General features: G+C 39.7%; 2 long non-coding RNA genes and 1 pseudogene across 3 annotated transcripts; 2 read left to right on the top strand and 1 right to left on the bottom strand.

Moving 5' to 3' along the window:
• The first annotated feature begins 42,016 nt into the window (after positions 1-42,016).
• On the top strand, positions 42,017-236,065 carry LOC311604939. The gene is made up of 5 exons (XR_014781757.1): positions 42,017-42,717; positions 54,302-54,405; positions 171,415-171,528; positions 222,505-222,612; positions 235,645-236,065. It is a non-coding gene; the product is annotated as an uncharacterized lncRNA (long non-coding RNA).
• LOC311605037 (large ribosomal subunit protein eL29-like) lies at positions 117,621-118,757 on the top strand (annotated as a pseudogene). The gene is made up of 2 exons: positions 117,621-117,711; positions 118,286-118,757. The product of its transcript is annotated as a large ribosomal subunit protein eL29-like (transcript).
• On the bottom strand, positions 225,110-234,575 carry LOC311604510. The gene is made up of 5 exons (XR_014781527.1): positions 234,340-234,575; positions 228,693-228,772; positions 228,127-228,193; positions 226,977-227,088; positions 225,110-225,207 (listed from the first exon to the last, which is right to left on the bottom strand). It is a non-coding gene; the product is annotated as an uncharacterized lncRNA (long non-coding RNA).
• Positions 236,066-242,365: the final 6,300 nt, after the last annotated feature.

The raw sequence follows: 242,365 nt of genomic DNA, 5'->3' as shown, positions 1-242,365 counted from the left end.
ACAGTTTGTATAGGAAGGTCACCCGTTTCCCTGTGCCTTTGTAAGCACCGGCTTCAGGCTGCGTTGTGAAGTAAACAATTGCTTTTGTGATATTCCTTGAGGCTAGTTATGACCTGTCAGGACCCTGATTTTTATGTCTGTTATCATGTACACAGATATTAACAAGAATTTTTACTCATGAAAACTCAAGATCATAAAACAATTGGAAAATTCTGTTCGATTTTCTAGGTCAACAGAGAGTTTGAAGTTTACCAATTCTCGGCGAGACACTGGCAAACTTAAAAGTCTGAAAAGTAGCTAGATAGATATACGTAGATATAGATAATATATAAATATGTAGGTAGATAGGAGATAGATAGATGATAGATAAATAGATAAATAGATAGATATGGAGGGGTAAGGAATCCTGATTTGGTCTACTGTATAGGCAAATAAGTGTAATATGAACACAACCATATAGATAATAGTTTGACCAACATTAGAGACCCTGGCCTAAGGCTAGAACCTAGTTTTATTGTCAGTTAATCAATTTTGTCTCTCTAATACAAGCGTTTCAATAGCTTCAAAAAAGTTGTTAGGCCTCTCCAAATTTTGACCCAGTCACACGCTTTCCCTTATTCCTCACTTGTGGTGAGGAGACAAGATGAGCAGCACACCAACTGTGACCTAAGGACTTGGGTACCCACAGGAAAGTCCTTGCTGCAACCCATGGGACTCATTGTGCCTAACTGATGCAGGAAGACCCAAGACGTAGCCTACTGGCATCACTTAGACAGTGCTGCCCCTGACCGAGATGGAGACAGGAGAATCTTAAGGCCAATTAGAGGTTTGATAAATCAGCAAATTGACACCAGGGATATTGTCTCCAAAATACTGTTGCCTGGCACAATTTGGAGCCCCCAAATATATACTCTGAATCGCTTAGTCTCTCTCCACAGCCCATGCCTTCTCTGCTTGGGTCTTCCTGCCCTTCTCTAGGCAGTTCTAAATGGAGCTGAAGTCAGTGTGCCTGGGCGGCAGTACAGTAAACTTCCTTTTTTAAACCACAATTCCTTTTTATCTGTGATTTCAGTTATCAGCTGCCAACAGTGATTTGGAAAATACTACCTGGGAAATTCTGGGGCGCAGGGAGGGGGCAGCGGGGGAAACTGGTATGTTTTTAATTGCACCTCATCCTAAGTCTTGAGCTGGATGACAGGACCCCCTGTTGGCTGGGTCCCGCCCCAGTTGGGAGCCAGTCCTTCATCCTCGGGCTCCTGTGGCTACTCACATGACTGCCTTAGTTCATGGGCAGACTGTGGCTGCCTCTCAGGGCCCACGAATTTGGAACCCCTCTTACCTCTTCAAGTGCGAACAAGACAGTGGATGTGGACGCTGTGTGTTGTTCAGGGAGGCAGGCATGACGGGTACTTAGCAAATGCTCTCCGTGCCATTTGTGCCCTCCTACTTATTCCCGCGTCTGTTTAGCCTGAGCGGTATGCCAGTGGGATAAAAACAACTATCCTACCAGAATACTATCCTCTAACCCAATCCCTGAATATATCTGCCCATGAAAATAGTACAAAAGGGAGTGGGGACTAGGATATCTTTAGCTTGGACTTATTTCCATGGCTAAGTTTAGAGAAGTGTTTTAATGAGTCTTGTTAGCAGGCTATAGCTTTAATGCCATTTGGCTCTACTTAAAGACTTTTCTATTCCTGGTCTTGAGACTTGTTTCGCTTTAAAGTAATCTGGCATTCTCTGAGGCTTTAGCTGGTTCATTAGTCTCTGGTGAGGGGTTAGTTATGTTACAAAACTCACTAATGTCCATTAACAAAATCTTTTCCTATTAGGGACATTTTCAAAACCATATCCAGAACTTTCTGGCCTCAGAACACGGACCTCCATGTGAACAATCACTTTCCCCAGGGACCCTGGGTTAATCTCATGCCCAGCAGGAGAGTCCCCCTTGATTGCAGGGTGAGAGCTGCTCTCCTCATTTTCTGTCTACCTCATCCCCGTCATTTTGCCGTGGCCTTCCCTCAATTATCTTTAATTCCACATCTATGAAAATAAAAATGTAAAGTGTAATCCGACATATGCTCGTTAAGTTCTCTTGGATGGCGAGCAGTAGTTATTATGGGTGAGAAAGAATGACTGCTGCTTCATTTTGTAGGGCAAACACGACATAAATTAATTTTCAGCATTGGCAGGTATTTGTACTTACACTTCCCTGTGCTTAAAAAGTATCTCTTGCCAATTGAAAGGGGAATTTAACATGATGGTTGGTAAATATTGCTTCTGAGGATTACACCCTCTCCTGATAGATGTAGGTTCACTGTGACTACAGAATGAGTCCTGGACCCTCTTAAGGATGCTCATGTCCTTGAGCCATCTCTCTGGTCTTTATCTTCAGATGTAAATAATAAGGTGAGTTTCAGCTGAACCATTTTACTGGCTCACGAATGTGGAGCTGTTTAGGTACTCAGTTTAAAATGGAAACACTTGCCAATCTCCTTGATATGTCCCCAAATAAGATAGTTAAGGCATGGGCTTCAAAGGACATTGCTGAATTTGCTGACGTATCTTTCTTGCCTTTCCTTCTCCTGTCTTCCTTTGCCCTCTAAACAGGCTCCTAGGGATTGTGTTTCCTTACGTGATCAGGCCTAGTGGCAATCACACTGAAAGCCAGGCAGATCTTCAAACCTCCTTTCTTTTCCTTGAGGGAAGTACCAGGACCCATCTTGACAGAACTGCAGCAGAGGGAAGGTTTTCATTTTCTTCCTTAGCCTGGTTGCTCATCACTAGCAGTTACATATTCAAATGAATCTGTCAGGGACAAGAGGCTGGTGCTGGAGTTCCTGCTCAGCTTGATGACATTGATTTGTGAGCATAATGCTCGGCTGCGGGATGTGTGACAGATAAATTTTATCAAAATTAAGGCACAATTAAACATTTCATCTTCCTAATTACTGGCTGTAGATTCAGCCTGATGACCATGTGCTGTAAGAAATCAGCAACCATTACACATTTTAATGGAGCACAGCTGTCTTACAGCTTGGTAATATTTGCACAGTGCCACAGAACTGTAATTTATGATAAAAAGAAAAAAATGTCTATTGGTGCTTTTTTGCCAAAATAGATTAAGGATTCATATACTTTAATGAGATTTGGACTTAGTCTTGGATTATCGTTATAAATGATTTATGTGCATGTTGGTGGAGTCCTGTAGTTCCGAGTTGATTTGTGTTTTGGTCTACTGATATGTAACTCAATATTTGTTCTTCAGCCAGTACCTATCACTGCCCCCTTGATGTCTTGTAGAGGTTAGATGTGAAAGTGAACAAGACACAGAGGCAGAGGGAGTGGCGGCTCTGTTGAAAACAAATGTGTCCTCTTCACAACTGCTTGGGCAACGAGTTGAGGGAGAGATAGAAGCATCCCTGGTAGCAAGAGCAGGCAGAAGCAGTCTTGGTCTTAGATGGGAGCATGGTCGTTCAGCCCACCAGAACTGAGCCACAGGTGGCCACACAGTGAACAAGCATCTTTGCCGAATGCCCTCCGCTCTTCAGAGAGGAAGGTGATGGCAATTAAACTCTCTTCCCATTTCTGTGGTTTTTAAAATGGAGGCCCACTCATTTCACCTTTCTTCCTGGCATCCCTGAGATATACATAAGATGGTCATGAGTGGTACACTTATGCTCAAAGGCAATGTGTACACACATCTTTTCACTGAAGGCCTCCAGGCTGTGAGTGGGGTACTGCTGGCTGTTAACTGCCATTGGTTCCTGTCTCTCTTTATCATCATTACTGCTAGAAAAATACTTAAATGTGTCTAACTTTGTCAATGGATTGTTTTCAATGGATTGGTCCCCAACAGGGCCAAGAACACTAAAAAGAAAACAGAAAAGGAAAATGCCTGGAAAAAGTAAGTGGACTACATGTGTGTGGCAGAGCGGTTGTTAATAAATTAGAAAGTGAATGTAAATTGTGATAGCTCACTAATTGCTATGAGCATTAAATTACGCCTAGACAGGTTGATGTCATCCTCTCCAGGCCTTCTATGAAAAAGAGGCATCTCTCTTCAGAAATACTTTACAGGATGCACACTGGATGAGAGAAACAAGTAAGATACCAGAACCTACAGGAATCTGCTCAATGTAGGTGTCAGCTTGCCTCCTGCAAACAGGGAGCATATCCTAATGAATTCAGCAAGCCTAAATATATATGTGTAACAGAGAAAGAAGAGCTCATCACTTCACCGTCCCAATCTTCTCCAGGCTTGATTTATTTCGGCACTCATATGCTGGAATGCTTCATACTGTACCAGGTTGCATATGCTTGCACACTAATTCTCAATTGCCGTATGCAGTTTGTGACAACCATCTGCTTCAACCTCCCTTTGAGTTCTTTCTCCCACTCAGCCCAGCTGAAGTAAAAATATGGACAGAAACAACTTCTGCAGGGAGATGGAAAAGTTAACAGGGGAATCAGAGTTAGAGTGTGAATCTGCCTTTCTCTCATGAATGTGCCCCTGCCCCTGGAGCCCCATGGATCAATATTTCTCAAGTGCAAAGCCATGTGCTTAGCAGAGATGTGGAAAGAAATGGCATGCTTCCCTTGCCAGCCTTGGCTGTGGGAACTAGGTGATCATAACATGTGCACGTGCCACACACTTGAGGGTGCAAGAGCCCCCAGTACTCCTCCAGCCACGGTGGTTTACAACAGCTTGCACCTTGTCAAATACCAGAGGGAGTTGGGGAGGGAAAGAAGGAAGGGAGAACTGAGCATATTTGAAAATGTATAAAAAACAAAAACAATATATCTTGAAGTCTGACTTGAAAGGGGAAGTTGTTATGAATTGCCTAAAAAAAACGTATTCAAAAACAGGAGAAAAAGCCTCTATAACAACCAAACTCACATCTCATATTCTGTACAGAATATGAAAAGAGAAAACAGACAAAGGTGTTTGAGAATTTTAAAGGGACTTCTGCTTGTGTGGGTGTGTTTGAAATTTATGAGAGGGAGTGTTTGGTTACTGGACTGCTTGTGCCACTGTTGTCTCTGTGATGTACCTCATCAAATCAAAGGGGCCTTGGACTGCATTGGCCCTGTGTCTGCTCTAATGAAGTGGGGAAAACTACACCTTCAAATTAGTGACAAGTTTGATTGGTATCTTATCTGCAAGTTGATCAAAATCAAGATCTAGATCTTTTATATATACATGGTCATGTATCTTATCATAAGAATAAAAAAGTTACCTTGGGACCATGACAGGAGTGACTGGCATGAGAGAGGTACGGGAGGAGAGGAAGGAGAGCAGTAAGAGAAGATGGGAAAGGAGAAAAGGAAATTACATATGTATAGAGATGAATAGCAAGGTGGTCTGAAATAGCTCTGCTGTGTCACTATTCTGAGGGCCAACCATAGTCTCTGGCCTTCCACATCATTAGAACGTCTTCAGGAAAAGGAGAGTGAGAACAACAAGTGAAACCAGCAGATAAGGAAGAGTGAAACTTCCTGGATTGAGAGAGCACTGATGAACTTCAGATGGAATCAGGCACAAGCCGGGCAAATAATTACTAAAATGGGCAATGTACAAGATCAGTGTGTTCTCTCAGCGTCTGAACTGCCAGATTCTGTCTAATTATAATTGATAATTCTAAAAGCCACAGTTACATAGTGACTGTTTTTTTTTGCCCTTGTCTTTGTGTTCATGAATTGTGTGTGTGTGTGTGTGTGTGTGTGCATGTGAGTGCATATGTGTTGAGGCCAGAATATCTTATAGGTGTCTTCCTCAATGTGTTTCTAAGTTAATTTTTGAGACAGGATCTCTCACTGAACATAGAGTTCACTGACTAGACTGCTTGGCTAGCAAGTTGCAGAGAGCCTCTTATTTCTGCCTCCCTAGCACTGAGATTATACGAGTAGGACACAGATCCAGGATCGGAACTCAGGTCCTTATCTTTGCATGGTGAGCACTTTACCAAGCAAGCTATCTCCCTATCTTCTTTCCTTCTTTTAAAAACTTTATCGCAAATTAATCAGAAGTTTCTCATTATGCATTGGTACCAAACTGTATAGCTACTATAGTGGTTTGAATAGGTATGGCCCCCATAGATGTATGTGTTTGAATGCTTAGCCACAAAGAGTGGCACTATTAGGAGATGTGGCCTTATTGGAGGAGGTGTGGCCTTGTTAGAGGAGGTGTGGCCTTGTTAGAGGAGGTGTGGCCTTATTGGAGGAGGTGTGGCCTTGTTAGAGGAGGTGTGGCCTTGTTAGAGGAGGTGTGGCCTTGTTAGAGGAGGTGTGTTGCTGTAAAGGCAGAACTTTGAGGTCTTAAATGCTCAAGCTATGCCCTTGTGAAACACACCCAGTCCCCTCCTGCTGCCTGGGGATCAAACAGTAGAACTCTCCTCCAGCACCACGTCTGCCTGCTCGCCGCCATGCTTCCCACCATGATAATGGACGGAAACTCTGAAACTGTAAGACAGTCCCAGTGAAGCATTTTCCTTCATAATACTTGCTTTGGTCATGGTATCTCTTTGCAGTGACAAAACACAAACTAAGACAACTGCTTTGGCACTATTTTTATTATTGTTGTTTCTGACATGGGGCTCCTGTAGCCCAGGTTGGCCTCAAACTCAACTCAAAGCCTCATGGTTGGCTTTTGATTCCTGATTCCCCTGTCTTGTAAGTGATGAGATTACGGATATGTGCCACCAAACCTGGCTTCCTTGTCCCTACTGAAAACATTTTAAATTCTCTTATAAAGCCCAAGTTTTCTTTTTTAAGGTTATGTAGTCATTTAGATCATAAAATTTGGAAGCCTACAGGCTGGGTTAAAATTCGAGTGTTATTTATCTATTAGCTTCTGACGTCGGGCCTCAGTTTCTTTATGTGTCAAAGGGCTAAAAGGAGCATGCATCTTGTTAAGACAAGGAGAAGATGCATGGAAATCAGTCAGCACACTGCTTGGTGCTTACTAACTGTGTGCTAAATGACAGTTACTCCCAGGAGAAGGAGAGCCATGGAGAGTGGGCAGGGGGATGCTGAAATGGCCTAAGATTGTCATGGTGGTCAAGGGCTCTTCCATGGGCAGGTTGGTGTGTAATATGTTAAACTTGGTCACCTGAGCATCCACCCTGGATAGAGCATAAGGTATTGTACACACTGCTGATGCTTCTGCAGGTATTTTATGGACCCAGTACGCCTTCCTCCACTCCGGAAAATATTATTGCTTCCCTCCGACTGAACTGCTTTGTATTGTAAAGGCTACACTCCTAATACCTTTTGCTGATTCATGTTGCTCTCCATTTGAAACATATATGACTAAGGATGTTGGAGATGTACCTATTCCATGGACCAAAAACAAGCATATTTTTTTTCCATTTCCTTTCTCAAAAGAAACCTTCTGTAATTTCAATATTCAGGGGTATCTCCATATTTTTTCCCTCACTTAATCTTTTTCAGAAATTGAGTCAATGCCCTCTTTTTGTTCTCAGCCAACTGGTTTCATCTACAGTGATCTATTTTGTGCGGCAGCATTTTTAGGTGCCAGATGCCTAAAACACATAGGTTAGAAGCAGGTCAATTTCAATACAAGGCTATCATTTTACAGCTTAATGAATATAGTTACAAGCTCCATAGTAACAGGCTTGTTGACAGAGGCACAGTACAATTTTTCTCCAGCATATACTCCAGTATAAAAATGCTTGCTTCAGACTCTAGCCACCCACAGTCGCTTATGCCCAGCGCCTGACTGTACGGTTTGTGGAAGTTTCGAGTGGAAGCAAAGGAGATGTAGCTTGGGGCTCTTGTTAATGGTCACAGCCTCCTCATCACCCACAGCCATGGCTGGCAAAGTCAACAAGAAGCAGCAGGGCTTAAATAGCTCACTGCTAATCCTAGCAGGGCTCTTGTCAGTCAAATATATTCACTGCGTACCTATTGTGTGCAGAGAACATCTTCTCACTTGCCAGTTCCACACTGAGAGGTTGGTTAGCTCTTTTTATCTTTATGACCTGCAGACTGGTAACAGCCTTTCTAACAGTGTGTTCATTTTAGCAATAATTTATTCCAATAAAAAAAGGTGGATGTTCCCTAGATATAACCACCATATGCCCTAATTTTTTGTGTGTGATAAACTTAATTTCATGGAATTTTATTTTCCTCCCAATAAAGGCAATTAGTGAAAGAAAATGAAATGTGATTTCAGTGAATTACGTTGTTCTGATATTTTATACAATAAGTTGATGAGGGGAAAAAGAAGCTAGGTTAGGTCCATGGATGTCTAGTTTGGTAATTGTGGTAACTGGGTACCATGGTGTTCTCTACAAAGTGTTGTCTTTTACATTTTGCACAAAAATATCCTGTTTCCAGAGAAGAGCCAGAATCCAGACAGCTTTGCTCCACTAACGTCTTTTTTACTCTCCCCTGTCCTCCAGAACAGACCACTCTGAGATGGGCAAAGGCCTCACATGTCAGGAAGCTTTAGATTCTAAGACTCAACTTACTGTACTACAAAGAACAGACCATGTACAAGGTCACAGATTTGGACCAACCAGTCAAAGTCGGCGGCAATTCACTGAAATCCAAGCTGGTTTTGCCTCAGTTTCTCCGTCTTCTGTCGGCCTTTTCTTCTTACACTCTACAGAGCCTTCACGCCGTCTCTCAGGTGCCAGAGGTGTCTCCATGTGACCCCAGGAGCTCTAGATCTTGCGTCTTCATAACACCCTGATGGAACGTTCTTCTTGTGCCTTCCGTGGAAGACAGGAGCTTTTCATTCCCAGCTGCTCGACAAGCATCTACTCTATGTTACTCCTTCCACTGAGTTACATCCTTTCTTGACCAGTTCCTTGGCCAGAGGCATGAGATACACCAGCAGGCTTAAGCCAAGGACACCCACTTTAGCATTAGGGCGTGAAGGAAGTCTTGTGCACAGCATGACAGCTGACTGAAAGTGATTCTTCTAAAGCAAACTTTAGTTCTGTTACCAGGAGGTATGAGAGCTCCTCAGCAGGATAAATTTACAAAACCTTTCTGCAAATCATGGTGAATATCACTAAGTCACAATCTCCCGAGACAAAAGTGTGCCATGTAAAAATAGTGACATGTGTTGACTTGTACAACAGGAGTGGTCAACTAGACTCACATGCTATAGAAAGTTTCAGACTTCAGGTTAACAGCTCACTAGCCAACATTTTATGCTTCAGCAAAGTTGTCCTCACAGATCCTGTGTTCACTTATAAGTTGTAAATATTATAAGCCTTAAATCAGGAAGTTCCAAACGGCCAGAACACAGAATTATAATACTAATATTTCCTTTTAGACGTATGGGGCATATGAAGATTATGTAGGTCCTTCTGTTTGCTGAAAGAGAGACACATTCTAGAATTAGAGATCTAAGATGGACTCAGTATAATTAGTGCCTCTTAGACTTGTTCATCATAATGACCACCCAGGGAACCTGCGAAGGGAGAACAAGGGACAAAGAAGAGTTGACAAGGGACAAACAACATCAAGATTGTTTGATAAAGCCTTAAGGAGTCATCATTTAATATTTATCTAAAATAATATACAATATACATAAATGTATTTGCACATGCCCACACATGAGGGAAGAAGGGAGGGAGGGGGGTTTTATATATATATATATATATATATATATATATATATATATAAAACAAGAAATGAATATTTTGGTTTTATATCCTGGACACTGGAAATTCTACATTGTTGTACTGTTTCATTGTTTGGGACAGTTTCTTTTATTATTTTGTATCAGGATCCAGGTATAGAAAGAGCCTTTTCCTAAGAAATGAACCTATTGTTCTAACAAGAATTCAGAGTTTTGTTTGATGGTGATTATGGGTGTTGTTTGCCTAAAGGAAGGAGATCAATGAGAAAAATGAAGACTTACTTATGAAATAAATGAGAGGACAGATACTTGATAATATCACCTGAATTCCCAGGTCCAGCTATGTTGTATATAGTTTTAGGTATTGTAAATTCATGAGCCAATAAATCTCTTTTTAATTATGCAGTTAATTTATTACATACATAGTTATACATATTAGGTACCTAGCTTTAAAATAATCAATATTTTATTACCTATAACATAAAACAATAAGTGAAAGATAATACAAGTGAAATGACCAGAATGACTGTGTGTAAGTGACACATTCACAGTTATCAAACTGATCTTTTATAATCTACTTAGATGAAATTATAGAGTTGATAGACAATAAATGTTATAAATATATTAGCTGAGGGCCTTGTAACACAATTTTATTGATGATATTTATATATGAAGAGGGAAAAATCCTGCCCTGTATGAAACTATTAGATCCTAGGAGCCATGGCAGAGAACACATCAAATGGAAGAACTGCTTGTTTTAGAAACCTTACCTCATGTAGAAAAACATCCTAATATAGTTTATGAACTATCAAATGAAATCATGGAAATTAAATTAACATTTACATAGTTAGCTTACAAAAGAAACTTAGACTTAGATTTAGAATGTTGACTATTTACTAATTCTGACAGCTCTTTGTTCTTAAATTATATTCTCTTACCAATGGTACTTGGTTATAATTCGGAGACTTCACTTATAATAGAATAACAGAGGCTAAAGGCCACCATGGCAACTTCATCACCACTTGAAGGAGTGGCAGTAAAGGAACACAGCAGCCCAGAAAGCACGAGTTTGTGGAAAAAGCGAGCTGGAGCTTAGAAGGCTTGCTCTATGAAGGGTGTCTCCCTACACATGACAGTTTAACCTTTTTATACTTAGTGTTTTGGTGCAGCAAATTAGACCTGCTGCCTAGAACTTCCCCATTGACAAACTTAATTTGCGGTTTCTGTCACTTGTTGCCTAAACTCCTAACGTATACATCAGACGTTGAAAAGCTCAGCAGAAACGTGTAACACCCTTGGTGGTTATAAGTGCATCTGAATATCATAGCATACTGCATGTGGCTGTTATGGAGTAGCAGTATCACAAAACTTAAAATCAAGGTATTACCTATAAAGTTAAGTAAATTAGTAAAGGATTGACCAGGGCTTTGTTAAAGGCAAAACAATGAACTAATACAACATCTAAATTATTTAACAATTATGTTTGTTATGTCTTGGCATAAGAGGCTCCTCAACAGCATATTGTGTGAAGAAAGGGAAATCAACTGCATTCCCCCCTTAGAATAACTGTGGGTGCTTACCGCTGTTTATTAAAGAGCTAACTTGATTTTGTAAACCATCTGCCCAAATAACACTGCTGACTCTAGGTTCAGAAAGTTCTGTGTACCAACACATGGAACTGTGTAATACACGTTTGAGAGATTTTGGTATAAAACCAGGAAATTTCAAACTTAGGACAATGAAACTACCTGTGCTATTACTTACTGACTAACCCTAAGTAACTGAGACTTAGAGGAACGATGTCTTAATTTAGTGATTCCTCAACAAGAAGACAAATTGATATGTACTAAAGACAATAGAGTCCTCAGGACTTGGACAGCTAAATTTACTTTTTGTTTGGAATTTACTGTACTTGGGCAAATTCCTTCAGCACTGAACAGAAGTGTATGATTGTACCTTACTTATATACTCAGAAGAAAATTGATGGTCAATGCTCTGTAGTTTTGTTCTTAGTGCCAAGCTTTATTTCTATCTGTCAACACCATAGGGAAGCTATCTGGTTTGTCTTCAGTGTTGAAACAAGATATGATGTGCTCAGATGCAGGGGGGCAGGGGATAGGATCCAAAATCCTCCATGGTCCCCATGTTCTAGCCTTTGGACAGACTGTTCCTCACTGACAAACCCTGTATGTCCTTCTGGGTGATTGTGTTCTCCTTGGCTTTACAACTTGATCTTTTGTCTTCCTAGGGATACCTCCATGTTCACAGCTACACATGATTTCTTTTACTTTTCTTTTAGCTGATAATACTCCTGGTCATAGTGAATAACAACTTTCATCAAGCTTTATTTATCAGTTCCTTTGCTTATGAATCTTCTGACAGTCATGAGTTTTATGACCATTAGTATTAACTTGCCTCTCTCTATATGTAATTCTCAATGGATTCAAAAGTTATCTAGAGAATGAATGCAAGAGAGTGTTCTGAGTTGATGGTTTCCACTAAAATATCCCCAAATATCCTACATTTAAAATCTAACCTCCAGTTCCTCAGAATATTATTTGGAAAGCAGGGTCACTGGAGATGTAAGTAGTTAAAGTGTATTGTGGTCTGATAAAACATTTCCTAGGGAAGTGCAACATACCTGTCGACTTACTCCAGATAGAGAGACCCCAAGAGACCAATGTACAAATACCACCAAGGCACTACTCAGTCAACCATGAGTTTTATTGGGGTGACTTACAGGAAGAGAAATGACTTAACCATAGCTGTGTCATCAAGGCCCACCCCCATGGGTGACAGGTCAGAAAACCAGGGAACCAGGTACACAGTGCACAGGCAGCTCCCGGGTTAAAAAGCGTCTTTTCTAAATGACTCATTTCCAGGCAGCTCAGCTGGTTTCTGCTTCTTTCACACCACCCTCCCCTCTTAGAGTCTTCTTTGCAGCTTTTGCTCTGCTCTTCTGAGAGGGACTCTCTGCTTTTATTGCTTACTCTGGCAGGGAGGGACCTGGTAAATCTGGTCAGTTTCAGGGACTTCCTTAATCTGTTTTGAGTTATTTACCTTCCTGCATAAGGAGCATCCCTGCAGGATGGAATGTTTTCATTTTGGAGGAGACTGTTTTATAATGGGTGGTCTTACTGCAAGAGAGTGGACCTAATTAAAACATGGGGAAAGTTGGGTCAACACACATACTGTAAGAATTCTGTGGGATGGGCATACGTGGGATCGTGTTGGCTATAATTCAAGAGCCACCAGAAGCAAGGGAGAAGATCCTTTCCTGAGAAGCGCAGGTATACAGATACCCTTGGCTGGTAACAATCAGTTTTTGTTGTTTAAAGTTTTCCGTATGTGGTGTGTTTCTGTGACAGCCCCCAGAACTGTCTGCCTTGACTCTGCCTCATGCAGTTGGAGACCTCCATGCTCTGGGCAGCAGTGCACCTCTGCTGGGATCTGGTCTGCCTCTACACATTCATTTGGCCTTGTACTATTTCAACAAACTAGGAAGCAGAGATAGTTGCTGACTCAGTAGTAAAAAATGGAATTCAAAGACAAAATAAAATACTTATGTACTTCAGATATAGACCTGATCTTGGGTTGCATGGACCACCATATTCCATATATTTCTGTTTGCAGTTTCAGGATTCTAGACTGTATCTTTTTGCATATACTACCCACAATGCATTAACAATGCCCCCCCCCAAGACAAAGCTAAGATGTTTAAAGTTTAACATGCCCAGTGGTCTGGTTGACTAGGGATAAGCCATTTGAAAGAAGAGCTCAGAATACTTTCTCAAGTCATTAAATACTAAAATACTAAAATATTTTAAATGATTCTTCATTTAAACAGACAAATCTAACATTTCAGACATGTGGTAATGGTCTTTAAGATATATTAATAAAAGAACTTTCCTAATTTTTCATAAGAATGCACTGATAGAAATGTATTTCCGAGTTGCTTGATTTAATTCTAGGTTTTATCCAGGCTTGAGCAGAATGTGTTTTTCAGACTTTTCCTTTCTGCTAGTCCACAAGCTGGCATCAGGCGGTTTTCATTCATCTTTCAACTTCGAGCACAAGGATCTGTTTGCATAATTGTACAACTAAGAAAAGAATTAACAATTGGAACATTAACCTAATGCTTTTTAGGATTATAGCGGTTCAGTTCCCGTTTCAATTTAATTGTGTTAGGCAACATCACTGAGTGGATCTCTGGGGCCATTTTCCAAAGAAGATTAGTGAGGACCTGCCACAGAGCGTCACTCCTAGGAGCCACCAGACTGGACAAAAAGGGAAAATACAAAGCAAGGCCAAACACCAGCATGCACTGCTTGCTGTTTCTTGACTGCAGATGCAGTGTGACCAGCTGCCTTATTCTAGTGCGACAGCTTCCAAGCATGGCAGATAAACTATGTCCTGTCAGACTATGAAATACCACATAGAGACACTCAGACACCCCCACCCTGCCACACACTTAGTCAGGTTAATAAGAAAACAAAGCAATGTAAATAAGCCAAGTGTACTTTACAGAACGAAGCTCCCCTAAACTACTTTTAGCTGCACAGATTACCGGGAAAAGAACTTTTTACTTTTTCTCTGGAAGACAGGTTGTTACAAGGCCACTTGTAGAAAACGGTACCTCTTAGCCTTGTGTTCACCTCTGCATGAAGTTTTACAAACGTATTCATTTGTGAAAGTGTCTAAGGAAGGGATTCTGCCTTGTCACTGCATAATTTAAAGACACATCACATAACCCACCAACCTAGGCATGGTAAAGAAAAATATTAGTGCCTGGGAAACCTAATGCCAATACGTCAGAAGAGTAAGAAGGGCAGAAGGACATGACAAAAGTCACATTTGAACTGGTTTACTGGCAAATTACATGAAAGGAAGGCACATATCAGTAATGAAAATATATAGTATGTTTTCCAAATATCTTTAAGTTATCATCTTAAGTCACAAACTAGGAATAACAGGCTATACAAATTCATGAGTAAAAAGTAAACCTGCATCTGTCAGTGAGGCAATTTAAGGTGGGCAGAGTAATGTTCTCCAACTGACATCATGCTATGTCGCCAAAGGTACCTCACAGTTGTGACTGAGCTAAGGGCCTTGAGATAGGAAGAATATTCTTGATTATTTTTTTAAACCTAGTTATCGCATGAGCCCTTGCAAGAAAGACAAGTTAGTCAATGACAGAGATAATAACTCTTTTATTTCTCCAAGCGCTGAGGTGAAAATATGCATTGGCTTTTATAGGCAGGAATCTTCCACAAAGAACCAACCTCTACACCCAAGAGGGGCTGGCAGGGCACAGATTGAGTCTTGGCTCCTTGTCCAGAACAATAAATAATATTTTATAATACAGAACTCCCAATCATCACCAGTAGTGAGCGCTCACGTGCACACATGCACACACACACACACACACACACACACACACACACACACACACACACTCACATACACACACACCATCACATTTTAAAAACATTTAAGCAGGATTTACATGGATTCAATGGATTATAAAGTTGTTTCTTATCTCCTCTTATGGCTATGAATACATTGCAAAATCTAGGGCAGTTAAATACTGTATTTAAATTCAGATGTGATATACACATATGTTACTTACTCTTTTTATAAAGATCTGCCCTAGTGAAATTTAATTAGCCTTGGCAAGCTTAAGTACTGTGTGTATTGGAAGAGTGGTTGAAACTAAGTTCATTGCTTTAACCTGAGCATATTTTCCAACCTTACCAGCAGAGAGGCATATCTAAATTATATATTAGCAAAAGCCATAGTAAATCCAAGTAGCAATGTCTGGGAGAGATCAGATTATCTCCTGGCTTAATGCGTGGATAATTCACAGAACTGGCAACTGGTGGAGAGGGTTTCCAAAAGTCACTGTCTTGTGAGAACCAAGTTCCTTGTAGCCCACTGCTTTGCTACCTCACCTCATCATACAAGATGGGGCCTAGATGTCCAAATGTTGTTCTCTTAGGTGGGAATATGAAAGCAAGGCAATGCAAAATTCTTAGAATTCACACTAGTCCTTTATACAATGACACAGGACACACTTATGTGGCAGGAGCAGATGAGGAATGGAGAATTCTTTGCCTGGCATTCTGAGCATTTATTGGGGGACCCCATAACTGAGGAAGACGATAACTGAGTTAAGTGCACTAGAAGGAGAGGAGTGAATGAGGACATTATTTATGGCTTTGAAGGAATCAAGCACCGTCCAGTGGCTAGTCACACAATTTAAAAAGTCCCTGGAAATTTGAGTATAGGCGGCTCAAGCACTGGAACACACACACATACAAAAACATAGCAAAGATAGTTTGGCTACTCCAAGTTTTCTCATGTCGTGACCCACTCGCCTTCATTCGTGATGGGAATGTAAGATTCCAGGTGGCCTGACCTCAGCAGTGACATTATTAGCTAAGGTAATGGTGTTTTCATTATTAGCTAAGGACATGGTGTTTTATTATTAGCTAAAGAGATATAAGATTCCGGATGGCTTGGATTTAGCCGTCATGACAATAGCATTGTTAGCCGAGCAAGCAGGTTAAGAATTGCAGGCCGATAACAAGAGCAAACAAAGTAACAGCGAACTGAGAGGAACAAGTTAAAGATTCTCCACTAGCCTCCATCTCGACCCTGCCCCCGGAATTTACTGGCCCTATCTCACCCCACTTAGGATTTACTACCTTAAACTCCTTATTGTTAGCCTAGCACTCTCTAACTAGCCATTGTCACTAAGTTCTGCTTCTGTATACGGTATCTTAATGCCCAACTCTTGCAGAACGGGGTCTTCCATCTCCTCAGAGCTTGGTGGACCCTAGCGCATTGGCTCAATAAAATTCCTTTGCGTTTGCAAAGGACTCTGGCTCTCAAATGGGCTTCCAGGAATAGACTCTGCAGATCTGAGTCTAGCAGGAAGAGTTGTTATCATTTGGAAGGAAGTCACTACCATTTTGGAACAAAACTGAGACACAATGTTTTTGTGGGACCCATACAAGAAATATGTACCTTTGTTGTCCATAAATCCCCAATGTCTCAGCAACGTATACACTCAATAGTTAGGTATGACATGTCAAGGGAACACAGATGCCAATATGATTTTCCTTCTCCAAGTGTTTGCTTTAACGTGATAATTCTTGGTCTTGCATAGGAAGGAAATCTGCAATGCTATTCTGGGATTCCTTTTCCTGTTAATATCTCCCTTTGGAAATGTCTTCTTGAAAGTTCAATGAATTTGGCTTCTTATCACTTGGATGTTTCATTAGTTGAGGTTCAGTTTCGTTGTAATGACTTTGTAATTTTCCAGATCATTTTAAATCCTTCAGTGACATATTTCCTCCCATTTATCTTCTTTTGCATTTTCCTTTAATCCACATTTTCTACTGTCTACCTATGAAAATCCTTAGGAACTTAAAACGTGTTATCTTTGTCACAATATTGCCGATCAAGACTTCAGAAAAGCCTTGGCTGAGTGGTTCGGCTTGATGTACATGGCCTGGCAGGCAGTGGCCAGGCATACGCCCGGGTCTCAGTGTGCATGTGGCCTAGGAAAGAGCAGGGCCGAGCAGCAGAGTGCCTCCACCAGGAGCTCAGAGGCAGCTTTCCTGGAGAGAGCTGCCTTCCTTTTCTTTAAAATGGTTCGGGTTTCTAAATTTCCTGAGAATGAGGTCTTCTTATATTATACCATGGGATGTGTGTGTGTGTGTGTGTGTGTGTGTGTGTGTGTGTGTTTAGGGGTTTTCTCAGCAGCAGAGTAGAACTCAGCCATGGGTAATCTATAGTGTTAGTCTGTTTCTTGCAACCATCTTGTGCGGAGCAGCCTAATTTGTTGGAAACATTTCTCCCTGACCTTTCCCTCTCTACTCAACAAATGCATACCTTGAGTCCCTTTATCTGTGGCATTTTGGTGAAGATAGACTAATGGTTGACAAGAACAACAACAACAACAAAACCCTTAATCACACCAATTAAGAGGTGTGAATGTCACCTGTTTCTCAGCTAGCAGCTTTGCTAGTATGCTAATGAGGAGTGGTGCAGGTGCAGGCTTCTGTGTTCCGGAGGTTAATGCTGAAGCAGAGCTTTGTCCTGGCAGTCTGGCTCTTTAAATCCAGGGCAATCAGGCTGCAGCGCTGGCCCCGCTGTGGCTGCATGTAATAGGAAAGAAACTCTTTAGACCAATTTAAAGTAATAAAGACTGAGCTTCCAAGCAGTGATCTTTTGCCACTAGTCTGTCAAGGAGTGGGCGGTGGTTCTCTTGCTCGAAGTGCAGAAGTGTACAACATCCTTTATGCCGCAGGGATGGAAGACATCCACAGGATCGCCATTTGAGGACGTCATGCTAGAAGTGTCTGAAGTCCATTAATAGGAAAATGCTTGACTGGTATCTGTAAACTCAAAGTTTCTGTGTGAATCTCCTGAAAGCTTTAAGTGCTTTAAGGTTACAGGTGTGTCCTTTGGATGCCCTCCTTGACCCTGCCCCATGAAGTTTTGCTCAGTAAAACACTGGGATGCGACCACATGTTCCTGAGTCGCCTTCACTTAACTTGCTGGGAACTTCTCTCACCCTGTAGGCTGTAATCAGGGAAGATAAGAAAGATTCACTTTACAGAAGGAACCAGAGAGGCCTGGATCTTAAATGATTTGGACAATACCATTAAGCCAAAACTAACCTCAGCTGACAACATGTGACAGATTTTGCAAAACAGTGCCCTTTAATTGTTCTTCAGCAGAATGAATAATTTGTGTGAGGAATTAGTAAGTTTTTAGCTTATCTTCAGAACTAATACCTTCCTAAGTGTCATTTTTAGTCATTCAAGGGAAAAGTGTTTGGTAAGCATCTTTTCTATTTTGTAGCAGACTCTACAAACAAATAATAAATATCTGAGAAGCAATAGGGTGGCTCCTTGGCCAGCAAACTGCAAGGTGGAAGACCTGCCATGCAATAACTAGTTGATGGATTTGAGACCAGCGCCCACCTCTCTCCCTGTAGCTCAAAGCCTCTGTGGTAGACTGCTAGGAACACATGGTGCTCTCTAGATGGAGGTTAGAATCTATGTGACATAGTTTTGCAATCACATGGGCCCTATGCCTTTTGCTATATCTGTTCTATTGACTAGACACAGCCGTAGTCAGTCAGTCCCATAATAATATAAGAGAGGGCATGACAAAGCGGTGTGAGACTGGGATTCCGGGTTATGAAGGGCAGCCTTTAATGTGTATACTTCAGCACATTTCTAAAACTTTTTATCAATAGCTAAATTGCATATCAGGCTCTGTTAGCACAGCATTATTATACCTTCTTCTACCCTTGAACACACTGAAGTGTGTGTCATTATTTTCTTTAATTTGATTTGGAAGACAGTATTTAATTTGAATGTATTTGTTTATTAACGAAATTAAATGCACCTTCTGTTCTTTGATCATGTAAATGCTTTTAGAAATTTCCTTTCCTGTCTTTTGCATAGGTTATTGACTCCTTTGGTGGTTACGTTTGCAGATATCTCCAACCTGTCTGCTCTCTTGGTGTTCCTGGGCAATGTTCATGTGTGTGTGGCACTCTTTCATTTGACAGTAGTCAAGCTAGGGATTCTTCACCTGGTCTATATTCTCTTAACTACATGTATAATGATAGTTTTCTTGTTCTAAGGCTGTGTAAGTAAACTCTCCAGTATTAATTTTAAAAACTGTACATGTGCATTTAATTAGAGTGATATTTGTTTGCTCTGGGAAGTAAAACAAAATTCTTTTTAGATTTATTTATTTATTCATTTATTTATCTTTAGGCTGCATAGGGTTAGTAAGTTCCTTGGAACTAACTAAGACTGAAAAGCCTATAGGACCAGAAACAATGAGTTGAGATGTATACTATTTTGACACTGTGAATATAGCTGATATTTATTTAGGAAATGTGAACTTCAGTAATTCTTTGTGGCAGTTGTTGGTTGTGTTGAGCCCTGCTTTCATCCCTACCCCCTGCCTTTATGGTGACTTTATTGTTCTTGTGCTCATGAAGCAGAAAGGCACTGTATTAAGTGTCAGGCGAGTCACCATGAGACCAAGTGCAGAGGGCTTTTCTATTGAACCCTGATTTGCTCATGTGGTAGAACCTGCTAACTCTTTGACAAACTGCAATTTCCTCTCCTTAGCGACTAACCACTCTGCGATCACAAGCATCTACTTAGTGGCTAACTCCACTCCTTCTTTACAAGACACAGCTCTCTATGATCAAGCAGGTGGGGGTGTTTCCAATGTCTTGATCTTAAAAGATGTTTCCTTGGGACCCTTTTCCCTTTGCCTTTCTTCTGTGCTGGAACAAGGGTGGACAAGAGACACAGCTGTGACCATAATATGAAAGCAACATGAAAGGGCACAGCCTTCAAGCTTGGCGTTTGAACTGTCCATATCAACATCACATCAGAACTTAATAGAAATGCAAGTTCTTGGATAATGCTGCAGATATATGGAATCACAGATCCTGGGGTGGCATTAAATGACCTCTGCCCCCCAAATAGAGGCCAGACGACACTATAGTCCATGGGTCCAAAACACAGGATGGCCCAATCTTGTGCAACCAGTATGCTTTTCACGTTTTTTTTTTAGAAGAGTTACAACTATTTTAAAATTACAAAACTGAAGACGAATGTGCAGTTATCACTTTGGGTCTCTGAACACTAAAACTTTTAAGAGCAAAAGTTTGCTGGCCTCAGGGTGTTAAAGTTTGAATCTCCTTCCCACTGAAGCTACCACACTGAGGCAGCCTGGAAGTAAATAAATCCCCGAGTAACTTTGTGGAGCAGGCCTATTTGACCAGCCTTGCTTGCTTACCCTAGAACTGCGTGAGCAAGAGGAATAAAATGCATCCTCAAATACATTTATTAGGTAACCTTTCATACCACAATGCTGAGATACTGAATCAGGCTTAGTGTGTGCGCATCAGACAAATCAGGATTTCTCTCGTTCTGTCAATACTGATAGAGTCATCTTTGGTTGGCAAAGGCACATCAAGTGCCATGGCCCCATAATTTTGTAAATATTCTCTTTTATAGTTAAATGGCAAGTTTCCCCAAACAACAATCATTAGCATTCCCAGAATTAAAGTAAAATTTTAGCCAAATTCCCACTGGACACCTTGGGGCTCCCTTCCCACCCCCTGTCCCCTCACCCCCAGCTGGTCATCAGCATATTAAAATCTCATGTGATGATATTTTACTCACCACTCTGGTCACTCTGGCAAGAAGGGAAGCTCTTCACCACATCCCTTCCTCCTACCCCCCACCCCATCACTATCCATAGTGTGCAAACCAACAGTGACCTTTCTGGTTTCCCAGTCTAGAGACCGCTCCCCCACCCCTTATGCAGGTTTTTTGCCAATGATCAGTTCTGTTGTAGAAGCTGTTCCCTGTAAGTCTTCCCTTCCACTGGCCTTTGTACAGGAGCTCTTAACACTTAGGTCTTTATGGGAATATTTGCAGCTGTCTCACTGTGGAATTTCTTTTTAAGAGGGCAGCCATGATTTAGGCTAGAGTCTGCAATCAAGGAAGAGTTTAAGAAGGTTGTTAACCTTCTAAAAACTGGAATCTGTATTCCAACCTATCTGTGTGCTCTATCAAACCCAAGGGAGCCAGCCTGCGTATATCAGGAGATGCTGCAAAGCGGAAAACTCCCAGGACACTCAGGGCACGAAGGACTAGAACCCTGTGAGCTGGCAAATACAGCCCTTTCCCGGCTCTTCCGGAAATGTCTAAGTCAAACAGCAGCAAATAAAATGGTGAAGAGTCCTGTTTTCCCACTGAGGCAGCGCGCAACAATTAGACCCAGACTATCACAAAGCTGAGTGGGTCCGTCACTCAGAGGAGAGAAGGAAGGTGTGGTGGGCTGGCAGGAGGAGGCACTGTTTGGATGCCCTCCACAAGCCAAGCTGGGGACCACAGGCTCGCTCTTGTCATTTTGTGTGTAGCAATGAAGCCTGATGAGATGTCTCCTGCTTGCTCCTAGCCGGCTGTTGTCCTAAAAATGCAAACCACCGCCTCAGGCCATGAAATCGGGAGCAAGCTGAGGAGAGAGGCTCTGGCTGCGCGCCCCACTGCTTGTCCTCGCTTCGGTGCTGGCAACTTGCTCCGGAAAAGCTGGGCTTTACCCTTGTACTTAAGGACACAGGAAAAAAAAAAGCATTAAAAAAATGTCCCAGGGGCCGGTGTTTTCAGTCCTGAGGTTTTGTGGAGGAGATATCAAAGATGGAGAGGAACTTGGTTCTCAAGTTCTCTGTGCCTGCTAATGCAAAATAAACCCTCTGAACCTCAAAGCAGCAGTTTGGAGTTCTCCCCCATGCCCCGCCCCTCTCTCTCAGTAGCGTAGAGATGTCCGGCTGTGTCACCCTTGGCAAGTCTTTTTGTAATGAAAGATCCATTGATTTTCCATGGGTCAGATGTGCTAGGGATCCAGGGTTTCTTGGCTGCAAACCTTGCCTCACTTTGGAAGTTTCAGGCTAGGAGGAAACCTCCTTTGGTCAGGGCTTGGTGAGCTTCCAACTTCTGTAAAGGCTCCAGGGAGCCAGGCCTGGGCAGCTGTTTGCTGTGCTTGAAGGAGTTCTCTTTCTTTGTAGTGTTCATTTTAAACGATTGCCTGTATTGTTCCCAAGCAGCTTGCTGGTTCTAAGTCTGAGAAGACTTCCTGGATGCCTAAGGAGTTTTGAATTATAATTTGCTCCCCTGTTCCTCTTGAGAGGCTCTGTTACCCATTGCACACATTTTAGAAACTTTTTTTTCTCCCTAAGTTAATTTCCTTGGAGGCAAACCCCAGAAGTGGGGGGCGGGGGCAGGGGAGGGGGCGGGAAATGCACATTTCCTTGTGTTTTTATGCATCTATTATTTCTGTGAGATTCTTGACAGACAACAAAGATTTTTTTTTTAAACTGTGGACTTTCTGCTGTCAAGGAAACAAGCTGTTCTCTCCAATCAAGGCTCCTGGGATAAGCCTGGGAGAAACTTTATTAAAAATTGATGAATCTATTCAGTCCCTTACAGAACTCACCTGGAGCTATTTCCTGAAGCACCACAATGGGGCATTAAGGCTGTGACTGAATCCGTGGTGTGCGTGCTCCTGGCTGGAAGGAAGGCCTGGGAGAGGGCAGGGCGCTGTGGCCATTGCCCACCACGGGGAGAACAAGAGAAACATCTTTGCAGCAGTGAGACACAAACATGTGGGTCACCCATTTCCAGACCCACACTGAAAATCCTCACTGTTAGGATTCTGCCTGGCTGTGATGTCACTGCCTACTTGGCACGGGAGCGTGGCCCTGACCAGCCTATAAAAAGACAGACCCACCCATGCCTGTGGGGATCAGGGAGTTTTCCCCTGGAACAGGCAGGTGATCTGGTTTCCACTCCTGTAGATTTTGCTCTACATCTTAGGCTCTGGACTGAGTCAGCAGAAGTAGGTTTCTGTCTGGACCCTTTCACTTTATTGCTGTAATTCAGATCAGCTGTTTTGGGACCCAGAACAAGGTCAGCACGCAAGAGAAGCAGAAAGACTCAAATGGTATATACTCACTTATATCTAGACACTAGCCCAAGGGGCATGTCCCACGAAAGTCTTCACTTACCAGGAAAGTGGGACAGAGGGGAGGACATCCTATTGGGACTTTAGGTGAGAGAAGCATGGGAGAATGGGGAGATAGAAGGATCCAGAAGGTCCTAGAAACCTACAAGAACATTATGATGGGAGGATCTGGGCCCAGGGGTCCTGCTCAAACTATGGCACCAGCCAAGGACTATATGTGCCGTAAACATTGAACCCCTACCCAGATCTAGCCAACAGACAGGACATTCTTCACAGTTGAGTGGAGAGTGGGGTCTGACTTTTACACGAACTCTGGTGCCCCATATTTGACCATGTCCCCTTGGTGGGGAGACCTGGTGGCACTCAGAGGAAGGATAGCAGGCTACTAAGAAAAGATTTGATACCCTATGGGTATATACAGGGGGAGGAGGTTCCCCTGAGTTACAGTCATAGGAGAGGGAAGTAAGGGAAAGCGGGAGGGAGGGAGGAATGGGAGGATACAAGGGATGGGCTAACAATTGAGATGTAATATGAATAAGTTAATAAAATATTTTTAAAAAGAACAGACCCACCCAGCCTCTCTCTTACTTCTTACCCCCTTTCTCTCTCATCTCTTTCTCAGCTCTCTCCCTCCCCCTCTCTCTTCCTCCGTCTCTGTCTCTCTCTGGGGCACCCCCTCCACCCTCCCCTTCTCCTCCCATGTTCATTTAACACATTTCTCCATCTAATTTCCATTGCCTGGCATCTTATTTTCCTGGGTTTCACTGTTAAACCCACCCATACCCAATGACATACTCAGGGGGAAAATACTCTAAGACCCAGGGAAAATTACTTCAGTGCTTGGGTCTGATGCAGGGATGGACAGCGTTTGTACCTGTGTGACTGGGCTCGAGAGGGCTGGTGAACACTCATTAACTGGAGAAGATTGGCAAGGCCTGTTGGCTCTGGTTCCGCTCCACCTCTCTATGTGAAGCCCGCCCTCTTCTCCTATACGCCATAACACGGGATCTTTCTGGTGCAAGTCTTGTAACCTACTTTCAGGGAGGTAGGTCAGAGAGATGCTTCTAGGTTTTATGGCTTGCTGTGAGGGAATGGAGTTCCAGCTTCCATGACCTGCCTTGGGAAATGAAGGAGAGAGAAAGGAGGGCAGGATGATGTTAGGGAAGACATCTTGCTCCCCGGCCCTGCTAAGCTCCTTCAGTTCCAAGTCTCTTGCATGTCAAATGACAACACTTGGGGTATCATTCTGTGTCCCTGCAGCTTGACCCTCGTCGTAGGCTCTAACCCTCCTACACAGCAGCCAGTGGGATGAGCAGGCAGGCAAGTGGGGAAGAGGGAAGGTTTGGTGGAGCCATAAGGGAGTCACCAGCAGCTGATCTGCTGCCCAGTTAGTGTTTCAAGCTTGTAACCTCTCTGTGTGCTTCTACGGCTGTCTTGTGTGCCTTTCCCTATTCGTGGCGTGTAACTGCAAATCCTCTTCCTTAAAAGCCCATTGTCCAGGTAGTCGAGCCTTCCTCACGACTCAACGCTGCCTTTGGCTTGTCTATCCAGGCCCCTCTTTGACCTCGGCCTGGCTTGTCAAACGGGAACTGTGATGAGGTGGAAAGAGCTGTTGTGATTTTTCAGGGAGCTTTCCGAGGCGCTCGCCTGATGGAGCCTTCACACTCATCTGATGTAGCGGCTTCTGTCTTTGTTCAGCAGGGAAACAAAGCACTCCAGCAAGTGGACTGTTTATTCTTTCTTCTTGGTCACTTTACTCCTCCGCACTCCCAGACACTTGGCCAGCATCCTGGGAATGCACACAGATGCACAGGCCTCTGCTCTATTTTTGGGAAGCAAGAGTACCAGAAGATAAGCTGTGACAAGGACCAAAAATGGAAATTCAAGCCCCCCCCAAAAAAAACCGCACTGTATTCCTCCAGAGGATAAAAGTAAAGCAAGCTATTGTTCAGAGAAGGGGGAAGAGTAGGAAACAGGATAAAATGATTGTTAGAGACCTGATCTTGGGCATCCCACCCACCTGGGTAGACTCAGCCTCACTCTGTGCTGGTTAAGGACATAGGGAAAATCACGTAGCCTGTCTGACTCTAGGTTCTCCTCTCAAACACAGGTTTGTTTAGAATATTTCTGTGGAAATCCAGAGAGGACATGTGACTCAAAGAGCCAAGCGTACTGAAGACTGTGTGTGCCCAAGATTTTACTGCTAGAGATCGGACAGATGATAATTGACTCTTGACTTTTCATTCCCAAAATCACACTATGGGATATATGTGCTCTTGCATAGAAGGGAATTACCAAGATCCATCATAATTTGACTGACACTTTACAAAGCACAGTTTCCTCTCCACTGAGTCTCTGTAAGTGATTGGAGAGATACTGTTGTCTGTACTCACAGGGGAGAAAATAGCAGCCCTAGGAGGTGAAAGAACTCCTTCCTAGACACGCTTCGGTAGCTAGACTGATTTCCTGATTCCTGTTTGAGACTTCCTTCCTTGAGACCATTCTGTCTCTTACATTTGTCTCGCACTTACAGTGCACTTACTAGGCGCTGCTCCAGAAACCTTAAACATGTTAATTCACTTCATCCTCACATCATCTCCTTGAAGTAGATAACTGCATCACCCCCAGAAGAAGGGGAATGAGGCACAGAGAAGGTAAGGAGCTTGATTCCACTTCCACAGCAGAGCTGGCTTTCATCCTTGGTGGGCTCTTGGGGGAGTCCATTGGGTGGACCACTGATGATGGCACTGCACCAGTGGACTCATGTGTCTCCTGGTGTGTGTTCTGTGTCTACTGTCTTCTTCCAAACTGAATAATAATCAGCCTGCTACGGAGAGGCTCCATCTCACAGGCATTTACAGGCTGAATGCTTGGCTGCCCTGTGGTCATAAGCGTCCACGCTCTTGGCTGACGGCTGGTGTGGTGGAGAGGCTGTGGGATGTAGGTGCTGATGCAGATCATGGGCTTTGGACTAAGCTGACTTGGGGTGGAGACCTGCTCCTCTGAACTCTCTAGTGAGTCTCTGAAACCCATTTGGATGCTAGCTACATTTGAAAAAACAGCCACCTAATATGAATACTTCTGCCACCTGCCCCTAACAATGGTTAAAAACAAGGTAAAGCAGTTAGAAAATATGGGATTGTACAAACCAAAATCATTAAAGAACTTCAAGTCCTTTTATCTGAAGCAGAATCCTAGTTTGCTTTGTGGGCTAGAGTAGCTTGTGGAAATATTTTCTTTTTGTAGCTAAACAGATTGCATCTCTAAAGGCCAACCTTCTAACTCGCCTTGGCTTTTAAGTCCACAGAACAGCTGCATCTACATGTAAGCTGTGCTTTTAAGTGATTGTCACACCATCCAAGTCTCAAAGGAGGACTTGAGCTTGTGGGTCTCGTGAGCGTAGTACCTCTATCTAAAGAACAAAGGCAGAGCTTTCTTCCATGCTTCTGGCATTCACTTGAGTTTATGTAGCTTGTGCCACGCTTTTCGAGTCAGGGGAAAGACTGTTTATGTTCAAATTATGATGACCGCTTCTCCATCTAATGTTTTCCCACCTTCAGGCACTCGTTCAATCTTAAGTTATATATCCCTTTACAGAAGGAAAAAACTAGAATGTTTGACCAAATATAGCAGCAACCCCTGCTCTGCTGCTCTCACTGCTGTAAGCGGGCAAGTACAGAGCTAAACCCCCCGGGAAGATCATGGCCCCAGTCACAGTTCCTCAGCAGAGAGGAAGAAAGGGGGCCAAGCTACCTAGTGTCCTCCAGGCCTCAGGCAGCCAAGCCCCGCAGAATCGGAGCCCTAAGCAAGCATCTTTCTCAATTCGTGAACTTGTACCCTTACTTTTGCACACAGTAGGTCTGCAGTAGCTGTAAGAAGGGAAGAGACCTTTCAGTTTCCTAGCCCATGGCCCGTCTTTCTCTGCATCATCTCAGATGCCCAGTTGGGAGGAGTGTCCAGCTTTGAGCTGTTTCCTTCTAGTGACAGTCCTTCTAGTAGGCTTTACCTCTTTATCACAAGCCTTTTTTCTTGGATGTAACTCAGTCCAGGCTCAAGCTATGGCCCACTATAGCAGCCAATCACTACTTTTGTAAACAAATTATTTTTTTTGGATCAAAGTCATCCTCATTGGCTTATCCCTGTGGCTGAGATCCCATGGCCTGCTAAGTCTAAAATATTATATCATAAGAAAGGAGCTCCTCCAGATATCTGTGACTCTGTAAAATGCCACAGTGACAGTCAGTGGTAATCAAACAGAATAGCTGTAAACCATTTTTTTTTCTTCTTGAAGTCTCTATAAGAGTCCAGGTAAGTGGTGGATAAACATCAATGCATGAGAGAACAGCGAACCCTCATGAAAATAAGCTACACTCCAGCTTCTTGACAAAACAGAAAAAACAATTCTTTTGTATTTTTTTTCCTTGCAATAATTTTTCCCTTAGAACAAAGAAGATGTGCGCTAAGTTGGCTTGGTATCTTCAGTTCCAGAAATAAAAATAGGTAGCCAGTTTTAAACGGAAAAAGATTCTGACTCAGTAGTTCCCCCCAGCCCCCCAGCCACCATGTGCTCCCCAGGATAGGAGGTGCATCATAGGGCACACATTGAAGGGTTCTCAGAGTGAACAATTAGTACTACCAACACTGGCCAGTAACCTGCAGCCCTTCGGAAAACTGGGGAGCATAAAATTAGTGTTTTTCAAAGATTCTGTGAACAATAACCTTTAGCTTGAAAACCATTAAAAAAATAAGGCCAGGCTTTAAAGAGTGTTACAGTTGGGTTGACCCAGCTGATTAAAAATGAGAATATTCACAGTATAACTCGGCTTTTCCCTCTCCCCCTGCAAGAGCCTTGTTGTACAACAGCCTGAGCTAAACATGCTGTGTCAATCTCATCTTTTACATTTCCCGGGTGTTTTCTTCTTAGATCATGCAACAACCCTGTCATTATTTTAAATATTTTTGCCTGTAAATTGCAGAATACTTGATCTGATTTTAATAGGGCCCATGTGTGAAATCCTTTACGGTTTTTTTTTTTTAAATCCATCGTTCTGATTCTTTCTGCTCTTCAGCACAGCACAGCTTGGTAGCACTAGGTACGTCTTGTTGAAAGTATGTCCATAAATATGTCCCTTGCAGCATGGAACAGCTTGTTAAATTGGCAGTCCTCAGCAGTTTGCCTAGAAAAGTTTGCCTCACTTGTGATAGTCCAAATGTAGGGCAGAACACAGCGTAACTTTTTATCTAATTTTACCAATTGACATATTCTTCAAATTTTTAACTACCTCATGCCTTTTTCTTACAGTGCCACCAATTGACTTTAAAAAAACAGATGAATATTCTTACAATGGCTGCATACGGATAGGGAAATTACCTGATTTCTTATCCGATCTCACTTTGGGGAGAATACAGTGACTTAAACAGGGTGTCCAAGCTGTTGTGAAAACACTGGTTCTTACAGAACTGATACCACTGATTTCTGTCCTTGAGGTGGACTGGTGCTGTTCCCATTCAATTGAACCCATTCAAATTTTATGGGTTTGTTTATTGACTATGGACTCTGTCCTTCATGATGCCCTATTGCTAACCCTGATATCTCTATATACTCTGATTCTCATACACAAGAATGACAGGTCTAGAAAGCCACTTGGTGCCAAATTTAATGTCACAGGGTGAGATTTCAATGTCATAGATGTTTTTCCTCAGCTCTAAGAGGAAACATTATTTTCTCTCACTCAGGACTACAACCTCCGTCTTCACCTTGGGAGACCATGGAGGCCTCCCTGTCATCCTGTCCTGTCATCACACTGCTCAACGGTTGCCAAGATTCATTCTCAAGGCAAACCATACAATGAAACAAAAGGAACCAGCACAACCTGCCCATGGCCTCTCTGAAGGGCCCAGCTATGGGGGCAGAGCACAACACAAAGACTATTCTAAGTTCCTATCTTGGTGTCCATGCCTTCCAGATGGTTCTGTGTGCCTCAGGGTAAGTGGCCTGAAGAAAACGAATTCATTTTCCATGCCTAGTTCCTGTCTACAAATTTTGCCACCCAGTAGGGAATTTGCCAGCCTCTGAAGAATCTGTTAAAAAATACTATTTTAGGAGCAATTTGTGAAAAAAAAGTTTCTTAGAAATATTGAAATGCAAAGTGGACTGTCTAGAAATGACACCCAAACTTCTAATCCTTTGTTGACCATATGTACTATTCTAACTCCAGGTGAGTGAAGACCATCACAATAAAATCATTTTAGCTCAGCTTAAATTAGGTGGGCGAGACATACTGTAACCTCTAACCTTTAAGGGGACATTATTCCACACCTCTTTTCAGAATGATAGAATCTGGTTTAGCAGGATTGTCTTGGATGAGCTATTACAAGTGTGCTTTTGGGATCTACTTTTAATTTACAGAAGCAGTCATGAAACATGGATCATTCGAATCCATATGAAAATTTGAGATTGCTCTATCAAACCTATGTTAACGTAAGTTTTTGTGGAATTAATACAAACAACACAGGATAATAAAATGAAAATTTAAACTCAAGTGTGACCAAAGACATGCTAAATCCTGGAACTATCATTGTCAATTGAAACAGAAAAATCTCTTGACTGGCCACTTAAAGGACATTTTTGTACAAGTTTAGAGGAGTTCTAAAAGCACATTTGAAATAGCCCTCCTGGATCATTTTTATCTTCTGATTTTTTAAAAATAAAAATGTAATTATTGCCATAGCTGGAATGCTATGAAAATGTTTACAGATGTCTTAGGGAAAAAGGCAGCAAGATGTAGAACTAATTGTGTTGATTCAAGATAATTATGAAACACAAATGACCATTACTTACAACAAGTCTCTTGACAGTTAAGATTTGACTGGGGATCAAGCTCAAATCAAGTTTAGAAAAAGTGAAGAAAAGGAAAGAACAGTGTAGTGAGGTGATAGGTGAAAAAACGTGCCCCCACCCCAACCAAGTTGATTCACATTATGTGGATGTATCAGAATTCTGTTCCCTAAATTTTGACTAATTTTTCCAGTAGAAAATGATGCACTGATGTGTGAATAGTTTTCATTTCTTTGCCATACTGGTTGTGAGATTTTTTTCTGCAAGGGTTGGAAGTAGATCCCCCACGAGGCTTCTGAATGCTATAGATGTTTTGATACCACAGACACAAGCAACCCTAATGCCATTCCAATCACTGCTGGGGTATTTGCAGACTGCCCCAAACTTACCTGGATTATGTATTATGATTTGGTAGCATTCTATTTACCCCAAAAGTGAAAATAAAAACACAAACTTCTTGGTAGCCTGCTATCCTTCCTCTGAGTGCCACCAGGCCTCCCCATCAAGAGGACGTGGTCAAATATGGGGCACCAGAGTTCATATGAAAGTCAGACCCCACTCTCCACTCAACTGTGAAGAATCTCCTGTCCATTGGCTAGATCTGGGTAGGGGTTCAAAGTTTACTGCATGTATTGTCCCCTCTTACACAGTCATAGGGGAGGGGAGTAAGGGGAAAATGAGAGGGAGGGAGGAATGGGAGGATACAAGGGATGGGATAACAATTGAGATGTAATAGGAATAAATTAATAAAATATATTTAAAAAAACCACATAAACTTCAGAAAGGCTAGAAAGCCAAATGTGAGTTTGAGTGTTCTGTACAATGACTACATCAAGAAGAATCTTCTACCTCTGTAGAAAAATAATCAGGTATCATTTCATATTAATAATGAACTGAAATCAGTTATGAATTAGTATGTAAGTCACAGACCAGCACCGACCAAGAGAAATAGAACAAGCCAATAATCTAATTGGATACTTCAAAAAAGTAAAAGAAAAGAACTGGTAACTAATGTTGTACTTTTCTTTTATTCAACATTTTCAGCATGCCATCTGAACACATAACAAACATAAAATTGTTGATGAAGATTCCAGCATTCTTCTTATTATACTAGGTATGAATATTTAATTTTGAGGTAGTCACGTTTCTTACACTCTTATACCTATGGCTAGTGCCTGCCATCTTGGTTAACATACACTATTTCTCGCGTCCACATGAAAGGATCTCCTAAAGGTTGAACATTTCTCAAAGGCAATGAAATGTTGTCATGTCTGTTGTGATCTCAGATCTTGCAGCTGCCTGCGCATGTGGGTGAAAGGCTAGAAGTGGGGGGTGAGAGGGAAGCCTGCACCCCACTACGCATGTGAGCGCTGCCTCAGGATGTGCTCAGGCTGTGGAATCTAGGATTGTCCGAAGCAGGCTTTATTTGTTCACTTGCTATATATGTCATATTGTCAAGTCAGACACTCAAGTTTTTGTAAGGATTCAGCCACTGCAGCACTGGTACTGCTGCAGTGGTACTGCAGCAGTGGTACGTTGTTAAGGTGTCTTTATTCACCTATGCTTGAGGCTGCCTCACCTTAGTAGAGGCTTATGCCTCCTTTGCCAAAGATGGTGGTTCAGTGTCTTAGTACTATTGCTTGGCCAAGTGAAGACATGTGAAGGAGCAAGAAGGCTTGCCAAGGAATGACATGATAAGTCTTAGGTTCACAGGCAAAAGTTTAGTAATTAACTTGGCTTTAATTTTAATTTTTACTTTAGCTTCAAGACTATCATATTAACTCTCAATTTTTAAAAAAAAAATCTCAGCTTTCTTATATAGTTTTATGTTATTTCTTGATTTCAAATAAGAAAATTATTAATCATACTTCTTGATTAAATGTTTGGTTTGCTTGTATATCATATCGTATATTATCTATCTGTCTGTCTATCTATCTGTCTATCTATCTATCTATCTGTCTATGATCTATCTATTTACCTATCTATCTAATTTAACACCACCAACTATCATTCAAATTTGTCCATTTATTCATCTATATTTATATCCATCTTTCTCATTTTATCCCCTTTCCTTAATTTCTCACTATTATTTTCATTTGGGCCTCAGAGCACGGCAGTAGCAAATCACAAAGATCTAAATTAGTGTAGGTACTTACCTGGTGGAAGTATGATAGAAATTTCTGGTGGTGAATATTTCAGAAGTGATGTAAAGGGAAATCTTATGAATATTTCTTCCTTGAAAAAAGACATTATCGTTGACTAAAGGACAGAATGGAAGGTCCAGGACCAGCACAATAGGGGCCAGCCAAGCTAGTTGTCTCAGAGCATGTGAACCCTGGAATTTAGGTCAGGCCTGGGGCTTGAATCTGATTAAATATGATGGTTTTAAGGCGCATATTAGAGTCAAAGACTTTGAGATGGTTCTGAACCATCAAAGACTTGGTCCAGTTAGATATCACTGTTTGTGGAGCAAGGTCTAGTAACATGTATCCTTCCTTGGCACAGTATCTTAGAGTCTGAGTATGCCTGAATATGGTGGCCCCTTATTGTCTTGCTTAAAGTGCCTACACTTTAAGGCTGAAACCACCCCCCCCAAAAAAAACTGGTTGAGAACTGAATCCAGTATCACAGCTGCCTCTAATATTCCATGGTCAATATTCCCAGATCACTGGGAATAGATTTCAGAGTCTTATGATTTCTCAACCATCAGTCACTCAGTTTTGTCCTAGTAAAGAACTTCATTTTCAGCCCTCAGGGGCTCTGGATTACTATTTGCCAGAATTTGTGGGCCCTTCTTAGAGACAGCAGACACTAAAAACTCTCCTGAAAGTAAGAGGTGAACCTGAAGACCGGTGGTTACTTCCACAGAAAACTGTGGGGAGTGTAGCATCAGCCACAGCATACTGTCCTCAGCCAGGTAAACTTTGATAAAGGTTTTTGCATTTCGAGCAATGAGTCGAGCAGAGATGAAGATTGAACGACTTCACCTTGCTCTTTGGTCAAGCTTCAGTGTATACAGTCAGCTCACAATACACACAGATTCAAATCAATCACAAATTGAAAATATTTTGTGTGTGTGAGGATACTATGTCAACATTGATCATGTGCAGTGCTTTTCCTTGTGATTATTTCCTAAACAATATAATGTTTCTCTAGCAATTCTTAGTGTTACGTATCAGAAGTAATCTGGAGATTTAAAGTATAGACAAGGATATGTATATATACATGTATACATATATATACATATAGGCACTATGAAAATATTTTTAATACATGCTTAGTGTAGAGGAGGCATAAGCATCTGCAGATTTTGGTGCATGACGAGGGTCCTGGAACCAGCCCTTGAGGACACTGAGGAACAACTTTATTATGTTCACGATTGTGCTAGGGTTCTGCAGACCATGCCAAGAGGACACACATACCATTTTAAATAACAGCATTATTGTGTCCATGGCCTCAGCAAACTTACTGTAAGTGTTTGCTGCCTGAATGAATAAAACAAAGGGATGTTGACTTTTATGCCATATAAGGGCTGTAGATTCCAGCTGCTGTTCTGCAATATAAGGAACAGTGTTTAAGAGAAAGTAGGAATATAAAATCCAAAGAACAGAGTGTAAAGACACATGAGAGGCTAACTACACCCAGAGAAAATACATATGGCAAAAAAAAAAAAAAATGCACATGCATTACTTTGGATATTTATTTGTAATTAGGTTCATTTGAATACCATCAGAAGTGATTTTATACAGGTGATAAACACTGCTCCTGGGGCTTTAATATCAGCCCTAATCCTTCCTAATTTGCTATCAATCTTGGGACTTGTCCCCACACACTCTGTACTCTGACTGACAGCTCACTCATGGAGGAGGCTGCAGACTATCCTCTTTTCCTGCTCTTGTTCTGAAAGCTGCGGGAAACCCACCTGCTCCTGCCTTCTGGCTCCGTTATTCTCAGTCTCAAGCCTGTGGCAAGGTTTGTGGTCCTCAGAGCTCAGGCACTGGTCCTGCCTTTCAAACTCACTGCCAGTGGATTCCCAGTGAAGGATTCTGGTGGGGAGGAGGGGGGGGGCAAAGTTCACTGTCAGGGGTGGATGGGGTTAAACATAGTATGAATCTAAGCATCCACAGGGATAACAGATCATGTAGCAAGTAATAATTAGCTGAGCTATTAGCACTGTGTAGATGGGAAGAAAGCGCCCGTTACGCAAGCCAGCAACGGGAGACATTTGCCAACCTGATTAAAAATGAAGGACCTAAAACACTGGAGTGTGCCAAATGTGTGAATATCAGAGGAAGGCCGTCAAGTTAGCACTTCTGAAAGCTCTGCTCCTATAGGCTGGGGTTGGGGCTAAGCAGGCTGAGGGTGTGCCTAGTTGTTGCTGGACCAGAAGGCCCTCTTTTTCCTCTACATGTCTATGCGCCAGGAAGCTATTGTAGCGCAGCGCGTCTATGCTGGGAGAGCAGCTTCCCTGGTCTCCATGGCTGTGCCAGCTGAAGTGTGGTTTCTTCAGGCTTCTCTGGAGGGTAAAAAGTGAACAAGTACATCTAGGAACGGAGCTTCTTACAGCCGCCTGCGCCACTGCCTTGACGGCCGCACTGAGGCCAGGTTCCACATGAGGCCATGGGGAACTTAGGAGTTGTGTCTAAAGACTTCGCCTTATTTTCTCATGCCCCAGCAAGTTAAGAAATAATAAATAGTGCTTCTAATGCTCAGGAAACTGCCCAGGTGCTTCTGACTCAGGGCATACACAGAAAGGAAAAGAGGTTTGTGACAAATTGTTTCTGGTAGTTTTTTCTTTGTTGGTTTCTTACTTGTATTAATGAAATGTTTTAGGAGAAAGGAATTATTTAAAAAATAATAGGTTTTGTTCTTTGAAAGTTTCATACTATTTATACAATATATTTTGATTGTATCCAGGGGGATACTTTTCTTAACAACCACCACAGAGGACATTTCAGGGAAATAGATTTAGAGAATATGTGTGTGTGTGTGTGTGTGTGTGTGTGTGTGTGTGTGTGTGTAATATATATATTTCACAGAGTGAGGTGAGAGGCCTGTATTTCATCTAGGTACTCGAGTGATCCAATAAGAAAGCCAATTGGCTTAAAGGACTTCTTCCTAAATTTCCTCCCATTCCCACCCTGACTGGTCCCCTTGCTGTCACTCAAGTTTGGGGAGATGACCTAAGGAATCACACATTCTGTTGAGTCACCTTGCCTTAGATTTCAACGGAAGGATGTTCATTTGTTGCTTGTATGATTGTGTGTGTACATTTTTTTTTTGCACACTTCTAAACATTTGACGGTTTCCAGTTTACCAAATGAGTAGTATCTGTTTTAAGCCTTGTGGGTTTAAATGGAAAGGAGCAGCAAAAGTCAGGATCCATTCATTGCAGAATTCAACCTGTTGGAAGAAGCACACAGGCAGGTTGTCCTCCGTGAGGCACGGCCCTGCCACAGAGCCACCACACGGGCAGGTTGTCCTCCGTGAGGCACGGCCCCTGCCACAGAGCCACCACACGGGCAGGTTGTCCTCCGTGAGGCACGGCCCTGCCACAGAGCCACCACACGGGCAGGTTGTCCTCCGTGAGGCACGGCCCCTGCCACAGAGCCACCACACGGGCAGGTTGTCCTCCGTGAGGCACGGCCCTGCCACAGAGCCACCACACGGGCAGGTTGTCCTCCGTGAGGCACGGCCCCTGCCACAGAGCCACCACACGGGCAGGTTGTCCTCCGTGAGGCACGGCCCTGCCACAGAGCCACCACACGGGCAGGTTGTGCTCCGTGAGGCACAGGCCCTGCCACAGAGCCACCACACGGGCAGGTTGTCCTCCGTGAGGCACGGCCCCTGCCACAGAGCCACCACACGGGCAGGTTGTCCTCCGTGAGGCACGGCCCCTGCCACAGAGCCACCACACGGGCAGGTTGTCCTCCGTGAGGCATGGACCTGCCACAGAGCCACCACCAAAGGGCAATTCATTATGTTTTCTCTGTCACTTCACTTTCCTGTCCTATCATACAAGGTCACCCACAAAAAACCAGTTCTTGGAAAGAGATGACACAAGGTCGACTTTGGGTGGCTGTCCTTCCCCTCCTTTCACTTAGATCTCAGTGTTCACTTCTCCTCAGCGCACATGAAGTGGACTCTTGAGAGGATTAAGGGATTACTCACTCAGCAGCCTAATCACATTAATCATAGATTTTGAACAAGATATCTAGTGCCATTTACAGGATGAGATGTAGGATCCTTCCCTGCTAGTTAAATTCAGTTTGAGGACATACTGATGTATACATGTGCACACAGAAACACCTATGCGTGCACACACATACACACACACACGCACACGCACACACACATATGTATGCATATGATGACAGGCACAAATTGATGGTTTTGCAGGTTTTATCATCATTCAATGCAACAATTATAATATTATAATCACGATCAGTTAGTTTCTGTTGTCTGCTTTACCTAAGGACAGAAAGAAAGAGATTCCATGCCTGTATGTTGTCTAAGGCTATGTAGACTTGTTGTAGGTTATTTAAAGTTACTTTTGGAGATGCCCTTCCATGGCAAGCCATTTAAAAGCAATTTTAAAAAGAACATTTAAGGAGACATAATTATTTCCACTTCACATTCCTATGATGTGGACTTTAAAAGTTGAATACTACTAATTGAAATTATAGTACAAAAAGAAATATCCAGAAAAGTGATTATTATTTCAATTATTGCCCTTTCATTCCTATTAGGCGCTTAAATCCTAGTCTACATTTATTTAATAAGCTCCTTTCCTCTTCCTGCCGAAATAGGAGGCAGCAAAGACCCTTTGTCCTGCAGCGGAATTAAATGAGGATTGGGACCAACTGGCCCATTGTATGAACTCTTATTTTAAAGCAGCCCAAGTTAAGCAGATTTTGTTGGATTTACTTTTATTTGGGTCTTATGTTATTTGCGAGATAAACATTGTAATATTGGAAATATTCTCAAAGATAGGAAGGAGCAAAATTAAAGTACAAGCCCTATTTGTCTACACCATTAATCAGAAACACTGTAGCCAAGAGCTCCAGAGGTCCCCAGGAGCAGAATTTAGATCCGTCTCCATATTGGCTGCATGGCTCAGCATTCTGCAGATTTTTATGGCTTGCTTTCCAGCTGGAATCAAACTTGTTTCTGGCATTACATGTTTATTATACAATCTTTACTAATCTGTTTATAATGCTCATTAATGTTTGTCTGGTGTTAATTTTTTAAAATTTAATCTCTCTGTGCATGTGTGCATGCGTGTGTGTGTGTGTGTATGTGTGTGCACGTGTGTGTATGTGTGTATGTATGTGTGTGACGTATATGTGTATGTGCTCACATGTCTGAGTGCTGGGCAGCCTTGGGTATTGGATGGTCCTCACTGCCCATCACTGTCTCCTCATGTGTGTGCCAGGCTAGCTTGCCCATGAGTGTCTCAGATTCTCCTGCTTCTGCTTCCCATTGACCATAGAGACACTGGGATTACAGACGCATGTTACCATATGTGCAGGGGCCCTGAACTCGGGTTCTTACACTTGAGTGGCCAGAGCTTTTGTACACTGAACCATATATGCATAGATACGTGTAATATAATATATGTAATTTATATTACATATCAATATATATGTAATGTTAAGCTGGATACGATTAATAATGTTAATGTTTAAGCTAGATAGCTCTCTAGTTTTTCCAGTACTTTTGCAAACCTATAAATGTCAGCGGTATTCTAATATCCATTGTAGCTATGAGAAAAGAGGCACAAAGAATTATCCTTTACCCAAAATCAGTGGTAGGGTTAGGGCCAATAAGCAAATCTACTATGATGCCATTTTGTTTTTGAAGTGATTTATACTAATTGTTAACATGTAGAGAACCAGCTATACTCACTCTGCATGAGGAATGGTACATGTGGGGAGGCTGTGTGTGCATATGTGTGTGTGTGTGTGTGTGTGTGTGAGAGAGAGAGAGAGAGAGAGAGAGAGAGAGAGAGAGACAGAGAGAGAGAGAGAGACAGAGAGAGACAGAGAGAGACAGAGAGAGACAGAGAGAGACAGAGACACAGAGACAGAGACAGAGAGACAGAGAGACGGAGAGACAGAGACATAAAAGAACGAATGAAAGAGATGCAGAAGTGTTTACTAAGTTTCTATGTTAGGGTTTTATCAGTGAAATAAAATAAACAACAGTTCTTTCCTCATGAAGACTGAAAACTAAAACCAGCAAGCGAAAGTGGGCAATAGCTGGTCAGTAAAGGATGAAACTATGGACTCTTTTGCACAGCCTTCGGCTGCCCTGACTTCTGGCTTAGCTTCTAAGGTGCTTATAAGTTTTGAGACACTCTGTACTCTCTAGTCCTGACTGTTAGCCTTTGTTGCAGGGTCCTTATGGTGGCCCCATTTTTTTTTCAGGTGAGAAAAGCAAAAACACAAAGAAGTAACAAGCACAGGGCTCATCAGGTGAACTCAGGGTCTCTGCGTTTCATCACCATGCCCATCGTAGTGTACGTGTTTAACATCCTGAGTCCTTTACAGCGGATAACTTCCACACCGAAATCTAATGCACTTAATGGTCATGCTCTCTGTGCATTTTCAGCATTATCTTTGAACAGAAATAGTGAATAGTGAATTGGTTTAACTAAATTTTCTAGCATGCTTCCAGAACACAGGAGATGCTTCCCATTTGCTGAAGTTGACCTTCTTGTAAGAGATTGGTATTGTTTTGCTTATTGGCAGACAGAGAATATGAGGCCCAGACAAAACAGCTGGGCTACCCAAGTCCAAGGGGAAAGCTGCAGCTCCACGACAGCCGACTTCCACGCCTCTGGCCTTTCTGTGCGCCTTGACACATAGATTGTAGGCATAAGGCACTGCACGGCATGGTGGGTTATGGTTTTACTGAAATGGAGGAAAAATCAGAGAAAAAGGTGCTCAGCGTTTCAGAGTTCAGAATTATCTTATTGTTGTGTAGGGCCTCGGAAACCGTCATCCATATTTGAGCAGTTCATTAATACTTAGAAATCAAATACAGTCTCTCTTTCCTCTCCTGCAATCTTGGTCACGTTTTCCCTCTATAATGTCATTTTTTTGTTTTTCCTCAAATGTACTACTACATGATGTCTGGTGACCTTTCATCCTTTTGAGAGTGTGGACTGGATCTGATGACTTTGTTTTCAAATATACATCTCTTTAGCTGACAGGTTAGTGTTGCACCGGCCTGGGTTACCTGTTTTACCAGGGAAAACTAATTTCCAACTGATTTGTATCTCTGCTCAGGAGGAAAATGATCTGCATAGGGAGAGAGTTGATACTTTAAAGAAATCTGTGTGCTTAGGAAAAATTCCTTGAAAGGCCAATATTCATGGGTCAGAAGACATTTTGAGAAGCGTAGTACTTTTTCTTGTTTATGCCTGTAAAGAGCATCCTTAAGGCCATGTGCCTAAGCCTATTATTTAGTAACATCTCCTTCCCACAGGGCATCCCTGGGTAGGGCTTTTACTCCTTATACACAATTAGTTTTTTTAAAAATATTAGGCATCAAGTCCATGCTTTACGCATATCAGATAAGTACTCTACCACTGAACTACATCTCTAGGTATTGACTTTGAAGTTCTGGCTCAACTTAAACTTCCATATAGCCCAGGCTAGCCTGAAACTCAAGGTTGTTCTGTTTCCTCTACCTGAATAGTAGAATTATATGTTCCGCTATGCCCAGATAATACGCACTCATAGTGAAGTTTAATTTATACTTTTTAAGAATTAACAGCAATTCCACCACACCACATCACACTACTCAAAACAGTGAGCATATGAAAACTTATGAGCTACTTCTGGAACTTTCCATTTAATGTTTCAGATCTTGATTGAAACTGAAGAAAGGAAAGCTTCAGTCAAAGAAAAACGGGGGAAGCACTCTCTGTCCATACTCACACCTTCATACAGTGTTATCATCTGCATACACAGGCCCCAGTGCCCCAGTGAGGAGGAGGAGAAAGGGGCAGAGTTCAAGGACAGGCATTACCACTAGTCTTTTGTTTGACAAGGCATTTATGGTGGGGCTGCTCACACTGGATTTCTTCCTTCACCAGAATTTGGTTCACTTTCACTCTGTTAATTGTTTCATTTCACAGAAACAGAGCACAAGACCTTTTATCATAGAATCTCATGAAGTAAATGAGCTGGTATTTTTGATTTTCTTTCTTTTTTCTTTTTTAAATTGAATCTGCTGAAAATAGTATTGACCTTTATTCCAGTACCCACTGGCAAGATCTCTAACATAAAAGCAAAATATGAAATAACTTTTGACCTACGTGTAAGAGATGATTTGTAACTGGTTACTTGCTGAACAAATGTGGGTACGAAAGGAAAGACACTTGTTTGCAGATGTGTGTGTGTGTGTGTGTGTGTGTGTGTGTGTGTGTGTGTGTGTGCCAGTGCATGTGCATGTTTTCTATTATTTCTCAAAGTTGTTTTTCTCACAACTTCTTTCTTGTGTCCTGTCCTCTACAGAGGCTGGTACACTGAAAGATGTGTGATGTGGCCTAGATGTCTCACAAACAGAGACTCCCATGTCATTGCAATCTAAGTCAGCCATGATTGGGTGACTGTCCCCAGACTGATTCAGATTTAGTGTCTGAGTAAAGCTATTGAATTCATGTAATAGCAGGCATTGGGTTATATGGCAGTTATTCTTAATGAATGGCCCAAATAGGCAAGATTTCAAGGTCATGGGTCACTGGAAACCGTTCCCTGGTTTTTGTGGACAGCTGCTCACTTGGGGAGGGGAGGAGCTGCTTCTCACATAGATAGGACCTGTGTGCAAGGGAGGGAGGGAGGGAGGGAGAGAGAGAGAGAGAGAGAGACTCTGTGCAGGCAAAGGAGGGGAGCTTGTCTGCTTATGAGTCAGCTGCAGACCAAGACAAGTCTTATACCTTTATCTTCATGGAGAGATTGTATGTAAAAGAAAGAAACAGATTTTAATGCGTGCACTGTAAGCCCGCGTTGATTTTTGTTTTTTTTTTTTTGTTTTTTGTTTGTTGATAACATTTTATTAACATGAAAGTAAAGTTGTTTAACAGAATAAATTAATAAAAAAAGGAAAAAAAAAGAGAAATAGTACATGGCCATAACTGCTTAAATTTACTCTTGCCCATATACTCTATGTCCCTCCAATAGATCAATAGACTTCTCAGTTGATGTTGGATTAAAACTGAATTATGATTTGTTAGAATGAAAATAAGGATATATTCTGTTTCAACAGCTGTAATCGCTTTTGTTTAACTTCTCCATTATTTCGGTGTTGATTTTTGAACGTACTAAACTTCTCCGGCAGATTCTTTGAGATGGGTTCCTGGATCTCTCATTTGAGTGGCAGCCAGCAGGGAGTAACAGAGAGAATCTGCAATGGGCCTCCGTGGGCCCCTGTCTGTCCCCTACCCTCCACCTAGAGCCTCTTTCCAATACTGACCCAAGGAGTTTCTCGCTCCCTATCACTTCCAAATCCCTCCTAAGTCCCTGTTGCTTTGAAATAAATGTGGGTAATCCTTCTCCTGAGAGTACTTCAGAAAAATAGCCCAGAATTAAAAAACGTATAATACGAACAACAACAAAAAACCAAAACAACAAACAAACAAACAAACAAACAAACCCTCTTTAAATGGCAGTGCATGGCACAATGGCATAGAAGTGATGACATCCCGCTCACACTAGAAAGCTCGAGTTCTGAGGCTTCATTTCCAATCCGTGGGGCCCCTCCCGATTTCTCAAAAAACCAACACATTAATGATGCATTCACAAGCAAAAGTCTTTGTACCTAGCGCTGACAGGCAGGCAGGCAGTGGGGGTGGGGTGGAGCCTGCAAGAAGAGAGCAAGGCCAGGGGATCGCTCTGCTGGAGCAGCTTGGGTTCCCAGGCCGGGGTGATGGAATTATTGTTTATTTTTTTAATTTTCCAAGGTAGGTCGGTGACAGCTGAAGAAGACTGTATTTGCGGAGGAGCAGCATGAGGGTAGAGAGGAGCAGAGCTCCTGAGGGAAACCTAATAGTTCCTCTCCTTCCTGCACAGAGATAAAGACTTATAATCAGCCTCTATGTTCACCATCTGGCTCTGCGCATGTGGTCCGTATGGAGGAGAAAGCCGCACAATCTGTAAGTGATCAGGAGCCATGGCGCTCTCTCCAGAGAATCCACGATGCAATCAAGGTGACAGATGGCACGGCCACTGCTGCGGCCTCATGGAGAAGATCAAAATCACCTTCAATAAACTCTGACTGAAATGGGCACGGGCACCTCGGAAAAAGTCAGTTTGTCAGTCAAACTGCGACAGTGCGCTGCACTGGGGAACCACAGCGGCCAGCTCTCTGTTTTCAATCCTTTCCGTCTGACTGGGCCTGAACTATGATCCTTCTCAAATTGTCCTTTCCGTTCAGCGAAAGCAGGCCAACAAATTGCCAGATTCATTGCTTTATTGAGGAAAATTGAAAACACGATGTCCTCAATTCCGAGGACGCACAGCTGGCAGGTGCCTGGGACACCCAAACGCACAGTGTGGACCTGGTGGGTTTCTGCAGCCGGAGTTTGCAAAACTTTAGGCAGATTTTTAAAAACACAGTTATAAAATGCGAATGTGTGCCCCACAGTGGTTATGTAAAGGGTATTTAGTAACCAGTAAGTATTGCTTGAATAGGTAAATAGTTACAAAGGGGGGGGGGGGGGAAGGGAGGGAAGGAGGGAGGAAGGCAACTTTAGTTGCGTTGCCGCTGCGTTTTCATAGCAGGCTTCTTTCTTGAGAGAACTAGTGCGTTCTCTCTCTATACCTGTTTATCATGTGTGGGCTCCTGTGGGTTTGGGCACAATGTTGATGAACTACAGACATAGTATTTTGTTCTGAACAAATCACAGGGAATTTGCAGGGGTCAGCATGTTTAGGCAAATTTCTGTTTCTCTCAGCCATAAAGCGAAAAAAAAATTTTAGAAGCTACAAGCGCTTATAAATAGAGGGAAATGAGGAAGAGCTACCTGCAGTGGGACTGAAATCCACTGCCATCTTTTGAGAGGCAAGAACACTGATTTCAGGTCAGGGAGGGCGGGTCCTGATGAGAGCAAGCGCCCCTCTTCCTCCCTCCTGCTCCCTTGGCACGGTTCCACTGTTGTTCTTCTTCCCAGGCGCCAGGAGCTGGAGATTGAAAGCCACTCGACTTTTACAATCTTCTTTCCCTAAAGTTCCCAGGATCCTCTTCCGGTCCTGGAGTTTTCTATTATAAGCTGGTTGAGGAAGCTCACCCCTCCCTTCTACCTTTTCATCCAGGCGCCCCTCCCTTTTAAAAATTGTAGCCTGCTAGTTAATGGTGCCTCATTGTTTCATTTAAGATCCAAATCTTACCCCTGCTCAGTCTTTATCCTCCTTGTAAATTTCTTGACATTTGGGAAACACTGCCCAGGCCCTGGGTTCTTCTGGAAGTCTCCATTCTTCTTATAGGTACAATTTGAATGCTAAGATTCTGGTGGAGTGATATAGACACGTAGCTAATGGGGTTCATCTCTAATCTGTGTATATGAGATTCAAGAAAACATGGGAAAGGGGTTCTGTTTTTAGTGACAGGAATGTCACGTGGGAAAGACTATCTTTCCACAGGGTATACAAGTGGCGTTAACTTACTGTATAGCAACGTGGAGCATAGTCTGTTAAGAATGGAAGGTCCTTTGTATTTTTTTCTTTTTTTAGGAGGTAATATCCACTGAGTGCTGAATACCTACCATGTGCTGTCTTTGTAGAGTTAAGAAGATTCCCAGTGAGAAAATGTAGGTTTAAAAGTGTGCTCTCCCTGACCTTCCTCCCTTGACCTGACTTCCTACTGCTGGGTGGTCTTGCATGACAACAAGGCCAGTGTTAGGCTGGTGGCAGACTGCTGCTTTCACACAGGGGGTGCTGTGAGCTTTCTTTTTCTTGACCTTTGGCTTCTTGGAATAGCAAACTGTGTAACATTTTGAGCTGTAGTGATGCCACCCAGGAGCGCTGGTAGGATGAGTCACCTCTCTGAGGCAACTCAGTGAGCGGGCTGCAGTTGCTAAGGGAGAAATCACTTCCTGACAGTGATGCTTCCAAGTCTTTCCTTAAGAGATGACTTATTGGACCATGAAAGAGTGGAGACACACTTCTAATACGAGGTTTAGTGATCAGAGCTTGGCCCAAATCCACATAATTATGTTGCAGTCATCTCTAGCACCGAATGTCATCTGACCTGTGCCAGTTACACAACCACACACCACTACTGTCCTTAACCTCTAGTTTCCAAATTAAAATTTTGCTTAGAGAAATTTCATTGAGACAGTTTAAAAACTCATATCACTGAGCAGAGATTTCCTTAAAACGCTGCCCGTACATTTGCTATCTCCATCCATCCATCCATCCATCCATCCATCCATCCATGTCTCATTTGTCTTCCATAAAGGAGAATGGCAGGGAAAGGGGTGTGAAGATATGTAGACTGTCAACACTATCTGTTACTGGAATTCACAAAGCAGCAATCATGAAGGGTTTGTTTCCATCACATAGGAGGGATGTGGGTATTTTTGTTGTTTTTCTGGCTGCTTTAACAAAATACCTTTCTTTCTTTCTTTCTTTCTTTCTTTCTTTCTTTCACTTTACATCCTGGTCACAGCCTCCATCTGTCCTCTCCTCCCAGTCCCACCCTCTCTCCTTCTCCCCCCTCCTCATCCTGGTCTTAGCCCCATCCCTCCTCTCCCCCAGGCCCACTCTCCCGCTCTTTCCCAACCCTTCCATTTCTCAGATAAAGGGAGTCTCCCTTTCCACCCAGCCTAGCTCATCAAATTGCATCAGGACTGAGCTAGTCCTCTTCCCATGTGTGGCCTGACAAGGCAGTGCTATCAGGGAGAAGTGATCCAAAAGTGATCTGGCAACAGAGTCCACGTCAGGGACAGCTTCCCCCCACCCTACCCCCTCTATCTTACCTTACTACAGGACCCACACGAGTCCTGAGCTGCCCATTGACTTCATCTGTGTAGGGGGCCTAGGTCCAGTCCATACACCGGCCTTGGTAGGTGCTTCAGTCTCAGCAGGCCCCTCTGGGCACTGGTTGGATGGCGCCTGTTGGTTTTCTTGTGAAGCTCCTGTCACCTCCTGGTCCTTTTCTCCTTCCCTCCACTTTCCCATGAAACTCCCTAGCACCTGACTTCATGGATTCTGGGCTTGTGGTGAGGCAAACGTCGTAGTGGCATGATTGTAGTAGAGGCTACTACTTACTACACGACAGACAGGAGACAAAAGAGGACAGGAAGAATCCAGAGACAAGACAGTTCCATAAACATGTACCCAGTGACCTATTTCGTCTCATAAACTCTTACCCTTGGCTCTAGAACTTTTCAAAACAGTACCATAAACTTCTGATCAAGCCCTAAAAGTGAGCCTTTTCCAGGAAGACAATTCATATCTAAATTGTGACAATATATGCATTCAAAAGAATATCCATTAAAACAAAGTTAAAGCATAAGTAGATAATGACATTAATAAATTGATATCTTGTATGTCACAAATTTTATATGCTTAAAAGATTCTCCTTTTCTTGCATATAGTAATGAAGTACATATAAATAAAGACAGGTAAGAGTGAGGCATCATACAAATACAGTATTATTTCCATTTGTTGTTTCACTTACTTCAGATTATTAGACTGCAAAATACCAGTGTGAATGCCACGTGCACAGAATCTCACCATATCATCAAAGAACTACGGGTTCAGAGAATTTTTAAAAGGCAGAATATTGGTGAAGAATAAACCCGTTTGTTCTTGAATAAAATGAAGACTCCAAAGGGTAGAGTTGTATTTTTACATGCTTTCCTTTTACTTTGTTTATAACGTCAAAAAGATGCCTCTTTTCTGCTGTTCCTCATTAAAAGCAAAGGGAATGGAATAGAAAACTGATTTTAGCTAATGCTAGAGACACAGAATAAGTGTTCCAAACTGTAGGCTGGGCTCTAGAAGGGACTGTGTGTTTGTGAGTCACCTTCTTTCTTGTCAGTTAAGATGATGGCATGGGGATAGAAAGAATGTGGCCTTGATGAATATATACACCAGGATTGGAATCCACATTTTAGCCCATTCTTATTGATTTGGAGCAGGACTCAATCTGGCTGAAGCTATTCATTCACTGAGCAGATAGCATTAACTGTTCTTGTTTAGCTGTTTTCTCTGAACTGAAATAATCTCTTCTGGAAGGAGAGAGGAGGTGCACGAGACCCAGGAAGCTCAGAAAATTACAAGGGATTTTATGAACAGCAAAGAGTTGCTCGGGGAGGGGAGAATCTTTGGTAGAGCTGCCTGGAAGGTGTGCAGGGAGCGATAGGGGTGCATTCAGGAGTCCTCACTAGGGTTGCGGTGAGATTTCTGGTCGTGCGTCTGACTTTGGGTCATCCATGCTTCTGCAACTAGTTCCTCATTGCTGCTTTTATAAGTTGCCCCAATAAAACTGATGAGCTCACTAGGCCAGACTTGGGCGAATCATTTCTTTGGTTTGCTGTTGGTGGCTTATTTGAGGGTAAACAGGTGCATGTACACATTTTCCAAAAGGGAGAAAATTACACAACTGGCAATGGAAAAGGGAAAAACATAACCCAAAGATGAGGCAGAGAGGAGAAGTTGTGTTGGCCCTAAGATGAGTGAGAATATATTTAACCAGGCAGGGCTGTCTGAGGCTAGGGTTTCCTTCGGGAGACTGCTACAGTAGTTATCATCCTGTATGCTGTATAAAGGATGCTTCTCTGACATATATGTCTTTTGTGAGAGTATGGGATGACCACCCCAGATGGCTGATAGACTAGAGAATATATTGCAGCCTCTAAAAATAGGACATATGGAAGAGGGTTGTATGCAGGCTCTTGCCACTGTTGTCTTTTCAGTAGATAATAATACGTACAACTAAGCCTCAGCTACATCCTTAGAAACAACTTGCCCACGGAAGGGAGGAATTACACTGGGAAAAGACATGTGGCTCTCACCTTTGCATCCATCTCTTACAGCTCTTTCTTATAGCTGGTGGGGCATAGGGGAAAGAGTAAAGCTTCTATATGGAATAAATAGCTTCTGAAATACAAAACCTTGGCACTCAGGGGAAGAACCAACCATGAAAAGAGAGAAGAGGCAGAAGTGATGGAAGCTATGCCTCAGATAAAGAAAGAGAAAGGAAGAAGAGAGTTGACAGCTTAGCATGCAGACAGGGGGCCTTAGGAAAGAAAGATCCAGGGCATGCTAGCCAGGAAACGCTCTGCAGCTGAACTGCTTGTATTTGGTGAGGATCTTAAAACAAGAAATCCCCTTGCAGTCTGGCTTGAGAAGCTGGAGGACATGGGAGCAGATGGGATGAGCCTAAGTGCAGTAAAAGCAGAGAAACTAAACGGCACAACTCCCCGCCCCTCCGCAAGTTGCATAATATGAATCAACACGAGGAAAGCAGTCCCCGGTAGACTGGCTTACGCAGCTGCTGCTCATCATGGGTCCACACGACCGCTCTTCTCTGGATGGTCTTTGGTTGTATTTGTCCCTACTCAGTTCCCAGTGGTGTGATTCTCCCCCACCCCACCCTCCCACTCCTTGGGAAAATGTATGTGACGTTAAAATTCTTGAAAAATAACAAGAAGGTGAGCTCCAGGTTTGCAAGCTTCAGGGAAGGTAACCCTTCACCGAAAGCGTGGAATAAGTGGGAGGGAAGGGTTGCAGAGAAAGAAAACTGGGCTTGCCACGGGAGCAGATTTTTACCCTTCCAGAGTACCCTTGCCGTGCTGTGGATATTGTTTGCTTTCCCCAGTGTCCTTTTAACAGCTACATGTGGCTGACGGGAAGGCAGCAGTCATAGCAGTAGCCCAATGCCTGCCAAAATTTGAAAAGCCAGCTCAAGCCGTGGACACAGTGGGCAGGAGCCTGCTCCATTCCGCCCTGCCCTTGGGTAGGTGAAAGGATACAAGCCAGACCCACTTGGGCCAACAGCTGCAGCCACAGAGCAGTGTCCAAGAGGCTAGAAATGCCATGATGAGGAACGGCTGAGGGCCGTCGCTTTCAGAGCTTCCATCATGCAGCACTGTGGTGACATTTCCTTTTCTTCTCCTTCTCTCTTGCTCTTTTGGATGACTGCCAAAGCCTGGGCATGCTCTGGGTTTTTCCTTATCTCTGAAGTATTCTTTCACCATGTGGCTTGTCACAGACAGCATGGCTTTCTCTCTTTCTTTCTCCTTCCTCCTGGTAGATGCCACTACTTACAGCTTGCCTTGTTTTTCTCTTACACCATAATAAAATTATCGTGATCTCCTCTAAAACAGAGACATGATTTAGATTGTTCTTCTGTGCAAGCAACCAACTAAGGGACGGTGTACTTTCACTGTGTATTTGGCCTTTCTACTGTTTTGCATCCTCTTGCTGTTGAAAGCTAAGGGCATCTGCCCATGCGGCTGGGGGTCCTCCACAGAGGGGAACAAAAAACTGAATGGCCAGAGACAAAGAGAACAAGAATTCGGAAGTAAAAACAGGTGTTTACTAAAATAGAAACAAGGAACAAAAAGTAGCCTGTTGGGAAGGGTGGGCTCTCTGGAGCAGGAAGACTGCCTAGTGGTCTTTGGGATGGTCCTTTATAGGGTAAGGGTCCTGGACTCTCTCCTCATTTGTGTCCCTTTGTTCTTTATGACACATGAGAATGACATCATCAGAACCTATTGTTGAGGACACCATGTACTTTGGCTGCAGAATAAGGAGAAACCAAGCTGGGACTGAGCTAGAAGGCCCTTCCTGCTTGCCTGTGTTTTATGTTGTAGCATAAGAGATGCTTTTCTGGATGCTGGGAAGGCTTGTCACCAACAGTCCTGATCATGTATGGATTCCGTGTGCTACACTGCCAATGTGTCAGGCAGGATGCATACAGGGTGCACAGTGGCATGGATATTCCATGTGTAACCAACTGATTTCTGGTTGGATTTAAGGCAGCTCCACAGGAGTAGGTTTGATACTGTTGTGATATTTTGTTAAATTACCCTGCTCTAGCAAAGACTTCACTATGTGCACACACACACACACACACACACACACACACACACACACACACACACGACATGCCTATTCTCCTCTCTCTATCTGTAGACCAGCTGGGCCTTGAATTCAGAGATTCATTTGTCTCTGTGTTCTAAGTGCTGGAATTAAAGGGTTGTGCCAGACATCTCACTCAGAAATTTAAAACAGGAAGAAACTTTATTGAATTTGGCCTTTTATTGAATTTGAAGATGCCAAGGCCCTGAGAAGCAAGCAAAGAGTACAGGAGCAGAATTTAGCATTCCTTGTCTTTGACTATGTTAGAAATAAGGCTCTCATAAGGTAAAAGAATAGTTTTAATACGTTAGGTGTATGCCAAAGTTGATAAAGATATAGCATATGATTTCCCTCATATCACTATAAGCTAGGTTGAACACCTGTGGTGGCATACCACAGACACAGGCTATTGCTATTATTTTATTAAATGGCTATGATGTGCCTGTCAAATAATTACCTTTTGAAAATTTGTTTATGTTCACAGAATACCTACTTTTGTTGTGCATTTATAAATGAAGGAAATAATCAAATATTAGTATCACCTGTTCCATGACTCAGGAAACACAGCAAAAGACAGGGCTAAAAGAATTTTAGTGTTAGAAGTAGGATTGGACGGGTATGTAGCTATTTTGTCTGAATGGAAACATTCCTTCCTAGAGGAAGGTGGAATGCTTGTAAAATTCAGCAAGCTTATGACTCTTACAAATCCCAGATCACTGAAGGAGAGATAAACATGTTTTTTTTTTGTTTAGATCACAAGTGGGGGATGAGAAAAGACTTGTGAGAGAGCAGGTGATATTTATCCCTTGGAAGTCAAACCACCATGTGGGGGAAATTGGTTATTAACCAGCTGAAAACCATCCTTGAACAAATTCTGAGAGGAGGTATAAATGTGAACCAAAAACAAGAGGTGGGGCTTTTGGAGATTTGGGATAGTTTTGGCTGTTCATCGCTCCACTTCGAGACGCTCCTAGAGAGAACCACTCTGGGGAAGGCTTCGGAGATCCAGGCTCCAGCAGAGATTCCAGATTCTGGTTGCTCCAGGTTCCAGAAGAAGAAATTCTGCTGATTACACCAGGAGAATCATTCCATGGAACTGATATCCTTACGGTTTCATTACTGTATTCTTTAATTCTCTTTTCCTATTGTTTCGGTTAGTTGGGTTATAAGTGAGGTACTCTCGGTCAATAAGTTTGTACAAAAATATATTTGTTAAGAAAAGTAAGCCGACAAATCACAGTATTCTGCGGTAACATATTTTATTGGGGGGCAAAAAGGCTTTGTGGTGGTCGCAAGTTAGGCAGGGAGCTTAGTGTTTATTTTCATGATTGTTGTCCACACTGAAGTAGGCTTTTCAGTGATGTAGCTGTCCAAATGTCACCTATACTCCTACAGGTAACACTAGTCATTCATTGGCTCTCAAAGCCAGAATCATTTCTTTGGTCTGTTGTTAGTTTCCTATTTGTATTGCATATATGTGTGTGTATATATATACATATAGTTATATATATACATATATATATATATAGTTCCCAAGGTCCCAGGAAGAGTAACACAGCAGATACTTTCCAAGGCTATCATGTGAATCTGAGAAGATTACGTTGGCCAATCATTTAATACAGTGTTTGGTACGAGCATAGCTAACTTAAGTATGGATTATTATTTCCTTCAAAACAAATGAGAATAAGTCCCTTTGAGCTATGGGTTTCTCTGACACAGGGATTGGTTGACATTGATTTAGAAGCAGGTTTCTGACATCCTAATCCGATGCTGTCACCATCATATATGCAGGAGCCAGAACACTAGAGATTTTCTAGCAACACAGAATGTGTTGTGTTCTAGGCATAGTCATTGGCATGAATTAATTTTGTGCCCAGCATGGAATCAGAGCACCTTAAGACTTCTCAGATCTTTGGTTGCTTCAGCCTTTTTTAGTTACCTACCATGACTGAATGACCCATTTTTTTTCTTTCAAGGCTGTTATAAAATCAGAGATGGAAGTAAGCACTGAATCCAAGCACTGGTTCTCTGTCATATATATTTTCTTGGTTTCTATCCAATCTTATTTTAAATATCCCCAGGGATGGGCTTTCATCACTTTTCTTGGAAGATTTTTCTTGTATAATAATTTCTACTGTCAGAAAAATTCCTCTCTCATTTGGGGTGAAATTCTCTTTTCTTTCCCCCTTTAATACTCTTCAAGTTATTCTGTGCTAAGCCTAATCAAATAATTCTTCCTGCCTATTTAGTATTTATCCTATCAGATTTTTGCCATTACTTATTAGTCCCCCCTCAGTCATTACTTATCAACAACAGACATCCTGTTTGTCTTTAATCACCTCTCCTAACTTCTCCATCACCATAATCATCATCTCTCTGAATTAACACATCTGCTTTTTGGAAGGTAACTTGAGTGTCTTATGTTTAATTCTCATTTGAAAGTAAAACACATTAGCCCAATTATTTGTTTTAGATTTTACTGAAATGTTACATTACAATCTTGGAAGTAAAGGAAAAATATAACCTCTTATTTTGCCATAATGGATATTGTTAGTTTGATCTTTTCCGTTTTCATTTTTGAGGCACTTGAAGTACTGCTGTTTTTGACACCTCAGTGGCAGTTTGTAGCCAGTGCAGTGTTAAGTACTTCCTGTGCACTATTCGAGAGGCCATGTGTGTGAGCTTTCTGACTCCCACTTCATATCCAGGGAAACTAAGCTTCAGAGACGTTACGTGCGTTTGTCTAACCTCTGGCTCTGGGCACTACTCACTTCTCTGCAGCCACTTTTGTAAGTTACGGACTTCAGGAGTCCCTCCTCATGAATGCACGAGACCTTGTTCTGTGGCCGTGCAGAGCCACCCTCCTGCCGTCCAAATGGGAGTACTTCACAGTTGGCTCTGAAAATAGGAGCTGCTAAGTCTGTCACATTTACAGGGAGATTTCACAGTCCTCTTGAGTTCAAGGTAATTTTTTTCAGCTTTTACCCATCAACGTTCAAAATCCTGTATAGCTGGGGTTGGCGGAACTCCGTACTTTTCACTCTGGTTGCTTCCCCTCCTCTCTAACCCTGATCCACTTGCCTGTCTTCTCTTGCCCTGTGGGCCACACGCTGAGGTTATCCTGAAGATGGGTGATACTTTCCCAGAGAGCGCAGTGCTGGCCCTTGAATGCTTGAACATCCTCCATGTCTCCTGTTGCCTTCGTGTGTGTGTGTGTATGTGTGTGCGTGTGTGTGTGTGTGTGTGTGTGTGTGTGTGTGTGTGTGCGCGTGTGTGTGTGGTGTTCTCCTAGGCACACATTCATGGACGTCATCGACATCGCTCTGCTTCTCTTTACAAGCCAAAGCATTTCTCTTGCCGCTTTGTTTTCTCTTCACAGTCTTTTCCTTGTCACTTTCTCCTTATTGAACATTAATTCAGGTGTCATGTGTCACCTGATGCTGGGGCCAATTTCCAGCAGTGTGTTCTTTTCATGGTCTATCCTATTCACTGACTAGGAACAGAGAAGCAAATATCTGGACTGACCTACGGCTCAGGACCTATGGCCTGTGACTCAGCTTAAGTCTCAAGAAATTTAAGGGCCTATCCCTCAACAGAGCTGTTTGTGGAAGAACAACATGTCCACCTCATTTCCAAGGCACTAGGTGGCAGTTCTTAGAAGCACTATTTGTGGAGAAACAGAGAGATTCCAGTTTACTAAATGTTACAATCTCTTTAATTTTTCAATTTTACAATATGGCATGGTTTTAAAAAACTCTGCTACAATGTTCTGCTACAGTGATTAACCAGGCTGAACCCATCTTAGACTAGAAAACTACCTTATAGTAAAGACAAACTTGGCTCATTGCTGTTTGTGACTAAACTTCTGTCTCTCAAGGATTGGACTAGGCCCCATCTGTGACCTTAACTACAAATGGCTCTGTACTGCCTGTTCCAGAAAACTGCTACAACATTTTTGTTTTTAAAAGTTGTGATGACCATCTTGCAACTCTCCCTTTATTTCAAAAATTTATTATGACTGCCTGCTCTTATGACTACCTCGTCACAACCACCTTGCAGCCATGTCTTTGTTTCATAGGTTGTTATGATCAAAGCATTATGTTTCTGTTTTGCTTCTGCAGCCCTATCTTCCCCCATTTCAAAACCTCCTACTGCTGAGCTGTAAAAACTTTATCATGTCCCGTGTTGACTTCCTGAACTCTGCCTTAGGCAGCCCATATACACAATTAAATATGTTTGCTTTAATTAATTGCTTGCTTTAATTAATTTGGCTATGACAATTTGGGTCAGTGGTCTTTCTCCTCTTATCTTTGGGATTAAAAATAGATCTCTTTTGCTGTACCTGTCATTTATTATTGTTTACTGGTTACGTGTTCATATTATTAATTTGTATATTTTTCTAATTTTTTAAAAATATAGAATAGGTTTTGACCAAGTAAGTAGAATTCTTGGGTATAGACTTTTTTTTTCAGAACCTGATCTTGAGTTTTACTACTACTACTACTATTATTTTGCAATTTAAGATTACTTATTTCATTTTTACTTAACTTTCAGAATAGTAGGTTTCATTATGACATTTTCATACACAATTTGTTTTCTAATAAATACTCATGAAATGAATTTTAATACATTAAATATTATACTTAAGAAATATACTGCAAAGATTAAATTAAAGGAACTATTTTTTTTCTAGTCAGTGCTCACTTTGTAGACCAGGCTGGCCTCAAACTTAGAGATTCACCTGCCTCTGCCTCCCTGAGTGCTGGTATTACAGGTGTGTGCCACTACTTCTGGCTTAAAGCAACTTTTATTAAGCTTTTCATTAAATGATATATCTTTAGATATTCCTTTATATACATATATTATATGTGTATGTATGTATGTATGTATATATGTATGCATGTATTTATGTATGATATTGGATTCTGTATATAATGATTTGAATATTGAGAATAAGATAGATTTATTACCTCAACAAAGATATAGTTCAGTATAAGATTCAACATTAAGAGACTTATTGCCGGGACCTGTATTTAGTAACTGTGGGCTCTGGTTAGGTGAGTGCACGGTCTGTGGGCATACCATGTCAGGAACCGGCTTGAGCTCGCAGGCATGGCCTATAGCTGAGGTTCACAGGTGTCAATCCTCTTTTCTGTCTTACTTCAGGCCTTGTGAACCAGAAGACTTCAGTTTCTCTTTGTTCACGCCCCCTGCTTGTGATGGCTGGCAGAAGAGCCTTCCCCATAACACATGGCACCCCCAGATCATGGGTAGGTGTCGCCTCAGCTCGGGCTGGTCAGTTCCAATCCTTCGTCAGTGCTCTGCGGCAGGAGTAGGAGCTCCAGCTGTTATGTGCTCTGGTCAGCACTTGGTTGTCACCGGCTCCTCGGTGGCTGTAGGGTTAGGACATGTGATGGCTGTATAACACAGGCTAAGTGGTTTTCATTTTTGTCTCAAATACTGGGGGCCAGGAGTACAGGATGGCAGACTCTTATTTTTTTAAGTTTAGAGTCTTTACACACGTGTACTGAGATGTCTTGGTAATATCTAATCAAAACAAAAAATGTTTCCTATGCACCTTATACCTGTATCCTGAAGATAATCTTCTGAGATACTTCTCTGTGCATCTGTGTCCTGAGGTCAGGATTATAGTTTTCCTATGGTGGTAAGTTGGGGCTCAGATTTTAGAGTATTTAGATATTTTAGATTAGTGGTTTTAGATATTTTAGATTTGTTTATATATCATATGTTTAGCTCATCTGTTTTTCCTTCATTTCTTTATGATTAATACATTATTATGATTATTTAGCTATTTTGTAAAATATCATTTAAATTTTATTTTGATGATTTTTATCAACTATGAAGAATTCTCTTTATGTTTGATATAAGCCACTTGTCGTTGCCTATGAAGTAAACTTTCATTGGTAGAGGATGTTTTTGATAAATGACTTGAGGCTGTGGGTATTTATTAATTTTCTTGCCTTTGATTGAGAAGCCACTTGTCCATCTTGCCTTTGTTTATTAAGAGCTATCTGTCCTTATCTTTTATATACTTCTTAGCTGCTTTGGGATCTAATGCAATGTGTTCAAGCACCCTGTTCTTATATGGCTTATGTGGCTTCACATCTGGTGGATCTCTGAATTCATAACTGTTGAAGTCTTGGCTGCTAGGTTTCTCTCCTCTTCTGGAAGGCAAGCACACAGTGCTGTGCTCCTGTCTGTATTCTGCTTGGTGTCTCCTCTGTATTCTGTATTTTCATATCTTTGCCTGTGTTCTCAATAATGTTTTCTTTTATATGCCTCTAGTGGTATTTTGTTTGTTTGTTTTATATGTAAGCACGTTTTAAAATAGTTTATTCAGATTAAATCCCGATTGTTATCCTCTCACTTGTATCTTTTCTGTTCCCCTCCCTCTTTTGCCCTATTTAATATCCTTTTTTATTGATTTCTTAATTTCACTTTCTCTTTAAAATCTGTTCATTTCTTTTTCCTGTATGCAATGTTGTCTTGTATTTTCCAGTTCTTTACAGCATCTTCTCTTCCTGCAAATTACTCAGATACTCAGTGCATGCTAAAGAATTTAATGCTCATTTTATGTTCTGTACTCATGTGCTTGGCTATTTTTAAGTTTTGTCTTCTTATTTGAAAAATAGTGATTTGATAACTAAGTGACACTTGCTTTCTCCAGAGAGGGTTTTCATTTGTTGGTTTCAGATGAAGGTGAAAGCAGCAGGCAGGATTATGGTAATCCAATTACAGGGATCACAGAGAGGAGGAAGCATAGAGGAGGCCAAGAGATGGGCAGCTCATCTCACCTAGGGTGGAGCATTTTGAGTTTCTACAAAATAGGAAGAGAGCCCCCAGGCTTCCAACCTTCAGGCTTACAGGACTCTTTTATTCTTGTGTGTCAGCAAAATCCTCTTGAATTCATGTCTTTGAGTGTTAATGCTGTAGTTTTTCATTTCAGTTTTAACCTGGATGTTAGCCTAGTGGCCTGCTTGCACTTTTTCCCCCATTTTAAAATTATGTTTCTTTGTTCAAATATACATTTATATTATTGCACATAAATAATATAAAATAAACTACATACAGCAGGAAGAACCACAAAACAATCAGGAATTATATAAACGTTACATTCCTAGTGATTTGGCTATTTGTGTTTGACAAACTTGAAGTAATTTTTCCTATCTTGTTAAGTCTAAAATTCTGAATGAAAATATCTATCATAGCTCGTCTCTTTTAACTTATAACATCTGTCTAGGTCTAAAAACATCTTAACTGCTAACCAACTAAGCTTAGTTGTAAGGTTAAAGTGTCTGGTCTTGAACCCCATAGGAGACTTGGGAAAGAACAAAACTTAATTACCTGAGTGAACCAGAAGTACAAGTTAGCAGATTCCAAAATGAAAAATGAAAGAGACAGTTTGCTGCCTGACAGTAACCCAGAACTCTCTATAACATTGGAGCATCACTGTCAGCCTTCCAGCTCAATATATCTGACAGATATATTTGCGAGAAAGGAACTATTGAGGACTTGCTTACCCGGTCTTAGCAAAGTTTGGCTGTCAACTCTGCCTGCATCTAAGCTTGCCCATTTTTAGACAGAATTCTGTCTTTGGCAGAAATGAGGACATTTTTCCCAGTGGCTGGTTTGCCACATTTGAAGCCATCTCCATAAGGAGGTTCTTTGATACTCCTCATCTTCTTTGAGGTAGGCTGGGTGTTGCCAACAGTTAACTTGTCTTGTTGTTAAAGAATCTTTAGAATAATAAAAATATCTTTAAATATCACATTCTGTAGTTCTCTGAGACTTTTGAAGATGTTATTTAACTATTTTACCTTATATATCTAAAGAATCATTTCTATGTGTTAGACTTAGGATATACAATCTTGTGATAAAAATAGACTAGGAATTGACATGACCCTGATTTGTTCAACTAACAATTAGCTTGTGTTACTTAAATATCCTAAATAGCCTGCAGCACCACTTTCAAAGTTGGAATTAAACCTTGTATTATAATTGACTTAGATGGGTACAATACCTCATATTAGAGTAGAAACATATCTATAATGTGTGTGAAGAGTAATCTTAGATTTAAATGCTATACCAGTGTATCAAAATTATACTTATTTTGCATCAATATACAAAATTCTACTACCAATGAATTAAAAATAACCTTATTTGTGAGTAACAATTAAGGCCTTGAGTTGAGGAGTAGAATCAATAATCTACCTTTTGTTCTATCCTCCCTCTATATTCCTATATCCCCCTTTCTCTCTTTCCAGCTCCAATCTCCTTACCTATGAAAGAAAGATAAAGGAAAAGAGAGATGTCCCTGAGTCCAGCCTAGTTTTCTCTCTGTATAAGACCAATAATAACTTATAACCAACTCCCAATGAAAATAAGCACCTGTATCCTGAGAGAACAGACAGACACCTAAGCAAATCCTCTTACAGGAAATGACATGTCATTCTCTTAAGATTTCTTCAGCCTGATTTAGGGCAAATAATACCTTTAAAGGGGCCTGAATAAAATTGAGGACAATGGTTAAGCAAGCCAGGGATAGCATTTGTGGTCCAATTTCTAAATGTTGAGAAATTCCAGGCTTCATAGAAGTCCTGTGTGGGACAGTGTGAAATACTGGACTAGTTGGGATCAGAAGCTTCCTACAGCACTGTCTTGGGAGCTGTCCTGTTCTGATGGGTAACAGCAACTCAGGCGCCTGGGGCTGGAACATGATGGATGCAGGATGTCAGCGTCCAGCATGCTGAGAGGAATGAGTCCTGTCAGGTCCGATCCAGCGTCAGTGTCCAGTTCGTGTGTTCTGAAAACATAATTTCTCATAAGCATTACATAGTTCTAAAATTATAATTGTATAAGTTGTGTGGGATGCACAGAGCAATTAATGCTGGCTCTCTGCTCTTTGTACGAGCAGAAGGAAGACATCTGCAAATCTTCATTCATGCCATACTGAGAAAGGCCTCTAATAATAAGTCACAGGGAATCTGTGACCAACATGAAGCCTTGTCTACGCATAGACCTTTGTATCTCAGCCAGGCGCAGAGCTATTCCCGTGTAGTGGGATTAGCAATATCAGTTACCTGCTTGTTCTGTAGTTTGAATTCTTTACATTCCGATTGAAGCCTCCTCCCTCATCACCTCCTGATCCCATCCTCTCCCTCATCCCCTTTCCCTCCCTCCCATAGTCATTAGAGAGGGGAGCCCTCCTCCTGTACCATCTGACCTCAGCCTACCCAGTGTCCTCTGCATTACCTGTAACCTCTTCCTCTGTGGCCTGGCAAGGCTACCCTGCTCCCAGGGTAGCAGCAATCAACATTAGGGGTCCCGAGTCCTTCTTAAAAGTCATCCCTACTCCCCATACTGTGGGACGCGCCAGGAGGCTGTGCTTCCCGTCTACTGCAAACCTATCAGGATTACACCTAACTTCTCAACAGAGGCTATGAACGCCTGCATGCGTTTTTAAAACTGTAATATACCTTCAAGATTTTTTTCTTTAACTTTTTCCATTCTTTTCATAGTCCTTAGTGGAAGGAATTAGTTCAAATTATCTTGTTCCTTAATGATGAAAGAAAAAAATTTTCAAATTTTGGCTTAAATACTCAGTTACCTTTCATAGTACCATTTGCTGAGATCTCCATCCAATGACACTAGTTTTGGTAATTCCTTTACCTTAATGTAGCCTATGGCATTAGGCAGGTTGTTATTGTTGTTATGACTTAGAATAGCCGTTTGTAGTAAGCACATCCACCTAACACACCAGGTGCTGATCAGTCAAAACTTGGTGACTCACACCTAGGAAAGTGCTACCCTCTGGATTCTGTGATAGAGGTGCACTTATTCTATGGGCTGTAGGTTCCTAACCACTCAATTATAGAAGCAGGATATTAATATTTATTGCTGTACTTGTTAGCATAGAATGAGGCATTTTTGTTGAATTCAATCTGAAGGTCTGCAGTTACTTATGTGCTCTTAGCTCCTGGAGATGGCAAAAGGTATTTAATCAAAGTAGAAATGATATTTAAAGAATAAATTTGTAAAAAACATTAAAAAAAGAAATCACTGTCTTAAGAGATACATTAATATTAAAATAAGAGGCAAATGTAGGTTTGAGAATATATCACAGATATATTTTAGAGGAGGCTTAAATGTAAAAAGGGAATTTTGGTTTATAATTTTATAATTTGTAACTTGCATCAGAAAATTTAAGAAATAAATGTAAATGTGAAGGTGCAGCCTAGAAACTCCTTGCCATTTGCTGGATATATTCTAGACATTTAAAATAAATATATTTTATTATATGTGTATGAATTTTTTTGCTTGAATGTATAGATGTGTACAATTTATGTGCCTGGTACCCAAAGAGGACAGGAAAGGGCGTTGGGTTTCCTGGAGCTGGAGTTAGAGATGGGTGTAGGCTACTGTGTGAGTGTTAGGTATTGAATACAGGTTCTTTGCAAAAGCCACAAGCTCTGTAAACCATGGAAGCATCTCTCCAGCTCTTTCGAAGTACTTTTCATAATAAACCAGTTGTCAATCTTTATGGCTAATGGCTTAAGATAAAACAAACTCAAGTGGCCACTATTCTAGACTTTGAAACCCTTGTTAAGGATGACTTGAATTTTATAAGAACAACTATTAAAGAAACTGGTCTCGTGTACTGGCTAATAAATACAAGGACCTGTCTCAGCGCCATCAAACACACTTGTACAATTGTTCACCTCCCTCTGCACTCTTGGGGGAATTTATTTAGGAAGCAAAAGAGCTTTCCACTTGACAGGCACAAATAGCAGTCTTATTTATAATCCCATTACTATAGAACACCGGATCCTTGAAAATAAAATATTACTTAAAGTTATCTGAGGAAAATAAATTTATTCCTAATCTACAACAATTTAAAGAGAAAAATTGTCTTTAAAAAGGATTGTAAAGGACATATTTCAGAGTGTATAAGGTAACTTACAAATGTCTTAAAAAATAAAATTTGTTTCTTTAGTTACTAGACTCAATCAGTGAACATCTCTAACAATTTCATGACTTGCACCGAAGCATTTGAAATCACTGTTAAATGGTATTTATGACAACTTACATTTTTTTTTGTATTTGTCTTATGTCCTTAATAGGACGTTTTTGCAAATATCTAAAGTCCTGGCAAAATACACTTCAGCTCTATGATTTAGTAAGTGGCTATGATCTCAGAATCCCTGTGGGGTTACAGACATGAACTAAATCAGTGAAATAACTAGTAATTCCTGAACTAGGCTTGTAAATCTCATGTAACTGCATGCAATAATCTTTATTGCTATTGGAAATTAACTAATGCTTTATACTAGTTAAGCAACTGTGAATTATCCTCACCTTCTCTTTATATGTCCGTTCATGTAACAGAATCAGCATCTCATAATTCATAATGAAGAATCTATCTTTGCTTAATGTAAAATATATATGCCTAGAACAGAAACTTTAGACACTCCAGTACATAGGGTTGACTTAATATTGTATGTTGGTGGTTCTCATAACTTAAAAGAAGAGTCATATTAGGGCTGATTTTGAAATAGTACCATTTAAAAGTAGTTCAGTTTTTCAGATGGATCGTCTGAATGACTTTCCTCACGATACTTGAAATAGCTGGAATTAAAGAATCACTACAAACCCCACAACTGCTGGAACGCTATCATGGTTCCTCCCTAAGGCAGTCTAAACCATGCTTCCTTTTAGATGGGGCAAGGTGAGCTTGTTTCAGTTTCCTGTGCAGTGAATTATACAAGGCTTTGTTCTCTTCATTCAAAACCCTCCGAGCCTCCCTTCCAATACTTTGTTAATTTAGTAGGAACTTGACTTTTTGACAAATCTGAAAAACAATCACAGCTATTGAAAGCCCTGGACAGTGGTTTTCCAGGGTGTCTCCAAAACAGATGACATGAAAGTTGCAGCAGATGAAAACCTGGGAGTAGTATGGTCATACTGGGGAGGGAACTTCTGCCCAAGACGCCAGGAAAAGCTGCTTCTACATCTCCATGTTCTTGCTTATTATGGTTTGGGTTGTACTTTAAAAAAAATGGCTTTCCAGTTAGAGCACCCTCAACTCAGTCTACTGTGTTCCATTTACTAAGAACATGATTTGAGTAAGTACATGTTTTGAGTAAACTTTTTCACTAATATGTCTGCAAATTAGGCCAGAGGTTGGCTAATAGTTCCTGTAAAGATAAGATGGTAAATTATTGAGGTTTTGTGAACCATACATATGGCTCACAATCCCTTGTGCTTTTTTAAAATATATTTTATTAATTTATTCATATTACATCTCAATTGTTAGCCCATCCCTTGTATCCTCCCATTCCTCCCTCCCTCCTGCTTTTCCTCTACTCCCCTCCCCTATGACTGTGACTGGGGGAGACCTCCTCCCCCTGTATATGTTCATAGGGTATTAAGTCTCTTCTTGGTAGCCAGCTATCTTTCCTCTGAGTGCCACCAGGCCTTCCCATCCAGGGGACATGGTCAAATACGGGGCACCAGAGTACGTGAGAAAGTCATACCCCACTCTCTACTCTACTGTGGAGAATGTCCTGTCCATCGGATAGATCTGGGTAGGGGTTCAAAGTTTACTGCACATATTGGCCTTGGCTGGTGCGATAGTTTGAGCAGAACCCCTGGGCCAAGATCCTCCCATCATAATGTCTTTGTAGGTTTCTAGAACCTTCTGGATCCTTCTATCTCTCCATTCTCCCATGCTTCTCTCACCTAAAGTCCCAATAGGATGTCCTCCCCTCTGTCCCACTTTCCTGGTAAGTGAAGACTTTCGTGGGACATGCCCCTTGGGCTAGTGTCCTGATATAAGTGAGTATATACCATTTGAGTCTTTCTGCTTCTGGGTTAACTCACTCAGTATGTGCTTTTTTCTTTTGACAGCTTCCATAGCCACCTTTTTAAACAAATCAAGATCCTCTGTGCTTGTGGCCTGCACTTTATGTGTAGAGTTCAAACACTCCAAGAAGGTGGCTTCATACTCTTCTCTCCTAGTCTAAAAGGAACTTCTTGTTTTCCTTTCATTTTAAATGCACTTAATGATAATTATTCCATCTATATGAACATTATTAAATATTTTATTCATCATTAATATTTATTATTTAACAAACCACAATTATTAAATTAATTGTTTAACAATTAATACATTATTTTAAAAATATTAATTTATTATTGTATATTATCAAACCAAGACAGAGACCAAGCCTCTGCTCCTTCACATTTTCTGACATAGTAAATAGTATGGCCAGTTCCTCTGACGCTCTAACAGCCTATTTTTATTCACTAAGTGAAGTTTTATGGGCACACCATGTGGTGGTAGTGCACACCTTTAGTTCCAGCCCTAGGCAGGCAGGCGCGAGTGTAGGTGTGTGACTTCAAGGTCAGCCTGCTCTACAGAGTGAGTTCCAGGACAGAATTTCTGTCTCAGAAAAGAAAAAAATATTATAGATAATAAAACTTCACATTACCAAATTCATTCTATGAGGCCATAGTCTCATTGATACCTAAACCTCACAAAGACTCAACAAAGAAAGAGAATTTCAGACCAATTTCTCTTATGAACATCGATGCAAAAATACTAAATAAAATACTTGCAAAACGAATACAAGAGCACATCAAAGATATCATTCACCATGACCAGGTAGGCTTCATTCCAGGCATGCAGGGATGGTTTAATATATGGGAATCCATCAATGTAATCCACCACATAAACAAAGTGAAAATAAAAAAACCACATGATCATCTCTTTAGATGCAGAGAAAGCATTTGATAAAATCCAACACCCATTCATGTTTAAAGTTTTAGAGAGATTGGGGATACAAGGCACTTTCCTCAACATAATAAAGGCTATATATAGGAAGCCAATAGCCAGAATCAAAGTAAACGGTGAGATAGAACTTGTATAGGTTTTCTTTTGGCTGCCTCTGGGAGAAATCATACCATTGCTACTAGAGTGACAACGAGTTGTGAGGAAAACAATCTATTGCTGAGCCGAAAACGAGTCACTCTGGCTTTTTCCACAGAGACACTGGGGACTGTGGCGTCTTGTTCTCCTCATAAAATATACAGCTTCTATTATCCCCTTCATTATTGTTTAATGACTGTTGTCCAGACTCTTATACGCTTTTCAGCGGTCACTGTTCTGACAAATAACTCTACAAATGATTGGAGAAAAAAACAGAATAAAATTACGCCAATCAACTCTAAATATAAAAATTAGATGTCCATGAAAAAAAAACCTTATCTAGGGGAACAGGGACCTGAGGTGATGATACAAGGCAAACCAGCCCTGATGCCCTCCACAGTGACTGAACTGATTAGATGGAAAACATGTCTTTAGTTCCTGAAAATTTAGGTTGCTTTTTGAGCAAGTGTTAACTGTGAATATTGGCTTCAAGGTTAGGCAACCAACACCAGTGTCTGGGAACAACCAAGTCAACACTTTGATCTGGAGTGTTAGGAGACACACATACGCGCCAGCTACTCAGTAGCACTGCAACCTGGGAGTCCACAGATCGTACCTTTGCAAGTCCCCAGGCTGTTATCTTTTCTGGGCTGCCCTCTGCTCACCATGGAGCCTCCCTGGCTTAACTGTGGCTGCATGGTTGCAGGTAATGTTAGTCTTATCGCAACAAATGTTTTTGTTGATGTTGCTGAGCATAACAGTGTGAGTGATATTGAGTGAGGGACATTTATTCTATAACTTTTCTTACAAATGGCTTTGCTGTGTGTTCCTTCGACACAGCACTTTTATGTGGTAAGATTCTGAAAAAAGTGAGACCTCAAAACTACGTAAAACCTATAAATTAATTTGGGGAAGTAGGAATGAATGACTTTATTGTATCATAGTTCTAACCAGTAACTAACCATTTCATTGAAAACACACACACACACACACACAAAGTATGCATGATCTATTTCTGATGAATTATTCTTAATTCATGTTAGATTGCTTTTTATATATTTATGCTTTTGTGAGGGATTTAATTTTTGTTTTGTACTTAACTGATCATTAGAAGCATACAACTATTATACTATTTAGTTTTAACTTCTATTGCACATCTTATTGAACATCTCATTGTTGTTAAATGCTGCTTTGGAATTCCCAGGAGTAAGAGAAAACATCTCTGGAGTTATATAGAGCCTTGGGGTAGACGAAGTTTTTTTTTGTTTTTGTTTTTGTTTTTGTTTTTTTTTTTAAGCACAATTTTACCAATTACTGTGAAGCCACTTGTTCCTCTTTAAGGTAAGTAATTATACACACATGTGCATCACATAGGCTGTTTTTGGCCAACAACGGATTACACACACAATGGTGCAGCTAATACGCAGTGAAAGTTTCGGTTTCTTTTATGTTTTTTTGTTTGTTTTGGTCCCAAATGTGGGACGTGGAAATGTTTTTAGTTCATCCTTAGTTGAAAACAAACTCGTGACAGGGCACATGAGTTTGTCCAGCTGAAAACAGACTCAGGAGAGGCACGTGACCTTTGTTACCAGAAAATGGACCTGTTGAGAGGGCTTACGATGCTTAGAAAGAATATAAATAGAAGCAAACGACTGTGAGATGCTTCTGCATTGCTACATCTTTCAAGGGTTTACATCACTTTGCTGGTCTTCGCTTTGTAGAAAGAAATCCTCCAGAGAACTTTTCATGGCCCTCTGGCGGAGTCTGATGGCTTCCACTGACTTGTGCAGATTTGGTGCAGCCTTGCCGTTTCTGCGGGAGTGTGCCACTGCTGTGGATCTGTGTTGCTGTTTGACAGCGCAGAGTGGAATTGTCCCAAGGAACTGCACATAAATTAGTCCACATCCCCCACCCATATCAACCTTCGTTCTCCTTACAGTGGGTTGCAAGGGAGGTAGACGCTTTTGAGACCCCTACATAAAGTAGGTTTTTTGAAAAATGCAAGCCAACACTGAAAGGCTTTACTGTGGAGTTTAAAGTGTTTATGTCCCATTGGCTCATATTCACATTCCTATGTATTTGTGGTGGCAGTGGGGCAAGCCATCCTATACTGATAGCTATATAGAGGTATAGCAAATGTAATTACAGCACGTAATCATTGATAAGCAGCTGTGTTGTGTTTTATACACACACACACACACACACACACACACACACGTATAATCTATCACACCGTATTTTATTTTTAGTTTATTTTTATTTTTATTTTTATCTGTAGCTCTGGCTGGCCTAGAACTAACTTTGTAGAACAGGCTGGACTTGAACTCATAGAGATCCACCAACTCCTACCTCTGCCTCTCAAGCATTTGGATTCAAGGTATGCACCACCATGCCTGGCAAGCTGCGTTCTTTATTTCTGTTTTAGAGTATACCCCTTCTGCCTATTTATTTTAAATGTTTATTGTAAATATGTACCATTTTAATATATATATTACACATGTGTCTCCTGATCCCATGCTCTTTTTTTTCTTTTATTTTTGAGGTTATCATATAATTACACAATTTCTTCTTTCCCATTCCACCCTCCAAACCCTTTTATATACTCATCTTTGGTATTTTAAAAACGTATGACTTTTCTTTTTCTTTTTAATCAAATTCTGTTTCATGGATGTATATGTATATGCATATATATTTCTAAATAGAACCTGCTCGGTCAGTCTGTAGACTGTTAGCTGCATGAATGTTTTCAGTGGCGGTCATTTAGTGCTGGCTATCCAATTTCTGTGCTCTCCCTGGAGAAGACTATTCCCCCTACTCTCAGCATTCTTTGGTTGATTGGTTCTCAATCTTCCTAACGCTGTGGCCTTTTAATACAGTTCCTCATGCAGTGGTGGTGACTTCCAACCATAAAATTATTTTCATGGATACTTCACATAATTTTGATACTGTTATGAATCATAATGCAAATACCTGTGCTCTCTGGTAGTCTTAGGTAACCCCAATTAGGCTGTGACCCCAGGTTGAGAGGCAGTGACCCCACTGCCTTTGTTGCTTGTAGCGCTTGGTTTAGGGTTGAAGCTTCATGGGATTACCCATGTCCGTTTTGGCTTCATGGGATTATCCATGTCCGCTTTGGCATGTTTGTTGTTGTTGTTCTTAGTCGGCTCCTATTTAGGGAGTCATACTGAGGAGACTTTATGAGTGTAGCTTCTGACATTGCTAAGAGACAGAATATTCCAGAAAACTCCTCAATCTTCTGGATCTTGCAACAATTATCCTCCTTCTTCCTCGATGTTCTCTGAGCCTTACCTGAGGGAGTTGTTTTTTTCAGGTGTGGCTATTGGGACTGCTCTCCACAACTATGCATTTTTATTGGTTATGTTTTTTTTTTGTAATGGTCCCTCTGTCTGTTGCAGAGAAGTTTTCCTAATGTGGGCTGAGCACTACACTTATCTGTGGGTATAAGAACCAGTATTTAGGACTGGAGAGATGGCTCAGAGGTTAAGAGCACTGCTTGCTCTTCCTAAAGGTCCTAAGTTCAATTCCCAGCAACCACATGGTGGCTCACAACCATCTTAGAATGAGATCTTGTCCCCTCTTCTGGTGTACATATCAGGCAAAACACTGTGTACATAATAAATAAATAAATATTTTTTTAGAAGGACAAGTATTTATAGTGTAGTTAAAGATTGTGCAGGTTTAATAAAGATGGGGTTCTAGGTTCTTCTTCAAGACTTGTCATTTCACTAGCCATAGTAGTTGGCTAGGGGTCCAGTACCATACATGTTTCCAATTATTGAGCAGGTATTAAGTCCAATTAGGGAGCCATTGGTTACTGTCACGGTGTATGTGCCACTACTGAATCCTTAGTGTTAACACGCTATGGTGTTTGTAATTTTTGTAATTGCTGTGGTTCGTAGGTGCCAAGGGCATATGACTGTTGGCTGCATCTCCACTTTGGAAGCTTGCGTGTACATATTCTTATACAGAGAAAGCCAATCCTCAGGGAGAAGGCGAATTATAGTTCAAGGTCCTCTGGGCCCTGTATCTAAAAGGCATGGTGCTTCTCTTCAGGAACAGACTTATCTTTTACCTCTGGGGGGCGCAATAACTGTGGGGTCTATGTTTTGGGGAGTCTTTTGGACAACTCTAATTAACAACCTTCTCATGTCTACTGTTTGGGTCTTTGTTTGGTGGTCTTTGGTGGAACATTGCCATCCAGATAAGAAAAAAATATTTAAATTGTAAATGTATATTACACATAGACTTAGGCTCTCCTTTATGCAAGCAGTTAATTTATTATGACCTTTTCAGATCCCAACTGTTCTCTTGAGTACATAGTTGTGCTGGCTTATGACTTGTGCTTTTTTTGTTTGCCATGCCTCTAGGAGTAGAGGACCGCCTTCTGCATAGGCTGAGCACATGACAGGCTCTGTTGTCTGCTTTTGTGTAAGCATTCTGAAGGTTATGTAAGAAAGAGCTATCCACTGATCCATTTCTTAGAAAGGGTCCTCAGCCAGACTGCAGGAAGCACTGAACTCACATTTGTGAATGCCATTTAACACTCTTTCCTGCTGGGCTCAGGAAGTGCACATCCTGTCTTGGCTATCATTTACAAATACTATTATGTAAAAGTTATACCGCAGAGTTTTCTATTGTACTTTGTTTCCAGAAGTTCAAAGACTTTTATAAAACATAATGTACCCAGCACACATGATAAATGCAGAACACAGTGCAGATGCAAGTAATACTTGTTGAACGTGATCTTTTTTAATCCTTTAAACTTTTAAGAGAAAATTTCATTTGTTAAAAATAATTATTTCCTTTATTTTTGAGATTGTCATATACTTACATCACTCTCTCTTTAATATCAGAAGCTGTATCCATAGAGTCTACCTAATATAATTGCCTAAACATGAGCCGAACAAGGATAACAATAACAGACGTGCCAGAGTGGGCTGGGGGAGTGGGGAGCTCAGGAGGCCTCAATCCTATACAATGGAAAAAAATTCACCTTCACATTTCTCCATGGAAGCCTCAATCCTACACAATGAAATAAATTTACCTTTGCAGTGTACAATGGAAGCAACTGTAATTTGTAAAATGAATGAAAAGAGTTTTATTTCTTGTTTTGTACTTCATCTTCCTGTTCGCATTGTTTGTACTTTAAAATAGTAAAAAAATAAGTAAATCAGAATTCTACTAACTATATGTCTGTAATGGTCATTGCTTAAACATACAGCTTCTGTAAGACTGGAGGAAGATTTTAAGTAGATATGTGGCTGTATATTTAAAAAAAAACTTTTACTGATTGAAGATTTATAAATCAAGAGTATTACATCTTAAATTGAATGCCTACTTTAAAATTTGTTAATTTGCCAAATAGAATATAAATGAAGTTTGTCTGTTCTCACCATACTGGGATAGAATTGTAATGCCTGTATCAAGGCCTGGCTAGATAGCTCAGTGAGTAGGGTCATCTGCAGCCATGCCTAACAACTCGAATTCAGCCCCTCTAACCAACATAATAGAAGAACTGGTTTTCAGAAGTTGTCCTCTGACCTACACACTCACCCCGTACACATACCGAGTAACACAAAATAAATACATATATTTTAGATCTAGAACTAATTTAAATACAGAAACATAACTCTTGTGTTTTATTTTGGCGATCATCAACTCACTCCGCCATCACATACAGTTGAGTTAGAGGATGAGTCACCCTTTGCTTGCACTTCTTGCTCTTGGGTATAACATGGTAGTGGCTAAATCAGTAAATAGTGCTCACACTACTGAAGTAAAAGCCAGCTGCAGTTAAGTGCATGATGCCTCAGTTTCTCATGCCATATAGAGATAGGAAATGCCTGTGCCCTGTAACAATTTCAGTTTTTAAAAAAAACGATACCCTCTTTTCTAATAATCTTTATCTCCAACTAAAGCTCCATTAAATTTGATTTTCCTTCTTAATCAGAGGCATTTATGCTTGCTTTTCTTTCTTTCTTTGTCTCAAAAAAGCCTTAATGCCTGATTAAAGTTTAGATATTTTCTTTGACAGTGTCCTGTATGAGTTAGTTGTGATAAGGGAGGAGGTCAGACTGGAGGAATGTGAAAGCCTTCTGAAAGGTCAAGACCCAGTGAGCCTGGAGAGATCCTGCCACAAGGAAATCTAGCTGTAAGTCTGTCGGCCCTTAACCTTGGCTGCTGTGTCCAGAAGCATAAAGACTGTCTTCACAGAGACCAAAGAATTGACAGAGAATATTACGCACTTCCTCCTTTTTCTCCACTCATGTCCTTCCTTACATGGGAACAGGTGAAGCCTCTCTGGAACAGGTTGGTAGAACAGAGAGGGTAGGAGCTGGAAAGAGTAACTTTAGTTATACACAAAAGCCACTGAAGTTTTCGAGGCCAATTAGAAGGTTTCAGCATATTGGTTTAATTTGCTACATAGTGAGATCTAAGACATGGGAGGCAATTCCAAAGAAATGGTGAGCTAGTGTGTAGATTGAGCGTTGTTTTTGAATGCATGCTTCCATTTACTCACCTCAGGGCTCAGATTGGCCTTTGAGCTGTAACTGAAAAGGAGTGAATTTTGTCACTAGATAGATAACAAATCTACACCTACTGCTCAGGTTCTCTCTCTGGTGAGTTTCTGCTCATCATAGCAAGCATCTTCTGTATCTTTTCTGTCCTCCGAGTATCACATGTTTATCTTTGATGATTGATTCCCTGATAACTTAACCTGAAAGTATATTTTTAGTTTGCTCCACTAAGGGGGTAGCTGGTTTGGAAGAACCTGGGCATCAGCTTTGAGAGGTTCAGCTAACTGAGAGCCACTCCATGCAGCACTTTGGGGCCTTGCCCCACCATCTGTGCCCAGATAAATTTCTTTTTTTATTAATTTATTCATATTACATCTCAGTTGTTAGCCCATCCCTTGTATCCTCCCATTCCTCCCGTCCTCCTGCTTCCCTCCCTATTCCCCTCCCCTATGTCTGTGACTGAGGGGGACCTTTTCCCCCTGTATATGTTCATAGGGTATCAAGTCTCCCCTTGGTGACCTATTATCCTTCCTCTGAGTACCACCAGGCATCTCCATCCAAGGGACATATTCAAATATGGGGCACCAGAGTTTGTGTGAAAGTCAGATCTCCTTCTCCACTTAACGGTGGAGAATGTCCTGTCCATCGGCTAGTCTGGGTAGGGGTTTGAAGTTTACTGCCTATATTTTCCTTGACTGTTGCCATAGTTTGCGGAGGATCCCAGGGCCCAGACCTGCCTGTAGTTTTCCAGGACCCACTGGATCCTTCTATTTCCTCATTCTCCCAGGCTTCTCACACCTAAAGTCTCAATAGGGTGTCCTCCCCTCTGACCCACTTTCCTGGTAGGTACAGTTTTTCATGGGGATGTACACCTTGGACTAGTGTCTCGATATAAGTGAATATATACCATTTAGCTCTTTTTGCTTCTGTGTGAACTCACTCATTATGATAATTTCTAGTTCAATCCATTTGTCCACAAATTTCGGGAATTCCTTGTTTTTAATAGCTGAGTAGTATTCCATAGTGCATATGTACCACAGTTTCTTTATCCATTCTTCTACTGAGGAACACGTAGGTTGTTTCCATGTTCTGGCTATTATGAATAAGGCAGCTATGAACATGGTTGAGCATATGTCCTTGTTTTGTGGTAGTGCATCTTCTGGGTATATTCCAAGGAGTGGAATAGCTGGGTCTTGAAGAAGCCCTATTCCCATTTTTCTGAGAAAGCGCCAGATAGATTTCCAAAGTGGTTGTACTAGTTTGCATTCCCACCAGCAATGAGGAGTGTTCCTCTCTCCCCACATCCTCACCAGCATGTGGTGTCAGTTGAGTTATTGATCTTAGCCATTCTGATGGGTGTAAGATGGAATCTCAGTGTCATTTTGATTTACATTTTAAGGGTAGCTGATAGCCAGTAAGTGAGGATAGCTGGACCATGAATGCCTGGTCATTTTTCATGATTTCAGGACTCCTCTAATTGGGGCTTGACCAGTGGGCAGGCAAATAAAATTGGCTTCTGTGTCCATGACACTATGTGCATAGTTATTTATCTGTGGATTTAGCTCACAACAGACTGAAAATGGTGAGCAAAACTGTACCCGCATAAATATGGCATTGTTTCTTACCACTGCTCCCCAAACAATGTGACTACTGTTGACATTTGCATTATTTTATATTTTATAGTAACTTAGAAGCAATATGATGTCCACAGAGAGACTATAGGTTATATTCAAAAACTGTGTCATTTTGTACCAAGAGCTTGAACAACCTTGATTTTCTATTTGTCAGGGTCCAAGTTCGTCCCCACAGAGGCTGAAGCATGGTGTTACTGTCAGATGTGTAGCAAGGTCTGAGGTCGTCCTGATTGTTCTGCCTCTTTTCAACCAGTATTTCGCAGGTGATCATGTTGCTATGGCTCTTCTTAACCAACCCTGCTTCTTCTGTTGTTACCTTTTTGAGAAATTTCCTCCAAGAAATCTGTTCTTCAGCTCCGCTTCAGCATCAGCTTTTCCCAGAAAGGGAAACCAGCTAGCTATCCGTCTGTAACCATCTAGACCTTTCCACAGTCCCCTGGGTATCCCTGTGCTGGCTGATGTGCTCCTCTCTGCCGTTTCCATGCACTATGCAGTGTGCACTGAATAAGCCCAGTCACCTTCCCACACTCTCACCTGCATATCCTCCCCAGTTTCTAGCAATGCCAGTTTTACTTTCAGGTCACCTTGGCTTTTTTTGTTTTCTATATTCCAAATATGTGGCATTTGTCTTTCTGTGTCTGTTTTATTTCACTCAACGTAATTTACGAACATTTAGCATCAAAGGACAGATTTCATGCTTCCTTATGGGTGAAACCACTCCATGTGTACGCATGCCCTGGTTTCTCTGTCTACTCCTTCCTTGACTGGGGAACACAGGATTCCATATGCCCAGGTGCTATGCTTCTACAGCTATAGGTGTGTGATATCACTTTGTTGTGGTGATTTTATCCTTTTGATTGTGTATAATATACATAAAGTGGGGTTGTTCCATCATACGACACATCTACTTGTAGGTGTTTAAGAAAGTTCCATCCTCTTTTCTTTCATGGGCTATAATAATTTACATTCTTGTCAACAATTCTTTTGCTTTGTGCCCTTGACAGCATTTCTCTCTTTTGCTTTTTTTTTTTTTAATTTTTAAATTTTTTTCTTTCTTTTGCTTTTTGATAATAGTTATTCTGACTGAAGTAGGATAAAATATCACTGTAGTTTTGATTTACACTGTTCAGCTAGCTAAATATACCAACAATTAATTTTGTTAAAAGGCACATCATTTATTTTCCTCCTTTTAAGGCAGTATCTGTTTGGGTCATTCGCCCACAGTGCTTAATCGGTTGCTTGCATTGTTTTGAGCACCTTTGAGAATCTGGATATCAGTCCTTTTTCAAATGAATAGTTGTCAAGTATTTTCTCACTTTCTGTGACTGTGACTATCTCTCCACTGTGTCACTGTTTCCTTGATATACAGAGGCTTTTACATTTGATGCCATTGCATTTGTCAAGTGTTGATTTGGTTTCCCATCTTTTGAGGAATCTATCCAAACAAAAAATAAAAATAAAAATCACTACAGTATCACTGCCTCAGGTATTTGCCTTGCTCTTTCTTCTAGTAGTTTCAGAATCTCAAGTCTGTCATTCAGGTCTGTGATATGTTTTCTGTTTATTTCTGAACAGGATGAGAGATAAGTGCCAACTTTGTCTTCTGTTGATAGCCTGTTTTCCAAATATTATTTATTAAAGTGATTGTCCTTTTGAAAATGTAAGTTTTTATGCTTGTATCAAGAGTTAAGTGGCTGTAAATCTGTAGGTTTATTTCTGAGGTGTCTTTTCTGTCCCATTTGTCTGCCTATTTTGATTGTTGTGATCTAGAGTAGGTCTCTTTTTGTTTGTTTGAGACAGGGTCTCACTTAGAATGGCCTGGAATTCCCTGTCAAGCTCCTGCCTGTCAAATGTTTGTATTACAGAAGTGAACCACCACACCCAGCTGTGTTTCACACCCCAACTGTGTGTCATGTCCTCAGAAAAGGAGTTGGCGTGCATTGTTATCATGGCTCAGGATTGCTTTGCATAGTCAGGGCCTTTTGTGCTACCTCAGAAATTTCAAGATTGTTTCTCTAGTTCTGTGAAGAATGTCATTGGCTGGTATTTTGGAAGGGTGTTGCATTGAATCTATAGATGTCTATCTTGTGGATTTTCTCAAAGATTCAATACATTCAATCATCCATTCCCTTTAGATATTTCAATTTTCTGAAATATAGGCTTTTGTAGCAAGACCTAATTTTTTTTTTATTTCCTCAGCATCTGCTATTATGTCCTCTTTTCATTTCTAATTTTGTTAAATTGAATACTCTCCCTTGGCCTTTTAGGTAGTTTGGCTAAGGCTTTGTCTATCTTGTTGATTTTCTCAAAGAACAAGCTCTTGGTTTCATGGTTTTTTTTTTATTATTCTCTTTGTTTCTTATGTATTGATTTCAGGCCCAAGTTTCGTGATTTCATGTCATTTACTATTCTGTGGTGTTTTTGCTTCTTTTTGTTCTAAAGCTTTCAGGTTTGCTGTTAAGTTTCTAGTATGGGATCTCTCCACGTTCTTTAGGAAGGTGCTATGTGCAATGAACTTTCCCTTTAGCACTGTTTCATTGTGTCCCATATGTTTGGGTATGATGTGCTTTCATTTTTTCATTGAATTCTAGAAAGTCTTTAATTTCCTTTTTTATTTCATCCTTGGCCCAGTGGTTATTGAGTATGGAGTTGTTCGGTTCCTATCAGTTTGTAGGCATTCTATTTTTTCTGTTGTTGAGCTCAAGCTTTAATCCATGTGGTCTGATAAAATACAAGGGTTATTTCAATCTTCTTGTATCTGTTGAGGTTTGCTTCATGAATGAATATACAGTCAATTTTGGAGAAGGTTCTGAGAAGAACGTATATTCTTTTGCATATATTTTTTGAGAAAATTGCTCTGTAATTCTCCTTTTTTGATCTGTAGATGGTTTGTGTGTCAGCGTCACTGTGTGCTCATAAAATAAATAGGGCAATGTTTCTATTTTCTGGAATAATTTAAAGAGTATTGGCATTATCTCTTCTTTGAAAGTCTTACAGAGTCCTACATTAAGACCATCTGGCCCTGGTCTCTTTTTGTTTGCAATATTTTTATGATTGTTTCTATTTTGATATAGGTTGTAGTTCTTTTACATTGTTTATCTAATCTTGATTTAACTTTGGTGAGTGTTACCTATTGAGACAATTGTAAGTTTCTTTTTAGATTTTTCATTTTATGGAGTACTTAAAATATTTTGGTTTTGTTCAGCATACCTTTATGACTCTCTGGATTTCCTTGGCATTTGTTGTCATGTCTCCACCTTTCATTTCTTATTTTTGTTAAACTAGATGTTCTCTATCCATCTTTCAGTTTGGATTGGGGTTTGTTTACCTTGTTGGTTTTTTTCAAAGAAACAATTGTTTGTTTCATTAATTCTTTGTATTGTTCTATTTTATTGATTTCAATCTCAGTTTATTTATTGCTATCCACTCCTCTTGAGTGTGCTTTCTTCTATCTTTCTAGAGCTTGCAGGTGTGTTGTTACATTGCTATTATGAGATCTCTTCATTTTTTTTAAATGCAGGCACTTATTGCTATGAACTTTCCTCTTAGCACAGCTTTCATTGTGTCCCATAAATTTGGGTGTGTTGTGTCTTCATTTTCATTGAATTATAGAAAGTCTTTAACTTCTTTCCTTATTTCTTTCTTGATCCATTTCTAATTCAGTTGAGAGTTAATGACTTTCCATGAGATTGTAAATATTTTGTTTTTATTGATATTGTTGATATCGATCCTTAATTCATAGTAGCCTGATAGAATGCAAGAAGTTATTTTCATATTCAGCCATCTATTCTGACTTATTTTGTGCTGAAGTATGTGGTCAGTTTTGAAGAACGTTTCTTGAGGTACTGAGAATGAAGTGTATTCTTTTGTGTTTTAGTGAAATGTTCTGTAAATATCTGTTATGACTATTTGATTTACAATGCCTGTTAGTTTTAGTTTTTGTCTAGATCATATGGTGAGAGTGGAGTATTGAAGTGGCAGTGTGGAAGGGTCAACATGCCACTTAAGCTGTAGTGGTGTCTCTTTTACAAAAGTGGTTGTGCTTGAATTTGGGACATAGATGGTAACAATTGGGATGCCATCTTGGTGGATTTTTTTCCTTTGATTAGTATATAGTGTCTTTCCCCGTTCTTTTGGTTAATTTTGGTTTGAAATCTATTTTGTTAGATATTAAGATGGCTATGTCAGTTTGCTTCTTAGGTCCATTTTATCGGAATAACTTTTCTCGATCCTTTGCCCCAAGATAATGTCTGTCCTTGATGGTGAGGTATGTTACTTGTATGCAGCAGAAGAATGGAGTCCTGTTTTTGCATCCATTTTGTTAGTCTGTATCTTTCTGATCTGGAATTGAGACCACTGGTATTGAGGGATATCAGTGACCAATGTTTGTTAATTTCTGTTATTTTGTTGTTGTGGCTGTTGTTAATGTCTTTTTTATTAGGCCTGGAAGTTAGGTGGGTATCCCATCTCAATTAGCCTCAGACAGAAAATTGACCCACAGCCAAACCTTAGGTGGACCTCGGGGAGTCTTGTGGAAGAGGGGGAAGGACGGAGGGAGCTGGAGGGATCAAAGACACCATTAGAAGACCTACGTGGCAAACTAACCTGTGCCCATGGAGGCTCATAGAGACTGAACCACCAACCAAAGAACATCCATGGGCTGTTCTTAGGCACCCTATACATATGAAGGTTGACAGGCAGTCTTCAAATTGGGCCCCTAACAATTGGAGTTGTGGCTATCGTTGGCTTGGACTCTGTTGCCTGCCTCTGGATCCCATTTCCCTAGCAGGGCTGCCTTGTCTTGTCTCAGTAGAGGAGGAGGCACTTAGTCCTAATGTGACTTGATGCACCAGGATGGGTTAGTGTGGGGGAATAGGGAGGTCTGGGGGAAGTGGGTGGGAGGGGGGACCTGGAGGAGGGAGGGAGGGAGTGGAGTTGAGATTGGGAAGTAAAATGAACAAATAAATAAATTAATGAAGAAGAAGAAGAAGAGGAAGAAGAGGAAGAAGAAGAAGAAGAAGAAGAAGAAGAAGAAAGAAGAAGAAAGAAGAAGAAGAAGAAGAAGAAGAAGAAGAAGAAGAAGAAGAAGAAGAAGAAGAAGAAGAAGAAGAAGAAGAAGAAGAAGAATTCTTCATAGTCATTCCAGGAGATTTTCTTGCTAGTAATCCTAGGTCCTATTAAGTTGGCACAAATATACTATCACACTAGATTTCTGTTTATATGAGATGACTTTTTTTTGTCTTTTTATTGGAGCAATGTTGGAGATATTAGGAGGTGTCTCTCCACTTTTCCCTTTTAAGATAATGTCTTAGTAAACTACCCGTTTTCCCCCCAAAACAGGGTTTCTCTGTGTCACCCTGTCTGTCCTGGACTGGCTTTGTAGACCAGGCTGGCCTTGAACTCTGTTGAGTTTGAACTGGTTATACCTTGAACTGGTTATACCTCTTTCTCAGCCTCTTCCATGTATGGACTTACAGGCCTGCATCACTGGCTGTGGCTTAGAATGACGTATTCTATACTTTCTCTTTCAGTCTAGGAAGGCTTTAGTTATGAAATTAGTTTTCTACAGGGAGCATATGGTTGGGTCTTCTTTTCTAATGTTCTCAGCTGGTCTTTATCTTTAATTAGGGAAAGTACTTTGTTACAGCCAAGGATATTATTGTCATTATTTACATCTATGGATTTTTCTTCTAGTTTTTATGAGGATTATTTTTTCCTGTTATTTGATTTTATAGTTTGATGATTTGCTACAATGATAATGTTTCACTCTTTTTTCTTTTTTATGTGCTTGCTTATCTTGTTTATATTTTCATGATGATACTTAATTTATCTTCTCCTTCTTTTTATCTTTATTTTTTTAAGATTAATATAATTGTAACATTTCTCATTTCTCCCTTTGCACAAAAACCTTCCCACATGGTCCTTTTTGCTCTCATTCAAATTCATGGCCTCTTTGTTTCATTGTTATTGCCTGCACATATTTTTCCAAATGTAACCTGTTCGGTCTGTATAATGTTACTTGTAGGTATGTTTTCTGCTGATGACTTGGTATTGGATAACCAATTAGTATGCTCTTCCCTGGAGAATATTTTTCCTGCTCTCAGCACACCTTAGTTCTGTGGTATTCTTTCTGTAGGATTGAGGTCTTATGGGCTTTCCTCATCTATATAGGGTCCCATAATAATATTTTGTATGACTGATTAGGTAAGTATGAATTTTCTCAGTGATTACTAACTTTAGAACATCTTTGTTTGTTTCTTAAAGATAGTCTTGATAGTTATCATTGTTGGTGCTTACTTTATTTCAGGATTTGAAGTACATTTTTAGATTTCCTTTTGGATTACTGCATCTCTTCAAATAAATCTATTATTAGTTTTACAATAATGCCATTATTATGGAGTTGGTATATTTACCTTAGATACTTAAAAATTCTTTTTGTATTTTCTATTTGACGCTGTAGTAGGTAGAGGTATTTTTCTCATCATGTTTACTTAAGCTTAAGAAGCTTAAGCTTCTTGTTTTAATGTGTGGCCCACATCTTTCCCAATATTCTATACTTTTACTTTTTATCTCCTTACTTTCTGGTATTCCAAAAATGCAGATGTTTGCTTTGTAATGCTATTCCAAAGACTCAAATGTTCTTCTCTTCCTATTTTTTCTTTCTCCTTTTTTCTGATATTCCTCTCCCCCTTCTTCGTTTCTCTATTTTTTCTATAACTTCTTTCTCACCCAGGCATACCTCAATCTTATGATTTATCAGCCTCAGATTCCCCAGTAAAGGGATTATAGATATATGCCACCATGCCTTAAGTATCCTTCTTTTCACTGTTTATGGAGTATTTCACCTTTTTTGAAGTTTTGTGGAATCTGTGACTATATTGTTATGATCTCTTTGGAACATCACAGTAACATACATGACACAAGCACACCCGCATCATTCTTGTATTCTCATGTTAAGATTTGTGCCTCATAAGAATCACATATTACTTTTATGTAATTGTCTTATTAAGTGACTTTCTCCTGAAGATGTATTTTGGGTGTCAGTTTTGTATGTAATTATAGCTTTGGTTCTAGGAGGCCAATGTAAGTTGTTGGCTCAGTAGCTTCTTTGGCTATAACTCATAAGCTTTAGTGTAGTATGTACTATGATACAGTCAATAGACTCACTCTCTTTATAGGCAGTTTGGACAGGTATAGTGTAGACAGTAATTGCTTTGGAGTTCCCACTGCATGGAGACTCCTCTAATGGGGAAAGCACATCTTACTGCATGAAGGGAATTTCTTCAGTTATTATTTTTCCAGTGCACACATATTTAAATAAATGATGTAGTTGAATAAACATATAATACAATTTTAGCAATGTAAACATACGCTACACCAAAAGCTTTATATATATATATATATATATATATATATATATATATATTGTTTTCCTCCAGTCTGGCACCAGGTTCACTTATTGAATAGCCCACCAATACTCTAATGTCATATTCAATGAATGACCTACAGAGCTTCCAGCTAAGCTGTGGAATGACATAGTCCATTTCAAGAAATGATTGTCATTTCAAACAGAAATTGGATTTCCTGGTCATGTGAAAGTCAGCAGGCCTGACATGCTGGGCATTGCTGGTATCACACATGTGTCTTTTTTTTGTTGTTAAGTTGAGTCTGACTTTGTTTATTTATATGGAACATGGCAGCTGTAATTGTCTTTGGGCACATTCATGAGGTAGAGTGAGCTAAATTCCTTTAATATAAAATTATGTTAGAAACTTTCTCTTCTCTTGTACAATCCAAAAGTTCCAAATTTGTAGAATCTACACAGTGATTAGCTACCATTATTTTAGTCCAAAATTTTGAGTTTAGGTTGGATTTCCACTCAAGTAAGAATTTTCTAATCTAGCCAGCCAGTTTCCAGTTTGTTGAGTAAACTGGAACTGTTTCAAGATGATAGTGTCTAATTCTTTAAAATATAACTGCTCTGTCATAATTGAGAGGTTTGTGCACACAGTGGTCAGTAGTCCAGAATGTGTTGATAAATCCGTCTTAGTCAGTTTGGCAATTGATGCTGATTCCATCTGGACCTTGACATGCCTCTTCTGTTATGCTGAGTGTCCATCTCATGTAGTTGCCAGTTTGTGCTTTTTAAAAAAATGTTTTCATTGTATTTTAATGGGAAGTTGGGCAGAAGTGATGGGCTTGGTTCCATTTTCACCTGGATGTCTATAAATACCATCATTAACCTTTATTTGTAGGATTCTGCCAGAGGACAACAAAGAATTGTGATATAAAATGCACAATTTATAAAGAAAAGCTATGTATGCTTGTTTAGAAAGGGGAATGACAAAATAAAGTATTTGATAGAAATGGGCTGTGCTGCTTTCTCCATTACTACTCATTAAAGTAGGGTGAATAAAATGCAGATTTGTATCTGGGCAGAGGAGTGTGCTAGACACTCATCTCTGACTCATACTAATAGTTCATCAGATATTTCAACCTGAAAAGCATATCTGACATTCTACTTTGAAAATTTCTACTAAAATTATATATTTAATGTAAGTACTCATTGTGAAGTTCCACTAAAATTTAGCAGTAGGCTTTTTAAGCATATAATGCAACTAATTTTCTTAACAGAAAAATGGACTTTTAATGAAAATATCTGCTTAAAATAATACATACAATCTCATAAAATTCACACATTAGAGTATATTATTGATATTTTTATTACATTAATATCTCAAAATTTAAGAGTGAAGGTAATGTTAATGTATTTGCTGGCATGTTTTGCTCTTAGGTTTAATTTACTTTCTTGTTTCTGTATTTGGTAAGAGTTAGTGCCAAACACAAAGGTGTTTCTTGTAGGCTCCTCTTTCCATAGAGACCAAGAAGGGACGTGACTAATTGGTGACTCTTCCTTGACTTTCCTGAACTGGAAAGACTTGCTCTATTTACTTTTATTCATAAGAATGTTAATTTTTTTTTTTTAATTTCAGGATAGAATTTTTAGCTCTGGTGACTCTTTTATGTTTCTTGTCTTATAGTTGAAACTCTTGATTTTTCTACGTGGCTTATCAGTATTAAATCCTTTGTCTTGTTTTCTTCCCTTTAAACTATTATGTACTTATTCACTTTACATCCTGATTGCAGCTCCTCCTCCTCTCCTCCCTGTCCCCCTTTGCACATCCCTCCTTACCATTCTCCTCTCTCCTCCTCAGAGGAGGGGGAGGTCTTCCATGGGTACCAAAGTGCTCTGGTACATTAAGTTGATGGAAGACTAGGCACAGCCTCTCCCATTGAGGCCAAACAAGGCAGTCCAGTTAGGGGAATAGGATCCAAAGGGAGCATCAGAGTCAGAGACATCCCCTGCCCCATTCCAGTTGTTTGGAATCCACACGATGATCAAGCCTCACATCTGCCACATATGTGCAGGAAGCCTAGGACCAGTCCACGCCTGCTCTTCGGTGGGTGGTTCAGTCTCTGTGATCCCCCATGGGCCCAGGTCAGCTGACTCTCTAAGTCTTCTTGTGGAGTCCTTGACCCCTCTGGTTCCCTCAGTTGTTCCCCCAACTCTTCCATAGGCCTTCCTGAGCTCGGGCTAATGTTTGCCTGTGGGTCTCTGCATCTGTTTCCATCAGCTGTTGGGTGAAGTGTCTCAGAGGAGTTATGCTAGGCTCCTGTCTACAAGCATAGCAGTGTAACATTAATAATGTCAGAGATTGGTTCTCTCCCAATGGATGGGTCTCAAGTTGGGCTTTTTGCTTGGCTGTCTTTGCTTCATCTTCGTTCCTGCACATTTTGTAGGCAGGAAAAATTTGGGGTCGAAGGTTTAGTGTCGTCATTCCTGGATACAGGAGGTGGCCACTGAAGGCTCCGTAGTCTTCATTGCTGAGACTGTCAGCTAGGGTGACCCCATACACTTCCTGGGGCCTCCCCTATTCTAGGCCTCTGGGAAGTCTCACAGATGCCCACCACCTCCATTCTCTCAGTGGCCCTCTCTCCCTTGCTCTCCCTACTCCTAATTCCCACACTTTCTCCCCTCCCTATCTGTCCTGTTTCCTCCTTCCACTATTTCTTTCTTTCTTTCTTTCTTTCTTTTGACAAAGTAAAATTTAACATCCAGAGGCTGGCCATTCTCTCTATTGTCATGAGTCTCCCTAAGTTAGGAGAGTGATGTGTTTAAGGGGTGTGCTCTAATTCCTTCTCATCCCGCCAATGTAAGAAAATTGTTTAATCAATTGAATAGGAATTCTTTAGACCTGAGAAGTATGTCCTAAAAGAGATGAAAGTTTTTCATGATGAGGTGTATGTACATGGTGACACCTGCCTAAGGAGTTTTACACACACACACACACACACACACACACACACACACACACACACACACACCCTTCAGCACATGATTGGACCAGCACCATTTTATATTTGTTTGTTACCATGACAGTCAAGTCTTTCAAGGGATGCCCAGAAGATAGATTCTAAACACAGAGATGAAAGATATAAAAATCACTCCCCAGATTATAGAAATGCACATTTCTAGCAACCTGTAATAGCCCACGCCACAGCACATCCCAGACAGTCACCTGGGATGAGATGACTGAAGCTTGTCAGAGCTTTATGAAAACTTTATGCTATAATACTGCTTAATATTAATTTCTATCATCTTAAGTTTTCTTTTAAAATAATTCCTTTAACTTTTTTTTTGTTTTATTATTCTGTTTTTGCCTGTATATGGGTGTGAAGGTCAGAGGACAACTTGTAGTTGGTTCTCTCCTTCCGTCATGTGGGTCCTGAAGATTGGATTCAGGTTGTCAGACTTGGGATAATGTCCATCTTGCCTATCTGTGTTCATTTGAAAAATTAAAACATAAAATCTGCTTTAAAATAATATAATATATTTAGGGGCATGGGTAAGTTGTTTGTAAAAAATATTTTGAGAATAATGTAAATTTATATGCAGTTCTAAGACATAATGGAAAGTCTTCATAACATTTCCTTGTTTTCCCCACTAGTCACACTCATAGCACAAGGGCAGTACCACCACCAGCGCACTGCCACTAATGTAGTCTGCGTGCAGTGTTGCCTCCCTGTGACCCATCATGGTTCTGTTCTGTGGTCGCTTCCACTTCCCTTTCACTTTCTTAGCTGGACCACCCTTGCCAGTTTCTACAGTGTTGCCATCTTAAGAGTACTACTGTTCATACGCTGGCCTTTCCCACTCAGCACAGTGCTCCGGAGGCTTGTTGGGTGGCATGCATGAACAGTTCATTTCCTGCTACTGAGAGCTCTTCTGTGATATGGATAAACATTGACTTGTGGAAGAACAGCTGGATATTTTTTGCATTTCCATTAGCAATAAATTTGATGTAAACATTTAAATAGAGAATTTCTAGTGAACAGAAATCTTCAGTTGCTGGAGTAAATGTATAGGATTATAAAAACTGTTTATATACAGTTTAAAAAAACAAAACAAACCTGGCTAATATGATCCCATATACCCTCAGCTGTGCTTCTTGAGTTTTCCACCTAGTCTCTGGCATTTGGCATGCCACATTTTTTTCATCCCTTTTCGTGGGAATGTAGTAACAGTGTGCTGTGGTTTTACTCTGTTTCCATTTGCTCAACGCAAATGTTTTTCTCCCAGGGGCTGTGGTGTGTTTTTGTCCTGAATAATTTTTTTGACAGATTTTCTTCTGTTGAATTGCTTCTGCATCCTCAAAACACTCAGTTGGTATTAAACAACAACAACAATAACAATAACAGCAGCAACAACAAAACAGTTGGATGGCTAGTGATAGGGTCACTTTTGTAGCTTGAATGAGGTGTCCACTATAATTTTTGTCATTTGGCTTCTTGGTCCCCAATTTGTGGTGCTGTTTGAGCAGGTTAGAGGTTGTGGCCTTATCTAGAGAAAGAAGTCACTGCGGGTGGGCCTTGGGAGTCTAAAGATTCTTACCACTGATAGTTTTCTCTCTCAGTTTCACACTTCAGTTAGAGATGTGAGCTTAAGTTCTTGCTTCTGTCTCAGATGCTATGTCTGCTGCCTGTGGCCATGCTGTCTCCAACATTATAGACCCTAATCTTCTGGAAACTTAATTGTTTTATAAGTTATCTTGGTCATTGTGTTTTATAATACCATTAGAATAGTAATTTCTATAGTAAGTGAGTTAATGCACTTGCCTGATATTTGATTCCTGGAGCCCACGTAACATTATTTGGAGAGCACTGTCTCCATGACCTTTGACCTCTACACCTGCTCTGTGGAATGATCCACCTATGATACATGCATAATAGTAATAATAACAATGATTTGTATATAGTTGTATAGATCTATTAAGGCTATTCTTTTTCTATAACTATATCTTTTCTACCATCAATACAACAGAATTTTAATTAACATAGCTATACAGTGACTTGAAACCAGATAGATTCTCCATTATTTTCTAAAATGATTTCTACTATTCTAGCTCTTTTTTCTTCCCACAAACACTTCAGAATAACCACAGTCAGTCATATTAATAGATGCTCCCAAGAGTGGTCTTGGTAGCTACTAAAGCATACCATGACACCAGCTCAAATGATTAGAGGAACTATAATACATATATATGTCACTTTGAGGAGAAATGATGCTTTTACTACCTTGAGTCCTATACTTTCTGAATATGGTCTGACCCCTCGTTATTCCTGTTTTATTTTTGAAAGTATTCTTTCATCAGTAATTTTATTATTGTAGCTTTTAACATTAAGGTTCTACAAATGTTTGTACCTGTATATCTCATCTTTCTATCTATCTATCTATCTATCTATCTATCTATCTATCTATCTATCTATTTTACATCCTGGTCTTAGCTTCACCCCTTCTTACCCCCGAGTCTACCTTCTCTCCCTTTCACCCCACCCCCTCATCTATCCCTTCCCTTCCCGTCCACCCCAGCTCATCACGTTGCACCAGGGCTGAACATACTGTCTTTCCCTATGGTCTGGCAAGGCAGTCCCACCAGGGGGAAGTTATCAAAAAGCTGGCAACAGAGTACATGTCAGAGATAGCCCCCACTGCTCTTACTAGAGGACCCACAGGAAGCCTGAGTTGCCCGTTGGCTACATCTGGGTAGGGAGCCTAGGTCTAGTCCATGCATAGCCCCTGGTTAGTGCTTTAGTCTCAACAAGCCCCTCTGGGACCTGGTAAGTTGGCTCTGTTGGTCTCCTTGTGGATCTCCTGTCACCTCCAGGTCCTCTTCTCCTCCCTCCTGACCCCCACACCTTTCCACAAAACTCCGTACACTTTGCCTAATATTTGGCTGTGAGTCTCGGCATCTGTTTTTACCTGGGTGGAGTCTCTCAGAGGACAGCTCTGCTAAGGTCCTGTATGCATGCATAGATAGCAGAGTACCATTAACAGGGTTGGCTGTCTCCATGGGGTAGGTCTTGGGTTGGGCCAGGCATTGGTTGGACATTTCCTCAATCTCTGTTCTATCTGCCCTATCTTTATCCCTGCACATTTGTAGGCAGGAAAAAGTTTGGGTTGATTTTTTTGGGCTGGATTGGTGTTTACCTCCCTTTACTAAGAGTCTTGTTTAGTAAGAGGGCATCTTCTTCAATCACTATGGCCCCTGTTACTAGGAGTCTCTGCTAGAGTCTCTCTCCTATCTTTCCAGGAGCCTACCCTGACTTAGGTCTCCAGATTGTCACAAAGATGCCTCTGCCAATAGTTTCTCTTTTCTCTGAAGGATTTCTGTCCTCCTGTCCCTCTACGTTCATGATGATTCCTACCAGCATATCTCCCTGTGTTTCTTCTCCTACTTTGCTCTCTCTCTTCAACCATTTCCTCTTTCTTTTCTATTTTTCCTTCTGAATGAGATTTAAGCATTCTGCCTTGGAACCTCCTTGTTACTTAGCTTCTTTGGGTCTGTGCATTGTAGTATGTTTATCCTGTACTATATGGCTAAGATCCACTTATAAGTAAGTACTTACTGTGTGTGTCTCTGGGTCTGGGTTACGTTATTAAGGATGGTCTTTTTTAGTTCCATTCATGTACCTGCAAATTTCATGATTTATTTGTAATAGCTGAATAGTATTCCATCATGTAAATGTACCACAGTTTCTTTATCCATTCTTTGGTTGAGGGACATCTAGGTTGTTTCTAAACTCTGCCTATTATGAATAAAACTGCTATGAACATAGTAAAGCAAGTATCCATTTTGTATGGTGGAGCATCTTTTGGGTATATGCACAAGAGTGGTATAGCTGGGTCTTGAGGTAGAACTATTCCAGTTTTCTGAGAAAGTGGCAGCTTGATTTCCAAAGTGGGTGTACAAGTTTGCACTCCCACTAGGAATGGAGGAGTGTTCCCCTTTCTCCACATCCTCACCAGCATGTGCTGTCATTTAAGATTCTGACCTTAGCCATTCTGGGTTCTTTTCTTTGGTGGTGTTTAATTTCCTGAGTTCTTTATATATTTCTGATATTATCCCTTTATCGGATGTAGGATTTGTGAAGCTCTTTCCAATTCTGTAGACTGTCATTTTGTTTTATTTACTGTATCCTTTTCCTTAAAGAATCTTTTCAGTTTTAAGAAGTCCCATTTATTAATCGTAGATCTTAGAACTTGACATGTGGTGTTCTGTTCAAGGAATTGTTTCCTGTGCCAATGAGTTCAAGGCTCTTCCCCACTTTCTCTTCTAATAAATTTAGTGTTTCTGGTTTTATGTTGATGCACTTGGGTTTGAGTTTTGTGCAGGGTGATAGTTATGGATCTATTTGCACTTTTCTTCATGTAGACATCCAGTTTAGGTTAGCACCATTTGTTGAAGATGCTGCCCTTTTTTTCCATTGTAGGGTTTTAGCTCCTTTGTCAAAAATCAAGTGTCTGGGTTTACTTCTGGGTCTTTGATTTGATTCATTGACCAACCAGTCTATATCTATGCCAGCACCATGCAGTTCTTATTAAAATTGCTTTGTAGTATAGCTTGAAGTAAGGGATAGAGATCCCACCAGAAATTCTTTTATTGCATAGGATTTTTTTTAGTTATTCTGGGTTTTTCCATATGGAGTTGAGAATTTTTTCTTTCAAGATTCATAAAGAATTTTGTTGATATTTTGATGGGGATTGCATTGAATCTTTAGATTGTTTTTTGGTAAGATGAGAATTTTCACTATGTTAATCCTACCAATCCATGAGCACAGGACATCTTTCTATCATCAGTTATCTTCTTCAGTCTCTTTCTTCAGAGACTTGAAGTTCTTGTCATATCTTGTCATAACCATATACTTGGTTATAGTTACCATAAGATACTTTATATTATTTGTGGCTATTGTGAAGGGTGTAGTTTTCCTTATTTCTTTTTGAGCCATTTTATCATTTGTGTACAGGAAGGCCACTGATTTTTTAAATTTTGTATCCAGCCACTTTGCTGAAGGTGTTTCTCAGATGTAGGAGTTCTCTGGGTGGAATTTTGAGGTCACTTATATACACTATCATATCATTTGCAAATAGTGAGACTTTGACTTCTTCCTTTCCAGTTTGTATCCCCCTGATCTCCTTTAGTTGTCTTATTGCTCTAGCTAGAACTTCTAGTACTATGTTGAAGAGATATGGAGAGATTGGGCAGCCTTGTCTTCTTAATTTTAGTGGAATTGCTTTGCGTTTCTCTCCATTATATTGATGTTTGCTATCAACTTTCTGTATATAGCCTTTATTATGTTTATCTCTGGGCCCTGTATTTCTGATCTCTCCAAGTCTTTCAGCATGAAGAGTTGTTGGATCTTGTCAAAGGCTTTTTCTGCATCTAATTAAATAGTTTCTTTTCCTTTTGAGTTGGCTTTTATGGTGGATACATTGATTGATTTTCCTATGTTGAACCATCCCTAAATTTCTGGGATGAAAGCTACTTGATCATGGTGGATGATAATTTTTATATGTTCTTGGAGTTTCTTTGCAAGTATTTTATTGAATATTTTGTATCCATGTTTATAGTACAATTGTCCTGAAATTTCCTTTCTTTGTTGAGTCTTTGTGTGGTTTAGAAATCAAAGTAACTGTGGCCTCATAGAATGAGTTTGGCAATGTTCTTTCTTTTTCGATATTGTGGAATTGTTTGAGGCACATTGGTATCAGCTCCTGTCTGGTAAAATTCTGCACTAAAACCATCTGGCCCTGGGTTTTTTGTTTGTTTGTTTGTTTTTTGGTTGGGAGATTTTGATGAGTGCTTCAATTTCCTTAGTAATAGGACTATTTACATTGATTTTCTGATATCGATTTAACTTTGGTAAGTGAAAAATGTCAAGAAAATTATTCACTTATTTTAAATTTTTCCAATTTTGTAGAATTTAGGCTTGTCTCTGAGGTTCCTGTTTGAACCCCCCCCCCTTTTTTTTTAAATTTCCAGATTTATCTCAGTTTAAATTTTATTTATTGATTCTATTTCCACTTCTAAATCTTTACTCATTTTATTCATTTCCTTTTACTGGTTCTTTGTGGCCTCTTAGCTTAGTTAACAGCTATATTCATTTTCTCTTTAAGGACTTCTATCATATTCAGAAAGACAATTTTAAGGTCTTTGTTTTGTGCTGCAGGTATGTTATATTTTTAAGGACCTGCAGTGGTAGAATTGATTAAAGCTGGATATCATCAACAACAGAACCAACAGAAAGCTTTAAAAGTCATGGAAAATAAACACTTTTCTGCTGATGGGAGTGCCAACTACTACATCCACTATAGAAATCAGTGTGACAGTTTCTCAGAATAATGGGAATCAATCTACCTAAGATCCAGCTCTACCACTCACAAGCATAAACTTAAAGGACACTTCATTGTGCCACTTGCTCTACAGTGGGTCTTAACATATAGTTACTCTCAGAAGTTTTGTTATTTTACTAGGGCAAAATATATATTCTTTGTGTATATATTATATATATATACACACACTCACACAAGTTCTTTGTGTACATGTTATAGCTTCTGTATTAATGATTTTAATGTGATTCCTGAGTGTACGGGGTGAGTTTCTGCATGTATATCTGTTTCTTGTGCTTTTTCTTGGACTGTTTTCTTCTGTTTGATTATTTTGTACAATTCCAATGTGTTAGTTTTGTTATAACACACACACACACACACACACACACACACATCTTAAATTTCTGCTCAATAAGTTTTTCAGGAAGTACAAGGAATGGAGAGATGGGAGGCAATTTTTGTAGCCTAAGTTTTTATTATAGGTGGGCAACTGGTGGTATTTTAATATTGATACTAAAAATTAGTAAAATTTGGGTTCACATATTTTAAGCTAATGGTGTGACACTAATAAAGCTTAGTTTTTCTTAATTATTGGAAAGAATAGTGCATCTAAAAGTGATCAAAACAAAATGAGGCCAAGTGATAATCTATTTACGAGACATAATATTACTGATGGCAAGTGGTGCCTGTGGATGTAAACAGGTTAAAAATCTTTTATGCAGAGGCCAGTAGTAATGATATTGTGGGGAAGGTGTAGAACTCATCCAGAACAGTGTACAAGACAGACATACAAGAGACATTGATGTTAAGAGCTAGTGTTAAAGTCACGAGGAAATAGTTCTCAGCCAAATGCATTCTAAGTTCCTCAGTGCTAAAAGCACTAATATGCCTACAAGACATGAAAGCAAACATTGAGGAGGACAAAGCAAGTTATTTGCAGTGCTCGTAAAAGCCCAACCAATAATTCAGCCAAAATTTAAGACTAATGAGTACAATGACAAACATATTAAAATATAGTTACAACTATCCCTTCAGTAGATCTTTTAATGTGAACCTTGATCATCAATTTAATATATCCTCACACAGGTAAATAAAACAAAACCTAAAATAATCAGTAACAATAAAAGGAACAAGAAAGAAAGAATAAATCCCTCAAATAAAGTAAAAGCAACTGTTGATTTTTAAAAATTATTTTATTTTGTACATATACCCTTATATTATTACACATACATACAATAGATTACCTATGGCAAGAGGAACCATGACACAATGAGGAATTATATAAATGTTACATTCTTACTGTTTTGGCTATTTGTATTTGATAGCCTTGAAGAAGACATCTTTCCTATCTTGGTGCATCTAAATTTCTGAATGTAAATCAATCTTCATCACATATTGTCATTATCAACTTAGAACACCTATCTAGGCCTAAAAACATCTTAAACCCTAAACAATTAAGCTTCATTGTAAAACTAAGCTACCTGGTCTTCAAATCCATCAGTGACTTGAGAAGAAATAAACTTGATTATCTGAGTATGCCAGGAGTGCAAGTTAGTAGCTTTCCAAATGAGAAGATGACAGAGACAGTTTTCTACCTGAATCGTCACCCAAAACTCTCTATAACGTTGGAGCATCTTCTTCAGCCTTCTGGCCCAATATATCTGACAGACATATTTGTGAGGCAGGAACTATTGAGGACTTGCTTACCCTGTCTTGGCAGAGTTTGGCCATCGATTCTGTCTGCATCCAAGCTTGCCCTTTTTTAAGGCAGAATTCAGTCTGTGGTAGTACATACAAGGTTTACTTCCAATGCTTTGAAAGTGCTATATCAAGCTTTTTTAAAGATATATATTATACAAATTAAATGTTAGTAGATTAAATCATGCTCATGTCAATTACTAGCCTACTTTTATCACAAGAATATACATCTTAGGTACAACAGATAGATATGACTCTATAGAAAGATAAGGTCTTCAAAAACCCCAGAGACATGAAGAATATGACATTTAAAAAGGTTTATTTTTGTTACTTTAAAGATTCATTGACAATGAAACAGGTTAACTCCTGGCAACATCCAGCCTACCTCAAAGAAGATGATGAGCATCAAAGAACCTCCTTATGCAGATGGCTTCAAATGTGGCAAACTAGCCGCTGGGCAAAAATGTCCTCATTTTGAAAACAACTGTTGATTTGTGAAATGAATATTTTAAGATCTAGAATAATGATTTCTCATATATCTTATTGAGATTTTTAATAAGTGTTTGGAAAGTCATTTGTTAGTGGCTCATCAGTAAAATGATCCTTGTGTGCCTAAAATCAATTTGTTCTTTAAGGATTTGTTAATCCCATCATTTCATTTATAGAATTGCAGTATTCCATGAAAATAGATGTGATAAATGCTTTCAGTTTAGAGTTTCTGTGAAATTCCAATAATCTGATTAATTTAAGAATGTTAATCCATCATTCTGTAGAGGGTTCATTGATTTATATGGGTGTAGCTGCATATTCCAATAACTCCTGACGAGGTCTAGATTTAACACATAGTCTTAGGATTACACACATTCAATGTGTGTTCTAGGGATATTTACACCACAGCACTGCATTATCCTTCAGGCTCTTATTCAGGAATTGTGAGGAAATGAGAATGCATTTACATTTTTTTGAGTTATAAAATTTTCATGTTAAAGTAATACTATAATAACGTTTTGCAATTGCGTTCATATTATCCCAAAGGTGAATACAGCTTAGTACTCTATCAAGAATTTCTACCAATTCAAAAGCTTCAGAAGGATTCACATCGTTTCTTTTGTAATTTCAAAAAAAAATGCTATTATTTTCAAAGCACAGCCATATAGATTTACTAAGTAAGACATAACTTTTGATAGTGGGAGGGACTCCAAGAGAGGTATACCCAGAGTGTAACTGGTTTTTTAAAGATCTAATTTGTGGATATGCGTTTATTTGAGTGTAGAAGCAAAGTTTCTAAATGATCATTGTGATTATAAGCTTCGGTAGGAATTCAATTTAAATTCGATTGCATCTCTCTTCATTTTAGGGAAATGTGTATGTAAACATTACTCTATAAAAAACTGGCAGTGCTATGTTTATAATGAAAATAATTCATTATATTTATTGAAATCATATCTTCTGTAGCAGCAGCATCCTTACAGAAAGGATGGGAGGTAGTTCTCATTAGACTCTTTTCTTCATTTGTGAGCCAGGCAGTAGATTAGTTTTATCCAATTGCCATCTGCCATCCATTTCGTATACAGTATGCCTCAAGAACTCACTCCATAGGAAGGTCTAGAAGATAAAGGTAAGCATATTGTATTTATATTTGTAAATACTGTATGCACTAAATTAAAAATATTTATGTGCCATTAAGGTCTGGATAAAGGAAATACAGAGTAGAAGCAGATACGTCTCTTGTGCTCAAGGCTAGGGCTTGAGGATAAGGTTTGGCTACACATGTGATCTCTTCATATGATTGTTGTGCTTGTCAACCATATGAACATATTACTTTGCCTTCATTTCCTATTCCTTTGCTCAGCAATGCTCATTTGAAAAGCAATAGGTTAGAATTCCTATATGCTTTCATTGACATGCATGGAGTTAATGGTGTCGTAGCTTAATTAAGAAAACATAAAAATTTAAATATTGAAATAATATGATATCACACAATAATTAGAGCAATACTACACCAACAGGAAGCTACACATTGGAAAGAAGAGTTGCACTATTATGCATACCCAGAAATACTAGAGAGAGCCGAGAACTCATCCATTTTCAGATTTTGAGAGTAGACATCTGAACATTAAATGTTAACTGATGCGTTGGCCTGGATATTTGAGGAGGCAGGTATAAGGTCAATGTGACAGATCTACTGGGACCTGGCAGAGTATACACTGCTGTTCTAGCATGACAAAAGCTGGATGAACATGTAAGCACATACAAGTGAGTGTGATGTATACAGACAACACGTCACACAAGGAAATAAGAGGAAATGAGCCAGAAACTCCACATTTTGCTGGCATCTATGGAGTGTCACCATCTGAGAACCATATGACTACTGACAGATTGACATGTCAGCTCAGACATGTCAAACTTGACCACGCTGTGCTTGGGTTTTTATCAGTTTACAACAAGATTATTGATATAATTTTAATGGCATTATTTTCTCAGAGCCTCAAATCCAAACACCTTGAAACCATCTCCAAACAGATATGATACATATCTTCACTGATCGAAACTCTCATGGTCATGCCTTAATATATCTGTTTCCATGTCTTTACTGTAATTGATCTGTTGTGCATATGTTGATTGGCAAAACTGGATTTTACCCTCTTGGATTAGTAAATGCTAATCACTGTGCTCTGTCAAGAGCCAAAGACATGTTTTCAGATGTCCCTTTAAAATATCTACCAAGGCAGGAAGTGTGATTGCAGCATGCTTTCTCAGCTGAGTAAGGGAGGCCTATCTTGGCATGATCTATATTTCACACAAGCAGAAAAGGTTGACAAATCCAGTTTTCATTACCTTGGCAGGAAGATGGTTGTATTGTTATTTCTGGGGTAAAATAATAGAAATAAGAACGAAGCAGTCTGTATACTGTTCAAAAGGAAATTCCCTCTGATAGAAGAATCTTTTCTGCTTCTTCATGAGTGGCTTTGAGGACTAAAATATTGCATTTCATTTTCAGGAACAGGAAAGAAAGAACAGAAAAGAATCCATTTATTTTATAGTTTTCTAAGACAATACTATTTCTGGTTCATTTTATAAACTAACAATGGGGAATACTAAATGTGTGCCTGTCATTGTCAAAATAATCAAGGCAAGATCGTCATATTTTGGTGAGAACTGTGACACATCTCTTAGTCAGCCTCATTTTAGCCCAGTGTGTAAGATCCCATATCAAAAGTTACCCATAGTCTCTGTGTTTTGTGTCCCTACAGCCTTTTCCAAAAACAAACTCAGTGGAGATAGGATTAAGTGAGTTAACTGCAAAGGCATTTCTCAAACAGTTTGGGTATATAAACAGGCAGAGATGTTTCAAGGCACCTTCTCCGTACTATCATTTTCCAAAGAGAAGCCCTAAAAGTATCACACTCCTGTTGTCCCAAAGGACTAACACATCCCTATCATTTTCAATTTATTTATTGGCCTGTACTGATCAATGTAAAAAATTGTAGCTGTTATGGGGTACCTACAGAGTATATGTGTATGACCTAGAAGCTCAAAGCTAGTACTGGCCTCTGCTTGGCTCTGGTGAGGATCTTATGCTCAGTGGCATTCCAGGAGCATGCGTCAAATAGGGAGACAGAGAAATCCCAACAGGTGTCTTCAGAAACGATTCCAGGATCAGGCTCACTCATGACAGCTCAAGGTTCCTATGCAGCTCCCCAGAGCCTCCCATAAAGTCCCATTTCTTTGAAGTCCCACTGCCTCCCACTCCATCATACTGATAAGGCACCTCCTGACATACTCACTCTTAGTGAATAAACTCACACTATACCCAATACCACATCCTTTGTGACTTGGGTCCTGGAAATATGAGTAGCAGTGGGAAGAGAGTAAAGAAAGGACAATTACACATCCAGAAAATCTGGTTTAGGTGGAGTTTAGGGGCACTGATGGAGCCCCGTTGTAGTGATTTGAATAAAAATAGCCTTCATAGGTCTATAGGGAATGACACTCTTAGACATATAGACTTGTAGGAGTCTTGTATACACTTGTAGGTGTAGCTTTGTTGGAGGAAGTGTATCATGTGTCAGTGGGCTTTAATGATTCAAAAGCTCAAACCCAAGCTCAGGGGCTCACTGTCTGTTGCCTGCAGATCCAGCAGATCCAGATGTAGAGCTCTCGGCTGCCTCTCCAGCACCATGTCTGCCTGCGTGCCACCATGCTTCCCACCACGATGATAATGGACCGAGCCTCTGTAAGCTAGACCCAATTACAGGTTTTCCTTTCTAAGAGTTGCCATGGTCATGGTGTCTCTTCACTGCAGTAAAGTCCTCACTAAGATACTCACCAACGTTACAGCAACCCAGTACCTCAGTACGTTTATTAGGTATAACATAGGGTGAGCAGTTAGATACTCTTTGTAGGAGGTTTCGGTACGAAAGGAGTCTCAGGCTGAAACTTCTGGGAGGAGGAAGCTGCAATTCCTTGATTTTGTATATACTGACTAACCATTTGTCTACAGTGATACTTGCACACACTGTCAATGTTCGCACTTGAATCAGGAAGGCTTTGCCAATTTCCCATGGGTACAGGGCACTGGGTCTTTGACATAGATATGTTCCTATCAAACAATGTACATCCACTCCATCTGCTCTTTACACATTCAATCCTGGATTCCTCAGCTCCCCACAGCCCCAATTACAATGCGGCTCCTCCATTCGCTATCTTGTCCCCACAGCCTTACTATCACTTATATGGCTCAAATTCAAATGAAATTTTACTAATAACTTCATTTCAGACACTATCAGCATAGGTAATGTGTCTCATGTTTCATCTCCCCCTGCACAGCCTTGTTGGAATGTCTGTCAGCACATATGAGTTGTGAGCCGTGACACAAGTTCTTTCATGTCCATGACCTACTATCTGTAGTGAGCTTCAAGCTCAAGAATTCATCTCACTCTCATACACCTTGCAGGAGCCTTCATATTTTGTGTTTAATCCCCATAGTGATCCAAAATTCTTCTGGAAACAAAGGGCGCTAAGCAAGTGCTCAAATGGCATCAGTAACTGTGATTTATGGCATGCTAAAACTGTATGTTTTGCATTGCTATTTTACCAAAGCCTTAGCTCAAAGCTGTGAGACCAACTCTTGTCAAAGAGGCTGACGCCAATGTTGCACTTTGGGAAACTTTTCCTGCCAAACCCCTTTCTGTGAAAAACCATCACCCAAATGTATGAGTCAAGAGGAAAGCTGAGAACAAAATGCAATTCTCACTTCTAGTGTCATTGTACAAGCTACCTAAGAAAGTCTTCTTAGTTGTTGAGTAGTGTAGTGCATCTGACACACACACACACACACACACACACACACACACACACACACACACAGAGAGAGAGAGAGAGAGAGAGAGAGAGAGAGAGAGAGAGAGAGAGAGAGAGAGAGAGAGAGAAACAGAGACAGAGACAGAGACAGAGAGAATATGATGAAATTAACTAAGGGTTCTATGCACTACATAAAAATATGTGTCTTATGAACAGATAAGGATGATTTTATAAATAAATGACAATGTTTTATAGATATTTCCCCTGCCATAGAACGCTCCGATTTGTCTGTCTGTCTGTCTATTATTTCTATCACCTAATTAATCCTTGACTTAGACTTCAGCAAACAATAATAGAAAAATACAAAATACATAACCTTTTCTGTTAAATATTTATATAGCATCAAGTTTGGATGAATAACTTCAAAACAAAATTTAGACTAGTGTTAAATGGGGTTTTCACCTGAAGGCAATCCAGAAACATCACAAAATTTCTTAAAGCTGAACTAGAACACAGGGACATGATGAGCATCATTTAACTTGGGGACAATTAGACAAGGGTTTCCACTCCGACTCTGCCAATTAAATGCTTGAAACTTTGCCTATTAACCACTCATTTAGATGTTGGACAGTGGCATTTATTTCCTTGTGAGTTTTTTGTTTCTTTTGGTAAACATTAACATGCCCTTTCTTACTGTTTTTATTATTGTCATTTCATCAATAAGTGACAGAGTTCTGATTTAAATTTTGCACAGTGTATGCGAGTATCAGTGGCATGGCAAGATGGCTTAACTGGAAAAGCTGTTTGCACCAAGCCTGGTGACCTGAGTTCAACTCTAAAACTCTCATTATAAGAGGAGAAAAGTGATTTGAGAGGCTTCCCTCTCACTTCCACATATTCACTGTGGCACATGCATGCCTACGGAGACAAAATAAGTGTAACTTTAAAAAATCACAGTGTTCCAAACATGAAAACATTTTATGTTTTATATGTTAATTTAAATATTTTAATAAAATTACAAATCTAGCTTAATGCTAGATTCTGTTGACTGTGAAAAATAGGCAACAAAAACCCCACATATAGATGTGGTTGATGAGGATATGTTTTTTTTTTTCAAACCGCAGCTATAAAGTGTCCTTTAATCTGGTATAACTGACCCACATATTGCTAGATTAGGTGAAAAACAACCATGAAAGGGTGTGTGTGTGTGTGTGTGTGTGTGTGTGTGTGTGTGTGCTGTGTTCCCTAAAGTAAGCAATCTGTCTTCTATACTTTATAATAATAATGTCAATCAGATATCTCTTCCTTTAAAGTAGCACTAGACTAAATGATGCTCTTAGGAATAGACCGTCACACCAGGCTCTATGTGCTCAGGAGTGCATATGAATGAGCTAATATGGAAACCTATGTGGTGATTCTTTCTACTGTATCTCTTTGTAGATTCCACAAAATCCAGGATCTGCCCATATCAGAACTAAATTTTTCATTGCTGCCTTCCTCAACTGGAAATGAATCATCTTTTCTTACTATTAGGTAGACCTGAGATTTTTGTGTGTCTGAACTGAGATTTATTGTTAGTATAAAACAATTAGCTAGAGAAATCAAATGTGTTCTAATAGTGAGACATTAATCTCAGAGTCCAGAGTCAACTATAATGAAGTGTCACAGTGATCGTGTGTCTCGTCACATGTCAGGATCAGATGAAGACCCCGTGACCATGCCCAATGCCCTGGGCCTCCGCAGGTCCTAGAAGTGCAAGGTCCTACCTGTCCTGTTAAAGCTCCCTGTTGCAAATTAGTGTGCCTCAGTGCTGAGGACTACTGATTTAGGTGGTAATTTTGTACTACCTTTGAGGAGTGATATAATTCCAAGAGATAGAGGCCACAGGCATAGTGCCTGAGGAGTTTGATCTCAGAGTTACCTGTTAAATCCTGCAAGGGCTGAAGTTAGCCTATCAGTCCCACTTGTCCAGATAAGTTGCAACTAGGGTCTGTTCTTGTGCAACAGCAAGTCACATGTTTTCACTTCAATCAACGAGATTGGTTGCCCCAACTGCATAGGATGTGCTTGATCATACAAGGACATACATGGGCAGGGGGTACAAAAGGATGTACGCTTGCCTCTACTCACAGTGCATGAAGGTAGGAAGTACTCAAGCTAGGGGGTTGTCTTTATAGATACCTGTGTAGCTTGCAGCCACTGTCTGGGAGTCCTGGCCTCCGGGCCTGGCCAGTGTCCACTTTCCTAGTCAGTATTAAATGAACCTTGCTTTAATTGGCTAATAGTGGAACTGGTCTTCCTCTGGTTATTCTCAGGTTTAATAGTACTAAGCTTTGGAATTTCTATTAGCTTTTAACAGTTCAGTTTCAGCAATCAGAGGAACTTATAGGGTTTTAACTGAATTATTTATCTTTATAAAGAATAAACCTATCTGTAGTCTTAGTACTTAAAGTTGCAAAATTTTCTATGCGCCACAGAATTTTGTTACTTGGCTTGCAGAATTATATAGAAATATATGCCAGAAAAAGTCTATCCTCCCTCCCTCCCTCCCTCTCTCTCTCTCTCTCTCTCTCTCTCTCTCTCTCTCTCTCTCTCTCGGGTTACCTCTTCCCCTTCCTTCTCCCCCCATGCTCATTTGATAAACTCCTTTACAACATTAAAAAAAAAAAGCTGTCTCTAGAGAATCTGAGTGGAATTTATCACAAACTGAGTTATGCCCATCTGGAGAGATGCGTGTGGGAAAAGACCATTAATAGCAAAACACATCACTGGATCTGCTTGTAGCCAACAAGGAAATGCTGGTGTATCAACAGGCAGGGCAGACCTCCTCTGATTAAAAGGCACTTACAGCAAGATAACAAATCAAGCTCTTTCAGTCATTTTGCTTATTTTCATGAGGTGGAGACAGAGGGGCAGCTGCAAAGACTGAGCCACTCACAGGCGGGGAATCGTTGTCAGTGGCCTGTGGATGGCTTTGAGTGAGAGCAGATTTCCACGCAGGAATGATGGATGGGGGCAGGCATTCCACCCCTTTTGCTCGCACAAAGACTGATTGCATGGCCCACAGCTGGATCCAGATTCTTGTTTAATTAAATGCGAGCCCTCATCCAGTTGCATCACACCAGAGCAGGGGAAGGTGACTCAGAGGTGAAATGGCTAATGTAAATCTTCAGCCCTTAAAGGCTTGAATGGGGGCAACGGATAGCAATTCTAGTTTTAGGCAGGGCTTGTTTGGGAGTAAAGAGTATAAATGTAATTGAGACATCTGTAACTGTCTATTTCCCATCAAGATCAGCATTCAGAAAGATACTTTCTGGGATGGATGTTTGGTACGATAAGCCCAAATAAATAAATAAATAAATAAATAAATAAATAAATAAATAAATCCCACCATAAAGTAGTTCATCAAGCTAAGTCTTCCCTGTCTGTCTCTACTGTGAACAGCATCACAAAGTACACAGTGGACTAAGTTGAGAGTAGGCTTAGATAAAAACTAAAAAGTCAATTTATATAGTTTAATACTTTGGGGCCTCAGAAGGCTTAGTATTATCATTGTTACTTGAAACCTTGGTATATATCACAATCAATACTTAGATGGGTGTATGCAAAAATTCACACAATACATTTTTAAAAGGCAATTTTATTATTTTTTTATGACAAGGGTCACTTAAGTGTCGGTTATCACAATTTCCTATAACACTGTATGCTGATTTCTTAAAAAACTGTCTTATTTTAATTTATTCACTTTACATCCCGATTGCAGCCCCCTCCCTTCCTCATTCTCCCTCCCATGGTCCTCAGAAAGGAGGAGCCCTCCTCTAATATCTGACTCCAGCCTGTCAAGTCTCACCTGACTGCCTGCGTCCTTTTCCTCTGTGGCCTGGCAAGGCAATCAACAGGTGGGCATCAGCGTCCAGAGTCCATGTCAGAGGTAGACCCTACTTCCCAATTATGGGACCCACAAAGAGACTGTGCTGCCTATGGACTACGTATGAGCGGAGGACCTAGGTCCTCACCATACATGATCCTTGGCTGAGGCATCAGTCTCAACAGTCATCTCCCCACCTCCCACCAGCCCAGATTTGTTGGCTGTATTGGTCACCTTATAGAGAAATCTGTCCCCTCCAGGTCCTTCTGTCCCCCAACACATCCATAAGACTCCCTGTGCTCCACCCCAGAGTCTGGCTGCGAGTCTCAGCATCTGCTTCAATTCTCAGGATCTGCTTCAATCCTGCTTTGGGTGGAGTCCTTCAGAGGACCTCTGTGGTAGGCTCCAATCCTGCTCCTTCTCTTCAAATGCTTCTGATGTCTATTCTATTTGTCCCTTTGAATGAGAATTGAGCATTCACCCTAGGATTTCTTGCTGTTACTTAGCTTCTTTAGGTCTGTGTATTATAGTGTCGTTATCCTGTGTTATGTGGCTAATATCTGCTTATAAGTGAGTATACACTATGCATGTCTTTCTGGGTCTGCGTTACCTCACTCAGTGTGACTTTTTCTAGTTCCATCCATTTGCCTGAACATTTCAAAGTTTCCTTGCTTTTAATAGCTTGAGTAGTATTGCATTGTGTAAAAGTACCGCAGTCTCCTTATCCATTCTTCATTGAGGGACTTCTAGGTTGTTTCCAGAGTCTGGCTAATTACAAGTAAAGCTGCTATGAACATAGTTGAGCAAATGTTCTTGTTGTGTGGTGGAACATCTTTTGGGTATATACATGAGTGGAATAGCTGGGTCTTGAGGTAGCACTGTTCCCAATTTTCTGAGAAGTCCCAGATGGATTTCCAAAGCGGTTGTACAAATTTGCACTCCTACCAGCAGTGGAGGAGTGTGCCTCTTTCTCCACATCCTCACCAGCATGTGCTGTCACTTGAGTTTTTGATCTTAGCCATTCTGAGGGGTGTAAGATGGAGTCTCAGAGTTGTTTTGATTGCATTTCCCTGATAACTGAGGATGTTGAGCATTTCCCTAGGTGTTTCTTAGCCATTTGGTATTCTTCTGTTGAGAAATCTTTGTTTAGCTCTGTACCCCATTTTTAATTGGATTACTTAGTTTGTTGGTGTTTAATTTTTTGAGTTCTTATATATTTTGGATATTAGCCCTTTGTCAGATGTAGGATGGATGAAGATCTTTTCTGAGTCTGTAGGCTGTTGCTTTGTTCTGTGGACAGTGTCCTTCGCCTTCCAGAAGCTTTTCCATTTCATGAAGTCCCATTTATTAACTGCTGATCTTAGAGCCTGAGCTATTGGTGTTCTGTTTAGGAAGTTGTCTCCTGTGCCAATGAGTTCAAGGCTCTTCCCCACTCTTACTTCTAACAGATTTGGTGTGTCTGGTTTTACAGTTAAGGTCTTTAATCTACTTGGTCTTGAGTTTTGTTCTGGGTAATAAATATGGATCTATTTGCATTTCTGCATGTATACATCCAGTTACACCAGAACTATTTGTTGAAAATGCTTTCTTTTTTCCATTGTGTGGTTTTGGCTTCTTTCTCAAAAATCAAGTGTCCATTGACATTTGGGTTTATTTCTGGGTCTTTGATTTCATTCCATTGATCCATTTGTCTGTTTCTATGCCAGCACCATGCCGTTTTTATTACTGTTGTGCTATAGTAAAGATTGAGACCAGGGATGGAGATTCCTCCAGATCTTTTATTGTCCAGAATTATCTTAGCTATTCAGGGTTTTTTCCCACATGAAGTTGAGAATTGTTCTTTCAAAGACTGTAAAGAACTGTGTAGGTATTTTGATGGCAATGGCATTGAATCTGTATATTGCTTTTGGAACGATGGCAATTTTTACTATGTTAATCCTACTCATCTGTGAGCATGGGCGATCTTTCCATCTTCTGATATCTTCTTCAATTTGTTTCCTCAGATGCTTGAAGTTTCTTTTTTCATATGGGTCTTCACTTTCTTGATTAGAGTTACACCAAGTTACTTTATGTTTTTTGTGGCTATTGTGAAGGGTGTTGTTTCCTTAATTTCTTTCTTAGCTCCTTTGTCTTTTGTATACAGAAGGGCAACTGATTTTTTAAATTGATTTTATATCCAGGCACTTTGCTGAAGGTTTTTTTATCAGCTCTAGGAGTTCCTTGGTAGGATTTTTGGGGCTGCTTATGTATCTTATTATATCATCCCAAATAGTGGTACTTCGACTTCTTCCTTTCCAATTTATATCTTCTTGATCTCCTTTAGTTGTCTTATTGCTCTAGTAGAACTTCAAGTACTATATTGAAGAATACAAAAAGAGTGGATAACCTTTTCATGTCCCTGACTTCAGTGGAATTTATTTAAGAAGTTTCTCTTCATTTAGTTTCTTGTTGGCTATAGGATTGTTGTATATTGCCTTTGCTATGTTTAGGTATGTGCCTTATCTAACTGGTCTTTCCAAGACTTTTAACATGAATGGGTGTTGGATTTTGTCAAATGCTTTTTCAGCATCTAAGGAAATGATAATGTGTCCTTTTTTTTTCAGTTTGTTTATATGGTGGATTATATTGGTGGATTTCCTTATACTGAGCCACTCCTGCATGCTTGGGGTAAAGCCTACTTGGTCATAATGGCTGTTCTTGGATTTGGTTTGCAAATATTTATGCATTAATGTTTGTAAGAGAAATTGGTCTGAAATTCTCTTTCTTTGTTGGGTCTTTGTGGGGTTTAGGTATCAAGGTGACTGTTGCCACATAGAATGAGTTTGGCAATGTTTCTTCCATTTCTATTTTGGGGAATAGTTTGAAGATTATTGGTATTAGCTCTCCTTTGAAGGTCTGGTTGAATTCTTCACTGAAACCATCTGGCCTTGGGGTTTTTCGCTTGGGAGACTTTAGATGACTGCTTCTATTTCTGCAGAAGATATAGCACTACTTAATTTGTTTACCGGATCTTGGTTGAACATTGCTGAATAGAATCTATCCAGGAAATTGGCCATTTCATTAGGATTTTCAAATTTTGTGGCTGTATGTGGCTTTTGAAATAAGATCTAATGATTCTTTGGACGGTCTAGGTGTCAGTTATGTCACAATTTTCATTTCTGATTTTGTTGATTGGGATAGTGTCTCTCTGTCTTTTAGTTTGGCTAAGGGTTTGTTTATCTTGTTGATTTTCTCAAAGAACCAGCTCTTGGTTTTGTTGATTCTTTGAATTGCTCTCTTTGTTTCTAATTTATTGGTTTCTGCCCTGAGTTTGATGATTTCCAGCCTTTTGCTAATCTTGGGTATCTCTGCTTCTTTTTATTCTAGAGCTTTCAGGTATGTTGTTAAGTTGCTAGTAGGGTTCTCTCCAACTTCTTTGTGGAGGCACTTAGTGTTATGGACTTTGCTCTTAGCAGTGCTTTCATTGTGTCCCATAAGTTTGAGTATGTTGTGCTTTCATTTTCATTGAATTCTAGGAACTCTTTATTATTATTATTATTATTATTATTATTATTATTATTATTATTATTATTTTATTTCGTACCTTACCCAGGGTTCACTGAGTAGGGAGTTGTTCAGTTTCCATAAGTTTGTAGGCTTTCTGTTGTTGTTGAGTTCCAGTTTTAATCCACAGTAGTCTGATAAGATGCAAGGTGTTATTTCAATCTTCCTGTATCTGCTGAGGTTTGCTTTGTGACTGAGTACACGGTCAATTTTGGAGAAGGTTCTGTGAGGTGCTGAGAAGGATGTGTATTATTTTCTGTCTGAGTGAAATGTTCTGGAGGTATCTATTAGGTGCATTTGATTCATGACACCTATTAGTTTTATTATTTACTTTTTGTCTACTGGTGAGATTGGGGAGTTGAAGTTTCCCACTATAAGTATGTGTGGATCAATGTGTGAGTTAAGCTTTAGTAATGTTTCTTTTATGAATGTGGTTGCTCCTGCCTTTGGGGCATAGAAATTCAGGGATTGCTGTGGTAGGATCATTGGTTTCTAGTGCTGTCATATATTGTTTTTGCTTGTGTTCTTATGCTGGCCTCTAGCCATCAGTTGTCTCTGCTGTTAGTAGGCCTGGATGTTCCTCTGATAGGGTTGCTGTCTATTTCCCAGATAGGCCATGCAGGTCAGGAGAAGGCAAAGAGAGCGCCAAGCTGAAGGATGCTACTAGGTTTCTCCTAAGTTTTCAGGATGGCAGACAACGGGTGTTGGAGTTCACGCCCACTCAGCCCTTCTATGTTCACTGCCTTAGTGGGGACAGACAGGTGATGAACAGGCTGATAGAGCTCCAAAACAAAGGCTGCCTGGGTACCCTGTAGACTTCCTTGGTATGGTGGACAATGTGTGTTGTGTGTGGGCTATGCCCTACTTACCTCTGCTGGTTTGCTCTCTGTATCCCAGATGGCCTAAGCCAGTCAGGAGTTCATGGAGAGAGATCCTACCCCAAATCAGCTTGGGTGCTCCATAGGCCTTTTTGGGATGGTAGGAAATGTCATATGAAGATTTTAAATACAAATGTTTGTAAGTATTATTTTCTTATTAATCATCTTCCCACAATGTGATTAATGAAGCCCTACCCAAGATGTATCTAAGAATAAACTTTGGGGTGAAAACATTTTTCTAAAAGTTCTCTACCCCTTCAATGTCTTCAGCAGCATTTGCAGTGAAGCAGTCACTTCTCATAGCACAATCTTTAAGCTGGATTCAGAAAATTCTAAGCCACTACCTGTACTTGTTTAAATGTGTGACTCTACGAAGTCTTCATTAACTGAAAGAATAGCAGATTTATTTGGTAAACATTGCAATTGAGAATTCTAAATTCATCTTATTTTATCTATTATTATTGGGCATGTGGCATGTGTTGGGGGTGTGCTATATAGCATGTGTGTGGAAGTCAGAGCATAGCATTGTGGAATCAATTCTCTGATTCTCTTTTGTCTTTTATATAGAATTAGTGATTAAATTTAGTTCATCAAGCTTGCATCTTAGAGTGTCAAGGTCCTGTACCTATTATGTCATGGTCCCACTTTGCTATGCCAGCTTCAGCTCTAAGTTTAAGTTTATTTTCCTTCAAAATATTATGTAAAATCTCTCTAACTTATTTCTCCATTTAAATATCTGTGTAACATTGTAGCTTGTTTGCTTTTTGATTTTAAGGTTGTAGACACAAATGTAACTTAACATCATTAGGATGTTTTCTTACTGGCTTTCTTGGGAAAAGGAACATGCAAAAGCCAGATGAAATCACTGTGATAAAAGAGTAATTGGGAGCATACCTTGTAAAGGCCATAGAACTAGCTTCCTTTACAAACCCTCTATTTGCAAATGGTGCAATTTTCAGCATGCCTCTTCACCTCTTTGAACCATAGTTTCTTCCTTTGTAAAGCAGAAGCAATAATAACTGTGCACACATCCCTCAATGTCAGTCCAGAATGTCTCTTAGATACTAAAAATTTGTGCATTCCTCACATATAGTGGTGTAATATTAGATACAAATTATGCATATCACCCTGCATACAGTAAGTCACCTATAGGTTGCTTATAAGACTTAACGTTATGACATCTGACCCTATTTGCATAGACTCAGGACAATACTTAGTATGCAGCATAATGGAGTTTTTGTTTTGGATCCTTTTTGCAATGTGATTGTTTATAATATTTTCCATCTGTTTTGGTTGAATTTGTGCATATGAAATACATAAACATAGAAGGCCAACTGTGATTATCTGGGAATTATTAGTACCATGCGTTTAAGTAATTTCTTCCTTCCACTAGATATTTCCAAGGCAATTTTTACCTAAATTATGAAACCAAATATGTTTATTATTTATCTTTATGATTGTGTGATAGCAGGCACAGATTTTAGGATCTAATTACTTCTAAATGCATATCTCAGTTGCCTTTTAGGAGGATCCACTTGCTCTGTGTAGATTGTTATAAATTTATCAGTATGTTGGAGGTTGGTCTGATGTATTTTGATACTAATTAATAAAAAGCCATACCACTTGGGCAGGGTAGATGAAATAAGGTGCCTAAGTTCCTGGGCTTAAAGAGACAGAGGAATCCTGGGAAGAAGGAGGAAGAAGAAGGACCTAACAGTGTGGAGGAGAGAGAAGGAAAAGAAGGCTTCCATGGGTAGATGGACGAGAAGCATGTGGCCGGAGTGGATGGAGGATTCAGCCCAGATGAAGAACATTAGCAAGTATATTGGACTATGGATGGGAGGTAGCTTGATAGAAGTTATTGGAAGCAGATGACATGGCATGTCATCCCATACCTGCCCCACTATGGGAAATAGTTTCCAGGATTGATATCTGCCCTGCCCCAGGTTAACTAAGGCTATTTTAAAATATAACAAGTGTTTGTGTCTTGATTGACTGCTAGCCAGACATACTGATAATACTGATAATAAACACTGTTAGATTTTTACAGATAATTAAAAACAATATCAGCAAATTAGTTTTAGGTAGCACAGTTCTGTTGGTGGATGGAATTTGCTAACTGATACATATTCAGGTATGGGTGAGCAAGTAAACAGTACAGACATCCTGAATGTTAAGAGCAGCCATGCACCAATATTTCACACACAGCAGTTTGCTGGGGATTCAAAATGTACCTTGCCGGAACACCAGTCCCTCTCATAGTTGATTCTGTGTGTTTACCAGATCTTTCAAGTTTCCTCACTGACTATTAGCAAAGCTCATAGAATGTTAGGACTTGCATTTGTTGTCCAGCATGGTGTATCTTTTCATGGCTCCTCGAAGTACTTTATGAAGCACGAAGCAGAATAAAAAGGGGAGATGTTGCAAGGCCTGTGGGGACAGGAGGGGAGACCTTCTTCCAGGAATTTTGTAGAAGCTTCTAGAGAGCACAGAAGCAAGAATTTCAGAATGTTATCAACTGTAGAAGTGTTGTATAAATGAGTGAAAACATTCTAGCCTGCAGGGAAGCTCCTTTCCTAGGGAGGTAAACAACTCAAAGTTCCTTCAGAAGTCCCTCAAACTTATCAGATTCCCCGAGTCCTCCCCTTCAGAGTAAGCAATGGAAGTGGAAAGTCTATCTCAGAGGAGAAGAGCTAAGCTGCAAAAAAGACTCTGAGACCAGATCAGCTGCTTAGAAGAAGCAAAAACCATCAGAGCTACTAGGAAGGGGTTCCCAGAAAGACCAAATGAGGCACCTGGAAAGGACGCTCTCCCGTCTGTTGAATTCTCTGCGGCCTGTGCAACGTGCTCCACATCCCCAGACATGGTGAGCTGCCACCCATGCTGGAGTGGGCTTTGTTGATGCAGCTGTCTGTGGGACATTTCTACTCCTGTAAGTAAGTCCTCTCCCATAGTCCTCTCTGCTACTCCAGTAAAGCACCTTGACTCTTATGTGACCCACATTTTAGTTTGTTGTGGGCTGCCTACCTGGGGTACCAAGACACTGGAAGGAAAAGCCAGGACACACAAGACCAAGTTCTTAGCACAAAGGAGGTTTATTTGCTCCAGAGGATGGAGGCCAGGGAATAAGAGGCAAAGATACAAGATGGAAAACTAGGGAGAAGGGAGAGAGAGGAGATTTATTTGTTTTGGAATGATACAAAGTATTGCCTCTGGATAGAGAGGAGACAGACACAATACATAGGCAAATGGCAGTTTATAAAGGTAAGATGGGAAACCACATGTTAGGAAGAGGTACTTAACTTTAATTAGGCATGTTAATTATGTGAACCGAAGGAGGCTTTTGATTGCTGGACTTCAATGTGTTGCTGGCTGGATCTTGATAGATCCGTCTCAGGAGGAGGAAACACAAGGAAACGGACCCTGATTAGCTCTAGTACTGTAATCTAACAGTTCTTAGCAAGGCGGGGGTGTAGGCTTAGATTTTGAAACCCTACTTTATTTAGGGTTCATAAACACTTCAACTTCACTTCTAACCCACCAACCAAGGGAAGGGGAGAAAGAATGTTAATAGGAAAAAGGGTTTGTAGACCTGTTTAGACATAGCTCCTCGGCCAATTCCATGCTGCCTTGCCAAGATACCAGCAGTCTAGTCCAATAGCCAACACCAAACAGCACACAACTCTGTAGAGGTAGCACAATCCAGGAGAAATCTTAAGGCTCCCCAGCATCAGCATGACTCCCCGGGAGCAGCCAGAATCATCCAGAGTGCCACGAGAAGATTTCTGGGACATTTCTCAAGTCCTGTCCGGCATAGAAATGCCAAACGTCTTGTCCCACTGGCCACGGCTCTTAGGCTCCTTCCCAACATTGCACACTCTCTCACATGTCTGCTTTCATCAAAATAGCACAGGCCCTCTCTTCCAGAAAAAAAACACCACATGACCTCTCATAAGACATCTTTTCAGCAAAACACTATGCTACACAACTGTCTTCAAATAAGCCAGAAACTTCTATTTCACAGATGGAACTGGGGGATAGGGCAACACCTGCCAGAGGCATGCTCACCACACTCTAGCTGGCCAGAGTCCCTCCAGACATGCGTGTTGTATATCCCAGGAAATGTTTTGTCACAGGATATACTGTTGCCTTAACATGTTCGAATAGAACTAACGATGAAGTGGGGAGGAGTGAGTGTACGATCCTGACTACATTTCAAGGCATGCAACTGAGACTGGGCAGCACAAATGGGGAGCACCACTGTAGGAAATTGTGACACTGTTCTTCTCTCCTGCGCTGTACGTGTTAGTGTGTCTTTGTGATATGACAGTGGTTGCATGGTTCTTGCTGTAGGTAGCACAAGGCAACCATCAGGATTAGAAATGTCTGTGAGAAGACTCCCAGAATGGCAGTCTTCATCTGTGTGATACGGGATGGCATGCCTGTTTGTTGTATGGGGTGCACCACGTGAATAGGGAGACACCCTGAAAAACAGTTAAAGGTTTAAAGGACATTTTGCAGTCTTTGAGATTTTCACACAAGGGTCAAGATTGTTAGCAAGCAGCAGCAGAGGTTGCCTTGCCACTATTGTGTATAGTTAGAAATTTATCTGAGGCTGATATAGTGGCCAAGCAAGAAATTATTTGTGTCAAGGAGTAATTGAGACAAGAAAGGGGCAGGATCCTTAATGTTAGCCTCTGATTTGGCAAGTAAATTAGAAAAACAAAGGAGGGGGGGGCGGGTGGTAGTGGTGGTGGTGGTGGTGGTGGTGTACTCTTTATGTTACTAGAGAAGAAATCTAATCATGAGTATTTCCTAGCTACAAAGCCTGTGGCCTGTAACAATGGCCTGCGAGTAAGATATAATTGTGCAACAGTGGAATAAATGTTATGGGAGTAACCAACCACTTTATTACTAGAGCCAATGCACGCTCCATGAGATAGAAACTTCTAGTTAGGCACAAGCTCAACTCCTCCACATTAGAGGCCATACATTAGTTCTGTCTTTGGCAATAGGACCTTGCTATGAGGTTGTGGACAGCAGTCAATAAATGACAATCATTTGTGATCTGTGGGCTGCGCACAGTACCCCGTTGGCCAATAACTCAACAAGATGCAACCTGTTCTTGGCACTGGAGGTTTTACTTGGTGACATAAGATGTCTAGTTGGATCATTGCCTTCCCTATCATTTGGGGCCTCCATTTAGATTCCTTTAATATGCATATACATTTTATCAAGCTTCCTCATAGTGGATTTCGATGTGATTTTTCAAATGATCTTTAGTGTTAGTTATGCCCCCTATATTCCCTCCTTTACCATCCCTTCCATCCCTTCCACTCCTTTAAAATTATTTTAGTTTTCCCTTTGTCTCTCCATAACAATACAAACTATTCCCCTTTTCTTGGAAGACTTTTTCCTTTTCCCCTTTTCTCATGCATTGTCCCTCACTAGGGCACCAAATCTTTGTGGTTATCCAGCTGTTAGCACTCATGTAGAAGGCTTAAAAGGTAAACATACAGTGTTTAGGGGTCTGGTTGACTTCACTCAGGATGATTTTTTTAAGCACTATCCATTTAACTGTGGATTTCATAATTTTGAAATTATGAATAATAATTTCCCCCTCTCTTCCCTCTACCCTACCCCTCAGAAAAGGTGAGACCCACTAACAACCCACCCAGCACATCAAGTCACATCAGGACTAAGCACATTCTTTTTCTTGGTGGCTTGGCAAAGCAGCCCAGTCAAGGGGAAGTGATTGGAAAGCATGAAGCAACATCCTTGTCAGAGAAAGCCCCTGCTCCCCTTACTAAGGAACCCACATGAAGAGCAAGCTTCCCAAGTGCTAAGTTTTGTGAAAGACAAATTGCTGGTTAAAGTAGATAAAGTCCTTTTTATTAAAGTATAACTTTCTTTTTGCAAGATAGCTATTAAAAATTCTCAATATCGGTCTAGTTAGAAGCCTGTAATGAGCACACTGAGGTGACAGGGAGCATCTTTGGAAAACATCTCTGTTATTGGCACTAAGGTCTTAAGGATGAAAAGAATTGACTTTTCTCTCAGGGAGGATGGCTTGATTCAAGAGAACACACAAGTGCTTGCTTCTAAAGGCATAAGGCATAGAAAGTTTCTGGGAGCAGCTAGAACGGACAGCATCATCAGGCACATCACATCGTGAGTGTGAGATATGTGTAAGGAGAGAGAGAAAGGTGAAGTTCTGTTTTAATCCAAAAGCAATGAAAAGGCATTTTATTTTATTTTTTTTAAATAAAGGGGTGGTAAAGAAGGAAGTTAATGGAAAAATGAAGAAATTAGGCAAAGTTTGTTGGGAAGGTTATTGAACACCTAGCCTGGTAAGTGAAAATGAAGTGATACATGCATCTTCAGTAGATATATTAATCTCATTAATATGAAAGCATCATTTAAAATGCTATAATGTATTCATCAAAATAACTTTACTGAGGAGCCCTAGGAAAGAGTAAGTTGGTATCATATTTATTGTTGTTAATTTAGGGTTCAATGGAAAGAGAAACCCCAACTGAGAACATAGCTTCATAAGATCAACCTTTAGACAAGCCTGTGGGGCATTTTCTTAGTTGATGATTGACATGGGAAGACCCAGCTCACCATGGGAGGAGCCATTGAGGAGCCATGCCAGGGAAGGTTGACCTGGGTTGTGTTAGTAACTGAGCAACCCAGGAAGAATTTGTTCTCGCTCTTCGCATCAGTTCCTGTCTCCACGTTTCTAGGCTGAGTTCCTTTCCTGAATTCCTTTCATGATGGACTACAATTGTAATCTATAATATGCTCTTTCCTTCCCAATTGCTTTTGTACATGCTGTTTTATCACTGCAATAGAAACTTTAACTGAGAGAGCTCGTAAAGGGCTTACATGTAAGGGCACAAGATTTCAGGTCACCAAGACCCTGTTAGTGCCTGGTGGGCTTTGCAGCTTGCCTGTAATCCCCATGCCCAGGAGGAGCAGATACAGAGGCTCTCTGGAGCAAATTGACTGGCTAGACTTACCCATATGGCAAGCTATGAGTTCAAGTGAGAGACCCAGAGTCAATAGATACAGATGTGGGTGACTGAGGAAGAGCCCCATATCAACCTCTGGTCTTTATGGAGATTTACACATACGTGTGCACCACTTCAACATGCTTCCACATGATGTAAACATAAAAACATGCATATATGCATATCACACATACATGCATGTGGCTTGGATGTGTTTGTGCTATATGATATAAATTCTGTCACATTAAAAAAATCAAATTAAACAAAAACTAAAATGTGACGTTGGCAAGAAGTTTTTGTTATCGTGACCTTTGGGTCTACCAATTTCAAAATGATGTGCAGTAGCCAGCTACATTTCATGATAAATGCCTGATGTTGTCATAGCTTCCTAGCTTTATTACATCATCAGGTATTGTTTGAAAAATCCAGTGTTGTAGGCCTCTCTAGGACCCCTGTTAGGAGACTACCCTCCGAACTAAGCCTGGTGTCTCAGCTCATTTTGCTCTTGGTGACAGAAACTTTCAGACATTTGTACTCATATTATTCTCCAAAATCTTGCAAATTGAAGCATTTTTGGCCCATGTGAATTTAGGCATTTGTCTTTGAGGAGTACACAACTACTAACTCTCTTGCTAATTCCATGCAGACATGTAGAGATTTGATTTTTATCAATACACAAGACACAAACCACTTGTTCAGCAACTTCCTGCTACAAAGAGCATGGTTTCAAGGAGCATCCTAGTCATTAAACTAGATGAGTGATCACAAAGACATTTTTCTCCCTACAAAGTAAGAAGGGTGGAATATATGATTATACTTCAATATTGTAGTGATTCTGTCTTTCCTCAGCTTCCTTGAAAGATAGCCTTTCCTAAACAATGGGTACAAAAACCAAACCCTAATTAGTTACTCCACCGAGGATACAATGGATCCTGAATATGTTAAGGGCATTAAAACAATTATGTGTAAATAAACTGCTGTGGAGTTCAGAAGACAGAGCTATTGTCTGCCTTTGGAAGGGAGCAAGGGAGTAACACTACTATATAAATGAAGGGCATTTGTGATTCATCTTCTAGGTTGAGTGGTGAGATGGCTTCAAAAGTTACTTAACAAATGCAAAAGAGAGAAATCTTAGTGGCCTGCATTGTTCTCCTTAAACTCCAGGGTTGAGCAGCTCTGGACACAGACTGATCTGGGCATATTCCAGGGACCACATCTTCCATTTTGGATGAAGTGTGTGGATATTGTATTTGCCTGCTGATTTGAAGGGACATGTTTCCAGGGTATAGTGACATACTTGTCAATCACCCTCAACCAAATGGAAGTTGTGTACTTGTTCTGTTTCCAGATTATTAAGAAACCATTCCAAAGAACTATAAACCTCACATAACAATTTTCACTTTGACTTCAAAAAAATGAAGTATTTGTGAGTTTTAGACCTGGTAGGTGATATAGTAGATTATTGTTGGTAATTAATAACACAGTATAATTAAACTATATACATGATGTGTTCAGAGTAGCAGGCACATGATGAAGACAGAGACTCATTGGACATGAACACACTGGTAACTGGGTACACGTGGGTAGTCTTTACATGGGTCACCAACAACTCAGATTCTAACTTGGTTCTGAGATTTATACATTCAAAAGCTTAAAATTATCAGCTTCTCGGGTTAAATATATTTTTATTAAAGCTTTATATTAAAATTATACAACAATGCATAGTTTGTGATACTATAACCAATTTAGTTAATAAATAACCTCAAATTTAGATCTCCTGTGTAGTTAGAGGTTTTTCAGAAATCACATTAATAATCTAATCATTGCTTAATGGTCCTAGAATTGAAACAAAGGGTCTGGACTGTTTTATGGTTTATGCTTTATAGATAAATTACTCTTTATTTTAAGGATAAAGACCACAAACCCTGCAATGGTTAATATTGATTGTCAACTTGATATAATCTAGAATCATTAAAAAGACAAATCCCTGGCCATACTCATGAAGGATTCTTTGTATTAGGTGAATTAAAGTGGAAAGACATACTTTAAGAATGGAAAGCATTTCGTGGGCTAGAGTCCCAGAGTACATAAAAAGGAGAAAAGCTGGCTGAGCACTAGCATTTATCTCTCTCCTCTTCTCTGCTTCTTGACCATGGATGCAAATGTGACTAATTGCCTCTTGTTCTTGCCACTGTTACTTCCTGGCTCTAATGTAATATACTCTCAAAAGTTAGGAAAACCCTTCTTTAATTAAGTTAATTTTGTAAGGCACTTTGTTGCAGAAACAGAACAAGTAACCAGTATTGACCAAGAAGAAATTCTATGTCCTATTCCCTACAATGGAAGAATTTAGATTTGGGAACATGGGGTATTAGTTATCTGACACTAGTTTGTATAATGCAGATGAGAAATAGCTTGAAATAAGATTCTACTCTGGACACTTTCCAAGATGACTCCTGGTGCATGAGACACACATGGCACCTTCTGCCTACTAAAACATGACTCCAACAACTAGTCCCCAGACTCCTCCTGCCTTCCCAAGGACAACTCCTGGATACCAGGGACAAGGCCCAAGCCTTTGGTCCATTGTTCTACTGGGACCCCTCTGGAGTCTGGTTGAACAATAAGAACATATAGGGCTCCCATTCAAAGATGGCGCATCCAATCAATGCCAGGGACAACCAGATGACTTAAGGCCAGTGCAAAAACTCAATCAACAAAAACCAGGGCAACATGGCAACAAACTCTCTGGATGTACTAATGGATATGGAGTTAGGCACGGCTTGCTTGCCCACCAGACCTTGTGTTTTTGGTACTCCACATCCATTAGTGTTCCCCAGGGAGAGATAGAGAAGATCCTAGCTGCCAGACCCACAGGGTACCACTCTTAGACCTCTTGGTTACTACCACCATTCGGAAGACTACTTTGGATTCCAAAGATGTGCAGATGCAGCTATGGTTACAACTCTCCTAGTAGTCTTGAAGAGACCTGAAAGACCCCATTGGATAAAACAGTTGAGAAACCCACATCCAAATTCCCTGTCTATAGAGCCAACTAGGACACAACCAGCAGAGCAGAGCTGTAGGCTATGGGAGGAGACTCAGTGCCCAGCCCACAGGCACAGGAAGCCCAGAAAGTTCCAGGAATTACTAACCAATGCCAGGGATAATCAGATGGTTAAAGGCCAGTGTAAAAATACACTGAACAAAAACCAGGGCAATATGCCAATGAACTCTGGATATACTGACATAGTCGAGACACAGGAAAATGACCTTACAATGATGCTTATGAAGATGGTAGAGGTGTTTAAAGAGGAAACGAATAAATCCCTCAAAGAAATATAGGAAAATTTAAAAAAATAGAGGCCTTTAAAGAGGAATTGAATAAATCATTTAAAGAAATATAGGAATATAAAATCAAACAAATAGAGGCATTTAAGAAGGTACTGAATAAATCACTTAAAGAAATATAAAAAAAATTGAATAGGTGAAGGAAATGAATAAAGTGGTTCAAGACCTAAAGATGGCTCTAGAGTCGATAAGGAAAACACAAACTAAGAAAATCATGGAGATGAAAAACTTAGGGAAGAGAAGAGGAACCAGAGAGGTAACTACTACCAACAGAATACAAGGAATGGAACAAAGAATATCAGGCACAGAAGATATATTTGAAGAGGTAGAGACATGTGTCAAACAAAATATTAAATAAAAAAATCCTGACACAAAACATCCAAGAAATCAAGGACACCATGAAAAGAGAAAACCTAAGAATAATAGGAATAGAAGAAAGAGAAGATTCCTGGCTTCACATATCAGAAAACATTTTCAAGAAAATCATTGAAGAAAAATTTCCCAACCTAAATAAAGAAAGAAATGCCTTTAAACATACAAGAGGTTTACAGATCACCAAATAGATTAGACCAGAAAGGAAATACCTCCCACCACATAATAATCAAAATACTAGATTAGCAGAATGAAGAAAAGTATTAAAAGCTGCAAGGGAAAAATGCCAAGTAACATATTAAGATAAACCTATAAGCATCACATCTGACTCTCAACAGAGACTATGACAGCCAAAAATGTCTGGGAAGATGTAATGCAGACCCTAAGAGACCTCGGATGTAAGCCCAGAAAAAATTTTCAACTACCATAGATGGAGAAAATAAGATACTCCATAAAAATAAAGCACAAAATTTAAACAACATCCATGCACAAACCCAGCCCTACATCAGATACTAGGAAGACAACTCCAACCCAAGGAGCTGAACTATACCCAAGAAAAAAAAAAGATATAAATAACTTTACACCAGCAAAACCAAAAGAAGACAAGCACACAAACACACTACCACCAACAACATTATAATAAAAGGAACAACCATTGGTCATGAATATCTCTCACCATCAGGGTTAGGGAAGGAGATACACTATATGAGAAAATGTAACTAATAGCATTATTTGTTAAGCATGAAGGTTATAATTAGACTGTCCTATTTAACGAAGAATAATGATGCTTCTGTATGGTGACCTTCTGTTTTTGTTGAAATCCTGCATCTTTTTATCCCACTGTAAAAGATGTTACAATGTCTTATTTGACATTTCTTTCATCTACTCAAACCACTTATACTTTAAAAAAATTTGCATTGTGAAAATGTTTGTCATTTTATTGGAAGGGAATTATTCTGAAAGGCTTCATAATGTAGAAGTCCTGAACTGGACAATTGCCCACATACTTCCACACAGGGAGTCCTGCCCAGCAAAGTGAGGCTGGGCATCATGCTCAGCAATGTTTGGTACACAGTAGGAGCTCACAAACGTGATGCACAGTAGGAACTCATACAAGGCACATGTGGAACAGGACCTGGTTGTGCTCATGTGTCTGTCTAGTAAGGCTCGGATAAACCAGCCTTCCATGCAAAATCACACAGGCATATAGGGAAATGTAAAAATCAAAATTTAAGTCAAAGTTACATTTCTAGGTCTGATCTGATTGTGTTTATTGATTATAGAAGGAGTCCGAGCTCCTTTTTCTCAAGAAGTCTAGAAAGCTTAAGTATTTGATTCATACCAAATATTAAATACCTTTAAAATATTATATAAAATTTATTGTGTTTACAATAACTTCACAATCACATTTTTGATATTTTATAAATTTTATTACAAAAATTACAATTTGTTTTTACAAATATTTATTTGTATTTAGTGTATAAATAGTATATAAATATTTATTATAAATAAAAATGACACATGAAAATTAATCAAACACAAAGTCTATACATCTCAATGAACTTCTACGCAACTTAACTAAATTCCAAAGCTGTGGAGCTCCATGCTGGATCTTACACATTCACTATCAAATGTACTATACATATTTTCCCACCATTAAAACCACAAATATCCATGACAGAATTAAAACTAGAAAACACACCAGCTTTATCCCCTCTTCCATAACTCCCATTAGCTGTGGTCAGTCCTTCCTCTTTCCAGTACTTAGCCTTTCTTGTTCTCTTTTCTGACTGCTAGATTGTGGTGTTAACTGACTAAATACTAAGTGTAATTGTTAAGACAAAATTCCCACAAGCCCCCATCTCCTTCATAAAAGGAGAGAGGTGCTATTTCATAAGGTAACTTGGTCTGGATCTAGCTACCAGAGACTAATAACCCAACCCTTGCCTGAAAAGTAGTGGTGATGACCTTAGTTGGCACTCTGTGATCTAGCCCAGAACGGCTTATAACCACAAACTGGCCATTTATCCATGGCACTCATAGAGGCGTTGCACTTAGCTCATGATGCAAGGGGCACAGCTAGCTGGCGGAGGTCACACCACGCAGCCGAGCCAGAGGTGAAAGAGCGCCGCTTACCTGGGAAGAGCCAGGCACTTCGTCATTTTAATAGCACACTAATTCCAAAAAGTTTTAGCACTTACGGCCTTGAAGCTTAATTACTCTCATTTATCTTCCTAATAGATGATGCCAGAGCTTACAAAAGCCAGTGATTTGCCTGTGGTAAATCAGCAAATGAATGTGGGTGCACAGTGACACTGGAAGGACCTGTGCATGCGATGCCAAGGCGAACACGGAATGCCGTACTCACAAATCACAATCCCCACCATGCAGTGACTACTCTTTTAAACTGGCCTCTCACCAAAACTGGCTGAGAACACATCCTTTTGGCACATGTCATTTCAGTGTCTAAAGAGACTAATAGAAATGTGAAATAATTCCAAGATTGAGACATGGGAAAGGAAGACTCGGCTTTAGACGTGTTGAAATCCCTGAAGTATAGTAGAAATGAATATACAGTATTGAGGAGAATTTCCACATATTAGCAATCCTAAACTCCAATATCAGACAGAACTCATTAGGGCTCGTGTGGCTTCCCGACTTGCCGAGGCTGAAGGACAAGCTGGAAGAATAAGAGAGTTTCACACGGCTTGGAATCAGCTCAGGGTGCTCTGAGCAGTGAGAATCCTGCTCTGTAAATTAATGAGTCCCTGCTCTTTCTTAAATTACAGGTTATTAGAAAGGGAGCAAAACCTTAGCTGTTTGAAATTAACCCACACTTATAGACCTTATTTACAGAGAGCCGTAGGTCTTTTTTTTTTTTAATCTTTTTTTAAAAAAAATGTTTAAGCATTGCTTCACTTTACATGCTGATTGTAGCATCCTCCCTCATCTCCTCCCAGCCCCACCCTCCTTCCCTCTTTCCCCATCCCCCCTCTCCTAGTCCTCAGAAAGGGGGAATCCTCCTCCCCTACTACCTGACCCCAGCTTATTAAGTCTCATCAGGACTGCTTGCATCCTCTTCCTCTGTGTCCTGTCAAGGCTGCCCCACCAGGGAGAAGGGATCAAAATGAGTAAGGAGCAGACAACAAAGTCCACGCCAGACACAGTCCCTGCTCTTCATATTAGGGGACCCACAAGGACACTGAGCTGCCTATTGACCTCATCTGAGCAGGAGGTCTAGGTCCTTTCCGTGCATGGTCCTTGGTTGGTGCATCAGTCTCTGCAGGGCCTCTCTAGGCCTAGATTTGGAGAAAAGGGAACACTTCTCCATTGCTGGTGGAAGTGCAAATTTGCATAATCACTTGGGAAATCAATCTGGTCCTTTCTCAGAAAATTGGGAATAAGTCTACCTCAAGACCCAACTATATCACTCTTGGGCATATACCCAAAAGATGTTCTACCATTCAAGGATATTTGCTCAACTATGTTCGTAGCAAGTTTATTCGTAATATCCTGAATCTGGAAATGACCTAGATGTCCCTCAACTGAAGAATGGATAAAGAAATTGTGACCTTCTGGTCCCGGGTGCTGAGGAGCTGTGGTTTACCATGAAGGCCAAGTCCAACAACCACACACACACAGCCAGTCCCTCAAATGGCACAGAAATGGCATCAAGAAACACAGATTACAAACATCTGAGTCTCTTTTTTAAAAATGTATTTTATTAATTTATTCATATTACATCTCAATTGTTAGCCCATCCCTTGTATCTTCCCATTCCTCCCTCCCTCCTGCTTTCCCCTTACTCCCCTCCCCTATGACTGTGACTGAGGGGGACCTCCTCCCCCTGTATATGCTCATAGGGTATCAAGTCTCTTCTTGCTAGTCTGCTATCCTTTCTCTGAGTGCCACCAGGCCTCCCCATCCAGGCGACATGGTCAAATATGGGGCACCAGAGTTTGTGTGAATGTCAGTCTCCACTCTCCACTCAGTTGTGGAGAATGTCCTGTCCATTGGCTAGATCTGGGTAGGGGTTCGAAGTTTAATGCATATATTGTCTTTGGCTGGTGCCATAGTTTGAGCAGGACCCTGGCCCCAGATCTGTCCATCATAATGTTCTTCTTGTAGGTGTCTAGGACCTTCTGGACCCTTCTATTTCCCCATTCTCCCTTGCTTCTCTCACCTAGAGTCCCAATAGGAAGTCTTCCCCTCTGTCCCACTTTCCTGGTAAGTGAAGACTTTCATGGGACATGTCATTTGGGCTAGTGTCCAGATCTGAGTCTCTTAAGGGGGTTGACCCCAAGTTCCTGAGGAGCATGTGCTTTGCCAAGAAACACAACAAAAAAGTCCTGAAGGAGACACAGGTAAACAGTGCACAGGCAATGAGTGCCCTGCAGAGGCCATTAAAGCCCTTGTGAAGCCTCTAAGGCCATTAAGCCCAAGATGCCAAAGGGCCCCAGCCACAAACTCAGCCAGCTTGCTTTCATTGCTCACCCCAAGCTTGGGAAGAGGATTCGAAGCTACATGGCCAAGGCTCTGCCAACCGAAGCCTAAGGTTCAAACCAAGGCAGAGGCCACAGCTCCAGCTAAGGCCCAGGCTTTGGCTGCAGCTCAGGCTCCCAAAGGTGCCCAGGTCCCTGTGAAGGTCCCATAGAAAAGGCTCTGCCAATGTGAAGACAGATGGACTGGTGTGACACACCTACCTACACACTATTTACAGATGACCAGTGTCCTATGCTGTTTTTACAAATAAACACAAGGCAAGATCTGTTAAAAAAGGAAGAAAGAAAGAAAGAAAGAAAGAAAGAAAAAGAAAAGAAGAAAAAAGTATACTTACACAATGGAATACTACTAAGCTATTAAAAACAAGGAAATCATAAAAATTTGCAGGCAAATGGATGCAACTAGAAAAGATCATCCTGAGTGAGGTAATCTAGACACAGAAAGTTACCCATGGTATATCCTCACTCATAAGTGGATATTAGCCGTATACTACAGGATAACTACACTACAATACACACACCTAAAGAAGCTACATATCAAGGAGGCTCTTGGGAAGGATGTCTAATTCTCATTCAGAAGGGAAAATAGAATAGACACCAGAAGCAGCTGAAGAGAGGGAACAGAATGGGAGCCTGTTATAGGGGGGAGCTGAAAGACTCTACCCAGCAGGGGATCAAAGCAGACAAACTTTGGGCTGAGCACAGGGACTCTAACAGAAGAGTTGGGGGATAATCATGTCCCTATTTCCAGTGTCTAGGGAGGGGAGAGACACACAGTTACATATAGTGAGCATTCATTTGAAGTGTTCTATTTGCTTTTGCTAAGTCTTCTCATTAAATTTCTTGGATAGCTTTCCATCCAGCTCGTCCTCCTAAATCTATAGTTTGTTCAGATATTTAATGTGAAGGTTTTCAAAAGCAGGCAAGTAGCCTCAGGAGCTAGGATGAAAGCACAAGAACCAGCGGGAGCCTTGTGTGCTCTCTAAGAGCTTTGGAAGACAACGAGGAGAGGGTGACCTGTGAGAAGTGTGATAAAGGAGAAAGGGAAAACTAGAATAGCAAGGGCTGTCCCAAAAAGGGCCGCAGAAATAGTGAGCGGGAGCATTTTACTGAGTCCTGAAAACAGCGTTAGTGCAGTTCTGGGATGTTTAGTTGAAAGAAAAATGACTCCAGAGCAGAAAAAAAAAAAAAAAAAAAAAAAAAAAAAAAAAGCTTGGAAGTCATGAAGAACAAGTCTTTAGAGGTAGAGAGTAAGACACAAGTTTATTGGAAACACTTGAAATGCCAGAAATGTTACTATCCTACACAATTTCCCCACCGCGTCCATGGAGGATGGATTTCACAATACGCCACAGATACAAAAATCTGAGAATACCTACACACTTTATGCAACATTGTCGCTACATAGAGCCAAGCTGTGCACAGCCTCCTGTATAATCTCACTCACGTCTAGACTGCTTAGAAACCACTGCAATGGAAACGGTATGTAAGCAGTTGCACTCGTTAGGGAATAATAAGAAAAAAAATCTGCGTTTACCCCATGCAGATGGGATTTTGGGTGTGAATATCATATTTTCACAGTTGACTGAATGCATATCTTCCCTAGAATATATGAATATTTGGTTTTCTCTGATCTCCTGGCCTAATAGAACTGCTTTGCTTGGTAGCTGTCACATGCGCAAAATCTCACTTCATTGTTGCAGGGTATTTGATCACACCGTGTACCCCCAATAGTGTGTTGTTGACTTGATCAACCTGTTTCTACTTGTATTGTGGCTCAGCCCTAGCACATATCTTTAAGCCAAGAGCTTTCTTCTTGAGTATTGTATAAACAGGATTAAATCGGTTAACACTAGGTGAAGAGGTAGAGCAAGCAACCAGTTGACGGGAAGTGAACACAGGAAAGAAAAAAAAAAACCACAGAGAGTAAGAGGAGGTCAGGAGGGCAGATATGGAGATGCTGGAGATGTGGAAGGGGGGAACAGTCAGAGTTTTTGTTTGTTTGTTTGTGTTTTGAGATGTGGAGAAGGAGAGCTTCCTTTTCTGGGATGTCAGCTGAGGAGGAAGATAGCTGAGTGCTCTTTCTACCTCTCTGAGCTAGTAGGCTTTCATCCTAGCATCTGTCTCCTGGGAGACAATTTTACTGGTAAAATTGAACCTTTGAGGTTTTGTTAAAAACAACAATCCACTGAACATATTGAAACATTCCATACATGATCTTCCTTTTCATTGGAATCATTTCAAATAAAATTTATTTCAAGATATTTGGTAAAGTTTACCACTTAAGTGTTGTGGTATTAGAATCCTATTCCTTTTCATTGGAGTTTGTTTTATCACCAACACAGTCTTCTAGAATGTTCCATGTCTCCACTTCTTCTTGAGTTAGTTGTGATACTTTGCATTTTTTATTTTTAAATTTTAAATTTAATTTTATTTATTTTAAAATTTTAAATTTTATTCCACTGAGGTCTTCTAACTCTTTTAATTTAAAATACTTATGCAGTTTTTCTAGAAATAAATTTTCTTCCTAGAAATTCGGAAGAGGGTTTCTTCTTTTACTCCTGCTTGTAACAATTTGAAGTTCCTCTCTTGTATTCTACAGTTTAATTACATTAATTAATTCTCAGTATAATCAATGTTTAAAAACCCTAACTTTTGGTTTTGTTATTCATTTAAAAATTTGTATTCATTTATTGTTTATTTATTTATGCTATAGTCATATACTTTTGTCTCCTTAAGATTTATTCTGTCAACTTTTTAGCTGTTTTTAAACTTATATTCTTGGACATGTGTAGCTACTGAAGTCATTGTTTGGTGGTTTTCTTCGTGGGTCAGGTAGGCAAAGTTCAGAAAAATAATTAAAACTCTTTTCAGTCTCTCATGTGTTTCTTGGGGTTTGCCTTTGATTCCTCACACAGCTTACAGCTATTCCTTAGCCCTTACTTTTTTTCCTGTGTGAAAATAAATCTTAGTTAGAGTTGAGAACTGTGTACTTCCTCAGACTTTTCCTCAGCACATACAAAGCCCTGGACATGGTGTGCCCTTTCTGAGTTCCAGGAATGTTACAAAGCCTTTCATGTCTTGTTCAAAAGTATCTCATTCTCCACCTTTTCCTTCCAATTTCTTTGATAAGTCGTGTGTGTTGTTGTTGTTCCAAAGGTTATTTTCTGCTTCTGGCACCTGCAACTAAAACATTTCAGTGATGTTTTCCACAGTACGCCCACGTCAGCTTCCAACCCCTCCCCATGCACCACTCACTGCTGCCGTTGAATGATGTGAGTTTTGTGGTGATGAAAATAGACACAAGCCTCTGAGCCACTCTGGTCAGAACAAATGGAAACGGCTCTCAGCTAACTCAGCTACCTGTGCTCTTTCCAGTACTCATGCTAGGAATCCTGGAAACTTCAAGTCTACCATTAAGCCAAGGGCTTTGAGAAAGAATGGGTTTGGGATGAGTTAAAGTGTCACAAGCTCATTGTTCTCATGAACAAACAGAAGTGTTTCTTGAGTTGAAATATTTCCTGCATCATATAAGCTTTTGACTAGTTTCAAGTTTCAACAAAAGTTTATTTCTCTGTATTTTGACAATATTTGACAATATTTTATTGCTTTGGAGTTACTCTATCATCTGATTTCACTATCAAAATGACCATTTTGTACCTACCTTTATATTTATGTCAATTTAATATTCTCCTTTTGCCTAAACATGACCCATGAATTACCTAAGTAAACCACATCACACAGGAGAGTTGGCAGTTGTGAATGGTGTCCTTCAGGGAAGCGGTGTGTAATTATAGAAGGGAACAGAGTTTTGAGGTCAGAGCATTAAAAGGGAGATTTAAAATGAATTCACAGTAAAACTAAACCTGACTAAAAAACAGGAGATAGTGTGGAGAAGCTGAAAATCTATTCCTGACCAAAGAATACGAAAAATGTAGATGGTGGGAAAGCTGAAATTGTATTTGGACAAAAATAACTGGTTCAACTCAACGTTTCAGCATAGTTGGTGTACTATTGCGAATGTGACTGAAGAGGCATGAGCCTACTAGTGCCAGTCAGTAATCTCAGGTTCAAGGCAGAAGGATCACAAGTTCAATGCCAGTCTGGGGAGCTTAACAAGACTTTTACACAAACTAGTTAAAGATGATTTACTCGAAGCTTAGTAGCAGAAGACTTGCCTAGCATGTACTGTGTCCTAGGATTAATTTCCAGCTACTCACACAGAGTTGAAATGAAAAACAAAAGAGGTATAGTAAGTCCTCAAAAGCTCCGATTAAAGTTTTTAAATACAAGATTTTATCATTTAAAAAGGTAAAAACTAATATTTTTTTCACCCTGAATTGTTACTTTATCCTCAGGTTAGAACCTCACAGACTATTCAATAAATTGAATTGTAATTTATTCTGGTATTACTTCTGTTGCTGTCTGGAAGCCGTGTCTTATGCAGTGTTCTGTGGGCTTAAATAACATGCTGTAAGTGAGTTATAAGTCTGGTGGGTATGGGGAGATGGCATTTCAGATGTTCACCCACTACATCTCAGGTAACCTTTGAGTAGGTGCATCCTGAGTCAAGTCAAAACAGACTAACACTAGAAACAAACAAACAAACACACAAAAAGCCAAGGTAGGTGTGTGTGTGTGTGTGTGTGTGTATGTGTGTGTGTGTGTATTAGAAAAGGTGATAGAGATAATTACTTAGAGCCAATATTTTGAGGTTTAATTTTTGGAACTGGCGAGGCTTCATAATAGCTATTCACTTCTAATCATCCTCAAATAATGAGTGAATAGAACAGTCAATACTATTAGAATGATTTGCTGTTCATCAAGAATAATAAATGAGGGGAGTAGGTTGTTATTCAAAATTATCTAAAAATAGCAAAAAGGGGGAAGGAAGGAACCGGTAGTGTTCTCTGATCTGGTCTCAGCTTGTGCAGTGGTTGGTGGTATCACTGGGGGTCCGGGGGTGGCAGAGAACCGTTGGAGCCAAAGTGTGTCTGCATTCGGTGCCTCTGCCTGGCTGGACACCAAGGTCAGCTGACGCGATGAGCCTCCTGGCCCGTCCAGCTTTAAATGGCAAGAGACTTTTGTGCTTCACTAATTTGCGTTGCCCTGGATGTGCCGCTCCTTCCTCTCGTTCGTTATGACCACTTCTGCCAGGAAGCTCCAAGGTCACACACACGGCGCGCCCAGGCGGGTGTTCTCAGCAGCCTTTGCACACACAGGAATAGTGATCGCTATCATCGTCTGGATCTCTAGTTACCCACACAGTGCAAATGAGACTCAGTCACCTTCATCCTTAGCCTCTTCGCATACTCTCCCGGCAAGCAAGAAGCTGAGATTGGGACACAGTGTCAGGCGTGAGAAAAGGCGCTGGGGAAGCTGAGTAGCTTCCTGCCAGCTCAGCAGGCCCTGAGTTGCTGTTAGCCTTACCACTTGCTTGTTAGTGGTACACGGAAGCACTGGCAGCGAGCTAGGTAGGATAACCACTTTTCTCGAGAATTTACGCAGTTCACAATGGGGTGGGTCAAGACGACCTAAAGCCTACGTCTACCCACCTCTTGTGACGTCAATACATTAATCAGATTCCAACAACATTGATGGGAAATTTTCTATCACGGGCTCATGTTTCTCTACAGTGCAATCTTATAGGCTACACTACCTAATGTTAGATAAATACATATAATATCATATTACACACACACACACACATAGCAATATGCGTGTGTGTGTGTGGTGTGTGTGTAAATAAGTGTCTAAATCCTTTTATTCTTAATAGACTACTCAGCACAGGTACTTCTGTAGCTGTGACTTACAGGAGGCAGATCTCCCCTTGCTCTCTCCGGCAGCGTCCAAGGCCTAACTAGCATGAGTTTATTGAAGCTGCAGTGTTGAGAATTCTAGCTTGTCTCTGTCTTACTTCTGACATACAATTGCAGTATGCTTATACTAGCTTGAAATATCTATTGTTTATTAGATTTTTCTCACTTTCTTTTCTGGAAGAGATGGGATCTCACTATGTGGCCCAGGCTGGCATTGAATTAGCAACTCTCCTTCCTCTGTCTTCTGTGGGATCATAATAATATAACATAGTACATACCATGTATGCCCTTATTACTGTGGGCATGTATACCATATTCCCAGTACTGTAGTAGATTTTTTAAAAAATTTTGATATAAAGCTTATTTTTCTAGATTTGAGTTGCTAGATAAAATGCAGTATTCTGTCTTAATTTGAAAATTCAGTAAGTAATGTGTTTTTAAGATAAAGTATTTTGTATATATTACACTGTTTTATTTATGATAAAACTTTATTAATTCTTTATTTAAATTGAAATTTAACTTATTGTATTATTCCTCAGCTTACTGAAGCTGACAACTATCTCACGTATGTCTCTGCTTAGCTGTGGCAGCGATGCTATACCACATATATAACTGGGCACCTTCTTAGACGTGTGCACCTTGCAGAATTAGACATGAACTTGTTATTGGGCATGTGAGAAGGCTTGTCTCTAAAACCTGTTAAACTGTTATTAACATGTGACTTACATTGAGAGTAAAATGAATAAAATACCAATAAATATGTATTATGATAAAATAAATAGCATGAACAAATGGTTCCAAACACAATATCACTTGATTCCCAAAGCTATAATCAAATGGCTGCATGCAAATGAGATGCCCCAGTCGTTATCAGTGTAATGATGTTGTGAAGCAGCCCTATTGTCAAGTAACCTTATCTTTTATGCTCTTCTCAAAATGCCTAAAATGTCACACTAAAGCACTTTTAAATTAAATAATGCCTTGCTATTTCTGAGGTGAGATGCCCGCTGAGTTTAAATCATTCTTAAAGAAATGAAAAAAACATTAGCAATTTTTTCCTGCAAAATTAGGTGGTTATCTGATACCGTGAAAGAAATATATTAACATATTTTAAGTTAGGTTAAACAGTAAACGTTTGGTTTCAGCAACCCATATTCCTAAATAAAATGATTGTTCCAAAGATAAGTCCAGAAGTTAAATGAAGAAGTCAGAGCTCTGCACTAACATCTAGGAATGTCCAGGAAGTGAACAACATTTCCCTGTGATGAGTCAGAGTCTCTGTTTCTCTCTCTCTCTCTTTCTCTTTCTTTCTCTGTCTCTCTCTCTGTCTCTGTCTCTGTCTCTGTCTGTCTGTCTGTCTGTCGTCTGTCTGTCTGTCTGTCGTCTGTCTGTCTGTCTCTCTCTCTCTCCCTCTCTCTCCTTTCTTTCTCTCCTCCCTCTCCTCTCACCCTCTCTCCTCCTTCATCGCTCCCACTTTTTCTTCCTTCCTCCCTCCTTCCTTCCCTCCCTCCCTCCTTCCTTCCCTCCCTCCCTCCCTCCTTCCCTCCCTCCCTTCCTTGTTCCCTCCCTCCCTCCCCTCCTTCCTTCCTTCCTTCTGACTACTACTCCTTAAACCTTATCCCCACTTCATCCCTAGTTGAGGTCATCCCACATCAGTCTCAAGCACGACAGCCCTGGTGGAAAGCATATCAGGAACACTTCAGGAAGTACATGATCATAATGGTTTCAGTCCTCAAATAGGAAATGCAAATAGGTTTTAAACACTGTATCTTCAGCTGGTTCTTCCATGTGTTCTGACGTTGAAAGTGATATCAGCTACCTTGTCTACTGACATCCCTCTAATTGAGAATAAGCTGTGATAGTATGGTCCAGTGAAGCCCCATGGGGTCCTAAGAGGAAAGGAGGCTTCTAAATATAACACATTACATTGTATTATTAGGTGAATTAATTACAAATTGAATAGGCACAGGTTAAGAGCCAAACTAAAAGTAATATAGTAAAAGGTTAGGCAAGTTCAGTAGAATAGCAAGGAAGAGAAAGATGAGAGAGGGATGCTTTGTGGACTCTAAGCATCATGGAGCTTGGAGGATGTTTAGCTGGCCAAGCTTTGAAAGAGGGAACATATAGGAAGAAAGCACAAGTCAGATTTTGTCTTTCATACATATTGCCTTGAACAAACTGATTTTCCCCTGGTTTGAGTCATGTTTTTCCACTTTGCATGTATGGTGTTTTTTTTTTTTTAAGTTAGTTGCTTAATTTGTTGTGCCAAATCTTTTTTTTCTCCTGTATTAATTTATTCTTGTTACATCTCGATGGTTATCCCATCCCTTGTATCCTCCCATTCTTCCCTCCCTCCCATTTTCCCCTTATTCCCCTCCCCTATGACTGTTCCTGAGGGGGATTACCTCCCCCTGTATATGTTCATAGGGTATCAAGTTTCTTCTTGGTAACCTGCTGTCCTTCCTCTGAGTGCCACCAGGTCTCCCCCTCCAGGGGACATGGTCAAAGGTGAGGCACCAGAGTATGTGAGAAAGTAATATCCCACTCTCCACTCTACTGTGGAGAATGTCCTGTCCATTGGCTAGATCTGGGTAGGGGTTTAAGGTTTACCGCCTGTATTGTCCTTGGCTGGTGCCTTAGTTTGAGCGGGACCTCTGTGCCCAAATCTTCCTATCATAATGTTCTACTTGTAGGCTTCTAGGACCCTCTGGATCCTTCTACTTTGCCATTCTCCCATGCTTCTCTCATCTAGAGTCCCACTAGAATGTCCTCCCCTCTGTCTCAGTTTCCTGGTAAGTGAAGGCTTTCGTGGGACATGCCCCTTGGGCTAATATGCAGATATAAGTGAGTATATACCATTTGAGTCTTTCTGCTTCTGGGTTAATTCACTCATTATGATCATTTCTAGCTCAATACATTTATCCACAAATTTTGGGAATTCCTTGTTTTTAATAGCGGAATAGTATTCCATAGTGTATATGTACCACAGTTTCTTTATCCATTCTTTTATTGAGGGACACTTAGGCTGTTTCCATGTTCTGGCTATTATGAATAAGGCTGCTATGAACATGGTTGAACAAATGTTCTTGTTGTGTCTGGAGCATCTTCTGGGTATATTCCAAGGAGTGGAATAGCTGGGTCTTGAGGAAGCCCTAGTCCCATTTTTCTGAGATAGCACCAGATAGATTTCCAAAGTGGTTGTACTAGTTTGCATTCCCACCAGCAATGAAGGAGTGTTCCTCTCTCCCCACATCCTCACCAGCATGTGGTGTCACTTGAATTTTTGATCTTAGCCATTCTGATGGGTGTAAGATGGAATCTCAGAGTTGTTTTGATTTGCATTTCCCTGATGATTAAGGAGGTTGAGCATTTCTTTAAGTGTTTCTCAGCCATTTGATATTCCTCTGTTGAGAATTCTCTGTTTAGTTCCAAGCCCCATTTCTCAATTGGGTTATTTGGTTTGGTGGTGTTTAATTTCTTGAGTTCTTTATATATTTTGGATATTAGACCTTTGTCAGATGTAGGGTTGGTGAAGATCTTTTCCCAGTCTGTAGGCTGTCGCTTTATTCTCTTGACAGTGTCTCCTGCCTTACAGAAGCTTCTCAGCTTCATGAGGTCCCATTTATTAATTGTTGACATTAATGCCTGGGCTGTTGGTGTTCTGTTCAGGAAGTTGTCTCCTGTGCCAATATGTTCCAGGCTCTTCCCCACTTTTTCTTCTAAGTGACTTAGTATCTCTGGTTTTATGTTGAGGTCTTTAATCCACTTGGATTTGAGTTTTGTATGTATGGTGTTTTTAATTTTAGCTATCCAACCGATATTTAAAATATGGCAATAGTCACTTTAGATCATTGCACTCATTTTTTATCATATATAGCTGAGGTATATGACATAATTTGATATGTATATATAATAAAATGATTGCTACAGTCAAACAAATTATCCTTCCTGTCACCTTCCGTAGATACTGTTTGTACATATAAGTAGAGAGAATAGCTAAAATCTATTTTTGTAAAGCACTCCTAGCATAGGCTATCGTGCTATCACCTGTAATCTTCACATTGCTCGTTGGCTCTCCCCTTGTTCATATGTAACTGTGTTTCTTCCTTTCATCTTCTGCCCCTGTTTTCTCTCTTCTCTTTCCTTGGTAATGAGTATTTTATTGTTTTTACTTGTTCAAATTTTTGAAAATTTTATATATGTATGTTATATCATGGTATTTGTCCTTCTATATTTAACATAATCTATATCATATTCATCAATCTTTGCATAAATGACACTGCCTCCTTTTTAAAGGGCAAGTGATGTTCCATGCATGGGCATGTATCTGTGCATCTTTTATATTATACATAACATTTATGAATGTAAAGGTGTTCTATCTATGAACAGACATGGGCTGGACACATATCTTGTGTATTGTGAGTGATGCGATAATGAAGGCTAGATGGCACGCATTTCATTTCATTAACTCTACTTCACATTTTTAAAGAACCTTCTGAGCCATAGGACACTTCTGTTCTAATTATGTTGCGGAATCTGTGTTTTCACTGCTACCAAGAGTCTGTGAAGCTTTGCTAAGCTCCACGCCCTCAGTAGCACTGACCTGTCATTGTTTTTGTATCAGGGATGGAATAACGTCTCAGTGGAGTTCGGGTTTGCATTTCCCTTTGGTAAGTGATCTTGAGGCATTTGTTTCTCTTTTTGCCTGAAAGGCCCGTTGAGGTCATTTTCTACATTTAAGTTGGGTGGTTTGATCTTTTGCTGTGGAGCTGTGTTGAGATTCTCTGTGACTTAGCTGTTAGCCCCTTCACCAGGTGCATTGTTGGTACATCATTTTCCTGCAGTCTGTGAGCTGCTCTGTCTCCTGTTGTAGTTGTTGCTGTCAAGAGCTTCTCAGATTGATGTGATCCCATGTGCTTAGTTTTTGTTGCCTCAGGTTTTTGTGTGACATGCTGGAAAAAAAAAATCTTAAATTGCTAATCCCAACATGAAAGGCATTTTCCATGATGGTTTCTCCAAGGGATTACTGGTTTCAAGTCTTACCTTTAGGTTTTTAATTTATTCTAATCTAAGGGTTTGTACATGACAGGAGGCGAAATATGGTTTCATTCCGTTACTTACAGACACTCAGCTTTTCTAACACTGGACACTAGATATTTTTCCCCATCATGTTTTCTTGGTGACCTTGATGAAAATGAGTTCAGCATATATTCTGGATATTTTCCCCCTGAGTTTTCTGTTTTGTTCAATAACCTAACCAAAGCCTATCTCCAATTGATATCTACTTGCAAAAGAAAATTTGATTTTCCACAATGGAGCTCACTGAGCAAACAAACCACATGTAAGGGCAGATCTGACTTCTAACTCTCAAGCAGCTGTTCTTCCTCTCACTTTTATTTATCCAGCTGTGTGCATTCTTGCTTTGCTCTGGTCACAGCCTAAATTTGGGAGCTTTGCTCTTCCTATTATCCAGATTTTTAGCTCCCCTCTTATGTTCATCAATACTGCTGCCTCCCACGTCTCTGACCTTTGATCTGCCGTCTCAGCCTAGAATCATTTATTTGTCTTTTCAACAAATCTGGGTGCCTGTTGTGTAGCAATCATATTGTTCTAGATGCTTAGAGATATTGATTCAAAACATAGCAAATCTTTGACATTTTAGAAACTATATACACACGTGGGAGGCAAAGGATAGAATGACATGTAATGGATAAGCAAAAATTAAATGACAATGCATGTTATCAAATAATAACCTCCATGTAAATTAGAAGTGAGCAGATTGAGAGGAATCAGGATATGCAAGACTGAATTCTACCACACAGTCAACATCGACATTATTATATGTGTGATGTTCAGAAAATACTTTATATGTGCTAACTAGCTGTGTGAATCTTTAAGAAAGGGACTGAGGGAAAAAAAAGAATGTTCTTAGTATGAAGCCATTCCTTATTATTAGTACTGAACAAGCTTTTAAAGCTCTGTCAACCACTTTACTGACTTTGGCTTTTTCTCTGAGTGTGGTAGATTTAGCTTTGTGAGTAAATGACAATGACTTTTGCTTAGAAAGACCTGCCCTTGCTGCTACTCTGTCGGAAATGGACAGTGACAAGAGCCAGATGGTTTGACAGAGATGGTGACAGCAGAGGTAGCAAAAAGTCCTCAGATTCTGTATAAATATGCTTTAAGGTGTAATGCTCATGGACTTTTACAAAATAATGATTGTGATTATGTGGAAGACAGATGAAAAGGAATACTAAAATTTTCCAAGGCTCTAAGGTGAGAAACAGGGAAGAGAGTGCCATTCTCCAACAGGATAGAGAATGCTGTGGGTAGTGCAGTCTAGGAAGAAGACCAGGGGTAAGCTTGGGAGTGAAATGGTAGATTCCCTGTGGACATCCTATGGAGTTGTCAGGGAGGAAGATGGCTCCAGATTTCAGAGATGTCTTAAGGAGAGGTATCAATTTGGAATCTATCTAAGCAATGACACGTGAAGCCCTGAGATTCAGTTTTGTCACCAGGGCTATGATTGTTGGTGGATACAAAGGAAGACAAAGAACAACGTCCCTCGATGTCCGGCCATTAAGAGGACAATGAGATGAAGAAGAAGAAACAAGAAGCTGAGAAGGGTAAACCAGGGAGAGGGGGGAAACAAGAGAGAATGATGTTCTGGAAGGCAACGATGAAATTGCGGTGCAAAGGAAGAAGTTCTTGCTTCTGCTAACTGCTGGGCACTACAACTGAACTCAGTGAGAAGCACTTGAATGCAGTGGGTCAAATAGCCTGATACGTGTTGACTCCAAAGTAGGGGTGGTGTGGGGTGGAGGCACCGGAATAGCAAACTGTAGTCTAGTAAATTGCATCAAGTTACTTGTTTTTCAATGAGAAAAATGATGGTCAGGCAACATCACTGAAACACGAACCTGAAGTTAATGATTATACGTTTAGAGGCCTGAGAGCTTGTAAGTTTTCTTTCAGTTATACCCTCCCCATGCTCATGTCCTAGACTCATAGAGATTTGGATTCAGTCTTAGCTGTGTATGGTTTTGTCATATGGGATTGGATTATAACAATCAGCCATGAAAAAGGTAACTGTGGTCTTGGAGGATTAGTGGATTGTGGGTCTCAGGACTTGTGCGGCCATAGAACAGAATCGGAACTAAGCAGACACCACACCTACACATCTGGAAGTTTAGAAATCTGATATGAGAGGAGGGATGCATCAAGCCATATCCAGATGACAGAGAAAAGTGGATAGACCCTAAACTTTTGAGTTTCAGTAGATGGGGCTTTACTAACCATTTCTATAGCTTTTCTTTTTAAAAGCATTTCTATCTGGGATGTTTAGGAATATGTGGATTTATTTTATTTTTACTGTCAATGAATTCTATATTTTTGTGAGATGGTAGCATGACAATAGGCCTGCATGTACACTTGATGTACTCATTAAGTCAGGGGAGTCAGCGCTTCTGTCTTATTTGCTTTATTGTTTTGATAATTTGTGAATCTTCAAGTGACTCTTATAGTTCTATATAAACTACCTACCTAATCTTTGAGAACTCTTGTGTTAGCATTCCATTGCTGACACATAATTTATAGGAAAAAGAACTTGAAGGAAAACATGTTTATTTTGGCTTATTTCAGAAGTGTCAGACCACCATAGTTTTGAGCATGAATTCACTTCTGAGAAAGTTACCCTTCTGTTCCCTCCTTCCCCCAAACCTGGACACTTTTCTTTTTGATGAAATCACCATTTTTAGCTCATCCCCTATCATGACGAACTTCCCTCTTACTACTGTAGCATTTTGGATTATATCTAAGATGTTCCTACAAAGATATATGCTAAAACTTTTCAAAAGTAACCAGATCATGAATGCTCTGACCTCATCAATGAATTGACTCACAGATAGAAACTTGGCAGGAGGTACCAACTGATGGATGAGGCCTTGAAATCTACTCACTCCCCGAGCCCTGTTCTCTCCCAACTCTCTGCTTCCTGGCTGCTATGGGGTAAGCAGCTCTGCGCAATTCTGGGCTTCTTACTGTGATGTGGCCTTTCTTTTTCAAGTTGTTTTTCTCAGGATTTATGTGACAGCAATGGAATGGTAAGACAATTATTTTAAGAGATTGAAATTTTCTTCCCTATATGCTTCTTTGATTATTCATTTTTTATTGAAGAACATGCAAGTTGAGTATGAAACTTTTATGATCTTTGTATGTTTTTCATTATTATTAGTGTTGATTTGTGTAATTTCTCTTTCTATTGATTCCTAGTTTTATTATGCTCTGGCCTGATAAAAATTCAAAAACTTATTGTGATTCTTTTGTATTTCTTAAGATTTCCTTTAGGACTGAAGTTTATTTCATTAACTGATTATTTTAGTCTAAAGGTTTCTCTTTGGTTAATTTTTGACTTGTTCATATTTGGAGGACTTTTTATCCATACCTTGATCTGTTTTTCTCAGTTTTTTTTTTTGTTGTTGTTGTTGTTGTCGGTGGTGGTGGTGGTGGTGGTGGTTTTGGCTGACCTATATGCTCTTGTGCTTCACTGACTTTCTCAGGATCATTGTCTTGAGCCAATTCATATATTTCCTCTAACTTGGGATCATTTATGGAGAGTTATTTTGGTCTTCTGGAGGGGTCATGCTTCTTTGAATGTTTCCTGTATTCATACATGCCCACACATGCTTCCATTTTAGGATATAACTTTTATACAAAATTATCTTTTCCAGTAGATCTGATTTAGAATGTTGGGTGCATAGGTTCTAGGTCTCTGGTTATAGGTAAGCATTAAAAGTCACTTTGCTGTAGTGTCTGGGGCTATGATTGATGCCAGCATAACCTATGCATGGCTCGGTAGTCTAGATTTCATCAGTCTATGAAGAAGTCAGGACAGCACTGCAGTGCATATAAGCTTCCAAATGTGCATGTGTTCAGGTTCCGTGGACTGAGTCTTGATATCCTGTAGTTTGTTGTAGCAGCTACTGTAGTCTTCGTAGTATGGAATATTAAAAGGACTGTCCCCAATCCCTGTGGGGTAGGTACAAATGACAGAATATACTGTGATGTCATCAGTCACAGTAGTGTGTCAATTGGAGATAGCTTCTGAGTCAGGGAGAGGGACTTATGTCTACTTCTTCCTGTCAGTGTTGAGATCTCGTCTGGCTTGGTTCTGGATAGGCTCTGTGATATTGCCACTGTCTCTGTGAGTTCATATGTATGGCATCCCTGTTGTGTCTGGAAGACATGTTTTCATTCATCTCCTATTGCTCTATTTCTAGTACCTCCCACTTCTTCTTCTGCATAGGTACCTGAGTCCTGAGAGGAGGAGTTTGATGAAGACATCCCTTTTAGGACTGAATGTCTGAAGGACTCTATGCCCGTTGGCCATGAGTCTTTGTATTGGTTTCTACCTACTGCAGGAGGAAGTGTGTCTGATGACGGCTGAGCAAGACACTGATCTATGTGCATAACAAAGCATCACTAAGAATCACTTTACAGCTACATTGATTTAGCTGAGTAATAGTATTTGGTTTTCTTCTAGGTCCTGCCTGTCTAGTCACAGATTCTTGGCCACAGAAGCAGTGCCAGCCTGGGCTCCATCTCATGGGCCTAAAGTCCAATCAAATAGTGGTCAGTTCTACTCATGACTCTTGTGCTCCTATGCACCAGTGCATCATGCATGCAGGTCAGCCTTATAGACTGCAGGGTTTGTAGCTGTGCTCGTGTTTACTTGTCTCCTCTGATGCCGTGCAGAATACCTTCTAGTCCTGTGGCTTAAGATTAGCTTCTCTGCTTCTCCTGGACCAGCCTGTTTTTCCAATCACTTAAAATCCACGAAGGCTGTAGAATTTTCAGATAGTTAGAACTGAAGCTGTTCTGTTAAGATAGGGGTTAACAACGCTCTTCCCCTCACCTTCATCTTCTGAAGTGTGGAGACATTTGTCACTTCTGGGAACTGGGGTTGAAGCTTCAGTTGGCATTGGCCTTTCATTATGGGTTCCTGTTTTGAGAATTCATGTTGTGCAAGCTCAGAGTTTCTTCATGACTGCTTTCCAGAGTACTCTTTCAGTCTACTCAACATTTAGCTTTGTCTGTACTGGCCAACTTCTTGTTTTCCAAGAGTCACATGTACACAAGGAACCTGTATTTGGTGGTTTCTGCATTTTAATATGTATATTAATGCCTGTTTTTGCTTCTCTAACACACTACTTTTTTTTTTTTTTTGAAATCTTGGCTCAAGAATTTCTATCATTCTTGATACTGGACTAACCTTGTCCCTGAGGAGCCCAGAGACCAGTGGGAAGAAACATGATACTAATGCTAAAGAATCCATTGAGCTAGCCTGAGGGAGTACATATGGAGACACTAGTAGTGCCTGGCTTATTTCACGTTGTAGTTCTATCCATGTTACCTCAATTAAAGAGTTTCATTTTTACGGCTTCATATTGGTAGTTACGTATATATACCACAATCTGTACAGCCATTCATTCATTCATTCATTCATTCATCAAGCAACCTCTCACGATTCCACATTTTGGCTATTTTAATGGGGCATAATTAACACTGGGGAATGCTGCTATCCTCTTTATATAGTGACCTCATTTCCTTGGATGTTTACCCAGTTGTGGGTTGGGAAGATCCTCTGGTAATTAGTCTTATTTGCTGTTTTCTGAGAAGAATTCCTGGTATTCTCCATAATGATTACAGGAATTTACATTCCACTAACAGTGTGTAAGAACCCCCTCTTCTGAAGTCCTCAGCATTTGTCATTATTACCATTACTATTCTTATTGAGGTGCCATGATACCTCCTTTTGGGTTTTATATTGGGATTTCCCTCATGATTAATGATACATAACATTTTTATGTATTTTGCCAGAGTTTGCAAGCCACAGTCATAAGTTCTTTGACCTGCTTCTGTTAAGCACTCTGAAAGACGGCTCCTGACAATTCCTCCTTCTTTGTATAAAAATTGAGCAGACAGACTATGCCTGTCTTAGGTTGTCCTGTTCAGAGTATAGGACTTACTTGTCATTGGTACATGAATTCCATCACTCATGCTCTGTCTTAGGTTGACGCATCCTGAATGGATCTTACCTTCTTTGAGTACCAGCCTCTGCTCAAGGGAGGTCAGGTCTATTCATGACATGGTCATGGAGCTTAATATAATGTACCTCTGCACAGAGTTTTATAAAAAGAGTTTAACACATACTTGAATAGATCGGGCAAAAGACATAATGCCACAACTACGCAGAATCCAAGGACTAGTACAAGAATGGCAGGATGGCTAAAAGATGACCAAGATGGAAGGGAACTTTTAAAGCTGTTTATAAATCATTGTGCAGAATCAGCAAAGTTAAAAGAAATCGGGTTAACATTCTTCATACCTAAAATTTCTTGATGCAATTGAATTTAATGTAAAGAAACATTAGAATTATGCCAAATGCCTGTAAGATGAGAACAAATCCTGCTCCACACATAATGGCTGTCATTGTATTGTTTTGCTGGAACACAGATCCATTTATACTCTGCATGACACTCCAAGTGAGAACGTATGTTTAACCCTTAAATTTCATCTCCCAAATATAAAAGCTTATCGTATAGATATTCAATTTTAGTTCTAACTTAATATCTACATCTTCTGGAATTCCTAAAGCTAGAGAAGTATTTTTTGATAAAGTGTTAACATAAGTGGCTCTGTAGACTGATTATGACAAAGCCAAACCAGCAATGTTAGTAACAGTCTTACTCCAAACTTGAGGACAAACAGTAATACAACCAGATTTAGTTTCATATTTAACAAAACAAATAGGGATGCCTATGCCAGATATGGTATAATTAAAGTCGATGAAGTCCTGTTTTTTAGTCTTTTTAGTCCATGGAATTCCCAACAAATGAGTATTATTTGTAGCAACTATAATTTCAGATCCTTCCCATATTTTCAGGTATAACCTCAGGGGGTCTGGAACCTAGGCTCAATAGACTTCACATTCACCCATTTTCCACCAGTTCATCAGGGTTATTAACAGAAGAGCTGCTGACATCTGTATGTTGGACCAGCCTTTTGGGAAGCCACCAAGCATTATCAGCATCCTGTAGAAAAAACATAAACATGGCCTCATCCCCATGTCAACACAGGGTCGGGGCCATTCCATTAACTGGTAATAGGATCCTTCCACTTCAATTTAGCATAAGTGCTTTGTGTAGTTGAATGCCAAAGTCAGTCAACTGCTTAACATTCCCAAGCATCCAAATTTTAAAAATTGAGAATAAAAAGTGCATGGTGTAAACTATTATTTAGGAAGGAGGGGTATGACTCCCCTTCTTTATTTTATTTTATTTTATTTTATTTTTCTTTTTTTTTCTCCTTTATTAATTTATTCTTGTTACATCTCAATGGTTATCCCATCCCTTGTATCCTCCCATTCTTCCCTCCTCCCATTTTCCCCTTATTCCCCTCCCCTATGACTGTTCCTGAGGGGGATTACTCCCCCTGTATATGCTCATAGGGTATCAAGTCTCTTCTTGGTAACCTGCTGTCCTTCCTCTGAGTGCCACCAAGTCTCCCCTTCCAGGGGACATGGTCAAAGGTGAGGCACCAGAGTATGTGAGAAAGTAATATCCCACTCTCCACTCTACTGTGGAAAGTGTTCTGTCCATTGTCTAGATCTGGGTAGGGGTTTAAGGTTTACCACCTGTATTGTCCTTGGCTGGTGCCTTAGTTTGAGCGGGACCCCTGGGCCCAAATCTGCCTATCATAATGTTCTACTTGTAGGTTTCTAGGACCCTCTGGATCCTTCTACTTTGCCATTCTCCCATGATTCTCTCATCTAGAGTCCCACTAGAATGTCCCCTTCTTTATTTTAAGTAGTTGATTTTTCAAAGTACTGTGGGCTCATTCACCAATGACCTGACCTTGTTTCTATTACCTTTTTGTCTCAGAATACAAAACATTAAACAACATTTAAACAATTAAACAAATTTATAGACATAGAAACAAAATTTGGCATGATGACCATAAAACAGACAAACAGTCAGATGGGCAAGACAAAATGACACAGTCCTGAGACTTTGATAACATATGGCTGAAAACATTTCAGGGAGAATTAGAAGGAGCTATGTGCCTGCTAACCTGCGATTTTCAGATCCTTTAACTGTTTAAAGGGAATGGGTCAATGAGATCTTATTCTGTGACACTGAGCATCAACCAATGCCTTAAAAAACTGGGTATGCCAACTGAAATCCTTCATCACTACCTTGCAGCAGAAACATAGTTTTAGGTGTAATAGACATTGGCTTAGAATTTTTTTTTTGAGTGAGAGAAGTAAGAAATTGAATAAATAGTTTAATTCCATCTTAATGATGTACTTCTGTGCATATAAATCCTCAACGTTTTACAAAGACTGTAGGGACAATATATTAATACATGTATAATTGTGGTGGCACATGGAGGATGGGGGCAGGGAGAATTATGGGACTTAGAAATAGTCAGACCAAGATAACAGCTTTGCTTTGCTCAGAACAATGAAGGAAAAGAGGCAAGAACAGAGAACTAGAGTCCACATACAGCGCTCTTCTCTCATCTCTAACCAGAGGGCAGTATAGCAGGAAAATAGGCACATACATTTTAAATAACATAGAATTCTGTGTTTTGGAATCTGTACACACTATAGTGTTATATGCTAAGTGGCTAATATGAGATTTCTCCCATTTTTAAAAAAATGTGGGTACTCAATGCTACACATTTGTCTCATAGAACTGTCATGATCCTGTCCCATAAGTTAGGTGTATTATGTCTTCATTTTTATCTAATTCTAAAAGGTTATAATTTCTTATTTAATTTATGTCCTGACCCATTTGTCGTTCAGTAGTTAATTATTAGTTTCCATGTTTTTCCTGTTGTTGCTGATATCTAGTTTTAATCCATAGTGGTCAGATAGCACTCAGGGAGGTATTTCAATTTTCTTCTATCTTTTTAGACATGATTTATGTCCATTGTATGTGGTCAGTTTTGGAGTAAGTCCATGCCGAGAAGAAATTGTCTTTGGCTGGAATATTCTGTAAATATCTTCTGCATCCATTTGATTGTTGATGCTATTTAACTACAGCATTTTCTTTGTTTAGTTTTTCTCTGGATGATGTGGCTTAGGACTTTTAATCATAGCTACCATAGGGGGAGAATCCTCAAATGAAGGAGGATATAATCCTTTTACAATATTTAGAGTTTCTTTATCTGTAATCTAGAAAGCCATTTTGATTGATTTTAGGGCTTACTTTTTCTTTTAAATGTTTCATCTGCACTGTTAGTGTTGAAAAGGCCATCTGAAGAGCCTGTGTATTACTATCTTATTGATGGGCTTGGTTTACACAGGCTTGGGCAGAGGAGCAGAAGGCTTAGTTTCACTTTTACTGAGCATTGAGGTGTCCCTTGTAAACTTGGTTTCTAACTTTTTTTCTCTCATGCCTAGGGTCTAAACTGTCCCTTGTAAGTGTCCACAGACAAAAGGCATCTCTCAGAATTTTACCAGGTCCATGAACATCATAATAATCTCATAACTTTTCCCCACCCTTTTCCATGTTTCTATATCTACAGAATCTTTTTCCAGAAACCACAGACATACTTGTTCAACAAAATCTAAAAACAAAACAAAACAAAACAAAAAACCAAATCACTTAACTGTTGCTGTTTAATTTTTGCTCCTTGAACCTGGAGCATACCTTTAAGGACATGTACAAATAGCAGGCGACTCTTTCCATTCCTCATTATGCTACAATACTCCTGAAGATTTATTCACCACACTTCTTAGTTGATCTGAGGCCGTACTTTCCACAGTGTCTTTCAGTGCTCACCAGTGCTTCAGGTCCCTGTCCAGGTGCCACTTGCGCTCTGGATAATATCAACTAGAATTTGAATATGGGGCATGAGGATAGAGAAATAAAAAAGATAGGAAAAGATAGAAAAGATATAGCAACAGAAATAATAATAATAAAAAAAGAAGTATTCTGGAGGGCTAACAGTAAATACTGTAGCCTTGAGTTTATTTCTCTCAGAACTTCTATACAGGAATGATCTGTGTGAACCAGAAGATTCTTGGACCAGAAACAGAAGCTACCAATTACTTTAGTTATCTATATGCTTAGACTTCTTTCAAATTTTAGGTCATAGAGTTACATCAAGTTCCCTATCCTGACCTGGAATTAATAATAAACTCTCTTAACTAACACAAGTATCTTGCCAAGTTCTCAAGGCTGTGTGAGAGTCTGCAAGCCAAGGTTGTAAGTCCTCTGGCTTGTTTCTGTTAAGCACTCTAAAAACAAAACAAAATAAAGCAACAACAACATTAACAACAACAACAAAACCCGGCTCCCAATAGTATTTGTTAGCCACTGGTATATCTTCTTTCAAGAAATTACTTTTTAGATAATTAATTCAATATAAAATATTATTGCTATTTTTTATTGAGGCTTTTAAGTTCCTTAAATATTTTTATTATTGGTACCATGTTATGTTGGATCAATAGCTTAAAGATGTTTTCATCTATTCTTTAGGTTGTCTCTTTCATTTTAACGAGTGAAAGACTATCATCCATAAAGCTTGCCTTTGGTCTATTGCTGTAATAAAGAAGTGACCAAAAACAACTGAAGAAAGACAGTATTTATTTCATCTGATACTTCCCAGTAACTGTTCAGTACTGAAGAAAGTCAGGGAACCCCAGCAAGGCAGGAACTTGGAGGCAAGACCTAGGGCAGTGGGTATAAAAGAAGGATTCTTACAAACTGTTCCTTGTGGCTTGCTTGTCCTGCTTTCTTACACAACCCAGCACTACCCACAATGGTCTGAGGCCTCTCACAACAATCATTAATCAGAAAATGCTCAATAGATTTGTCTATACTCCAACCTTATGGCAGTGCTTTCTCAATTTATAATTCTTCCAAAAGGACTCTAGCTTGTGTCAAGTTGACATAAAACTAACCAACACATTGATATCCAAAAATCTTTAACATTTGTTTACATAGAAAGGTGAGATGTAGCCACAGTCTGTACCAGTCCATATCAGTGATGTCTTACACGCAACAGGGAGCTGAGTACTCTTGTATAACTCTTGTACCTGAACAGTTAATGGAAGGGAGGAGATTGTTTACCCCTCGTCATTATCTGGATCACAAAGGAGAAAATAAATATTTCTGTAGCATTCTTTTAGTTTGATATAATTTCATATTTTTGCCTTTGTTGTATCTTCTTTTGAGGCAGTGTTAAAAATTCATGGCCTATACCACTACTATCTCGAAGGTTCTCTGGTGTATTTTCTTCTAGGAGTTTCATACGATGGTTTAGTGACAGCTTATTATATAAAAGTACTCTAATTTTATTTTAGGTAACTGGAAAAGAACTGGCTATCTCTGAGGCATAGTAAGGACTTAGGACTCATGGAGAAATCTTAGCTGAACCGTCCCAGAGGCTACATGCCACTTGCCAGAGCTTGCTTCTTCCTGCCTAATCTTTTTTTCTCTGCTTTTTGAGAATTTCAAACTCCAACGATTTCCTCCTAATACGATCCTTCTCAACTTCCTGTATGTTTTTACAACCCACTAAGCCCAATTAGGGTTCTCCATGCATGACACTCCCTTTTCTTAAACCACTGCCTTTGTTGGCGGGCAAGGGACGTAGCTGGGCCTCCCACCCAGCCTGGCCACACTCACAGCCTCCCCAGTAGCCAAGTTCCCTGTGTCTCTATACCAACCAGCATTGTAAAGAGGAACTGTCACAGGGTTCTGCTCAGCCACTTTGAACTGGAACTAAGTAAATGTCTGCTAACAGCTTAATCAATCAGTTTAATCACAAAAAGGTGATGTTATGCAACCAAGTTGTTTTAAGCACTAATGCTTCCCAGGCCAAGGGAATGCAGATGAATAAACAAAACATGTCTATTGGAATAATCATATGACCTGGCAAGGCAGTCCTGCCAGGCCGCAAGGGAAGATGACGAGCTCAGTCCTATTGGGACTTGATGAGCTATGGTGAGTGGGTGGGGGTGGGGGTGGGGGTGGGGGTGGGGGTGGGGGTGGGGGTGGGGGTCGGGGGTGGGTGGGGGTGGGGGTGCGGGCTCCTCTTTTCTGAGGAATAGGGTAAGGGGTATGGAATAGGGAGGGTGGAACTGAGAAGAGAGGAGGGAGGGGGCTTCTGCAGTAGAAAAAAAGACAATAAAAAAAAAAGAATCATATGACCTTAAATTTATTTTTAAATAAACACCTTTCCTTGATCCTCACTTCGTACGTTTTGGTGTGAGTACCAGAGACACAGGGCACTTCACACCAGCATATTCTCTCTTCTACAGTCACGTAAGGAATAGTTTTTTTCAAATTACTTTTTCTTTTTGGCTAGTTTAATATATAACCTATCTGCTAAATTTGTAGCCAGTAAAAGAAGTAGGATTAAAATGGAACTGAGTTTTAGCATAAAAGTAAAGGAGAAACAAGGCCATCTAAGTACAATTTTAAAAGGGGGAGGGGAATGAATGAACATTTTAATTAACTCACATGCAATTTTAATTAAAAACATAATGTGTCAGGAAAATGAGTAATGCCTTAGGGCAATAAAATATCTGTGTTTCCTGCTTAATCTTCTGCTTCATCTCTTTCAAAGCACGTGCGTGTTATTGTTAATTTTTTTCTCCTCTATTTCACAGAGCCTTTGCTGACAGAATGAGTCCAGTGTAATGAGAAAGTTGTATAAAAATACTACGCACTTCCTTTTTTTTTTCTTAACCAAATTCTTGACTTTCTGATCATTGCTATTTTCCAAATATACTATTTCCTGGAAAACTGGTAGCTAAATCAAATTAAAATGCATAAATGAACTGGATGCAAATTTATTACCTCCTCTGTGATTTGGACTGCAATCCTAGGACGTTGCTTCATTCCTTTCCTTTACTGTTAGCTATACAGGTGCAACTGACACCTCGTGGAGTCTAGGGGTAGCTCTGACTTGGAGTGACACACTTTTGCCTTATATTTTGCCTATTTGTGCAAAGGGAAGTTGAAGTTTGTACACTCTGATTCTCTGGTCTATAGACTATGAGAATAAAATATCCCCACTCTGGAATAAATGTGAAAATCATCTTTTCTCCCTCCTTTGAGTTTCATTCTTGTGAAATGAGAATTGTTTGTGCTTGTTGGTTTTTATAACCCACCACTTCCCTCGATGGAGAATTAGTCTTGGCTACTGAGAAACTGGAGGAAATGGAAATCCATCAGGAGCCTGGGTGTCATGTGATGAAAGAATAGAAGGAAAATCTCTGGTAGGATCCAGTAAGGAATATCAAATTATGGCCAAGAGACATGGGCAAGAACATCTTAAAATGCCTTAATGTTGGCTATCTGGTGTAAACTGGCCTTTTCGTTTCCTTGATAAAATCTCCAGGAAATCCTACACTGCTCACTTCAGATTTATGGCCTCAATATAGAGCTACAAGTCTCGTGCACAGTGTCAGGGAAAGGGTGTAGCTGGCTGCTAAGTTTCACTGGATCGTGACAACAGGGTGAACCTTTTAAGGGAAAAGACTCCACAAGAGCCCCGTGCTCAGGAGGTCCCCCTCAGTCACAGACATAGGGGACGGGAGATGAATGGGAGGATACAAGGGGTGGGCTAACAATGAGATGTACTATGAATAAATTAATAAAATATTTTAAAAAAAAGAACCTGTGCTCATGCCAGGGGCAGCTCTAGTTGCCTTCCAGTTAAAGGTGAAGCTGCCTCTTAAAGCCAAAGCCGTGCTTTGTTTTAGTAATTACTTTTGGTTCCTAGGAAGTCCAGAGCCTACCTTCTATTGCTACCGAAGCCACAGTGTGTAAAAATAGGCATTACAGATTAATTACAGTTACTGGGATTTGTCTTTCCACAGAACTTCCCCCAAGGTTCAAGAGTTAAATTGGAGGGAAAATATCTATCGTAGTTGTTCCATTCCATCATCCTTTTTAAGATTGGCTCGTGCCTGGGCATGGAAAGGCAGGTGCTTATTTGAAACTACAAGAGATGTCAATCAGTAAACTAAATAAACTAAATAAAAAGGTGGCCAAAACTGCCAGAGTCCAAGAAGCCAGACTTGGTAACTGCATACCACAAAAGGCCAAGTGTCAGCTTCCTGTGTGAGCGATGTAGACCCTGCTTGGTGATGGCAGTGAAAAGCAATGGGGAATGGCACTGGTGAAGAGCAGGCCGTCAGCCTCGGAGCAGTTTCATGGCTCCCTGAGGAAACGTAGATTCACCACTGCAACGGGCCTTTAGTAACCGCCTTTTGTAAAGAGCCAGTATCCAAGTACGAACTCTAACCTTCAGTGCTTTGATGTAGATATCTACTCAAGACAAAGTACGGAAGTACAAACCCTTGTCCTTCCCTCGGTTCTCAGAAGCGCTCTGACCCCGCCCTGGAACAGTTGCTTCCTGTTTCCAACTCCCCTCTGGATTCTCACAGGGTAGTGGAGCACCCAGTCCCCCACACCAAGGATACTTTGTAAAAGCCTTTTATTCCTTTCAATATATTGTCCAGCTAACATTGGTTATAAAAACAAACTGGTGCACATTGTTTTCTTAAACAAATCACATCCTAAACTCAGTGCCCCATATACTAAATCCTAATACTGATTTTAGGTTTTCCTTAACAAGAAAAAAAATGTTTTAAATTATTTTTTTATGAGATCTTACTAGAGATTCTATTGAAATTTTATTTATCTTGTTTGTTACTTTTTTTTGAGACAGTTCTCACTATATAGCCCTAATTGGCCCAGAACTCACCATATATAGACCAGACTGGGCACAATCTCAAGAGTTTTGCTTTCCTGTGCTTCCTAAATTCTGGGATTAAAGGCATTAGCCACCACTCCTAGCTTTTAATTTACTTTTTATCCAGCAGAGGTGAAGACTAAATAGACATGCTTAGGCATTTACTCTGTGAACTGGTTGTGTGCTGTAATCATCTCCTTCTAAACAGACATGCTTAGGCATTTACTCTGTGAACTGGTTGTGTGCTGTAATCATCTCCTTGGTTTTGCCCTTGCTCCAGCTCCGGCTGTTCCAGTCCTGGCATCAAGTGTAGTTTATTGTTAACTCTGAGAACTGTTAACTCAGTGTCACCGCACCTCCTCTGGGTAACTATAAAGAACTCTGAACACACAAGCATCAGAAGTCAGATGTTCTGTAGTGTGCTTTTTCAAAAGCCACCACGTCACTCACAGCATGGGAGTTTTACTTACTGGTCAAAGTCCACTGGCTGGAACAAAAGGTTTCAGTGAGATGTTAGAATCCACCAGTCATGGCTTCCTTCATAGAAGTAACAGCAGTGCTCCTATGTCAGCCTAAACTGATGCAGGACAAGTCAATGAGCAGGGTATGGGGGAGCAGATCAAAAGAGGATCCCTTTAGAGAGTCTGAGTTACAGTCCTTGGGGTCCTTGCTTAGTGCTTGGAGCAGGAGGTGACATTCTGGCCTCTTCATGTGTGTGTGATTTCTGGATCACCTTCCTCTCCCACCAGAAGGTGGTCCAAGAGAGCAGTGCTGGTCAACTCCCCAACACAGTCTCAGTACACAGGGTGCACAGGCAAGGACTGTTGCTTCTCCTTCTGTTCCCATAAAAACCTTCGGGTCTTGGAACCCTCCTGCTTTTCTTCCCATGCCTTCTCCCTCTGGCTCAACAGGGAATCTGTTACTAGTAAATTTACCAAAACCACCACTCCACTGCCCAACTTCCTTCCTTCTAGTGTGTTTTTATAACTTCTTTGGAAGGAAACCAATGAAATTAATAATGTATGCCCCACTGGGTAGTAAACCAAGCCTTGGAAACTGATGGTCACCCAAGAGGCAAATGCATGGCTGCCTGAGTTACTTGTATGCAACTTTTAATGTATATTTCCTCTAGGTGTTTTTTTTTTCTGAGTTAGGGGAACATGATTATTGGTCAGAGAAAGCTCACGGTTTTTGAGGCAACCACTCAGAACCCCCTCCTGAAATCTCGAAGGGGTGGAGTGGCCCCTAAAGCATGCACAGTTTTGGCTAGTCTTCAAGGCAGACAAAGTAGTATCATTTAGTCACTAAGGCTCTGATGCTGCCTCCTCTTGCCACAGAAGATACTGGTGAGGGGTAAAGTCTTTGTCTTTCCTCTTGAGTTCATGACAAGAAGTGACTCATTCTGACTTTATGGGGCACATCTCCTTTTTGGAGACAGGGATTGTGGGAGAAAGTCTGTGGCTGGAAACTGAGAATACTCAGCGTGCCTTGGGATCGTGTTGCTTCTGTCCTATCTCTGGCCTGATGAGGGAGATAAAAAACCATTTCCTAACCCACAGGGATGCTTCTGCTTTCACTGGATATAAAGTCATTTTATTAGATTATTATCATTTTTAATGAGTACTAATCAGCTGGTAAACATACGGGCAAAGCTTGTAGCCACACCTGTTCTCGGCTGCTATGAAGATCTCTTTGCAGCATTTCACAGACATAGGCTGAGTTCATTAAATACTAAATACTGTATTAATAATTGACTTCCTTGGGAACAAATTGGCCCCAGTGCTGTGTGTTCTGTTTTAATTTTCCTTACAGAGACACCAAAGGCATCGAAGCCTTCTCTTATGGAGTATTTTAACTGAGTAATAAAGCTTATTATTGAAAACAACAGCTCTGACGCACTATTGCTAGTTTCCAGGGACTCATGAAACACCCCTTTTTTTGCTTTTGCAAAACTATTCATTTCATTTAGCTCCAAAGCCTCTCTCCATACCATCTCAACTGCAGCATTTTGCATTCTGAAGCCAAAACAGAACCCCTTCTTAGGAAAATAGCGAGAAATAAGGACTTATCAACATAGTCCAATTTACTGAATGGATGTCTGCAATTTGGACTGAGTATTACTTTTTAATATACTTTTCAGATCCTCATTTTGCTATTTAACTGTAAATATAAGGTGAGGAAACCAACCCAATACCCAGAAACAATGTCAAATAAGGGCAGTAAAAGAGAGAAAGTTTAGATTTTAATACAATATTTTTATGGGTTTTTTTCATTGAAAATCCCATACATGTATAAATGCATTTTGATAATAACCACATCTTACCCAATTCCTCAATATTCTCACTCTTTCTGATCCTCTGCCCAGCTTCCTGTCACCTTTTATTGTTAATTTAAAAAACAACAACAACAACTCAGTGACTCCAACTAGTGCTGACTGTCTGTGCTTGGATGGAGGGCCATCCACTGGAGCACGGACAATATACTAGGGGCCACATCCTTGAACTGAACTGTTGTAGAAACTCTTATCACCCATCAGTTGCCAGCAGCTCCTTAGCCAGGAGTCAGGCCTCTTGAGTCCTTCCCCAGCCGATGCTGGGATGTGGGCTGGCTTGATCTTGTGCAAATCTTGTGTTGGCAGCTGTTGCTGCTCTGAGCTCAGGAAGGCATGGGCCATGTTATGTGCAGAAGCCGCTGTTTCACAGCAGCTTTTCCAATGTTCCTATTATTCCACAATGTTCCTTGGATTGGGCGGAGGCAAATGTATGGTATAGATGTTTGATTTAGGGTTGAGCACTCAACAGTCTCTGTGTTAACTCCCCCCCCTCAACTGTAAAGAGAAATTTCTCTGATAATGGCAGAGAACTGCATTAATATATGATTTTAAAGATAGGTATTGGGGAAGAATTTTGATACTGTGTTTATTTAGTAAAATAATGCTATTTGGTTCTCCTCTAGTTTCACCAACCTCCCCAACCATGGGTTCTTGGCCAGATTTACAGTACCGAGCATATGAGCTGCCTTCTGCAGAGCAGGCCTTAAATCTAATCCATAAATGGCTGGTTATACTATAGGAAGTCATAGCACCATTTAACCAATGGGTATATCTTACTAGGTTGGTCATTATTATAGCTTCTGTGTTTCATAGCTGAGAATGACTGCTGACTTCTTTGGCCTAACATCCTACAAGGCATCCCTCGGAACCATGAAAGCTACTCAGCAGGGAGGAAGCTACTAGGTTTCATAGCTTGATTATTTTCATTCCCTGTCACCAATGGGTGCAGAGTCTTCATTAAAAGGGTCCTATCAGGAAGTTATGGTGGGACAATCTGTGTTGTGTTCTTGCTCTCTGGGATTCCCCATGACTGACAATTCCAAAAGGGGAGGGGGGCATTCCATACCTAGCACTTGTGGCTTTGTTTGATAACCTTTGGCTTCTGGAGGTATTGTCCCCACTCCCAACCTCTCCATGTAAGGTAACTCTGTTAAAGAACAATTTACAAAGTATATTTTGGGAAGCTTTTAAAATAGTAGGTTTGTTTCCTCACCCCAAGCATCCTAGTGTTAGTCATCCTTTTCCCTGCCACCTCCTCCGCTCTCCACTCCCCACTAAGCCTCTCATTTCCCCCATGAGTCTCCTCTCCTCTCTCCATAAGCATGAAGACACTTGCCAGGAAGACAGATAACATTACTTCATTTAGCCCTTGAAACCTATCTCTGTCCTGCCTCAACGCAGTATTTCACTTTCTGGATCCAAAACAATTTCCTAAGGAGAAATCAGAACATTATCAATTTATCACTGGGGTCACCAAACCCATATCCTAGAAGAAGAAAACTAACTCATAAAAGTTAGTCCTTTGACCTCCACACAGGTGCTGCAGCGTGCACCCCTAAGTGTGTGAAACTCATTTTTTAAACAAGTCATTATAAAATGTTCCACCTGGATTCCCAATTAGAAACTTAATGTAATACCCCTGCCAATCATTTACTAAAACCAACATTTTAACAGGTAAAAGGCAGGCTAGCTACACAAAGGGGAAAAGGAGGAAGACTGTATGGTAGCCTGTGTCTAAGAAAGGCACAGAGCTGTACTACTGCAGAATACCAGGTGACTATTCGAATAGTAAAGACTCAAAGTTTCCCAAAACTAATACAGCCACAAAATGGCTGCTAGCTACTCTTAATTATAATGGCATCTTTATACCATTAGTCTTGTAGAATTTGCTATTTCCACAATATGCACGGGACCTGGCACATCTAAAACCCATATGAACTCACAAAGCATTTACTATTGTCTGCATTTTAAGGTGAGTAATCCTAAGTTTCAGTGAGCTTAAATTTTCTACTACTCAAGTGTCAAAGCTGAACCTCAAATGAGAGCATAGTCTCATTCTTGATTACATCATGTTGTTTTCTCTCAGATAAGAACAATTACATTTACTGCACATAGATTATGTGTGGTGGGCCTTCCCCATGTTCTAATTAGTGCCATCTCTGAAGTGTCTGTTTCAACAAGAAAAGAAACAGAAGTGGAAATAGAGTAATTTTTTTGTCCATATTTACAAAAGAAGAGGCAGACACACTTTCCCATCCAGATCTACATGATCTTCAGTCTGGGTTATTGCGAGAGAGAGAGAGAGAGAGAGAGAGAGAGAGAGAGAGAGAGAGAGAGAGAGAGAGAGAGAGAGAGAAGAGAGGTGAGAACATGTCTTTACGAATTAAGATGAATTGTTCCTGAGGAACACCCAACATTGTCCTCTGTTCTCTACATACATATACATAAACATCTTTATGCATGTATGAAATCCTTGACACACACAAATAAACAAATGCACACACATACATACACATGCACACACAAATACAATGGTGTGATTCTGTTTTCTTAAGTTACTTATGTGTGAAGAATAATGGAGCTTCTGATGGGAGAAGGGATCGTGGTGAAATCAAAAAGCATGCAATCTTTTGAAACAGATAGGTAGTATCTAATACATGGTTCTAGTGTCTATCTCCCCACAAGCCTCCCTCTGTGCCGGAGTTCCTAGGATCTCTTTTGGGGTAGTAGGATTCAGCTACTGAGTGAACGGTGGTCTTCTCACTTTCAGCTTCAGCTGTCTACCCCTCCCACAGGTCCTATAGTTGTAGCTTTGGCTCCTGTTAGTGTCCTCACCTCTACTCAGTGTAGTCCTTGAGCATCATGAAGTAGTTGGAGCCTGTCTTGTACAAATGGCTTTGGATGGCGACTGCCTGTCATTGACACTTACCTCTAAGTTACACATCTTACTGTGACCTTGCTTATGCATTGTTTAAGTGATGTGCCTGAATTGTGACTGACCTTTCCATATCCCCTGTCTTTGGCCACCTTATAGACTTTCCTTAGTTCCATCTCAAACTTGCTCCATTGTGAGGATGCGCCACACTGGAATATCCATATCAGGAAAGAACAAGTGTCAGTCTCACTCAGTCGGCTCTGAGCAGCTACACCAGCATGAGTCGCTCTGTTAATATATTTTAACATACATTTCATTTTTTTCTATTGGCATCAGTTTTTCCTGATGCATTTGTTTAAGTGCAAATTAACCAGTTAGAAATCTTTGAAGAAAAACTACATTTGGAGCTTGGAATAGCAGCTGAAATTTGTGCTTTTGCTTTCACAAAAGAAAACTCACGTCCAAGTACTGAGTGCTTAATACCCGCACAAGAGAATTAGGATGAGTGGAGGCTGCCAAGTCATTGCTGCTGCTGAAAAAGTGTAAACGTGTGCCTGCCCCTCTGTGCTAGAGCTCAGTGAACAAAATTGTCTTTCTCTATCTTCACACAACTTGTATGGCTGCAGTACTCTATTTGTTTAATTAACTTTCAGTTAGTATCCCTCAGGGATAGATAGAAACGGAAACTCTAGAGTTGTCTTGCAAGATGTAAACACTTCCTGGCGAGTGTGGTTGAAGAGGAAGGAGGAGAACATACTTTGATATTTCATCACTTCAGCTGTTTGTTCAATAGCAACCAAAACAGCAGCTAAAGGGTGACTGTCCACTACATCAGAGCCATTGCCCCAGCTGCTGAGAAAGATGTGCATGCCTTGTTTAGCCTGGAGCAAGGCTGTGGTGACTTGCAAGTAAGTCTCCAGAAAAGGAAGAACTTTAGGTTGCAACCATGATATGATTGTGAGTGTGTAGGTGAGTGTGCATACATGTGCATGTGCGTGTGTGTGTGTGTGTGTGTGTGCCTCTCTCTCTCTCTGTCTCTGTCTCTCTGTCTCTCTCTCTGTCTCTCTCTGTTTTTCGGTCTCTCTGTCTCTGTCTCTGTCTCTGTCTGTCTGTCTGTCTGTCTGTCTGTCTGTCTCTCTCTCTCTCTCTCTCTCTCTCTCTCTCTCTCTCTCTCTCTCTCTCTCTCTCTGTGTGTGTGTGTGTGTGTGTTTCCTCAACTTGACAAGACACATTAACACTTTACACTCAGTAATATCATTTTGTATGTGTGTGTAGCTTGTGTTCTTTAAGCTTCTTTATAAAGAAGATTCCAGATAGTCTCAGCATTGCTAATTTCAGGGATGTATTTAAAATATAGTGAATCTGAGTTCAATCTACCACATTAGAGGCTAAAATCCAAACTTAAATTGTACACCTTTGCTCATATATGTTTATATTATTTATCTTTACTATCCAGACACTATTAATGCATTATATTTATAAAATTTTATGAAAATATAAAGCAATTATAAAATTTAATATCACCTTATTTTTATAAGATCTAAAAAGGAAAACAAGATGAGAAAATGCAAAGTACAAATAGCAGAACAAGTGAGGGAAAATATCTGGCTAAGGTTCTAAAGGTCAGTGGCAGAAGAAGGCAAACGTCATAGGTCTTGCAAGGCACAAAGAGAAACTTGGGCAAATTTGCAGGAAATTTAAATGACTTTCCTTTGAGGAAAAACATGGCCATCCCTGGAGAAGAAGAAACATCTGAATATTGATGTCTTTCCCAAATTCATGTTTTGAAATCCCAACCTGAGTGAGAAAGTAGTAGGAGCTGTTGGTTTTTTAGGTGAATAGGACTCTCAACTCAGTTTTTGAAAGCTTGTGTGTCTAGGACACTTTGTGTACATTATCATCATGCACTGTTTTTATGAGCCTTATGATTATAAACTCACAATAAATCCACTTGTGATATTTGTTGAAGGCTTTCAATACTGAGTTTATTTATTTTTCTTTGGAATGAGGTCCCTTGGGATGTTTGAATGTGGTTTTTATTATCTAATCAGATTCATATTACTCCCTGGTAAATTTATTTCCCAGCATTTGAACACCTGATCCTGTGGGCTGTCTGCTTATTTAGCATTCAGTGTTGTTTGTCTAACAGAAATCCCCTAAGGGAGAAGGTAAGGTTCATGGCTGCCATGTCTGTCTTTCCTCCAACCAGCACCAAGGCCTAAGGACTCCAGGTTTTCCAATCAGCCTTCCTTCATAGACCATGGTTTGCTTTGCTATTCTTTGCTCTGCTTTTCCTAAACCTGTGTGTCCTTTTTAAACAACTTCTATCTTTTCCAGGCCTAGAATGAAGAAGTTTGACTGGTCTCTGGTGAGTTGTGATTGGCCTTTGGCTAACATCTGGAGACACAAAGCAACCCTGCTGTTCCTAGGAACTGCAGCAGTTCTGATAGGGATCTCTCTAACAGTAACACTGCGTCTTTCAGGAAAAACACTGCTTTGTGTACATCTCTTCACAATACTCACTGATATTATCATTTCTCTGGCACAGTAGTACAAAAGCTAATTTGGAATTACAGAAGTTTTCTTTGAGTGTTTTCTTTCTTTCTTTCTTTTTCTTTTCTTTTCTTTTTTTTCTTTTCTTTTTTTTTTTTTTTTAAGGTTTCCATCTTAGCTTTTCTTTTGTTTTGGCTTGAAAGCTCCTGCCCCTGTAGCTAAGAATGTCCTGAGAGGACCTCTCAGGCCGAAGGTGCCACCCAGTCCAGGTCAGAAATGTTTTGAAGAGGCCATAGTTTCAACCCCACCCCCCACCAAATAGGATTTCATATTTATTTCAATGTTTCAGCAAATACACAGACATAGATCTATTTAGACTACTTCCTGCTGATTAGGGGTGTTGAGTTCCTAGAGGCAAGTCCAATCTTTGTTGTCAGGAAATCTCCAATCAGCAACCAGCAAGCCAGCAAACAGTAAAAGCAGCAGAAGGGATCAGCAGCCACAGGGGCAGCAGCAGGGGGAGTGGCAGTTGCTGCTTCTCTATGGCATTTTTTATACCCTCTCATGGGTCTCCCAAATATCAAATATAAACTCTCTTCATCCCCGCCCCTACTAAGGCCTGAGGCAAATCGTAGTTAGCTGCTGTGGTCAGTCTGAAGCAGCCCCATATCCAATACCTGGGGCACCTTTTCCAGTGATGTTTCTAGAGGTTCCTTTAAGACTTATTTGAGGCTTCGTCTTTTCATTGCCGTCTTGTCGACTCAGTTGCTGTCCTGGAAGGCTGGATCTCTTTTGAATGCTGCCAAATAAACTTGTGAGCCTAGTTAGATAGGTAAGAGAAGGCTCTGGATGGGCAGTACTGTTTCAGAGAAGGTCAGCTAGTGGTCGTAAAGGGTCACCGTACTTTTCTTTTTTTTTAAATTTTTTATTAATTTATTCTTATTACATCTCAATGGTTATCCCATCCCTTGTATCCTCCCATTTTCCCCTTATTCCCCTCCCCTACAACTGTTCCTGAGGGGGATTACTTCCCCCTGTATATGCTCATAGGGTATCAAGTCTCTTCGTGGTAGCCTGCTATCCTTCCTCTGAGTGCCACCAGGTCTCCCCCTCCAGGGGACATGGTTAACTATAAGGCACCAGAGTTCGTGTGAAAGTCATGTCCCACTCTCCACTCTACTGTGGAGAATGTTCTGACCCTTGGCTAGATCTGGGTAGGGGTTTAAAGTTTACTGCCTGTATTGTCCTTGTCTGGTGCCTTAGTTTGAGCGGGATCCCTGGGCCCAAATCTGCCTATCATAATGTTCTACTTGTAGGTTTCTAGGACCCTCTGGATCCTTCTACTTTGCTATTCTCCCATGCTTGTCTCATCTAGAGTCCCAATAGGATGTCTTCCCTCTGTCCCAGTTTCCTGGTAAGTGAAGGCTTTCATGGGACATGCCCCTTGGGCTAGTATGCAGATATAAGTGAGTATATACCATTTGAGTCTTTCTGCTTCTGGGTTAACTCACTCATTATGATCATTTCTAGCTCAATCCACTTGTCCACAAATTTCAGAATTCCTTGTTTTTAATAGCTGAGTAGTATTCCATAGTGTATATGTACCACAGTTTCTTTTATCCATTCTTCTACTGAGGGACACTTAGGCTGCTTCCATGTTCTGGCTATTATGAATAAGGCTGCTATGAACATGGTTGAGCAAAGTTTCTTGTTGTGTGCTGGAGTATCTTCTGGATATATATTCCAAGGAGTGGAATAGCTGGGTCTTGAGGAAGCCCTATTCCCATTTTTCTGAGATAGCACCAGATAGATTTCCAAAGTGGCTGTACTAGTTTGCATTCCCACCAGCAATGAAGGAGTGTTCCTCTCTCTCCACATCCTCGCCAGCATGTGGTGTTGCTTGAATTTTTTATCTTAGCCATTCTGATGGGTATAAGATGGAATCTCAGAGGTGTTTTGATTTGCATTTCCCTGATGACTAAGGAGGTTGAGCATTTCTTTAGGTGTTTCTCAGCCATTTGATACTCCTCTGTTGAGAATTCTCTGTTTAGTTCCAAGCCCCATTTCTCTATTGGGTTATTTGGTTTGGTGGTGTTTAATTTCTTGAGTTTTTTTTTATATATTTTGGATATTAGACATTTGTCAGATGTAGGGTTGGTGAAGATTTTTCCCAGTCTGTAGGCTGTCACTTTGTTCTCTTGACAGTGTCTCCTGCCTTACAGAAGCTTCTCAGCTTCATGAGGTCCCATTTATTAATTGTTGACGTTAAGGCCTGGGCTGTTGGTGCTCTGTTCAGGAAGTTGTCTCCTGTGCCAATGTGTTCCAGGCTCTTCCCTACTTTTTCTTCTAAGTGACTTACTGTCTCTGGTTTTATGTTGAGGTCTTTGACCCACTTGGATTTGAGTTTTGTGCAAGGTGACAAATATGGGTCCAGTTGCATTTTTTTACACATAGACATCCAGTTAGACCAGCACCATTTGTTGAAGATGCTATCCTTTTTCCATTGAATGGATTTGGCTTCTGTGTCAAAAATCAAGTGACCATATGTATGTGGATTCATATCTGGGTCTTCGATTCGATTCCACTGATCAACCAGCCTGTTGCTGTGCCAGGATCATGCTGTTTTAATTACTATTGCTTTATAGTACAGTTTGAGATCAGGTATGGAGATTCCTCCGGAGCACCTTTTATTGTACAAGATTGTTTTAGCTATTCTGGGTTTTTTTTTCCATATGAAGTTCAGAATTGAACTTTCAATGTCTTTAAAAAGTTGTGTAGGTATTTTGATAGGCATTGCATTGAATCTGTAGATTGCTTTTGGTAGAATGGCCATTTTACTATGTTAATTCTCCCAATCCATGAGCAAGGAAGATCATTCCATCTTTTCATGTCATCTTCAATCTCTTTCTTCAGAGTTTTGAAAATTTTTTCAAACAAGTCCTTCACTTGCTTAGTTAGAGTAACTCCTAAATGTTTTATATTGCTTGTGGCTAATGTGAAGGGTGTGGTTTTCCTAATTTCTTCCTCTACAAGCTTGTCATTTGTGTATAGGAAGGCTACAGACTTTTTTGAGTTAATTTTGTATCCAGCCAATTTACTGAAGGTGTTTATTAGCTGTAGGAGTTTTCTGGTGCAATTTTGAGGGTCACTTATGTAGACTATCATATTATCTGCAAATAGGGATAATTTGACTTCCTCCTTTCCCATTTGGATCCCCTTGATCTCCTTTTGTTGTCTTATTGCTTTGGCTAGAACTTCGAGTACTATATTGAGGAGATATGGAGAAAGTGGGCAGCCTTGCCTTGTTCCCGATTTTAGAGGAATTTCCTTGAGTATCTCACCATTTAGTTTGATTTTGGCTATTGGCTTGCTGTATATAGCCTTTATTATGTTGAGGAAAGTGCCTTGTATCCCCGATCTCTCCAAAACTTTAAAAATGAATGGGTGTTGGATTTTATCAAATGCTTTCTCTGCATCTAAGGAGATGATCATGTGGTTTTTTATTTTCAGTTTGTTTATATGGTGGATTACATTGATGGATTTCCATATATTAAACCATCCCTGCATGCCTGGAATGAAGCCTACTTGGTAATGATGAATGATATCGTTGATGTGTTCTTGTATTTGTTTTGCAAGTATTTTGTTTAGTATTTTGGCATCAATGTTCATAAGACAAATTGGTCTGAAATTCTCTTTCATTGTTGAGTCTTTGTGAGGTTTAGGTATCACTGTGACTATGGCCTCATAGAATGAATTTGGTAATGTTCCATCCCTTTCTATCTTTTGGAGTAGCTTGAAGAGTATCGGTATTAGCTCGCCCTTGAAGGTCTGGTAGAATTCTGCACTGAAACCATCTGGCCCTGGGCTTTTTTTGGTTGGGAGACTATCAATGATTGCTTCTATTTCTGTAGGGGAAATGGGACTATTTAGCTTGTTTATCTGTTCTTCTCTTTGAGTGTTTTCTAACACAGGAAATGATGACTAATTTGAGGCTTAGCAAAAGAGGCAAAGAGATTATTTCTTACTAATAAGCTGTTGTAGTACATGTCAATAATTCTACTACTCAGAAACTAGAGACAGGAGGGTCAGGTGCTTCAAGGGTACCCACAGCTATGTAGCAAGTTTGAGACCAACCAGGGCTACATGATACCCTGGCTCAGAAAACAAGACAAAAAATAATAAAAGTAGTGTTTAAAAGAAGGCAGAAGAAATGGCTCCATTGGTACAGGGTTTGCTGTGTAAGTATGAGGGTCTGAGTTTAGTCACCAGCACTCATGTAAAAATGCACTCACTCGGATTTGGGAGGAGGGGGAACCTCTGAAATCCTAGTGCTGAAAAGACAGAAAAGAGAGATCCCTGGAACCTGATGCCATATAGACAGGTCTCTTAGTGGAGGGAGGGGAACACCACTCCCCTCCCCACACAAAAACTTTGACCCGAAATTCATCCTGCCTACAAGATGTTCAAGGATAAAGATAAAGCAGAGATTGAGAGAATATCCAATCAATGTCTGACCCAACCTGAGATCCCCCTATGAGAGAGCCAACCCTTGACACCATTAATGATACTTTGCTATGCTTGTAAGTGGGAGCCTAGCATAGCTATCCTATGGGTAGTTCCACCTAGCAACTGATGGAAACCGACGCTGAGACTCACAGCCAAACATTAGGTGGAGCACATGGAGTCTTATGGAAGACAGGAGGGAAGAATAGAAGGAGCCCGAAGGGACAGAAGATCCACAAGAAGTCTAACAAAGCCATCTAACCTGGGTCCAGGGGTGGCTTGCTGAGACTGATGCACCAACCTAGGACCATGCATGGACTTGACCCAGGCTCTCTATACACACATAGCCAATGGACAGCCTGATCTTTATGTGGGTCCCCCAGAAAAGGGAGCGGAGGGCTGTCTCTGACACTGATTTTATTGCTTGCTTTTTGTTCACTTCCTCCTAGCAGGGCTCCTCTCCAGGAGACAAGCAAGAATATGCACTCAGTAGGATGCCATTTGATGTATTGGTGTTGGTTGTTGTCGTTGGTGCTCCCCTTATCTGAGGAGTAGGAGATGTGGACTTGGGGAAGAGGGAGGATGGGACTTGGAGGAGAGGAAAGAGGGGCTATGATTGAGAGTTAAAGTGAATCAATATGTAAACAAAAAATAAAATAAAAATAAAAACCAACAGAACAAAATGAAACAAAGAAATAGCCAATCAGAATTCTATTCATTGTCAAATCCACAAAGACTTGATTGCTTAAGTATGTCTTAAAGGTACTCCAGTGAAACCAGTTACTGAATGTAAGTAGTCATAGCTACTTGGTATGGAAACACACCAACGTTTCCATAAAGTGTGCATTCACTCATGAAAAGACAAAAATGCCAACTTCAAATGAAAATGTCCCCTCGGTCTTTGGAGATAATGGACAGCAGATAAATACATGCATTTCTTGATTTTAAAAGTTTAATCAGAATTAAAACCCTCAAAAGTTAACTCATTTGTACATATATCCAACAGTCGACACAGGATATGCCAGAAATCGAGTGTGCGGATGTTGTTCCCCACACCAAGCCACTCTCTGACACCAGATGCTTTTCTGATGTAATTCAATTCTAGATCTAGCTGCCTACAACTAGTATGAAATTCCATAGTTTATTCCCATTAGACTTGAGTGCTTCCACTTCAGATGCTTCTGTGGTCCAAATGTGTCCCCAGAGGTCAAGCAATGGGGCCTTGCTCCTATGTGGCAGTGAAGGGCTTAGTCAGAAGTGATTACGCTGTGAGGACCAGCCTTTATGAATTGATCCATGCCATTACCACAAGAGTAGAGTCCTCAGAAAAGAAAAATAGTGTCCACCTTTTGTAATTCGCCTTTGTTCTTTCTGCCCTTACCTATGGCAAGTGGCCCTTGGCAGATGTGGACTCCTTTACTTGGTACTTCCCAGATTCTCACCTCTGGGAAATACATATGTGTTCATGATAAATTAACAAGTCTATGGTATTCCATTATCATAGCACAAAATGGATCAAAACAATCCAGTAAGAACTTGCAGGTAGTCACCCATCTGGGAGTGATTGGCTATAAGTTAGAATTCTCACAACCTCTTCCTTGATTCTATAAGGTACTGGGATGGCTCACAAAAGTCAGAGAATTCACTTTACTTGCATTCATCATTTTATTATAAATAATTGAACAAAGTATATGTGAGATAGCCAGATGGGAGGGCTACATGTGTCAATGCATGAGGGAAACTGTGGTGCACTTCTGCTCTTCCCTGGGCATCCACCATGCTGAGCAACCTGGACGCTACCCAGGTTTTTGCTTCTAATATGGCACTGATCCTTTTCTGTAATGAGTACCCATCCAGGAACCCATCCAGACTTGTCTCCTTAGAACAGTGTACGTCCCTTTCACCCAAGATATTCCAAGGGATAGAAGTTCTTTGTCAGGAGCTGTGGTCAGAGACACAGGTCAAAGAAAAGTTGTTAAGGGATTGATGAGCATGATACAGTCCAAGTCGACACAGGAATGATCACTGAGGTTATAAAATAAGGGACTAGGGGATAGGGATGGATCTGCCTAGGAAGGAGAAATAGAATAGACAGTTACGGATGGACGAGGAGGGGTGTGGAGTGAAAGGACCAAATGGAGAGATGGGTGGAGGGGAAGAGGGAGGGATCCCCACTCCACGAGATGAAACCCATGCCCAACCTGAGGCCAGATAGCTCAGGAACCTAGGGGAAAACCAAACAGTATTGTTCTGTTAAAGGAAAGTGGCACAAAATGACTCCCAGTCATCAGAGCATCTTTCTCCTGCAGCAGATGGGGGAAAAATACAAAGACCCACAGGCAGACATTATGTAGAGAATGAGAAACCTTGGAACACTTAGCCCTAAATGAGATGTTTCCATCAAATACGCCCCCCCCCCCAATGGCTCATTTAATTATAAGGAAGAGAAGATAGAAAGAATATAAAGGCAGTGGGGATGAAGGACACCAAGGAAATGAAGCCTTCTAAGCACAGTAGGATGACACACGTGTGAATTCCCCGGGACTTGGCAGCACAAACACGGCCTGCACAGGTCTGCACCAGATAGATGGGGTTCTAGAGCTGGTAGGAGAAGTAGACACACTTCTAACACATAAACAGCTTAAAATGATAACTCTTTTCAAATAAAACGTTAATTTTCTCTAGGGGGTGTCACTGGGGAAACAAATCACTCTTAATAGTCGGCCCTATCACCAACATAAAATGAGCACATCCTCATCTTTGGAAGCTCTTTGTCTCATAGTGTTGACTCAGAGTTTTTGGTTTGTTCGTTGTTTAGCTTGCAGGTCCTTTGTGTATATATTTTTGCTTCCCGTTTCATGTTTTATGAGATTTCTATGTATGTGAACATGTGTGTCTCTGCGTCTATATGCATTTCTTCATGGTTTTCCTTTGGCTGCTTTTCTTCTATTTGTTTTGTGCTATTCTGATTTGTTTCTTTTTTGTTTTACATAATACATTATACCATATTATTCCTTAGATGCCTTTTTGTTTTTTAATGAAAGGCAAAGGGGTATGAATTCAGATGGGAAGAGAGACAGCGAGGAGCTGGAGGCTTTGGAGGAAGACAAATAATAATCAGAATATATTGCATGAAAAATATAGTTCCAATAAAAGAATAAGGAATGATAGAGGAAATGGAATATTCAAAGCTGACAAAAAGAGAACAAGGCAGAACACTGGAGTGATACAATACATATTTTCTGAGCAAATTAGAGTAATCATTTTCATTTACAACTCTTTCTTTCAAAATATTCACCTTTACTTTTAGTGAGACTTTTGTATACCTGTTTTCTGCTGCTTCCTTCCATGAACTTACATGTTGTCTTTAAAATATTGGCATAGTAAATAATCCAATTCTATTTTTAGTTCTTAATTTCTTTGTCTTCCTTGTTCTGCTTGAATATGCTAGTGACCAGAATATCTGAAATACATAAACAGAGAAATAGGAAATAGTTAAAGACTGCTTCGGCTGCAGCTCAGCAAATTAGGATAATCAAATGCATCTTGGGGTAAACTCATGTGCACAAAGCTGTAAATAGTAATCTCTGTTCTTTGAAAAGTGCAAATCACTTACTACAACAACTTATGATGACTCTCATTTCAAGTTCTAAATGAGGGTAAGTTATAATAAAAGATTTTTTTTTACTTCTTTATTTTCTTCTTTTCCTTCTTTCTTTCTTTAACAGAGAAAGGAAAAAAGGCCAATTTCCAGAAAGGGGATAAAATCTTGTCAATAAATTGAAGAGAAAGAATTAAAAACATGTCCAAATCAAATAGAGAGAAAAAGTTGAGGGAAGTCCACAAAACACATCTCTGTTCTCCCAGAGTCCCGTGGAACATTGTATAATGGAGGCAGCGGTGAGACAGTGAGCTGAGTTGCTGGGGAAGAGGAATTTGGTGGGTTGGCCATGCTTTGAAAAGGCCTTCATTTTGGGCGTATGCCAGGTTTCCAGGAGTCCCCAGTACACACACAATTACTGCATTTGCATGTGTAAATTGGGTAATGGCGTGCCTAACTATCAGATTTGTATGTGAAAATGCTATCAGCATATGCACTATTGGTTGTGTGCCCACTCAAAGAGGACTTTTAATGGGGTTGCATTAGTTGGGGAGGCAATTGTCTAAGAAGTTGAGACCGTGTTCTACATCCTTGGATCCAGCTCGGGTGCCCCTATGGATAATTGGCACCCCTGATAATTACTTTGTTGTTGTATATTCTCTCAAACTCTATCTAGGGGAGGAAATTCATCAGAGGATAATTTGACCAACTCTAATTAGCACAGAGCAAAATTACACCCAAGTTCCTCTTGGCAGTGCCTATCTGAGCCAGATGAACAGAATGCGGCACAACCAGTCCATTCATCTTGGCCATCTTAACAGTCAACATGGATGCTGATGAAACTGACTCAGACCCTTTTCCTACCTAAGACAGTACCTTCTCAAACATCCTTAGCCTATATTTTCTAAAAGTTTCCTAGTTTGCGATTTGCTTTTTATAGAGAAGAAGTAAAGCAGTTGTTTCTCTACCCCAAAGAAAGTGAGAAATTGTGATCATCCTTTCACTTCAGTGCTTTCCTTGCTTCTAGAACTTTCTATGCTTATTTATTAGTACTCAACAATGAAAAGAGCAATAATCTGCCTGGAGATTTGTGCAAGAAGCATAGCAAGCGTATCCTGAGTCAACAATCAGTATATATGATATGATAACAATGAAAATGGATGTGCCAACTGAAATATGCTTTTAAAACCTGGGCTGCTTCGTAAGCGCCTTACTCTGGGTGGCCTGCCTTTCTGATACGTCTTAGTTCTGCTGATACCTTCCTTAAGGAAAATATGAAAAAACAAAAGAAAGAAATATTAAAACTACTGTTCTAGAGTAACCATTTATAACTTCTTTCTTTCTTTCTGATATTTATTAACTAGTGTGAAGTGGCCATTCCAGCCATGGATTTAATCTCTTCATATCAATTTTTAAAACTTCTAAAATGCAAAAGGTTGTGTACTGTTTGGTGTTCTCTTCACCAGCCTGTCCTTTCTCAGTCTTTCTCAAACTTTGTTCTGAATAGCGCTGGTACTACACCAACAGTGCCACGCCATTCCTCATTTTAAAACCACTGAGTACGACTGACTTTGGTGGAAGGAGACCTCGACGTTTGTAATTTATCAGGCTTCCTTGGTGGTTGTTCATCTTTTAGTTGCAGGATGTGTGTGTTGTGCACAGTTTTAAATTGGTTTAGTCATTTGTGGTTTCGTATACCTGTGAGGATGTGTAGCATTGAGATGTAGCCTCACTAATAAAGGCAGGTATCCAATACTGTTTCCTGGCTGTACTGATGAAGTCTCAGCAAGGAAATACAACATGCATATTCAAAGTTAATGTCATAACATAAAATATGTTTTGGTTCAGGGAGATCACTGCCTTTAGTCAATCTGCCTGTTTCACCTACAGGTATTTCTGAGAAATGGCAAGCTGAGGCCCAAGATCATCTCTATTTAAGCTTTACCATGTAGTGGGTACCCTCCAGGGGTCCCATCCCCTAGAATGCATGCTGTAGGTGATAAGAATAGACTGATTTATGATTACTCAATATCAGAAAGGTGTATCATCCCATTTCACAAATAGTGTTCTGCTAGATTAGAAAATATCATAAACCCATTGGAAAATCTTCAGTTCAGGAACTATAAACTGCTGGTAGTTTTTTTCCACCGTTTTAATTTAGCTATCTGTTTTGGATTACATAAATAAAAATGAGCCTGCATTTTCTTTATAAGATAAATCAATCTCTCTACATAGGAATCACTAGATTGAACATTAGGACATATATAAAATCGTGTCTTTAAAAGACATGAAAACATTTCTCAATAAGAAACAAGCTGCTCACAGTGACCTTCATGTTGAGCAGTGGGGGGTCAACACAGCCAGTAAATCATTTTGATTCACAGATGAGATCAACATATTCATATTTGTTTGCCAAATGTGTATTTTAATTTAAGCCTCCTCTGATTGATGTGTGTAATTTATGCTGCCTAGAACTAAGGCGTCATATTTTTCTTTTTTCCTAACTAACAGGGGGAGACTTTCTTGGAAACAGATAAAGGAAAGAGTCCAGTAATTTGTAGCAATGTGAGTAGAGCCACACATGCTCTAGAATTAATGTTCTTCATTAGGGCGAGTAGGATCAGCTGCATGTATACATCATGTTTTTAATTAACTCAGTCCCCACAACAGGACTCATGATTCAAACTGTTTGCGTTTTTTTTTTCTTAAATCACAAAATTAAAAAAAAATAGGTGGCACATTTTTTTTTCACGTGCAAAAAGGGGGGTATTTAGAGCACTGAAAGGCCCTTTGTATTATATAGAGAGTGATCAGAAGAGCTGTGTAATCCTGTGTTAATCAGATAAAGGAGAGCTTGGCATTGAATGATTCTGCTGAGATTCAGCAAAGTCAACCATTGTGACAGTTTTCCCTCCGAATAATAGCTATGATTTCAACTTATTTGTCTTAATGTCTTTAATGAACGCAATGTGTTAAGTGCCTCCCTCTTGCAGAACTGACCTGGTGGTGGTTTCATACGATACTAACAGCTTAAGGGAACTGCAGTCAGACAATGTGAGATCTCAAGTGAGGGGTGAGGGGAGAAACTTTTTATAGACATTTCATTCTCTGAGATCATATTAACATAAATCTGACAGTTAATCTCCATATTGCAAAAAGGCTGCCCAGACTCACTTAATTAAACTGAGAACAAACCTGCTTCCTTATTTGCCAGGTACAGTTTCTGTCTTACTCACTTTCAATTTTAATGCATGACTACAGTTTATGTCAAGAGCATGGGGCAGTACATTGTGGGCTCGTGCCATTGGGGTAGCCATGAATCCTCCCAGGCCATTCTCCATAGCATATGAAGCCCATGGCAGAGGCCTCAAATTTATCAATGTTTCTATTTTGCCTTAGATTGTTATGGCTAAGATTAAATTTGATATTTTCCTCAAGTCCACTTAAAATCTAATTTTTGCTGAATGTTTGTTGGATTTGTTTTATTGTTTGCTTTTGTTGTTGTTTGAAACAGGGTCTCTCTTCATAGCCCTGGCTGTCCTAGAACCTACTGTGTAGACCAGGCTGGCCTTGAACTCACAGAGATACTCATGTTTCTGACTCCCAAGTGCTGGGATTAAAGGTGTGTGCTACCATGCCTGGCTGCTGGGTTTATTTTGTCTGCACTCTGCTTTGAAAGAAAGATCTCGAAGCACGCATTGAAAATACAGGCGGTAAACCTTAAACCCCTACCCAGATCTAGACAATGGACAGAACACTCTCCACAGTAGAGTGGAGAGTGGGATATTACTTTCTCACATACTCTGGTGCCTCACCTTTGACCATGTCCCCTGGAGGGGGAGACCTGGTGGCACTCAGAGGAAGGACAGCAGGTTACCAAGGAGAGACTTGATACCCTATGAACATATACGGGGGAGGTAATCCCCCTCAGGAACAGTCATAGGGGAGGGGAATAAGAGGAAAATGGGAGGGAGGGAAGAATGGGAGGATACAAGGGATGGGATAACCATTGAGATGTAACAAGAATAAATTAATAAAGGAGAAAAAAAGGTAAAAAAAAAAAAAGAGAAAATACCTATGGAGGAATGTGTAGGACCTCAACATTGGTAAGCAGAAGGGTCTTCTAATTTCTACTTGTCCCTCTCATAAATGTTGGTTTTTTTTCCTCAGATGAAAAGATAATGTGAGAGCCACACCTAGACTGTATGAATACATGGTTCAGGCTGAGCTCAGAGCATTTCTATCTATCTATCCCTAGGCCTTGGTCCGGAAGCTTCTATCTTCCATTATTCAATTTAATCTTCTGCAAGCCCAGACCTAAGGCTTCAGTTTCCAGCCTTCATCTGTTAACTTAGGCCTTCCAGCCCCCAAAAAGCATTACTGAATAAGCTCACTGTTTCTAGCTCTTTCTGAGGTCTTGCTGGCTGGTTCAACTCAACGTTCCAGCTCAAAACTCCTCTCCAATCTGACTGATTCACACTGGCTTCTCTTGGCTTCTCAATGAATTGCTCTGCTTGGAAAAACTACTTCTGAATTTCATGAACTGACCTGCACTGACTGCACTTACTATGTGGAATCAACTGCTTTCAACTGAACTGCACTGAACTGAACTCAACCTTCTCTCTCCTGGCACTGCTCTGAAGTGGCCTCCTTTTCCTGTCTGATTGCATGAGAGTTGGGCATACCCTATCTCTGACTCATCCTGTTAAATCTTTCCCTGATTTGTCGCTTTGTCTGTCCCTTAATTAGGTGTCATTGTTTGGGATTAAAGTTGTATACTAAAGGTGTGTCTGAATTTCAGACTGAAAACACAAAGCTAGGTGTCTGTGATCACTTGCCAGAGTAGCCATGTTGCTGGGTTAAAATTTTTCTCTATACACTCTTCCATGCCAAACCAAACAAGTCCTCTGTTAGTAAAAGTTAATAAGTTTTGTGAGGTTAGAATATGTTCATTCATCCAATAAATGTTTATGATATACATTCTTTATATTAATCTCTTTTCTGGGCAAAAGTGAATGCTATAAAATCTCTGCCCCCATGCAGCTTCTATTTTGGTTGGAGAAACAGTAGTAGTTTATTCCATAATGTCAAACATTTTACATTCCATGAAGTAATCCTAAAAAAGTAGAGTGGAAATCCTGGTATTAATATGCAGATGAATGTCTAGAGAAAGTAAGAAAAGATCTCTTTGATGATCTGTCATTTTGTCAGTCTCGTGTAAAGGGAGGAGGCAAAGACTGAGAATTATGGGAAATAGATATCCAGGAAGAGGAAGTTGTAGCTTCAAATTTCATGCATGACAGCCAGTTTGAGTTAATGAAGCATCCAAAACTGGCTTCTGGCACAGCTGCTTTTAATCTCTTCGTTCTTTCTGAAACGTTATGATCCAGAGCTCCAGCTCCACAGTCAGCACTACTCTCAGTAATACTGTCTTTCAGGCTCCTATCACAGAATGACTTATTAAGCTTTCTTTGCAGGACTCAACTGCTTTTCTAGCCCAAAGTTCCAAAGTCTTCTACATTCCTAAACAAACAAACAAATAAAAACAAAAACAAACCAAACCAAAACCAACACAGTGGGATTTTTCAGAGACATTTTCAGTTTTAGTAACAACTTTTATATTAGTTACACTTTGTTGTTATGAGAAAATATCGTTGTCAAAAGCAACTTAGAAGAAAAGGTTTATTCTGGGTTAACAGATGTGGAGAGAATAATAGTGAGAGAAGCATAGCAGTAGTTTCCAAGAGCACATCTCCAGAAGCAAACATAAGATGGAGCAAAAGAACTGGATGTTGAAGCTGAAAGTCTCATAGCCCTGTCCCAGTGATGTGCTTTCTCATAGCCCTGTCCCAGTGATGTGTTTTCTCATAGCCCTGTCCCAGTGATGTGCTTTCTCATAGCCCTGTCCCAGTGATGTGTTTTCTCATAGCCCTGTCCCAGTGATGTGTTTTCTCATAGCCCTGTCCCAGTGATGTGCTTTCTCATAGGCCGGTCCCAGTGATGTGTTTTCACTATAAAATTTCCATGACCTAACATTTCCATGATCCCAAATAATGCCTTCAACCAGGGATTACCTATTTGACTACCTGACTCGATGAGAGCTATTTGTTACTCAAACCATCACAGACACTATACTACAAAGCAAAACATTAAGAAAGTCAAATAAATTTAGAAATGGAATAAATTCAGAAAGTTTCACATGAAGGGCAACAGGGATGTCATATATAGCTTATAGCAATCTACAATGGCATAACGTTAAAAGTTCTCAACCTTCATTAGATGCTTTCAAATCTTAAGTTGTAATAAGAGCCCTAAGGAAGTTCCCTTATAAGTTTTCCAGGTAAACATATACTCACTACAGTGGTGTGTATGCTAGTCCACATTAAACCATAACTGCGCTATGAAGAAGTGAGAGTGGCCTTAAGTGAGCATGACTGGTGAAAGAGGTAACACTGACTTGGTAGAACTTTGACCCCAACAAGACAATCTGCCAGGTCATAAATCCCAGGAAGACATGACTATGCATTGTTCTTCATATTGTCAGGTCTTGACTCATACCAAGGGCCATTTAATATTTTTTTGAATAAAGAAAATTAAGATATAGCATATATAGCATAATAGCTCATAAAATAAAATTCAAACATCTAACCTCTGGTTGGGACCATGTAGTACATGACGTAATTTTCATTTGCCAGCTATAGCTAAGAGGCATTTTATGTCTTTTTTGTTCCTAGAATGATCATGATGACTGTCTAAAATAAAAATAGTTTATAACCCAGAGGAGGAAAACAGACCATGAAGGTGGCCCAGAGGGAGCCAATGTCTTCTCTTCAAGATACGAGTGGGGTGTAGATCAGCATGGCTGCTTGGCACACATATTTTAGGCTCATGGATCTGTTTTCTAACATTCTGAAAATAGGCAAAGTCCACTGTGGCTGAGCTGAAATTTTCCTGCTATGTATTTCTGCTGTTCTTTGAGAAGATTTCAAGATATCAGAAACACATTGTTTTTCCCATCATTCAGAAGAGCACCAACAAATATCAACTGACTGGTAGTGAGGAAGGATCCAGAGGCAGGAAGAGCAATGCCAAGTCTGTCCCCTGCTGTTTTGCTGCCAGACAGATCATCCTCTATATGAGTCTGACCTCACATTTCTTCCATAGCAGAAGAAATGTGCTTTTTTTTCTTCACCTTCACAGATGTAGTTGTCACTTGAATGACCTGAACTATAGTGCACTGAGAAAACAGAAGAGAAAAAAACCATGTTCTTGGAATTATGAATATATTATATTACACCATTCATATGGCAGTCAAAATATTTATTAGTTTCTCATTAGTAGATACGGATAAAATCAAGACACTTATGCTCTGGGCAATGTCATGCACCTGTGACACAAGCTTCTATATCTTACAGCAATGATTCAAGAATTTTCTTGTTGGATGAAGGTAGATGGTTTAAAAATGGTCTCTCTAGTTTAGTAGATAAAAATATAATCACTTAGGTTGTGTCACATGTCCAAAGATGTATACTGTATAAATAACCATGACTCTTAAATGAATCCTCTTCAGATCTTCAAGTTGACATGGAATTAGGTTTGGAAATTTTGTAGGACCTACATGCCGCATTTAAGGAAGCTAGTCTATGAATTAGTGAAGACTCTCAGAGACCAAAATTAATTTTGGCTAAATAAAGCAAAGAGGCAATATATTCAGAGGCTTTAGCGTAGTTCATAGAGTTACCAAGTAGCTTAGAGAAGTTGTACCCCTTGTGTACTTAAAATCTACAAGCAAAGACTTTAGTCACACCCTTTTGTAGTATCCTTGGTCGTTAAATATCCACTTCACCAATGCTTTGCTCATTGAAATGTTTATTACTCATGGGTTAATAGCCTCATACAATCTCCCTTTCTTCTCTTTCCATCAGTAGTATTTAGAAATCCCAAAGAGAGGGGAACAAAGAAACAAATTTCTCAACTTCTCTGTGTACTAACATACAAAAAGAAGAAAGTATCCTGGGTCTGGATTTGGGTCTCAGGTTAATCTCATTCCAGTGTGACTTCCATTTCTTCAAATGCTTTGCCCCCTATTTACCTCAAAAGTTGATGTTTCATTGAGTTTTTATAGGTGTTAATAGTGTGAAAATTGTGACTATAATAAAGTTCTATGACAGTCACTGTAACCACTCTACTGAAATTTATACTCTGGTATTTATTTATAACTATTTCAATTTTCTGCTCTACCCTTACGGTCTGAGGTATTTTATTATTGTCCATTTCTCTTTGTGATATCCAAGTATGTGCTCTTCTCTAGTGGGATCAAATTATACAGCACACTGCAAGCCTGCACCTGCCAGCTGGAAACAGGGCTTTGTGCTTATCCTCAAAGCCATGTAAGAGCTCCAGAGAAAAGCACAGATCAGGACCCTTCGTGATCTGCACCTTACTTTGCCATTTCTCTTATTTTTCTCATGAAATTTTTGCTTCTTCTGGTCAAATTAAGTTTTTCACATCTGCAAATGCCTCAAGTCTTCCAGGAATGTTTGCCATATGTATCTTGCTTCTCTGCTACGTAACCATCCCCAATCCTATGCGATACCCACATTTCAAAGCCCAACACACATGGTAATAAAATTACATTATTTTGAGTAGGTATAATTCTTTGCCTTCTGAAAAAAAACTCTTTTTGCATGGGCAGTGGTTTTATTGTCACATAATCATAGTTCTTTGTTTCTTAGGGTGGCACACACTCTAGGTTGATTTAGGTACATTCTCATCAGTATGCCAAGGCCTCCAGAACTCAGAAATGTCTGGAACAGAACTTACTAACACCTTGAGGTTCTACAGAGACTTTAGCTCTTTAAGATTGCTGATTTCTTTTCTTTTCTTTTCTTTTCTTTCTTTTTTTTTTCAAGACATGGTATCTTTGGGAAGCCTTGGCTGTCCTGGAACTCATTCTGTCTGCCAGACTGGCCTTGAACTTAGAGATCTGCCTACCTCTGCCTCCCAAATGCTGGGATTAAAGGTGTACATCACCGCTGTCCAATACTTGTTAAGTTCTTGTACCTATTTGATACATTATATCATTCACATTTTATAAAGGAAATTAAAATCCAGACAATAAAATTAGGAAGTAATTATGGGAACAGGAATAACATCAAAATTTCTTGGTTGCCAACATATCATTACTCACCTCCGTGTGTGTGTGTGTGTGTGTGTGTGTGTGTGTGTGTGTGTGTGTGTGTGTGTGTACTTTTACTCCTGCACATTAAAAAATTGTGGTGATTAATGGTAAGATTTTAAGCCACAGTTGATCTGTTTATGGCTACACTGCTTGAATATTTTGTAATGGACATATGGCATTTCTCTACCCCTGAAGATATTATATTCACTCCAGATAACCTAATTTCAAGCTAATCTTTGATATGGGCACTGACTCTGAGAAATAGGTCATAGCTTTTTTTTTTTAAGAGCTTTAAACACAGCTAGAGTTAAATGTTCTGCTTTGCGCATGGAGTGACAGCCCCTTGCAGTATGGGCCAAGGGGGATGGGTTCCAGAAAACTAAGGTTGTCCTCTCAGCAAGATGATACTTCTTCTAAATTGATAAAAAAAAAAAAAAAGGGAAACTATCTTTATTAATGAGTCTCCAATGTTACTTCTTTTGGTTCCATGGAGAGAACTAGCTGACGGCTGACACAACAGTGTAGTATGCTGAAGTAAAAGATGCCTACGTTTAGACCATGGCCTGTATCTCGTTATGTAACTAGCAACTGGGTTACACATTCCTTTTGTTTGAGAAAATGATGGGCTCCATTTCCAGCCGTACAAAGAGATATCATGTACACAAGTGTTGGGAAAAGGACGATCACTTTGTGATTTCAGATGTATTTCTAGTCACCCGCGTTAGGGAATGTTGTCAAATATTTCTGAGAAAGCTCGCACTGTCTCTGCAGGTTGATTAGACGAGCTCTTGTGCGTCAGAAACCTGACTACTTTCCAACAACTTGATTTCACAAATGGAAAAACAGCATCTGTTTTCCTGCAGCCTCACATATGGCGATCATTGTTGCTAAGACAAGCTGAAGCAGGTAGCCCATGCGACTGTGCCCCTCTGGAGTGCTACAGCCTCCTGGGACCAGATTACACTGGTCTGCTGTGAAGGACTGTGCCTCCCCAGGCAGTAGAAAGTGCATATTTAATCAACATATGCAAAGCATCCCTATGAACAGCCATTACAAAGAAAATGATCAAATGCAATATTTACACCCTGTGTTTGCAATGGGCTGGTTTGGATAGGTATGCCTCATGCCGCACACAGCCAGTATGACTGCTAAGGAAAAAATCAACCAGTTGCTAGCAGAGTCAAAGAAGACCAACTACTTGTCTGTACACAAGTGGCATAGTGCTGCTGCTAGAGACAGGCCTGGTACTGTTTCACTATACAGGGCTCTCTCCTCAGATGCTTTCCTATGTCTTACAGTGTACATACTACACATAAAATTATTGAATCAGTGGCTCATTTTTAGGGGAGAAAGATCATGAAGCTGAACTGCCATCCCTATTGATCCCTCTCAAGATCAATGTTTGTGGGGTTTTTTGTTGTTGTTGTTGTTGTTTTTTACAATGATATAAAGTGTTCATTTGATTCACTTTTAATAAGTGTACAATCTGCATGACAAGATCCCATCTATCTTCTCAACTTTCAATGTTTGTGTTTTAATGGTCCGATGATTAGCAGCAACAGAGCTAAATCTCAGAAGACTCCAACAGCCAAGTGTTTTGCAAACTGACTCTGTGTGTGTGTGAGAGAGAGAGAGAGAGCGCGCGCGGGCAGGCGGGGGGAGGGGCAGGGGAGGGAGGGAGAGAGAGAGAGAGAGAGAGAGAGAGAGAGAGAGAGAGAGAGAGAGAGAGAGAGATCTTTAAAATTGTTCTGTTGATGACTTCAACCCTGATTTGAAAGAATGCAATTGTATGCAGGATGAAAATCCTTAGCATTTCTGAAGAAGTCTTGGATTCTTTTGAATATCACTGTTGATAAACATAGTCATTTATGAGCTACTGTTCAGCAGAGCCCTAGGCAGGGTCACAGTAGACTGGAACTAGAAAATCTGAACTTACTTATTGCTTATTAAGCTAATTTGTAGTCCTAACTTGTCATTTGAAATTTTCCTTTTATTTATTTTGGGCATCAGCTTTATTCTAAAAATTCAAGGCAATGATAAATTTGGAGCATTGTAGCCTTTTGGACCTTTGATCACCAAATATAGGAGGAAGGAAGAAATCAAAGGTAGAATGCCAGTTTGCATTGACATACTGAAAGCATATGAGTCAAAAGAAGCCACAAGGAAGACGGTAAAATCCTCTTAGTCCTTATCAAAGCTGAGTTGGGGCACCAGGCACAGTGTGTTTTTTGACTTGAACTCCTAAAGTACACAACTGAGATGTGGCAACATTGAACTTAATGTGACTTAGAATAACAGGTGCCCCTTCAAATCATAGGTGGACCCTTCAGGAAGGCTCTGTGACCACTGCATGCCTCTGGGAAGACTCTGTGTCCAGAGAACATTCACTTCAGAACACATCCAAGGCTCCTATCTTTGAACATTTTCCCTGGTAAGTTTTTCTTTGTTCCTTTTGCTCTTTGTTTATTGAAATGGGGCCTTGATGCTTAGCACAGTTTGGCTTTGAGCTCGGGATCTCTCTGCATAAGCTTCCTTTGTGCTGGGATTATAGGCATATACCAACAAGCCTTGATTGTCCTCTCAGTCTTGAGATATGGTACTCTGGATGGTACTGTTATCATGTTTGTAGCTTATGCCCTTTCTTGGTAATCCTAATTAGCCACAGTTCCAACAGAAAGAATTGGAAAGCAGTGTATACATAGGTAAAACATTTACTGTCACCCTCAAGTGTGTGGTTTCTGTTTCTATAGTCAATGGAGTTATACAAATATTAAATTGACAATTCCAGAAGAAACTAATCCTCATTTTTTGTTTTGTTTGTTTTTTGCTTTTTTTTTTTTTTACACAGAATTTCTTTGTGTAGCCTTGGCTATTCTGGACTCAGTTTGTAGACCAGGCTAGCCTTGAACTCACAGAAATCTACCTGCCTCTGCCTCCCAAGCACTGGGATTAAAGGCGTGTACCATTGCCCAGAAATTCTCAAGTTTTAACCAATTTTGTACTGTAATAACCCTTTTGTTTTGAATTACTAACTTTTATTGCCCTTAGTTCATGAGTTGACCGTTATCCGAGGTGTACATTTACAGCAAAAACTATAGCATATGTACTAGAACTATACGTAGTTTCACCCTGTCATGTGGGCTCAGAAGGTGCCTCCATTTTTTTTAACTACTGTGTGAATTTGAGACCCCCATTTCTCTGCGCTTTTAAAAACAATTGTATTTTTTATACATATAAATGCTTTCCTGCATGTGTGTATATGAACCACATGTGTGCAGTGTCCGTGAAGGCTGGATGCGAGTGTCAGATCTTCTGGAACTGGAGTTACAGATCGTAAGGACATGCCATGCGAGGGACTGAACAGCCATCCTCCGAGAGAGTCCAGGCGCCCTAATCCTTCAGCCACCTCTCCAGAACCAAGAAGTCTGTTTATCTCTCCTGCTCTCAGTATTTTTAACTTTATAGTGAGAACACTTAACTTGAAGTAGTGACGCTCCTTAGACACCCAGGGAATAAAAATTTTCCGTGTACCCTTACAACCACATTTAACTGTATGGAGAGCACCTAAAATTTCTGTCTAGTTTTACTTGAGATGAAGCCTTTTTTCAATCAACAGGAGTTTTTAGACCTCTGAAATGGGGGCAACAAATTTACTATAGATTCAATCGTTTAGTCATTTATCCAGTCCAGCCATTTATCATTTGTCCAATCATTGTTTGCCATAATCCATCTTCATTTGCAACATGAAGAGGTGCATTCTGAAATGTTTTCTGATGAAAATGTCTGAGATCAAGGTAGATGATGCAATTTGCAACACAAAAATATACATTTTAGTATTTTGTATAATTTTTATAATGGGGGCTATCTATACTGTAGACATATAATGTATGTAATTCAGTGGTGGTTTATAGAGCTCATCTTTCCTCAGTCTTCTTGGTTCCAGTGATACAAAGGTGATTGAAGCATGTTAGGACACAAGTGGACAAGTTTAGTATGACTAACAGAAAGTGTAATCCCAGAACAACATTTTAGCAAAGTTAACAGAATATACATTGGCAACACAGATTCACTTCTACGTTTCGGTGAAAATGAAAACCTTAAAGTCAACTAACTTACCTTTAGTTAAAAGAAATAGTTATTTCTGGACTACTTCCAGTCTTCTTAAAGTCTTAGGTGTTTTGCTTTCTTCTACATTTTTGGTGGAAGCTGGGAAAAATAACTCAAAACAACTAAAAACTTTACAAATATATGCAAAGGAGGATTTGTTTCTCCAGCTTTGTGAAGGTGACTGAGTTCCTTCCCCTGTGTCCCTCGTGAGCTTAGTTGTGAATCATCTCTGCATAATGATCTGCCCAGGGATCTTGTAGCCTATTCTAAAAAATACGGACAGTGTCACTAGCACCCCACCCCCACAGAAAGCTTGTCAGTGCCAGAAAATCACGGCACTCTAATTTTATCCAAATAACTCCAAAGAGATGTTATGATGTCATGGTACAGGAGCAGATCCTCAGAAGGCAAGTTAGTCTGCACGAGCTGTTTCTTCCTAGAATGTTGTGTTTAAAAGGGCTCACATGGAGCAGATGTTAAAATATTCAAAGAGAGGAGTGATGCCTATATTGTAGCTTTTTCATTACCTGCCCTGGGAAACTCCATTTCATGACTATGGGTCCCTTTTAGTGAAATGACATCTTTTTGGAGAGGTGGAAAGAAAACAAGGGCTTTGGAATCAACACATTAGAATATTCAGTCTACTCTTACGAGCATCACCCAATATATTGTGAAACACAGACCTGACACAGACATAGCCTTTTAGCTCTGGAGCAGAACCCGTGATGTAACCAGAAGCTTCTCTCACATGTAAGAAGGTGTTGTGTACCAGCTGTGCCATTTGCCAGTGTCTAGCTAGGGATCTTGGTCCCTTTGCTCAATCTTTTCAAAACCTTGTCCTTTTTTTCCTCCTACGAAGCAGTCCCAATCACTCATCAGTTCATGGCAGAAACTGAACAGGAAAGTGAATAGAAAAGTGTTCAGCTTGTCTGGCACAAAGGGGATGTTTGTTCTAAGATGGATAGCTACTTCTTTCTGTATTGTCCTTGTATTGAATTTGGTCACCTGAAAGCAAAGATAAATACTTGGAAATCATGACTGTATGCAAGGGACTCCTTAGGGAAGTAAGGATCCAGATAACCCTTCTCTAAAGCAGACAGGAAGTGTGCTTGAGCAGAGAAGCCTGGAGAGGTGGGTCATTCTTCTGCAGTAAACAAAGCACATCCTAGTAAGGGTGCTGAAGCTCCTAGGTTTGATAATAAAGACAAACAACAGATTGGAGACCCAGTACCCAAGACACCCTTATAGTCTTTGTTGTTTGTTGTTTTCTCAAGATAGTGTCATCTAATCCCTCACTCAATCCAGTCTTTGCTTTTACCTTCTGCTCTTAGGAATTTGGTATCTGATTTTCACATTCATCTTAGATACATGAGTTAATTTTTCTTTGTTTTCTAACAGCTTTTGATCTTGATTGAAATATGAACTTTTAGTCACTTTATATTGAATAATTAGAATAATTTAAATACATTTTATATAAGAAAAATAAGCAAGAAAGGAATAGCCATAAAGAAAATATATTTATGTCCTTTATCTAGGAAAGCTGAAATGAGACAAAGAAAAATTAAAATGTTGATGGAAAATATTGAGATCAGAGCTCTATCGTCAAAGGGAAATGAAGCTTGTAATTTAACAATTAAGAAAAATAAACACATCAGAACAAAATGCTTTTGTTTATAAAATAGAAAATATCAAGTAAGAAAAGCAATTACTAACACCAAGCCTTTTTTGTAATGATGACTATACATCAGTATTGCCAAATGTATAAATAAAAATGGAAATTCCAGTTAATGATTTTTAATTATACTTTTATAACTGATGCCAAATATATATTATCAAAGAGCTGAATGATTGACTAAATGTTTTAGTTTTCATCTGTATGTTTGGTGTCATGTAGAGAAATACTCAATCTAAGAAGTATATTAAGAAATTATTGAGCAAAACAGTAATCTACTGAAGAAATTATAAAGGATTTTTAAAGATGCTGTCTTCACAGATAAACACTGTGAAGAAATTTTTAAGTCAGCATACCAATCTGTACCTGATAGTATCATTTTTAACTCTTCTTGTGCTTTTTCTGCATCATTGGGCCTTTCTTGAACTCTTAATATTCCCATTTTGCTCATATTTAAAATTTAATATCATTAGCATATATTTGTTAACCAAACTCAAAATGCAGATAGAATAATTACAAAGTGTCTGTGAAATTTTAAAGCAAAACACTGATAACAAAATGACACCACTACAGTTTATTGATGTGGGTTAAAAAAGCAGAAAATTACATATATGGCTCATAAATATATGAAGGATGGCTTGGACCATGGGAATTCCATCTAAACATATATATGAATGAATATTAGGTCTGGCATCTCTTTGTTTGAAGCACTGAACTCTTCATTTTGGGGGAAGTAATAAAGCTCCCCTTTAACACTCCTCCTCCCATCCTTTCTGCCTTTGCTACATTTCTCAGACAAAAAGTCACTGTTGGCTTAATACGTCTTTCTCACATTTCACTTCTTGGTGTCATTCACACGTTCCTTATTGGAAGATTTTTGAGGGCCAGAATTTACATTTACTTGTGACATTTCCACCACCAATTAAGCTAGATGCAATGAGTCCTTTCCTTTTTGTATTGTTTTGGAGAAAGGGCCTCTGTAGGTGATGCGGGCTAGCTTTAAGCATGTCATCAAGCTGACTCATCTCACGCTGGTGTACTGCCACACACCTTGCTGAGAAAAGTTTAACTGTATTTAAGTGATCTTAGAAGGTTAGTAGACAGACGCTAGAAACTTGCGGGCCTAGGTGTAGGTGTAGTTAGATGGAAGTGCTCTGTGCTCAGCCTAAGCCATGAATTCATAAAGCTTAGGTACTTCCCTCATCTGAGGCTCTCCTTTTAAATTTAGCATGTTCACTCTCTTCTCTTTTCTTATGCACCACTGTGGACATGTGAAGCCTCAGCCTACTGCAGTTATTGAATTGATATCAGAATATATATGTCTGAAATACAACATTGTTTTTGACTGGATATATATACATATATCCAGTAACTCAACTTGTACATCACACTATAAAACTAGAAAGAATTTGCATGCAACGAACAGCAATATGCAAAGAGTCACTTCCCAGCACTCTGTGCCACAAACTGCAGGTGATCTTGCAGCCGTTTGTGCTTGGCACTGATGTGGTTTAGTGATCTAAACTTGGCCGAAGTGTTACTGTTAGTTTAGCGGGGAATGAAATGTCTTATTTCTTGAGCATACAGGAATTTTACTTATGAGTAGGTTGAGTGGGGATGATTCGAAGCTCTGACTGCTGTCAGTATCAGCTACTTAGTCTTTGCTGTAGGGGAGCTGCACAGAATGTCAGTTTCTCTGTTATATCGCATATTTTAGATTCAAAGTAGGACTCTTAAGTCACTTTTCGGTTGTTGTGGTAAGACGCCATGACTAAGGCATCTACCAAAAAAGAGTTTACACCTTCAAAGAGTTGGAGCCTGTGTCCATCATGGCAGGGAACATGGCAGCAGGCATGGTTCTGGAGCAGGAGCAGAGAGCTTTCCCCTTGGGGCAATAACTGTAAGACAGAGAGATATCATTGGAATGGCCTGGGCTCTTGAAATCTCAAAGCTTGCCCCAGTGGCACACCTCCTCCAACAGAAACACACCTCCTAATCCTTCCCAAACAGTTTCTCTAACTAGAACGAAATACTCAAATATATGAGCCCACAGGGTGGAATTATTATTCAAACCACCAAACTAGGAAACTCACATTTGTAACCATCAGCTGCCTATTTTGATACTTATTACTGAGGCAACGGATTTATAACAGAAAAGGTTGAATTTATTCATAGTTTTGGTTCACGATTGGGTAGCCCTGCTGGGTTTGTCTTTGTAGCGAGGGAGGACATGTTCTGAAGCAACAGTGCTCACTCTATGGCTGGGAATGGGAGAACAAGATCCCAGCTGTTAAAGGCTCTCCAGCCTTTCATTAGTGTCATAGTGGGAGCCGACCTTTAACACAAGCACCGTGGCAGGACGTTCCAAACACAAATTGTAGCATGAACTTCTATAACAGTCAAATCATATTTTGATTAAGCATAATAATTCTCAAGAAGCTCAATTTTACAATTCCTCAGAACTCTGTCAAGGAAGTGTCTTCTACCTAGTGGTGCTGGCCTGGTGATTTTACTGTTTGCATTAGCTGGTTATGCAAGTTTTTGTAGTTGTGTGCCATCACTTTCTTTCTTTTCTTTTTCTTTTTTTTTTTTTTTTTTTTTTTGGTTTTTTTCGAGACAGGGTCTCTCTGTGTTAGCCTTGGCTGTCCTGGACTCACTTTGTAGACCAGGCTGGCCTCGAACTCACAGCGATCCGCCTGCCTCTGCCTCCCGAGTGCTGGGATTAAAGGCGTGCGCCACCACGCCCGGCTTCTTTTCTTTTTCTTTTGTCTTTCAATTACCTTTTGATTGTCTCAGTGCTATAATGAAAACAAAACCAAGCTGGGGCTCTAGGGGACTGAGGTTGAAGCCAGGCTACCTGGCCCCTGTGCTTCAAGAAGAAGAATCCCCAGTGCTGCACTTTTAGTTGCCACCACTACTCTGCCTCGACGCACAACTTACACACTCGTGTATGGCTTTTATTAGGTACGATTCCTTGTTCTCTTTTTCTTTTTATCTTTTAAAGAAAAAAAAGCAAAAATGGTATGATGCTCATAGAAATCATCCTGGAGAATATTAAGCTAGGATTGAAGGAAAGACAGAGGGACCCAGAGGGAACAAGAACTCCACAAGAAGACTGACAGAGTCAACTAACTGAGGACCATGGAGGATCACAGAGACTGAACCACCAACCAAAGAGCATGCATTGACTGGACCATGGCCCCGTATTCATATGTACCTCATGGGCAGCTTGGTCTTCATAAGGGCCCTCCAGCAATTAGAGTGGGGGCTGTCCTGGACACGGACTCTGTTGCCCACTTTTGGATCACTTTTGCCTAGATGAGCTGGCTGCCAAGTTGGGCCTCAGTGGAAGAGGGTGTGCTTAGCTCTGATGAGACTTCACATGCTAAGGTAGGCAAGGGCTCACCTTTTCTGAGGAGAAGGGGAGAAGGGAAAGGAGGGGTAGGTGGGAGTGCAGGACCACGAGCAAAGTAGGAAAGTTGTGATAAGGATGTAAACTGAATTTTTAAAAAACCCTGGTAAAACCTTGACACTAGAAATTGATATTGATATACCCAACATGATGGAAATAATAATAATAATAAAAATAACTCGGCAGAAATGAAGGGCTTTTAGTGAGTATAAAAGACTTGAAAATTAGTGTAGCTATTACCTTACTGCATCATGGTTGCAAAGAATCTAAGGCAGTAGTTCTTAACCTGTGGGTCATGACCCTTTTGGGGGTCAAACAGCCCTTTTTACTGGGGTTTCCTAAGACCATTGGAAAACAGTTATTTAAATTATACCTTATAACAATAGCACAATTACAGTTTTGAAGTAGCAATGATGACCTAAGGGAATAGAGGCTCTATCAGTAATCATGACAGAGGGCCAAGCCCACCACAAAATTTAGCACCAAAATCTTCAACCTGGGTCTGAAAACAGACCTCTGTGATGGGTGCTTGAATAGGATGGAAAGATCCTGGATTCAGTCCTCAGCACAACATAAGCAATAACAATCAGTACAAATAAATTAAGAACTAACAAGAAACCTGGTGTCTCCTTGCATGTAATAAATAGGCCTGGAATGTTCTTCAGTCATTGGGACGTCTGGAATGTTCTTTAGTCATTGGGACGTCAGCTGCAGCTTCCTCTGGCGGCGCCAGCCCTCATAAGCTAGGTGGTTTCCCAAGCTTTGAAAACATCCAGTTTCAGCCCATTTCCTTTTCTGTGTTTGTCGCTCTTACATGTAGGGATCTAGACACAATTGTAAGGCAAAATTTAAGATTTCCGCGCTTCTCTCTGTTTACTGTGACCATTTGTGCTCCTTCTGGAGTGAGCCTTTTCTAATTTCAGCTGACACTTAAAAAGACTAAGGACAGTGGAAGTTCCTGGAATTTACTGATTTTTTTTTCATATCTCGTCACATTTGTGTATCACCTCTTCAGATTGTAAGATGGGCAGAACTGACTCACTTCTGCAGAGCTTCCTTAGCCAGTGCCACTGGTGCAGAGTGATAAGGGCTAGGATGGCAATGATCCAAAAAAAAAAAAAAAGAAAAAAGAAAAGAAAAAAGAAAAAGATCAGCTAAAATTATTTTAGGGGTTTTGTTTCCAAACATACAAGGGAGCCAAAATTCATTTCACATGCGGCAGAGTTAGGTTGTGTTTCCCGCTTATATATAAAGGAAAACACTTTGTTTTTAAAGAGGGGAAATCCACCTCTGAAATTATAGAACACTGATACAGCATCATCCATCTTGGCAAAAGTTGACTGAGCAGATGATGTAGATCCACTTAACTTGGACTCAAGCAAAGGTTTTGCTATTTTCATTTCACAGGCCAGATGTAGCTCATCATCAGTTGGAATCAGTTCCAGAAGAGGTGTTAGAGTCTATTGGTCCAAAAGGAAGTCTCTTCCAGGCACTGCAGAGAGCCATGAGGGAAATGAATGTGATCTTCACCAACATCCCCACAATTTGGGTAGTCCAATGCTCAGCTCAGAGTGAGCAGCTAGATAGTCTTTTAGAAAGGACCTATTTTTGGACTCTCTAGCATTACAAAATTTAGTCTTTGCCACAGTGTCCCCCATGCCATCTCTCTGGGAGTAAACTATCATATATGAATGATTGGTGGGGTGAAATAATTAATCACAAAGACATGTGGGTTTCCAATGAATCAAAAAAAAAATACTAACTAGAGATAAGACTTACTTGGTTTCTTGCGTCATCTCTGTTGACTAGAACCTAACCACCAAATGCCTAACAGCTCCTTTTTGCAGAAGAAAAAAAAATGCTCAATTTACTGAATGGGAGGCAATGACTCAATGTTTTCTGACTAAAATAAATTCAAAAATAATGAAGAATTCTTATGCTAATACACATTTCAATAGAGGTGTCTTATTCTCAACACAGCAGGCTCTCAAATCTGAATTTTTCTAAACACAACTTGAAACTTTCCAGATGAAGAAAAATCAGATAAACCACCCGCAATGTGTTGGTATTGCTTGATAAGAGACAGAGATACTAGAAATTACGTTCTCCACATATCTGGGGGGAAAACCTCAGAAACCAGAAAGTCCAACTTGGAATATCAGATCTTGTCTAAGATTAGGAGAGTTGAGCACATCCCCAGCAGGGGTTGTCTATGGCTCCTCCCAAGAAGGAACAGCTCATAAAATCCTATCCCCAAATCTGAAGACTTAGGAGTGCAGCTGGTGTTATGGGTTGACCTCTGTTTTCCCAAGTGATGATGAAATTCTGGCCCTTGGTGAGGTGAATGCAGCCTAGCTTAAAAGAAAGGTCTTGGTAGATTATTGAGTTAATACAATACCAGTAGGAAGGAGTTAATCCAATGGACTACCCCCGCCCCCCTTTAAAGGGTAAAGTCAGACAAGTATACCAGGAAAACACCATGTTATAATTGTGTTGCCATAAGCCAACAGAGCAATGCCTGGGACAGATCCTGGTACTAATAGAGGAAATATCTTAATTTTGGAGTTCTGTACTCCAGGGCTCTGACATGGACAAATATCCATGGTCCAGCCTTTCTGTTTAAATGAGTTATTTTTTTTTCAGAGCAATGCAAAGACTGACAAAAAATATACCCTCACCCTCAGTCTTTCTTTCTGTGGTTTCGCTTATTTGTGGTCAACTATGGTTCAAAAATATGGTTCATTCTAGAAATTATGATTTGAATTGTTTTATATCTAAATTACTCTGAATGACTGTCAAATAATTAGCCGGCAAAAATACTGTCCCATTGTGTATGTCATCTTTTAAGTCTCATGTTTTCTTTGCTCCACCGTATATGATATCTCTTCAATCCCGTGCTTTATTTTGCTGTGTGGAGCTTTTAAATGTCACGCAATTCTATGTCTCAGTTCTTGATAACTCCTTTCACATGTTTATATCTCAAAATATTTTCACTTTGCTTTTCTAGAAACCTCAGAATTAATCTACTTCAAGTTAATCTGTGTGAAGTGAGAGAAAGAAAGGGATCTATTTTATTCTACTCGTCAGTGTCCAGTTTTCCAATCACCATTTGTTAAAAATGCTGTTGTTTCTCCAATGTATGGTTTTTAGCATAGTTTTTTGTTAAATGTCACATGGTGATATAATTTATTTGGATTGTCTATACCATCTCACTGCTGTGTGTCTGTGAGGCAGTATTACACTGTTTCACTACCGTAGCTTGGCAATATTGTTTGAAATTAGGTAACTCTTAGTGGAAGCGAGCAGCTCTGATAAAGGGAGTCTTACTGATCTAACTTGATTGTGTCTAGTTACACTTGGTCCTAAAATGTATTTGCTGACATGAATCTGAACCCACTGCTCTGTCTACTGGGTTTGTACTTAAAATCAATTGTTGTTTTTTCCCATTGAGGAGTGGGAGCTTTGGGATTGGAAGTTAAAAGTGTCTTCTGTGGTTTTCTAAGCTGAGAATCTCAGTTGTACCTTTTTTTTTCTGGGTGGTGTAATGAGTGAACTCATTACTGAGTTGCAACAGCACAGTGTGTCTCCTCTCTGGTGTCTGCTTGCTGTACCAGAGGAAGTCTCCTGTTAAATCTTTGGTCCACCAGTAGACCTTGGAATCCACGTTTTCCTTCTTTCCAGGAAGCTGTGAGCGAGAGGCCCTTTCTTTGCTCTTCTACTTTGCTGAGTACTCTGGTTTTGTGCATTGCTTTCTAATCTAAAGTCTAGTGTTTCAGGATTTCATCGGGTCTGAGTCTGTTGCTGACAGCTCCTGTCCTTTGGCTTTCCACATGACATGGATCTTCCTACAAACAAACCAGATGATTTGCTTTAAGTTCATGAAGATGCAGGATGCTGCTGGCAGCCTCTAATCAGTTGTCTCTCCAGCACACCAGAGAGATTTCCATTTTGAAGGAATCCATGTATCACCAAAATAAAAGCAGCAACAATGACTTTAATTTATGATTTTTCTTTTCTCTTTTCCCTCAGTTCATCTAGATAAAGTTTTGTCCATTTTGCTTATTTACTTTTATTCCATGTGCATTTGTGTTTTGCCTGCATGTATGTATTTATGAGGTGTCAGATCCCCTGGAAATGGAGTTAACAGTTATGAGCTGCCATGTAGGTGCTGGAAATTGAACACTAGTACTCTGGAAGAGCAGCCAGTGCTCTTAACTGCTTAGCAATTTCTCTAGCCCCATTTTATTCCCATTTTTGAATAACTACACTTGGTGTTGATTTTTCTTTATAATTTTTCTATCCTTGATCTGTCTTCCATTCTCTATTACTTTTTTGGATAGCAATAGATTTAATTATTTTTATTTTATCAAGTTCCTTAAAAATGTATATGGAGATTACCAAATTAACATGATCCTTTTTATATTATAGGCATTTACACTTATAAATTTCCCCCACTATCACTTCTTTCAATACATTCCATACATTTTTGTATATTTTCATTTTTATGTTAAGATATTTTCTAATTTCTTTCATGATTATTTCATGACCAATATTTTGTTAAAAGCATATTGTTTAGTTCATATTTCTTTGTAGTAATTTTATTTCTGATACTTATTTGCTTCTGTTCTGATAATAACCAATTTCCATGGTTTAAGTAAGTATATCTTCAAGCTTACTGACAATATAGCACAACATCTTCCTAAAGAATATTTCATGTGTGCTTCAAAAAGAAAATAATCTGCTCTGGTGTGTGGCTTACTATGTAGTCTGTTAATTCCAATTGGCATATAGTGTGAAGTCTTCTATTTTTCTCTAGTGATATCAAGACAGTTCTAGTCCTTATTAAAAGAGGACTGTTTGAGGCCAGTAGAATTGCCTGGCTATCATTTCTATGTGGTTAGTGGTAGCTTCATACATGTGAGAGCGCTAATGTTTGATGCATGTATAACTTACTTATTATCAGTGAACTGATCTCTTTTTTCATTTTTAAGGTCCTTCATTTTATTCTCAAAGTTATTTTTACATTACATCTATAATTTTTACTTAGCCAATTTTTGTTCACTTGGTTTATTTTTTATACAAAAACATTTTTTTTTATTTTTATCAGTTAACAACTTTAGTGTTTGTTTCATGTGCATAGCATATAATTCGATCTTGATTTTCTTCTCTTATTTTTACTTGATATGATATGCCTACATGTATGCATGTTTTCACATTTGTGGATGCATGTGGGAGTAAACATGTGTGCACACATGTAGAGATCTAAGGTTGATATCAAGAATCATACTCAGTCACCCTTCCACCTTATTTGTCAAGGTGGGGTCTCTCAGGTAAACTCAGAGTTCTCAGATATAGCTAGCCTTGCTAGATGGCTTGCCCAGATCGCTTGTTTCTCTCTTCCACAGGCTGGGGTTACAGAGAGGTCTTCAAGCCCATCCTGCTGTGATACAAGTCAATGCTTGCACAGGGAGTGTGTTAACTACTGTGCAATCTCCTCAGCCCTGATTTTTGATTTTTTAATCCATCTATCTGTGCCTTTTGATAAATGTCTCACCCATAATTACCAATAAAAAGAGCCTTCTGACCCTACCTTGCATTATGAATGCCATACATGTTTTTAGTCTTATGATGTGTTTTATGAATATTTAGGCTTTAAAATCAGTGTTCAGTTAAAACTAGTATTATTCATGATTTTGAAAAATTTTCAAGAATTATCTTTTGTAAATAGCTACAAATATTTCCAAATAAGATTATGATTATATAAATAATTTTATTCTGGTTTTGTACATCTCTTATATTTTAAGTCTCTAATCAACTTTCTTATATATTGTTAAAATCATTAATGATTTATAACTTTTATTATTCTTTTTGACTTTTATACACACACTTGCATTTTTCTATATAATCTCTTATTTCTTATATGTGTTATTTTCCTTATTTGGATCACACATGGGTTTCATTTATTTTTTAACTAACAGGTTTTTTTGTTAAAATATAATTACGTCAGGTCCTATGATTCCCTTTCCTTTCTCCAACTTCTTTCCTGTCTTTCCTCCATTCCCACTCAAGCTCCTGACTTCCTCTTAATTATTATGCTCTCCTGTCTCCCTCCTCTCTCCTCTCTCCTCCTTCCCCTTCTCTTCTCTTCTCTTCCCTTCTCTTCTCTTCTCTTCTCTTCTCTTCTCTTCTCTCTCTCTCTCTCTCTCTCTCTCTCTCTCTCTCTCTCTCTCACACACACACACACACACACACACACACTCACTCACTTGCACACACATGCTTACAGATATATAGATTAATATGCTGTGAACAGTGTTGCATATACATGGTTTCAGGGACGATCATTTCCTACTTGATAACCAGTTAGGGGACCTTCAGTGGGGAAGACTAGGTCTTTTCTCATCAGCTTCCTTTAGATTTCTTTGTTCTTTGCCTCTGAGAAGGGCCCTTGGATTTCCCTTTCCATGCTAGCATGTCTGTTGGTGCTGTTATTGTTTAGGGTGAAGCATTTTTGTCATTTCTAGGAGACTCATTTGCACATCAGACTTCTTATCTTTCTAGCATTAACAGCCTCTCTGCTCCCTGAGCCTTAGGTTCAGGATTTCTGTTGTAGATATATCTACGGGTGCGGGGCACTCCATGATCAGTTGTTATCTGGATTTTGATTGACAAATTACTGGAATGTTTCTTTTATGATTGTTTCCTTCCTATATTACTTTATCTGCCTCATTATTTTGGCTTCAGAAGTCACCTTTGTATTTTTTAAAGAAATAAAGCTTGTTGTCTATAAGAAAGTTTGATTTCATTTTTTGATTATTCTTTTTTATTTAATATAATTTATTCATCTTACATCCTGATTGTTATCCCTTGTCTTGTATCTTCCCATCCACCTCTCCCTTCCTCTTCAGCCCTATTCCCCTCCTGCAGACCTCTGACACTGGGAGCCATCCTTCCTCTATTGTCTGATCACAGCCTATCAAGTCTCAGAAAATTGGCACTAGTGCTCCCTCAAGGCTCCGCTATACCATTCCTGGTCATATACCCAAAAGATGCTCCACCATATAACAAGGGCATTTCCTCAACTATATTCATAGCAGCTTTATTCATAATAGCTAGAATCTGGAAACAACCTACATGGCCCTCAACTGAAGAATGCATAAAGAAACTTTAGTACATTTACACAATGGAATACTACTCAGCTTTTAAAATTAAGGAAATCTTGAGATTTGCAGGCAAATGCATGAAACTAGAAAAGATCATCCTGACTGAGGTGACCCAGAAAGACACTTACGGTATATTCTCACTTATATTATCACAACATTGATTATTCTTTTGAAGCTTTATCTTTTTCAAGTATATTTTTGGCCTTTCTATGCCAATCCTGTTATCCTAGCAGCATTTGTTGGGACAGTCTTTCTGGTACTGTACGGCATTATCTCATTTGTGGTCAGTTACCATGCATCTAATCCTGGCTTTTATTTTAGACCATATTATTATTCACAGCACCACACTATCTGGATTTCCATACTTTAAGTTTTGAACTGAAGTAGTGTCAGTGCTCTACCTTTATGCTTTTAAAATATTGTGTACAATATTCCGAACTTTTACACTCTCCATATAAGCTTTAACATCCTTTTGTTGATGTGCTCAAAATAACTTGGTAGGGTTTTTATTGAGAGTTCAGTGAAACTATAAATCTAGTTAGAACTGGTGTGTTGATAGTATTGAGTATTCCTATCCAAGAATATAAGATACTCAGTTTTTGTTATCTTCTTCATCTTGGTCATGCCCAGGTTGCTATATATACATGTAAGCATTTCATTTTTCAAGAGAGGTAATATGATAATTTTGTAACAACAAATTCTGACTGGGTTGTTGCTAGAATAGAAGGGTGTGGTTGACTTTTAGGTATTGATTGTGTTATCTTGCATCCTTACTGTAATTACCTTTTAAATTGATGCATTTTATTGCTGGTGATTTTTGTGGCATCTCTTCACAGATAAACGGCAAACAAAGACAGAATTTTCCTTATAGCTCGATCTATATCTTTGTGTTTTCCTTGACTTGTTTCATCTATGGTTTCCTACACAGGAATTCATCATACGCTGAAAAGACTTCCCTGACTTGCTCCTGATGCTACATAAAATGTTTTAGTTTTCCTATTTAAGTTTTTCAGTTTTTCATTGCCCACTTCCATGTCCCCTTTGAGTTTTGTGGACATACTTTTAAGCAATACATTTTGATCCTCTATACATGTCTTTTGGAATGTATAATGGTCCATTAAATAGTATCTTTGAAGTTACAGTGAGGATTACATATGACAACTTAGAGCTCCAATAACATATTTTAATTATATATAAATTATACTTTAAATCAATATAAATCTGTTCTTTTATAACATATTCCTAAGTTATTGATATCATGTATTTTTATCTTTATGCTGTTACACCATTAATATGGATTTCTAATTGTTTTTATATTTTGCTCTTTAAATTTTATTTCATGTGTATGTGTTGTGTATGAGCAAGAGTGCGTGTCCACATCTGTGGGTTCTGTGATCTCAGGTCTTCAACCTTTACCTGCTGAGCCACCTCACTGCTCCTGATTTTGTCTTTGAAATGCTATAAAAATAATAAAATAGAATAAAAAATTATATTAGTACTTATCAGTGTCAGACAGAGTGTGAGCCATTTACATGTGTAGGCCTAGTTTTCACATTATTGAAGAAGCTGTATTTTATAAAACTATGTTTTTGCCTCTATCAAAAATCAGATCACTGTAGATATGCAGGCTTATTTATTGAGCCCTAAAGCTGATCTATTGTCCAGTCTGCTTTTATTCCTAAATAATATAGGTTCAGTTATGTCCTAAAACTGGATGTTGCTATGTTTTCAGATTTGTACACTTTTTCTCATGATTTCTTTGGATTTTTAGGGTATTAGTACTTTCATATAAAATTTTAGATTTTGTTTCTGAAAAATCGTATCTGGATTTTGATGGAGATTGTACTGAATTCATAGATTGTGTTGTGTAATATGCATCTGAGCATTGTTAAGTTTTCTAATGAACATGAGAAATTCCTCTCTTTCAGGGCCATTGTCAATATCTTCAACCTGTGTTTTGTAATTGTCTTTAAAGGTATCATTTACTTTTTTAGTTATATTTATTTCTAGATAATCTGTTTTATTTTTCAGTGGATAATGTGAATTAGGATTGTTGACATGATTTGTTTTTTAGAAAGCCTACAGATTTTTGCATGTTGATTTTGAGTCCTCCAGATTTACCAAATTCATCATTTCTTTTTTAAAGTATTTTATTAATTTATTCATATTACATCTCAACTGTTATCCCATCCCTTGTATCCTCCCATTCCTCCCTCCTTCCTGCTTTCCCCTTTGCTACCCTCCCCTATGACTGTGACTGAGGGGACCTCCTCCCCTTGTATATGCTCATAGGGTATCAAGTCTCTTCTTGGTAGCCTGCTATCCCATCGTTTCTTATAGTATTTTGGAGTCTTTAGGATTGCTCTATGTATAAAATTACATTCCATATGAAATGGATATCTTCTTTTTCTACCTCATAATTTCATACCTTTCATTTCATTGTCTTGTATAATTTTCTGGATAAAAGATCTAATACTATGTTCAACATATCCAGTGAGTATGTACAGAATTCTCTCTTAGAAAAATGCCTTTATGTTTTTTCCAGGGGAATGTGTTGATGCATATGATTTTGTTACATACACTTTTATATGTTTTTATATCCTTTTATATTGAATTGGTCAAGAATTTTATGATTGGATGTTGAGTTTTACCAACTATGTTTCTATATCTACTAAATTATAATATAATACTTATCATTCTGCTTATATGATATTGGTTTGGATATGTTGAGCATCCATCCTTTCATTCTTTTAACAAGGACAAATTTATCAAGGCATAGATCTTTTTAATATGCTGTTGAATTATGTAGTATTTATGATTTGTGCATCTGTGCTATGCTAAGTGTCATCCGAGGCCTGTGCAGAAGGCTGGGCCACCATGTTAAAATGTGTTTGCCCCTCATCTCCTAGCTTTCATACATTCCACGGATGCAGATGCTTCACACTCAAGGTTGTCCTAATGGTGCTAAATGTTCTTTTCTGTTTTTCTTTCTGAGTGGTACATTTCAAAGGGTATGTCTTCAAGCCAAATATGATTTCTTTGTATAGATCTATCTTTTACTGAGGCTTTCCTCAGACTTTTTTCATTTTAAAGCTCTTTATTTTGATATATTTGTTTCTTTTTTCATGATCACTGTCTTTTGTGAATTTCTTATGTATAGGTCGCTTCTACTGTCTTTCTGGTTTCTCTTGACCACTTATCTCTAGATCTCACTGAGAGCTTATCTATAATCACTACTTTGCATTACTTTATTAGTCAGGTCATCTGTTTGGTTTTCTTTATAATCTACTGCTGTAAGCTATGTTCCTCGGCAGTGGTCATATCACTAGTTTTGGTTTTCATATTCCTGTGTCCTCCTGTGGAGATAAATAGTTACCTTCACAATGAATGGCTTTCTCTGCAAGGCATATAGAAATGTTGTTTTTAAAGATTTTATTTATTTATTTATTATGTATACAGGGTACACCTGCAGGCTCGAAGAGGGCACTAGATCTCATTACAGATGGCTGTGAGCCACCATGTGGTTGCTGGTAATTGAACTCAGAACCTCTGGAAGAGCAGCCAGTGCTCTTAACCTCTGAGTCATCTTTACAGCCCGAAGTGTTGCTTTTTAATGAAATATTTGTTGTATTTTCTGTGGGCCACCAGAGTGAAGTCTCTCTACGGAGATCATTACATATGAACATTATGTATGCTTTGTCAGACGTTGAGAGACCTACTGTTGGGACAGGCCACAATAGCGTTGAGGACACTCTAGTAATTCATATAAAGTGTGGTAAAAATAGCATGGTGGAGGAGGAGCATGTACTCTGTAGCTACTTCTAAAATGAGAATGGTGTCCTAACTTTCCCTAATCCTGTGAAGCTGCCCCCTCCGTTTTCATGAGGCAACCTCTACACAAACTCACTTACTCACACCAAATCTCTCATTGATAGAGTTGCTGTGGTGATGGTGTCTCTTCACATCAATAAAAACCTAAGATAGTTCCTTAGTCCATTATTTTGTGTGCGTGTTTGTATTCTCATTTACTTTGTTGAAATCTTTGTGTACATCTTCTGTTAGATGTGTGGTAGAAGCAGAACTTCTCTCCTCTGCTGGCTGTGCTTTCATTTGATGACCTGTTTTCTTGCTGTACCGATGCTTTTTAATTTCATAGGTTCTTAGCTGTGGATTGTTGGTCTTATTTCCAGAGTGAGAGGATTACTATTAAAGACATTTTTGCCTATACCTGTGAATGTTTTCCTACCTTCCCTTCAGCTGATTCAGAGCTTTTGTTCCTATGTTAATATATTTGGTACAGTTGGAATTGATATTTTGGGCAAGGTGAGAGACGAATGCTCCTGTCTTTTAGAGTTTGTTGAGAAGCCTGCTGCTATTCTGATTGGCTTTACCTCTATGTGAGACTGGTGCTCCCTTGCCACTATCAGTATGCATTATTTTCTTTAGTGTGTTTAATGGTTTAATTATAATATGACAAGGAAAGAGGTTCTGTTATTGTCTTATGCATTTCAAATGTGTCCTATATCTGCATTGGCATCTCTTTTTCTAATTTGAAGAAACTTTATGGTCTGATTGAAAAGTTCTCAATGCCTTTAAAATGTAAATCATCTGTGTTCATGTTTATTAGATTTGATATTTTCATAGCATCTTGAACGCCCACTCTTATTTTCTTGATTTATCTTTGTCCTTTGGAAAGTTAGAGTTCTTCCTCTTTGTCTTTCAGCTTAGACATTCTGTCCACTCATTGATGCATTTTTGTTGAGCCTTTCCATGGAAGATTTTATTTGATTTATTGTGTTTTTCAATTGCATACTTTAGGTAAGTTTTTTCTTTTGTTCAGTGTTTCTCTTTGTAGAGTTAGTTTTTATATTTTACATAAACTTTTAAAATATGAGCTGTTTGTGTTATCTTTGTGGTTTTTTGTTGTTGCTGTTGTTGTTTTATTTTCTTCTTTGAGTTCTCTGAAATTTCCTCTATTTGGCTTTCAATGTAGGCCATTTTTGTGGGATTCATAATTTTTTGAGAAGTTGTCCTGCTATAGTTTTTCATGTTTTTTTCATAATTGCATTGTTTATGCATCTGGGGTTATTTAGTTGTCTAGATTTTTTATGTTAGCTACATTTTTTTTGGTTGGTGTATTTTTAATGTTCAAGTTGGCCTAAGTTGTGGTAAAATTGAATTATGTTTTTTTTTTCTACCCAATTCTTGGGCTTAGAGTGCTAGTGTCATCTCTGTATTACCCCCAGAGTATATTTTAAATAACACGATATTTTTATTTTTTGGAAATTTCATATAATGTATTTTTGGGTGTATTTATGACCCATCTTTTTCAAATTCAATGCGTTCTACGTAACACTCTTTTTTTTTTGTCTTTTTTGAGGCACACAAAGGAGAGAGAGAGAGAGAGAAGAGAGAGAGAGAGAGAGAGAGAGAGAGAGAGAGAGAGAGAGAATATCTCACAGCAGATGTCCTGTCCAGGTCCTTCTGGTACCTATAGTCTTTCCATTCTCTGAGTCTTGGGTATAGGGCTGTATTAATTGGGGCTGAGTACCCTACAGTTAGTTTATGTCTACATTTTGATGAGCTTGGCTTTCTGTAAGTATCTCTGCTTTTTGCGATAAAATGCTTTTTTTGGTGAGGGATTAGAGCTACACTTTTCTGTGGATATAAGGATATTTATTTAGAATAAATACATAATATTTATTTAGTTAGGAATACTGGTTTAGAAAAGTGACAGTAGTAGGTTCTTAGTGAAATATCCATGGACGATAAAGCCGTGGAACCTAGATAAGTTTACAATGCAGGAGTACATTTTCTCTTATTGCCTGAGCATTAAGTCCAATTAGGTGGCTGTTGGTTGCACCCTGCACAGGAGTACCACGATTGCACCTACCAGAATATCTAACTATGCTTTTTATTGTTGTGGTTCATAAGTGTTACAGTTGGATAGAACTTTGGTTGCTGTTCTACCTTGCCAGCTTGCATAACCCCTCTGATACTCTGAGAGCAGTCCTCAGGGAGAGGGCTTCCAGTTAAGACCCAGATCAATTCCTCCAAGTCCTATGTCTGAACTGTGTTTTACTGTCAGCAATATGTTTTAATTTTCTTTTTCTGGAGACACTAAAGGAAACAACAACAGCCCACATTATTTTGGAGTCTTTGGATTTCCTCTAACCAACAATTCAAAAGAAAGAGTCACACAGAGACTCTGTACAGAAAAGAAAAAATAACCAAAAGTAAAGTAAAATATAATAAAAGCAGTCTGATGAAGAAGAGAATGCGTCATTCAACACTTCTTCCTGTGTAATTGGGTTTTAAAGTATTTCTCTACCTGTTATGTTTCATGTAGTAAACTGCACTGATGAGGGAGGTACAATTTGCAACTTCAGTTCAGACACAGATTGAAGGTGCATAATTCACCAGTGAAGTTTGGATCGATGTCCTTTAGGAGTGAGAGTCTGCTACAACTGCTGAGTTGATCAGTGTAATACTTTCCTTGGTGCACTCTCTAGCTTGGCTAGGTGTTGGGCCATGGAGAGGTGAATGTGAACTCTTTGCCTCAATGTCATTACGTACAGCATTGCCTGGTGCTCCCCACAGACCTCAGCTATTCCCTGAAACTTTTCTCTAACTTCCTCAGTTCACAGTTGTTTGGCTATCTAGTTGACTGTCCTGCAGCACAGTGTGTGTGTGTGTGTGTGTGTGTGTGTGTGTGTGTGTGTATGTATGTGTGTGTATGTGTGTGTGTGTGTGTGTGTGTGTGTGTGTGTGTGTGTGTGTGTGTGAATGCACTTGCTGCAGCACATTCACTCAGCTGAGCACCAGTATCCTGCTTCCCCTCAGAGATCTCAGTTGCTTAGCTTGATTACAGTTCTTGTCTCTTGCAGGAAGAGAGATTATTTACTGTACATTCTTTTGACTGTTTTTTTTTTCAGTGAGTTCCACTGGGGAATTTTGCCATTTGACCCAGAGTACTAGCAAAAATTCTGTTTACAAGAAAGTATAGTAACCTGAACATTTTGAAGGAGAAGTTATGTGTTAGTCATGTGTCTCATGCTATTCATATTTTGGTAGGATTGGGGCTGCCGCTCCCTACACAAAGCAAGCTTGCGCCTACTCAACTTCATAGAGACAAAGGTTACGTCATAATAAAGCCAGTTAGGCTTCTGTTTCCCCACCAGAAAACTGGCTTATCAGAAACCTGGCTGACACACTTGGATGGTCCTTGCCTCTGCTGCAGCACTTTCCTCCTTTGCTGCTTTTCTTCCTCTCCCCCTTCCACTTGAGGAAATAAGCTAACTTTACCATATCAATAAGTGAGCTGTCCCCCAAAATAGCAGCTGGAGACTCTGCTTCCCAGCTCCTCTGCATCCTGAGATTATTGGTGTACAATGGCTGATAGGGGTGGGGGACCCACTCATACCCTCCCACAGTAGCAGCACAAAGAAATATCATAACCCTGGCTACCCCCATAACAATATGGCTCCCACTGCCAGCTACCATACAACTTGTGTGTCTTAGTTTGAGTTTTATTGCTGTGAAGAGGCACCAGAAGTTTAGCCCATTGTCATCATGGTGGGAAGCGTGGGAGCATGCGGGCAGACACGGTGCTGGAGGAGCCAGGAGCTTTATATCTCGATCCACAGGCAGTAGAAGGAGACTGTGTCTTATGTGGGTGTAGCTAGAGTATATAAACCCTCAACGCCCACCTCTACAGCGACACACTTTCTCCAAGACCACATCTACTCCAACAAGGCCATACCTCCAAATAGTGCCACTGCTTATGGTCAAGAATTCAAACATGTGAGTCTATGGCAGCCATAGTTATTCAAATTAGGACAGAATATGAGTTCCACATAAAAGGCACCGTGAGGTCTGGCACTGCCTGCAAATAGCATGATGTCCTTGTTTTTAATATCTGATAGTATTTCATTTTGTAAATGTACCATAGTTACTTTAGTCATTTTTTTTATTGAGGGACATCTAGGTTGTTTTCAGATGCTGGCTATTATGAATAAAGCTGCTATAAACATAGTTGAGCAAGAGCAAATGTATGGTAGAGCATCTTTAGGATGTATACACAGGAGTGGTAGAGCTGGGCCTTGAGGTAGAGCTGTTTCCAATTTTCTAAGGGAGCATCAGATTGGTTTTCAACGTAGCTGTATAAGTTTGCACTCCCACCAACAATAGAAGACCATTCCTCTTTCTCCACAACCTTGACAGCATGTTCTCTCACTTGAGTTTTTGATCTTAGGCATTCTGACAGGGGTAAGATAAAATCTTAGAGTCATTTTGATTTGCATTTCCCTTGTGACTAGGGACAGTGAGCATTTCCTTTATCTTTTGTTTTTTATTAAATATTTTTACAGATATCTTTATATTATTACACATATACACAATAAACTATCTACAGCAAGAAGAACCATGAAACAATCGGGAATTATATAAATGTTATATTCTTAGTGTTTTGGCTATTTGTATTTGGCAGCCTTGAAGAAAACATCTTTCCTATCTTGGTGCCTCTAAGATTCTGAATGTAAATCAATATCTATCATATTGATTTATCATCATTATCAAATTAAAACATCTACCTAGACCTAAAAACATCTTAATCCCTGTACAACCAAACTTAGCTGTAAAACTAAACTATCCGGTCTTCAACTCCATCAGAAACTTGAGAAGGAATAAGTATACAGGGAGTGCAGGTTAGCAGATTTCAAAATGATTAAGTGTTTCTTCTTAGCCATTCAATATTCCCCTGCTGAGAATTATCTGTTTAGCTCTGTACCACATTTTAAAAATTGGATTATTTTGTTTGTTGGTTTTTAATTTCTTGAGTTTTGATATATTTTGGGTGTTAGCCCTTTGTCAGATGTAGGCTTGATGAAGATATTTTCCCAATCTCTAGGCTGTGGATTTTGTTCTACTGACAGTGTCCTTTGCCTTATAGAAGCTTTATAGTTTTGTGACCTCTTTTTATTAATTTTGATGTTAGAACCTGAACTGTTGGTGTTCTGTTTAGGAAGTTGTCTCCTATATTAACGCATTCAAGGCTTTTTCCAATCTTCTATTCTAATAGATGTAATGTATTTATGGTTTTATGTTGAAGTCTTTGATCCAATTGGACTTGAGTTTGTGCAGCTTGGTAAATATGAATCTATTTGCATTCTTCAATGTGTAGACATATAATTAGACCAGCACCATTGGTTGAAGTTGCTGTATTTTTTCCATTGTATAGTTTTGGCTTTTTGGTAAGAAAAAGTCAGGTGTCCATAGGTGTGCAGGTTTATTTTTGAGTCTTGCATTCAATTTTACTGATTAACCAGTCTGTATCTATGCCCATACCATGCAGTTTTTATTACTATTGCTCCATAGTACAGCTTGAAGTCAGGGACGGAGATACCTCCAGAAGTTCTTTTATTGTTTTAGCTATTCTGGGTTTTTTGTTTTTCCAAATGAAGGTGAGGATTGCTCTTTCAAGGGTTGTAAAGAATTGTGTTAGTATTTTGATGGGAATTGCATTGAATTCATAGATTGCCTTTGGGGAAATGACCATTTTTACTAAGTTAGTCCTACTTACTCGTGAACATGAGATATCTTTCTATCTTCTGATACCTTTTTCAGTTTATTTTTCAGAGGCTAGTAGTTCTTGTCATGTAAGTCTTTCACTTGATTACTTAGAGTTACATGGAGATGCTTTATAATTTTTGTGGCTATTGTGAAGGGTGTTGTTTCTTTCTCAGCCAGTTTGTCATTTGTTTAAAGGAGGACTACTGATTTTATTGAACTAATTTTGTAATCAGCCACTTTGCTGAAGATATTTATCAGCTGTAGGAGTTCTCTGGTAGAATTTTGGGGCTCACTTATAGATACTATATTACCATCTGTGTATGTGGATACTTTGACTTCTTCCTTTCTGATTTGTATCCCCTTGATCTCCTTTAGTTGTCTTATTGCACTAACTAGAACTTCAAGTACTATATTGAAGAGCTATGACAAGAGTGGGAAGCCTTATTTAGTTGGTGAATTTAGATGACTTGCTTGGAGTTTCTTTCCATTTATCTTTATGTTGGCTCATCTTGCTTTATATAGTCTTCCTTATGTTTAGGTGTATCCTCATCTCTTCAAGACATTTATCATGAAGGGTTGTTGGATTTTTTAAAGGGATTTTTGGTGTCTAATGAAGCGATCATATGATTTTTTTCTTTCAGTTTGTTTATATGGTAGACTACATTGATGGTTTTTCATATTGAACCATTTCTGCATCCCTGGGATTAATCCTACTTGATCATATTGGATGTTGTATTTGATGTGTTCTTGAATTCAGTTTGGGAGTATTTTGTTGAGTATTTTTGCATCTATGTTCATGAGGGAGATTGGTCAGAAATTCTCATTTTTTTTGTTGAGTCTTTGTGTTGTTTAGGTATCAAGATGATTATGGCTTCATTGAATAAGTTTGGCAGTGCTCTTGTTTCTATTTTGTGGAATAGTTTGAAGAGTATTGGTATTAGCTCTTCGTTGAGTCTGGTAGAGCCCTCCTGTAATTCTTTAAAATATTTATTCAGTTTCCTCATCCATTTGATTTTATTTTCTTATATTTCCTTGAGGTATTTATTTTCCTCATTAAGGCCTCTATCATTTTCATAACCTCAGATTTAAGATCATTTTCTTGAGCTTCAGGTATGATAGTATCTCCATGGCTTGCTGTGACAGGATAGCTGGTTTCTGGTGATGTCATATTTCTCTGGGTTTCGTTGCTTGTCTTCTTACTCTGTCCTCTAGCATCTGGTTGTCTCTAGTGATAGCAGGCCTGGTGGTTCCTGATGATCAAGCAGTTTGGGAGTAGGTGGTGAAGGCTCTAAGCTGAATGTGTCTCAGGCCTCCCCATAGGCCTCCTCTGGCAGGCAGAGGGACAATGTGTGTCAGCCGAAGTACAGCTTGCTTCTCTGGGCCTTGTCCCAGGTGGGTCAGGCAGATGAGGAGTTATCAGTGCATAGAGCTCTTAGATGAACATTGCTTGGGCCCCCACAGGCTTCCTTGGAATGGCATACAGCTCACTTCTCTTCTGTCTGTGTCCCAGGTGGGTCAAGTATCGATAAGGCGTAGAGGGCTGTCATAAGTCCCCATTTTAAAATACATCATTCACTTAAGGACAAGACTTGAAGGATCTGAGCTGAATCTAAGCCATGAAGGAAGCATGTAAGCCTCTAAAGAGGGAAGCAACCAGTAGCCCTACCCAGATCTGATACCTATGAAACACACCAATGACCAGCATGGTATCACACTTGTAAGGGTGCAATAATGGCACATAACACTTTAGTCTCTGTCTCTGTCTCTGTCTCTGTCTCTGTCTCTGTCTCTGTCTCTGTCTCTCTCTGTCTGTCTCTGTCTCTCTCTGTCTGTCTGTCTGTCTCTGTCTGTCTCTGTCTCTCTCTGTCTCTGTCTCTCCCTGTCTCTGTCTGTCTGTCTGTCTCTCTCTCTCTGTCTCTCTCTCTGTCTCTCTGTCTCTGTCTCTGTTTCTCTCTCTCTCTCTCTCTCTCTCTCTCTCTCTCTCTCTCTCTCTCTGCTTTCTGTTCCCACAATACAAGGATCTGCTCAGAAGACAAATCCAAGAAAAAGGATATTGCCATACAAACTGTGAGAGTAGAGGGACTTGTGGATATATATATATATATCTACCAAAAATCATATCAACATTTCTTTTTCATTCTAGAAGTTAGTCCCCACTAAATGATTGTTGTAAAATATTTGAGTGTTTACAGACAGAGCTATCCCACCCATCTCTCCAGGGACTCAAGTCTCATATACCATAACATGCTTGATGTGCTTTTTAATACAGGAAGTAAAATGGGCCTGATAGAAAGAATTTTAATATTTGCACTAGAAAATGACATCCTAATTATGGGGTTGTAATGGGCCTGAAAATTTAAACATCCTTGACCTGACTATGTGAACATTTTAGCTCTCATCTTAGGAATGAAAGATTCCCATGTCATATTCTGCCATTGTCTATAACCTCATAAAGCCAGAGGAATAAGACATTTGTACTGGACAGCACTGAATAATGCTGTGGTTTGGAAACATGGTAGACCATATGCACATTCACAGAAGCAGTGCTGACTGGAGAGATGCCTTAGTCCTGCTTTATTGCTTGCCCATACTTGAGAATCATGATCAGGTTTCAAGTTTCTTCTGGCTTCTGTTTTCTGAGTCCAGTTTGAAGAAGCATCATAGGCAGCTGTTGATGGTCTCTACTCCACACCCAGGGAGCACATCATCTGCTTTTCATGCAATGCTGTTGGTACTTATCCTTTCTTATGCTTGCCATTAGACATGCGTTTCATCTTCCAGAGGCTTATCTTCTCTTTCAGCTCAGCTATGATTTTGACCTTTCTATTCTGTCTCATTCCTTTTTTGAAAGTGCAACTGTAGCCCCTCAATACTTTACCCACTTTGCTTTTTGTTTATCTCATTTTGTTACCTATCTGCTTGCTTTTTTTGTTGAGCCGTTCATTCTCATCTAAGCAGCCAGAGTGCTGCCTCTTCCTCCACACTGGTTGCCAACTTCAGCGGTGCTGTGGACAGCCAGGCATTTCCCTCCCTCCAGCGGTGCTGTGGACAGCCAGGCATTTCCCTCCGTCCAGCAGTGCTGTGGACAGCCAGGCATTTCCCTCCATCCAGCGGTGCTGTGGACAGCCAGGCATTTCCCTCCATCCAGCGGTGCTGTGGACAGCCAGGCATTTCCCTCCGTCCAGCGGTGCTGTGGACAGCCAGGCACTTCCCTCCGTCCAGCGGTGCTGTGGACAGCCAGGCATTTCCCTCCGTCCAGCGGTGCTGTGGACAGCCAGGCATTTCCCTCCATCCAGCGGTGCTGTGGACAGCCAGGCATTTCCCTCCGTCCAGCGGTGCTATGGACAGCCAGGCATTTCCCGCCCACAGGGTCTTAAGCTCATTCATCCATGTTTCATGTTGATAGATCTCTGTCAAACAGATGTTTGACTTGTGCTGAAATTTCTTATGTATGGGCTGGATCTAGACATGAGACCTTTTCTTTGTCTATTCCATAGACACTGGATGACCGAGTATTGGATGGAATTTCATACACAGATTTTTTGGAGGGATGATAGTACTTGAGGTTTTAATTTTCCTGGGACATTTCCTACTTTTCTCTGACTGCTTTACCTCAGCTGCTGCTCAAAGGAAAATCCCAAATGAGCACTACACAGTGCTGCTGTAGGCCTGCAGCCAATTTTTTTTTTATTACAATGTGTTGGTGATTTGGTATGATTGTGCCATCTTCACTTCCTTTGCTCCATCCATTCTGAAAATCTGACAGCTGTTCCTCAAAACATCATAGTATAGGAATCAGTGATTATGTCCTCAGGCACCAAGTTTTCGGTATTAGGGTCAGTGTAGAGGATGTGTCCTCAGAGGGTGAAGATGACCTTTTCTCCCATCTCTGGTGTTGCTGGGCAGCTGCTCCAGGGGGCCCCTTACAGTTACTCTCCACCCGCTCCACAGCTGCTCCACCACCACAGGGCACATGCTGTGGCCAGTGTGCATCTCACTCAGTAGTCCCAGCACTGCTCCGTTACTGCTGCTGGTACTGTGGTTGCCAGGTATGGGTATTTACCAAACTGTAAAATGTATTCATTCATGTTGAACTATTACAATAATTAAAAGGGAAAGAAACTATTCCAAATGATGAGAATAATACCCCATGTGTAAAAACAAGATAAGGAAAAATGTAAAAACAGACAAACTATCCGCACCTGATATTTATTCTATTTCCCTTTCTCAATGAGATTCAAGTGTCCTGTCCTCCCCTTGGGCCATGGTTGTTACTTAGCTTCTTTGGCTCTGTCAATGGTCATGGTTGTCCTGCAGATTATGACTACTATCCACTAATACATGGGGACACACCATGTTTGTCTTTCTGTGTCTGGATTACCTCACTCAGGATGATCCTTTCTACTTCTATTCATTTGCCTGCAAATTTCAAGATTTCCTTGTTTTTAATATTGCTATTGTTTAAATGAATAACATTCTCTTTATCCATTTTTCAGTTGAGTGATATCTAGGTTGTGTCATGATTTTGGGTATTACAAATAAAGCTGCTATGAACATAGTTGAACAGATGTCTTTGTTGTATGGTTGAGCATCTTTCCAGTGTATGCCCAAGAGTGGTAGAACTGGGACTTTAGGTAGCACTATTCCCAATTTTTTTAGAAAGAGCCAGATTGATCTCTGAAACGGTTGTACAAGTTTGCACTCCCTCTAGCAGTGGAGGAGTTTTCTTCTTTCTCCACATCTTTGCCAGCATGTGTGGTCATTTGAGTTTTGTTTGTTTTAGTTTTTTTGAGACAGGATTTGTCTGTGTAACAGAGCTCTGGCTATCCTAGATTCACTTTATGGACCAGGCTGGCCTTGAATTCACAGAGACCTCCTGGCTCTGCCTACCAAGTGCTGGGCTTAAAGGTGTGTACCACCACACCTGATGTAATCTGGATCTCAAAATTGTTTTGGTTTGTATTTCCATGATGGCTAAGGACTTTGAACATTTTCTTAAGTTCTTCTCAGCCACTTGAGATTCTTCTGTTGAGAATTTATGGGTTAGGTCTGTACCCCATGCGTGTTTTATTGTGTTATTGAGTTTGTTGGTGTCTACACTCTTGAGTTCATTATATATTTTAGATGTCAGACATGGGGTTGGTTAAGATTTCTTCCTATCCTGTAGGCTACTGTTTTGATTGTATCCTTTGCCTTACAGAAAAATTTTCAGTTTCACTAGGTTCCATTTTAAATTGTTGACTTTAGTGCCTGAGCTGTTGGGATTCTGTTCAGGAAGTTGTCTCCTGTACCAATGCAGTCAAGGCTATTTCCAACTTTCTCCTCTATTAAATTTAGTATATCCGGTTTTATGTTGAGGTCTCTGAACCACTTGGACTTGAGTTTTCTGCAGGATGATAAATATGGATCTATTTGCATTGTGCTGCATGCAAACATCCACTTAGACCAGCACCACCATATGTTGAAGATGTTTTCTTTTTTCCTTTTTTATTTTTTGTTTGTTTTATTTTACTGTTTTGTACTTAATTGTTTTGGCTTCTTTGTCAAAAATCAAGTGTTTATAGGTGCGTGAGTTTATTTCTGGGTCTTCAGTTCCATTCCATAAATCAACCTGTTTTTATGCCTCTCGATGCAGATTTACTCCTAGTTCTCTGTAGTACAGCTTGAAATTAGGGATGGCGATATCCCCAGAATTTCTTTCATTGTGTAGGATTGTTGTAGATAGCATGTTTCTTTTTCATTTAAACAAATTATCATAGTTTATCCATATCATATGCTGATGGTTATCCCCTCACTTGTATCTTCCCATTTCCACCCTCCTTTCCTCTTCTGACCTATTCCCTTTCCCTAGACCTCTGATGAGGGGAAGGGAGATCCTCTCTCACTATCTGGCCATAGCCTATCAGGTCTCTTCCAGATAGCCTGCATCCCCTTCCTCTGTGTGCCCCCCAGTGCATCCCCACCAAAGGGAAGTGATGAAGTTGAGAATTGTTCTTTCAAGGTATAGAAAGGATTGTGTTGGCATTTTGGTGAGAATTGCATTGAATCTGTAGATTCTCTTTGGTAAGAAGGCCATATTTGCTATGTTAATCCTACTGATCCATGAGCCTTGGAGATCTTTCCATGTTGTGATGCCTTCTCTGATTTCTTTCTTCAAAGGCTTGAAGTTCTTGTCATACAGGTCTTTTACTTAGGTGGTTAGAGTTATACCAAAATATTTTATATTATTTGTGGTTAATGAGAAGGGTGTTGTTTCCCCAATTTCTTTCTCAGCACATTTCTTATTAGTATATAAGAGAACTACTGGTTTTTTAAAGCAGATTTTAGCCATATATTACAGGATAGCCGTACTACAAATCACAGACCTAAGGAAGTTAAGTAAGAAGGAAGGCCCTCCTTAAATCTCACTCAGATGGGGAAATAGAATAGACAGAGGAAGAAGTAGAGAGAGATAGGACAGGGTGTGAGGAGGGACGTGAGGGGGGTGTGGTCAGATGTAGGGAGAGTGAGGAGGGGAGATTTGAGAGACGGAAGAGAAAGGGGAAAGAGAAGGTGGTGGCATCACTAAGACAAGCTGGAGCCCTGTGACAGGGTCTGATTCAGGAAGGGTATGGGGATGTTTCTAGCTGAGCATCCTAGCAGTAGAGGACATGAGACTGAGGAGGCCACCTTCTAGCCAGGCAGAACCTATAGTTGTAGGAGGGCAACCCCAATCCTCCTACAAAACCTTTGAGCCAAAATTTACTCTGCCAGTAAGATGTGCAGAGAAAAAGATAGAGTAGAGGCTGAGGGAATTACCAAACAAACAATGACTGGCCTAACCTGAGACCCTCCCTATAGGAAAGAGCCAACCCCTGACACCATTAACGATACTCTGCTATGTTTTCAGACAAGAGCATAACTTAACCATTCTCTGAGAGGCCCCATCCAGCAACTGATTCAATCAGATGCAGAGATTCACAGCCAAGCATTAGGCAGAGCTCCAGAGTCCTGTGGAAGAGAGGGAGGAAAGGATGGAAGGACCCAGAGGGGACAAGGACACTGCAAGAGGACCAACAGAGTCAACTAACATAGACCCATGGGGACACACAGAAATGAAAGCACCAGTCAAAGAACATGCATAGACTGGACATAGGCCCCCTACACATATGTAACTGATGGGCAGTTTGATCTTCAATGTGTCTCCTAGTAAGTTTAGCATGTGCTGTCTATGACTTGTACTCTGTTATTTGCCTTTGATCACTTCACCCTAACTAGGCTGCCTTTCCTGGCCTCAGTAGACAAGGAGGAGCTCAGTCTTGATGCCATTTGATGTACTGGGGTCGGTTGGTGGTGGCGGCTTTTCTTTTCTGAGGACAAGGGAAGAGAGTGGGAGGGAGGGACCATAAGGACAGAGGGGGAGGCTATGATTGGGATGTAAAGTGAATATATAAATTAAAAATAAGTTATTAAAAAAGAAAGTGTCCCCTATTATGTAGTGAATTACAATGTCCTTTGTGACAATAGAAACTAAAGCCAAGCTTCCTTCTTCAGAGTCAACAAGAGTTTATGTCATATTTTCCCATAAGCAGGGGGGATAAAAGAGATGTGAGGAAGATGAAACTGACCGTTACCTAGTGAACCTAGAGTTCCTGTTTAGATAGGAAACTATATCTTGATTGCATTTGTAATGATAAAAATTACTCGTAGTGTTTCATAACAAGAACAATGAGATTAAAATGTTAAAAGAATAATTAGGATACAGTGTTAATTGAAGAGTTCAAACAAATATGCTGAAGGATCTCCAGATTAACAGAGTATGAAGAATGGGAGAGAACTAATAGTTAAACTTTGACAGCACTATAAAGAAGTAACAAATATAACATATTTCATATTCCATATTATGCCAGGGGTTGTGGATAATTGAATAAGACAGGAAAATAGGGGTAATTTAGGAGAGAGTTTGCCATTTTTATTTGGGTAAGTGCCCATGCTGTAAAATTGTATTCTAAATATTTGTCCTCAAAGGCTAGGGCTTCTCTTAGGCCACAGGAGCTTCTGTTCGCTGTGGGCATCAGTCAATGAATGCGTAATTGGCCAAGGCATTGAAAAGAAGAGACTTAGTGCTCAGTCATCAGTTGGACATCTCTTTCCTTTCTCATTCCCTGTAATGGCTTAAAGAACACATGCAAGAGGAGGTAGAAAGAATGCAGCTATTACCAAGTGGAAGAACTGTTGTTAGACGCCGTCTTCTGGACATGACATGGCTATTACACTCACCAATTCAATTTAGGTCCTGCTCAGGATACCTGCACAAGACCTAAACAACATTAAAGCAACCTAAGTTCCAGCATAGATGGGAGAGATGACCTCTAGGCCTCACCTCTTCCTTGGGCGGGGGCGGGGGAGAGGACCCTGACAGGTGGTAGATGATGGAGGACATAGAATCTTTCTTCTTTGAGGGTGTGGCCACTGGAGATTTCCTATGCTCCAGTGGATGACCGCATACATACCCATGAGGATATGGAAAACACTTATTAGACTTGGTAAGCTACCAAAACTCCTACAGCTGACAAACACTCAGTAAAGTAGCTGTATACATGATTAACTCACAAAATATCAGTATCCCTTCTATATACAAATAACAAATGGACTGATAAAAGAATCAAAGAAACAACAGTTTTCACTGTAGCCTTAAATAATAAAAAAAAAAATCATGGGGTAACTCTAACTAAGCAAATGAAAGACTTTATACTAAAAATTAAAGTCTTTGAAGAAAGAAATTTAAGAGGAAATCAAAAGCTAGAAAGATCTCCCGTGCTCTTGGATGGGTAGGATTAACACAGTAAAAGTGGTCATTCTACTAAAAGCAATCTTAAATTCAAAATTCCAACACAAATTTTCACAGACATGGAAATGACAATTATCATCTTCATACGGAAACACAAAGAAATTCAGAATGGCTGGAACAATGCTGGATGATAGGAAAACTGTTGGAAATATAACTATTCCTGCTTAAATGTTGTACTACAAAGCTATAGTAATTCAAGAACAGCATGGCATTGACATAAAAACAGACATACTTATCAATGGAATCAAAGTCAAAGACATAAATCCACACAGTTTTGGATACATAATTTTTTATAAAGGCACTAGAAATGAGAACTGAAAAAAAAAGACAGCGTCTTAAATTGTACTGCTCAAACTGGATGTTTGTGTGTAGAAGAATATAAACAGATTCATATTTGTCAAAATGCATTAAGCTCAATTCAAAATGGATCAAAGACCTCAACATAAGACCAAATACTGGACACGATAGAAATAAAAATGAAAAATAGCCCTAAACTCATTGGTGCAAGAGAAGACTTCCTGAACAGAACACTGATAGTGGAGGCACTAAGATCAACAATTAATAAATGGGGCCACATGAAACTGAAAAGCTTTTGTAAAGCAAAAGACACTGTGAACAGGACAAAGTGTAATTGTGTGTGTGTGTGTGTGTGTGTGTGTGTGTGTGTGTGTGTGTGTGTGTGTGTGTGTGTACAGTTAAATAATGATGTAACTTTCTTCTCTGGAATTTTTTTACATATATTATTACACATATATACAATAAACTATCTACAGCAAGAAGAACTATGAAACAATTAGGAATTGTATAAATGTTGCATTCTTAATGTTTTGGCTATTTGTATTTGGCAGCCTTGAAGAAAACATCTTTCCTATCTTGGAGCATTTAAAATTCAGAATGTAAATCAACATCTCATCATTATCAACTTAAAACATAAATTTTGGATAGAAGGTTTTGTGGGTGAGTTGGTGTTCCCCTCTTTCTAGCGCTGCCTGGCCAGAAGGTAGCCACCTCAGTCTCCAAGTCCGGTGCTTCTAGACTTCTCAGCTAGAGTGTCCCCCACATCCTCTCAGGAGCTGACCTTGTCACAGGTCTCGAGTGGCCCCCACATCCTCTCAGGAGCTGACCTTGTCACAGGTCTCGAGTGTCCCCCACATCCTCTCAGGAGCTGACCTTGTCACAGGTCTCCAGTCGCAGAGATGCCCCCACCTCGGCTTCCCTTCTCCCTCCCAGCCCCTCCCCAGCTCTGCACTTCGGATCCCCACCCTTATGCTCTTCACATCCGTCTCCCACCGAGTTCTCACTCTTAGTCGACTTCTGATGTCTTTTCTGCTTCCCCTTCTGAGTGAGATTCAAGCAGACTCCCTCGGGCCTCCTTGTTACTTAGCTTCTTTGGACCTGTGGATTGCAGTATGGTTATCCTGTACTTTATTGCTAATATGCACTTATAAATGATACTTTGCTGTGCTTGCAAGCAGAATCATAACTGTCCTTTTAGGGGCTCAACCCAGCTACAGATTGAAATAGAATATTTAAAATACACAAGAGTTCATAGGCCCATGATTTTATATTAAGAAATAATTGGTTTCAGACAAAAAGCTATACACATGCAAAGACTCAGAGACTATTGGCCCTGTGTAGTTCCTGAGGAATTAGTTACAGATTTATGAAGTGAAGTCAATAAAAAAATAACTAGGGAATTTTCATAATCAATGTATATGATTACTTTCTGGACTACTAGTAAATAATATCGGGGGGAAGGAAAACAGCTATGCACACAACCATGCAGACCAGGCTAGCCACAAAAATCACAGAATCTGCTTTTTTGAGCTTCTGTGCTTCATTGACTGTGTTTAAAAGATAATGGTACAAATATTGATTATAAAGAGCTTTGTAAGTTTAAATGAACAATATACAAATTTTTTTTGAATTATATGTCAAGCAAATTGTAATAAGTGTAGGGTCATTTAAAAAATAGGACAAAGTGCCAGCCTACAGAATGAGAAAAGTGTTTTTTTTTTACCAACTCTACATTCAGTAGAGAATTAATATAAAAAATAGATATAAAAAAACAAATAATCCAATTTAAAAATGAGGTACAGAAGTCTCTAATGGTGTTGAAGACCAGATAGTTCAGTTTTACAATTAAGCTTGGTTGTATAGGGGTTAAGGTGTTTTTAGGTCTAGATAGATGTTTTAAGTTGATAATGACAAGATTTACATTCAGAATTTTAAATGCACCAACACAAAAAAGATGTTTTCTTCAAGGCTGCCAAGTAAACATAGCCAAAACCACTAAGAATGTAACATTTATATAATTCCCAATTGTTTCGTGTAAGAAATTAAAAAATATTTAATAACCATTTTTTAAAATGGGGTATAGATAGAAACAGAATTCTCAGTAGAGGAAACTCAAACAAATGTCTGAGAAACAGTTAGCCATCAGGAAAAAGCAAGTCAAAACGACTTCAAGATTCTATCTTATTCATGTCACAGTGGCTAAGATAAAACACGTGACAGCTCACACAGCACGCACAGCGCCTGCAAGGGTCTGGCCCTGGCCCTGTGCATGTATGTTATGGCTTCTGATTAAATGGTTCTAGGAGGTACTGAGTGGGTTTCCCTAGGCTCTTTTTTTCTTTCCTGTTTTCCTTGTTCAACTTCAACGTGAAGGTTTTTATTTTACCTTATTTTATTTTTTTTATGTTTTATTGTTATGTCTGAGAAGCGTGTTCTCAGAGAGAGAGAGTCAGAAAGGGAGTGGATGTGGATGGGAGAGGAGTCATGGAAGGCAGCTGTAATGAGAATATATTATATTTTAAAATTCTATTTTCAATAAAAGTGGGGTTAAAAAAACAACAGGTCTTTGGTAGACAGACAAAGAGACACATGAAACATAAAGCATCCTAGGGACATACTCTTTGCAAATACTTCTTCCCTGTGGTGAGTCCTTTTTTATATCTTATGATCTTATCCTTTGAAGCACAAACTACAAAACTTCTGATGAAATATATTTTTCCCTGGGTCTTATGCTTTTGATGTCACATTGAACAAAGTTTTAAAATTCAAAGTCATGTTTACTATGTCCTAAAATTTTGATATGAATAGATTTATGATGCGGCACTATATCTATGATACATTGTAATGAGTAAGATAAAATTCTCATTTTTCTTGTGTATGATTAAAAAAAAACAGCCAATGCTCTTTATCAGACTTATCTCTCTAGCCCTTTAGATTATTTGTTAACATAATAGTAATTACTTCTAGAGTAATAATAATTATTATTATAATAAAATAATAATTATTATTATTTCTTGAAAAAGAATCTGGGGCTTTATTCTGGGCTGGACAAAAATCTTAGTCACCTCTTAGACAATAGCATTTCTGAGTGCAAATGTGTTCTAAGTGGTACCCTTGAGTTGATATTTAATTTTTGCACTTGCTTTCACCTGCGAAAGGTCAAGCTGCACTCATCTTCCTTAGAACGATAGGTAAATGTGAGCTTATTATACGGTGCAAACAAGTGGTATCCTGAAAGGGACAATTGGAAGAGAAGAAAGAAGGCCCACAAAAGCATAGACACCCCTTTCAAAACTGTTTTGCTTAATTCTCTGATCTGTAATCTCATAGAATTAAATGACACTCTCGTCTCTTTAAAAGCCCCAGAACTCCTGGGGAGCTTAAGCTTGTTTCAGGAGCATGGCTATGTTTTTCCCCATGAACGGAGTGAACTATAGGTGGGGAATCTTGTACCTGGAGGCAATAGCCTGTATCCGGATGGGAGTTGGGAGTGTGTTTTATCTCATCCCTAGCAGATGAGAGGGCATAAAAGCAGTCACCTGTCAACCCACTCCAGCAATGAAATTCAGCAGCCTGTTGTCCCAATCACTACTCTCAATCACTCTAAATGGCCTCCAGAGACAATCCTTATTATAGGACATGTTCCTAAGAGTAGATAAATGGAGCTCCACCTGCCAGGCTGCACAGGGAAAGATGGACATTCTTGGCCAAAAATATGAAAGGGCCTGGAGCTTTATTGACATTTACATCAAAAATAGTTAGCAATGAAAGCAGCTGTTGTGGCATGCTTTCACCAGGACGTGTTTGGAATATGCTTCGAATTGAAATACAGACCTCCTGACAAGCAATTTACCTTCTGTCAGTCTCCATGTGCTTGCAGCGTTGCTGGTGCTGGCTGTGGTAGGCCACTTACAGCCGCACATGTGTACAGTTTGGATGAAAGATGAACTGCAATTTAAGGCAGGAAGTAACGAGTTGTGGAGTGTCATTCATAATGGCCTACGTTGTCATCTGCAGGGTGACACCATAGCAAGAAGGTGCCTCTGTTGTGACCGCCTTATGGAATCAGATGCCATTCATTCTAATGAAGATCTGACTACAGTCCTAATAAGCAGAGAGCAAGACAGCTTGGGACTGGAAGCATTAATCTGGCCTTGTTTGTTGACATTACAGTAATGACTAAAATGCCATCATGCAAGAATTTCTCTCAGAAGCCATTTAAGAGGGGTGACTGTAATACAGAGTATAACAGCCTGGAACAAAGAATGTGCCAGGAGTTAATTTCTGTATTTATTCTTTTCAGTTGATTCAGTATATTAAGTTTTCCTCTCTTAAAATATTTAATAGATGAAATATTATGATGTCTCGTGAGTACTGACTGCTTTGCATGAGTGTGATGCACAAGCCAGTCTCGTCAATGTAAGCCTTACCCTCTTATGCTGGCGTGGCACTTATGATGTACACTTACTTCTGAATAGCGGTAACTCCATTGATCTTTCCCGATAAGTGTTGCTTCAAACCAAGCTATCTGTCGTTCTCCCAACAACCCAGTCACATCTATTTGGTCACACAGAATAGTCATCTTGCCTTAGCTAAAACGTTCATAATTTTCAATCTGATAAAATGCTTACCAATGAAAGGTCAATCAATAGGCAACCGACAAAGAAACAAAACACCCATGAGTCATCACGATTTTGGCTTCATTTTGTTCTCTATATTTAAGCATCTTCTCTTTGGCTCCTTTGCTAACATTTGACCATGGGTGTTACAGTTCACCAGCACTTTCTCTTTCCATCACTCAAGAAGGAAGAAGGCATTTGGTATAGTAAAGTCCCAAACACTCACTGCTTTTGCACTATGTGACCACGTATGTAAGACCCCTGCAGTGGCTAACAACCACAGAGTCTAGTCCTTGTAATGTTCATAGTATCATAGACTGTACATTTCTACTTCTTTTGAGAAAAAATTGCCATGGACATTCCGTGGGAGAAAAGGTGTTCCACAGGGAAGAAAGAGCATGCCGATTGGTTATCTAACACTGAGTGGTCAGACCTGAAAATACACACAAGGAACACTATACAGATCTAGCAGGCTATTTTAGGGATATACATTTAATATAACATGTATATGTATAATATGTATATTATATATAAACAATTAATGAGAAAAGAAGCCATGAACTTGAAAGAGAGCAAGAAGGGGATTTGTAGAATAAAAAAGGAAGATATGATGTTGTCATTATATTAAAACCTGTTAAATAAAGTAAGAAGTCCTTAGTGACATTGAGGATCTAAGCTTTTAAGCTTTTCATGCTAGTCAAATAGTTTTAAGAACCCAACATAGCCAGCAAAACAAGCTTTTTTTTTTACCATGCTCTTTAAGAAACAGCAATGTAGCTACTGTCACTGATCTCTAATGAATGCTGAGACACATATACTATGCCAATTTTGGGAACACAGTCTTGTAACTAACAATTCCAAACACGTTCCTACAAGGATAAACACACCCCATGCATTTGGGAAACTGTAAGTCCCCAGAATCATTTGTTGTAATTGGCTCTCAGGTGTTTGGTGGCTAATGCTGCCTCAGCATGGAGAATTTATGTGAGGTGAGTTCTAACAGGCCTAAACGATGAGAGGTGATGTCAGCTTTCAGGGAGACTGCTGCGTGTGAGCGTGTCTTCCAGGCAAAGGAGAAAAGCAGCAAAGCTCTGGCAGAACTGTTGGCAGAGGTGCCATGACAGCGGCAATGCAAATTAGCCTGCTCCTGGAGTGTCTCCCTCAAACACAAATTCACAGCAAACACCAACATTTCTATGGAGTGACTTCTGTCTCTCTGTTACTTCAGGCCAATTCCTAATTCTTACTTCTTTTATTATTGACAGAATTAAGCACAAATTTAATGGCTTAAATCAACACAAGTTTATGAGTTTATGGGTCTACTTGTCAAAATGGGTCTCCCTGGCCTGAGAGTGTCAGCAGCCATCACCTTCCTGGAGGCTCCAGCACAGAACTTGCCTCATGCTTTTTCTGGCCTGCCTGCCTGTTTTACAGACCTTCCTAATAGTGCTTTTTTATTTTTTGTGAGTACATGTTATTTATAATTTTCACATGTGTAAACAGGGTGTGGTGGCAAATACCTGTAATCCTAGCACTTGGAATTGTAAGAGCAAAATGCCTTCCTTTTTTCCCATGTGCGTCTGAAGGTCAAACTCTTGTGCTCCGGCCTCTACAACTAGCATGTCAAACAGTAGTCTCAGTGCAGGGATCACTCTCTGGCCTTTTTTTTTTCCTTTCCATCCTATGAGGAGTAATTACAATGTTCAGCAAGCCATAGATCTTTCTAAGCTTTGGTTGCATGATACTTTTGATTACTGTATATGAAAAATTAATCAAAAGGGATGCAGAAGGACACTTCATACTAATCAAAGGTAAAGTCAACCAAGATGACATCACAATTCTGAACATCTATGCTCCCAATACAGGGACACCCACATTTGTAAAAGATCTGCTAAAAAAGCTTAAACCACACATTGATCCCCACACAATAATAGTGGGAGACTTCAACACCCCACTCTCACGAAGGATAAGTCATTGAAACAGAAACTAAGCCGAGAAATAACATCATTAACCAATGCCATGGGTCAAATGGATCTAACAGATATCTATAGAACCTTTCACCCAAACAAGAAAGAATATACCTTCTTTTCTGCACCCCATGGAACCTTCATCAAATATATTATCAACAATTGGACCACACATAACTACCTGAAAGTAAACAGGAAAAGCTCTAGTTCCCTTGCTTTGAGTTCTCCCAATTGTACTGCATAGTGCCATTTAGTTAGGAGACTAAACAGCTATGTACTACTGAAGGGTGCTGCTTGGGAGTCACCCAAAAATCCTGCCCTCCTCTATCATACATACAGTATCCTATCTTATCCATATTTATAACAGAAATTCTCATAAATTTAGAGTTTTTCAATTTTTATAAAGTATCCAAGCAAAAGTGATGATTTATTTTTCAGCTTAATAGGATTTAACTGACAAGTTGACATTGTATGTATCTACATTGAATACTGTGTAAATAGAATACACATAGTGTAGTGATTTTCATACTTAAATTGATTCGGTTATCACAGTGGCTATTGTATATTAGATTTCTAGACCTTATTCGCTTCACAGCTGAAAGGTAGAACTCTCTGGCCAATATTTTCTTATTTTCTTCATTTTCCAGTCCCTGGCATTAAACATCACTATTTTATTCCCTGCTTCTATAAATTTGTCTTTTATAAATTCCACATATGAAATCATGCAATATTAGCCTTTCTGTGTCTCTCTGGTTTCAACCCAAGATAATGTCCCCAAGGCTCATCTATGTTGTTCCAGGTGTGGCAGAATTTCCTTCTCGTTAGGGCATAATAACATTCCACAAACAAGAAACTGTCGGACCATAATATATAGTCCAGGAACGTGAACTAAAAGAGCAGAAGAGCCTTCTGATTAATTTCGTATATCTTCAGGTAGGCCTGTGATCTGTCTATGGAGTGTATAAGACCCTACCGAACGGAACACAAGCTCCCTCATTGAGTTCAACAGAACTCAGTGGGACAACAGTGTGACCCATTTCAGGAGTGGGTGACCCAGAGGTCAGTCCTGTGGCTCAGCTTCCTAACTAGTGATCTGAAAATAACTTAATCACTCATACTCAGTAGAGAACAAACTCAGTGCAACCTTGCTTAATCAATCCCTTATTGATAGTGATCAGATATATAGCATCACTGGTGCTATGTCTTGTATGAATGAATAGAACACAACTCATACAGCAAAAAGAACTTGTAAGAAAATAACTGCAGAGCAAATTGAGTGGAGCCAGAGCAGAGACCAGAAGAGGGAGAAAAATACAATGCAACAAAAATGGTTACCAGCAACTAAGCAAAGGCGTGTTACAGTGCACAGCGAAATTAGGCTGGGGAGTGTGGTGGACAAAACCCAGCCAGCAGAAATGCAGACCTAATGGATGTGGAGACAAGTCGCACATCCTCAAAGAGAATACTTTATTAGCTTTCCAGTTTAAAAACAGTATCAGTGATCTTGAAAGCAGCTAAGGAATGGCTGGGAAGGCGCAAGGAACTCAAATCCAAAGCAACCGAAACCTACACTCCGTGTCTCAGGCATGTCAGAAATGCTCTTAGGAACTTTAGGAAACCATGGAATTGCCTTGGCCTAGCTGCCTTGAGAGGCTCGTGTCATGGGTTTTCTGGGTTTTAGAGTCCATGGCTATAGGAGCACAGTGTGCCTTCCAGTTCCTGAGAGACCCAAGCACTCACTAGGCCAGCACAGCGTTCAGGCTGCCCATGTTTCTCTATATGTTCCCTTAGCAGTCAGGAATCATGGAAGCCTGACAGGACAATTGGCCTTAGACATTAATCTTGAGTACCCTGTATAACTTGCAAACATCATTGTTCCTGGCAACTACAACCATATTGATCCTGGCAATTGCCACTATATTCTGCTTTTCTCTTAAACTCAAGTAAATTGTCCTTCCACCTGAGTCCATTCTTAAGTGGTTTGTTATTGTTTTGTTGTTGTTGTTTTGTTTTGTTTTTCATGAATGACACTGTGAACCCATGACATGACCATGATTTACCTGGTATCACATGGTGACTTCATCCGGACTTGCCAAAATTTCCAGTAACACTTCTTTTTCCCCTGCCTTTTAGTTCTTTAATTGGTGGAGAAAATGAGTCCCCTCCTGCAAGCCTAGAACACATCAGTTGGCTATCACACATCACACACATGCATTGAATATCTCACATGCCAATTAAAACAAAAAGTAACATACACACATACCAAAGTGATATATTTTGAAGTTTTATTTACTGAGCCTCAAAATGGTGTTTCATCAAGAAAATATGACAGCCAGAGTCTATATTTATTGCAAGCTTGCCTCTTACACATTAAAAAAATATCAAAGAAGAAACCCATGAATTTAAGATCATAATGGTATTGTATGTGGTCACTTTTCAAAAGACACTGCTAAACATAAGAAACTAAGAAAGGGGGAGCCCTCCTCCCCTACCATCTGACCCCAGCCTATCAAGTCTCATCAGGACTGCCTGCATCCTCTTTCTCTGTGGCCTGGCAAGGCTGTTCTGCCAGGAGGAAGTGATCAATGAGTGGGCTACAAAGGCGAGGAAGAGGAAGGAAGGGGCAAGACAAGAGGGGGTACAGTCGGGATGGAAAGAGAATAAGTTTAAAAAAACAAAGAAACTAAGATAGATTTTCTTTTTCTATGTAAGTTGGAATTTTCTACAAATGGATAAGAGACTGGGTACCAGAGACTAAGATGTGACAAAAAAGAATACTGGAAATCTATAACAAATATATTTTTTCCAGATCATGTATTATAAACTAACATTGGTCTAAAATTTGGATTGGGGGCTCACATTGAAATGTTTAGAAAACTCAGGTTCTGTCAGATTACCACACACACACACAATCAAATGGTTTCACTGAGCCCTGAACTTTTTGTGTGTGTTGTATTTGTGTTTTGTGTTGTTTGTTTATTCTGTGCCTCTGTGATCACCATAAACCCCACCATCTGTCTGGGCTCCTCTGGCTCTCGCTTCTGTTGTGGGAGGTTGGTAAATCACGCTCTTTGCTACACACACGGTCATTTGCCGGTCCACCTGTGTCCGGTCGGTATTGTGCTGCAGACTGCAGAAGGCCAGGCATATTTAGACTTCTGTGTCTTCGTTCCTCATTTCTAATTGTTACATCTTGAGGTTCATCTTCCTGAGCCTCAAAATACAAATCCCTCCCCCCAACCACTCCAGGCCTATCTTCAGCAGTGCCTCCAGGTACAAGGTAGGGAGGAAAACCTAAGACAGTGGTTCTCAACTTGTGGGTCACCTGAGATGATCAGAAAACACATATTTATATAATGATCCATAATAGTAGCAAAATTATAGTTATTAAGTAGGAACAACATTAATGTTATAGTTGGCGTCACCACAACACAAGGAACTGTGCAGCATTAGGAAGGATTAGAACCACTGTCCTACAGGGTCAGAGTTGTGGATAGCTGGGCAGCATGTGGAAGCAGTTGCATGTGGGGTTTTTGTTGTTGTTGTTGTTTTTTGTTTTTTGTTTTTTGTCCTGTTTACAACAAGAAGGCAAGACCAGTCCTCACAGGCAAGGAAAAAAGGTGGACCGTCTCATGTTAGCCATGTTTCCCCATGCACTATGTGAATGTTTAATGTGCTTTGCCTAGGCTGGGTTAACCAGTTTTCTGTAGAGAAACAGAACCAAGAAGAGAAATATGTTTTTGTTATACTGATAATATATAAATACTGTAGTAATTATATTAGTGCTATGTGATTATAAAAGATGAGAGGTCCCACAATCTCTCAACAAAAATATGGACGTAGAATGCGAAAGTCAGAGCTCCAAAGGTGTGTGTTGGTGTAAAACTAGTGTAGGTCTGACAGTCTGAGAACCAGGAGTATTGAAAGCAGGAGATGGAAGCCTCAGCTAAAAGAGTCATACACAGATAGAAATTGACATTCTTCCCTTTTGGTTCTATCCAGGCCCCATGGTACAGTTGTGCTCATCTACATTGGCCTAAAGCACATAAACTTGACTCCTTTTTATTCAACTGCTATTTTCTTCTATAAACATTATCTCACAGAAATAATGCATATCTACGCATCTGGGCATCCCATAGGCCAGGCAAATAGACTTATAAAATTAACCTCACATGAGACATTTCTTTTTCTCTTTAAAAAATTTTTTTAACCACAATATTTAAAAATTTTGATTTCTAGTTAAACTCCAGTTAGATCATAAGGCCCAGATGACTTTAGGATTTAAAACTATAAGACTAAACAGACTGGCCTTAGGAGATGAGGTCATCTAGCTCACTTCACATAAGGACATGATGTGTTGGCATCCACGTGACCCTGGTGATTTCCATGACCACCAACAGAGACTATGGACGTTTGGGGAATCAAGAATGTGGGAAAGTGGCCTCTTAACTCCTTTCTTACACCAGCAAGTGATGTCTTCTGAAGGCTGACGCCTCTCACATGGGAGACCTCCCTGCAAATAATGACTTTTTTGAGGCAGTGCTCATAATGTTCCAATGTCATCTACATGGGAAAAAAAAAAAAAAGGATAATGTGTTCTCAGAACTCTCTAAATCAAGTTAGGTCATTGCCTAGCTAAGTTCCTGCAGTAACAGTCATTTCTGTTACTATAGTTAAACTCTCCCATTGGAATGCAAATTACTTGGCTTTTCTGATATTGGGACAGTGATCTGTTCACAGGGTTTTGGGGCTGAGACACTTGTTATGGGGCCCTGGAGGATGCTGTGCTACTATCCTCAAGCATGCACAGATGTGGGTTTCCTCATGGGTGCTTTGTAATGCCTCCTATCCACCTTCCAGTGCCAGCCCCACTCACTCCCATAGTCTCTGAAGATGCAAACATTTCATTATCAGAAAAACTCCCTTGTGACTGCCTCCCCTCCCCTCTGATTTCCACTATAAATGACTCAGTATAAGTGGATTCTTTTTCTGCCTCTGCCTAACACCTACACAGTAGGTCAGCTAGCCGATGTGCTGATGCCTTCTGGGCCAGGTGGGTCAGGCCTCGTGATGGATGACATGGTCGCTGTGTCATATTAGAAAATACCATGTACTGATGAAGGGACTGGCTGAGTTCTAACCATGGTTTGTGCCCATTTCTTCATTTCATGAAAACTACTTAAACTAAACACTAAACATAAAGATGCTCATTCCAGGAAGGAGCAAGCAGCAAAAGAGAAGGGCTGTTTGTTAATTCGAAGTTAGTGATATCTATCTTACAAATTAAATCCAAATTGAGTAGGAGGAAGATGATTGGACTCACATGTTGACATTTGTTTCCCTGTAGTTGGGAAGGTAGCAGTTTGGATATTTCTGGGTTGGATGGCTCAATTGTTAATAATAGCTCTTAGTTGGATTTTAGTACTTCATCTGAAAATGTTTTCCTGGATCTATTAAATTCAAATTAAATATACTGCATTCTGTGCCCTGGAATATCTTCAATATCTGTGACAGGCTCAGAACAGAGAACAAGCTATCATTCCGCTATTCCCTCTGTGGGATAAGATAGAAGTGTTCATGAATATTGGACATTGTAACGTTTACTAGCTACCAAGAGGAAAGTGGCAAGTAGACAGTCTTTACAAATGATACTTTTCTTTTTCTTTCTCTTTTTCTTTCTTTTGTCTTGTGAGATTCTTAAAGAAGGTCCATAGTAACATTTGCAAGTGTTTCTGTAGGAAAATAAGTTTAGGAAATGTTTAAATATTTATGGAATGTTAGAAGTGAGGCATTAATTGGCAAACAACTTAATTAAAATGCTTTCTCAAGTCATTAGCAACAAATACTTCCCTATCTGTTTTGCATGCCATTTGCCTTGTTGTGTTTGTTAAGCCCGCCTGTCAGTCAAACTTTGCTTCAGGTAATTTTTTAGCTCTGTGGGGAAAAAATCTTCAAAAATTACATCTGAATTTAAAATATTTTGATTACCATTTTTTATCTAACAAATTCTCGTTTTCCCCTCGTCTTCTATATGTCTCCGTGAACTTCCATCCTGGGAATTTAGGGCCTGAAGATGAAATTCCGCATCAAGCATTACTGCGCTTCTACAAACGCTCTCCAGAGAGCAAACTGAATCAATCTAGAATCAACAAACAGTGCAGTTAATTAATGAGAGCACCATGAGGGAGCTTTTTTAAACAATGCTGACGGCTGCTGCCTCAGGACTGATCCTACCAGAAGTTATTGCTGGTTTGAAAGAAGTGACTCTTAGGGTTCCCCCAAGGCACCTTTTACTTGCATTAACTATTTACCACAACTTTTGCTTTTATTAGCACCCCAGAGGAAGACCACTTATTTTCTAAATTACTTTTAAAGTGATGCTTATGCTTGCCAGTAGCCCGAGGTATAGAGAGAAGTGAGCATAGAATAAACAAAACAGAAACTCAGTCTGAGAAACTCCAAAAAAAAAAAAAGGTCCACAGAGAAGGTTCTGGGTGTGTTCCAGTCACAAGACCTACAGTTTCAGGTGAAGAGTGAGGCTTGCTAGATACAGGCCTGGGCTCAGGAGGAGAGAGCATGAGACGGTGCGGCAGAGGGTGAGGCTTGCAGAGAAGGACTAGGAAGGTAGAGATATTGATGTTGGTAAAGAGCCTTATTAAGACAATAAAAGAAGCCTAATTCTTCTAAGTATTGCACCTTAGTATTTTACAACATCATCTCCCAAACGTTAGCTGTCAAAAAACAAAACAAAACAAAACAAAACAAAACTAAGTTTCACAAAAACAAGTTCTTGTCTTTTGTTCACTACTCTTTTTGTTGTTGTTGTTTGGTTTGTTCGTTTTGGGTTTTCAAGACAGGGTTTCTCTGTGTAGCCTTGGCTGTCCTGGACTCCCTCTGTAGACCAGGCTGGCCTCGAACTCACAGACATCTACCTGCCTCTGCCTCCCATGTGCTGGGATTAAAGACGTGTGCCACTACTGCCAGGCTAGCTCACTGCTCTTAAAACAGTGATTAACAGATTATAGTATATCAAGATGTGCTAGTTAGTGAGTGGGTTGACTGGTGCTTGACATGAATGGAAGCTGGGTGAAGAAAGCCCTCCATCTCTTCCAGTAGCTCCCCTAGCACTTGGTCCAGTCCTTGGATATACAACTGGCTGTAAATGGTGGTACAAGAAATAAGACCAATGCATTTCAGTCTTCAGATGATTGCCTTCAATAAGCCTGCTGTGCTTTGCACTGGTCTATATTAATAGGGATTAAAGGACAATTCTGATTCTTGCCCCTTCATTTGTACTTTGGTGGAGAAAATCAGATCTGAATTACTAATTACACCAGTATATAATTTTTAAAATGTGATAAGTAACAAGACCACTACTGGGTTGCATGATAGCGCATGAAAGAGTTCAGAAGTTTGTAGTCTGAACACAGAAAGAACACTTTAAGGAGGGTGAGGTGCGGGCTAGGGGTTTCACTAGATTATTACACTTGCATCGTCTCTGGGGAATTAAAATCTTATTCAGTCAAGTTTCAGCTGCTCAAGAGTGTGCTTTGAGGCTCTGAGGCCTTCAAACCTGCGTAACTACATAAGGCTGTTGCACTGGAATAAGAAGGCATCAAATTCAGGAAATCTTATAATTTTATAATGTATTTGAAAAAAGGAAAAAGTACTCCTTTAATTCATAAACAGCAAAATATAGTTTCCAATTTAAAATAGGATCATTGATAGCAATAAGACCATGGAAATACATCAATTGACTATCCTCTGTACCTCAAGGAACATTTTACATTGTTTTTTCATGTGTGTGCAAGTGGGTGTATGTTTCTGAGTGTGAAGGGGAGCACTTGTGTGCCCAAGTACATGTGTATGTGTGTGTGTGTGTGTGTGTGTCTGTGTGTGTGTGTGTGTGTGTGTCTATGTGTGTGTGTATGTGTAAGCCAGAAGAAAATCTCAGCAACCATCCATCTAATTTAAAAATAACAAACCACCAAACAACACAGCATTTCACTGGGCTCTTTGTCTTCCGTGATTAGGCTAGGCACCCTTCTGGTTGGCCTTCAGGGGTCCTCTTGCGCTCACTCCCTGGTACTCGAAGCACAAAGGCACGCTGTGATCCAGCCATTTTTGTGGGTACTTGAGACAAAAAAAACCAGCCACTCATCTTTGCCTACCAAGCACTTCGTTGAGTCCTCTACCCAGCCCTATATTGGTTTCTTAATTTTTTTCTTTAAAAAAAATAATTATTTATTAATTTTACATCCTGGTCATAACCCCAGTCCTTCCCTCTTCCTGGTCCCACCATGCCTTCCTCGGCCCTTTACCCTTCCTCCCCTACTCCTCTGAAACAGGGAGTCGCCCAGTCCGGCCAACACATTTCAGCACATCAAGTTGCATCAGGACTGAGTGCAGCCTCTTCCCCTGTGGCCTGGTGAGGTTGGCCCTACCCTCACCACTAGTCAGGGGGAGGGGGGAAGTGATCAAAAAGCAGGAAACTTCTTGTTTATTCAGATAATCAATTTTATTCCTTCTCAAGCATTTCATGGGGTTGAAGACCAGATAGTTTAGTTTTACAATTAAGCTTAGCCGTTTGGGGGTTAAAATGTTTTTAGGTCTAGGTACATGTTTTCAGTTGATAGAGATGAGATATGACAGATATTTATTTACACTCAGAATTTTAGACTCACCAAGACAGGAAAGATGTTTTCTTCAAGGCTGAAATGCAAATAGCCAAAACACTATCAATGTAACATTTATGTAATTCTTGATTGTTTCTTGGTTATTGCTGTGTGTTGTTTATTTTATGTATGTGTAATAATATAAATGTATATAAAATTTTTTAAAAAGTATAAATAAATGAAGGGACCACTTAGTGTAAATCCCTGATATTGTAGTACTTGAAGTCCTTTCCTAATGTATCCACAAATCATGTCTATTATCAATAAATATCTGTAATGTTAAAAAACAAAAAAAGGAGGCAACATAGTCCATGGAAGAGACAGCCCACTTTCTTTATGAGGGGACCCACATGAAGCCTTTTTAAATCTAAAAATGATTAAGAAGAATTATTACAAGTCATGTCAGTGAATATATTTCTGAGTTTAAGAAATATTGGGACAGACAATTCTTAAGCCAGATAATGGTGGTACATGCCTTTAATTTTAACACTCAGGAGGCAAAGGCAGATGGACCTCTGAGTTCAAGGCCAGCCTGGTGCATTCTAGGATAGCCAGACCTGTACTGAGACATCCTGCCTCAAAAAACAAAACAAACAAACAAAAAGGACAATTCTTCTACTCTCACTCATGTTTACCCTGTGTGCCAATGCATGAAGTGTTGATAAATAGAAATGTTCATTTCTGAGAGGCTTATACACAATGATTATCTTATGTTTAAGAATACTTACAACTTTTAGTGGCTACACATGTGCACATAGTAGAGATGGGCTGGGAAACAGGCATTGGTCTCCCTATGCTTAATTCTTTCCAACTCCTTTATCACGTATGTTATTTGCCATTAATAATATTAAATTTTATTGCTGATAAAAGTTATTAGAATTGGTTAAGAACTACATTTTTAACGTTAATGAAGGCATGAAAGTGACTGGTCAGCTGTTACTGTAACAAATGCCCAATAAATAAACTTAATAAAGAAAAAAAGAAGCTTCTTTGATTCCACCAAGAGAACCTTTTGCTTTTAAGCTTCCGAGGACATGTGGTGGAGCCGAGCCATTCACATCACGGCTAGGACATGAGGAGAGGAGATCCCAGAGTCCCCTGTCCCGCCCAAGAACACATTTCAGGCAACTGTCAGATGCTTTAACGCCTCTTCCAGATTCCACTGCCCTCCAGGAGCAACACCATGAGGATCAAGCTTGTTGCAGGGGCTTTTTTAGGACCCTGACGATCCAAACTGTAGTTGTAGAACTAAGCAGAGGAAATTAAGAAGCCAAGATCAACATTGTTTTTAGGAATGATTCATTATAGATACAAAAGACATGTCTAAAGGAACATCAAATGCTACAGGGGACGGTGTGCGTGTGGGGTGCTGGAGGCCGGTGCACGTAGTGGTTCTGTGTTAGACTACCGCTCAGAAATCCTGGAGAGCTAAGTCTTGATAAGGGCCTCTTTTCACCTCGGCATGTACACACAGCCCTGTTCTCATCTACAAATCTAGAGATATCTAATACTCTGCTAAGTTACCCCAATTACCATAATTTTCAAGTCATACTTGAGTCAAAGAAAACAATTGTCTAGTATTTGTGACATCAATAGAATAATTTATTAAAACCAGGATAATTTGGAAAGAAAAATAAAATTCAAGGGATTAAAAGTATTTTTTATGATGTAAAAATTTAGGAAGAACATTCACTGAAGACTAACTCAAAAAAAAAATTAGATTACCAAAGAGGATGGGATGTCATAAGGTGCAGGCTGTAAGAGAAAAATAAAAAAATAAAAATAAAAGGATACAGTAGTTACTAAAATACATGATGGGGGAAGAATAAGTTATTTTTAAAGAACCTCTTCATTTATACAAATCAATTATTTTTTAAAGGTAAAGATTAATATAATTAATGTTGAAGAGCTATAAAAATGAGCAAGAAGTAAGAATGCTCAGGAATGATGCAAATTAACTCGTTGCGAGGAGTAATGACTTGATCCTTTTCTTGTCACCTCTGCTACAAACCATAAATCAAGGTATTAAATAGTATTGGATACTTAAGGACCCAAACAAGTAGCTTCTATCTAGGGCATAACTTGACGTATCTAAAACCAACAATGTAAGACATTGTAATAAAAGGATAAGTATAGAAAATTTTAATGTAATAATCATTACTTCTACATAAAGCAGCTCTTTTCATAGCATGAAAATAGAAATTCTTCAGAAAGTCTCACATATTAAGGATGCTATTGATGTAACTAAAATGCCAAAAATTCAATCCAGTTGTCCTTTTAATATGTAGCTGTCAAAATGAGAGATATATGTACAGTCCAGAATGGAAGATTTGGTTTCACAGTGCACTGGAGATACCGCCTAGGACGGGAGTGTCTGTTTGGATTAGGTGGTTTCCAGTTAAACAGATGGGGTACCCGTCTCCTGGGTTTAAAGCTGGCAGAACTTTTTAGGGCATTCAATAAAAGAATCAACACTGTTCAGAGAGGAATCAGAAAGCCTGGGGTCAAAAAGAGGCATGGTTTTGCACGCCAATAACAAAGATAAATGTGGCAACAAATATGATTCTTCTACAAAGTTAAATTACATAAATTCATAAGAGCTATATCCAAACATATCCTTAGATTTACTTTTTCATCCAATTGTAATACAAATTTTTACAAAATTTTCCCCCTACCAGTTAGTCAAATTCTCATAAAACTGACTGCCTGTTCCCAAGGATTTATAGCCTCAAAGTATTAATTATCTAGATTAATATTTGTCAAAAGACAAAACACTTTAGGAATGAGCTTCAATCTGAAGGTGTAAACATAGGCATCTGAAAAAACAAGACTCTCAAATCTCCCACCCTCTCAATTGGGAAGGACTGATACAGTAGAAAGGAACCAATCACCAATCAAATAACCAGTAGCCCTCCCCTTTGAAGAAGTGTTTTTTTTTTTTTTTTTTAGAAATCTGGGTCAAGCACAGATGCAACGGATTTACTTTGGTTATAGTTTGTGTGTGTGTGTGTGTGTGTGTGTGTGTGTGTGTGTGTGTGTGTGTTTGCTTGCTTGTTCATTTCATTGATTGATGTTGTTTGTTTGTTTTGAGACAGTGTTTTTCTATATAACCATTGCTGTCCTGTAACTCACAGTGTAAACCAGCTTCTTCTCAACATCACAAAGATCTACTGGCTTCTACATCACAAGTGCTATAATTAAAGGTGCGTGCCATCAAACCAGATTAAATGGCTTATTGTTATATTGATAGATTAATGTATGTCTTCTTCCTTATCAGATGAATGTATATTTGCATGCCATAGAAGCAGTTTAGACAGAGATCCATAACTGGCCAAGGTACAGAGAATTAAAGACTATAAAATGAGCTGCACTAAATGGGAGATCTATATCACACGTTCTCCTCCCAAGCCTTGGGGTTCATTTCATAAAAGGGCTTTGATGTTAGTAGCAAAACAGGATTTGCTAGACATGTCGAAGCCATCACACACATAAACTCACAGTGACTGTGGCAGCATTCACAAGACCCACACAGGATCAAGGCAGATAAAAGCCCAGCTAGTACGGGGAGGAGCTTATGCCCTTTCACCCTGAGCTAAGGTGCTATTGGCAACTGGTGGCTGCTGGAGGAGGAGAGCCAGCTTTCTTCAGGAATGCGTCCCTTCAGGGGCTACCCTTGCTCCAGTAGGTGGTCCTACATCCATGCGGAGATCAGCAGCATGAGGAGGACTCTGTAGGGTTTTAATTTTTAATATCTATAATGTTCTGCCTGCATGTACACCTGCAGGCCAGAAGAGGGCATCAGATCCCATTATAGATATTTGTGAACCACCATGTGGTTGCTGGGAATTGAACTCTGGACCTCTGGAAGAGCAGCCAGTGCTCTTAACCTCTGAGTCATCTCTCCAGACCCTCAGTGGTTTTGTTTTTTTTTTTTTTAAGCACAAAAGTTGGGATTGAAAAGTAGAGTGGCTTAAAAGGGGAGCTGGAAGGTAAGGAATGGGGAATATATTTGATCAAAACACATTATAACCAAAAATAAAATTAAAAAATATTGAAAATCCACCTTCTCATATACAACGTATATAGTATATAATAATATATAATATGTTACATATAATAATAATATATATGAGGCGGGCCAGTGCAATGGCTGGTAAACCCCTGACACACCAGCCTAATGATCTGAGTTTAAATCTTGAAACCTACATAAAAGTGGAAGAAAAGGACTAACTCTCCGAAGTTTTCTCCTGCTTAGACTCATGCACCAGACCACATACACGCATGCTTACACACTAGTAATAATACAACATGTATGAAATAAGAATTCACCAAAGCTGTGATGATAACCCAATACTTGGAAACTTTTTTAGATTTTTTGAATAGCACTGTAAATCAGATGACCTGAATAACTGTCTTGACTAAATAAGCAAAGTGTTTCTGAAATTAATGATTTAGTAAGAAGTGAATCCCCACATCAGAAAGGTGAGAGTATGGTGAAGGGGGCAGTCATAGAAGAAGTACATACTTATAATATAAATCAATATAAAGAAGTTCTCTTTAAATGTATAATTTAAGAAACATTTTTAAAATTTTTATATATACATTTGTATTATTACTCACATATAAAATAAACTGCATACAGCAAGAAGAACCACTAAGCAGTTAGGAATTATATTAATGTTAAATCATAATGTTTTGGCTGTTTGCATTTGGCAACCTTGAAGAAAACATCTTTCCTAACTTTGTGAGTCTAAAATTCTGAATGTAAGTCAGTATCTATCCTATCTCATCTCTATCAACTTAAAACATCTATCTAGACCTAAAAAGCATCTCAACCCCTGAACAACTAAGCTTAATTGTACCTGGTCTTCAACCCCATCAGAGACTTGAGAAGGAATAAAAATTAATTACCTGAGTAGACAGGAAGTGAAGATTAGCTTCCAACATGACATAAAAAAATGACAGAGACAGTTTGCTGTCTGAACAGTCACCCAAAACTCTCCATAACTTTGGAGCATCATCTTCAGCCTTCTAGCCCAGTATATCTGACAGACATATTTGTGAGGCAGGAACCATTGAGGACTTGCTTACCCTGTCTTGGCAGAGTTTGGCTGTGGACTCTGCCTGCATCCATCCAAGCTTGCCTATTTTAGGCAGAATTCTGTCTGGAGGTGAAATGAAGCCATTGTTAACTTCTACTATTAATCTAAAAAACATAGCACAATTTTCACTATTAGATCAAATAGGAAATAAAAACAGTCCACAACTCCAGGCACAGTGGCACAGACCTGTCACCCCCCACCCCTCCCGCCATTGGAGCAGACGGAGTGAGGGCTTGGAGTAACAAGTAAGTACTTGTTGGGGAGAAAGAAAGTCTACAGTGCTTGTGAGAATGCATAAACCTATGAAGGCACTTGAATTACTAGCATGCATATAATTTGAGCAGTTTACTGGAGATAATTTGATGTTAACACTGAATTTTAAATATTTAAGATTTTTGGCTAAGAAATCCCAATTTTAATACTTTCTTCAGTACATAACAATTTAAAACTATTTGTACAAGGATGTTCCCTGTGAGAGTGATGTCAACAGAAATAAATTGAAATCAGTGTTTGAATTTAAAAACAAAAGGGCAAGCTCGCAAATATCAAGGAGAATAAACCAAATCTTCATGCTCAGTCACAAGAAAATGTTACTCACCAAGTAGTGAGTGATGGAAGCCAAAGCACAGCAGAGTGGTGGGGCATGTCTGTGCTGCCACCTACCCAGAAGAATGACTTGTGGGACTTAGCAAGATCCTGTCGAGAATACAGTGAAAAATAAGGGCTGGACATGTGCCTCAGTTTTCCTCACATGCATAGACACTTCTATTTAGTTCTCTGTACAACAAAATAAATAGGGGGAAAGTGGGCCATGTAAAAAAAAAAAGTAAACAAATTATAGTTCATTTATGCACATTGAAATGTTGCATGCCAGAAACGCTAGGGGCTTTTCTTATATTGGAAAAAAAAAGTTTACTTCTATTTGAGGGTTACTTAAGAGCTTTTCTGTGAGTAACTTATGATTGCCGTTTCCTAGGAGCAGTGCTGTCTGTACCTTAGATGATCAGTTTCCCAGGAATGAAAGGGAATCACTTCAGCCTTCTCATATCTGGGAACTTAAACACAGTGAGATGCATCAGAACTGACTCACCAAAGCCTATGTCAGGGAAAGCCCAAAATGTGACTGCTTCCAAAAAAAAAAAAAAAAAATAAGTAAAACTGTTATCAGAACAATTGGAAACAACTTCAGACACAAGTGTCTGTGCTCTGGAAAACCAGAACAGGAGTACTAAAGAAGGGTTGATATATTTTATTTAATAATTTTTTTGTTTTGTTTTGTTCCAAGACAGGGTTTCTTTCTGTTGCCCTGGCTGTCCTGGACTTGCTTTGTAGACCAGGCTGGCCTTGAACTCACAATCATCTGCCTGCCTTTGCCTCCCAAGTGCTGGAATTAAAGGCGAGTGCCACCACACCCAGCTCTCAACAAATGTTTTAGGAATACTGTGTTGGAGGTAACTGCTCTCCAACTCTGTAGTACAACAGTGAACCAAAAACCTCAAATGTCTTCTCTTCGGTCTAGTGTGTGGGGAAAAAAAAAATCAACAAACAAAAAATATATTACATTATGTCAGAGCTATGGAACAAAATATTACTAGCAAGTGCTAGGCGGAATAAGAACATTGCTGCTTCATGCAGGATTAGTTAAAAAAAAAAAAAGGTCTGATAAGGTGGAATTTGAAAAGATACCTTAAAGGAAGCCAGAAACAAGCCACAGAGGTACCAGGGAAAGATCTCTCCAGGGAGCAGGGCCAGACCAAGCATTGAACGTGCTTTTATAAAGGACATGAGAATGCCAAAGAGTATGTGTTGGCAGGGAGTGCTTAGACACTAGAGATGGTGAAGGGTCAGGCTGTGCATGGCGGTCAGTGCCCTTCTAGGATTTTGGCTCTCTCTCTGAATCAGGGGAGCATGGGGGTTGTCACTGGAGGATTTCAGCAAAAGTAGCCTTAGTTGGAGCTAACTGAGGAATTAGCTATGAACAGATAACAGAGGATAGCAATTGACTACATGGTGGTCTGTGTTGCCAGTAGCTACCTTTAAAATTGTTATTAATTTTTTATGCATATGAGGAACGGATTTCACTCTCTCTTGATGCTTTACTGGCTTGCAACAATCATGTTATCAGGGAAAAAATATAATACAACGGTAGCCAAATATAGAATGAGGCAATCTATGATCAGTCTCACAGGAAGAGAAGAAGGAAAATTTTTCTTGAGTGCACGGAAGGACCAGCTAAGAGATGTGCTTGAGTGCATACTGATTCGAGATTTTAGGAAGTTCCATCCCAGCACCCTCGATCTCCCCTGGAGTGTATAAAAAGGTTAATTTGCTTAGAGAAAGATTCTAGCATTGGAATCAGGGGCTTGAAGCGGTTGGCAAACATTTGAAATAGCTGTAATGGGAAATGGAGCTGAGGAGGCAGCTGAAATTGAGGACCATAAAAATATAGTGTCACCATTGCTCACATTTATGTGACTTTCTCCAGCAGTCCCCTTGCATCTCAGAAACCAGAGTAGGAAGGGCAGATGTTTAGAGTAATCCAGGCTTCTGAACTCGGCAGCATCCACAGGATCTGGGCTGAGGTACACAACAGAGATAAAATTCATCTTTAATTACTTAGGTGATTGTGAAACACAACATTTAGATCTTTACCACGAGATAATCTAAAACAGTAACAACTGAGGGACAGAAACAAATGAGGCAAGGCCTTCAGTTGCCAAGCCTGGTGCTTACCAGTACATGTAAGCCTAGGGCTACGGATGATGGCCTTAGACTACGGAATGCTGGCACTGCTTCAGGTGGTTTAACTGTATTTCTTTATTCTGTTCTCTTTAATTCTACTTTCACCCAGAATTCCTTCATCCTCTCTTCTCTTTATTTTTTCTTCTTCGATTTTGTTCCTCCGTAGTCCCGATACTAGATGCCAGGACTGCTGACTTTATTTTTCTTTCCATTGATACTATTTGTAATTAATTTTGTAGAAGATATTGTACTGTTCTTATTCTTTTATTCTCCAAAATTCTGGCAACTGAACGGGTTGTTGCTCTTAGTTGGCTACCATTGTATTTTTAAGGTGGGCCTACCCAACAGTTGTGGTTATTTTCACAGTTAGTATTAAACTCTCAGAGTAGATCTGTAGATCAGCTTTGGTACTGTGAGCACATGGGCTGAGGGCGAAATGATACAAGATCGCTTAACTCTACGATAAACTAATCCCACTTGAACACTGCAAATGTTTCATCTAAAATAATAGAGCAAGCCCCGACTAGTGTTATTAATACAGATGCGTAAGTGCCATTGCAGAAACAAAGGGACATTAAAACAAAGTCAGGGCAGAACGACAACAAAGACTTACCAACGGCAATGTGAATGAATTTGGTGAAATTACAAATGAAGAATTCAAAATAACGACTTAAAGAATGGTCAACGAAGTAATACAAAAAAGGACACACATTGTGAATGAATTCAAGGAAAATACAGATAAATTAAAAAGTTATGACAAGATTTGAAAAGAAGTTCTATAAAGAGATAAAAATACTAAGAGAAAAAATAAATTAATTATTTAGAAAGGAAAGCCTTAATGAGTCAAGTAAAATCTCCAGTGTGATGCCTCACCAGTAGGAGGGATCAAGTGGAAGACAGGATAGAGGTGCTCAGAGATAAGGCAGATGACTTTGAACACCTGTAAAACAATGAAAATATTATAATAAGTATAAATAGAATAGTTGAGATTTATGGTATGCCATAGGCTGAATATATGAATCATGGGTGTAGAACAGTACATGGTAAAATCATAAAAAAAATTTTTAATAAAATTGAAGCAGAAAATTTCCATAATCTGGAGGAAAATGTGGTGACTCAGAATCAGAAATCCTTTAAGATGCAAAAAACAAAAACAAAAACAAAACAAAACAAACAAAACAAAAAAGATAGCCCCATGTTATATTTTAACCAAAACACTGAGTATACAGAACCAAAACAATTACATACAAAGCAAAGCTTATCAGGATAATAGAATTCTTAAGCCTTGAAAGAAAAAAGCACATAGAACAATTGTACAGTTGAATGTAGTAACTGCACTTCCCCCTTCAGCCACATGTAACAAGCATGCTGTGCTTTCAAGGTGCTGTAGAGTCTGCTTCCAAGAGCCCAGTCATGTCATCCCAGGTCTTCTGCGTTACCTCGTTGTCTTTGCTTGACTCCCTTGCTGCCCCAGTCAGGTCAGTCCCTGGAGCCATGCAGGATGTGGAATCCTCCATACCTGCAAGAGAAAATAAAACTTTCCATGATACAAACAAACTAAAGGAATTCATGGCCAGAAACAAGCACTACAGAAAATACTTGAAGGAATCCTACACACATAAAATAAAGACAAAGACAAAAAAAATCATGAGAGTATAGAAAAGAATAAACTTCATTAGAACAATGAAACGGTTAGATGAAGATTAGGAAAGTATCAAGCACTGCAAAACCAATAATATGGTATAAATTAACACATATCTTTTAGTAATAATTCTGAATAATAATGGTCTTAATTGTCCAAGCAAAGATACTGAGTAGCAGATTGGATTAACAAAACAAAGAAAAACAAAACAGGACACATCTATTCATTGCCTTATGAAATGTACACCACTAGTAAAGGCTACCACGAGGTTAGGGTAAAATTGTAAAAACAGGCATTATAGTCAATTAAGTCAGAAAACAAGCAAATGAAGCTGTACTGATACACCATACTAATATATGTAATATATAATATATATTATATGTGGACATACTATATTATGCAGAGTATATAATGTACTAATATGAGTACATTATACTAATGTACTAATGCAGAGTAATATGTACTAATATATACTATATATCATTATAGTTATGTGGTATGTGATATATTAGAATAGTATATAATAGTGTAACATATATATTATACTACATAAAATAATATACCAACATAGTATATTTCAAACCTAAATTTGAAGAAATAAAGAGGGCTATTTCATACTGATTAAGTGTCACAGTTCATCAAGAGGATATTACAATTCTAAACATATGTTTAACAAACAGTTGTGCACACAACTTCATTTAAAAGACTACTGCAAATATTTTTATCTCAACACAATAAAAAGACATGACTTTAATAAACAAGTTATCCATAACAAAACTTCAAAAAAGAAACACCAACACTAAAAGACATTAAAGATCAAAAGAACTTAATAGGCATCTATATAATATACCACCTCAATAGTACTAAATACACATTTTTCTCAGCTAATGGATTTTTTTCTACAATAGACTATATTTGAAGACACAAGACAAGCCTTAGTAAAATTTAAATATTTTTATTCTATCTGATCATAATAGAACAAAACTATAAAAGGAACCGCACAAGAAAGTAGAAAAAATATCAAAACACAATGATATTTAAGAATACATTATCTAATAATATGTAGGCCAATAAAATTCAGATGGAGACTAAAGACAAAAATCTATGATTGAATGGAGATGGAAGAACACACCAGAATGTTTGTAGTATTTTGGTATGTAAATAAGATGTAAGAAGGAAACTTATATTCAGAAACATCTATGGTCTAAAGTAGAGAGATTTCAAAATAAGTGATACACCTCAAGGCCATAGAACAACAAGAATGAGCCAAACATTAATCAGTAAGTGATAACTAGGTTCAAGGTCAGAAATCTCACATGGATTTTTAATATTTTGTTTAATTTATTTTATTTTATATATGTATATATATTTAGGTATAATGGACCCTTTTTTTCTATTCTTTCCTTTTTGAATTCACTTTACATGCCAGTGGCAGCCCCATCCCTCCTCACCTCCAGACCCATACTCCTTCCATCTTCTACACGTTCTTCCCCGACAGGAACAGCCCCCACCCACCCCACCCACCTACCCCAGCTCCTCAAGTTGCACCAGGACCAAGCATGAGGTCCTGGGAAGACAGTCCCACCAGGGCGAAGGAATCTAAAAGCCTGCAAGGGAGTCCATGCCAGACAGAGCTCCCACTCCCCTCAACAGAGGACCCACATAAAGACTGAGCTAGCGATTGGCCACATCCCTGCAGGGGGCGTTGGTCCAGTTCATGTATGCTCCTTGGCTGATGCCTTATTGTTAGCAGGCCTCTCTAGGCCCTGGTCAGTTGGTACTGTTTGCTTTCCTGTGAAGCTCCTGTAACCTCCAGGTGCTTAGTACATCCACTCTACATCTGATCGTAGCCCCCTCCCCCTCCCCCATCTCCTCATGGTCCTTCCCTCCCACCCTCTTCTCCCTGTTCCCCCTCCTGCCCTCAGGAACCCCCACCCCACCACCAATAACAACCCACCCCAGCACATCAAGTGGAGCAGATCTGAGCTAATCCTCATCCGCTGAGGCCGGCCAAGGCAGCTCATAAGGGCAAAGTGATCAAAAGCAGGCAACAGAGTCCATGTCATAGACAGCACACACACAGCTCACTAGGGGACCCACGTGAAGATCAAACTGACCATTGCTTACATATGACATGGACCTTAATAGAGACAGAAAATGGTTTTTGCAATGTTTCACATCCTTTTTTTTTTTTTTTGATTAAAAAAAAAAAAAACCCAAAGCATCTAGAAATAGAAGAAAATTGATTCTAAAGGTTTTCTACAACAAACATGTATCAAAATTATACTTAATCAGGAATAACTTAAGGTGCTCTCTGTAAAACCAGGAATGAAACCGGGTGTTTGTTTCCTTATCCCTTATTCAATATCATGCTTTAAGTTATAGCTAGAGCAATAAGAGGAGAAATAAAAGCAATACAAGTGAAAGGAAAATTATCATCATTTGCATATGATATGATCCTATACGTGAGTCCATCAGAAAGCTATTGGAATTTGAACACTTCCAGCAAAGTGTGGAGACAGAAAGTCGTCATGTATGTACCAATAACATTCCTCTACACCAATAATGAATACATTGAGAAAGAAACGTGTAAACACTCCCATTTATAATAGTGTTATTAAAAAAAAATAAAACGCTTCACAATACCTTGAACCAAATAAGTTAAAGCCTGTATAATGAGAAATATAAAACATTGAAGATAAATATTGAAGTTACACTAAAAGATGGGATGATATTCTCTGCTTATGGATCAGCAGAATAAATATTATGAGAATTGGCATAGGACTAAAAGCAATCTGAAGATCCAGTGCAATTCCCATCAACATTCCAATAACATTCTTCACAGAAAGAAAAAAAAAATCCTGAAATTCATATGGAAGCAAAATATCCCAAATAGCCAAAGCAATGCTTAGCAAGCAGTACTTCTGATTTCAAGTTACATTACTGAGCAATTAAATTAACAAGGTGCTAGCATGAGAACAGACACAAAGATTAGTGAATTAGAAGTTTAAAATTCCAGTTATATCTATCTACAGGACTTTTAACAAAGATGCTGATAACATATATCAGAGAAGAAAGCCTGTTCACAAGTGATGCTGTGGAGTCAGAACTGGGTATTTACATGTAAGAAAATGAAACTAGATCCTTATATCTTACCCTACATATAAACCAATTAAAATGGATCAAAAAGCACAGTGTAAAAACCACGTAAGTACTCAATAGCTCAGGAAATAGAGTTAAGATCTGATAAATGGATTGCAAGAAATTACATGGCTTCTGCATAGTAAAGGGAGCAAACAATCAAGTGAAGAGCCACCCTCACATTAACAGAAAATCTTTACTAGTTATATACATTTGACAGAATACTAATACCTAGACTATATGAAGAATTAGAAAACTATGAAAAAACAATCTACATATCAATAAATGGGTGAATGAAAGAGATGGCTCTCAAAAGCTAAAGTGTTAATAGCCAGTAAGCATATGAAAAAGGTTCAACCTTTTCAGCTATCAGGAAATGCAAATTAAAACTATAATGAGATCATATCTTGTCCAAATCTGAATGTCATTAAGGAAACAAACAGCCAAGTGTTCTGGCACACCCCAGCAATCACAGCACTCAGGAGGCAGAGACTGAAAGATCAAAACTTCAAGGTTAGATTGGTCTAGATAGCAAGTTCCAGGAGACCCAAGGCTACACAATGGAGCCTATTTCAAAGTGCTGCTGCTGCTGCTGCTGGTGATGATGACAATGATGACAAGGAGGAGGAGGAGAAACTGAGGGATTATAGAGAGACTGCTCAGTGTATATTACTCTTCCAGAGGACTAGAACCAGGTGCCCCCCCCCACACCTGTGGAGAATATCCTAGCCATATGCTTCCAGCGTACATTAAAAAAACAATAAAGTCCCATCCTATAAAATGGCGTATTTGTTGTATATAAAATATATTTCATCAAATCTGACAAAAATAATAGCTTGAAAACAAAACTATGGGAAAATAACTATAAGTAAAAGCTTTCTGTGCTTAAGCAAAATTTTAAAACTCATGTCATAAAACACATACATATCTCCTGATGATCACTGTCATTTCTAGGAACTTTTCATATGAACATTTATCAGATAGTCACACCTAGAGATATTTTCTGTGTCAGTATACTCAGCATTGTCTATATTTGGTAAAATCACAGATTTTAAACAATAAATAGTGATTATAGGTGTTTACTTAAATGAATTACACACAGTGCAATATTGTGACTTTTAAATTATAGAATAATGCATAAATCATGATCCCATTTGGATACTAAAATGAAGAACAGACAAAAACATAGAGAAATTTCTAGAACAGGAAAAAGCATATATACATATATGTATATATGGATACACATATATATGAATATATCCAACACAATGGGAGATTACCTAACTGCATGGATGGGCCTGGAAAAACACTAGATGATCTCAAATAAATCAGACACAAGAACGACCAGTACCATAAACTCTTGATTATTGATGGAATATAAAGAAACTGAATTCCTAAAAAGAGAGAGAGCAGTGGGAGGGATTGGCGCAGGGGGGTGAAGTTTTACACAATTTCAGTGAAACAGGAGAACACATGTTGGGGGGCTAATCTCAGGGGAGCACTGTAGCAACACCTTCTCAGAGTTTCAAAGTGTGCAAAGAGTAAACTTTCAATTTTGTGACAACACAGATGGTGAGCAGGTATGACCAACTAGCTGCAGTTAATATTTTACATTAGGTACATAAATCATAGCAGTACTCAAATATTTTAATATAAAAGGGAAAAATACAGACTGATAATATTTGCCATTTTAGAGGGGCTAATGTGAAAGGAGATGAATTTTAGTATTATTTGAGTTAATGTTAGCTAGGAATTGCTATGTGGTTAATTCAATTATTTTGGGAGAACCCAGTGAATTTATTGGGCTTACTTCAGAGGCACAGCACTGAGAAGCCTTATCTTAGTGTAAATGGTGACTTCCCTATAGCTGCACAGAATCCTTCTTTCACAAACTTCTGCCCACAGTCTGCAGCATCTCCCGAGACCCCAGGCTGTGTGCGGTTATCACCAGGATCCATTGTACTTGACTGGAATCTTGGGTCAGAGTTTGGACCACTCCAGCTCTCCTTCTATGAGGGAAAGTCAGCAACAATGTGGGGAAAGGCACAATTGATTCTGAGGAGAATGGCAGCTATTATGTTCAGTGTTCAGAGGTCTGCACTGTACAACACTAGTCTTTTTAAAGAAAATTTGTTATAAAAACAATAAGAATCATAATAAATTTTAGAGCTGGTTAATAACATTTAATACTACAAAAAATCTAACAAAATTTCTTTGTGACAAACATACTAATGAAGCAACAAAAAACAACATATCTCGATACTTGGTCTCATGAAAACTTAAATTTTCTGAACTGTCCCTACCATTGTAGTCAAGGGCATGAACTCTTGAACTGCTCGTACTGTTTACATCAACTTGCTTGGGTATTGTCTGCTGTAATATGGACAAGATGCTTTGGTGAGGTAGTGCTCACTTCTGGTGAGGTAGTGCTCACTTCTGGTGAGGTAGTGCTCACTTCTGATGAAGTAGTGCTCACTTCTGGTGAGGTAGTGCACACTCCTGGTCTCAGTATCTTCAGGCTGAGGTGGGAATTTGCAGCCAGTCTGGGGAGACGAGGAAGCAAGCAGATAAATATATGGTGTGAGGGGGACGGAGGGGAAGAAAGATTATAATAACAGTAAAAAGTTCACCAACAGAGCTAAGCACAGCACCTGAAAGAGTCGCTGTTGTGTGAGGTGAAACCTGACCATTCAAGTCCTTCTAATTATGAAAATTAAAACATAGGATGATACCACTTGCTTCAAGTAAATTATGAGAATCTGAGTATCTACACAGACTCCATTTCTTTATCTTTCAAGGATGAGAGAAGTTCACAAGTCACACAAGAATTCTCTGCCATGTCTCTGCCACAAAAACTCTAACAAAGCTCTTTTCATTATTATTGTTTTGTTTTTGTTTGTTTGTTCATTTGTTGCAGAAAACAATGAGTGGTCTTTTGCTCATAATTGAGTTCTCTTTTTCTTTCCCATAACACAATTCTCTCTATAAAGCCTGACTCTTTGGTTTTCCATTTCTTTTAGTTCCTTATCCAAAATTGTGCCCAGGTGCAGAAAGGGTTTGGGTTAGTGGAAGGGAATTCACTGCCATCTAAACTGCATATGGTCGCAGGAGACACCAGAAAATGGATGGTTCAATCCAAATGATACTTGCCATAAAGCTGAATTTTTAAAACTACATCTGTCATATTATTTGTGCCACATGAATCACTTGGTTGAAACGAGGACAAAAGGAACTTAGTGCTAAGACTGCTATGGGTGTGTGTGTGTGTGTGTGTGTGTGTGTGTGTATGTGTGAATGCGTGTGTGTGTGTGTGTGTGTGTGTGTATGTGTGTGTGTGAATGTGTGTGTGTGTGTATGAGTGTGTGTGAATGTGTGTGAGTTTGTGCATGTGTGTTCTGCTCACAAAACAAACACTCCACTCAGCTGTGCTGGGGGTAAACTTGGACATGTTCTAAAGTGCCATGCCTCGCCATTGAAATGCTGGGGTTTGGTCTTCCCTGGAAGGCAATTTACTTGAACTTGGGCTTCCTTTTGCTGTTTTTTTTTTTTAATCCTTTGCAGATTAGCTACTTTTCTCTCTCTCTCTTTTTTTTCTCCTTCTCCTCTAGTTTGTCCCATTCAATTTCAAGAAGGGAAACTTTGAGGATAATAAATGCAACTGAACCATGAATAAGATAAAATAAAATAAAATGGAATCATTGGGAGCCGCACATGTTGTGGATGGAGGATGGCAGATCCTAGCGAGCTGGAATCACCGCATCCTGAGCATCTGCAGTGCCTCTCCTTAGAGAGTGCATACTAATCATCTCTCTTCATGGTCAGTAACCACATAAGGACAACACCAGACGATGCCAGTGGTTTTGGTTCTGCAGCATTTATATGCTTCCCCACAAAGAGAGTCCTGCCAGACAGTATTCGTCAACCTTGTCCTTGGTCTTCTCTCCTGATTGAGGCAGATGTTTATATTCCATCTGCACTGTGTGTCAGTGTGACTGCAGCCTTCATCTGGCAAAGGGTTCCTGTAATATTATGAGGCCATCGCATAAGCTGGAAAGATTACTCTGGTGAATAAAATCAGTTTATGGCTAAAAACATTTATTCTTCATTTTGATAAGCTCCTAACAAATGGAAATTTGCTTTCTTACACTTTTGCCAAGCATAGGACCATGTTTATTTCTCGCTATATGGGTCACGAAGGATTCCCAGCTGTTAGCTAGAGTCAGTTGTGCATTGCTGCACTCAACAACATCTGTTTCACAAAAACAGTATCCAGCTTTTAGCACTGAAATGGAGGTTCGACCATATGCCGGCAGACCACTTAGTTTTTACCTTGGGAACCAACTTTGCTCTAGTCAAGGTAACAGAGGAAAAGCTGAATATGTAAATGTTACCAGGCTTCAGTCACATCTTCATATGTGTTTGTCATTTCCCCGCTATATATAGTAAAATTGGTTCCAAGCATATACTACAAGCTGTTCCTTTGTTTAATTATTAATGGGAAGAAAGTTTGTTTGCAGAACAGTTACAATGTATTTTGTGATATGTACTGGCGTTGGAAGTAGTACCATAAGATGCTGCTGCAACTGCAGCACCCAGTGTATAATGCCAGTTCATATTAACCATGGCTTCTGAGTGCCAGGCTAGCACCCCTCAATAATGACTGGCATATGGAAAAACAGCAGAAGAACAACTATCACCGTCCATCACTAAATGCTCTCTATTGCTTGACATTTCTCTTGGACACCCACAGTTTTCATTGGTCATTTTTTTTAACTTGCTTATTTGTTCACTTTACATCCTGATTGTAGCTTCCATCCTCCCCTCCCATTACACACCTTCCCCCATTCTCACCTCCTCAGGGAAGGAGAAGGTCCCCCTTGGGTACCAACCAGCCCTGGCACATTAAATGACTACAGAATTAGGTGCATCCTCTTCTACTGAAGCCAGAAAAGGCAACCCAGTTAGGAGAACAGAATCCAAAAGGACCCTTCCTCCAGTTGTTGAGGAAGCTGTATAAAGATCAAGCTGTGTGTCTGCTACATATATGTAGGGGGTCTACAACCAGCCCATGCATGCTCTTTGGTTGGTGGCAGTCTCTGTGAGCCCCCATGGGCCCATGTTTGTTGACTTTGTACATCTTCTTGTAGAGTCCTTGACTCCTCCAGAAACTTCAATCATTCCCCCAGCTCTTCATAGGACTAATGCTTGGCTGTGGGTCTCTGCGTCTGTACCCATTAGCTGCTAGGTTAAGCCTCTCAGAGTAGTTATGCTAGGCTTCTGTCTAAAAGCAGAGAAGAATAACACTAACACTGTCAGGGATTGGTTCTCTCCCATGGGATAGGTCTCAAGTAGGGCCAGGCTTTGGTTAACCATTTCTTTAATCTTTGTTCCACCTTTGATTTTTTTTTAAAGAGAAAATAAAACCTGTATCTTTGGCTACCTTATGAAAGACTTAAAGAAAGACAAAGTAAGTGCATATTGCCCTTCAAATATCCACCTCTGTCTTCAGAGTCTTCAAATCTTAAAAATAATAAAAAATAAAAGCAGCTGCACTTGCTCTGTGGAAGTCTAGAAGCTGTTTAGTGACATTGACAATTTGGGGCTAAACACATACGTCAGAACATAGAAATCCCATGCCTGGTTCTTCTAATTTGTTCTGTTCCAGTGAGAAGACATTTATTCCTCTTTGTCTCTAAAACACTTTGTGAGTTCTGAGATTTTTACAGCAGTTCATAATGATTATGAAAAGACATCTATTTCCTTTTATTATGCTCTTGGAAGAAGGATATTGCTAGCATTTCTTTGATGCTGTGGTGAGTGCCAGGAGAAGAGCATTCTTGGAAACAAAGCCAATCATGAAGCCAGAACATCAAGAGCTCCTTAAGCAGAACCGAACTGAGGAGAATTTTAAATCTTTTAATTTTATTTTCAATAAAAGTATAAAGTAGATCACACTAGAGATGCTGTAGGCTTTCAAATTTTTCAAACCTACTTTACTTGGGATTCTTTCGTGCTTACGTCTCCCAATCCACCTAACCTAGATGGGAGAGAAAAGAGGTTAGTGGGAACAGTAGAAGTAGACCTTTTTAAGATTCAGTTCCTTGGAGTGATTCCACTGGCATAGTTGGCAGGATTCCAATAGATCAGTGAAACAGCAAAGCAGTAATTCAGCAAAAGTGACAGCAACCACAGCTACTGGAACCCGGAGCAGCAGTCAGAACCTGGAACCTTGAAGCATTCCCTAAGAAAGGTTCTCTCTAGGAGCTTCTTGAAGTGAAGTGAATAGCCATGACCAAAAAGCCCCATCTCTTGTTTTGGAATATATATATATATATATATATATATATATATATATATATATATATATATATATATATATATATATCTTAGAGTCAGTACCAGGAGGTTTATCAGTTAGCAAAGACCATGCTCCTGAAAAAGGAGGTTCCTCTTGTAGTGGACAAACATCACCTGTTCTCTCACAAGTCTATTTCCAGCAAACACCACACATCCTCACAAAAGTCTGTTTTATCCCACACTTTGGATCAAAACAAAAACATGTTTACATACACTATAGAATGCCTTTTCATGCACATTCCTGAACAACAAGCTAAGCCATGCACAAGAGAATCTCAAATTATTAGGTAGTTCTCATTTTCCATTTATATAAGTCCATATCTATGTTAGTCACGTGATTTAAAACAAAGAACAAGATAAGTTATTAGACTGAGCAGGCCATTCTAATTCTGAGCTTTAGTCCCCTTGGACTCTACAGATTTGCTTCTTCCTGAAGCTAAGTCTATGACAGCCTCACAAGAAAGCTGAATGTATCCATTTTAACTTTGTTCTCTCTTTCTTTTAAAAGATTTATTTATTATGTATACAGTATGCATCAGATCACATTATAGATGCTTGTGAGCCACCATGTGGTTGCTGGGAATTGAACTCAAGACCTCTGGAAGAGCAGCCAGTGCTCTTAACCGCTGAGCCATCTCTCCAGGCCCCCAAGTACTTTCTGTCCTTTCCTCTCCTCTGTTCTCCTCTCCTCCCTTCCCCTTCCCTCTCCTCTTATTTTCTTAACTCCTGAAGTTACAGTTTTTCACTTTTAATCAGTTATTTTAAAAAATCTCTCTCAAACACTTGGTAATGTCAAGTCTTTCATCACTTCTGTAGGTAAGCTTGGAAAAAAAGAATGTTGATGATAACAGAGTGAGGATGAATAAAAAAAATGAATATTCAGAAACTTGACCCTGTCTGTAAGTGCAAGATTGACCCAACATGGACATTAGCTACTCATATTTCAAGAATCTTGTTTATAACAAGCAAAATATCTGATGAAGCCAAGCGAAGAAGAAGCACATTTTACAATAAATTAAAAATGAATATTGCAATGAGTCATTCTTTCTACCTCTCTGAGGACATTAAATCTTTTTTGTCCTGTTCTCTCTGCATCAGAGCAGGTTCCACGCTCTGAACACAGTAACCAGGCAGGAGATAGCCTCAGTTCAGCACCAGCAGGGCTCTGATTGCAATTCTCAATCTATTAGGTTTAGGTGAAGGTATGTGTCCATGTAGAGTCATCCAGCCTTATCAATAAGGTCATGATCATGTGCAGTGGTACAGAATTGAGGCTCACCTCTTCCTTAGGGAATTAAGGGACAAATAATTCTTGAAGTGAGGCAGGTTACCAGAAATGATAACATTGTGTCAAACACAGGATAACTTATGAATAGGTTTTCTGAATTCATGGGAACAAAAGTGGCATTTCTTTTCCAAAACATGACAACATGAGAAGGAAGCCAATGACAAGGCATGCAAAGAGTGGCCAGGGATAAGAGGATGATATTCTTTACCTTCTGGCTTAACTAAGAAACAGAAAGAGAAGGATGGCCTCACAGTGTTCCTGGTCTCAAGTGCCAAGTTCTATTGAGCAATTTCACAATTAAGGTGTAGTTCAAACAAGAAAAACCGAAAGCCTTAACTCCCTCCGGGGAATCTTACTCAACTGAATACACCCACTGAATTGTAACTGTCCTGGCAGGAGCCTCAGATCCTAAAGAGGCGTTGGTGTCTCCTTGTTCAGATATCAGACTATTGAAACAATGAGCCCCAAGGAACTGAAATTTCCAGAGGAAACTCTAGCTGAGGATGAAAAGGGCTCTTGTACAAGCTTGATGAAGTTTGTTTCCCTGGGTTTTTGAGTGTTGACACGTTTCCTGAGGGGTGGGAGGCCACACCTTTGCCTAGGACTGCTTAGTTTCCATTTTAACTTGAATGTCACTTCAGATCATCCTCCTAACTGCTGTGGCTGTGTGGAGTAAATTTCCTTTTACCACCTCCTTCTCTCTTCAATTGACACACCGAGGACTGCTGAGCAAGCCTATCTTGTTATGGCTGTCAGAGAACTGATTTTGATCCTAACAACTCAAGTGTTAACGCATTTAGCATCCTCTGTGAAAACACTCCCGACAATTCATAGCACTTTTTGTCAGGTCAGAAAGCAGGTACGTGAAGGCATCTGAATTAAAGGTGGCTGAAGGGACAGTGGGAAGGAGTCAGCCGACTTCTCACAAGTTACATCCTTTTTGGTTTCTAAAATGTTGATGCTCTTGGTTCTTGATTGAATTCAGCTTCCTATAAAACTATTATCTACTGAATTCAGATAGCCTTGGGGAGGGATGGAGCTCTGGGAGTATTGACTTCATATTTGAATTAGGTTTATTTTGTTTGTTTTAGTTCATGTTTTTGAGTGTTATTGCTTATGTGTATATCTGTATCCCACATGATAGGGTTGGATCCCTTTTGACTAGAGTTACAGATGCCTTTGAGGTTCCGTATGGATGCTGAGAATCAAACACAGAGTAGGAGGGACCCTTAAATTGAGCCCAGGAAGAGAGTTCTAAAACTATTTGGTTATTTACATTCATAATGCCATACCAATTTGTTTTATAAATTAATAATCAGCTTCAATCAAAAGAAAGAATTAAAAGCAAAAGACAATTTAAGTAGCAGCCACTAGATTCTTAATTTTAGAGGGAAAAAACTGGGAAATGCTCATCATTAACTGTTAATAGAAAAGAATCTTACTTCTCCAAACAAAGCAAACTCATAAATGTTTATCTCTGAGAAACTGATAGGAACTGAGCATAGTTTCTTAAGAAGCTCAACAAGAAGACTTCCTTCCTCTTTATCATTACTCATGATTGTGCAAAGCTCTGAGCACACTTAAATCGGTGCTAGGAGTAGAATATGTCATGGGCGTTATTTAAGTATAGTAGTTTCAAATAAATGGCATGCTGTGTCTATGTGTGTACATCTGGGTTTCTTCATCTCTTCATTAGTTTCAAAATATTTCAAGATAGAACAACCACATAATTTGTACAAATGAGAGAAACCCTGGGCATTGGAAGGAGACATTTTACCAAGAATTATTTTAAGGCAACCCTTCTAACTAAATTATATAACATGACTTTTAAAAACAATTATGAGTTTGTATGTGTGTACGCATGTTGTGTATGTGTGTTTGTGTGTGTGGTGTATGTGTGTATATGTATACAAGTGTATGGTGTGTATTTGTATGTGTGAGTGTGATTATGTGTGTGAGAGTGAGTGTGATTGTGTGTGTGAGTGAGTGTGATTATGTGTGTGAGTGTATGTGTGAGTGAGTGTATGTGTGTGAGTGTGTGTGTATGTGTGTGTGTATGTAGATATATGCACATGAGTGCAGGTACCTGTGGCAGGCAGAAGAGTGTGTTAAATTCTCTGGAACTGGAGTTACAGGAAATTATGAAAACATTACCCTAATCTCCATTTCCACAGTTGCTATAATGCTATTTTTTTTTTTTGGAAGATCACTTTAACTCACTTCTTTCTTGTTGTAAAAGCAAGACATGTTTTATAAGAGGTGTTTCTCTCCAGTTTCTTTCTGGAAAAATATACATATCAACAATGAATTATGTTTAGAAGCTCCATGAATTTTGACTGTGACTATGAACATGACAATCCCCATTTTGTGTATTCACATAAAGATTCGGATTTGAATCCCTAGTGGATTCAGGATATGATGACAAGCCCATCCCACAATGCACTGTCATGTGAGACTGCCTGGAAACCAAATAGAAAGTAGGAATAGGGATACAGGATGTGTTCAATAGTTCATGGTTCCTAGGGTTGCCTAAAAAGGGGCATCGAACTGAGGTGAGGAGCTTGAGGAGTGGTTCTCAGGAAAGGCAAGAACTTAAGGATGAAATGACATCAGGGTGAAGGGACAAATCATATTTTATCTGAATAGTCTGTGAGTCTGGCAATAGGAAGAAGATTAATATTTCT

The sequence above is a fragment of the Acomys minous genome (genome assembly GCF_964271855.1).
Source record: "Acomys minous genome assembly, chromosome: 9".
Lineage (NCBI taxonomy): Eukaryota > Metazoa > Chordata > Mammalia > Rodentia > Muridae > Acomys > Acomys minous.
The sequence above is the reverse complement of the archived record's forward strand: the minus strand, read 5'-3'. Positions and strand labels throughout refer to the sequence as shown.